This window comes from Podarcis raffonei, chromosome 16 (genome assembly GCF_027172205.1).
Source record: "Podarcis raffonei isolate rPodRaf1 chromosome 16, rPodRaf1.pri, whole genome shotgun sequence".
NCBI classification, from domain to species: domain Eukaryota; kingdom Metazoa; phylum Chordata; class Lepidosauria; order Squamata; family Lacertidae; genus Podarcis; species Podarcis raffonei.
The window spans coordinates 18,732,597-18,944,501 of NC_070617.1; the positions used below are offsets into that span (position 1 = coordinate 18,732,597).

Below are 211,905 nucleotides of genomic sequence, written 5' to 3' on the forward strand. Positions count from 1 at the left end.
AGGAGCAGGAGGAGGGCAGGTTGGCGAAAGAGCCAGGCAGCGGCGCCAGCAGTAGGACTTCTATAGAATCGTAGGATCCATGAACCCGTAGAATCGTGGAGTTGGAAGGGACTCCGAGAGTCATCTAGTCCAACCCCTTGCAGGAATATGCAAGTGGCCCGTATTGGGGATCGAACCCGCCACTGTGGCAGAAGTCCAGAGCCCTGTTCCACAGACTACGAGGAGGGTCCCCAGACGCAGCAGGGTGGGCTGACTTCATCTGGAAGTGAAGGCCGTCATCCGGCACCGTCTTTCATTTTATCCGTTTGTTTGAGAGTCGCTTTCCGCAGGTCGATTTTTCTCAAGCTGATTTGCAAACATATCATAAAAAGCAACTAAAATGTCGTAAAACAGTTAAGGCATTCTACCAGCGTGGTTTATTCTATTTTTTTTTATAATAATATTTTATTAAGTTTGACAATAAAGAAAATCCACAACAATCAGACACAGAAAAATACAAACACAGAGGAAATATAAAACACAACAATACAGAATTTCACAATACAAAAAATACAAACATTTAACCTAACCTAACAGGGGAAAAAGAAAAGGTCAATAAACACACAAAAAAGAAAAACACAAGTCCCTCTTTTCTAATTGCTCATCTTTGATTAACTTATTTTCCTGACTTCCTCACGCCTCCCTTTTTTGTATCCCTCTTTAAAAGTTGGTTCAGCAAATTCATCCAATTACTTTATCCTTAATTATTTTCCCTCCCAAATTTATAATTTCAAGTTTTTATCTATCTTGTTACTAGAACCCCTTCATTTCATTTCAATGTCATCAGCATTCATACATTTTACAGTGTTTCTGTAAATAAATTTTAAATTTCCTCCAATCTTCTTCCACAGACTCTTCTCCCTGCGTGGTTTAGTGGTGAGAGCAGCATTCTCCAACTTGGTGCCCTCTGGGTGTTTTGGACCACAGCTCCCATCAGCCCCAGCCAGCTGACTGAGTGACCTCAAGCCCGCCACCATCTCTCAGCCTGACCTACCTCACAGGGTTCCTGTGGGGGTTAAATGAGGGAGGGAGAGAACCATCTACACCACCTTGAGTTCCTTGGAGAAAAGGTGAAATGTAAATGAAAACAAACAAGCAAACAATGAATAAATAATATTTAAAACAATATTTTTAACTGCTATATGGAGGTCTAAAAACAAGAGAAAACGAACACCTAAGAATGAGACCTTATCTGCCTGGAAAAGTTTTCTGGAAACAAAAATGCCTTAAGTTGTTTCCAGAAAGTTTTGACAGCAGATGTTGTGGAAGAAGCTTCACAGAATGTCTTCTTCCTCAAGGCTCATTCAGTTTAGGAATGGTTTTTTTTGGGGGGGGTTAATTTAATTTTTCATGACTCTTGGATAGAATGAGTCTTTTCTCTCTCTTTTTTGTGTGTGAACAGGTGCCCTGGAAACAGCCAGCACATAGATGAAATACAGAACTTCCTGCCCCAAGAAGTTGTGATGGCCACCATCTTGGATGGCTTTTGAAGGGGATTGGACAAAATCATGAAAGAGAGAAGGTTACCAATGGGATCAGAAGCAACCTGCCTCTGAATACCATAGGCTAGGGAACATGAGAATACCATGACGCTCCCATGCTGCTTGTGGGCTTCTCACATTTGGTTAATCACTGGGAGAACATCATGTTGGCCTAGATAGGTCTATGGCCTGACTGAAGTCTTAGGCCCAGTCACAAAAGAGTGGTTGATAACTTGGGGAAAGCGACCATTGATGTTCCCTGCATGCCACCATTTTGGGCAGCATGGTTAGGGAACCACTCTTAAGTACAGTGGTACCTCGGGTTACATACGCTTCAGGTTACATACACTTCAGGTTACAGACTCTGCTAACCCATAAATAGTACCTCGGGTTAAGAGCTTTGCTTCAGGATGAGAACATAAATCGCTTGGCGGTGGCACGACAGCAGTGGGAGGCCCCATTAGCTAAAGTGGTGCTTCAGGTTAAGAACAGTTTCAGGTTAAGAATGGACCTCCGGAACGAATTAAGTACATAACCAGAGGTACCACTGTATATTAAAGTATGTGTGTAGGTGCCTTTCAATGTCCTCATTGTTCCAGTTTAAATAGGGTCAACCAAGGCTGGAGAGTCAAGTGGTGAAGATGACTCACAAGTAAGCGCATCGCTCAGCGCCTCCATGGGCATCTGTCTCCAATCTGATAGCCTAATGCATCTCTGACTGTGAATGCAATTTATTCAGCTCTACCACCTGCTACCCTCCAAAGGTCTCCTGCTTCTTCAAGAACAAACAAACAACAAAAATCTTCCTGCATCTTGAAAGACTAAGTCATTTAATTGTTAAGCATTTGTTGACCAACATCAGGTGCATGCCTCAAGACTCTTGGCTCTTTTGGGCTGCTTCTTAGTAACATGACCAAAGGCCCATCCAAACCTGCCCACAAAATCCACACTTTGCATAATCTCAGTTTGTCCACTGGCAGCCCATCCCTGAGCAGTTTATATTTGGATGAGATTTTAACCAAAGTTTCCATGTCCATTCTCCCTTTTCCACTGTTTGCTGTTTCAAGCAACTCTGCATAATCTGCACCACCTCAAAAACACCCACTTAAAAAAAGGGAGGGAACAAGGGCGCCCACAGAAAACTAGTAGGAGCACTTTTAAAGTGGAGCAGATTTCATTTTTGGATTTTCCAAGGATGGGGAAACTCCGGAATTAGCAGGAGAAAGTTGGAGACAGCAGCTGTCTCCAGTGCCAGTTATATGGACAATTGGGAATTTAAAAAGGATGGAGGGGGTCCACATTAAGCTGGGATGTGAATGGGCCCTGAGTTCCTCTGCAAAATGACTCAGAAATAGCTGGAATCTCCCCTAAGAGGCGAGAGATGTTTTGGGAAAGGAGCAAACTTTCCTCTCCAGACTGCAGCTTGAGTGAGACTACTACAGGCTAGACAGGGAGAGAGGTTGGAAGCTGTTTGAGCTCCATAAACTAAGTTACATCTTAATAGCTGGGGTGGGGGGCTAGTTTCCTCTCCCTAGAGCAGCCTCCCCCAACCTGGGAAGTCTACAACTCCCATCAACCCTAGCTGGTACTGTATAGAAAAAGGTCAAGGATCTTAGAAGCCATTGTGAGAAAGAGGTGTATGTTCAAAACATCTGGAGGGTACCAGGTTGGGGTCATCTGCCCTAGAGAGCAGGTGACTTTGTAACACCATGTACCTTAAGGTAAGCACAATATTTTCTGTATATTTGTAAATACACCCAAATATTACGAAACACCAATAAGCCCAGTGGTATCTGGTGCCCCCTTGAATCGGTAGGGCTTACTAAGAAGTCATGGTGGGGGTGGCCAAATCCTGGTTCTCTCTTTGTGAAGAAACAGTGGACACTTAAACACTGCAGTTTTATTCATTTATTTTAGAAAACCACAATCCATTAAAACAACAACAGATCGCTAAACAGTTTATAACAGCAGCAATCATTGCAGCTCAATTAATATTTAGCATCAAAGTGCCTTACTTTGTTTCAGAAGGGGGTTTCGGCTATCACAATTTCTAATGTGGGTTCATGCCAAAGAAGCTGTACATTATTCAGAAGTAAGCCCCACTGAACTCCATGGGGATTTATTCCCTGTTAAGTATGTACAGAATTGCAGTCTGACTTTCTTGAAAGGTGCCACACAGGACAGTTAACAGAGGACATAGCCAGGACCCTGATGAGTTGTGCCAAATACAAAAGTGTCCTGGCTTGATAATCTGAATTAAAGACTGCCCTGTTTAAATTTTCATCATATCTATCTCCAATTCCCTTGTCCTATGCAGCCCTAGGTGTGATGGGATTCCCCTTAAATAAGTATGCAGAGAGGTATGGTTTGTTTGTTTTTAAGTACTGTACAACAGAACAATAGACCTACTGTTCCAGAAAGCAAGTGAAAGCAATTACTTTCTGACATTAGTGTGCTACACACAGACACAGAGCAGAAGGCACTCTGTCCCCCCCCCAGCTTCTTATCCTCAAGCCACACAACCAGGAGAATAGTTTTCTTTAAAAATAATGATAATTATTATTATCCAATAAACTACTTCCGCTTCCAGTTGTTCAGAGACTACACAAAAGGGGAGGGGAAGGCATGTTCAAAAGCGGGGGAAATGAGGAGGCAAGAAGGAAGGAAGGAAGGAAGGAAGGAAGGAAGGCTGGCTGATGGGGTGGAAGAAAAGGGCACCTTAATGAGGCATGGGGAGGGGGCATAACCTGAGAGAGGGGCTGTGCTGCTCAACTGTACTGTATTGGGTATACCCCAATCAGAAAACTGAGGTTCAGTGTGAGAAGGAAACCTCAAAGGGCATTTTTTTTGCAGAGGGGCAAGTTGCGCACAGAAGCTGCCGCAACTTGACTCGCTGCCCTTTTAACTTTAGGCTTCCTATAAACCAGGCACGTCTCACACCTCACCCTTCTTTATCCACTCCAGCAGTGGCTTCCTTCCTTTTCCTCGCGGATCCGGACTCTAACGGGTTAACCGCAGACAGCTCCTCGGTGGTGGTGGTGCTGCGCTGGGGAGGGGGGGCCCATTGTCTGGCATCTGCAAGGGGGCCTTGCAGCTTTATGGAGATGGGGGTTAGGGAGGTCAAGGCAGGCGCGTGTCTGTGCTTTTCAGACACACTCACTTGTGTTCCTGGGGGGCGGGGGGAAGGGATGCTGCAAATCTCAATGTGCCAGGAGGCCTGGCCTGGCCTGCCCCCACCCCTAGGGAGCAGGGGGCAAGGTTGCAGAAAGGGGGGGGCGGACGGGTTGTCCCCGCAGTGTGTGCAAAGATCCAAGACCAACTGCGCTTCCTGCATACAATGAGCAAAGGCACAGCTGAAAAACTCGGAAGGACAATTGAAGCCTACCCCCCCTTCCCTACTCCACCCCATGGCTGCCTGCGTGTGTGTGTGTGTGTGTGTGTGTGTGTGTGTGTGCACGAGCGCATGGGCACATGTGTTTAGGTGGTGGTTTCTTTCCCCCCTTGCCCAATGAATACCTGGGGGTAGACAAGGGAAGCTTATTTTTAAAAGAAGTGTGCCAAAAAAACCCACCACAACTGCTTTGAAAATAATCTCGGAGACGTTTCATACAGAGAAACTGTGGAAGAGCACATTTGAAGCACATTTCCAACCCCAAACCGCCCCCCCCCCAAGAATCCCGGGAACTGCCAGGAATGGGAGGTCTGTGATGGGTGAGCAACAGTTACCAGGATTCTCGAGACGGTGGGTTTGCTTGGCTTGCTTTAAGTGTAGGTCGTGCACACAGTGTGCACCACACCGCTATTGTGACTGCATCTATCAAAAAGAAAATCAACAACAGCCTGGTATTACATTTGAGACCTCAAAGCACCACGGAATCTGTGTGCAAGGGGATAGCTTAAGCCCTCGGAGCATTTCAAATAAAGGGGTGTGTGTGCGCAAAGAGGGCTCCTCCGCACATGCAGGCAACACTACTTCGACAGTGCTGTGGCAGATGCCCAGTATTGGACTGGAAAGACTGCTGCTTATTCCAAACCAGAGGAGAGGGCAGGATTCTCGGACCGCCGTCGAATTCTGTGGGCCTCCTAGATTGAACCTCCTAGGCAGAGACATCTAGGAGGCACCTGAGCAGGCTGAGATATGGGGCTACCAAGAAATACTTTAGTTCTCTGTCTGAAGGGCTGGCACTGCCAGAAGATAGCTTCCAGATAAAATCCTGTCTGGTACAAACCTATATACATATACATATACAGTACATGTACATATACATGTACAAATACACGTGTGTGTGTGTGTGTGTGTGTGTGTGTGTGTGATATTTATACCCCACATTTTTTTCCTGACGGGGACTCCAAGTGGCTTACAGATAAAGATAAGAACCGCTTTTTAAATAAATCAAAGATAAAGAACCTTCAGAAGGGGAGCCAGGGGAGCCGGCAATGACTCTTAAGTTGCCCATCCTCAGTTAGCAACACTGGACAGCAGACGAGGCAGGCACCACACAGCTTACCTGGTCACAGTCTTCCCCACTATGACGAGATGCATTTCTGTTTAAATTACAGCAATTGTTTCTAAATCTGCATCGATGCATATAAATTAGCATTTGCAAAGGGGATGCAATCTGCATCCTCTTTTCTCCTTTCCCCCCCTGGTGATGCAGTGACTGGCTATCCTAATAGAGGCATCCCTTTAGTGTTCAGGAGGAACAGGGGCAACTTTACATCCTATAAATAACCCCCCTACCCAGAACCTGGGGCTAGATTTCCACTTCCCTTATCCACTGATTAATTTCTGCACTAAGACGGCAGGACTATCTTAGAAACCACCCCATTAACCTGGAATCCCCTTGCCCCATGTATATGTGGACACTCAGTGGTGAAGAAAAGACACTCTGCGCGTGTGTAGAAGCACTCTCACCACGATCATAACTTGCCAGAGTTGAGAGTGCACATGAAAGGACGAGTTCCAGCAAGGGCAAGGTACTTTTTCCCTTTTGTAAACGTTTTGGTACACTACCAATATGGTGTGAGGGATGGTCTAAAAATAATGAAAAGTAGTAGTCCTGGCTCAAAGCAGGTTGAGTTTAGAACAGGGATCAGTTGGGGTTTGCAATTCCTTCCTTATGTGGTTCAGAGCCGAACATAGGAAGCTGCCTTATACTGATTCGTACCACCGGCACACCTGAACAAATATTGCCTATACAAAAGGTAGCCACTATGGTGTCCTCAATATGTTGCTAGCCTACAAGTCCCATCAGGCCCAGCAAGCTTAGCCAGTGGCTAGGGGTGCTGGGACTTTGAGTCCAACGGCATCTAGAGCGGAGCTTTCCAAACTTTTAATGATGGTGACACACTCTTTGAACATGCATTATTTCGCGACACAGTAATTCACAGCCGTGGGACACAGCCCCGGGAGGAGTGTGGGGAGCATCTGCACAACACAGCTACACACTGCAGCCGACATACTAATGTATTACGACGCACAGTTTGGAAAACTGTGATCTAGAGGGCACCTTGTTGGCTTCTCCTATCCTGCTTCTCCATCCTGGTACCCTCCAGGTGGACTGGAACTCCCACGGGAAATTTGCAGATTGGGGAAGACCATCAAGTGCATAACCTATTTGGAGCCTCAGCTAGAGATGCGAAGGATTGAAGTGGGATCTTATGCATTCCGGGGCGGAGAGAGCGGGCCGCTCCCGGCTCCATCTTTTGGGGGGCAGCGCCAACCGCTGCCATCACGCCGCCAAAACCGCGAACGGCAAACCACCCCCCGGCGCATTTCCTCTCGGGAATCGGACCCGCCCGCTCTCCCTTAGCTTTCCTTGCTTTTCAAGCATTTAAGTCTCAAGCCTCTTATCTTAAACGCCTCGTTTTGACTGTGGCTCCTGCTACTTTTATTCTGCTAAATCCACGTATATTTCTGCGAGTGTAGCTACTGCTACTTTTAACTGGTTACGTTCCTGTGCGGTTCTTTCAGTGAGTCTACTGTTGCTACCATTGTTTTGTTACATTCGCGTGCCTTTCCTGGAGTCAGGCTACAGTTGCTATTGTTTTTGTTACTATCGTGTATGCTGTTGTCAGCCCGTTGTATTTTGTGAGTGGGTCTGTTAAGTTTTCTGGGCAGCCCCTTTGGGTTCTCTCCGTCCTGCGCCCACGCGCCCTTGGCCAGGCTCATTGCTTCGGAGTTATCTATTTGCCACTACCGCGCAAGCCCCTGACTGGGCAAGATCGCTCTGACTCCCCCCTCCCCCTCTAGTTTGCAATCTTTGTATAATTGGCAAGCAGTTTAGCTTTAAACTTTTGGGGGGGAGCTAGTTCAAAGTTAGGGGGAAAGAGTTTTAAGAGCTTATGCTCACAATATAAATAAACCAGAAAATAACACTTTTAACTGCAATAATCTTATTTTTCATTTTTTAAATAATTTCAGTGGGGGGGTGGCAAAAAAAATTTCGCACCCGGGTACCAATTTACCTTGCTATGCCTCTGTATGCATGCAGAGCTGGGCTGTACCACTGAGCTGGGCTCTACCACTGGAAAACTGCACTTTTTGCAGGGAGAAGACAGCCTCCAGCTCTACAGTGGTGCAAGTGTTCAGTGTCTCGGTTCTCCACCCCCATGGATTTTCAGGCTCAGCTACATACATGCAATGCTCAGAGGCTCCAGGTCAGTACCTCCCCCCCCCCGCCCCATGCTTACAGCCACCTTCATTTATTCAGCAGGCAGCGCATGCTAAATATTGAAATGAATCTACACAGAACATGCTGCCCCTCCTGCGGCCTCTAGAAGGCCAGACCTGGCCCCACCAACAGATGGCAGTGGCGGATGGTAGGCCGCCCTAGATGATGTATCTTGATCTGGGCAGGGGCGAGGGCAGGGGCAGGGGAGCTGGAGGGCTCTGAAAGGCTGGTAGGAGCACTTTGTGCTTCTTCCCTCTCAAGATGGCAAGAGAAGGGAACTGACAGAGGTGTCGTGCTCCTCCCAGGAGGACCACAAACAAACCTTCAGCGGCCACTTACAAGTTCCCTCCAGGAAGCGAGGTCACTCATTTACAGTCATAGACTGGTACCCAGCCGCCACTGCTACCCACAGACAAATATTGCTGCGTTTATTAATATCTCCTTGGGAGTTCAGTGGCAAAGCACCTGCTTTGCATTCAGGAGGTCCCAGGTTCAATCCCTTGATGGCGATGAGGGGGCGGGAATCCCTTTCCTTCTGGAGAGTTGCTGCTCTCTGTCAGAGCAGGTATGTATAAAGCAGCTTCCTATCTCCACCATGTTCCACTCCAAGCAGCTGAGTTTGGCCCAAGGACTTGCTTTCAGCGGCACATTTCAACCTGCAAAACATGTCCTGCAATAGAATATATTTATTAAAATGCTTTCGATTACATGCAGAGTGCCCTTTCCTCTGCTATGGAGAAAAGTAGCCTCTGTAAGCAATAAATGCTGGAGCAGAGTGTGCTTCTCACATTGGGGAAACTTTCAGTCATGCTAACTCATGTATTTTATGCATGTGTGTCTGACTGAATGTGCATATGTGTGATTATATATATATATATATATATGGAAGAGAGGTCTGGGGGCAGGGGTGCCGACTTGAATAAAATATTGGAGGGGGCAGGTAAGCCCCACCCCGCATAATTGATCACATGACACGGCACACACTTACGCACTATTTGAATGGCAATGCCCATCAACTTTGGGGGCAACCCCCTTAAATATTTTATTGGGGAAGCAAAGGGACCTCAGCCCCTAGGAGATGGCTCCTGTGTCTGGGGAGAGAATCATGTAGATAAAGATAAGGCATGAATGCAACAAGGGTCCCTTACCTTTGTCAGCAGTGAAGCTGAAATAGAAACTGGGGTTCTGACCCAAAGGTGGCATCGTTTTAAAGGCACTTTACCTACCTGCTCTGTCAAATCGCAATTGTAGGGTTGATGTGAACTTGCTCCAAGCCACCGAGGAGAGCTGGGCTCTCCAGCCAAATAAATTCATACACCCTTAACTAAGCCGATTCCTCTTCTCCGGCCGTTTCTTCCAGCAGTGGATGAAAAAACGGGCTTTGCAGGCTTAACTGGGATTTGCCCGCTGTCTCTTGTTCGTCTTTCTTGCCTTTCCCAAAAGTCCCAGCAAAGGGTTAACCTTCCCCCAGACCCCCGCCCGCCCGCCCTGCCTGGCCCGTTGATGCTGTCAGCCTCCCTGGGGGATCAGCCCGCAGCCCACCCCCCTTTTGTGGCGGCCCGGCGTGTGCCACCCCTTGCCCCCAATCTGCATAATGGCAGGGCCCACGCGCCAGGGCCAGTGCTCCCATCTGCCGCTCGCCCCCACGGGACCCGCAGCCACGCAACCAGCGCAGCGCCCATTGGCTGCCCCGCACCAGCCATCTGCAGCTTCCAGCCAGCACAATAGGCGTCCGGGCCTTTATAGAGCGGGGGAGCCGCCGTGCTTGCTCCCAGAGGCCAGCTGGCTCCGCGCTGAAGACACGACGGCGGGCACGGGCAAGAGACGCCGACGTCGCCACCACCACCAGCAGCAGCCCCGGCTAACAAAAGCCTGAACGGACGCGCCAAGCGGGAGAGCCCTTGCGCCAAGTTTGGAAGCCTCTCCTCTTGCAGGGCCCGCAAAGCAGCAACAGGTGCCAGCAGCCCCCTCGACGTGCCAGGCCCCTGGTGCCCAAGGGCTAAGAGCAAGTGCCCTTCTCCGCCCTCCTTCGAGCCGCCCAAGATGCCCCGGGGGTTCCTGGTGAAGAGGACGCGTCGAGAAGCGCCCATTTCCTACCGGATCCGGACCCCGCAGAAGGAGGTGGATGGCGGCGGGGTGCCGTCGGGCCTGCTGCTCCCCGGCGGGGTCTTGGCCTTGCCCTCCTCCGCCCCGAGGAAGCTGCCCCGGGCCGGGGGCCTGCCAGACTGCCCGGCCCCAGGGCCCGGCCCCCTGCGCCTGGCGGGAAGCGCCGCGCCGGCGGGCAGCTGTCTGGAGCGAGGGGGCCTCCATTCGGGGTCGCCGGCCCCGGGCGCGTCCGCCCCGACGTGCGCCTCGCAGGCTCTGGGCACCGGGTCGGCTTGCGCGCCGTCGGCTAAGCAGCCCAGCGCCCTGGCGCCCGCGAAGAGGGCCGTCGGGGGTGGCGGCGCAGCCCCTGCCCGAGGGGCGGTGGTGCTGCTGGGCGCCTTCGTGTGCCAGCTGTGCCAGGAGTCCTACCCGGGCCCGTTGGCGCTGGCGCAACACTGCTGCTCCCGCATCGCCCGCGTCGAGTACCGCTGCCACGAGTGCAGCAAGGCCTTCAGCTGCCCGGCCAACCTGGCTTCCCACCGGCGCTGGCACAAGCCCCGGGGCGGCGGCGGTCACGCGGGGGGCACCACCAAGGAGAACGAGAGCCCCGGCGCCGCCGAAGGGAGCTACTGCTGCTCGCATTGCCCCAAACGCTTCCGCCGCCGGGCCTACCTTGGCAAGCACTTGGCCCTGCACAGCGCCGGAGGGCAGGTGCTGTCCGAAAGCCAGTGCCTCCGCGGCAATCTCGCCCCTTGGCCCAATAAACCCTTTTAAGAAACCCCGCCAGGACCGGGATCGAGGACGCCCTCTCAGACAGTGCTGAGAAGGGGTGGGGGGCAGCATTGCCAAGGCCTGGCCCCACAGGCTCCTGCCCCAGCTGTCCGGATTGGGGAGCCAGGGCTAGCCAGGCACCCGTGTTGTGCCACCGGCCGTTCTCCATCACCCGCAGCCTGCAGGACAGAAAACGAACTCCTGTGTGATCCGAAGGCTGGCACCTTTTCTCGATGATTTTTTCAGTGTGACTCTGAAGCTGCTACGGCCTTTGCGGGGGACCTAAATGTATTGTTTTATTTGTTGGGAGCCAGAGTGCAGAACTTCTGTTGCACTTCACAACGGATTCTTGCATGGACCCTGAACTAAGATCTGTGGCGCCAGATTACAAAGACTATCTCGACTTTCTCAGTTCCCAGTTTCCAGCTGAAACTGTGCAGTAAGAATGGCGGTTCCCGGCATGTGCAGCCTCTCCAAGAAGAGACTGAAATGCAAGAGGCATCATCCAGTGAAGAACTGATCTTCCAGTGTGGTTTTCAGGGTGCAAGGGAATAGGAAGTGGGTATTAGTGAGAATGCCGGCAGCTGGAATTTGAGATTGTGATTGTGTGATAGTAAAAGAAGCGTTTTTTGGGGGGGGAGGCAAACCTGCCTTGTCTCTCCTTTCTGTGTAAGAGTTTTGCATTATTGGACACATGGTGTCTCATTGCCAGAGGTGGTAGACATGCATGTGAAACCACGTGGCTTTCTTCCAAATGTGTTTGGAATACATTCAGAAACAAATCTGCTGTTTTGATTTCAGATTCGTTAATCCATACACAATGTCACAGAATCAATGAACATGGGTAAAACTTCATACCTGATGCTTCGGCACATTTAATGAAAACAGATTGTACTCCTTAGGTTTGGTTGCAAATTGAGGAAAGTTTTTATTTATTTTTTTAAAATGCTTTTCTCCAAGTAATAAAAAAAGTCACTAGCGAGGAACATGCCTGCCTAAGCCTGTTGCTGATGCACTACTTTTCTGCTGACAGGGAGCCTTTTATTTGCATGGGAGATTGTTCAAAAACACAATCACTCCACATGCGTTATTCTTGGAAGCACTTAGAGCCTCAGGACTCTGCCACCTCGCATGTGTAAACTGGGCTTGAGTTAGGAGAAATATGCACTTATCCATAAACACCTAGTTCATTCTAAAGCACATTCTAGAGCAGCACTTTCACAAATCTGGGAAGCCCTTTCAAATTATTCTACCCCAGTAAGCACAGAGTCCGGTAAGGTTAATTAGAACACTGTTGACTTGCTCTGCAAAGGGTGATGCTCCCTTTAGCTCATCAGACTGGGTGCACAACAATGGTTTGAGAGTAATTACACCATGTTAAGCTGCCTCCTTGTGAAACACCCTCCCTGCTGCTGAACAATGGTGTGTGCACAAACCGGGGTGTGTGTGTTCTTCATGTTGTTTAATACACTGTCATTGGGTTGCATCTGTGTCCTCCTACACCTCCAGCCTCCTCCATAGCTCCACCCACAAGCTGGATAGTGTCCTAAAAAGGCGGGGGGGGGGGGAGAGTAGGTCCCTCCCTCCTTTGCCTTGTTTGAAAGACCTTTGCTCATTATGAGGGGGGAAGAGGTGTAAAGTCCCTCTCCATATGCTCAGAATTGGCCATGATTTCAGAGTTTAAAAAAATGGCCCCCTGAACTTTTCTAACAGCAAAGGATACTCTGAGCTTGTGAAAGGGAGGGCACAGCCTTTATTTTGGCTCTCGCCTTTCTTTTAATGTCAAATACTGTGTGTGTGTGTGTGTGTGTTTACTCAGCAGTATAGCATGCTGTCTGCACTTGCTCAGGGGCACCCTCGTTTATTATCACTTCGCTAAGCCCTGGCATTACAAAAAGGTTACCACTTGGATCAGGCTGATAGCTTGCTACGAATCCTCGACAGAATGTACTTTGTAAATGTACAGCTTGTCCCTTCAAGCTCAGGGCAAAGTCGTGAAAGGGGCATGAAGGTCTTCTCTCTCACACAGATACATACGCTCTCCGAAAGGGTGTTCCTTTTCCACAAGCATTCTTCACCAGTGACATATCATAGAAGAATGCCAACTGTGTCCCTTTATGATTATGGTGTGTGCCACAGAGAGAAGGGCAGCCCTCACACAGTCCAGGTGAGCCCATCCTCAGGAGTGGCCCTCTGTGGGCACAAGTGGAACTTCATCTAAGCAAACGCTGAGGTTCCGAGAAAGCTGACCACATCACACACTTGAATGGGCAAGGATCCTAAACCTCAGAAGCAGCTGCCTCTTCTTTGATCTGCTGAATTGGCCCCTTTCATTCACGCTACACTCTGAGGCGATGTGTGTTAAGCCGCATCTTTATAAGCCACTCCACTTTTTTCTTGGCGAAAGGACCTGCAAAGTCTTTGGCAGCTGCTGGACTCTTCCAACGAGCACAACAAAGAGATCTGTGCAGGCCGGAATCTTGCATACTTTTCCCGCTTACAAAACGTGGTCTTTGTCAAAGGCGCTACTGTGCATGAAAAGTAGCCTCGCCCCCATGCTTTAAAACAAAACAAAAGACGCAATGGCAACCCACAAAATAAAGCTGTGGGTTGCGCACAGACACACTGCTGTGTTGACATGAAACCTGCTCAGAGGGAGCTGCTGACAATAAAAGGTTGACACACACTGCAGCCACTGAGAGGAAAGACACATTTTGCATGAGGGCTGGGGGGTGGGAGCCCCATTCATAGGGCCTGAAGATAGGCAGAATGGACCTTGGCAAAGAGAAAATGGTGCTAGGGAGACAAGGTGACTGAGGACTAGCAGAAAGGAAGAGAACAAGCCGTAGGCTGAGAAGAGCAAATGGGTAGAGGGAGCAGAAGGGGAAACACTTAAGGGGTCAGAGAGCAGGGCGGGCGGGCGGGCGAAGGACTCACCCAGGCAGAGTCCATTATATTGATTATGAAATGTCCTCAGCCAAACCTAAGATTTAGCCCACTTAATTATATAGCCAGGAAGGAAGGAACAAAACCACTAACTGCAAGTCTCCTAAAAGGAGCGAGTCTGGACAAGCAAGGAAGTGGCTTCTGTTCTCCATCCGGAAGCAAACTACCCGGAATTATAGAGAGCATTAGCTCTGATATCAGCGGATATGGGTGGGTGGGGAGAACGCAGACACACAAAAGGAGAAAAGCGAGTTAAAACGGAGGGAGCAGCTCATCTAGATGGAATCACAGAAACCGTGCCCCCCCTTCCTCCCCTCGGCTTAACCAGCAGCGTACACACACACACACACACACACACACACACACACACACACACCACCCCTTGTTTTTCCAGGCCCCCCGTTTCCCCAAAAGTTGCCAGCAAAGACGACAAAGGAGCCCACGGCATGTGGCTGCAGACCAAAGACTTTATTGCACAAGGAGGGCCACGGCTAGTCTGTACATTCAGTTCAAATCCAGGCAGGAGGCTGGGGTGGGGTAGACAGACGGACAACAAGATTCCCCACCTCCCCTCGCCTCTCTTAACCTTGGTCCAAGGAGGAAGGAAGGAAAAATATGTACAGGACACACAGACACAAAACGGCACAGGGGGAGAAGGGTGCCCCACCTCCTCTTGCTTCTCAAGGTGGGGCGGGCCAAGATCAGGATAGCCAACAAGCTGCCCTCTGGATCTTGCTGGGGCTCTCAGCTCCAACCAGCCTGAGTCAGCATGGCCAATAGTCAGGGAAGGTGTGAGTCCGCCCCAACTAGAGGGCGTCACGTTGGCTACCCCTGGCAGAATTGGAAGAGGGGGGAGCAATGGGTAGCACCACTGGAGGCGGTGAGATAAAACAGCAAGCTGGATTGTCTTGCCCCCACCTAGGAAGAATCTGTGATGGGTTACAAGAAGAGGTGGAAATGAGGACCACACAGGGCAAGGAGGGAGCAGGGCTTGTGTCACAGCTTTCAAAAACTTCACAGTTAACGGGCATGCGGGCCAAGGCCTCCATCAGGCAGGAAGCCCCCTGTGCAGTCCCAAATCAGTGCTGGGATGGGTTGGGGGGGAGGAGGAGGGAGGGAGGGAATGGAGGCAGCGAGGGAAGGTTTGCTCAATCCTTCTCGCTCCAGCACCACCACTGTACACACCTCTGCCCAGGGCAAATTGTTAACCTGGGCATATCACACTCTCCCCTTCCTCAAAGGCGATCTGCAGTTATTGCCTGGTGAATTTATTTTATTTTATTTTGTCCAATGGAACCACAAGGGTGGCATTTCCATGGGGGCTGGTGGCAAGAAAAGTCCAGGGTCCAAAATCGTAATTCGGTTTAAAAATTTTTTTAAAAAGATGCTCAACAAGACAACCATTCCCACCCCTAACCCCACCCCGGAGAGGAGGCTTGTATGGCTCCAAACTAAGGTTACAGGCTGGTGCACAAATTAATTGGGGAAGGGGGTGGGGCAGTAGCCCCTGAAAGGAACTGGGTGGCAAGCCTTGGTCGATAGGTGCAACCTGTTCGCTAACAGGGGCCCAAAGAGTTCCACCTCACCCAAGGCGGCCAGTTGAGCCCTGTGTCCTTTGGGCCCCCAAACCTCAGCTTCCACCCAACCACCCCCCATTCTGGGAATATACAACACCCCCCGACCAGTGGTGAGAGCTGTAGCACTAGCCACATCAAAGGCTAGCGGAGGGAGGGCTTAAGTGGGGGGGGGGCACGGAGCACGTTGTAATGGAACAGCCTGTCAAAAGTCTCTGTTGTGCTCCAAGTAACAAGTGAGAGAGAGAGAGAGCACCAGCTACCCCCTCCTAGGCCCCCAAAGGTGTGAGTGAGGTCAGAGGGCCTCAAGGGCAGTGGGGAGGCGTTGGGGGGCCGCCTAGCATCTGTGTGACCTGGCTGAGCTGAGCTGCTGCCGTCTCTGATGCTTCCTTCAAGCGCTGGGTGTTCTCTTGAAGGGTCTGCACTTCCGCTTGCAACGCTGCCTTTTCAGCCTTCTCCTGGAGGACAAACAAGGAAGAAAGGAAACACAGAAACACATCAGGGGCTCCATCCCATTACGCTGGCTTGGTTCTAATCCATCTAGATGCTGAGGGGACAAGGCTGCTGTTGCTGCAACAATTAAAGCCTGCATCTGACCATATGAAGCTCGCCAAGGTCCTCAAGAGAGACCCTGTTGCATGCCTAGACAGCAGGTCCTGCTGCTGTTGGTGCTGCGTGTCTTCCGGATGATGCTGACTCACAGCAGGACCTTCTCGGTGGTGGTTCCCAATGTGTGGGATACCCTCCCCAGTGAGGTGCATCTTGTCTTCTGCATCAGTGTAACATTCCGGAGGAATTTTAAACCGTTCCTGCTCACCCAGGCTTTTGATGTCCAAAAGATACTGCTCCCAGCAACCTTGAAATTATTAGCTGATTTTTTTTTTAAAAAAAGATGCTCTTAAATGCTTTTTTAATTAATTAATTAATTTGTATTTAATTGTATTGCTTCACCATTCTGTTGTTTGCTGCCCAGGGCTCCTTTGGGTGAGGATTCAACAAATAAATAAATAGCACTTGAGGAGGTGAAAAAGACAGTGCCCTTCCCCGTTTGCTATGTCTTGTTGGAGGAACACTCGGCCCCCAGGAGCTCCATCAGGCCCCTTCTCCTTCAGCATTCTGTTCCAGGCTGGAAACATTCCCAGCCACCAGGACCCTTTCGAAAAGGGCTTTCAAACAGCCCCACACTAGGCTTTGAAGCGCAAACAATTGGGGCCTCAAAATGCAGCGTCACCTGATGTTACTATGGCATTAGGTGATTGACAACAAGGTGGCGCTACCACCTGTCAAATTAGGCCCACCAGAGTGGCGGGGGTGGGGGATAAGGATGGAACCTGTTGGCTAGAAAATGCTTCCTGAATGGCAACTGGACTGATCTGTTCCAGGCAAGACTGCTCAGGAGTTTCTTCAGCACCTCAGAGATTAATAAATGCATTGTGGCTGGAGGTTTTGTAGGCAATACCCCACAAACTGTTCTAGTGAGGCCTCATTAATTCAGACATTGCTGAGGAGAAAGTTCCACATGGCATGACTAAAAAATAAACAAGGAAACCCACATCTCTACGAAGGGAAGAAAACCAGACAGTCTGCAATGTCTGAGTTTGGGCAGCGAGTCCTGATAATGACACATACCAGGGGGTGAGGATGTTATAGGTGGATGCCAAGCTATTTTAAGAGGAAGCCTCCTCCTTTCAGAATGATTTTTAAAGGAAAATGGGAAGGGAAGAATTCATGATTCACATTCATGAACAAATCTGATGGCTTTCTGCAGGGCTTGAAGGGGGGGGGGATGAAGATTATGGGCAGTTCCCTCACTGCAAAGGTTTCATTCTATCTGCATTTATTTATACAAAGATAACCCAGGAGCTGAGCAGCCTTTGGGCTTGTGGGACCTACTTGCTTGTTCTACCAGAATCTTGAGGTCTGCCAACCAGAATCAGGTGCACAACTGCAGCTCAGGTGGATGGAAGGACACTAAGACTTCCAATTGTAGGCCAATTGGTGCCAAAGAAGGACAGAACTTTCTTTATGTATGCCACAACAGCAGCAAGAATACTCATTGCAAAGTATTGGAAGACACAAGATCTTCCCACTCTGGAAGAATGGCAGATGAAGGTGATGGACTATATGGAACTGGCAGAAATGACCGGCAGAATCCGAGACCAGGGAGAAGAGTCGGTGGAAGAAGATTGGAAGAAATTCAAAGACTATCTACAGAAATATTGTAAAATTAATGAATGATAGAATGATGTTGGATAGAAACTAAGTGGTTTCCAGCTGTAATGCTATAAGGGAATATGAAAAATGGATTATTAATAGGTAAAAATCTAACGTTACAATATTTTAAGATTAAAGACTAGGATAAACAAAGAGGGTAAGGATTTGCTGAACCAACAAACCGAACTGGAATACAAAAAAGGGAGGCGTGAGGAGGTCCGGGAAACAAGCTAATGAAAAATAAGTAATGGAAAGACTGAGTGGTTTTTAATCATTTTATTTTGTATTTCTTCTTCTTCTTTTTTTCATTTTTATTATGTAACATTTTGAAAATTTCAATAAATATCTTATATATAAAAAAGAGGACACTAAGACTTAAGGGGCAAGGTGCCTTTTGAGCACAAACGCAGGCCAGGAATTTGTACTCAGCATCAGCACAGATGCCAAGTCCACAAGCCCCTTTTCACAAAAACCCAGTCCTGCTTTCCCCTCCCAAGTTTTCTTTCTCAGCAACCTATTTTTATTTATTTATGGTGGTGGGGTAGTCGCTTTAGTTGTTGCTGTTTTTGGGAATGAAAAACGCTGGCTGATCCCCCATATATCCACCAATAGATCCTGAACTACCTTGTGCTCGCTTGCCCCTGAGATAACAGATATAGCTATGGCCAGGTGGACTTTTTCACAGAACAAGCTGCTGCGGCAGATGGACCCGTTCCTCAAGACTGCAGAAGCAGCCAGTGACATGTGCCTCAGGTACAATACCTTGTATGATTTAAAACTGGTTCAGGGGAGGAATAAGTCCCATGAGGAAATATTGAACGAACTGGGCATCTTTAGTTTGGAGAAGTAAAGACTGAGGAGAATTCTTCAAATACCCAAAGGGCTGTTGCCTACAGGAGGGCAAAGACTCTGGGTGCGTCCAGACTTGGAATTTTGTGGGAGCGATTCAAGTGCACACCAGAATTGAGATTTGCACAATTAAAGGGGATTAAAGTGCTCTGTTGCCCTAGCACAACAAATCGGCTTTAAAAAATAAATAAAATAAAATTTGCAGTTAGGAAAGTGATGGGGAAACGCACCCAAAAATGTGGGATGAACAAATGGTTAACAGTAGGGGTGGGGAACTTTCAGTCCGTATATCCACCCAGTTTGACCCACAAGTCCATTCTGGGCAAACTATGCCCACCTGCCCTACACCTGATGTCAAGTGTGGAGCAGGTAAAAGTGTGGCTTGTCTGAAAGGGATTTTCTTTGTGCAGTACCTCCAAAGGGCCAATAACCAGCTGAGATCCTGATAACTTGCATCCTCCCCTCCCTCTCAAAAGGGTGGCAGCTGCTCTTTTTTTAAGAGTGCAAAGGAAAATTTAATGTCATTTTTAGTTTGGCTCTAACTTTGGGAGAATGGGGAATACCTTTCAAAAGTAAATTTTGCAAAAACCTTGCTGGTCTGATCCTCTGTGCCTCTTACATTTCTGCTCACTACCTCACCTTCTGAAGATCTTCCTGCAGTTTCTTGAGTGTCGATTCCAAATGCAGGACCTTATCAGCAAGGCTGAGAGGAAACTGGGACCTGAAAGAGTTGGAAAAGAAGGGAGAACCAGGGTGGGGAGACACTGATGTTAACTATCCTGGCAAATGATTGTTCTCACATGTTTATGTAACTAGGAAGATGTATATATTTTTGCTACGCCTTGCAGAATGGAGAGAAGGAATTCAGGGAGCTGACATACGGATGAAATCTCTCCACCATATAGTTGAACCTCCCCAGCACGCTCAAATCTCTCTTCCCTGTCCCCTTGTACACACACAGAGAGAACTATTTCTTACTCCTCATTGGGTTGCTGCTGACTCGTGCCCCTCTGGACGGTGGTGCACAGGGATTCCCTGCTCTCCAGCACATGCTGCCCTATGGATGGAGAAAGAGGCACAGGTAAGAGATTCAGCCAGAGCAAGAAGAAAGCCCTAGATAGGGGAATGGCCCATAGCTCAGTGGCAGCACTCTGGCTTTGCACACAGAAGGTCCCAGGTTCAAGTCGGACCTGTTCTAAGGCACCTTCCTGTGTTCCTAGGATGCTACCCTACACTAAGTTCCAAGACTTTTGCCGCAGCTAGTGTCAGCCTGTTGGTTTGGTCCCCCACACTCACTCACCTTCCCTGGAAAGGGCCTCCAAGATGCTGTTGCAAGCAGAAGCCAAGTTGGCAATGGACTCCCACTCATCCTCCAGGGACTCTCCAGCTTCAGAGAGGACTGGGGGATAAAGGAGAGGGCAAGGCCTTCAGTCCTCAAGCAAACCCTTGGCCCGCCCAGGCATGGCCACATCAGTGCCTCTGCACTTGGGGAAATGGGGGCAGCGAAGGAACACAGGGCGGAGGAGGGGAGGATCTCTTACTTTTGGTGATGGAGTTCCGCAGGGAAAGTGTCCGCGGCAGGAACTTATCTGTTTCTCTGGATTCCAAGTGTGGAGAGGTCTTTTCCTCGGGAGGCAGAGATTCGGGGCCTTTGGCTACCTGGCCCACAATGGATTCTTTCTTGTTTACAATGGGATCTCCAGGATGGTCCTAGGAGAAGCAGAGCAGAAAAATCAGCCCTCTGTGCATTCTGCCATGTGGCACAAGCGACTAAATGCGGTACACAGTGCAAAATCCAGCTTCCTGAGAAAACTTTGGCTTTCTTTTTTCTTTAAGAAACTTTCCAGCCTTCTTAAGACAGCAGCAACAGGATATTCTTACCCTAATCCTCATAAACTAGCAAGAAGTCTACTGTTGCTACAAGGGGTAGGAGATGGAGAAGGGGACGTGTATGCTGCAAAGACCTAGACAAATGGGGTGTGATTCAGGGCCCATTTCAGTAGATGACCAAGGGATGGAGCAACACCCCTGTGATGTAAGATTGCAGGTGAGTGAGAAGCAACATGACAGAAGTTTATGAAAGTATGCATGAGAGCGAGAATGGACAGAGACATTCTTTTCTTCCTCTCTCAATACATGATGCTGAATGTTGGGGGATTTAGAGCAGATAAAATGAATGACTTCTTCATGCAGTGCATAGTTAAACCATGGAGCTCACTTCTGTAGGAGGCTGGGATGGCCACCATCCAACTTTAAAAAAGGATTGGGCAAATTCATAGCAGATAAAGCTACCAATGGCTACTAGTGTTGCCTCCACAGTCAAGGGCAGTAATGCTTCTGAATACCAGTTGCTGGAAGACATAGGAGGGGAGAGGGCTCTTGTGCTCAGATCCTGTTTGCAGGTTTCCTACAGGCATTTGGCTGGCCACTGTGATAACCGGATGCTGGACTAGATGGGCCATTGGGCTCATCCAGCAGTCTCTTCTTATGTTCTTATATTTGATGCCTCAGGCTATACAATGCTAGCAGGTTGCGTGTGTGTGCGCGCACACACACACACACTCACTCACTCACTCACTCAACTCCTTCCACTTTAAAGGGTTGCCTCAGGTGCTACTGTTGGAGAGGGAGCGCAGCTGTGCTGGGGAATTGGATCTGCACAGAGGATCATATCCAGAAATGGCCAACCCTTCACCAGGCAAGGGGCTGGTAGGTGTGGCTTTGCCAAAATGGCCTCATGAACCATGGGGAGGCCTCATTAGGCCCATGGGTTGGAGATTCCCTACCAATGAGCTCCAGTTTGATGCAGAATGTCCCATGCACAATCACAGCACCCCCAGTTAAAAGGATCAGGAAGGAGAAGAAGGGGAAGACCTTCCTCTGCCTGAGACACCTCCCTCCCATTCCTCTGTTGCCTCCCTTGTGCCTGTTTTGGGACAGTAAGCCCCTTGAGGCAGGAACTTGCCAAACGTGCTCCTTGTAAATCACCACGAACATAGATGCCACTATATTATTTAAAGTGGTTGTTGTGACTATTATTAATGTTAAAATCAAAAGGCACATAAACAGAGGTACAAAGAGAGAAGACAAACACTTACTGCGTCCTGCTCTGAAGAGGGCTTGGGTGTGGCAGCCAGGATGAGATCCGGAGGGGGATTTGGCAGGGCAGGGATGTCCTGAGGTGGCACCCTGCAGAGAATGAGACCCCAGACACTGAGACATGGAGGCAGGAATGGAGAGCGTATGCTAAAAGGATGATGTGTTGCTGATACCACATCTGAGGTCTCAGAACCAAGTCACAGCATTTCCTACAAACGTTTTCCAACACATAACAGTCTGATTTAGATCTAAACCCATCTTGTAAGAAACCCTGCCTTTTTTGCAGCCTTGGTTCCTGAATATCACACATTTTTTAAAAATGGCCAGAGGAAGGGAAACGGCTATTCTATTCTTTGATGGCTAACCTTCTCCCCCTCTTGCAGGAGCTGCAAAAGCTGATGAAAAGAAAGGAGTTGGCAGCTAGCAGACCCAGAGCGGAATCTGGTCCACTGACAAATGTTAGCAGCCCTCTTCGCCCCTCCAATTACCTGCAAACTTGTTATCATGGGCCTTGAGGAAAAGACATGTTTACAGGTGCACATGCACACACACCCCTCACACTCCCTTTATCCCATGCTTCTCTCTCTTCAGGTGCTTCTAGCAGCAGAAAAAAGAGGAAGCTTGGAGCAGCAATGAAAGGCGTTTTGCAGTCTCCTACATCCCTGCAAAAAACAGACAAGGGTTGCATATCTAACCCAAGATAAAACTGGTGGAAGGGCTGTAGCAGAGCAACTGTTTTGCAAGCAAAGATCCCAGGTTCAATCCCCTGCATCTCCAGTTATACAGATCAGGTGAAGCTCTGTAGGCCCAATCTCTTTTGCCATTTGAAGCACAGTGGATAATGCCAAGCTAGAAAAACAGATAGCCTGGACTGAATAAAGCAGTTTCTTGTGTTCCTAAGATCCATGGAATGAGGCAGAGGGAAATTGGCTGGATGTGACAGGGAAGGGGTGAGTGGGTATGAGCCACGAAAGAGGCTGGAGGTACTAGTGCTACTCACGGGTCTGGAGGCTTGGGCGTTCGGTCACTATGGCTCCGCAGAAACTCAGTCCTCTCCTCTGCCAGGCTGTGAGGGGGCCCCCCGTCTGGCAGGGACAGCGAGTGGAGCAGCTGGAGCGTGGCAGGTTTGAACCCTGCTTCACTCCCCGGCCTGGTCAACTCCACATCGCTGGCTGGTGGCTCACTCCTCCTCTTCTCTTGTAGAGACTTTAGGTACAGCTCTGAGAAACTTCTGCCAATGTGGAGGAAAAGGAAGAGGAGAAAGACATCAGAGCACCATCCTGTAGGTTGGGTGGAGGAATAATCTTAAGTGTCGTCCAGCAACAGCTATTCCATCAGGACTAGAGGGCTAGTTTGATATACCTAACGGCAGCCACTCCATCAGGCTGCAGAGCAGGAGCAAAGGGAAGCAAGGCTATAGGCTCTGCAGAGAGAGCAGCTGCCTTTGGCTCACCCACAACTGTCGTGCAGCAGCATCCATTTCATCACACTACTTTCCAATCAAGCTAGTCATTTTAAGAAGGATAAAAAGATAAAAAGACCTTATTTCTAGAGCAGGGAAGGGACAAAAGGGCACCTCTTTTGTACACAGAATAATTTTATGTATGCTTTCATTACAGAGACTTAAATCCTGCTCTTCAAAGTCCTGGGGCAGAATGTAAAATTGGACAACACAATGAAAACAAATTAAAAGCATATACAGTTACACCAAAAGCAGGGAAACCTAAAAGATCACACAGAGACACACACACACACAAATACACCAAAAGCTAAGGAAAGGAAGGGTAGGGGAACCTATTTCATATTAAATTAAAAGGCCGGGGGGTGGGGAATACAGGTCATTAAAATGACACATAAAAGCAGGAGTCAGGCAAGCATCCCTGGGGAGAGCATCTCAAAATCAAGCTGCCACCAATGAGAAAGTTTATTATGGCCAAGACAGCCAGGTCCCAGCGGACTGCTGCTATTATCTCCAGTTCAAGACCCCAGGCACCTTATACAAGGGGGTTTAATGTCAGGACTAGGCACTGGGCAAACCCAAAAGAAATCGGAACTAAAAGCAACACACCAAGGAGAGCAAATATGAGAAACCTGGCCTGGGAGTGTTCCTCTCTCCCATCCCCAAAGTGTACTCACCTCCGGGCCTTTCCATTCTCATCTGGGGGTACGACAGTAATGGTGACCTTCTTGGCAGTGCGCAGAAGCTCAGAGGTCTGGGCATGGCTGAGGCTGGGCAAGGGTCTCTCGCAGACACGGACCAGGCGGGCCCCAGGCTGGAGACCAGCCGTCTCAGCAAAGGTGAAGCGCTCCACCTCCGTCACGAAGCCCTCGGGGTCCATCTGGAAGCCCAGCTGGCCAACCCCGTTCCGCAAGAGGGTCAGCTCCCGTGTCTCGCAACCCCGAGTCACCAGCTGTGGGGAGGGGAGATAGTTCAGGTGGTGACTAGATTAAGCCAAAGAGCCTATTTTTATAGCCAGCGTATAGCCTTGGGACCCACAGAGTAATAATAAGCACAAGAACCCCTCTAAGCATATGGAGAGTGTATTCCCCCACAGCCAATTAACAGAAGTCACCCCCCACATCTGTAATTCAGGAAGTGGAGCACAAGGGACCCAAATTTAGCACCACAGGACTTTGAATCCAAATGATGCTATGCATCCCTTCCGCTCCCCACCACCCCTTAGCGGGTGAAAACAAATTATTACCTGCAGCCGGTGGACAATGTCACGGATATCGGAGGCCTGACCCTCATCCACACGCATGCAAATGTAATCCCCTGTCTCATAGTAGAGGTCCAAAGTGCAGCTTTCAGAGAAGGTCCAAGCCAGGATGTCCCGGCAGGAACAGTTAAAAACCACCCTCTTCTCACGGGCATCAATAAGGACTAGAAATTCAGCCGAGATGCCCAGCAGGCACCGCAGCTCAGGAGTCTTGCTCTCGGGTCCTCTACTGCCATCCCGTGCCCACACGCCCCACACCAAAGCCCCCGCACTGTGTGCCTCTGCCCCCTTTGGCGCCTTGGACTTCTCGCGCTTCTTTGCAGCCAAAGCGATGAGGGCCAAGCGCGACGAGGAGGCCTCCAATGTGCTGGTGGTGGCGTGGTTGAGGGCCAGATCTCGCAAGTACTCCTGGCGGGTGCGCGTTGCCATGGCGTGGAACTTCCCTGAGCGCTCGGCCGCATTTTCTGCATTGATCGCCTTGGCGAGCAGGAGGTCTCGGAAAGCTGGGCCCTTGGCAAAGGAGTTCTCAGCCGGGATGAAGGGACCAAAGCGTGGGATGTCCTTGGTGCAGCTGACAGCCACGCTGAATGGAGCAGCCATTCGCAGAGAGAGAGGAGAAGAAGGGACACAGGACACTTTTTAAATTAAAAAAATGCAATGGAATTGCTTATTTCTCTGCAATAATTTTGCATTGGTCCCAGGATTCAGCATCCTGGGCACCTGAATTTCCATTTGAAAATATATATTAAAAGCAGCTTTCTAGCTCTTATCTGCTTTTATCTGGCTAGAAATATCCTTGAACAGTGATAGTGGCCTCTTGCTTGTGAGGATGGAGAGAGGTGCTCCTCTGACTCTGGGGGTACTTGCCCTACCATATAAAGGTAATAGTCACATCAATTTCGCCGCCCATTTTCCGGCCCTGCCAAACACTGGTATGTGACCTCTGGGAGGTTGTTGGGGCATGATGGAAACAATTGTGGTAGGGTGGGGGGAGCAGTCTAAACTAAGAGAATGACCCTGTGAAATCCTAGTTTCCCAAACCTGCTACTTAAAAAACAGCATGCAACTATATTTGGGGGCAGGGATCTATGGGCCTTGCTGCAAGCCCACCAAACCAGAGGTACAATTAAGACAGTCAGCCTGCTAACAAACAAATTACTGGGCAATAACAGTAACTGAGTCCAAAAGCAGCTAGGCCTTCCATGCTGAACTGATCAAGGAACTAGGCCCAAAGCCTGAGGCTTTTGAACTTTGCGTTACCCTGTCAACCACTCAAGAACAGGCCTCGCAGCTCCCTCTGCTGGTGTGCTGTGACAGTGGAACAGAAAGAAAAGTTTGGGGTTTGAGCGCTTGAAAAAATGGGGATCCCGCACCTCCCAATCACCTGAGGGAAAAAACAGGATGGTCAAATCTCGGCAGCCATTTTTGGTGCCACAATCGCATGCGCTCTTGCCCAGAAAAAAAAGCAGTTTTGGGGCACCGCGCGAGAGCTTGCCACAGTATAAGGCAGTGGCAATATGCCTGTGAATAACAGTTTCTGAGAATCACAAGTGAGGAAAGTTGCTATTGTGTAGGGTTGCCATATTTCAAAAAAGTAAAATTCCTGACACCTGCAAAGTTGTTTTTAGGAAGACCCCCAAATTGTTGACATTTTAGGGAACAAACCCAAATTGTTGAGCTTTTGAAGGGAAACCTCCCCACCAAAAAATAGTGATTTTAAGCTTTTGGAGCTGTTTCCAATGCTTTTTCCATTGCATTGCCATACATCCGGGTTTTCCCTAACATTTTGCTGATTCTGCAAAATCCCCCCCGACACCATTTTTACACCCCAAAACCAGGACGTGTCAGGAATTTTCCTGAAATATGGCAAGTCTACTGTTGTGCACTGATCCTGCTTCTGGGCTTCCCACTGGGGCATTGGGTTGGCTTCTGTTTGTAAGTTATCTAGGAATTATTTTTGTATTGGGCAATTGATAAATCAAATAAATTAACAGTCAAATAAATATTAGCTTTCCACAGTTGCAGCACAGCACCTGATGAGGTAGGCTGTTGCCTCTAAAAGCTTATGCCAGTTTAGAATATTTTTTAACAGGTGGGGGGGAGGGTCTTGTTAGGGTCAAAAGCCAGTATAAAACGATTTAATAAATAAATAAAGTTAAACGCTACTGAAAAGTTAGTGTCATTTAACACATATCTTATTCTTTAACATGCTAGTCTTAGCATGCCTGGAGAGCTATGTCAACAAATGTGTGTACTATCTAGGGATAGCCACAAGAAATAAGTGACTATTACTGATTTTATTTTTGACTAATATTACATTTATTTCAGTTGCCAAATTTAGTCAAATTTGACTTGTACTGTAATGATTCATTATTTTACTCATTAATTTCATGAATCAACGCATTTCTAAAATGGGTATTTTTCCTTCTTGGAAAAAAAATTCCCCACATCACTTATGGAAAGCTGACATTGTGGCAATCAAAAAAAGGTATTCAGGAAACTGATAATTAAAGATACAGGAGCCTTTCCCAACATCTTACTGCTTTGCTCGTCTAACCTGGACATTCCGGTACTACAATTATACCCTTACTGTAAAAAGGGCAAAAATAGTGCAAATCAAATTTGAAAAAGAAGTTGTACTAGACTGCAATAGTTAGATGCTGCTGTCATCTGGTTTCTCTGGAGAAAGAAAAAATGCACCAAGAATGCAAATAAAAACAGAAGGGCTACTGTGAACTAACCTCAGCACCAAACTACATGTGACATTAATCTCATGGTTTTCCCTTGAGTGCAGAGGTTTCTCCCGACACAAAGAACCAGCCAGGGGCCCCATTCCAGATCTGGACAGCTGTGAGGAGGGATGGCAGGGGCAAAGCTACCTGTACCATACCATACACCATTTAGGGGATTTGTTTTTATAATAATGGAAACTAATGGGGGAACACCCTTGTAACTGTACTGTACTACTGTTTCAGAGGAAACTGAGGGTCAAATTACTGTACAAGGGTTCTTTAAAAAAAACAACCCTTAAAATGTGGCTGTACCTCTGTTTCACCACAAGGGGACATATTTCTAAGATAAAAGAGTACAGTACAGGAATTACAAGTCTCAGCCAGCTGAGTTTCCTGCAGAAAATAAAATAAAAATCTAATTTGTAAAAACCCGTATCGAAACCTGGTCCTGCATTCCATATGCTGTTGGATCTGTGAGGACCGTTAGCATATTCTGGCAGAAAATATTGCAAGAGATAAGTAACAAGTTATAAACACATCAATATTGTTTGCTTGTGCTAGTGAACATTTTTGCAGGCTATCTCTGCTGTGTTCAAGATGAGGTCCTGATTACTCCTCTGATCTTTGTGTCCTAAAACCTTAACCAGAACCTACTTTTTCAATCAGATAAGGAGACAGGAATAAAGGACTGAGAAGCAACCTCATATCTTGGGATTTAATCCAATGTTAGTCCTCCTCAGAGTAGACCCACTGAAATTTATAAATATCCATGTATTCTAATGAGTCTACTCTGGCTATAACACAGTTAGATACAACCTTTGCTAAAAATCTGGGACAAACGGAGAAATTGGTACATCAGATTGATCTTATTCAGAAGTCTAGTTAAACTTGATGCTTTCTTCCTTGAATGGGGCATGTTCATTGCCTATGTGGAAGTGTGGTTTGAGGCAGTGGCTACAGAGTTGGATTAGCACAGGCTTCCTCAACCTGCGGCCCTCCAGATGTTTTGGCCTACAACTCCCATGATCCCTAGCTAACAGGACCAATGGTCAGGGATGATGAGAATTGTAGTTCAAAACATCTGGAGGGCCGAAGGTTGGGGATGCCTGGATTAGCACCAGGCACACTCATTCATGAAGCTCAGTGGGTGACCTTGGGTCCAACACACTCTCTCCCCAATGAGCCTACCACAAAGCACTGCTATGAGTACCAGGGGCCACTTTGAGCAACTTGGATGGAGGGTTGGAATAAAATAAGGAAAGAACGGATTTAAAATTTAACAACGGACAATGATGGCTGCATTTGCACATCATGTTATGCCACAGATTGCTTTAACCATGGTTTGTTCAATGCGGCTGAGAACCTCATATGTCAAGGACAACCCTTCCCCACATGCACTCACCCTGGCCCTGTGATCAGAGGGTGGCAACACGAGAACAAGCCTTTCCTGTGGTTGTGGAAAGCTCTCCCCAGTGAGGCTTGCCTGGTACCATCTTTGTCTAGTCTTAGTTGTCAGGCAAACATGTGTGCTTTTTACCTGGACTTTTGGCCCTTAATTTGAAGGGTTTTAAGTATTTTTGGCCTCTATTAGTGGGGTAAAAATAATTTAATAATAATTTATTATTTCTACCCCACCCATCTGGCTGGGTTTCCCCAGCCCCAGGTAGGAAAAGACCTGCCTTGTATTTATATAGATATGTTTTTAAGGGTTTTTTATTGGTTCTGTGTACAGTAATTGGTCTTCGGGTTTGTATTGTGTTTATACCTCACTTTGGGTTATTTTTACAAGGTAAGCAACTTGTAAATGTAAATGTAAATAATAATATTGGCACAAGGACTAAAGCATTTGCAACCAAAAAATAAAAATTTTCTTCAAAATCTCTCGCTGTCAAGTCCATTGAGAGGAACAAGTCCAAAGGAGATGTTACAATTGGAAGGTCAGGGAGAGTTTTGCCAGGTTCCCCCGCACTCCCTCTCACCTGTAAGTAGTGTGCTCTGTGCAAGATTCATGTGCCCTCACCACAATGAACACATGCTGAAAGTGTGAGCGGAACACCTTTGGCGTGAAGGGGAGCGCTCCAGGCTCCTGGAAGACGATGGTCACAATGTCATTCCCAATGTGCCGCTTCCTCAGCAGCTGCAGAAGATTGGGGGTGGGGGAGGAAAGGAAGGTTACCAGAGAAATGGGGAGCTGGAGACTTGGGGCAGGCACTCTGTTCAGCCTCTGAATGGAGCGTTAAGAGGATGTGAATAAGTTCTGCTTGATTCTTCTCCAGCATGTGTGTGGTGGCTTCCCCCTCACTTACTTTTTATGGGGAATCTCTTGTTCCCCTGACCTAAGCAAAAATGCCCCCACATACCTGCTGGCGGTTGTTAGGGGTGTAGGGTAGCATGGTAGAGACATGGAACATGATCTCATAGTCCTGATACGTGGTATAGAGCGAGTGGGTCCCCGTGGAATCATCTGCAAAGAAGAGTGACAGACAGATTAGAAAAAACTTTCAGTGCAGCTGCTGCTAGCATCCACCCACCCAAAAGTTAGCTTTTTCAGAAAGGGTCTGTGTACGGCAGTCAGGTTCTGCATCCATAGCACTAACCAGAGGAGCAATGACTGCTGGGAGGAGCAGAAAGAGAAGAAACGCCATGGTGCATCTTCAGCAGCATAACCGGACGCCTTCACCTGCCCCAGCTGCAATAAAGCTTGTCTCTCCCAAAACTTGTCTCTCTACAGTCACAGCAGGCATGGCAACCTTCCAACTTCACGCCCCCCCCCAAAAGCCGTACTTCTCCATCGTCTTCCGAGACAGACAGATGCCAACCAACCAATTTTACTTAATAAATAAATGCATAGCTTTAACAGGAGAAGACAAAAAGAGCTAGGAACTTGACTACTAAGCCCTGCTCAGGCCTGGCATCAACATGCGACATACAACTACCAGACTTTTATAAGACATCTGAAGGCAGCCCTGTTTAGGGAAGCTTTTAATGTTTAATAGATTATTGTATTTTAATATTCTGTTGGAAGCCGCCCAGAGTGGCTGGGGAAACCCAGCCAGATGGGTGGGGTATAAATAAAAAATTATTATTATTATTATTATGCTGCGGCAAATGCTGTGGGAGAAACAAGGCCCTTTTGGGGGGTGGAGGTTGATGCTGTGAATCCCTCCATCGTAGGCTCAGGTTGTATATGTGTAAATAAACCATGTATCATAAAGACATCATGGTCTCTGCTGTGCCTCATTTCCAAAAGGAACCACAAACCCTGGGCAACTGCCTGAAATCTTTCACTGCTCAGAGACTGGGGTGGCATGCAACAGTATCAATGCTGCTGGGAAATTAAGGTGGTAGATGGGCACTGCATCCAGCTGCCCTCTAAGCAGTTTATATTTTATTACTGTTTACATTGCTTTTTTTAAGTTTTAAGAAGTGGGGAGAAGGACCAGGAGATCCAGGGTCTACTGCCGAAGACCCCATAGGCCACCCCCTAACCATGACCCTGTAAAACACACATACATTAATCACACTCCCGTTATACTTACTCTTGTTGTCTAGCTGGGCACGGTACTTGCCAAAGCCGAGCAGCCGGATGCGCTCACCCAAGAGGTCCAGGAATTCCTGGAAAGTTGGCCCTGCTTCCTCGTTGTTGTACATGTCTTCCTCGGAGCCCTGCCCTGCCCGGCAGTACAGCACCCCGACTTTCCGCTGGAAGCTGAGCTGCAGGGAGGGGGAAGTCCGGGATGGGTAGATTGAAGGGCAAGACCCAAACGAGAACCAATCAGAGGCTCTTTCAAAGCCTTCACTTTACTGGTCTAATCCAGCATCCTGTTGCACACAGAATGACCAATCAGATTCCTCTTGCGATGCCCACAAGCAGGCCACAAAAGTGCTAGCCCTCTCCTGCTGCTGTTGCCCAGAAACTAGTATTCAGAGTATCAAATGAGAGGCGCAACCACAACAAAAAGCCCATCATGTAGTTGTCCCTGCCTTACTTCCGGGTAGCTGGAGTAAAAGATCTTAACATATGTATCTTGGTAGAAAATCTTTAAAGCCTGCAGATTGATGTGGGACAAGGCACTCTTTAAAAGTACCTGAGGTCCCAAGCTGTGTTGGGCTTTAAAGCCAAAGTCAACACCTTGAATGGAAATGAACCCATAGCCCTGCTCATTTGAGACAGCAGAGGAAGATGGGCCTTCTAGATATTGTTGGACTACAACAACTCCCATAATTCTTGGCTGTTAGCTATGCTGGCTGGGGATCATGGGAGGTGAAGTCTAATAACATTGGGTGGGCTCACCCAATGTTCCCCAACCCTGCCTTACAGCTCTGCTGGATGTTCTTTGATGGTTGCCTTCTGATTTTTAATTATTTTTAAATACAAATGATACAAATCTAGCCGCTCAAGGAAGAAACTGATTGTCTAGATCCATTTCAATGGGGATTTAGGCTCAATTTTGGCCCAGAACCTGCCTTGGTTGCCCTGTATGATGACCTCAGTCGGGAGAGAAACATGGATCATGTGTCTCTGTTTATTCTCTTCAACCTCTCAGCGGCTTTCAATACCATCAACCATTGTTTCCTTGTGGAGTTAGGACCGTGTGGCACTGCTTTGAGGTAGTTCCAGTACTACTTGGATTGATGTTTCTAGTGAGCACACCTTCCCATTTTTTCTCGCAAGATCTTGGCAGCCATTTTGGGTGCTGCGACTTCACTCGCTCTCGCATTTTTGGGCACTACGCGAGATCTTGCCCCCCCAAAAAAACTGCTTTGGGGTGGCAAGAGCAAGAATCACATGACTTGCCCAGAAGCCATCCCAGAAGATGCATGTCCCAGTTTTGCATCAGAAAACGTTGGAAGGTCTGAGAGTGTTGCTTAGGGAGTGTTCTTCAGCCCATGGAGCCTTCAGTGTGAGGTTCCTCGGGATTCAATTTTATTCCTTGGTTGACATCTGATGCCCTTTTAAATGTGTTGTGGGATTATTGGTTTGTTTTTGTTCTTATTTTTACTGTGTATTTTGTGTTTTTTATACACTCGTACCTCGGCTCCCAAACACCTCAGAAGTTGAATGTTCCGGCTCCCGAACGATCAAAAACCAGAAGTGAGTGTTCCAGTTTTTGAACGTTCTTTTGGAAGACAAACGTCGGATGGGGCTTCCATGGCTTCCAGTTGGCTGTAGGAGCTTCCTGCAGTCAATCAGAAGCCGTTCTTTGGGAATCAAACGGACTTCTGGAACAGATTCTGTTTGACCTCCGAGGTACGACTGTATTGCAATTTTATGTTGTGAACCATTCTGAGATCTACGGATGAAGGGCAGTATAAAAACAAACAAACAATTTTTCAGGGCAGTAAACGGCCTTGAAGGTAGTTCTAAGACATAACAGGGTGGGGAATATGCGTTTTGAATGAAACAGCCTTACCCCTTGTTCATCCAACTTGAGCAAGGTCTCTGGGACCTTTGGGGAACTAGAGGCCAGGCGGAGACACTGCAGGTTGAGCTCTGGCATGACGTGTTCCAGCAACTTCTTGGGAGGGATGCCCCGTGGGGCAGTGTGGCGGGCCGAAAGGGGAAGAGCATCCTCCAGAATAGATCCCCGCAGAGTCCGGAGCTGGGAGGAAAACAACAGCTGTCAAGGGGACAGGAGGAGGATCACACCAGGGGGACTCCCCTCCACATAAGGCCATGACACCACTCAGTGTGGCCTAGTGGCTAGGATGTTGGGGTGGGACCTGAGAAAAGCTAGGGTTAAGTCCCACCTTTGCCACAGACTCTCGTTCAGGCCACATTTACACCATGAAGTGGTATAATGCCACTTCAAACAGTCATGGTTTCCACCAAAGAATTCTGGGAGCTGTAGTTAGTCAAGGGTGATGAGAGTTGTTAGGAGACTCCTTATTCCCCTCACAGCCCTACAGTTCCCAGAGTGCTTTAACAATTAACTCCTGTTCCCAGAGGATTCTGGGAATTGTAGGTTTGTGAGGAGAATAGGGGGTCTCCAAACAACTCTCAACACCCGTAACAAACTACAGTTCCCAGGATTCCCAGCCATGGCTGTTTAAAGTGGAATCCTAGTGCTTTAAACGTCTGGTGTGAATGTGGCAGCTGTCATCTGCTCTGGGCTGGTGTCAGTTCTCCTGGGGCGGTGTCTTTCTCCAAGAAAGAAGAATCTGCATAGACAGAACTACATTATACAAACCATAAATTTAAGAATGGGTGACTGGGCTTCCACTAAACCCTTCCTCCCTCCCCATCTTGTTTTCCTTGTGTGCTGTGTATTTTAGAGCATAAGCCTGAGAGCAGAGACAGTTGTCATGGCTGATTTTTGGTAAGCCAATTTAGCTGGCAGTTTGGGATAAAAAAACACATGAACAGCTATTGCGGCATGTCTTGAGAACCCACCTGACTTGTGCGGATTATAAGGCGGTAATTGTACTGGGGTCCAGCGCTGCCCTCTTTCTCCTCACGCCGTAGTGACACAGCCACAGAGCCCAGCTTATCATCCACCCCGAAGTAATTCTGGTGCTCTGTGTGGAGAGAAGCGAGGAACCTCCCTTGAGGACAGCTTGCAAACAAAGCCAACCAGAGACTCTGAAAACAAGGAACCTCGCAGCAAAGGCGGCCAGCAGGAGGCCTACACTTGCCCCACACCCAGCAGTCCATTTTTGCCTCAGCCACCCTGAACACCAAGGGTGAGCAGAAGGTCCATTGGGGTCTAGTGGAAGATCTCTGTATAATTCAGGAGATCAGCAAAGTTTTCCGACTCCCAATTATAACAGGGGAAACCATTTTCTCCATTTGAACAAGGCTGCTGGAATGAGGTACACTAGCCAGGAGTGGGTGATGGTGGGAAACAAGATTGAGCTCTGTTTTCAAGTATTGGACACAAAGTCCTTGGCTTGGAATGTGCTCAGAGGCACCCTCTTCTCAACTACATAATTCTAACTTTCTAATCTTTTGTTCCTGGGTCTGGGCTGGTAGATTGTGGGGTTGATCTGAGAAGGCTGAGGCCAGACCATCCTTCCTTGTACACCAGCCTTCACCAACCTAGGGAGGCCTCCAGATTTTTCAGATTAAAACTCCCATCAGCCCCACAGCAGCTAGTTGGTACAGGCTGCTGTGCACTAGGGAAGGACAAAAAGGTAGCCCATCATGCCCAAACTGGGATTTTGTCTTCTCCCAATCTCTAACTTGCGTCCAGTCACACCTCCTATTCAGGGCAGGTGTCACCACATTTTAGGAACATGCTTTTGAAGCAGCTCTGCCCTGCCCCTTGCAAGGCACACTAGCTTCCAAAAATTCCCTTTTTTCCAGATGCCTTCACCAGCACTGCAATCCTCTTAAGCTTCAGAGTGAAGACACCACTTGTTGTCCATTGTTTTGGTCTCCTTTTTAAGCCATATTTCAACACACCTAAGAGCCACTCAATTTAATGCGCAGGACTGTTGTTGGAATGGATCTAAAGGGGGTTGAATGTTTTCAATAAAGCTATCTCTGTTGGAAAAAGAACGAATGATCTATTGCTGTTTCAGAAACATTAACAAAGAGATTGCATGCATTGAATAATACAAATGCTGCAGACAATTTTGTTGAAATATGGCATCCTTTTATAAAATACTTTACTGATTACCCTGAAGAATGGCAAGTACCAAAATCAGAGATTGGACTTCGGCAAATTTTAACTAGATTGATCTCTCCTGAAGGGGGGAAGAGTTGGGGTTTTGTTTTTGTATTCCCCCCTTTTGTAATGGTTATATATTGGGAATTAATACAGCTAAAATAATAATAAAAAATAAAGGCAACTCCGACAAAGGACTGACAGTTGCATAAACTAATAGAATTTGCGGAATGAACAAGTTTTACGGCCAAAATAAGAAACTGGAATGAGGAAAAAGTAAGGAGCGGGATTGTTTTGGAGAATATTTAAAAAGAGATGGTATCATGGTTTAATATCCAGGTGGGATGAACTTAGGACCAGCAGTGGACAAGATAAATGAACAGAGAGGAAGAAAAAGGATGGAAGTCTACTGGGGATGCAGCCATCCAAAGAATATGAACTAGAATGTCAGTGAAGGAAAGATTGGGAAGCCAATACAGTGGTGCCCCGCAAGACGAATGCCTCGCAATATGGAAAACTCGCTAGACAAAAGGGTTTTCCGTTTTTTGAGCTGCTTCGCAAGACGAATTTCCCTATGGGCTTGCTTCGCAAGACGAAAACGTCTTGCAAGTTTGTTTCCTTTTTCTTAACACCGTTAATACAGTTGCGACTTGACTTCGAGGAGCAACTCATAGAACGCAGTGTACATAGTAGCCTTTTTTGAGGTTTTTAAAGACTTTGGTGATTTTTGAAGCTTTTCCAAAACTTCTTTTGCAGCCATTTGGTAAGTTAAGCTTTTAAAACTTTTTTTTGGGGGGGGTTGGATTTTGGGTTGGGGTGTTTGGAATTCAAGGACTTGGTGTTGGGGAGGGGTTTGCAAGAATCTGGAAGCTTGTTTTCCCCCCCTGCATTTTTATGATTTTCTGTGACCATTGGGCCACTCTGCTGTTTTTTTAAAAAAAATCTGGGTTTGAATTTTGAAATGCTCTTTACAGTATGTGTGACTTTAAAGAGCACTTAATAAACTCTTGTTGTACAAAATTTGGCTTTGTTTGGACTTTTTTTGACCATAGGAACGCATTAATTGATTTTCAATGCATTCCTATGGGATTTCGTGCTTCGCAAGACGAAAAATTCGCTAGACGAAAAAATTCACGGAACGAATTAATTTCGTCTTGTGAGGCACCACTGTACAGACTGGGAACGTAAATCCATGTATATAAATGAGTGCAACTTTAAATTTGAAAATGCATAAATAAAGTTATTTTTAAAAATTAAAATTAAAGCTATGCATCATGCAAAAAGGAAGCAAGAGGAGGCAAAATAATGGTCCAGGAATTGGAATTCTAGTTTTAAGAGAAAGAAAAATGTCTCCCTAGCCAGGTTTTCCATACTGCGCATTCTCCGTATACCCCTCTATTGTGTCCCACACAACCCCCCACTAGCCTTTTTGCTTTTTCCTCACTTCAACCCCTGCTCCATCTCACCCTGCCGGCAGCCGCTCACCCTTGCCGTAGAAATGCTTCCGATAATAGCAGGCTCCGAGGTCGGCGTACTCAATGGCATGGCTTGTCCGGCTGGTCCTCTGCCCGTAGCTCTCCCGGGGCTCCTCCAGCACAGAGACCGCCATGTTGGGGCAGTGAAACCCCGCAAGGGAGCCCCGATGCTGGCCGATCCCCCACTCGGCCTCGCCCCCAGCCTCCATGCGGAAGTTGGGGCAGCTGAGCACCAGGGGCCCGTCCTTGTCCTCGCTCCTCTCTCCCTCAAAGGGGGGCGCTGGGTTCACTTGGCAGCATTCCTGTTCTGATGCAGCCGATGCCCCGGTGGTGACATTGCCAGGCTTCTCCGCCTCTCGGGTGGCCTCGCCCGGCTCGAAGAGGATGCTCTGGACGTCGTAGTGGGCCAAGTGGCGACCCCACACTGGCACGGGTGCCTCAGAAGGCACAGGGTCCCCAGCCGGCGCACCGTCCACCTCGGTCTCCCACACTTCGTTGGCCGCCAGTCCCAGCAGAAGCAGGGGGTCACGGAAGCGCCGTGCTGTGGGGCTGCCGGCCCGTGGCTCTTCGTGGCTGTGTGCCCGGGCCCGAGGGGGTGCGGGGCACTTTGTGGATGTGTTGGGGCTGCTGCTGCTGATGCGGTGAAGGCCAACTCCAGCGGCAGGTGGCACAGCGGGCAAGGGAGAGCCGGGGGTGGCAGGGGCAGGGGCCAGCTCCCCTTCGCTGAGTGTCATGTCACTGTTGCTGCGATGCATGAGGTAGCTACGCCTCGGGGACCTCAATGGAGGGCCGCACTGCCCCGCAAGGGGGCCCTCAGCCGCCTGGGGCTTGGGGGCCCGGAAGGTGTCGAAAGAGAGGGACGTGAGAGGCGGTCGGTTCCAGTGGCTTCGGGTCTTGCGGATGAAGAGGTCGTCTGACTGCATTGCCTCCAGGCGCCCACAGACCTCTCCCCTCGCGCTGGCCCAGGCACCCAAAGGACCACGGGGGAATCTGGATCCTACCCAACTGGAAAAGACAAAGCAACACCAATCCTGCTTCCCCAGGTGCGTCAGCAAATCAGGTTGTCAGCATGTAACAGGCCGCATTCTCTTTGGCGGAAGAGGTCAATGCCCCGCCCATGGGGAGGGGCTTCCAAACACGCTTAAAAGGGATCTAGTCCTGCTGGGGAGATCCAAGTTGCTCCTCAGCAAACAGGCTCCATGCAGAGGCGAGGGTCAGCACACAGCAGCCAGGCGGGCAGGAGTGCCAGGAATCACCTAGCCACGGCAAAGCTGTCTAGCCATTTTGAGGGCAGTTTACTGCAATGGAAAAAAAGAGGCATGGGAGAGAGGGAAGAAGATAGTTGAAAAAGATCTGTTTTGAGCCAAACACACCGGGTTTATGGAGCTGGAATTCAAGCCTGCTGTGATATCCACATCTCTTGCTTTGGAGACCTTGCCAAACTTTCCCAGGTGGGGTACAAGCACTGGACCCAAGAGGCCTGAAAGATTGTACTTCCCTACACAAACCTACCTGGGTGTCAAGATCCTCAGGTGAGCACCTTCTCTCGTTCCTGTGAACCTCAGAGCCACGGTTGGTGGTGACACCAAAGGGAGAGTCTATTCTCTGGCTGCTCCCACATTGTGGGATTTCCTCCCAAAAGAGGCTAGACTGGCTCCCTCTTTGTTATCCTTCTGCGGGCAAGCCCAAACCTTCCTGTTCAGACAGGCCTTTGGAAATTAAGGTGCGGACGATGCTGACAGAATCATAGAAACGCAGAGTTGGAAGGGACCCTAAGGATCATCAAGTCCAACCCCCTGCAAAGCAGGAATCTCAGCTGAAGCATCCATGAAACATACCCATCCAGCCTTAAAAACCTCCACGGAAGGAGAGTCCACAACTTCCCGAGAGAGACTGTTATACAGCTCTTACTGTCAGAAAGTTTTTTCATATGTTTAGTTGGAATCTGCTTTCCTGCAATCTCCTTTCTGATCCCTGGGCTTTCAAGTACCTAGTAACACCTCTGAACCTGACTATAACCATGGCATCTGGGATACCTGGGAAGGAGGAGAAGCTCCCCGCTTCAAACTTTGCATAGCACCTGGAATAAAGTGGTTCCTCTACCCAAGAGTTCAGATTCCCAACCCAGCATCAAACGATGCTCTTCGCTCTGCACATACCCAGAAACACTCTCACCTGTGCTCCGGCCCTGCGCTTTTGTCAAGCCCCAGTATTAAAGCAAAAACAGGGCTCCATTTGCTCCCCACCCCATGTAGGATAAAATCCCTGCTGTCAAGAGCCGATTAGCCTAGTTGTTTGACAGAGCATCCTCCCCACCCCACCCGGAGGGCTGTCACTCCCAATCACCATCGAAGGAACTGGTGCCCAGCTGTCCCTTACCCTGTACAGATGGCGCAGCCAAACAAGCCCTGCACCCAGCCAGGGGCCTGTTTCTTGGAGGAACTGGCCAGCTTGGGGCAGGGATGGAAGATTTGGTGGGAGAAGCTGGAAGGCAGTGGCATCTGAACATGGGTGCAAAGCAGGTCTCCCTGCCCACTGCCTTGCGGCAGGCCCTGTCCCAGACTCCGAGGAAAGTAAAAATAACAGCATACCCGGCCTTGGTCTTGCATGCGCTTTGCACAATCACTAACCCCATTTAACTCACTTCCACCTTCGCCCCAAAATAAACTACACACTGATTGGAAGCCGGGCCGGGGAAGGCAACAACCTGCCTCCCCGGTGGGGAGGACTAAGTCACGCTGCGGTGACATGTAACGGCAACTCTTAACCAAGCAGCCCAGAGGCCAGAGGCACACGCTCCACTTCAGCACCACAAGCAGGAGGAAGTGGAAGAAGATGAAACTTCTGCAAACGATCAAAGCACAGGCATGGCTTCTTGTCATCAAGGCATGAGAAGAAAGATTAGGGGGAAGAGGATGAACTGTGTCTGGTGGACAGAGACAGAAGCAAGCAGAATTCGCCCAGGGAGGGAAATTTCACAGGCACTCGAATGGGGGGGTAGGAGCTTTTTCAAGCCACATCGACAACAGCTTGCAACCCACTTTTGCACTATGTGCTCCTGAGTAGGCCTGGGCTATATATCGCCCAGGATCGGTATGAGGAGCAGACTGCAATGTCGGTTTCCCTCAGTGGTATATCGCTGGTGAAACAGCAATTGCACTCTTCCATCATATGATGCAGAGGGAGAAACGAGCCACCCGGACCCGGGGTTGCAGTTTTGCGAAACAATTGGACTGTGACCTATTGCTTAGCAATAAACAGCAATTGACTCCTAACTCCTCTTGCCTTTGAGTTTTATTGGCGTAAACTCAGAAGAGTTTTAGCTCACAACAAAACTGCCATTGCACTCTTCCATCATACGATGCAGAGGGAGAAACAAGCTGTATCAGTGAGGCGCTGATACAGCTTGTCCCTCCCTCTGCATCTTTAAACTGCTCAACTGAGGCGTGTGCAGCTGCCCTTACCTCAGCCAAGCAGTTAAAGGAGCCCCCAGCCCAGCACTGGCCCCTGTGAACTGCTGGCAGGATGGGGGCTCTGTAAAACTGCTCAGCTGAGAGGAGCATGGTTGGCACTCCCCACAGCGAGCAGTTAAAGGAGCCCTGATGCTCTGCCCATTTGCCGGTGAGCGCTGGGGCTGTCTCAGCTGGGGAGGGGGAATCTTCTGGACCCCCAGCTTTGCTGCACAAACAAGCTGCGTTGCCTCAGCCCATGAGTGTCAGGGTGAAACCGCCTCAGTTCCTGAGGTGAGAGCTGGGGCAGTTTCACCAGGTGCCTCACAGAGGCCAATGCAGCTTGTTTTTTCAACATTGCGGTATATCGCCAAACCGCAATGTTTGGCTATCGATACACCGCAATGTTGAAAAACTGATATCGCCCAGCCCTACTCCTGAGTAGCTCCAAACTCCGCTCTGCTGTCCTTCTCTAGGCAGCAATATTTTACTGTACATGGTTTCTCTCCTTTATCACACACATACAGAGTTATAGGTACATTTGTTCATGCCACACCATGCCAAAGCGTCACTCACTGCGAAGTGTGATGTAGTGTTTAGAGAGTGCCAGACACGGGCCACGTTCACACCATAAACTTAAAGCACTATGATACCACTACTAAACAATCCATAGGAAACCTGGGATCTGTAGTTTTCTAAAGGGTGCTGAGAGTTGTTAGGAAAGGCCTGTTCCCCTCACAGAGCCACGATTGTCAAAAGCGGTTTAACAATTGATCCCTCGTCACAGGGAACTCTGTGGGAACTATGAAGGCAATAGGGGTCTCCTAGCAACTCTCAGCACCCTTAACAAACGACACCTCCCAGAATTCTTTTGGGGAAGCCATGACTTTTTAAAGTGGTACCACAGGGCTTTAAATGTATGGCAGGAATGTAGCCAAAGACTGGGCAGGCCCAGATTCAAATCCCTAATCGAGTGCAAGGGCTGTGGGGGGTGAGCTGGGACAGTCACTCCCAACCTAACCTACCTCACAGGGTTGTTGCAATGAGGAAGATGGGATTGGGACTGGTGGGTGGGGAAGACAACTGCCACCATGTACCATCCTGAGCTGCAAAGGCGGGAAAAGAAGATGTTTGGGGGGGGACGGGGACAAATTAATAAAATATTTTGAGAACAACACAGCATAACGGATGTGTCTAGGACTGAGGAGTCTCGGGTTCAAATCCTCCCTCAGCCATGACTCTCTCACTGGCCCAGCCTCTTGCTCTCAGACTAGCCTACTTCACAAGGTTGTTGTGAGGATTAAAACAAGAGAAGGGAGAACTAAGCTGTCTTGAACTCCTTATTTATAAACAAACAAATACATACATACATTTAAAAAGTGAGAGATATTTCTACTAAGGAGGATAAGCTGGGGGGCTGAAATGCTGGTCAGGACCCTGTTATTATTGTTGTTGTTGCTGCTGTTGTTGTTTCCCTAGTGGGCATTTTTAGAAAGCAAAAGAGTTTCTGATAAGATCCAGTCAAGATGAGAAATGTTCTAAAATGGAAATTCTTATGCATGGGGAAATTTCACAGCGGGCAGCGGGAGAATACATGCAAAGAGAAAGCGAGAAAACCTGTATCACACCTCAGTGTGGGTGCAAAGGAGAGAACTGATGAAGCGTCAGCAAGCGATTCTAACAAGTCATGCTGATTTTTGCATCCCCCACACCTGTAAACCAAATGAAAAAACTACTTTGGGCTCAAACACACATTGATTCCCCCCCCCCCCAAAATGTGCTCTTTTTATTCCACATAAACAGAATTCAGCACAGTCATGTCCACATCATACATTTAAATCACATTTATGGCACATCTAACAGTCATGTCTTCCCCAAAGAACCCTGGAAACTGTAGTGTCCCCCCCAAGCTACAATTCCCTGCACCCTTAGAAAACTGCAATTCCCAGGATTCAAAGGAACTCAAAAAATGGAGGACCTGTGAGTTTCCAGGATGTGTGGTGTCAGATGAGAAATTCAGCATGGAACTGAAGGATGTGTTTATGAAGAGGAAATTAGCCTTGCTCAAGCCCTGAAGAACTTGCAAATTATAGTCAGTATCCTGGAGGGGGAAGTAGGATGGGGGGAAATGAATGCCACAATCTTAAAAAATGAAAACACTCCCCTGTTAGTACTACACAGGGATACTTCCAGAGGAAAGGAAAGGAAAGGGGGAAAGATAAGCTTTTCCTTCCGCAGTCTCCAGAAACCTCTCCTCCTCCTCTAGGGCCACCTCTCCCCATATGAACCTACTTGGACCCTGAAATTACCTTCCAAGGCTCATCTTTGTGTGCCTTCTCCACAAGAGGTCCGGAGGGTGGCAACATGAGAATGGGCCTTTTCTACAGTAGCTCCCCATCTGTGGAACACTCTCCCCTGGCACCTTTATTATACATCTTTAGGTGTCAGGTGAAAACATTGTTCTTTAACCAGGCCTTTGGCTAACTGACAAATGATGCCATTTAAATACGTTGCGGAAGTGGGGATTACTGGGGATTTTTTTGTTCTTATTCTTATTATGTATTTTGTGTTTGTTATATTGGAATTTTACGTTGTGATCAGCCCGAGATCTATGAATATAGGACAGTATACAAATAAGGATAATAATAACCATCTATTAAATGTTCAGGTTCAGGACTTGGAACACAAAACCTGAGTCCTCTAGCACAATGTAGACATAGGAAGTTGTCTTAAGCCAGGTCAGACTATCTAGTCAAGTAATTAACTACTCTTGACTGGCAGCAGCTCTCTCAGGCAGGGACCAGGCCCAGACCGGGGGGGGGGGCCATATGGGCCATTTGGCCCGGGCCTCCGATTCCAAAGGGGGCCTCGGTCAGCATATTCACAATTGAAGGATACACTGGGGCAAACTTACTTATTTGTAAGACTTCAGTTATCCCCAGGGTAAAAAAAAGGGGGGGAGCACATTATCTACCTGGCCTGGGCCTCTGCCTGGCTCTGCAAGGCCCTGGCAGGGACCCTAATTTCATCAACTGCTGCCTGCTCTGTGGCCATCCAGATGATGCAGGATGACCATTCCCACCATCCCAAACCACCATCCCTACAGACTGCAGCTAGTGGGAGCTGGGAGTTCAACATCATCTGGAGGGCCGCAGTTTCCCCATTCCCACCTTAGCAGCTGGAGATGCATGGCAGCATTTTGTTATAGGTTCTGACTGCAAAACAAGGCCCATAAACTTGGAAGGCATGTCTAATACAGGTGCCTGCCCAAAGGCAGGACCCTCCACCCACCCGACATCCAGGTAATTAATTACTGTTTTCCTCTCCCCTTTAGCGCACTTTTCCTGCTTCTGTCTCATTTCCCAGACCTTGGAATCTCTGTAGTTTGTGTTCCCTTTTATCCTTGCAACCAGGATGCCTCTTTCCTGTGGTGGGCTTGTCAGAGATCAGGTACTCCCTAGAAGTTACTTTCTGAAAATACTACTAAGTGTGGGTGAATGTTAAACCCACCAACCCTCTCAGTGGTAAACACAAAATGTGAGAACTCTGTATTTCTCTTGCCGCACAGGAGCTAAAGACAAGGCACTCACTGGAGAGTTAACTTGCTGTACAATGGTATACATACCTACTCAGAACCGGTGTATGTCTCTTTCTTTTTAACACGGCTTTCTGCCAGATAAATGGCCAGAATTGCAGCCTAGGCTTTTATTTAGGGTTGGCACTGGGGGAAAGCAGGTTTCTTGTGCCTCTGTGTGCTGTATGGCAGTCAAAAATTAAGCAGGTTAAGCTTTTTCTACTATGGAAATACAATTATGGGGGAAGCTTTACCTGTCCACATTCTGTCTGTCAAGCATTTCATTAGTGTGTGGCCACTGGTTTATTTTTGGGCCCTCCGCCCCACCTGCAAAAGAGGGCATCCACTTGTGCATGACACAAAGAATGTACAAATTTTGTGCAAATCTACCCACTTTTGTGAGTGGGTCAGGGTGTGTGTGTGTGCAACCCACATAGAGTGTACTGGACCCATAAAATCCTGCTGGCCCCGCTGCTCACATCCCAAAGATCCCAAACAGAGCAATGCAAGAGACTTTGGAGAAAAGAATCTGACAAGCAAACTGCCCCGGACGCATTAAGCAAGCAAACCGCAAGACCCGTTGCCAATCAGGATCAGACCCAACCGCAGGAAATTATTCCAGGGCAAACTTAACTGGGTACAAATAAAAAGGTCCGTCCCCTCCCCTGCCGCAATGTTCCCAGCACATCTCAGGCTCCAGCCAGTTGCCCCACAAACAGAGGTGATGGGAGTTGCCATCTTAGGGTTGCCGAGAGAAGGAAAAGTTTGCTTTCCGAGGAAGGAAGCAGACATGAGGCAGAAGGCTAAAGTCATTCAGCGGCGGCTGACCCGATGGCAGGCATGGGGTGGGGGGAGAGGCAGGAAAAAGAAGGCTGGAGAGCCATGGAAGGAAAGAGGAAGATGTCGATGACAACAGGAAATAGAGACCCCCACCCCCACCAACATGCCAAGGGACACGATAAAGCATTTGGGAGGAAGGCAAAAGGAAGGGTCCTTGGGCAAGGAGCCCAGTCATTTCGGCGAGGCCTCGTCCATTTCAAATGCACGGAAGCGCCCCCTTTTTAACTCCCCGTTCCCCCCCCCCGCCATTGCAAAACAACCCTGTTGTTTGCCCTACCCCCTGATCCCTACCCGAATAATGGTCGCCCCTCACCCTGCCAGAGAACCTGTATCTTTTTTGGAGAGGGGGAGGTAGCGGTCCGCAGTGGCCTGACAGCGCTGGCGCGGTGACTCACTTCCTGTAGCGCAGGAAGTGTGGCGCAAGCAGGAGACCAGACTCTTCCCCCCAAACACACGGCAGCTCGGCTACAGCTGCTTTTGTGTTTCTTCCTCTTCTCTACCCCCCTCCGCCCCCAGTCCCTCAAACACACACAGCAACTCTCTCACGTAACTTCCTCAGGAAAGAGCTGGGCCTTAGCTGCAGATCTGTCCCCCCCCCCCATCACCAAACACACACAAAGCGGTGAGTGCGGGTTCCTCAGTAGAAAGATCCGCACTGGGCCTTAGCACACATCGCAGGCCTGAGTCCCAGTCCCCCAAATATAACAAGATTCTGGAGGGTTTCCCCATCCTACCTAAAAGGAAAAACTCGCTATCTTCCTTTCTTGCATTCCATAAAAATGGGATCCATTGTGGATGGGGGAGGGGAGGGGAAATTATGTCCTGGTCCCAACTGTGAGGTCTGGTTTTCTATCAGACCCACGTCCTGCAACCCAGCCTCCCACTCTCTCTCCTCTCTCTCTCTCTCTCTCTCTCTCTCTCTCTCTCTCTCTCTCTCTCTGGGTCTGCTCTGATAAGGCCAAAGCGTCCCTTTGCAGCTGGATTTCCAGGAGCAATGAATAGGGGGCTTTCTCCTTCTGCCAGGCTGGAGGTGGAGGGGGCAGGGAAAGGCCACAGAGTGCCATTTGGGCTGCGTCAGCCACCAGCCGGCCTGGCAATGCGGACAGGGAGGCATTGAGAAAGCGCTGGCAATGCAAGGGGAGTGGCCTGCCACTCAGGAGGCCCCCTTTTGCGGTGGGAGGGGAAGGCCTCAAGTCCCCACCCCTCTCTCCCCTTTGTCCATCTAGCACTGTTTGGAGGGGAACCTTTTCAGTTGTGCAGGCCAGATCCTTTCCGGATGTCCACCTACCAACTGCCTGGCGTCACTATCCCTTCAGGTGATTGGGTACTTTGAAGTCCCAAAGCTGGGACTTCAAAGCTTGATGCCAGGTTTGTGAGAAGCCCTACACAGTGCTTTAAAACAGCGAATGCTTCAGTTTTACTGCCCAACAGCTTTCTGCAAATGAACTTTGCACGGGGAGTTTGCTAGCAAAGCTCTTCCAGCACACTTTGGGTTTTCATTGCCAATACACAATGGGGAGGGCACCTTCCTGACCGTACTGGCAACCACGTTTCAAACAGCCCCACACCTGAAATTGCATATGATGCAGAGCAGGTGAGCATGGTTTGGGGAAAACAACCTTGCAGTCCAGCCTCAAATCCCTGACCAAGTCTGACTCATGGGCTGGTGCCTCCTCACCCCTGATTCCAGCCCAGCCCAGTGTCCTCTGGCAGGAAAGTTGGTCTTGGGCACAGAATTGTCTTCCCCATCATTTGCTACCACAACCTTTCATCAAGGGTTGGTATTAATCCAAGCTTGGAATGGAGATTGAGATTGAGGAATCGGGATGGTTAATTCAGAGGGAGACTCTTTCCGCTGGGCTGCCCATTCCCAAACAGATCAATGCTGCCTGCCTCCATCGCCAGCTGTGATCACCAGGGTTCAACCCACACAGGATGGCAACCCACCAGTCAACACCATAGTGAGGACACTCTCAGTCCCAGAGCCAGCCCTGGATCAGGTTATTGCAATCCGTCAGGGATGAGAGGCTGCATGCTGGAAAAGATCACTTGCTTATCTCCACAGGCCTCTGAGCGAGGCTGATCTCACGCTTGGTCTCCCAGCCCTCTCGTGCTTCTCTGTCTGCTGTGCCTTTGCAGAACCTCATTAATCTATACACGCCAGAGGCTGTACAGAGATTTAAAGCCAAAGAAAATAATATAGCCTTGTAGGGACGGGGAACTTGTGGCCCTCCAGATGTTGCTGAATTACAGCTCTCTTCGTTCCTGGCCATTGGCTGCAGACGTTTGGGGTTGATGCAAGGGAAGATGTTCAGCAATGTCTGGAAACCCTTGTATTAACAACAACAAAGAACAAGACCCCCCCCAGTTGTCCTGTGGAACTGAATGCCACAGGATGTCTGGGGTTTAGGACAAATAGGCAAAAGTGTTGGTTGTTAAAACAAGAGCCAGAGGCCTGTCATTAACCCCTAGCAGGTCAGGGGGGCACCGTAGCTCAGTGGCACAGTGCTTGCTTTACATATAGATGGTCCTAGATACAATCCCCACAATATCTGGATTTTTTACTTGCCTCCGTCTAAGATCCTGGAGAATGAATGACCAGTAAGAGCAAGCTAGAACTCCCCAATCCGGAGCCCTCCAGATCTTTTGGACCACAAGCCCCATAACCCCTGGCCACTGGCTATACTGCCCAGTGCTGAAGGGAGTTGTAGCCCAAACCATACGGAGGGCATCAGGTGAGGGAAGGCTGGCATAGACAGTAGTAGGGCAACGGGTTTGACCAGTTTCCCACGTACCTAACCCAGCTTGGAATGATCACTTGGAATGATGCAGCTTAAATCCCTAATTCAATTCATTAATTCACTTAAGCAATTTGCTCTGCCTGAGCCTTAGTCCCCATATTTGCAATATGGGAACAGCACCAACCTACCTTACAAAATAGCTGCAAAGTTACTGTAAGCGAAGCATTTGGATGCTAAATGCCATTGCAGAAGCTGCCACCATCCGGCCCCTCCTTCCCCAAAATGCAGCCAAGGGGGGAATCTGAAGAACCATTTGCCCTGAAGAGAGGGGAGAAGCAGAAACAGAACTTACAAAATGAGATTGTTCCCCCATCCAGCTTTTTTGGGGCGGCTGTTGTAAAATTGTGATTGATGCTTTAAAAAATAATCATCATTTCATGTACGGCGTCCCCTTGAAAAGTATACAAATCCTCTGAATAAATATTTCATCGCTGAGAATAACCAGCAGAAAAGTTAAGCTAAGCCCCCACCTCAAAACTTGTTTTGACCACCAGGAAGTCAGCCCTGAGATTGGTGGCCACTCAACAGCCAAGATGGGAGACTCTGACCTTTGACCCCCAGCAATCTGAGACGACAGGGCAGAGGCTTTGACCAGAAGAAAGTCTTGCACCTCAGCAGTGAGCAGATCCACTCCGTAAATTCTCAGTAGCTTCCTACATGTGGGGGGGGGGGGCGCGGATGAGGAACTAGTTAAAACCACATCCTCCTATGCTAGACTAATTAATTTAGAATTTAAAGCAGGCGCACAGATGCCGGGGCCAGCTGTTGAATTCAGTCATGTCTGCTCATTGCTTTCGAGGTGTCTCCTCCAAAGCCACGAAGGAACCTTTGCCCTCGCCAGCCTCTCTCAACTTTAAAGATGCTTTGATCGGGAGGGTGGCTCACATCTGCACTTGTCAGACCTCACCTGGGTCCAGTTTTGGGAGCTGCACTTTAGGAAGGACAGAGACAAACAGGAAAAGGGGACAGGGAGGACCAGTGGGGTGGAAAGCCAAAGTCCTAGGAGGGAACCGGCCTTGAAAGACCTACACTGGCTCCCAGTACGTTTCCAAGCACAATTCAAAGCGTTGGTGCTGACCTTTAAAGCCCTAAACGGCCTTGGTCCAGTATACCTGAAAGAGCGTCTCCACCCCCATTGTTCTGCCCGGACACTGAGGTCCAGTGCCAAGGGCCTTCTGGCGGTTCCCTCCCTGCGAAAAGCCAAGTTACAGGGAACCAGGCAGAGGGCCTTCTTGGTAGTGGCACCCGCCCTGTGCAACGCCCTCCCACTAGATGTCAAAGAGAAAAACAACTACCAGACTTTTTGGAGACATCTGAAGGCAGCCCTGTTTAGGGAAGCTTTTAATGTTTAATATATTATTGTATTTTAATATTCTGTTGGAAACCGCCAACAGATGGGCAGGTTATAAATAATAAATTATTATTATTACTATTATATAGCGCTAAAGTCTTATTTTTGAAATAATGGACTGAATGGTGATTGATTCTTAGTTAAACATCTGGCTAGTTCAGATGACCACCCTGAGCTAAGTTAAGAACTTCTGAGAACTGAAAGAAGAAAAGTCACTTGATCCAGGGACAGTCCACATATCTATTGGCCTACTCCGACCTCTTTTTCCTTAATGGTAACTGCTCCTGCTCAGGCTGCACAAAAAAAGCATTTTGGTCCCAGAGAGAGAATTCTACAGGATGGGGTATTTGTGTGTGAAAGCAGTCAAAATCCAATTATCCACAGGCATGCCCCTCCAGATGGTGGAGATGTCAGGAGCCATCATGGCTCTTAGGCATGTTCCTTGGCCACTTGCCAGTGGTGGGCAGGACCAGAAGCAAAAGTGAGAGGAGCCATGGATTTGACTCCCACATGCCTGTTTTGTTTCCCACTGAGAAGTGCAGAACCTTTTTCTGCCGAAGGGCTAAATCCCAGAGGCAAAAGTGGGTGGGGCCCTGGATGAGACTCTTACCTTTGTACAGGAGGCTGCATTCCAAAATTCATTCATATGGATGTCAGAGGTTTCTACACAGTCCTGCACACACCCCTCCATTGTGGCAAGCAAGAAGCATCACCACAACTGAAGGACACACTCCAGCTGGGCAATGGTACTCAAGGAGGGTGTGGCAATGTCGAGGGGGGGGATATTTGGCCCCCTGGCCTAAGTCTCCATGCCCCTGATCTAGCGATTCAAGCCTGATGAAGAGTTAATTCAAAACTTGCACACTATTTTGCAGTATTTCAGTTGGCCTAATCACTTTACGCTTTTCTTATGGGCTGACAAGACCACCTTTGCTTTTTGTACGACTTGGAAAACACCAAATTTAGCTGTTCTACAGAAGGATCCTAAACTGCATGAAGAGGTGCTCAGACCACCCTGAAGATGGGACTTCCTTCTCCAAGTGGCCATTCTCTGCAGCTACGAGAGAAAGCAAACCAGTCTGGTTTCTGCTTTCTTTTTTTAACCGAGACACGATCTAAAATTAATCTCCAAAAGGTCCCTAGTTTCCCCATTTCCCCCACTTGACAAGGAACGTGCCTGTGCTGTCGAAGGATGGAAATATATCTAGGTAACAACTGGAATTTATTTTAATTTTTTTAAAAAAGGGAGATCAACCTATTTTATGTGTCTGCTTCCCAGCTCACCTAGGTACAACATGAAACCTGCAAACCACCTGACAGCACTTGAACATCTCTTTCAGACTTCCAGGTTCCATTCTATGACTGTGATTCCATCCATGGTTCCAACATTAGCCAATGCCCTCCCCCCAACGGGTTTAATCACCTATTCCAGCCTTTACCAACCTGGTGCCCTCCAGATGTGTTTGACAACATCTCCCATTTGTCCTAGCCATGCTGTGCTGGCTGGGGCAGATGAGAACTGTAGGCCAAAAACAGACCGCTGGTGAACCTCCAAGGAAGCAAAGGATGCTTCAAAGAGAAGCCGCTACAGGTGTAAATGCATCTATAGCTCTGTTTGGGCAATTATTAGCTCCCGTGTCCATCTCTCCTCTGACATCTGCAAGCATCTGTAGGGTGGAGGCCTCTGCACACGTAGTCGTACATGTGCAAGTTCCCCTGAGATCTGAAATTCTGTTCCTGGGGAGACTTTGTGCATTCAACTATATGTGTGAAGGTGCAGAGAGACTTTCACACCTCAGAGGCATAAAACGGGCCCAATTCCTTTGTGCAGGATAACTGGCTAATTGTTAATTCAATGTTGGGTGTGTTTTATTGAAGTGAGAACCGAGTGCATGGAATAGTGTGGGCAAGGAGAGAACTAAGTGATTGTGGATTGTGTGTTTCAATTAGTTGTGTGAAGTGCGAATATGCAAGTGAATACGTCCGACAACTCTATTACGTTTTTTGGGCAATTATGACTTTTTATGCCATATTGCGATTGCGTTGCATTTTGACATATTTGGAGGTATTTAATTATGTTACTTGAAATGTGGAGTTCTTATTAGTAGCACTATCAGTCTTATTCAGTTTTGAATGTGGAATTTGTATTTCTCATGGAGATTTTTTCCTCTTGGGATTTGCAAAACCACTTAGCTGCCGAAATATGAAGCGGTATATCTATATCTATATATGGTCTCCTTGCCCCTGCACTGCTGAACTGTGCTGTGTGCTCTTGACACTTAAATTCCCAAGCTCACTTGACATAAGATGATGGCCAAGCGCAAGATCTCCAAGGAGATGTTCTCAGACAACTGCTAGTAAGGACCATTAATAACTGAAGGGTATCAGGAAGGGAGCAAACTCAGAGGCAAAACACCTGTCCGGCATGCAGACGGTCCAAGTTTTCATTCCCTGGTTTCTCTAAACAGGTGAACCTGCAGTGCTTGAGACCCTGGGCAGTCGCCATCTGTCAGGGCAGAGACAATGCTAGGTTCAATGGCCAAATGATCTGACCAGCAATAAGGCAGCTGCCTATATTCTTAGGCATTACCAAAGGCTGAAGGGTGTGAAGGAGTAGCTGATTTGTACTGGGGGGGCCCCCCTCCAAATCTAAACACAGCATCCAGCAGTGTCCTAGAGACGGCTACGGAGTTCAGGCCACTCGGTCTCCTTCCTAAACAACAGAGGCCTCTAGATATCAATGTCTTCGCAGTGTCCCTGCTGCAGTTCCCATCATTAAGTGGTGCTTCCTAGATTCACTTCCATGGGAACATTTCGGCCCCCAGTTTATATCCCCAGCATGGTGGACAGACTATGACTGCCTTGACTACAACTGGGGAAGATGCAGGTTCACAAAGCTCTCTGGGTGACCTTGGGCCCTTCACTTCCTTTTCAGATCTAACCGACCTCGCAAGGTTGTTGTAGGAATGAAAGGAGCGGGGAGCTCGTTGGGGGAATCAAACGCACAAAGGAAATCCTGCCCAACCATGGCCGCCAGCTGGAGCGAGAAGAGCACTCTGCACATGCTCTTGCACCCCTTGCCTCCTGTCTTGACGTACACCGGGAGGAAGCCCCCGCGCCCCGCCCGAAGCCGAGCTTAGGCACGGGAGAGTTGGGTCTTTTGTCACACAATAGCGGCGGCGGGGAGCCGGGAGCCTGTTCTGCGGGTGAGCGCCTGCGCTGCGCGTGTGCGCGCCCCGTCTGCCTTGCTCTATGTAGCAGCCCGGCTCCTGGCGCAGGTTGCGTCCGTGTGCGCGCGTGCCTCGCAAATGCCCTCTTCTCGGTGCTAGGATTTGAGGGCGCAACGAGGCGCAACGTGCACGGTATTGTGTGAAAACGCCCGCTGCTTGCTTTACGACCGGGGAGTTTGCCTCGATTGCGTTTCCCGGGGCGGGGAGAGAGAAGGATGTCCTTAAAACGCTTCAATGGAGGCGATCTCTTTCCCAGGCAGCCAATGCATTAAGACCAGCACCCATCCATCTTTCCTCCGCCCCGTTAGAATCGGCAAGCCCTGATTTGGAAAAGCGGCGGAGCCTGCCTCTCTCTGCCCCTTCCAACCCACCTCTACCCACCACGGCTTCTCCCCCCGGGCTCAGTCAGGGCGGAGGTGCCGCCAGCTTCGCTTGCCTCTCCTTCCCCGCCCGCCGCCGCCTGGAGCCCGATCCACGTGCCGGAGCGCATGACGCGCGGCCAGGGCGCACAGGACGGAACTGGCCCGGCCGCCGCCGCCTGCCTACCTCTCCACGCCTGTCCGCGGTCCAGCTCTGCAACCCAGCCGGACGCTGCTGCTGCCGCCGCCGCCGCTCGCCCCGCGTGTCCCCTCCCGGCCGGGCGCCCGCCCCCGCTCCGCTCCCTGCGGCCCTGGCACCGCCCTCTCCTCCTTCCTCCTCTCAATCGGGGGCGGAGAGACCCAGATTGGGGAGGAAGGAGGGGGCGCTTTGCGGCGTCACACAACGCCAGGGAGGACTCACAAAGCGCGCGGGTGGGGGGGGGAGAAGAGTGGCGGCTAGCAGGAAAGAACGGCTTCTTTCGTTTCCAGGACGAGAAGCGAGATTCTGAACATGTGCAGAGTTCTTTTGAGTACCGCTCCCTCCCTCGCGGAGACAACGCCAAGACTTGAGTTAGCGCCCTGATTTTGAGGGTGATAAAGATACAGAGCGCCCACCACGACGGGGAGGAGGGCAGCCCTCATTCTCCCCCCTCCCCCAAACAGTTTATAATTAACACCCCCTGTTTTATCCATCTGGAATGTTTTATGTGGCCAACACAGCTACGTTTCCAGGAGGCGAGGGCTTTGAAGTCACCCACCGTGAATACCCCACCCCCCTGAAAGGGAGCAAATCAGCACCATCATGACACACTAAGATGCTCAAGAGCAAGCGTAGGCAAACTAAGGCCCCGGGGCCAGATGCCGCCCAATCGCCTTCTCAATCCAGCCTGCGGATGGTCCAGGAATCAGTGTGTTTTTACATGAGTAGAATGTGTCCTTTTATTTAAAATGCATCTCTGGGTTATTTGTGGGGCATAGGAATTCGTTCATTATTTTTTTTCAAAATGTAGTCCAGACCCAAAAAGGTCTGAGGGACGGTGGACTGGCCCACGGCTGAAAAAGGTTGCTGACCCCTGCTCAAGAGTGAAGAACAAGTGTAAGGCAAGTTCCCAAAACATACACGAAACTGGGGGTTGGTAAGGACTTTAGCACAGAAAGCCACCTCCTCCTCTTCTTCACATTGCCAAGGCATAGAGGTAGGTTCAGGTGCAGTCCTTCTCCCCCCAGCAAGAAGACACTCTCTCCATCCATTCCTAGGCAAACAAGGCCCCCATCTTTGCAACTGGGATTAAATTTAGGGTGGTGTGTGTTGAATCAGTTCTCAAGTTTTCTCTTCCCCCCACTTCTGCCTTGCATTTTCCATTGTAAATGGCGGATTTCTAAAAAGGTCTCAAGTGTGAGCACCTATGATTTGCCTGTAAGAAGGGCCGACAAATACAGAACCAGTTTGAAAGAGCAGAATCCCACCCCAGAAGAGGAGGAAAGCAGCTGCTCTCTTACTCGAGGAGAGAGGGACCAGCGAAGGAGATGAAGAACCCACAACCCCTCTTCTCTCGCAAATATCTGGTTCCCCATCACCCACCGCAAGTTACAAAACATGATGCACAGGTGCATGGCTGTTGTCGGTTTTTTTCCTGCATTTTTAATTTTTATACCAACCAAAAAACCAGGATCCAGGGATTGGGGGGGCGGGGCGGTAAAGAGGAAAATAAAAACAAACAAACAAAAATATCCCCAAGGAACAACGGCAGAAAAGAAAAGAAAAATGTCCTTGAGTGTCACTAGTACAAAGTTAGTGTCCAAGGTGGGTCCCTGTGCAGCGGTTGTGGGAGAGAAAAAGGGGGCAGTGCATGGGGTCCTCCCCCCTCCTCTAACCTTTTGGGTAGACTGAGCCTGCCCCTGCAGGCAAGGAGGGAGGCGAGGCGAGAAATGGGGGCACAGAAGGCTGTAGCAGGGCATGAAAGGAGCAGCCCCCACTCCCCTTATTGCTGTCCATGGTCCTGAATGAGGGAAAGCGGAATCAGAGTGCATCCCCCCCCCAAAAAAGGGGGCGGCAGAGTAAGAGTCAAACGGGACCAGCCCGTAATTCTGTAGGAGATGAAACAGCCCCACCCCACCCCACTCAGTACTGGTGTTCTAGGAGGGGCTGCACGGCCGCTGGGCTCTCCTCTTCCTCTCGCTGCCTCTCCCACTCGGCCACAACTGGGGCAGGTTCTGGGGGGCTGCAGTTCCCTCCGGGTGTTGTTGATGGTTCCAGAGGCAAGGGGGGCGTGGAGTCGCTGGTGGCTTCAGGGACTGGTCCTGGGGTAGAGGGCTGAGAGAGAGAGAGAAGAAAGGCGTCCACATAAATATCAAATATTTAGAGAAACAGTACTCGATTCGTATTACAAGTCTGCCCAGGGCAGATTAAGCCCCTCTGAACTCAATGGGGACGACCTCTGAGTAGACCTGCATAGGACTTCACTTTTCATCTTAAACATCCTTTGGCATAAAAATTATCCAGTAGGAAAGGGGAACGACAGGCTTTGGTATTATTCCATTTTTTGGTTAAACTGGGGTGTGTGTTTTTTACCCTTTAATACCTTGCACCGTAAACCAGTACCAAAATTATTATACTTTCTGATTCTTTACGCTGCTGGGGGGATTTGAATGGAAAGAATACCAGAATTCCAACTGGCCTCAGAAAGGGGTCTGAGCTACAAAGAGTTGGGGAGGGGAGAGGCTGCGGCTGTGGTTGGAGCTGGGGGGAGGGAGACAAGGGTTAGGACCCAAGGGATTCATCCAGACACCACAATGCACACTGTCTGCAAATGGCTGGCAAATCCTCCTCCTGACCTTCAAAATGCACCCCCCTCCTTGTTGTTTATGGGGGAGGGGGAGTTGGCCTAATAGCTTTCCATTAGCACTAAGAGGATTGCAGAGCTAAGGGTGGCACCATGCTGAGCCCAGCCACCTGGCTGGGGTGGGGAAAGAAGAATATCATTATTTTCTCTCTCTCTCTCTCTCCTCTCATTAGCCATAACCATCATATCTGAGATTAGGTCCTCCTGAACATTCCCCTAAAGCACGAGTGGGGAACCTGCAAAGCCTTCCAAGGGTTATTTATTTGTCTTTATGTATGGGCAGCTTCCCAGAATAAATTCATCAACGCAGATGTAACTAAATAAAGCTCTAATCGTTTTAATGTTTTGTCACTTTTGTGTCCACAACCCTGAGCTCCTTTGGGAGGAAGGGTGGGATATCAATCAATTCGATAAACAATGAGCGCACAAAAGCATGAGCAATAAAATCGTTTTGACAAACTCTAAAGCCAATAAAGCCAGCTTCACAAGTTCTAAAGCAATGAAACAACTTCTGCAGGTATGCCCCTCGTATTGCACAAAGGATTGGACCACACAATAGGGAAAGTTTAAGACAACAATGTCTTCAGCTGGACATCCAAACCGTTGGATTCCAACTCCCATGAGTCAAGTGGTCAGCAAGTATGGGGCAGGGAGGGAGCTGATTCCCCACTCTTGAGCTGTAGGCCCCACCCACCAGTTAAGATTGGCACTGGCTGGCAGCTCAGAAGAGCACCTTTTCCTAGGCTGGCGATCCAACTTCAAAATGCTGAATTTGACATTTATTAATTGTACTATTTTATTATTATTTATTATTATATTTTTAAACCATCCTTACTCTGTTAGATATCAGAGCGGTCTAAAAGAAAAGGCCAGAAACTAAAATACTACAAAACTAAAATACTCTTCTTTGCAGAACATTCCACAGGACTAGGCCAATGAGAATAAAGGATTTCTTGCTGTTGTCAAATGAGCCTCACCAATTTGGGAAACAACCAATGATGCTCCTATAGATGATCTCAGTGATTGAGCTGGGATATCCCCGAATACCCTGGGCCTAAGCAGTGTTAGAAACACAGGTACATAAGCTAGGTGCCAAACAGCTTCTTAAACCAGGGTTACAATTGCCAAAACGGAATGTCTAGTTGCCATTTTGGGGCCAGGCAGCTCGAAAGTTGTTTTTTTAAGTACAACTCTTTGGTTCCTGAAATTCATTCAGGATAAAATATAAAAGGATAAAATTCGACAGGATGTGTTGCTAGTATGTGAAAATGGCCAAGACCCAAAGACCCCAGGCATGCACCTCCAGATGGTGGAGATGTCAGGCACCATCCTGGTGCCTGGGCATCTTCACTTGGTTGCAAGTGACTGATAGCCAGGTGCAAAATGCACCTGCCGAATTTTGAATGCTGAACCTAAGTGGTTGGGGGGCTTTGTAAATTAATATAAGGACCGTAAGCCTGGCTCAGCAGCAGATGGGCAGCCAGTGCAGATGTTTTAACAATGGTGTGACATGCTGTTGGCCAGGTGCCCCCATATCATAACCAAGCTTTTGCTTAATGGTTCCCAAAACCATCAAGCAGCAGGTTCTTATCCATGCTTGGATGAACTGGGTGCCATTTTGGATCAAGATGGCAGACTGGCCTTTCGAAATGGCACTGATCTTTCAGTTTCTTAGAATTCCCAAAGAACACTGGATATAAGGCTGCTGGGTAGATGTTTATAGAACAGGCAGAAGGGACAATGGCTGAAGACCAATTCCATGTTATTTCAGAAACTCAAAAGAACCGGCTGTCCTGTAGAGGGACCAGACTGGCTATTTCCCACCACTTTATCAATTCGTTTATTACTTAATTTTATATCCTGGCTTTCCGTGCAGCGGGATCCGGGATGGCTCATGACAATGAAAGAAAACACAAAGTGCCTTAGCAGAGATTCCTGCATTGCAGGGAGTTGGGACTAGATGACCCTTGGGTCCCTTCCAACGCCACGAATCCACAAGGCTATTAAAACATCTGCCCTCTTGTGATATGTCAGGGTACAAAGAGGAAGGGAAATACAGTGGTACCTTGGGTTACATACGCTTCAGGTTACAGACTCCACTAACCCAGAAATATTACCTCGGGTTAAGAACTTTGCTTCAGGATGAGAACAACGGCAGCAGGAAGCCCCATTAGCTAAAGTGGTGCTTCAGGTTAAGAACCGTTTCAGGTTAAGAACAGACCTCCAGAACGAATTAAGTACTTAAGCCGAGGTACCACTGTAATTGGGAGGGAGGGAGGCAGCCTGCTGAAATTCAGCTGAAGGGCAAAGCTTTCCTGCTGGCTCTCTGCAGGGCTGTAAAGGCAAGGCAAGTCTATTAAAAATGGATGGAGGCGAGCAGATACACACCTGAGGCTTAGGGCTCCCACCAACACCCGGAGTCCCCAGCGCAGCCACAGCGGGAGATGATAGAGCAGCGTTGTCCTTCGTGCGGGGCGAGGGTGTTCCGGGGGGGACGTCGCTCTCGCTCCCGCCCAGCCCGTTCAGTCCCTTGCGGCTGGGCAGGCTCCACTTGCCACAGAGCCCCTCGTAGGCAAAGGCGGAGTGGGCCCCGAGCCCCGGGCGGAGAGGCAGAGGGGCACGTCCCGGCCCCTCAGCCACAGAAGCCAAGGAGCTGGCGCAGGAAAGCTGGCTTCCCAAGAAGTGCGGACCAGGGGGCCACGATGCAGCCGGCGTAGGTGGGGGCCGTCCTTCGCCCTGGCTCAGCAAGGGGCCTGCCGGCTGGGGCTGGACCAGCCAGCTTTGGCTCGGAGGAAGAGGAAGGCCGGACTCTAGTTCTGCAGAGATAAGAACAGCAATGTGGCCACCACAGCAATGTGACAGGACAAGCCCCAAGGGACGAGCAGCCCTGCCATGCCTTTTTATTGAAAGGGCATGGGGCAAAATTCAGGGAGGATAAGGCTGTCAATAGCTATACGTTAAGAAATATGCCTGAACATTGAGCATGTAAGTTTAAGTCTGAAATCAATGGATAGAACAAACATCATTACATGTACTTATGGATAAGTGTTTAATGGTTATATGTTTAAAAACCAATAAAATTTTGCTTTTGTTTTAAAAGGCTGTCAGTGGCTTTTAGCCATGTTGGCTATATTCTTCTTCAATGGTCTAGTGTCTGAAGAGAGAACAAAGAGTGACCTCTCCAGAGTAACTCTGAGTCAACAGAAGCCGTGAGGCACAATGGAGATCAGGAATAACTAATATGGACATAATATTTGATAAAGAAATAAAGGAACAATTGATGGATTTTAAAACCTCACACAGGAAGAAGAAAGGAGAACTTCATTTGCGAATTTACAAATTACTATATGCGTTAATGTGAACTGAAGTTAATCATTGCAGCTGTGGTATAAGGGATTTTATCAAGAATGGATTGTATTTGGTTTGAGCAACAGTCTGGAGGCAGAATTAAAGGGAATCAGACCTTGAAGTACAGCACGTGGGAAGCTGCACAAAATTTATAATTGGCTATGTAATTGATTTGTATTTGAATTGGTATTGCTATTTCGTATTAATATAATATGGCATATGTTGGATTTTTGTAACTGAAAATTAATAAAAATTATTTAACAAAGAAGAAGAAGATGAAGAAGAAGACAGTGTCTGCAGGTGCGGGGTGTGTGAGTGCTGTTACAGGTTTTCCATCCAGCAGGCTCTTCTTCTGCTGGAATCCCAGCCCTCCTCCTGTTTCCAAAACCTTGTCCTCTCTGACTCCCACCCCCACCCGCTGTGTTCACCCCTATTATGCCCCATTCTTTCACCAAAAGCCGTGTCGCATTTGCAGGGTGGGAGTGGGGGGGAGAGTCCTCCTTACCTGCCTGAGGCTGGGCAGTGGTGATGACCGGTTCGGCGGGGTTTGCAGCCCCTGTGCCCACACTGTGAGCGGTGCTCCCAGGAGCCTGAGACCCGTGCACAGTGGGATTATTGCTGAGGGAGGAAGAGCCACCACCGCAGTCCGAATCCTCAATGTTCCCTCCGCTATTGCAACCAGCCCCACAGCCTTTCTGCAACCTGTGAAACAGAGGATGAAATTGGGGCAGGTGTTGAACAGGTGGGGTGCAAGCAAAGGGAATAGCCGTGCTGGTTACTGCCCACCCTGTCCTTCTAGTTGCCAAGACCCCCCCACCTTGAATTTTATTTATTGATTGCATTGCCCTGCTATCTTCAGAAACAGGCTCCACCCTGCACCACAGAGAACTAGTAGGCTTCTTCCTGAGTGCCACATGGTCAGCTCAACAATGGAAGAGCCAGATTGAAATACCCCTAAATATATGGAAAAATAATATGTGGGATACAGCGATGTTTGAGGGTCTTGCCAGACACAGGAGGGCAATTACAGTAAAGGCATAACAAAAAGAGGTACCTTCCAAGAAACGTGGACCCCTTTTTTAAACTATGTTAATGGCCAAAATCAAGACTTTGTTATACCAACTGCTCCATCTGCGCAGTGGAGAGGTTAAGTAAAGTAATATGTTTGAGCACTGAATGTATAAGCTTATGTCCAAAGTCAATGGATGGAAGAAACACCATCAGATGTACTGCTGAATGTTTGAAGGTTCTTGTATTTGCTTTAAAACCAGAAACAATTTTTTAAATTAAAAAAAAATTGCATTTATATTCCACCTTCTTCTCCAAGAAGCTCAAGGTGGCGAACAGGGTTCTCCCGCTCCTCACTTAACCCCAACAACAACCTTGTGAGGTAGGTTAGGCTGAAACACTGGCCCAAGGTCACCCCGTAAGCTTCATGATTGAGTGGAACCTGCAAACCCCCAGAAGTTGCTGACCTCCAACTCCCATCAGCCCTAGTCACTAGCCATGCTAGCTGGAGGCCCGCAGGATTTGGGAGGGGCACAGTATCCCCCATCCCAGCTGCAGGGAAACATGGAGCCTCCTGCAACACAAGGGAGAGCCTCACCTCTCCCAGCTTCGTATGAACCAAGTGGAGATATTGTGCAAGCTGATGGGGCCCCCCCACAGCGAGCGCAGCTGCGGGTGGCTGCCGGCGTACGAAGTGGTCAGGGGAGAGACGTAGATGGGGTATCCGATGGGCTGGTCGCAGGAGGAGTTGATCATGTTGCGCAGGGCCTGCTTGGCGTTCTGGATGCTGCCGCGCTCGGGGTTCCGGTTCCGGAGAAACACCAGCTCCTGCTGCTGCCCGGCCCATAGACCCCGCACACATTCCCGGTTCACCTGGAACAGAAGGAGGGAGGAAAGCATTGCTCCACAAGAAGCACACAGCACAAGTTTCCAGCTTTGGGAGCGGGAGCTGGGTGCAGGACGGAGTCGAAGGGGCATCCACCAAAAGCCCAAATTAGCTCCTCAACATTCTCTTCTTTGCACAGTTTCTCCTTCTGAACCCGGAATCTCTGCACAAGTCCCAGGAGAACCCATGTCAATAGTAGAAGTTCTGGCCACTGCCTGAGCAATGGATGTGGGTGCGCTGCAATTGCTTGGCCTTGCTGCCCCTGCTGGTTCAGGCAGTGACACACCCAGCCGCTCTTCTGGTCGGGATCCAGGCAGGTCTATCTCCCCAGAGATGTGTCTTCCTGCAAAAGGCACCTCTGGACATGCCAGGCATGCAAGCTCAGGCTGGCACACGTTTGCAGGTAATCCAGACAGAGGCTCAAAGACGAGTGGGGATGAGCAACACCAGCTCACTTCCAGGCTCTCTTGCTTGCAAGCCTCCTCCCACCGCCCAAAGCACTGTAGGAAAACCCTTTTGAGGTCATTTTAACAGCTATTCTAGGGTGGGTGCGTGGGTACACACACAAGGCTGCACCCCTGCTTGTTCTACTTGCCAACCCCACCCCTATATATCCCACGGTGTGAAGGTACTTTACTCAAACCTCTGCCATTGTTTAAAACCACAATTTTCTTCTCCCCAGCCCAGCTTTACTCTAACTTCTGCTGTTGTTTTTCCCATCAGTGTTCCTCCCTTTTCACTCCCATGCCATGCTCACTAGTGTTGTGCAACTGCCGGCCTTCTCTGTTGCTCCCCTACCAAACCCTGACTTCATGAAAATGCAGTATTGTGATGTGGCGAGGCGCTACAAATCCTCCAACGAGGACTGCATGATGACAACCTTATATTTTTATGTATACAGAAAGATATAGGCAGTTTTGGGTGCGATGTTAACCGAGGCTAGGATGTTCTTCTGTAAAAAGGTGCAAGGTGGACAGGACAACTATTGCCAGCCAAACTAAAATGCTGGAAGGGGACTCAACAGAAAGCTTCCACAAGTCAGCAAAACCCTGATGGTGAAAATGATGCAAACGACTTTCCCAGCCTGCTGCCCTTAAGATGTTTCGGACCACAACTCCCATCAGCCTCAGCCAGCATGGTCGGTGGTCAGGGAAGGTGGGAGCCGGAGTCCAACAACATTTGGAGGGCACCAAGTTGAGGAAGGCTGCTATGAAGTTTATTTTTAGGAGCTGGAGAAACTAGGTGAGTCCGCTGCATGAAGCCAAGCGCACTGGTCTGTCTTTGTTTCCCAGTGTGGATGCTTCAGGCTCTGCTTGCCCTGAACAATGCTGAGGTGGGCAATCTTTTCTCACTACCTGAGTCCTCAAACTTCCCTGCCCACAGAGCTCAGTTTCTCCCCCAATCCCATGAAAGCGGAAAATCCATCCATCTCCCACAATCTCAGCCTTTTGCCCACCTTGATGACCCGGAATCCGAGGTAGCGCTTGTTGAGCATGATAATCTTGTACTCGTCGCTGGCGTCATCCATCACGTGGCGCAGGGCCAGCAGGGCGGGTGTGTTGGTGAGGATGGCACTGCGCCAAGCGGGGTCGCCCTCGTGCGAGATCACCATCTTCTCCTCGTTCGACCGTATGGCGTCGTACAACACAGCTGGGTCGTCGTACTCGTCCGGGGAGGTGAAATGGTCCTTGAAGAGGAAGAGAGGCAATGCTGTATTGCAAGGGGCGAGACAGGGAAGGAGCACCCCTGGCTCTGAGCCTTCTTCCCCTGGGGGTTCCCCAGCTGGTTTCTCCCACCACTCCCCTGCCTCCAGCCAGTCCACGACACAACCTGGCTCTGTATGGCAGCTTCCAGTGCTCCTACTTAATGATGTGGGTGGGGCAAAGGCACACCTGGTGTAGCTTGAGTGACATGCGCACTCCGGGTGCCACCACGTGATGCAGCAGGTCCATGTCAGCAAAGACCCACTCATCGCGCGGTGATGTGATTCGGAAGTCCCCCTTGAACAGTGCATGCAGGCCGTACAGGAAGGGCTCCAGGCTGCAGAGAAAGAAGGAGGGAGGGAGGAAGGGAGGAATCATGGAATTGCACAGTTGGAAGGGACTGGGGAAACTCAGTCAGATGGGTGGGGTACAAATAATAAAAAATATTATTATCCAGTCCAACCCCCTGCAATGTAGGAATTGTTTTGCCCAATGTGGGGCTCGAACCTACGATCCTAAAATTAAGAGGCTCATGCCATGATTAAGATTAAAAGCCTTAGATTGGGCTATGTTGTTCAGGCAGGCCACACAAGCAGGAGTCTTTAGCAGTTGTTCCCTATACAGTTGCACCTTGGAAGTCGAACGGAATCCGTTCCAGAAGTCCGTTCGACTTCCAAAATGTTTGGAAACCAAAGCGTGGCTTCTGATTGGCTGCAGGAAGCTCCTGCAGCCAATTGGAAGCTGCGGAACCCCTGTTGGATGTTCGGGTTCCAAAGAACGTTCACAAACTGAAACAGTCACTTCCGGGTTTGTGGCGTTCGGGAGCCAAAACGTTCAAGTACCAAGGCGTTTGGGATCCGAGGTACAACTGTATCCTCATCATCAGCATCACCACCATCATCATTATACAAACTGATATGCTGCCTCGCTAGGCAAACAATAATATAAACCCGTGTGGCAAAGCATTCCAATCAAACCTACAGTGGGGTTCTTAACACAGAGGGTAGGGAGGAGGCATGTCTGGGGCTGGTCTCACCTGGCTGACATGCTGTGGGAGGCAGTGCCCAAGGCCCGGCGCCCCAGGATGCAGAGCCCAAAGCACAGGGTGACCAGAGGGGAGTTCCACTCACGGTCCACCGGCTGCAAAGAAAGAAAGAAAGAAAAGACACACAGTGGCATGGGAGGCAGGACGGGCCCCACACACAGAATCTGCATTTGTCAGGGCTGGAGTCAGATGCAGGTCAGCACGAAGAAGCAGAGCTGGGGTTGTCAGTGAAGGTAACTCTTTATTCAAGGAAACGGCATGCAGCTCAGTAACACTTCTTGCCCTTATAGAGCAGCTGCCAAGACTGAAGGTCCCAACCTTCCACCCCTTCGAAGGCTCCTCCTCTCCCAGATGTTTCCCAAGCACACATCTGGTCTCTGTTCTGACCTCCTCATTATGCTGCTCATTCTTGGAAACCAGGGTGGAGAACAGCTTGTTGCAGCAGGAGAGGGAGACTCAGATGGGCGGCATTTAATTCTTCCATCTCAGGAAGACTCTGAGCAGCCCACATACATTGGGGGTTTGGGAAGACTTCCAGGAGAACCAGGTGGAACCCCAGGCACCTCCTTTTTCCAGAGAGTGAGCAACCATTTCTCTCCTACAACAGCCCATGACTCACCTTCTCCCTGCGGCTAGCACAGTACTGGATCCAGTCGAGGTAGATGTTGCAGAAGGAAGCCAGGGTGATGCCTGCCATGCGGTGATCGTAATCCTCGTCTATGTTGAGGTTGAAGGTGGGGTCGCTGTCTGCGTAGTTCAGAGAGGTGCAGGGGCGGAGGGCCTCCTGGATCCCCTCGTTGCCCAGCCACTCCTCGAGCTTTGGAGAGCCAGTCACATAGTAGATGATGCTCTGCCAAAGGGAAGGTGGAGGTGATCACAAAGTATGGAAGGGGAGGGATGTCAACATGCCGCAAGACTTCCTGTGACTGTTTCTCTAAACCAGGGTTTCCCACACTTGGGTCTCTCTCCAGCTGTTTTGGGACTACAACTCCCACCATCAGTAGCTAGCAGGACCAGTGGTCAAGGATGATGAGAACTGTAGTCCCAAAACAGATGGAGACCCAAGTTTGGGAAACCCTGCTCCAAAATTCTGTTTTATTTATGAATCGATTCCAATGAAACATCCCAAAGCAGCCAACAATAAAAACATAAACAAAAAACAAGTCCAATATTAGACTGGGAGAAAAACCTCAATTTAAAAGGCTTGTTGGAAAAGGAAGGTCTTCAAGAGGCACCAAAAAGTTAACATAGGTGGCATCTGCCTGATACAGGGATGGGGGGAAAGTTCCACATTAAAGGCCCCATTCCTAAGACCAAAGTGACTGTATGAAGCTCATGCCTGTTTGCTTGTTAGGCAGAGATTTCACTGTTCAAATGCAACCGGAAAAGGGGACCCCAAAATACCAACCAATTCCTTTGGGAATTCTGTCTGGTAAATATTAGATAGGCATTGTTTCCAGGGCTCCCCCCCGGAACTCAGTTCCAGCACTTCTCAGGTGGGCGCCATTGCCATTCTAAAAGAATGAGGGAGATGTTCCTGGTGAGTTCTGGCACCTCTTTTTCTAGAAAAACAGCACCGACCAACTCTGTTGCTTTTCCGGTGCCTGCTGAAGGCACCAACCTCTTTCAACCTTTTCATTTTTAGAAAAATAAAACTATTGTGACGTAACAACCATTACAGTGGTACCTCGGGTTACAGACACTTCAGGTTACAGACTCCACTAACCCAGAAATAGTACCTCGGGTTAAGAACTTTGCTTCAGGATGAGAACAGAAATCGTGCTCCGGCGGCGCAGTGGCCCCATTAGCTGAAGTGGTACCTCAGGTTAAGAACAGTTTCAGGCTAAGAACGGACTTCCAGAATGAATTAAGTTCTTAACCTGAGGTACCACTGTACTAACAACCCAGAAGTGCAGTAATACAGATCTTCCCTCCCGGGCAACGAGGTTCACCTTGACGTAGTAAGTGATGAGGATCTTCCGAAGATCGAAGACCTGGAGCATGGAGGCGGCGTTGTTGTCGCTGATGCTGTAGCCCTCCAGGACGTACTTGGTGGCAGCCACCTCCCAGGCCAGCCAGCGCTGCCCAAAGGCCGCATTGAAGCTCAGCATGCGCGGCAGGTGGCCCGGCTCGCAGCAGCAGCAGCCCTCGTCCTCCTCCACCCCCTCCGTGATGGCTTCCACCTCTCGCTGCTGGCAGTAGGTACCTGGAAAAGAAAGGGCAGCCTGCACGTCAGTCTGTGGCAGCAGGCACTGACCTCTCTGTGGCCCATGGGCCATAGTCACCTTGACAGCAGGAGATCTGAGCCCACACTTAAACAAGAACACAGAGATCCTTGCAGATAAGTTGAGGAGAAGGGCTACCGCCCCCTCCTTGCTCATGAAATAGCCAATCTAATGACTATGGAGGGGGGGTCACTTGCAATTTGCATCACAGTACAAAGCATTCTAAACCTCTCAACAACAGTCTCTTAATTTTGTTTGCTTGCGCTGCTGCCATCAAAATTGATGGGGTTTTGTGCAGGGAGGACAGATTCTACCTCTGGGCTGACGTGTAACCTACCTCTAGCCTGCAGGCTAGATGCAGTGACGGAGCTCAGTGGCAATTTTGGTATCTCCACTTAAAAAAGAACCAGGAGGCAGGGGGTAAGAAAAAGCCCTTTCTCTGCTGCGGACCCGCTGCTAGTTAGTGACAGTATTTTCACTGTTCTAAATTCTGAATCTTAGGGTTGTTGTAACCCACCCTGGGACTTGCTGGCAGAAGGTGGGTAATAAATTTTAATAATAATAATAATAATAATAATAATAATAATAATAATAATAATAGAAACACAGAGTTGGAAGGGACACCAAGGGTGATCTAGTCCAACCCCCTGCAATGCAGGAATCTCAGCTAAAGCATCCATGGCAGATGGCCGTCCAACCTCTTCATAATAACCTCCAAGGAAGGAGAGTCCATAACCTCCTGAGAGTGACCATTCCACTGTCGAACAACCACCATAACAACAACAACAACGGCCAGCCTTCCACACCCTAGTTACATACAGGTGTTTTGGACCTCAACTCCCATTAACCTTGACCACTGGCGAAGCTGGCTGGGGCTGATGGGACTTGCAGTCCAAAATATCTGGATGGCACCAGGTTGCAGAAGGCTGCAGTAGGCAGTACTGGAAGGCTGAATGGGCAAGTCAAGTCTGACTTGATATAAAGAAGCTTCCTATGTCCAGATGTCAAAGGTCAAGGGCCAAAATGTCCCAGGTTCAGTCCCCAGCATCTCCTGGCAAGGCTGGGAAAGACCATTACTGAAACCTGGTGTGTGTGTGTGTGTGACAAAATGGACTAGGGACAGCCCACCCAGATGTTAGGCATCCATCTCCCATCAGCTCCAGCCAGTGTAGCCAACCGTCAGGGAAGGTGGAAGCTGTAATCCAGTCTTCTGGGGCCCTTCAAATGTTTTGGATTACATTTCCCATCGGCTCCCACAAACAGACCCAGGAGCAGTCTTCTGTCCCAGGAAGATTCAGCAGGAAGATCATGGGCTTCCCCATCGCTTTGGCCTCCCTGCCGACTTACCGCGGAACTCGAGACCCCGCAGCTGGAAGGTCACCAAGCCGTTGCCAATCTCAATGAGGTGCACAAGGGCGTTCAGGTAGTCCGAGGCCAGGATGAAACAGTCCCCTGTGGTGTAATTGCCCCAGCGCCCCAAGATCAGGTCCCCGCAGAGCGTGTGCTGCAAGGAGCGTGTCAGGTGCTCGTAGAAGATGGAGTTCAGGTTGTTGTCATCGGCGCCTGCGAATCGGGGCAAACCACATGAGCACAAATACGTAGTAAAAGCACAGGGGAGGCAGAGAGGAGCAGCCTTCCAGATAATGTTGGATTCCCAACTCTGCCCTCATCATTCGGGACCCAGAAGGGCTTCCCTCCACAACAGGCAGGCTAGTTGATTTGGGCAAAGGAGGGGAGGGGTTTTTCTTTGCCCGCGGTGCATGATTGATGCTCGCTTCCATGACAGCTGAAGTGTTGCAGCGCCTGCTCTGCACCCAAGAAACTCCCGGAAAACTTCTCCATTTAAATGAATCAGCCAATGAGAACTTATCTCTGCCCAAGACCACAAGGTGTCACTGCCAGCCAGTGTCACTGGGCTGACGGTCAAAAACCCTGACTCAGTGTAAGGCAGTCTCCTGCCTTCAGGGATAGGGACTGCAGCTCAGAGACAGAGCCCCTGCTTTGTGGGCAAAGGGCCGCAGGATCAGTCCCTGCCATCTGATGCAGCAGGACTAGGGATGGTTCCCTCTCACACCCTGGAGAGCTGCTGCCAGCCAGAATCAGCAATACTGGGCTAGGTATACAATTAGTCTGACAGGATGTAAGTCAGCTTTCTATGTGCCCTTGTGGCGTTCACACTCCAAGACCATTTAAGCAGCGCACCGGCTCCTTTATCAACCATACTGTGCTTTAGCCTGAGAAGTGCCTATGTTTATAAGCAGAGGCAGAGACACCAGGCATAGCGGATGGGTCCTGCTCTTGCAGCAAGGAACTGTAGCCAAGGGACAGGTGACTTGTGGAAAAAGCATTAATCACCTCCCATCATTGTGCCTATCAAATTCAAACTCCCTCTGTGGCTGCACTAAAGTTACATCTAATACTGTATGGCCTTTAGTCTTTCGAGCCCATAAAGTCTGGATATGAAACAGCACTTATTAGTCAGACCCACGGAAGGCTGTGGGATTTCCTTTACAGGAAAGCATGCTTAAGATTGCACAGCAAAATTATTTTAAATGTGCGGATTTATATAGAAAGGTGGACGGAGAGCTGGAAAACAGCCACAGAACTAAAGCACAATATTTACTCTTATGGTACAGTGGCTTTTTTCAGACCAGGTTGACATAAGAAATGGACTAGGAGCTGGAGAAAACAGTTCTGTGCCTCCCCCCGCCCTGCTGCCAGCCTCAAGCTCTCCAGTAGGGGGCCACCCGCGGAAACACACCTGGGTTGCGGTCAAGCTGCGTGGCCAGTCGGGTGTTGGAATGGTCAACTCTCTTGGTGCTGAGAAGGAAAGAGAGAGATTAGACAAGAGGGGGAGCAACCTGTGGTCCTCAGCCTGACTTAGAAATGTCTTTGCAAGTAATCAGTTTGGACCTTCTGAGTTTTCCCACAGCAGCCCCCGGGACAGGGAGGGAGACAAAAGGGGGATGTTCACCCACTTCTGGCTCTGGCCTGCCCACCCCTGGATTCAGTCCCACCCACAATCAGCAGGAATGTGGTCCTGGCCAAGAGCATGGACCCAGTGATCCAGTGAGGAAGGGCTGTAGCTCAGTGACAGAGGAGTCCCTTTGCAAGCAGGAGGTTCTGGGTTCCATCCCTGGCATCTCCAGGTAGGGCTGGCAATCGTCTCCCACTTGAAACTCTAAACAGACAGAGCCACTGCCAGTTTCCCAAACTTGGGTCTCCAGTGGTTGTTGGGACTACAACTCCCATCATCCCTAGCTAGCAGGACCAGTGGTCAGGGATGATGGGAATTGTAGTCCCCAAACAGCTGGAGACCCAAGTTTGGGAAACCCTGGTATAAAACAAGAGTGGGGAACCTGTGGCTTTCCAGACGTCACTCCCATGGGCCCCGGCCAGCATGCCCAATGATGAGGGATGTTGGGAATTCCCCACCCCTGGGGTAGACAATGCTGGGCTAGATGGACCAAAGACCTGTCTCCATACAAGGTCAGCCTCCATGGACAGCTGTGAGTCCAAAAAGACTCTGGAGTGAGCTTTCTACAATAGGGACGTAAATGTTGCCTTGTATGGAGGGCCTTCTCGGTAGTGGCGCCTGCCCTGTGGAACGCCCTTCCATCAGATGTCAAAGAAATAAACAACTATCTGACTTTTAGAAGACATCTGAAGGCAGCCCTGCTTAGAGAAGTTTCCAATATTTTATTAATTATTGTATTTTAATATTTTGCTGGAAGCTGCCCAGAGTGGCTGGGGAAACCCAGTCAGACGGGCGGGGTACAATTATTATTATTATTTTTAGTGGCTAAGTGGCAAGGGAGGTTGGCTCCAGGGTCTCCCTGCAACATGCTTGGCACTCACTTGTAGTCGCGCTCCCAAAACTTGACGGGGCGAGCGTAGGACATGATGAAGACGGCGCTGCCCAGCAGCGGGTTGAGAGGGGTGGAGAACAGAGCAGACAGGACAGCCTGGACAAACAGCATTGCAGAGTCTGGACAGGCAGGCAGCAGTCAAGGAAACGTCAGCGTCAAGTTCAAAAAGGACAAAGTCAAATACCCAGCTACTCTTGCTGCTGGTTCAATGTGCAATGTCAGCACACCCCAGGTGCTGAAAGTTACAACTAGCCACCTGCTCTCTGTCTCTTGCATTCACCAAAACAGGGTGCTGTAGGACTGAGAGTTATGCACTGGGATCTGGGAGACCAGGGTTCACACCCACACTCAGCCAGGAAGCTCACTGGGCCACCTTGGGCCAGTCACTGCCTCTCTCGGCCTAACCTACATCACAGAGCTGCTTTGGGGATCAAACAGAGAGGCGGAGAACCATGCTGAGCTCCTTGAAGGAAAGTTGGGGGTATAGATAACAGGAAACACGTAAAAATGTTGACCGTGGCTGCTCTAATTCAAGCTACTGAGTCACTGACGAATTGAATCTTCCTAGAAGCAGCTTATGCTGCCCACCAGAACATCATGTGGCAGTGAATCCCATTGGTTAAATGTGCAGTCCTGAGTCTGCTGCCACTCCTGTTGGATGACGGGGGTTGTGTTGAGAGCAGAGGACAGAAACGGAGTAGGGGGAATTATTTCCGTTTGCATCACTCATCATTTGTAAAACACTCGAGTGTTCCTCCGCCAAGTAAATTTTGTGAAATGAATTGAATATTACTGAGGAAAACTCTGAACGCGCTGCCTTCCACCTCCACCCCTTGGCTGCCGCAATAGGAAAAGGATACGGGGTACGGCGAACGGCTGAGCGAAGGCGTGGAAAGCAGAGCCCCACGTGATCTGCCAGGGGGCGATGTAGGTGAGCACAAACCGGAGCTTGTATAAGAGGTCCCACAGCTGGAGAGGGGATGGGGTGCGGGAAAAGAAGAACAGAGAAGTTTACCCACATGGAGCTCAGTCCAGCAGTAGAGACTAGTGGATCAGAGAGGAGAGGGAGCAGACTGGGGTGGCTAAAGGATAGGCCCCACCTGAATTTGATAAAGGAAAAATTGCCCATCAGAAGTCTTGGGTCACCTTCCCTATTCCCAATGGGTTGGTCCACAATCTGTGGAGTCCCTGCCTGTCCTCCTCCCCTGCCCCTCCTCTTTGACCTGCACCAGACACTCCTCGTTAAAGACTGCGCTGCATGCCACTTTCCAAACTCCTTCCTTCCTTTGTGATTTGCTATGCTGCCAGGGATTGGCTCTTTACTGGGTAAAGAAGATAAAAAGCCCTTCCAGGTAGCGGGTGACAATGATTATGCAGTCCTCTGGACAGGGTAACCCAAAACTTTTGGGTTCCCTCAATACACTGAAAAGGAATGAGAGGTACAAATGGTTAAAAACAGCAGCAGAAACCTTTGGTTTCCCTTTGTTTAAACTGTAAGGCAGCTAATGGGTTTACTGCTTTTTTTTATGTTGCAAACTGCCTTGGGCATGCCAGTTGAAAAGCAGGCCACAAATCTACTGAAAAATAAAAATAAAACCAACCAATCAGTAAACAAACAGAAGGCAATCTAAACTCAGGAGCGCAGGACGCAAATAAGGACTGTGGTGTTAAAACGAGCCAGTTCCTCAATTGCAAGAATGGAGCCAGCCGCTGGATACCAGTGATATCTGCAACAGAAGGTTGCAGTGCAAAGTGCTCCAATTCATGGCTCCAGCCAACCAGCTAGCCGTGCCACCTTGCAGGACACTCCATTCCATTCACCTTTCCCACACCATCCATTTCCCCTCCCCTAACAGTCAGCTAGCATTCCACTGAGCCACACTCAATTCTACTTTGGGCTGTTGGAGGGACCCCTCCTTCCATTTCTTATGCTTCTGCAAACTTTTGAGTTCTCCTGAGCCTGGTGATACTTCCTTGCTGTGAAAGGACAGTGGAATTTCTTTTGGCTATGTAAAAGCCAGTGTTGTGCAGTGGTTAGAGTGCTAGACTAGGGACTTGGGAGACCAGGGTTCAAATTTGCTCTTTTTGTAAGCGATGGAGCTTACTGGGTCATTACCTTGGGCTATTGGCTGTCTTAGCCTTGCCTACCTGACTGAGTTGTTGTGAGGATAAAATGGGGAGGAGGGGAAACCACATATGCCACCACCTTGAGCTCCAAGGAGAAACAGAAATCAAATAAATGAATGAATGAATGAATGAATAAAATAAAGAATTCACACTCAGAGAAGGAGTTTGACATTAGTTCATAGAAGATCTGCTATCTGCTATCACTTCCCAAATGAATGGCACTGCAATGCATTATCCTAGCCCCTTGGACCCCAAGCAAAGCTGCCTGTTCTGCCAGTCTAAGGACTAGTTAGAGCGCAGTGCTAATAATGCTTAGGTTGCAGGTTCGATCGCCGTATGGGAGAGCTACAGATTCCTGCATTGCAGGAATGATCCTCAGGGTTCCTTCCAACTCTATGATTCCAGGACTCTCCTCCTGACAGGAGAGGGGGGTTCAGGTCAGCACCTACCTTGCTAAAGAGGATGGACATGACAAAGTAGTCAGTGAGGAAGCCCTCAGAGTACTGCTTGTAGTCAAACTGGAAGAAGAGGACAGTGAAGCCCAGGGCGACGTACTGCTGAGGGGGGCAGCAGAAGGAGCAGCGCAGAAGTTTCATGCCTGCAATGGTGATGAGGAGGGCTCGGCAACTGGGATTAGAGGGGAGGCGGGGAGAGGGGAAAGAAGAGAGAATAAGTTACTTGTGCATCTGTCCTCTACCTCCAGCAAAAATAAAAACAAAAAGGGAAACCCAAGGTTCTTAAAAGTTTGTTGCACAAAGTTTATTGCTAGCCAAAGGCATTTGGAGGCCAGTGTTCATGATTTCTGATCACAAAAGGATCGTGCAATGCTTCTACAAAATGTTTTTCTGCAGTCTATACACACCGCTCCTGCTATTTATGGGGAGAACCAAAGAGCCAAATGCAGACACAAAAGTTCCCCTCAGTCCTCCACCCTCCCGGTACGCTCCAGCTTCTGAGATTCTGCCAGGCACAGCCCACTGACGTTCAAAGCACAGCTTCATAAATGCAACAGCTAGAAACTCACTTAAACACACACTTTCAGTTCAGCGCTAACTCCTCAGCCTGGGCAGTAACAGAAGTACACCCACAAAAATCCAGTCTTGGCACTCAATGGCCAATGCTATTAGATCATTCTGCGCAAATGGTGAGCAAGCACAGGATTTCATATTGCAAATTCAGTATGCTTAAGGATATTGGCTTATTAGGCTGATCATTTGCTACCCTTTGCTTGGAAGTTATATTGACATCTCAGAAGTCAAAAAATGGTTGGAAGAGGCACGATTGGAGTTTCTCAGTACTCATGGCCCAAGTACACACCCACACCCAATCCCTGTGATCAGCAAGCACACAACAAATTCTGAAAATGATGCAGTTACACAAGGGTTTTCTGACAGGCATAATTTAGAGCAGCTTTCCCCAACCTGGTGCCCCCCAGTTACGTTAGGCTACAGCTGCCATCAGCCCCAGCTAGCATGCTGATCGGAATTGTGGTTCAAAACCTCTGAAAGGCACCAGGTGGGAAAAGACCACATTCACAACATAATTTTAAACACTATACCACTTTAAGCAGTTGTGGTTCCCCCTCATCCAAAATCCCGGGAGCTGTGGCTTGTTAAGGGTGCCAAAGGTTGTTAAGAGACCACGATATTCCCCGCACAGAAAAATACAATTCTCAAGAGTGCTTAAACAATTTATCTCTCTTCACGGGGAAGTCTGGGAATTGCAGCTCCACAAGGAGAATAAGGAGTCTCCTAACAGCTCTCTGCACCTGTAACAAACTACAGCTTCCAGAATTCTTTGGGGAAAGCCATGACTGTTGAAGCTGGTATCATACAGTTTCAAATATATATGGTGCAAATGTAGTCTTAGGGAGTCATGTTTTCCTGGTGCAAACATTTTTGGCACTAGAGAACCCTTAAGACAGCTTTCTACCCAGAAGTGCAGAAGGTGACAGAGAGAAGGAGCGGAGGGAGGGAGGGAGGGAGAGAAAGTCCACCAGAGCAGCCTCTCCCATCCTACAGTGAAGTTGCAGCCCAGCGTGGGAGTGGGACTTACTAGATGCAGAACTTGTCCTGCCGTGGAGTGCTGACCAAGTGGGCATCGATGGTGAGAGCGTTGAGCACCACAGCTGGGTAGATGAAGTATTTCTCCACACACTGTAGCCAGGCGTAGAGCTTCTCAAACCACATCAGCTGGGCAGCACCTGGAAGACGTTGAGTGGAGGAAGGCACACAGGAACGTAAGATGATGCTCAATCACATGCTTGGCCCATCTAGCTGAGGACTGTCTTCACTGACCGGCAGCAACTCTCCAGGGTTAGAGGCAGAGGTGTCTCTCCCAGCCTTACCAAGAAATGGCAGGGGTTGAACCTGCTTCGCATGCAGCACCACTGAGCCACAGTGCTTCCCTTCCTTGCTGCACTGCGTCTCAAGCCTACCTAGAAGCTCAGCTTTGTGCCATAAGAAGTCCAGGTGCACAAAGGCACCATCCCATGTCTGTACCATCCCAGGCAGGGCTGAGCTGAGAGCAATGAACCCTCCAAAGGCAGCCTCTCCCTGCTCAAGAGCTCAGGGGAACATCATGTTTAAGGACGCTTGCCCGCGTACGTGTACCCAGGGTACTTACTGCGCACTTCGAACTGGCTGTACTCGCGTGGCTTCAGCACCGGCTGCGAGAGGCAGAACCACGGCAGTTGCTTCCGCAGCTGGGGCAGCAGGTAGTGAGTGACGAAGCCCACCAGGCCGGCCAAAGCGTAGAGCACGTAACCTAGAACAGACTGGGAAGGGCAGAACAAGAGGCGGGCAATGCAATAAAGTACACTGCAAGCACATAAAGGGTTGCTGTTAAACTTGTTAGCCCAGAGCACCAGCTCTCTCACTGTTTTTCTTCTATGTGCACAGGCTTACTAGACTAAGTAATGCCTACCTGCCAAGGGTTATCTAAGTGAGCGGCTCAAAGAACTGTTGGACTGCCAGGGGGGTGGGTGGCAGGGGGACACTGGTGCCACCAAGCTGGGCAGAAAATAGCTTAGTCAATATAGCATGAGACTCTTAAATCAAGATGACCCTGATGGTCCCTTCACACATGGTTCACAGGAGGTTTTCAATTTTCTCTTTAAAATTCTGTGGGGGGGCCGGGTTGTCACCCGATCCCCTAACCCAATTCTTTTTCTAGGCCTTTACAGCCACTCCCTGGATAGCTCAGTCGGTTAGAGTGCTGTGCTGATAACACCAAGGCTGCAGGTTCAATCCCTGTATGGGACAGCTGCATATTCCTGCATTGCAGGCGGTTGGGCTAGATTATTGCCAGGGTCCCTTCCACTTCTATGAATCTACGATTGCCTTCCTTCCTTCTACCTCTAGTAACACCCCCACCACCCCCATTACTGCCGCTGGGTCCAATCCACAGACATCGGCAAATCTGTGACATCACTGGATCCCACAGATCTCAAGTTTTTGGATCTGGAGCGCTGGGCACCTCCTTGGCAACCGCTGACACGCCCTGCGCAAAGCAGCACCCAAGCTCCTTTGGAGCCTCTGTCTCCCACACCCACCAACGCCACGCCTTTCTTCCCACGGGTACCTCAAGAGCGATGAAGACGGTGCTGGCGCTGATGGCAAATGTCAGGACAGCGATGACGAGGCACATGACCAGATCTGAGTGAAGGATCTCCCGCTGCGTTGGGGCGAGGAGAAAGAGGAAGTGAGAAGCTGGGAGTTTCTCTGTGCACATTGCCCTTTGCTTTAGAGGTGACCGGCTGGCTTGCATCTGAGCCCCAGACACCTGAGCCCCACACCCTCCAGGGAGCTCCCTTTTCTTCAAAAAGCCCATCACAGCTTTCTCTTATGGATGATCACTACTATGCCGATATTTTAAGCCAGGCATGTCCAACTTTCAAGAGACTGAGATCTACTCCCACTATAAAATAAATGGCAGTGATCTACCAAAATTGTTGAGCTTTTTTTGGGGGGGGGAGGATCCCGCGATCTACCACGGACACCAGTCTGGTCAATCTAACAGTAGATAGCAGTCAACCTGTTGGACAGCCCTGTTTTATGCTGATGGACCACTCTGGGACGGCCCGTTGCTAGGACACCATTTATCAGTGAAGACGTAAAACTGCATAGGGCAGACCCCCTTCTTTTTCCTTTTCCATGCTGCCCCACCCACCTCACCAGCAGGGATGGACAGAGCAGCCTGAACTCAAACCACTTCAATTTTGCACGTGACCAAGAGATAGCCCCTTTGCAAGCGCAGGTCTTTTTTATTTAAGCCACATGAAAGGCGGTTTACAGGCTGTATTTCAACTTCCCCACTCGCCCTACTTTTTAAATTTTACACAGCTCATAGCCAGTTGGAGAAGCGAAGAAGCACCGCCACTTTAAAATGTGGATGGAAATGCTCCTTGGGGTGATGGCGTGCTACCCTTCCCTGGGAAGTTGCACAGAAAATAAAAATTAAAAAGGCAGCTCTCCTCCCGCTGCCTGGCTCAGTGCAGACTATGCCCAATTTGCAAATGAATTTGGGGGCTGTGCCTCAGATGAGTGAGCTTTTCAACACCCACCCACAAATTCCTCAAGCCTTCTTACTCACCAGGGAGCTGCGTAGTTTCTCAGGCAGCGGATCCTTGATTCCAAGTGGGGGGCTCTCCACATTGCGGTTTTCAAATTCAGGGAAAAGCTTGCTTCGTATCAAAGACCTGTCCCGTCCGGGGGAGACAAACAGGGAAGAGAAGAACTAGGGTTAGGAAATCCCCAGCAGGCTCATGCCTCTCCCCACGTCAAGCTGGCTGGGGGAGTCATAAAATCACAGAACTGTAGAGTCGGAAGGGCACCCCGAGGGTCATCTAGTCCAACCCCCTGCAAACGCAGGAATCTCAACTAGATCGCACATAACAGACGGCCACCCAACCTCTGCTTCGAAACCTCCAAGAAAGGAGAGCCCACCATCTCCCATAGGAATCTGCTTCACTGTCTCCAGCAATCCTCCCCTTTCTCGTCCTTCCAGCTCCCAGCAGCTATTGATTGCAAACCCTGCTCTCCCCCCCCCCCAATTGTCTCCCTGCCACTCAGGAGTCCCAACTCCCTCCTCGCTCTCTGCTGCTGCAGGCTGCACTCCCCATCCATCCCGCATGGGATACAGACCAGAGCACAGTTGGGTCACTGCTCTGGCGGCTCAGGTGATACGAGAGTGCCATGAGGAGGCCACAGAAGACGGAGAAGAGGACGGGCACGTGCTGGTCACCCCACGGAGTCTGGGAAAGAGCAAAGAGGAGAGAAACTAAACCAATCAGGCTCAGAGAAACTGCAATACCCTCAAAGCCCCCGCCTGAAACCCAAAGCCCTAGCAGGCAGCCTAGCAATACACAGCCCTACCAGGCAGCCAAAAGCGGACCCCCCCCCCAACCTAGACCTGATCTGATGGCACTGTTGCTTCAGACCAAAAGGTTGCAGTGTGACCACAAAGCAAACCACCTGAACCTGCCCTGGAGCTCAATGCCAACAGCCAGCCCCGGCCCATTCCCCAAAGGCAAGTTTGGCCCGTTCGCTCCCCACAAAGGTCAGGTACCTTGATGGCCCCAAGGCAGAAACCGTACAGAAGGGCAGCCACGAGGAGGCTGCGCAGGAGAGCAACAAGGGCGGTGAGGGGACTGGTGGCAGCTGTGGGTGGGGAGAGAGAGAAAGAGAAGGCAGCACCATAAATTATCATTATTACAGTTGTAACTTGGATCCCGAACACCCTGGAACTCTGACATTTTGGCTCCCGAATGCCGCAGACCCGGAAGTGAGTGTTCCGGTTTGAGAACATTCTTTTGGAACCCAAAGGTTCGACGTGGCTTTCGCAGCTTCTGATTGGCTGCAGGAGCTTCCTGCAGCCAATCAGAAGCTGCAATTTGGTTTTTGAACGTTTTGGAAGTCGAACGGATTCCGTTTGACTTCCACGGCATGACTGCATTATTACAATTAATGTATCAATTGCCTTCTAAACCACTGTCTCAAAGCGATTTACACACAATAATTATAAACAGTTAAAAGCACAAAAGCAACAGGTAGGTTTAAAACAAGACTGAAACCCTTTTGCAGCCTGCACTATGGGGGTCCCACCTTGGACCCCCAGTCTGAAGTGCTGCAGTCCATACCCAGCTCCGCTACTGATGCTCAGCTCAGCAATGCATTGCCCTTTTTCACGCAAACCGGGGAGGACGAAGAGGAGTGTGCTTTGTACCTCCAGCAGAACCCCAAGACCCCCTCAGCCCCACCCACCCCAGCCTCTCCCCTTTCACCCTTCCCCTCTTCTCTCTGCACCTGTTCCGCCAAAGATGTTCATGTCCACTTGCTCCAGAAGGTACATGAAGCAAGTGTTGACTTGGGGGAGGAGTCCGAAGAGGAAGATGGCCGGGAAGCAGAGGGTGAAAACTGGGTGAGAAAAGAAAAAACGGAATCAAGCCACGGACATTCGAATGACCCCCATGAGCCGCCTGGGGATTCTCTCGCCAGCCACGGGCCACCCCGCCAGCCACTCACCGATCGCCACGTCTCGGGCGCAGTAGAAGAAGCCGGCAGAGAAGAGGGTGAGGTCATAGAAGGAGACGGGTGGGAGGGGCACGGCGTGGGCGCAGAGGTCCAGAAACCAAATCAAGAGGCACGCCACGCAGAAGTAAACGGGGCGGCTGTAGGCGATGATCCAGTTGTGCCCCTGCCGGAGGAAGGGAAAGCAGAAAAGTCCCCTTGAGAACAGAGGCCAGGGATGCTTCCTCTTAGGGACAGCAACTAGCACAAGGCTGCGAGGTCACTGGGCAGGGACTGGTTCATGTCTGCCTTCCAAGGCCATCTTTCATGTATGCAGCGGAAGGCAATGGAGAGCAGGGGGCTGGCTCCACAGGCCAGATCCTTATCAGGCCCCTCCCATTCTTCATTCGTATGCCGGATGATTGCGAGGTCATATGTCTCCATCGGTGGCACCGGGAGGGGGGTAAACTGGACTCCTCCACTCAGTAAACATGCTGTCAATTTTCTTTCAGAGATCTTACAACTCATCCACCTAGAAATATACTTTGCCTCTTCTGTGCTCCCCCTGTATTCCCCCCTGACCCAATGCCGCTACCTGGCTGTTAAAATCCATTGTGCAGTGGCTGGCATTGTGCCTGGAAATCACCTGGCTGTTGGGCACTTGGGAACCTCCTGCGCCCAAACAAGGTAGGACTGACCTTCCTGCAGGGTTTGATCATGTGAGAAATGGGGAGGTCTCTCATGCACCTGAGCCAGGTAGCACTGAACCCCTTTCCCCATCGCTGGGTGAGTCAATCCTCCTTTAATAATAATAATAATAATAATAATAATAATAATAATAATAATAATATATTTATATGCTGCCCATCTGACTGGATTGCCCCAATCACTCTGGGTGGCTTCCAACAAATTAGAAAACCACAATAAAACATCGAATACTTACATCTTCCCTATACAGGGCTGCCTTCAGATGTCTACTGAAAGTCATGTAATTGTTTCTCTCTTTGATATCTGACGGGAGGGCATTCCACAGGCCCTCTGCCTGGTTCCCTGCAACCTCACTTCCCGCAGTGAGGGAACTGCCAGAAGGCCCTTGGAGCTGGACCTCAGTGTCCAGACTGAATAACTGGGCTGGAGATGCTCCTTAGGGTATGCAGGGAAGAAGTCATTGAGGGCTTTAAAGGTCCATTCCATTGCCCAGCCTATCAGGTGGCATTAGCCACCCAATGAGATGGCGTCAGCTGATTGACCAGTGGGCATGGTTTCAGGGAGAAAACTACCTTGTGGCTCAATCTGGAAACCTCTGGCCTGAGGTTCCCACACCTGGCTGAGAGCAATTGCCCCATTGCCCACCCCCTGGCGGATGGTACTTCCTGCCCTGTCCTCCTGCTCCCAGCTCTCGGGTGCATGAGGCCCACTAATAAACTGATTCCACACAACATGCACGAAAGTGCATCCAAGGGAAGCATCCTTAACCAACCAAAGCCGTATCTGCTATCCTTGTGTGCGCGCACACTTACTCTTAAGCCTGCTCAAATTTCCAGCAGTTTGATACTCACATGCATCGGCGAAGCAGCATCAGGTTGGACACTCTGAAAAAAAAGATGGCAGGAAAGGGGGTGGGAGGTTAGATACATCAGGTCTCCTTGCAGAGAAAATGCGCCCTCAGGACAACCGGGGGGAGGAGGGGAGCAGTACTGAAAAGACACTCATTGAATGGAAAAGCTACATGCTCAGCCGCAGACAGGGCTCCACAGACTCACCTTCAGCAGAGAGTATTGGCAGCTGGCGATGACCACGCAGAACTGGAACACCCAAATGTCCCGGAAGAAGCCCTGGAGGAGGAGGAGGTATCCAAGGAAAGCTACCAGGCTCACCAGCACCACCACAAACACGTTCTCTGCCACTCGCCGGTTCCTGGAGGGGCAGAGGAAGAACGGAGCATCACTGACCATCCACTGCCACCTGGCAGCAATAGGCAGCAGAGGAGGGAAGAGAAGGAAGGCTGGGGCTGCTCCCATCATCCTGAGGGAGCAGGGACTTCTCCTTGAACTGTTCCATCCCAGCTGGTCATTAGAAAAATGCGTAACTAAGATCTGCTTCCTTATGTTGAATCGGAAAGCCCAATTTTCACCTTTCAGCACACTTAAGCGGCATTCCAGGGACAGGGCGGAGATCAGAAACAGGCAGGGGGGTTGTTTTCAGAAGGGTTCTGCTATTTTTCTCATAGGTGGTATTGTCCAAATCCACCCAAGGGCTCATGAGCAAATCTGTTAACTTGTGACTGCCTGGCAGATGCAACCATTTGGGCTACAGCTTTCCAAAGAGGCTTCAGAAACCCAAAGATCTGGACGGCCTGTAACCAAGGAGGTGCCAGTCGTCCATTCAGCAGTTACCTGAGAGACTTTGCCAGCCTCATCTTGCACCTTTATGGCTGGCATATGCCCAGAGGCACCTTTCGCAGGAAGAGGCATCACTGGGGAGACAGGACTGCCTGGATCCTGGCCAGACGAGCAGCTGGTTGTGTCACTCACCGGTCCAGCAGAGCCAGCAAGGCCAGGCGGTCATAGCGCACTCGCATCCAGCGTCCAGGCAGCACCCAGAACTTGTAGTATTGGCGTGGGTGGCATTTGTCCTCAATCATCAGCGTGTTCTCCTGGGATTCGTGCAGCGATTCCTGGTCCAGAAGGTCAAACTGCAGAAAACAGCCAATTAACTGGGTTGGTTCTGCTACTCCACTCAGGACCCATCCCATTACCCCCAAAACTGTTTAAAAGGAAAGAGACTTCGCCTCCTGGCCAGAAACTAAAAGCTGAACCCACAAATAATGCCCCCTTTCTCAATTCTCTCTTACTTTTCAATCTCTCTGCCCCTGCCTCCTTCAGTTTTTGTCCCCGAAAAATCGAATTCTGCTAAGCCCGTTTTTTACAATTGCAATAAACTGGGGGAGTATATTATTATTATTAATTTCAGTTCTATACCACTTTGTATTTTAAAGGAAGAAAAATCGGTTTACAACACATCAGAACATCAATCCAGAATTAAACAAACTTCAAATAAACTATTTCAGATCCTTCTCTAGGTGACATTTTGCTTTCCCCATATTTATTTACCTACTTAATTTATAGAGCTGCCCCATAACAGTAGTACTCTAGGAAGCCAGTGTGGTGCAGTGGTCAGAGTGTTGGACTAGGACTTGGGAGATCAAATAGAGTATGGCTGCATTTTACACACATGTAATTCACCCAATTCCAACCACATGTGGTTGAAGGTAGGTTGGTTGAAATTGCGCAGGTTACATCCAAGCAAGGCAGAGAGATGCAAAGCTCTTTTGTGTCCAAATCCCTGGGAGTTACCCAGCACAGAAAGAGCTTTTAAGCTCTCTGCCTTGCTTAGCGGGGAAGGCCTGCTGTGTGCAACAGCTCTCAGATGCTCTCATGAGATCTCGCAGGGCAATCTGAGTTTCTGCAAGATCTCAGGGAAGCACCCCTAGTCTTCCAGAGCTGGCATGTCAAGCAGGTCTTATCACTCAAACAAGGAGGAGAGCTTAAAAGTGCAAACAGACCCAGCTGATACCTCTTCTGTCTGTAATTTGAGGCGCCTTACAAAATTACAAAGCGATGCAAAGCAACCAGGGCTCTTTCCGAGGAAGCCCAATCGATCTCGGTGTTGCCACCTGGGTCCCAGGGCCTCACCTCAGGGATTTCCAGTGGCACCCGGCGCACTTGCATGCCCTGAAGAACCACGGGGCGTGGCTGCAGCAGCGTAAGGGCAGGCGTCCCTTCTGGCACCTCTGCAGAGTTGAAGCTGGAGGAATGCGAGTGCCTGTCCCTGCCAAAGCAAACAGAGAAGGAGTGTGATGCAGCAGCGATCACCTGAGAGAGGCTGGTGATGGGAGGCATGTATCCCAGGGCAACCCACAGGTCCTATAAGTGGGAGTTTGCTTACATCAGGAATAGGGAAGCTGCAGGCCTCCAGATGTTGCCGGACTACAACTCCCATCCACCCTGACCACCGGCCATGCTGGCTGGAGGCTGATGGGAGTTGGAGTCCGGCAACATCTGAAGGGTCACAGATTCCCCACACTTTCACCATCAGTTACTTTCGGATAACCAACGCATGATACCAATTCAAGCTATTTCTTTATTAAGTTTACAGTCCTGCTAGTAGCTCCCTGGTTCTTGCCATCACCTACTGTATCCTCACAACAACCCCATGAGTAGGTTAGGCTAAGATCTGGTGACTGGACTGAGATCACCCACTGGGTTTCATGGCTGAGCGGGGGATTCAAACCTGGGTCTCCCCAGTCACAATCTGACGCACTAACATAGGAAGAAGGCAGGAAGATGCCTGAAACTGAGCCAGGCCATTTGTGGTCTAGCTCAGTGCTGTCTTGCACTGACTGTCATCAGGGCTCCAGGGAGCTCTCCCAGTCCTAACTGGCCCCACCAGGAATTGGGGCTGGGGCCTTCTGCATGCACCTTCCACTGAGCTATGGCTCCTGCCTGGCCTAAAACCAATAGACAAGGAACACAGGAGGCAGCCTGATACAGAGTCCAGCCATTTATCTATGCAGCTCCATGTTTGGGAAACCCTGATCTAGATGATGATTGAGTGTCCCCTAATGTCTATTGATTTCAACAGGTTTACCCTGACGGTATGTCGAATGAGGGAAATATATGCTACTGAGCTATCACATCTTTAAAAGATTTACAAGTATTTCAACAAAAATCAAATGTTTCAGGAAAGCCTTGAATACAGCAATGTTCAAACCACCCAAAAGCGCAATCATAAACGGCTACTGAGATGTAAGCTTCATTGAGTTCAGTGGGACTTCCTTGCAGTTAAGTGGGTATAGGATTGCAGTGTATCTTTCTTTGAAGAAAAGATTTGTTTACTAATGATTATTACGAGAAGAAGAGATTTGTTTACTAATGTTTATTACAAGTGATTACTTCATTATAAATATGCTAACTTAGCCATGAATTTAGGGCCATGGGAAACTTTTCCAGAATCTCTCCGCCCCCCCCCCCGGCAACTTTCAAAGCTTTCCAGAAAGTCCACATCCGCATGCAACATCAGCTGCTCAAGTTTAGAACACAGGAAGCCTCACCAGCCACTGTTGGTTCCGTGCTCTGCACTGACTTGCTGTGCCACAGGATTCTCGTAGCCGCCCCCGGCTAGTCCGAAAGTGTATGAGCGCCGGACCCCTGGAGAGGAAGGGGGAAAGGATAGGAATACTGAAGCTGGGATCTTCTACATGCAAATACAGAGAGAAATGAGGGCGTCCACTTATTCAGGGAGTGGAGCCAAGGTACATTCTGGCATACACCACTTCTTTTATCATCCTGTCCTTATATTTAAGATCTACAGGGGAGGCCCTGCTTGTAATCCTATCACCCAGCAATGCGCATGAGCAGGGCCTTCTTGGTGGTGGCTCCGTATCTTCATAACAACTTCCCCTCTGAGGTGTGTCATGCATCAACCGTGTTGGCAGGTGAAGATGCACCTCTTTACCCGGTGAATGTGTTTTTATTTTGGTTCTCACTGCTGTGCAGTTGTTCTTACTGAGATTTTATGATGGCCTCTGTGTTTCGGTTTCAGCCGATACAGTATATTGTTTTCAATAAGATATGTGTAACCACAACCTGGGACCTTTGGACAACGGGTGAGTTGTACATACCACAAAGAAATAAATACATACAGTTGTACCTTGGAAGTCGAACGGAATCCATTCCGGAAGTCCATTCAACTTCCAAAACGTTTGAAAACCAAATCACAGCTTCTGATTGGCTGCAGGAAGGTCCTGTAGCCAATCAGAAGCCGCAGAAGCCCCGTCGGATGTTCAGGTTCCAAAAGAACATTCACAAACCGGGACACACTTCCGGATTTGCGGTGTTCAGGAGCCAAAACATCTGAGTTCCAGGGCATTCGGGATCCCAGGCATGATTGAATAAAATCCTCCTGAGGTGAAGGGAACCTAGTCCTGTCCACAAAACACTGGTGAACAACCTCGAAGCAAGACCTGCCCTCCTGAATTACTATTATTATTTAAATTTTATACTACTACTACTAATAATAATAATTATAGTAGTAGTAGTATTTCACCTTTCTTACTGCAGGGTAGCAAACATATCAATAACAAAAGATTTCTAAAAAACATTCTATAAACAGTTACCATTAATTTAAAATTTTCTTTAAAAATTACAGTAAAAACTGTCTGAAAACAGTGGTCTCGGTGTAAACAGGAACAATTTCAAATTCCTCCTGAAAGTCCCTGATGAGGAACGCAGGTGCACCTCTCCAAGGAGGGCATCTGTCAAGGCTCAGGGAATCCTATCCCTCCCCTGGTGGCAGCCAAAAATGTAGAAAACACGAAGAGGCCTTACCATGTAATTTATTCAGTATTCACAGAGAGAGTCAAAGGAATGTAGTATCTATGCCATGATGGCATTGCTCCAAGTACAGTCCCACCCCCCTACGCTGTACCTATTCTATGTCACCCCTGCGCCGGCTAATCTGAGATTTCTGTCTCTGAGCTCTCTGCTCTACTACCCGTAATGCACGCCTGGTTCTGGGAGTGGGGGGGTCAGCAATGCATCCAAGGACTGAGTCAGTCAGCTGTATCTCCCCTGGTGCTTGTTCTTCTTCCCGCTGTTCATCTTCCAATTATTTCCCAGCTTCTGCCCTCTGCAGCCTCTGAACTATGCCCCTCTGCAAACCACTGTTCTGAATCTATACTGTCCTCCAGTTCTCAGGAAGACTCAGGAGAAGGGGGGGGCGCCCCCACCATTCTTCTTCAGTCCAATCCCTGACAGCATCCCCCAAACAGGGAACTGCCACAAAAAAAGCCACAGCCGCTTCTAAGCAGTTTTCAAAGGCTGCTTCTGAGCGGCTTACAAAGTATGACAACACAAACCTTTGAACCCGAACACCAATAATTTAAAATGCAGAATAAAACAATGGAAGGCTCAGGAGAGGCCCCCTGCTCAAGCCCCTCCTGCGGCTCTGCCCCCCTTTTCCCATGCGGCGTTCCCCCCGCCCGCCCCTCGCTCACCGCTCTCGTCGTAGAAGTAGTGCACGGCACCTTCAGACGTGTCGTCGAAGTTGCAGGCTTCGTGGATGGCCCCTCGCGGCAGCAGGAGGGAGCTGGCGAACTGCAGGGCGGAGGGGAGGGTGAGCGCACGAGAGTGCGAAGAGGCCCGGCCTCGCTGCAGGTCCTGTAAACTGCGGGGAGAGGCAGGAGGGTGAGAAGAGGCAAGATAATATTAAAAAACCCCCACCAACTGAAAAAGGGGGAAGTGCATGCATGTGCCGCGGTGCTTACCTGGGCGGGGACCCCATCACTGAGGATGGGGGGGTGGGGTTGCTGCCTGCGTTATGCCGCCGCCTTATGGCCTGCATGCGCTTGATGCTGCTGGACCGGTCAGGCTTGGGCCCTTCCTCTCCAGTGGCAGCTGCAAAAGAAAAGCCCAGGCGATCCTTTGCTGTAGTTGTCCCCCACCCTCCCTCCGCTGCCTCCAGACTCTGGTGACAGGCGGCTCCCCACTAGGGCTGGGCAATATATCGGCAAATGATCTGAAACTGGTACGGTGCTCAGGTTGCGATAGTGGTTTCAGGCATTTTGAACTGGCGATAACATCGCGGTGGCCAGGGTCGCGATGTGTTCCCTGCCCAAGTTGCCTGTGAAGCTGGGCAAGTGGGTGCGATGTCGCAGGAAGTGTTTGGGGGCCTTTGGCATGAGCCTTGGAATAGCTGAAATAAAGGGCAGAAAGATCTTGGCTGAAGGCAGGCTGGGAGAGATGCTTTGAGGAACCAAGGGGGAGCAGCGCTGCACTGCTGTGGGGAACCAGCCCCTCTTGAGATGACCAGGCTGAAAGATCTGTACAGTGGTACCTCGGGTTAAGTACTTAATTCGTTCTGGAGGTCCATACTTAACCTGAAACTGTTCTTAACCTGAAGCACCACTTTAGCTAATGGGGCCTCCTGTTGCTGCCGTGCCCATGGAGCACAATTTCTGCTCTCATCCTGAAGCAAAGTTCTTAACCTGAAGCACTATTTCTGGGTTAGCGGAGTCTGTAACCTGAAGCGTATGTAACCTGAAGCATATGTAACGCGAGGTACCACTGTACTTCCTCTCCATGCAGACTAAAGGTAGATACAGTGTTACCTCACGTTACATACACTTCAGGTTACATACGCTTCAAGTTACATCCGCTAACCCAGAAATAGTACCTCGGGTTAAGAACTTTGCTTCAGGATGAGAACAGAAATCGCGCAGCAACGGCGCAGGAGCAATGGGAGGCCCCATTAGCTAAAGTGGTGCTTCAGGTTAAGAACAGTTTCAGGTTAAGAACGGACCTCTGGAACGAATTAAGTCTTAACCTGAGGTACCACTGTATATACAAATAAACCAAATATCTTAAAGCTACAACAGCCTCCACTGTGTCTTGCTTCTCTAAGGAACACAAACCCTGGGTTGAGTGCCGAGAACCCCCCCGGAATCTGGCCGTGGCTTGGCAGAGATTGGGAGTGGTGTCGAACTTTTCTAACAACATTGTGAGCTCTCCCCTTGGGCAGTCAAGCCGCACCTGGAATATCTCAGGGACTCACCTCCTCCGACGGCCCCTTCGGCCTGCAGCTCCCCCCTCCAGCCGGGCTGGTTGGCAGACTGGCTCCGCATGGCGCTGCCCAGTTCCTGCTCCGCTGTCAGCTTCCCTGCGTGGGACTCCAAATCCGACTTGGAGACCGTGAGGCAGCCCGCCGGCTTCACTTCCATGTGGCTCCCGTCCATGCTGAGGACACGGGCGTGGGTTTTGGCGCTGGCCGTGCTCCCAGAGCGCTGGGCGTAATGGGAATGTTGGGGAGGGAGGGTGGCGCCTTCGGGGGGCAGAAGGGGTGGGGGCTTGGCCTCGGCAGCAGGGAGGCACTGCTTGCCGTGCTGAGTGGGCGGGTGGCGCTCGGGAGAGTAGCAGGAAGTGCTGGAGGAGGTGTCAGTGCTGTAGTTGTGCTGGGAGTGCAAGCTGGAAGCCCGGCTCAGGTCGCTGCAGTCGCTCGAGTCCTCGTCGGCAAAAAAGCCCTCGGCGTAAGCCTTACTGTCCAGGAGGGTTCGCATGGGCAGGTACGAGCTGCCGTGCTTGCGGGAGAGGCGCCGGCGGCCCTTAAGGCCGAGCTCCTTCGGCCGGACCACCTGCTCCGGCTCGGGGCACCCCCACAGCTCGCCGTCGCCTTTGACCGTCTCCAGGGAGTTGAGGGTGTTCTGCGTGTCGAAGCTCAGCTCCCCAAGAAGGCTCAGCTCAGGGGAGCGCAGCAGCTCGCTGTCGGAGAGGGCGTCCGTGTCGCTGCCGCCGTCAGGGGGTGGGGATATGCCGGGCCCACCCTCGTCTCCCCGCGCCCCTTCTCCAGGGCCGGGGCCGAGCGAGGGGCTGTCCAAGTGGGTGGAATTGGTCTTCTCGCTGCGGTAGCTGCTCAGAGTGCTGGGGGTCTCTTTGTCGGTGCCGCTGAAGCAGCTGTCCGAAGAGCCGGCCTTGAGGGGCCGCTCCGGGCGGGGTTCCAAGGGCTGGTAGTCTGTTCCGGAGCAGCGCTTTTCGCGGCGGCCGTGACCCCCGGCCTCTGGCAACGCCAGGCTCAGGAAGCTCTGGCTGAGCTCCTCGCTCAAGCTGCTCTTGATTAGAGGGCTCAGCGGCGTGTCCCCCATACTCTCCGACTCGCTGGCGGTCCAGCGCGGAGGGGCCCGGGACCCTGCCCCAGCAGGGGGAGACTGCTCTGAGGAATCTGTGCTCTGTAGGGAAGTCTGCGCTGGGAGGGAGGGAGGCTGCTTCCTCCCAGCCGGAGGGGGCTCTGCCTTGGGAAGAGGCAGCAGGCTTCCGCTTGCACCTTCCACGTCAGCAGACGCCATCGTGACATCACTGGCTGTAGAGAGGGCGAGGCAGAGAGGAGGAGGGCATTACACACAAGTGCACATCTCAAGACAGGGACATTGATTAGCTGGCTGGGATCTTAACCACACCCAAGGATGTATGCATATAAAATGGGTCAGTGGCAGGCCTACATCTTCGGGGGCCCTTTGCAACCAACAGTGAAGTCTAGGTAACCGCTGTTATCTTCTTCAATGGGGTTGTTTACAACAATCTTTACAACATCTGTGCTACTGACTCTCAAACTCTGGGAATGAAAATTTAACCCTCCCCCTTTTTTAAGCAATGTGAACTATTCACTTCTGGGGTCCTCCGGGATTAGGGGCCTTGAAACTTAAGTTTCATTAGTTTCACAGCAGTTCCACTCCAGAAATGGGAGCATGACGGGTAGAGATATGAATCTGGAGCAATGATATCTGAGTCGCTATGGCCAAGCAGAGTCAAAAGATGGTATGTACACTGATGATAAGAGGAAGCAAAAATAAATAAGCACAACAATATAAATAAAAGTGGAACACAACTTTTCTGCCCAAAATCTCAGGCAAAAGAGTGAAATCACTCCAGAGTGTCACTTGGGTAACTGGGGGGCTTGAGATTTGACTCTCTGTTAACAAAACATGAGAACGGAAACAGCACTGATTCAAAATGGTACCGCTTCCAAGTGCCTTGGACCACTCTACCGTGGGAAGCAAGTCTTTTTGACACTGCTACAGGCCAGATCGCGTCAAGCTAGCTTTTCTGAGACAGTCTCGAATTGTTTCCTCATGAAGTGCTCTCAATGGAGTGCTATTTCCACTCACACAGCTGCCAACAGCAGGGCAACAAGTTCCTTGTACTGAACAAGAGATATCCAGCTCACTGTCTATTGACGGCAGCACTCAATAGGTCTACTCTTAGAAACAATCCTATGTGTCTGAAAAAGCCTGCAAGCCACACATTAATCTCCAAGCAGGAAGATTACAGACACTCCTCTTTTTGAGAAGCAGCAATAGGAATATAGGAAGTTGCCTAAGACTTCTACCAAGTGAGCTGCCAGAAGGAGGATGGATCACTCCAGCCCTCTTGTGCTGCTGCATTTCGATGCTGATCATGGAGGAAGAGACTCCATGATTAGCACGGAAGAGGAATGGAGTGAACTGTCTCTCCTCCGTCAGCCCACTCACTCGCCTGCATAGAATTTCTGGTCGCCTATGGCGAGTTGCTTCTCTTTTTGTATAACATTTGCCAGGGGTGGGGAGCTGTACATATTATATATGAAAAAAAGGCTCCCAAGTGACAGGGCAGGGAAAGATCTTGACAAACTGGAACACGCCAGAGGAAGGTAGCAAAAAAAAAGATGGTGATGGAGACCACGTCCCATGAGGAACAAATGGATGTGAATATGTAGGTGTGATTGAGAAGCGACATGCAAAACATCTCCAAATATTCAAAAGGACTGTCACACAGATGATGGTGCAAATGTTTTCTGTTGCTCCAGAGGGAAGGCCCCAAACCAAGTCACAGGAAAGGGGATTTTGACAAAACATTAGGAAGAATTTCTGGACAGTGCAAGCTATGCAACAGTGGAACAGTGCTATGCCTTAGAAGGTGGTGCATTAGAGGATTTTAAGCAAAGGCTGGGTGGCCACCTTGCAGGGGTGTGGTAATCCTAAGGGATTGGACAAGATGGCCGTTGAGAGCCTTTGAAACCCGCTGCCAGTCAGAGCAGAGACACTGGGATAGACAGACGAACAGCCCAGTTTGGAAGAAGGCAGCTTTGTAAGTCTATAAAACTGCTTCTTCCCGTCTTGTGCAGGGCCTCCCTCCTTCTTGCCCCACCAACCACAGCCAGGGACCTACCACGGTTCTCAGGGGAACAGTGCTGGAGCATGTCCCGGTCAGCTGCCGTGACAATGACGTTGTTGCTGCCCTGCTCACGGACAAGTTCTTTGATGTCTGTAGGATGAAGTGATAGGAGCTTGAGAGACTTTTCCCCACTGCAGACAACCCACCCTCTCACCACCTCTCACTCATGCCTCCAACCTCAGCTATAAAGCCAGGGCTCTTTGCTCTAAGGCAGATGAGGGCATCTCTTCTCTGAGGTCCACGTTCCCCTGGGTGTAATCTGCTGGGGGCTGCATACTGGTCACAGGCACTGCAGCCCCCTTCTTCCCCCCTTACATGAAATTAAGCCAAGGGCCAGATCTAGCCCATGGGCTGCAAATTTCCCCGCCCCTGCTTCAAGGCACATGGCTGGAGAAACCCACCATCTCCTGCCGAGCTCAGGAGGGTGAGATCATCAGGGCCACTTTCTGCCCCTATTCAGAAACTCATACATTGGAAAGCAACCAGAAAAGGGCAGAGTGCCCACATAATTGTAGTGCTGGGAGGATCAGGCGCAAGTCCATTTGCTGCAAAGGCGCCTTATGCAGAGTGGATTTCTCCCCCCCTGCCCCCGATTTATAACTGAAATGAAGCCATGGTGTTATGTTTTGGACAGAATCGACAGAGAGAATAGTCTCACCTCTTACAGGCCTCCCGTCCTCCAAGTGGGGCAGCAGGTCCTAAAAGGCAAAGAGAAAGATCAAACTGATATTTCACAGAAAGATTATTGAGGGATGGCAGGAATGAAGGCTGGACCTCCACGCCTTTCAGAGCAGCCAGAGCTCAGTATGAGTGTAGCACACACACAAAAATCCCAGGTTCAATCCCTGACATCTCCAGGCATGGCTGGAAGAGAATTCTGTCTGAAACCTTGGACAGCTGCTGCCAGTCAGTGTAGGCAATATTCTGACTCAGTATAAGGCAGTTTCCTATAACACTCTCTTGACGAAGTCTGAGGTCCAGGTGGAGGGAAGTGGGGGCACCCTTCATGCAAGGATCTCTTGATCCTGTGCTGAAGTGCAGCCCACCCCCTGGAGGGCCAAGCACCCGACCCCTTACCCCACTGCTCCCGTGCAGCACTTAATTTCAACCAGAGCATTCGATGGCTTATCTAGAGTGCCTCCCTGTTGAAGGGCAGGGCTCAGATGCTCTTATCATTGCTGCTGTTCTCGTTTTTATTTATTACACATATTCTGCTTTCACTTGAATGAGTAGCCCCTGGGAGTCCTGGGCTTCTGATCAGGTTTGCACCTTCCTTGTGGGATGGCAGCATCAGCAACTGCCAGGCCACCCACCTGAAAACTGGGATGTCCCTAAGTTTGCGCATGCTGAGTTAACCTTAGCTACGTCTTTTACGTACACAAGATAAAGGAAAGGCTACAACATTGGGGGCTTTGGGGGTGGGGTGGGGGGAAGGGAACCAACTATGGGATAACATGGTCAAGGTCATCCCCCCTCTCACAATGCTATAACCCAGGGTCACCCAAGGAAGCTGAGTGGTGGGCTATTCAGAGCAGACCAAAGGGAATACATCTTTACAAAGCACGTAAGCTAAATGATGTCATCCACTTCCCATAAGATGCAGTGACGACCACTAGTTTAGAGGCCTGCAAAAGGCAATTAGACAGACCGAGGACAAGGCTGTCCAGGGCTACTAGTCCCATTGGCTGTAATCTGCCTCCAGATTACAGGCAGCCTGACGCCGCTGAATGCTAGTCACAAGTGGGAGAGGGCTGGCCGCTGGGGGAAGCAGGATAGGCCACTGATCTGATCTAGCTCTTACAAGATTCTGCAATGCACAATCCAGGCAGGCGAGAGCCTGGCATCTGTCCTTCTGTGCTCTGCAAATAAATCCTAGAGTCGCAGAATGAGAAGACAGCAGACAGTGCAATTCCACAAAACACCTTCCCAGCAGCATCCTATGCCATCCTGCCCCCCAAGCTTCCAAGGAAGGTGGCATGTCTCAGCAGCTCATTATGCGGTGCCAGGTCCAGTGCTGTCCCCTTGATCCTTTCTCCCGCCAAAGGATGACTGTGGTCCCAATAACGCCACCAGTGCTCTCAGCCCCCATTTCCCAACCCTTAGAGAAGCTTCCTCGCTCTTACCATGACCTGGTTGAAGCCAAACACAGAATGTTGGGAACTGCATCTCACCGGAGGTGTGGAGCTGACCTTCCGAAACACTGTCATCTCCACCCCGCCAGGGTCTCTGCAAGGAGAGAGGAAGAGGAATGGAGCAGGGCCAAGATTAAAATTATAAACAATACTGATTGGTGAGGGGCTAAAGCTCAGCAGTACAGCATCTGCTTTGTATGCCGAAGGTCCCAGGTTCAATCCTCAATGACGTATCCAGGTATGTCCCCTGCCTGAAACCCTCAAGAGCCACTGCCAGACACTGTAGACAACGCTGACCTAGTTGAACCAACGGTCTGGCTTGGTATTGGGCAGTTTCTTAAGTTCCTATGCTGCTAAATGGGATTCGTTAGACCACAAAGCTAAATTCTGTCCCCAGCTGACGGAGGCAATGTGCTTCTAGATTCTCGCTGCTGGGAATCACAGGTGGGGAGAGTGATGCTACACTCGGATCCCGCTTTTGGGCTTCTTGTGGCATTTAGCTGTCTGCTTTGAAAACAAAATGCTGGACTAGATGGGCCTTTGGCCTAAACTAGCAGGGCTCACTTTATGTTTTGAAGCAACACTGTCACATCAAATAAGAATAAAAAAAATAATCTGGCCAGTAACCAAGTAGAGTATGAGGGGGACGAGAAGAGAGGCAGGGCAAAGGCAAGTCGCCCAACCTCAAGAAGTTGAGACGTACCCTCTCACACCCCTGCTCACCTGGTCAAGTTCCCCTCATCCGCTGCAGCGCCATCGTCAGCCTTGGCACCCTCCGCGAGTGCAGAGTTCTTCTCCACAATCTCACCCTGATCAAACATGGTGTGCAGGCGGTAGTTGATGGTCTTGACTGTGGTAAAGAAGGTGGCAACCACCGCGCAGTAGACACCTGCCACCACGATACTGGGAGGCATCACCTGCCAGGGAAAAAAATAGCTGTGCATAAAAAGGAGTAGATAAAGATACCGCAGGCATTAGCATCCATGTTAAAGAAATCAACAAACCACTTTGAGTGCGCTGTTCTGAAATGCGCAGCTTTTTAGTGCACGTATTAAAAGTAGCCGGAAGGAAAAAGGTCTACATTATTGTAACGAAAGGGAAAGGCATGATCCAACTGGAAGGGAATTCCAGAGTTTTGGGGCTACCTCTGAGAAGGTCCCATCTCCTGTGCACACCAGCTTAGTTGATCCGAAGAGCAGGCATTCAAAAAAGATCTTTGAATCAGATATTTAGTGCACAAACACAATAGTATCCAGTCCCAAGCCATTTAGGATCTGGAAGGTTAAGACAAGCACTTTGAATTGAGCCCAGAAACTTATTGGCAGCCAATGCAATTGGCACAAAAATCGGAGCTATGCATTCAGATTTTCTAGCCTGTCTTTTTCAGGCAGCAGCATTTTACACCAGCTGCAACTTCCAGTATATTTTCAAAGGCAGCCCCACAGGAAGTGCATTGCAGCAGCCCAATCTGGTGGCAGCCCAATGCCCAGCATAGGTTGCATAAAGCACACACACAAACACTAGGCACCTGTTCTTTGCACAACAGAAACCAATTCAGAAGCACACCTGAATATCCGTGCCTTTGTAACTTTCGAACAAACACAGTTCAAATGGCACAGTACTTCTTTGGAACCAATTCACGTTCAGAATGACAGAAGTGAGCTTCTGAGCAACACAGAACTCTTTTTCAGGTGCAGGCATTCGAAGCAAAACATTTTTTTAACTGTGAGAATGTAGAAGGCAGTGTTGTAACTTCAAGCTGGTGCAGACACCATGAGTGAATGTTTTAATGTTTACGTTCAACTCCCACGCCTGGTGAAAAGAGCTATGTTTAACTAAACAGCTCCACTGAGCCTGACTGAAGCTATCTGCACAAAGAAACTCATCTTTTTCAAAAGAATGCTGAGAACATCAGGATGCTCAATTCCCTCACCAGATGCGGAGAGAGAGCTCTAAGGTTAACGGTCCAGAAAGAGGTATCACAGTTCAGTGGAGGAGCATATACTTTATACCAAGAAGGCCTCATTTTCAATTTCCAGCATCTCCAGTTCAAAGTATACAGGAAGCACTCTTTTCTGCCTAAGAACGGGGCAGCCACTGCCAGTCAGAGTTGATGACAACAACACAGTAATAATAGTAATCATAGTAATAACAACTTTTTGCTTATACCCTGCCCATCAGACTGGGTTGCCAGATACCTAGATTCCCAGTTTAGTACAGAGAGTCTTCTGAGCATTATTCAGACTGAGGATTTTGCTTTGCAGACTTGCAGCGGCAAAATCCAAACAGGACACTGGTGAGCAATTTGCTTTCAGCGGTGATGCTTTGCTAACAAGCCTATTTTAGTCCCAAAGCTGGAAAGAATCTACTGGAATGCATCATCTGCGGCACTCTTGATTGGGCCAGTGAAATTCCCACACCTGAGCAACCCCATCATGTCTCACCCCAAAGACACTTTGCAGCGGTGACTCAGAGAAATCTGGCCATTATTAAGTGATGCTCTGACAGCCATATTCCAGAACCCCTGATTTCCCTCCATTCCCAACTGCACAGAATGGGCCTATACCCAACTGAGTCCTACTTCAAGGTGCTGGGAACTGAATCTGGGACCATCCTTCTGCATGCAAAGCAGATGTTCTACCACTCATTTACAGCCATTCCCCATAACTCTGTATAGGCACATAGAAAATTGCCTTATACCAAGTCAGACCACTGTCCAACTAGAACTATCTACACTGACTGGCAGCAGCTCTCCAGGGTTGTTACCTGAAAATTGACAAGAAATTAACACTGACGAAGCAGGTTCAGAAGTAGCATTGACTTTCCAGACCTGTAGTGAAAACATTGCTGGGAGAAGGCATTTCAAGCTTCCCCTAAGCAACACGAACCATCCTTCAGGATTCAGCCTTCTGCAGAGATTTGGGGCAGGGGAGTCAAAGTGGTCGGGCACCAGGCAGCACCAGCCATGTACAGATACCCATGCCACTAGGACCCGCTCCCCCCTCCTCCGCACCAGCCGTCCAGCTCCAGTTTCACACAGCATCTTCCCATTATGATTCACACATGCTTGGCAAGGAGCAACTGCAAGCAGCAAGGCGAGACTGTGCCTGACACAATAACTAAATTCCCAGGGCTTGGGGTTTCTTTATTATTTATTTATTTACTTACAGTGTGCTTATACCAGTGATCAAAATTTGCCAGGTGCGTTTTGCAGCTGGTGCGGGTCCAGCTACAATCATGTAGAGATCTCTGGATGCCAGGTTGGCAACTATCCTCTCCATCTGGCTGGCCCTGCCAGCTTTCTTAAGCAGGCAAGCAAAAGAGCTTATTCACTGCATTTAAGTCCCAACTTTTCCTCCAAAGAGTCCATGGTTCACCCCCCCCCACTCCTCAGTTAATCCCTACAACAACCCTGTGAGGTAGGTTAAGAGGCTGTGACTAGCCCAAGGTCGCCCAGTGAGCTTCATGACTAAGTGGGGATTTGAACCCTGATCTCCCAGGTCCTAGTCCAACACACTAACCACTTCACCACACTGGCTTCCTAGAGGTCTTCTGCTATGGGGCAGTGCGCGCGCGCGCTCTCTCTCTCTCTCTCTCTCTCTATATATATATATATGTTCTCTCTATATATACACGTTAAATTTTCAATTTTACAATTACATCATTTTCCATTTTTATACAATAGATCTTTTAGACTTCCCACCCAGCGTTCCATGGCAGTTCTTTATACATCTTGTGTAGCTGAGTATACATTAGTTCCTCGCCTTATTTTCTACATTCTCATAACCATTATACTGTATTGTCAACTGTTGGTCACAAGGTATCCCCTACCTGGAATTAAGTCAGTAAATAAATATGGGGAAAGCAAAATGCACTTAGAGAAGTACTGTATCTGAAATGTTTTCCTTGAAGCTTGAGGTTTTTTTAATTTGGATTGTTTTATTTAAGGTTTTAATGTGTTGTAAACTGCTTTGAGATTTTTTTCTTTAAAATATAAAAATGAGTTTAATAATAATAATAATAATAATAATAATAATAAATGTCACTGTAAAAAAAAAGGTGGCTAGGCATTCCATTGTGGCAACCGTAACCCAGGTTTAAGGTGCCATTTGGCAATTAGCTTATATACCTGAGTTTCTAACACTAGTTTACATCACTCATCAACAAAATCTTCCGGGTGTTTGCAAAATCGAGGAATCAGCAAAGCACAAACATAAAATCAACCCATGCCAAAACATATATTAAAAATAGTATCAAAGCAACCAGCATCAAACAGAACACAGCATAAAGTTGTGCTCTCTGGAGGAAAGGTGGGGTGCAAATGTAATGTAATAAATAAACAAATAATGACCGGCTAGAATGGAAGCAGTTCAGGAAGGGCTGGATTGGGCCCTAGTCCTGTTGCTCCCTCCAGTGTTTGAAACTCCCATTGTTCTAGGCGCATGTTGCAACTGGGAATTTCATTAGCGCGATCAGTTTCTGAGCTCTGGGTGCAGTACTGTGCCTACGATTTCAGATTAAAACTGCAGAGTGGAAGGAAAGAAGGACCTTTTTCTGCCTGCCCACTTCCAGCTACTATGAAGGCTGGAGAAGAGACCCTCTTAAGGATATTACGGGGGTGGGCAGGGGAAGGACTAGACCACCTGAAAAATAAACATAATATTTTAGCTGCAATTTATTCATTTTCAGCTTTGTATTCTGGTTATAAAAAAGTGCACCTAGACATTCTGTTGTTGCGCCCATAACCTAGGTTTAAGGTGCCATTTAGCTCCTAGCTTTCCTATCTCAGTTTCTAACACTGGCTCCCTCTGCTGGTTTCTGATGGAATGGTTGGGGGTCACCATGGTAAACAAGATGCAAGTCTGATCCAGCAGGGTTCTTCCTATGTGATAAGCTCCATTAACACACAAACACACACATTTGCTATTTTGCCAATGGCAACTCCCCTCCCAAAGTGCATATCGGTTGGAAGGATTTTTGCCAGAACCGGGAGTGTTCTGTAGTGCAAATAACCGCTACTACCCACCCCCCACCCCCACCCCCTAAACCTAGTTTTGGTCCTCAGAGTCTCTGCTCATTACACAGCAATATTAAAAGGTAAAGGGACCCCTGACCATTAGGTCCAGTCATGACAGACTCTGGGGTTGCGGCGCTCATCTCGCTTTATTGGCCGAGGGAGCTGGTGTACAGCTTCCGGATCATGTGGCCAGCATGACTAAGCCGCTTCTGGCGAACCAGAGCAGTGCATGGAAACACAGTTTACCTTCCCGCCGGAGTGGTACCTATTTATCTACTTGCACTTTGATGTGCTTTCAAACTGCTAGGTTGGCAGGAGCAGGGACCGAGCAACGGGAGCTCACCCCGTCGCGGGGATTCAAACCGCCGACCTTCTGATCGGCAAGTCCTAGGCTCTGTGGTTTAACCCACAGCGCCACAGCAATATTACTTATCTGCTAAAACTGCCAGGACTAGACTCTGGCTTTTGGTTTGTACGTTTGCAACTGGGTCGGCAAGGGATTTGTAAATGAAGTTCAATGCGGAACTATTGAGAAAACTGTATATGTTTGGCTTGCAGAAGAGAAAATTAATGGGGGGAGGCGGGGAGAGATGACAGCATTTTTCAAATATCTGAAGAGCTGTCATGCAGAAGAACATGGAGCAGGCTTGACCCCTGGTGCTCCAGTGGACAGGACTTAAACAAATGGGTAGTAACTGCAGGGAAGCAGATGGATAAACATTAGAAACAACTTCCTAACAGCAAGAGTGAAACTGACTACTTCAGGAGGCAGTGAGTTCTCCTTTGCTAGTGGTATTTAAGCAGAAGCTGGACAGCCATCCATCAATGTAGGCTGTAGTTGAATCCTGCAGCACAGAGCCTGCAGGAATAGATGACTTCTGTGAGAGCTAACAGCTCAATTTCTTCCCTGGATGATTCCTGAGAGACAAGTTCTCAGATTTCCTCAAACAAGCACCAGGATGGCATTGCTTAGAACCATGAGAGCTAGAAGCTGGTCTAAAAAGAGAAAAGGCTGGTGGGGGGTGGGAAGAGATATTCCACTCCATGTTTTTAGTTAAGTCACATTAGACAATCAGTCAGGCATTGGACTCTTCCATCTTGGACCTGAAATTCAAGGCATTCCAAGCCACTTGTCCATCCACCCATCTTGAAATTCAATCAGTAATTATTCCTTTCTCTGTTTAAGCTTCTCACTTCAAGCTTCTCACTTTGCAAAGACAACACTATCTTAACTGCAAGATTCAGGCTATGAGAGTAAACGGAGAGCCGCCACTGGGATTAATTGATGCAAGAAGCTGAAATTTCAAGAGCTTCTAACGTTCTTGTCTATACAGTACCTTTGTGCCTTGAAAGATAACAAAGAAATGTGTGAATAAATAAGGAGGGAAAGCTTCTCCAGGTATAAGCAGCAGCAAGGCGGAAGGCTCCTGCTGTACAGCCCTTTTTACCCTGAAAAGTGCTACAGACGTTAACACCAACATACCAACACTCTCCCCCCCCCCGCCCGCAGCCTACTGAGACCCAGACTCACCATGTACAGCAGGAAAGGGAAGATGAGCAAGAAGATCCAAGTATAGAGGTGGAAGCAGTTGGAGAAGGTGCTCTGGTGCGGGTCAAAGAACCAGCCACCGGTCAGCGAAGCCCAGACGCCCTGGCGTAGGATCTGCAGGACCTGCGACCCCATGTCCACGGTGGGGCCGCCTCTTCCTCCTCCTCTTCTTCCTCCTCCTCCTCAGGGAACACCACTGCCCAGCTGGCACTCACAGATTCCTTCATCAAGGCAGCTTGAGGCCCATGATCCACAAGGCCTGGGGAATCCAGAACCCTCTCCTCCCCACTTTTGGGTCTTACTTCAGCTCTCTCTACAAACCCTTTCCTATAGCAGCAGGGTGGGGAGAGGGGGGCAATTCACCAAAGGCCCATGCTCCCCATTCAGCAAGGCAGGTTCGCCACACCACTATCCCCCCCTCCCGCTCTGGGCAACCATCCCCCCCCTCCCCAGCCTCCACTGTGGAGAAGCTTCTTTCTCCACTATCTCCACTATGAAGGCTCACTATGAAGACTCATGCCATCTTGGCTTCAAAAGATGGGGCTCTTCCAGGGCACCTTGGTGGATCTTCCCAAGGGCTGCAGTGGGATTCCTGCGCCTCTGGAATGGGGGGAGGAGGGAGGACGACGGCAAAATGGGACCACGCTCGATATGGCACAAGCTGCTCCAAAACGCTAACTAGTGACGGAGGGAACCCCAAAACCAAGCCAGCCTGCACCGGAAATGGCCCCCGGGGGTGCTAACTGGGGGTGCTGGCCCAGGCGGGAAGAGACAGCCCCGAAATTGCTAGGGGGCCCCTTGGGTAAGTATAGAGCAAAATTAAGCCGGAGAACGGCCGCCCCCCCCTCCAAAAAATATAAAAGGGAGTCAAAGTCCAGTTCACTTCCGGGGTCAAAGGTCAGCCCTACTTGGCCTGAGCAGAGAGGGGCTCCCGGTGCCTCAACCTACTCAGGAGCTGGGGAGGCCGGAAGAGGAGCCCGAGAAGCAGCAGGAGCAGCAGCCACGGAACCGCGCATGCGCCATCCTCTTCTGTTTCCCCCTTGCAGGCAGGAAGTAAAAGGGAAGGGTCAAGAGGGAGAGCATGGATGGGGGTGTCGCTCTTGACGGGATCGCAGATATATGAAGTGTAGAGAGATATATTTCGGTTTCAGAACGGGAAGTCAGTGAGGTCTGTCTCCGCAATTTAAAAAAAGTCCCAATACTGTATTTTACTGAAAAGTCCTCTTCGACTATAAAAAAAAGGAAAACAGATACAAAGATAGGAGTGACTCGCTTTTTCTAGCTCGAGGCTTTCTGCGTGTAGGATTTTTGGTTGTGTGAGTTTTTCAATATCTGTAAATGCTGCGAGTGACGAGGGGGAATTCGCGCTGAATAAAACCCGAGTAAGAAAAAAGCAGATCGTGAAGCTGAGGCTCCAATACTTTGGCCACCTCGTGAGAAGAGAAGACTCCCTGGAAAAGACCCTGATGTTGGGAAAGATGGAGGGCACAAGGAGAAGGGGACGACAGAGGACAAGATGGTTGGACAGTGTTCTCGAAGCTACCAGTATGAGTCTGACCAAACTGCGGGAGGCAGTGGAAGACAGGAGTGCCTGGCGCGCTCTGGTCCATGGGGTCACGAAGAGTCGGACACGACTAAACGACTAAACAACAACAACAAAGAAAAAAGCACGAGCTCCATTTTGCTGCTGCCCTTCGCCCTGCTGCGGGAACTTTGTTCTCCAGTCACGGTCACAATCCTGTATTTCTCTAGCTCTAACTTCTGCGGCTGGAAGAGGACACTTGAAAAGCTTGTTCAATGGGAACCTGAAAGTGACTTATCCAGCGGCACTGATGGTCCTCTTTCATTTTAACCTCTATGAGACAAGGAGGCGCCTTACGCACACGTTGACCTTCCTGCGCATGCGTGCCAGTTCAAAGGAAGCAGGGTCCTGCGCACGCGCCTAAATCTTCAACGGCAGAGAGCGAAAGTGAAAAATACGCATGCGTGTCTGAAACCGGAGCTCGATGGGGGAAGAGGGCGGACATTGCCAGGTTCCTCTTTTTGTTGAGCGGGTTGAGAAGGCGGGATTTTAGGTGACGATCTTCTCTTCGATTGGCTCACTCAAAATGAGAAGCAGCCCTATCTCCCACTGAGAAACGAACCTCTATGCCTAGCCCAATCCCTCAAAGCGTAGCAGAGCAACTGATGGATGGGAATTGCACAAAGGTGCCAGAATCCCTACTCCTGCCATCGTCCTCTAATTTCAAGACGGGGTGAAGTGGGCGGGTCGGGCCCATTCAGTCCTGACTTCCTCGGCACAATAAAATATAGTAATTTGCAGCTTGCATATAGATTTTTTCGAAATGTTCTGCTTGCTAAATATATATAATCGAAGCCAACCTTGCAAAATTGTCCGTAATTCTCAGACTGCCCTCCTAAAGCACCACGGAGTAAGTCCCACCGAATACAGTGGGGCTTACTTTTGAGAAGACGTGCATAGAATTGCACTTTAGCATCCTTTTATCAACCCTGTAAAACTGACTGGTCTTCTTATCCTCATATTGCAGAAAGAAGAGGAGGGTTGCAGAGGCTGAGAGATTGGGGATTGATGTGCCAGATTTACGTATAAACAAACTATAGCTTAGGGCTCCACTCTCTTGGGGGGCCCCAAAAAAATTAAAGGAAAAAAAACCCTGCATGTACATTTCCAAAATATAAGATAATTTTTTTTAAAAAAAACCTACATACAGCAACAGTGTTTTGTGTTGTGTAGGCTCCTATGATGTACATATTTTGTTGTGTGCAAATGGCTTTAGATACCTATCAGGTCCATAAATTACCATATAGCATATATTCAACACAAAAAAACAGCAACAATTTGTTGTTGACAAAGGACAGCTGGACATATAAAGGGCCCCATTACTTTTAGTAGCTTAGGGCCTCATCAAACCAAAATCCGGCCCTGCCCCTATCATTTCTATAATCTATAATCACCCTAGAGGTGTTGGTGTGGAGGATAAGAAATAATTCAGACATAAAGAGGATATGGGTGGGCCAACGGAATTATAAATTAAAAGCCTTTGCAGGTGATGTGGTGTTTTCTGTAGAAGAACCATTGACAAGTGTACCTAAGTTATTGGAGGAAATATGAAGAAGTTGCAGGTCTTAAAACAAATAAAACTAAGGTTTTAGTGAAAAATATGGATGCACAGGCAAAAAAAGATTGGCAGATGGCCAGTGGGCTGACAACTGAGAAAAAGCTGAAGTATCTGGAAATATGGTTAACAGCGAAAAACTCCAATATATTTCGAGGTACTTATGTAAAGACATGGAAAGATATAAGAAAAAATATTGAGTTATGGGGAAGAATAAAAACTAATAATAATAATAATAATAATAATAATAATATATTATTTATACCCCGCCCATCTGGCTGGGCCTCCCCAGCCACTCTGGGCGGCTTCCATAAAAACCAAAAATACAGTAAAATATCACACGTTAAAAACTTCCCTGAACAGGGCTGCCTTAAGATGTCTTCTGAATGTCAGGTAGTTGTTTATCGCTTTGACATCTGCTGGAAGGGCGTTCCACAGGGCGGGCGCCACTACCGAGAAGGCCCTCTGCCTGGTTCCCTGCAGCTTTGCTTCTCGCAATGAGGGAACCGCCAGAAGGCCCTCGGCGCTGGACCTCAGCATCCGGGCAGAATGATGGGGGTGGAGACGCTCCTTCAGGTATACTGGACCGAGGCCGTTTAGGGCTTTAAAGGTCAGCACCAACACTTTGAATTGTGCTCGGAAACGTAATGGGAAGAATTTTGGTTATAGAAATGAATATTTTGCCTAAAATGCTATTTTTATTTCAAACCACTCGCAACAGAAGGCAGAACAAGATGCTTCAAAGAATGGCAAAAATATATTTCTAGGTTTCTCTGGCAAGGGAAGAAACCGATAATTAAATATTAAATTTTAATAGATACAAAGGGGGGATTTTCATTGCCTGACGTACAGTTGTATGATGAGGTGGCTTGTCTCCCCTTCTCCCCCAAACTGCGCTGCAGTGAATCAGGCCAGAGTCCAGCTTGCCACCCGGTTTCCGAGACACTGCTGCCCGCCTTTTGTCAAGGCAAGGAGAGACTGCTCAGGGAAGGCGTCTGGATTTGCCTTGTTTAGAGTGGGCAAAGTCCCAAAGTCTCTTTCTCAGAGGCCTGAGGCAAGGGGAGGGTGGGCGGAGCTGGGAAAAGAGGCAAGGAAAGGGACTGGCTTTGGGCTCAGAGCCTGACTGATGAGCTGGGGGACAGTGGCGTAGCAAGGTCAAGTGGTACCCGGTGCGGAAAATTTATTGTCACCCTCCCACACAATGAAATTATTAAAAGAAGGAAAAATAAGATACTTAACAGTTGCAAGTGTTATTTTCTGGTTTATTTACTTAACATTGTGAGCATAAGCACTTAAAACCCTTTTTCACAATGGAAATTTCTTAAGAATGAATTTTTTTACTTAATTTCACTATTCTGCAGCCTACTGTTGATGTGGACTGCAGGAAGCTGAGGTGCTGTGTGAGTACAACTGCAAAAAACAAGCACCAGTGTGGATATGCCCCCACTCTTAAAGAGCTTACCTAGAATACAAGATGAGCCAGTGGTGGAGGAAGGGGGTGCGGAGGGTGCAGACCGCCCTGAATGTCATCACTGAGGGGGGTAACAAAATGACAAAAATATGAGTTGTTGTTGTTTTTAAAGTGGGCTCACAAAACTTTTTAATTTAGTCAACAAACATAACGAACCGCGGCTGGCACTGGGCACTACACTGCCGGGGCTGGCCCTTACTCTGCCTATTTGGTAATCCAGTCTGGCCCCTTTGGCTGCAGGAGAGAAAAGAAACGGAAGTTGAGGGACGCCTCCTGATGCGCTGCATCTGTTCCCCACAATGAAATGGAAGGCTCGACATTTGTCAGGAACTTTTGGAAGCTCAGCAGCCCTGTGTGGTTACAACAACCCTGTAAAGTAGGCCAGTGCCATGCGCTCCCCAAATTGCAGCTGAATCCCTCGCAGATTGGCATCCAACCTCTGCTTCAAAGCCTCCAAGGAAAGAGAGTCCACCACCGCCCAGAGAGTCTTACCATCAGAAAGTTCTTCCTAATGTTTAGTCCGAATCTCCTCTCCTGCCCTCCTCTCTGGAGCAGCAGAAAGCAAACTTACAGCACTCAGATATTGGAAGATGGCTCTCTTCTCTCCTCTCAGTCTCCTCTTCTCCAGGCTAAACATACCCAGCTGCCTCAACTGTTCCTCATCAGGCTTGGTTTCCATTCCCTTCATCATCCTGGTCACCCTCCTCTGCTCACCTTCCAGCTGCTCAGCTTCCTTCTTCAACTAGCCTGTACTGACTGGCAGCAGCTCTCCAGGGTTTCAGATGAGGGGACATTCCCAGCCCCCCCCCCGTAGATGCCGCTCAGGACAGAAGACCTACATGCAAAGCAGATGGTCCAATCCTGCGCTATGGAGAACCCTTGAAGGATGTGGGGATGATCTCCCTTTGGAAATGGGGCTGCAGGAAGAAGGATGTGAAATGCCGGACATGAATCTGAGAGAAAATGCAGCCCAGCTGCAGGCAGAACAGCAGGTGCCTCCAAGTTCTGACAGTGGAGCATCACCTCTCAGGAGGGGCCAGGTCCAGGTGGGGGGGGGTTGCCACGGTGACAAGGACCTGCCCTCCTTTGTGCCATCTCTTGCTTCTCCCTTAAAAGCCACTGACTTGCAGGTGGCTATTGTGGGTTAGTAGTGAGGCGAGTTGAGTAGGAGAGAGAGAGAGAGAGAGAGAGAGAGAGAGAGAGAGAGAGAGAGGTGGTGGTGGTGGTGGTGGTGGTGGTGGTGGTGGTTGGAGACGATAAGGAGAGGTGTTCATTTGATTGTTTTTTTTATTTTATTTGATTTGTTCATTTTATTTTATTTACTTTATTTATTTTTATTTTACTTTTTATTTTAACACTTTTATATTATTTTTTGTTCTTTATTTTCATATTTTTTATTTTACATTTTTATTTTGTGTTCATTTGTGCACATTTTGTATATAGTTTGTATATATTTATTTTGTACATAGAGGAGTAGTTAGGGTGTAGGGTTAGGGCGGGTGTTAGGCTTAGGGTGGGGTTTGGGGTGGGGTCAGAGTTAGGTTTGGGTGGGCATTTTAGATAGCTAGTTTAGAGAGGAGGGTGGGAATTTTTCGTGAACAAAATGTGCAGACTGTAAGTAGCATTCCTTTGCTTTCTCTTGGTCTCCTGGGAGCGGGGTGTGAGTCCTGGGGTCCCCTGCACAGCCTTAGCTCTCTGGAAATCAACCCGGCCAGTCTTCTCCAGAGAGCTCAGCTCCTCCACACTCTTTCCCTCCCTTCCCTTTTCTCTCCCCTCTCATCATTTACATTTACTAGGACATTCCTGTTGTCTTTGTCCATGGAGTTTACTTGGCAGGGATACTGGAGTGGCTTGCCGGTTCCTGCTCCAGGTGGATCACGTTTGGTCAAAACTCTCCACTATGACCTGTCCATCTTGGGTGGCCCTGCGCGGCATAGCTCATAGCTTCTCTGAGTTATTCAAGCCCCTTCGCCACGGCAAGGCAGTGATCCATGAAGGGTTGCTGACCTTGAGCCAGACATCCTGGAGAGTGAAGTCAAATGGGCCTTAGAAAGCACTGCCAGAAAACACAAGGCCAGTGGAAGTGATGATATTCCAGCTGAACTATTTAAAATTTTAAAAGATGGTGCTGTCAAGGTGCTACACTCAATATGCCAGCAAATTTGGAAAACTCAGCAGTGGCCAGAGGATTGGAGATCAGTCTACATCCCAGTCCCAAAGAAGGGAAGTGCCAAAGAATGCTCCAACTACCACACAATTGCACTCATTTCACACGCTAGCAAGGTTATGCTTAAAATTCTACAAGGCAGGCTTAAGCAGTCTGTGGACCGAGAACTCCCAGAAGCGCAAGCTGGATTTCGAAGGGGCAGAGGAACCAGAGACCAAATTGCAAACATGCGCTGGATTATGGAGAAGGCTAGAGAGTTCCAGAAAGACATCTACTTCTGCTTCATTGACTATGCAAAAACCTTTGACTGTGTCGACCACAGCAAACTATGGCAAGTTCTTAAAGAAATGGGAGTGCCTGATCACCTCATCTGTCTCCTGAGAAATCTCTATGTGGGACAAGAAGCTACAGTTAGAACTGGATATGGAACAACTGATTGGTTCAAAATTGGGAAAGGAGTACGGCAAGGCTGTATATTGTCTCCCTGCTTATTTAACTTATATGCAGAATTCATCATGCGAAAGGCTGGGCTGGATGAATCCCAAGCCGGAATTAAGATCGCCAGAAGAAATATCAACAACCTCAGATATGCAGATGACAAAACCTTGATGGCAGAAAGTGAGGAGGAATTAAAGAACCTTTTAATGAGGGTGAAAGAGGAGAGCGCAAAATATGGTCTGAAGCTCAACATCAAAAAAACGAAGATCATGGCCACTGGGCCCATCACCTCCTGGCAAATAGAAGGGGAAGAAATGGAGGCAGTGAGCGATTTTACTTTCCTGGACTCCATGATCACTGCAGATGGTGACAGCAGTCACGAAATTAAAAAACGCCTGCTCCTTGGGAGAAAGGCGATGGCAAACCTAGACAGCATCTTAAAAAGCAGAGACATCACCTTACCAACAAAGGTCCGTATAGTTAAAGCCATGGTTTTCCCAGTAGTGATGTATGGAAGTGAGAGCTGGACCCTAAAGAAGGCTGATCGCCGAAGAATTGATGCTTTTGAATTATGGTGCTGGAGGAGACTCTTGAGAATCCCATGGACTGCAAGATCAAACCTCTCCATTCTGAAGGAAATCAGCCCTGAGTGCTCACTGGAAGGACAGATCCTGAAGCTGAGGCTCCAATACTTTGGCCACCTCATGAGAAGAGAAGACTCCCTGGAAAAGACCCTGATGTTGGGAAAGATGGAGGGCACAAGGAGAAGGGGACGACAGAGGACGAGATGGTTGGACAGTGTTCTCGAAACTATGAACATGAGTCTGACCAAACTGCGGGAGGCAGTGGAAGACAGGAGTGCCTGGCGTGCTCTGGTCCATGGGGTCACAAAGAGTTGGACACGACTAAACGACTAAACAACAACAAGGACATTCCTAGTCCACTTTCCTCCCAGGAGCTCAAGGTGGCCTTCATGGTTCTCCCTGCCACCAATTGTTATCTTCACAGCAGCCCTGCAAAGTAGGCTAGGCTGGCCTAAGGTCCACCAGGGAGCTTCATGGCTGAGTGGGGATTCGAACCCTGCTCTCCCAGGTCCTCCTAGTCCAGCCCTCCAACCGCTACACCTCTGTCTGGCTCCATTTTGCATCTCTCCAACTGCCTTACGACATCAGCCTTCTCCCCCTTCCTGGGGGTCTCTCTGGCTCCATGGAAGAAATCACCACCTTCCTCGTGTCCTGCTCCTCTTCTGGGATACCTTGATGCTTGGAGGACCCTCCTAGGGGTCTCCTCCCTCTCCAGGAAGGACAGGGCTGTCCTAAAACGAGGCAGAGCAGTTGGCAATGCTTCTCTTTCCTTTGGGTTGGAGCTCTTGAACCCATAGCACTTGGGGCCTCCTTTCTCTCTCTGCCAGCCCTTCATGCTCTGGGCTGCCTCTTTCCCGCTCTGGTGATGCCCTTTCAGGTCACTGAACTGCAGAGAGATGGACTGAATTGGGCCAGATGCCCCCTCCTCACACACAAACACCCCACAAGAATTGGGGCTGCCGGCTTCTGAGTCACTCTCTCTGCTCGTCTCTTCTAAGTTAAGGTGCTTAAGATGCCTGATCAGCATCAGCAACAGGGTGGGCCCCCCCGGGTGGGCCCCCCTGCAAGGCCCAGAACATCCCATGGCGTCAGGTGAGCAAGTGGCCCTCCTTTTTGGGACAGAGGAGGGCAGGAATGGGCTAGGGGGGCAGCTAGGCCAGCATCCGGAAACCCAATCCCTTCCCCCCCCCCCGTGACCACCCCATTTTGTGGGGTCAGATAGAGGAAGCAGGGGGCTGGGCTGTGGGGCAGGGTGGGGAGTTGTCAGTGAGAGGGGCACCTTCCCTGGGGAGCCATGTTCTGGGGGCAGGAGGCCAGGATTGGCCCCCAAGGCCTGGGGTGCCCCTCCCTTGTAGTAGGACTTGGAATCCAGGAGAAAACTCTTGGAATAGCCTTGCCAGGGGCTCAGGGACGAACTCACCTGTCCCCATGTCCTTCTCTTTGCAGATGTGCTAAGCCCTCTCCTTTCTCTCTCCACCTTCATGAGACCCCATTTCAGCTGCGATACGGTCAGTGCTATCCTGCATAGGACAGTGGAGGCTGTTCTTGGGGGCGCAGAAAAGGAGGAAGATAAAGAGGTATGTCCTCTGCTTTGACTTCCCATTGCACATCTCTGTCTTCTTCTCACACCCTTGCAAGATTTAACCCAGCACTCAACCTCTCTTCTCTCTTTTCCCACAGGAACTGAAGAGGCACTTCCTGAGCCTGCCTGGGGGGGTCTCCTTCTGGAGGCCCCCAATGCTGGCACCCTCCTCCAGCTGCTCACTGTAAGTGTCCTGATGGCATCAGGAGTGGGTTTAGGGTTGCCCCCCGTCCCTTACCCAACAGACTGTCCCATTTCTGGGGCACAGAGTCCCCTGTCTGTTTGGCCCCCAATTTGGCCCAAGGCCAAAAGTGGCAACCCTCATGGTTCGGGAGTGCCAGGGACTCTGTGATGGGGGCAGCGGAGGGCCGCTTTGGCCCAGACTGGCCCCTGACTCTGAGACACTCTTTCCTCCCGCAGGACCTCCGATTTTACACCCTTTGGGGAAGTGAGGCAGAAAGGAAACTAACAGCCAGTAGCATTTCTCTGCTGCTGGCCATTTCACGAAGATTCCCCCACCTCAGAGTAAGTATCTTGCCTTCCTGTATTCATTTCTTTGGTTGCTTCCATCCCCCCAAGAGCACATCTCCCAGCGACTTTTAATGCAGAAGATGTGGTGTGTGTCCCTGGGAGCCAGAATGAGGCCAGAGGGTATTTCTGCCCCCTTTCCTGGTGCTGCCCTTCCACCTCTGCCTAGGAGGCTATGGGGCCCAGGGAGGTCCTCTGGAGCCAGGGCCAGATTTATGTATAGGCTAAGTACGTCAAAGTGCAAGTAGATAAATAGGTACCACTCCGGCGGGAAGGTAAACGGCGTTTCCATGCGCTGCTTTGGTTCGCCAGAAGCGGCTTAGTTATGCTGGCCTGGAAGCTCTACACCGGCTCCCTTGGCCAGTAAAGTGAGATGAGCGCCGCAACCCCAGAGTCGTCTGCGACTGGACCTAACAGTCAGGGTTCCCTTTACCTTTAAATAAGCTGAAGCCTAGGACCTCTAAATCTAGGGGGCCTTGCTAGCCTGCATACTCCCCAGCACCACAGTCTCTCCTCTCCCAAAACTGCAAACCTAAGACTTCATGCGAGGGCAGCACAACTCAGGCCCAGCAACTATGAGACTCAGGGCTAGCCAGTGGGGCCCAATTTGAAGCTCTGGGGCCCAATTTGGAATTTTAGAGATATAAATAAAATCCATCTAGATTGCCCTGGTGCGGGGGCCTACTTAGGAGCGGCCCGCGGGGCCCAGTTTGGTCAAATTGCTCCAATTGCCTTAAGGCCAGCCCTGATAAGACTGTGCAGGGGTTGGCCTGACAAGCCCTGCCCCATCTAGGTCCCTGGTGTCACTATTCAGAATATAAAGGACTTGTTATGGAAATAAGGGGGGGCACTTATTGGATATTAGTTTTGTCACCTCTCAACACCTCTCTTCCCTCAAAACCCCAGGACGATGAGCCTTTGCACTGTTGACTGTCCAGAACTACCTGTAAAGGCCGGAGGCCAGAACATAGGTTGGTAACTGGACCTCATCCTGACTCTGATGTTAATGGGAAGGGGGAGACCAGGCTCCAAGCTAACAATCTTTTGCAGAAAATGGAAGAACTGGAATTTGTGTTTATGCTGTATTTTTGGACCTGGGTGCTAGGTCATTTTCACAAGGTCAGCAAAGCCCTTCAGAAATCAGACCTGTTATTGAGTTCTTGTACAAGTTTGTACAGTTCACTTCTGGATTTTTAAAGGAAAATTAGAGATGATTTTGAAGAGCTTGAGAAACAAGCAAAAGCCACTTTGCCAAATGTCAACTACAAAACAAGGAGACAAAGAGTGAGGGAAGGGCAAAGAAATGACAGAAGTGCACCTGGTGCCTTAGATGCGCTTTCTTCAAGAGATAGGTTTAGGATAAAATCTGTTGATGGAAACATAACCAGAAGATATTGTCCTGAAACTTACTGATAAACTTTTGCACTATCACCTGTATGTGAGACAAAGCCATAGGATTACAGCAGAGCACTCTCTGTCTCATACAGACCTTTATCAAATTATATACAAGGGGGGGAAATCAGATGGCCTTTCCTGATGTGGAAGTAATCTTGCAGCTATTTCTTAGTCACTAACTACTCAGGAGGGATGCGGGTGGCGCTGTGGGTAAAATCCTCAGCGCCTAGGGCTTGCCGATCGAAAGGTCGGCAGTTCGAATCCCCGCTGCGGGGTGCGCTCCCGCTGCTCGGTCCCAGCGCCTGCCAACCTAGCAGTTCGAAAGCACCCCCAGGTGCAAGTAGATAAATAGGGACCGCTTACTGGCGGGAAGGTAAACGCCGTTTCCGTGTGCTGCGCTGGCTCACCAGATGCAGCTGTGTCACGCTGGCCACGTGACCCAGAAGTGTCTCCGGACAGCGCTGGCCCCCGGCCTCTTGAGTGAGATGGGCGCACAACCCCAGAGTCTGTCAAGACTGGCCCGTACGGGCAGGGGTACCTTTACCTTTACCTTTAACTACTCAGGAGAGAGGAGTTTTTCAAGACTCAAAAGAATTAAAAATGAATTAAGGCCCATGAATTACGTAAATTATTAGGGGGGGGGAATGGAATTAGGAGTCACATTGATAAGAGGAATTAAGGCAATTTAAACTGATCAAACTGCAAACCTGATTGTAAATAATGCCATTACAGGAAAAATGTAAGATATAGAAGGGGACGAGGCAAGGATGCCCCCTATGTCATGGCTGAAGCTGCATTTGAAGGAGAAACTTCCTTACCGTTGTTATTTTAAATCACTTGGCTATACCAGATTGGAAAACAACAGATCTCTGAATGCAAGGTGCTTACTAAGTAAGTGTGACAAGATTAAGAGATGTGGGGGAGGAATTAGGAAAGCCGAGGTTCAAATCTCACTCTACCATGAACAGCCCAAGTTGCATGAAGCAAGGAGCTCAAGTTATGTATGTAGCTCTCCTCCTCCCCATTTTATCCTCACAACAACCCTGTGCGGTAGGTTATGTGTTCCTGTGCATGCTTGGATACGACATACTCATTTTATATTTTTTATTTATTGTTTGCATGGTATCTTTAGTGTGTATTTATTTCATATTCATATGTATTAATGTGGCTCACACTTTGGGGGGCTTTGGGTGGTGTATAAATAAAAAATCATACCATATCATGCCATGTATGTTGCTGTGTGCATAGGATATGTTGCTGCATGTTGCCGTGCATGTTAGCATGGGGTGCTGCTGTGAAGGCTTCGGCACACATTTGTGTTTGTGTGTGTCAGAGAGATGGAAAGGGAAGGAGGAGCTATCAAGACTTCAGCTGATCAGCTGTCTCTCTGGTTTGACTTACTCTGCTCCCTTGCCCTGCAAGGGAAGATGTTTAGGACCGAAGGACGAGAGGAAAGTGTGGATACATGGAGGCAGATCCACGCCATACACTTAAAACACATCCAAATCACATTTAAGGCACATGACACCCCTCCCCTCCCGAGTCCTAGGAATTGCAGTTTGTTAAGGATGCTTTTGAATTATGGTGCTGGAGGAGACTCTTGAGAGTCCCATGGACTGCAAGAAGATCAAACCTCTCCATTCTGAAGGAAATGAGCCCTGAGTGCTCACTGGAAGGACAGATCCTGAAGCTGAGGCTCCAATACTTTGGCCACTTCATGAGAAGAGAAGACTCCCTGGAAAAGACCCTGATGTTGGGAAAGATGGAGGGCACAAGGAGAAGGGGACGACAGAGGACGAGATGGTTGGACAATGTTCTCGAAGCTACAAACATGAGTTTGACCAAGCTGCAGGAGGCAGTAGAAGACAGGCGTGCCTGGCGTGCTCTGGTCCATGGGGTCATGAAGAGTCGGACACGACTAAATGACCAAACAACAAGGACGCTTGGAATTGTAGCTCTGTGAGGAGGAAACTTCAGTTCTTAGGATCCTTTGGGGGAAGTAATGTGCTTTAAATGCACTTTTTGTTTTAAATATATGGTGTGGATCTGACATAAAAGTTGTAAAGCAGCACAATATGAGACTGTAGAACATGTTTTCTGCTTACACAGTGTAAAATTTAAGCCAGGCCCCTGAACTTTTACAATTCCCATGCTTTTCGTTGTATGCATAAATATATGCCGTAACTCTTCACTTAAACATATGGTTTCAACGTTCCTAGAATAACTGATTCCTAATAGTGAATGCTATCTAAACTTCAGTCTTTTTTTATGTTTAATGATTTGTATTCTACTGTCAAGTCTGAGATGTGGAAATAAAGGATGAAAAGCCATGCCTGCCTGCCGATTCCAAATCAGACAGTAATAAATCACAGTAACATGTCAGAGGGGTTCTGTGACATTGAAAACATGGGTTGTGACACCATATTCGCTTGTCTGTGTGCCGTAAGTTATGAGATATGAGGTCAGAAAAGTGGCACTGTATTCGTAGTTCCAGTTTACTCTGCCAGAGATTATCCCTTCAACAGGGATTTTAACAGAAACCCAATGTACAACGTGTTTGCTGCAACTGGCTGTGTGACTACAAGCCTTACTGGTCTGAAAAGGATTCCACAACTGAAAGTGTACCTTCCCTTTTTGCTCTATGGAGATGCCTGCATATTAAGTGCCTTAGAATGCCATCATCTGTCCTCCCCAAGTCTCAGGCTGGTAGAAACCCCAAATTGTGCTGGGTTTTGTGATGTCCAGCCCCACTTGGATATATTGAGGATTGACCAGCACAACTGTAAATAAATAATAGAATCATAGAGTTGGAAGGGAGATTGAAGATCATCTAGTTCTAGTCCATAGGTAGGCAAACTAAGGCCCGGGGGCCAGATCTGGCCCAATCACCTTCTAAATCCGGCCCGCGGACGGTCGGGGAATCAGTGTGTTTTTACATGAGTAGAATGTGTCCTTTTATTTAAAATGCATCTCTGGGTTATTTGTGGGGCCTGCCTGGTGTTTTTACATGAGTAGAATGTGTGTTTTTATTTAAAATGTATCTCTGGGTTAATTGTGGGGCATAGGAATTCATTCTTTTTTTTCTTTTCTTTTCAAAATATAGTCTAGCCCCCCACAAGGTCTGAGGGACAGTGGACCTGCTGAAAAAGTGGACAGGGGCCCCTGCTGAAAAAGTTTGCTGACTCCTGACTAGTCCAACCCCCTGCAATGCAGGAATATACAGCTGTCCCATATAGGGATTGAGCCTGCAACTTTGGTGTAAACAGCACCATGCTCTAACCAACTGAAGTGAGTGCTAATAACTTCCCTTCTTTCTAGAAAGGAGAATTAGAGAGAGGTGATTCTCAAACAAAGAAGATGAGCTGAGGGAATGTCTCACACTGGAATAGGACTGACTCCACACAGTCTTGATTTGGCCTGAGGACTGGAGCAATAAAAGGAAAAGGACAAAGCTTAACCCTGAACTTGCTCAAACCAAAACAGCGCAGCCCAGCCCAGGCATTTGTATACAGGAAATCACTCACATGATCTGCTTCAGCCTTTCCTGTGTTTGAATGAAACCGGAAGAGCAGGGATAATAGCTCATTTTCCCACAATTCCCTCCTTGATGATTGCCCCATCAATGCCCCAAGGCCACAGGTTCAAGGTCTGCTGTGAGCTCTGTGCTATTTTCCAAAAAGCAATCAGAAAAGCTTGAGTCAATGAAGCACAATCCTGCTGGAAACATCTACCCAGAAATTCTGCCCCCAAATGCTTGGGAACCTGGCAAGCAGAGGAGGAGACAGGGAGTTACTGCTTGATCAGTTTCAGAGAATGAGAAATGTCAAATCCTAGATGTGTGATCTTTCTTGACACATCTTCACTATGCTCAGAAGCATTAGAGGTTCCCATAAATTATTTTCCCCACCCCTTGTAATCGTCAATTGTTATTTTTAAAATGTTCTAGGTCTGGGTTCATGCTCAAATTTTCCCTAGTCCTTTCAGTATTTGATTGTAAGCCTGCAGGCATCTTTAAAAAAGAAAAGAAAGAAATTCTGACAAAATCAGAACAATGCAGAACAGAACATAGGGTTGCCATATTTTAAAAAGTAAAATTCCTGACACCCACAAAGTTAAAATAGTGATTTTAAGTTTCTGCTGCTTTTTTGATCGCTTTGCCATACATCTGGGTTTTCCCTGACATTTTGCTGATTCAGCAAATCCCCCCATGCTATTTTTACACCCAAAAAACAGGACATGTCAGGAATTTACTTGACGTATGGCAAGCCTACCTAAATATAACATAAACATAAAAGTTACATATACCTACAACCATCTCTGTTCTTCTTATGACTGGAATCCTCTTTTGGGGGGGGGGTCTGTGGTATCACTTTATGTGATTCCACAGAAGGTCATGCATGGCTAGTGGTTGCCATTGATGTTCCTTTTGTGCTACGTTTTTAATAAAAGGATGCCATTTTGCTTGTAATTTTTCTTCTTTTTAAATTTGTTCGTTTTTCACCTTTTGTGTTATTTCCCCATCAATACAATTGCCCAAGTTTGCTGGAAGCATTCAAATAGCAAGTTGTTTCTCAAATCCAGGGGTCAGCAAACTTTTTCAGCAGCGGTCCAGTCCACTGTCACTCACACCTTGTGGGGGGCCGGACTATATTTTGAAAAAAAATAATGAACGAATTCCTATGCCCCACAAATAACCCAGAGATGCATTTTAAATAAAAGCATACATTCTACTCATGCATTTTAAATAAAAGCACACATTCTACACGCTGATTCCCGGACCGTCTGCAGGCCGGATTGAGAAGGCGATTGGGCCAGATCCAGCCCCCAGGGCTCAGTTTGCCCACCCATGCTCAAATCTTTCTACCTTCTAGCTATATCTTTTCAGCTTCAAGCTGAAATACTCCAGATAGTAAAAATTTAAATATTTATTTTTTAATCACCCCCCCCAACTTTTTATCAAATTTTTGTAACCTACAAAAATAGATAGGCACTGGGGAAAAAAGGCAAATAACAAAGGGGGCAGGGTGTGTAATATACTGTGTAACAGAATGAAATAACAACAGCAAACAATACCAATCATATATCAGATGGTATTGAAAGACCCCAACCATAATGTTTTACATTTTGACTTCCCTCATCAAAAATGGGTAGCAATGCTATCCTGGGATTTAGGTCTAGTTTCTGACCCATGGTTAAGTCCCATTTCATAAAATATATTTTTCTGTAATTTCTGTATCTTCTCACAGGACCACAACATATGGAAATTGGAAATTGACTCAGCAGCCTCTCCAGCATAGTAGGCTATTGGTACTTGATATTCTGCTAAGACTGTGTTGAGCCAGGTATCATCGATGAATTAATCTGGGTAAATTTTCTCTCATTTGGGATGAAACGGACTGGAATGGTATCGTGCTCCAGATTTAGTTTGGTTTATTCAATTTATTATATCTCTACGCTGCTTTCCATTCAAATGAATCCTAAAGCGGCGTACAAACAATAACAATAACATAACATGCAACTGAACATCACAAATACAACATAAATTGTATAAAATAATTAAGAAATCACCAGTGAAACAATACAATTTATAGTCAACTTTATAGTCAGTTTCAGGCTCTAAGACTTGTTCCCACAGTTCTCTTAGGCTTAGGGAGTCTAATAATGCTCGTGGTTTCTTGCCGTTTCTGATACAGTCCACTTATCAGCGAAGGATCCAATTATTTAGAAATAATGCATATTTATTAATTTCAAGGCTGTTGGGAACCAAACCAGGAGTAGTTAACCTGTGATCTCCAGATGCTGGAGGACTCAACTCCCATCAGCCCCAACTAGCCAGAGTTTTTAGGGGGCTAACCAGGTTGGGATAGCTGGCTTGTTAGTTTTTGAATGTCTTGTGTAGATTTTTCAATTTCCTTGTTCTGTATGGGACAATAACAATAAAGAGTATCATATCGTATCAATGATCACCAATGATTGGCGCTGCAGAGCAGTAACACCCAATAAGACCCCAAGGGGCACAGGTTGGCCATCCCTGCCCTAATCCATCCCACTGTAGTCAGTGTGCCCCATGCTCTCCCGATTTCCCTTCTTGTATATATTTTCTTCAGGAGTCAGTTATGGACCTGGTCTCTCAGAGGAGGTTCAGAGGCTTTAGAAGTCTTCCTTTGATTGTCGTGAGCTGCAGGAGAGCGCAGAGTTTCGATTTTCACAGAACGCTGCGCCGGGAGAGAGAAAAAGCCCAAGAGTGCTGTTGGACTCCAAAGCTTGCCTGCGCAAGCTTTACACCAAACGAAGCTACTCCCCTGGGAAGGGAGACAATGGTTTTATGTATCCCATCCCACGGATCTGGAAAGCAAGAGCCCCCGCGTTCTGGAGGCCGGAGCTGACCCTTCTCTGGAAAGCACCCTTGCCTTTTGTTCCACCCAGGAGAGAGAGAGAGAGACCCGCCTCCCCCGGGGCAGGCCGAGGAATTCAAACCCCTCCCCTGCCCTGCCTTCCCTGCCTCGCTCCGTCCGGCACTTCTGCCCAGGACCGAGCGAAGCGAAGGTACAAAGCCCAGGCAGGCGCGCCACCGGGGCTTCCTCCTCGACGGGACGGGTTCCTTGTGTGACGGGGGTCCTGCCTGCCCTCCGCCCGTCCCAGCGCCGGCTTCCAAACGGGGCTAGCGAGCGAGTCCTTTCCGCGGATCCGGGCGCCTCTTCGCCGGGAAGCTTCGAGGGGAGGGACCGGACGGGACTGGATAAGGAAGCTGATCGCGGCGCAGATCCGCTTGGAGAGCCTCGGACGGAGGGTGCCTTGGGAGAAGAGCAGGCAAGACGCCAGGGTGGGGACGACGCGGGGACGACCACCACTGCCTACATCGGATCGCGTTGGCGGGTTCGACGGGGGCCCCCCTAGCGAGTTCCCCGCCCGCTTGGGAGGAAACCGGCCTTAGGGAGCGGCCCCCTGTTCTCTGTGGGAGAGACTAGACGGGACGGTCTTCCTACAACTGGTGAGGGCGATGGAGAGCCTCTGACCCCGGATTCGTTGAGAGGAGTCTATAAACTCAAAGGGCTGGATCCTGCTTCCTTGAGGGGAGGGGGTTTTGGCAGGCAGGAGTTCCCTGCTGAACGCCCCTGTGGCCCCCTGGATGGTCTCGACCCTGTGGGAAGTGGCGAGGAAGGCAATGTTAGTGACCTAGATGTGGGGCGCCTTGGACCAATGAGGCCCAGAGGACCCCAAGGAGCCCCTGGGAAGCATGTTCCGGAAGGACCCACTAGTGGCCTGGGGGCCAGGTTCGCGGAGCGGGGGCACCACGGCCTACGCCAACCCCGTCTGGACGGCGTTATTTGACTACGAGGCCGCCAGCAGCGACGAGTTGACCCTGCGGAAAGGCGACTTGGTGGAGGTGCTTTCGTGGGATGCCGCCATCTCTGGGGACGAAGGCTGGTGGGCCGGCAAGGTGAACAACCAAGTGGGCATCTTCCCTTCCAATTACGTGTCCCCCAAGACGGGGGGCTACGCGGGCCCTGAGAGCCCCCCTGAGGCCGACTTCCGGGACCTGAGGCTGGAGGAAGTGATTGGGGTCGGTGGCTTTGGGAAGGTGTACCGCGGCAGCTGGAAGGGGGAGTTGGTGGCGGTGAAGGCCGCCCGCCAGGATCCGGACGAGGACATCAGCACCACGTCGGAGAGAGTGCGGCAAGAGGCCCGGCTCTTTGCCATGCTGCAGCACCCCAACATCATCGCCCTCAAAGCCGTTTGCCTCCGCGAGCCCAACTTGTGCCTGGTGATGGAATATGCGGCTGGGGGTCCCCTCAGCCGCATGCTTGCCGGCCGCAGGATCCCACCCCACATCCTCATCAACTGGGCCGTGCAAATCGCTCACGGGATGCAGTACCTGCACTGCGAAGCCATCGTGCCCGTCATTCATCGCGACCTGAAATCCAACAACAGTGAGTAGGAGGGTTGGGATTGGTGGTGAGGGAATTGCGCATATATTTGCATATATTTTGCCTGAACAAATCTAGCTTGTTGGTTAGTTCATGTCAAAAATGCACATCCCCTCCTTTCGGCTTGAAATTCCTCACGTAAAGATATCTTAAGATCGAACAGTGGAACGAAACGTGAGAAAATGTAACTGAGCTGTAAACTGACAATAATGAAAAGAAGAACAACCGAGAAGGGAAAATAAGAATGGAACATGGAAAATTAACTCAGAACATTCCTGTTGAAATAATCTCGTTTTTAAATGCCAGCTTAAAGATGAACAGGGAGGAGGCCAGGCAGACCTTTCTGGGAGAGAATGGCATCTTCTGGGTGCCACTTTGGAAAAGGCTCTGTCTCTCTCCCCTCTTAATCAAATGTTTGCTGTTGTGCAGAAACAAGGAAAGCCTCAGCAGCTCGACAGAGGTGATGGTCAGTTCCCAAGGCACCACCCTGCTTGCAGATTTGAGTGCAGTATTTAAGAAAATGAGGACACTGTAAGCCAGGAACAGGAAGCATCAGGCCTGGGGGCCAAATACGGCCCCCAGGACCTCTCTGTCTGGCCCTTGAACCTCACCCAAGGCCATAGCCCTCACCAGCCCTGCTCTGTGCCATAGCTGAGTCGTTTTGCCTGGTTTGCCTGTCTTTGGACTGTGCGAAGGTGTCTTGTTTGCCTGGGTACCGGATGGGAATATGTGGGGGAAGTGGGAGCCATGCAATTGCCTTTGGCTTTTATGTGCCCAGAATGCAACCTACTGCACAAAGCTGAGCGTCACATGCATTGCTCTGCCTACTTTCGCATCTGGCCCCTCCCACCCCTGGCACGCAGCACCTAGAGCATTGGCCACGAAGGAATGCGACCTTAATGCGGGGAAGAACTTCCCCATTCCTTCCTTAAGCCTTGATAATAAATGTCAAAACTGCAATTCCAAGTTGCATCAATTTTATGGCCTAAGCTATGTCCTTCCTTATTTATTTTAGCTTTGGGGTACACGATCTAGCAGGTGGTTTGTGCCATTGTGTAGAAATATAACTTCCCGCTAGGGATTGTGCATCACAGGGGGTGGGAACCACAGAAAGCCTTCCTTTCAGCAGTGGCGCTAAAATTTGAAATGTTGTTAGTGTTTCAAGTGTAAAATAAAAATGGGGGGGGGTGAATGAAGGCAAGAAAAGGTGACTTCTGGAACAGGTGTACTGGGAGCAAGCAGCACTCTCAAAAGAAGCCATTGATAAGGAATATGCACCGTAAATTTGAAGCACCTGTTCCCCCTAGAGAATCCTGGGTACTGTAATTTAAGGGTGCTGAGAATTGTTGCTCTTTGAGGGGTAAACTACAGTTCCCGGGATTTTATTTGCTTTTAAGTTATGGTGTATATGCAGCAATAGGAATGTAGGAAGCTGCTGTATAGCAAGTCAGACCATCGATCTATCTAGCTCAGTATAGTATAGAAACATAGAATTGTAGACTTGGAATGCAGCCCAGTGGTCATCTAGTCCATCCCTGTGAAGTGTAGGAATCTGCACTAGCTGGCAGCTGCTCTCCCAAGATTTCAGCCAGGGGACTCTCCCAGCCTAACAGGAGATATTGAGGGTTTAAACTTGGGACCATCTGTGTGTAAAGCAGGCACTTGACCACAGAGCCACATCCCTCCCTGAAGGGGCAAGCTGCTCAGTGGTCAGGAAGGTTTTGGAAGGCACAGGAAAGGAGCCTTCCTTTAAGCCAGAATCTGGCCTGGAACCATCCTTCAGTTCTGGGACATGAGAAGCAAGGGTGCCTCTGAGCACATCCAGAGTACTGTCCCTCCCTCCCCGCCAAGTAAACACATTTTTACCCCTCCCACCTGCCTTAGTTCAAGAGGTGAACTTAAGGTGGAGGCAGGCATGAGAACTAGCAAGTCCAGTTTGGGAAATGAAGTTCTATTTGCCACCCTCTCACTGTTCTCCTCCCGGAGTTTTGCCACCAGACAGCAAACGAGTGTGACCTCAATGACCCAAAGCTAGAAGGAAGTGACAGCAACACTCTCTCTCTCTCTCTCCCTCTCCCAGAAACTAACTCTACACTGTCGTTTCCTCTTGTGAGGGCGAGATAAATGTTTTTCTTTCCATGCAAACAAGAGCCTGATGATTTGAAGCCTTTTCCTCTCTCTCTCCAGGCCCTCGGCTTCCTCCAGCTGTAGATTTGGGGAGGGGAAACCAGGGACAAGGAGGGGGAACTTTTAGATAGATAAATAAACTTTATTTGCATTAGCCAACAGGTCGTAGCAACATAAAACAAGCAATATATACAATTAAAAAACAGCAACAATGGATAAAAAGGACCACCAAATGACTAAGAGGGGGAACTTTGTACCATACCATTGCAGCCCTCGCCCTAAGCAACTCTCGCTTTGATCTGTTTGAAAGCAAATCTTCCTGCAGCAGAAGCCCGCACCTCTCCATCGCAGATAGGCAGATGGCCAGAGTCGTCTCCCTTGTGCCGGTTGCAACTGATGGAAGGGTTCCTGTTTCAAAGCTGATCGGATGATGGCTGTTTTCTTAGTCCCATCCCAACTGCCCGCCTCCGTCGGTCATATGAGAATCACGCCTTGCAGGGTTGTTTTAATTCTGGATTAATGAATTTAACTCTGGGTTAATGAATTTAATTCTGTATTAAAGAATTTAATTCTGGGTTAAATGGGGAGCATCTGTTTGGCTACCATGGGGAACGAGACGCTGGAAGAGGTGAGCCTTTGCTCTTAATCCGGCAGCTCTGCTTCTTACGCTGTGGGAACAGTACCTAGCAATTTGTTCCCTAAATTGTAGTTATTACTGTTTGCAAAATGCCCACCATTATGTCAGGCTCGGTGTGAGAGGAGGACAAGCCCGTATATGGCAGGGAATGTTCACTGCAACAGGATTCCTCCAAATATAGGACTAAATGGGAGCTGCCTTTGAATGCAAAGTTGGGAAGGGAGTAGATGATAAGCATCCATCCTGCACCTGTGTGCAAAGCACTGTCCTCCTCATTTCTTGGTCACCCCTGAGTGTGACAGAATGCTGCAAACTGGCATATATGCATATATTTTAGGCCCGCAGATCTTCCTGGCTCAGTGGCCTCACCTATCCTAAGAATGATTACTTCCCTGAAAGCAAGGACAAATGCTGCTGTCATCAAATTGTAGTGTCGGAAGGGACCCTGCGGATCGTCTAGTCCAGGGGTGGCCAACTCCCAAGAGACTGCGATCTACTCACAGAGTTAAAAACTGGCAGTGATCTACCACATTTTGGGGGGTTCAGGTCAAAGTTGTTGAGTTTCTTTGGGAGGAGCCACTGATCTACCAGTGATCTACCACAGAACGTCCACTTATCTACTGGTAGATCACAATCTACCTGTTGGACGTCCCTGGTCTAGTCCATGGGTAGGCAAACTAAGGCCCGGAGGCCGAATCCGGCCCAATCGCCTTCTAAATCCGGCCCGTGGACAGTCCAGGAATCAGCGTGTTTTTATATGAGTAGAATGTGTGCTTTTATTTAAAATGCATCTCTGGGCTATTTGTGGGGCATAGGAATTTGTTCATTTGTTTTTTTCAAAATATATTCCAGCCCCCCGCAAGGTCTGAGGGACAGTGGACCGCCCCCGTGCTGAAAAAGTTTGCTGTCCCCTGGTCTAGTCCAACCCTAGGAACATGCAGTTGTCACATATGGGGATCAAACCTGCAACCTTGGCGTTATCTGCACCATGTTCTAACCAACTGAACTATCCCACTAGGGCACAAGATAGGGAATCTTTTCAGCCTATGAGCCATGTTCCCTTCTGGGGTCACATGCCCCTTGTAGGCAGGACTAGCAGCAAAAGTGGGCGGAGCAAAAATAATGTTAATTTTACCATTGTATAATCAGCCACCGTATTTTTCGCTCTATAAGACGCACCAGACTACAAGACGCACCTAGTTTTTGGAGGAGGAAAACAAGAAAAAAAATATTCTGAATCTCAGAAGCCAGAACAACAAGAGGGATTGCTGTGCAGTGAAAGCAGCAATCCCTCTTGCTGTTCTGGGTTCTGGGATAGCTGCGCAGCCTGCCTTCGCCCCATAAGACGCACACACATTTCCCCTTACTTTTTAGGAGGGAAAAAGTGAGTCTTACAGAGCAAAAAATACGGTATTTTCTACACACACTCAACACACTGCACTGTATCCTTCATCAAGAAGCATGTTCAGAGTTGAATGACACATTCCAGCCTGGCAAAAACACACAAAGGAGGATGTGGAGCATCTGGAATTTGATAGAAGGGCATCCTGTTCAAATCCTTTCAGATTTGAAAATAAGCAGCCTCAAAATAAGCAGCCTCAAAAATAAGGGATCAGCAGCCTTCCCCTGTTCCGGGGATAGTCTACGGGATATCTAACAATCCGAGATAGCAGTGGGAAGCAGTGGAAAACGGCGCTGGAATAAGGGAATTTCCCACAAAAAAAGGGAAGGTTGACAGCTATGGTATAGCCTCTCCTAACAGGCTCAAAAAACCTTGCCATCCGCCTCTCTATAGAAATATAAGCTACCGTAACAGAACGTAGACCAGAGCTTTCCAAACTTGTCATGGTGGTGACGCACTTTTTAGACACGCATCATTTCATGACACAGTAATTCAGTTCTACTAGCAAACCAGTAATTCAGCTTTACCAGCAAGCTCTCATTCTAGCCCACACTGCAGCCGGCACGATAATGTGTCGTGACACAGTATTTGGAAAGCTCTGACGTAGACAGTCATTTTTAAGTCAGTTGGAGGTGGCTTGGGAGAGAGATTTCGCTTCCTGTGATGTACACACACATGCAAACTTCTTTCTTCCTACTGTCACTTCTGATCAAACAAGTTTTGCGGGGGTGGGCGGGGGGGGGAATACGAAAAACTTGCCAAACCTGTTTAACACAGGTGAACATGGAAGGAGTAGGTACACCCCCCAACCCGTGATCCCGCTTTCAAATTCCTTTCGACTCCTCTCAAAGGACAACAATTGCTTGTCTATAGGGTCTCCCTTCTTTATTCCAGGTCTTATGCGTATGTGTGTGTGTGTGTAAATTTGTCATTCATATTCAATCATCTGGCAATAGCTGAAAGCAGCATGAAAGTCGTCTTCAAATATCTGAAAGGCTGTCCGTCATGCAGAAGACAGAGCAGACTCAGGCCACCTTCACACCATGCTGTGATACTACTTTATAGTCGTGATTTCTGTGCCAAAAAGTCCTGGAAGTCGTGTTTGTTAAGGGTGCTGAGAGCTTTTATTCCTCTATTTCCCTCCCAGGGCCACAGTTTTCCAAGTGGTTTAACAGTCAATCTCTTTTCCCAGGTAGCACTAGAAATGGTGGCCTTGGGAAGGAGAGAGGGGTTTCCTAACAACTCTCAGCACCCTTAACAAGCCTCAGCTCCCAGAATTCTTTGTGAGAAGCCATGACTGTTTAAAGCAGAGGTCAGCAAACTTTTTCAGCAGGGGGCCAATCCACTGCCCCTCAGACCTTGGGGGGGGCAGACTATATTTGGGGGCGATGAATGAATTCCCATGCCCCACAAATAACCCAGAGATGCATTCCCCCCCCCCCGAGATGCATTTTAAATAAAAGGACACATTCTACTCATGTAAAAACATGCTGATTCCTGGACCGTCCACAAGCCGGATTGAGAAGGCGATTGGGACGGATCTGTCCCCCGGCCCTTAGTTTGCCTACCCATGGTTTAAAGTGGTATCATAGTGCTTTAAATGTATGAATGTGGCCTTGCTAACTGTTGTTCTGGAAGTCTAGGTGTAGAGCCCTGGGTCTGGGAACAGCAGGGAAGAAGGTTTTGGCTAAAGATTAAGAGAAAGGTCCTAGTGGCATAAGCTGTCTGACAGAGAACCAGGCTGCCTTGAGAGTCGCAGGTGGGCTCTCCTTTGCAGGGGCTGTTAAATCCCAGAAGCTGAGTGGCTGTCAGTCAGGGTTGTGTCACTGTAACATGCTGCACGGAAGATCCTTCGTGGAGGTCATCTCGTGCAACCCCTTGCTCCACGAAGGATCTTCAGTAGATCTCAGGGCTTGCCATTAAGCCAATCCAACACAGAGTTTTCATGTATTGATGACTTCATCAATACATGAAAACTATGTGTTGGTTTGGCTTAATGGCAAGCCCTGAGGAGCTGACTGGGGAAAGGGCAGTTGCTACGGTATGTTGTGAACTGCCCTGTGATCTATGGGTGTGGGGCAGTGTACAAATTTAAATAATAATAATAATAATAATAATAATAATAAACACAGTTTGAGCCAAGGCTTGGCCCTCACCCCTGTTTTCAGTGCTCCAGTTTGCTAACAGAGAGGAGAGTTTCTTTATACCCAGGCAAAGTGGCACTTTCAGCTTTACACCACAATATTATAGGGGCTGGATGGCAATGCTTCAAACACCGTTCTTTATTTTCGTAACATGAATTCCAGCCCCCTTCAGTGAATTCCCAGGGTGTCTTACCGTAAATGCAATTGAAAGAGTTAGAGAAGCACCACCATTTAACGCAGCAGCTGAAAAGCAAGGCCAAGAGATAAAATTATTCTTAAAAGCTGTTGCTGTAGTTTTTAAAAGCACATCTTCGCCCCATGCAGAAGCCAAATCAGAGTAGGCCTCACCCACACCTCCTTAAGGAGGGTATTTCACAACCAGGCTGCCACCACAGAGAAGGCCCTTTCCCCGATCACCACCCACTGCGCTTGTGATGGCAGAGGACAGCCGCCAACGAGACCTAAAAGTAGGGATGCGGAGCTTGTGGCCCTCGGACTGGCTTCATGTGGCCCTCAGTCTATTGTCATGTGGGTGACAGTAGCCTGGGAGGGGGAGAGGAGGAGAAAAAGTGGGGAGTGGAAGGCAGGAACAGCTGAAGCAGATGCAATGATGGAAGGGGAGAAGGAAAGCCCTATGCAAGAAAGCAGTCCAGACCTCTGGCAAGAGAAATCTGCCTATTCCCTGGCAACCTGCCAGGCAAAGAAAGGTGGAGGTTGTAGAAAGAGATAGACAGATAGAGAGAGCTGGCAGTGGGAAGGTGGAAAGGGGAGCTTACCCTTCTAATCCTGAGTGTTACCACTTCCCATTAAGGTAGGGAGTAGTTGCTGACAGTGTTCGAAATTAGCCAGGGGCCAGGCGCATTTTGCACCTGGGTTTTGACCACTTGCAACCAAGTGAAGGTGCCTGGGCACCAGGATGGCGCCTGACATCTCTACCATCTGGGGATCATTGGATCTGGACTGTTTTCACACACTAATACCCCACCCTGTAGAATTCTTATCAGTTACATTTTATCTTCACAATTGGAATGAATTTCAGGAACCAAATTGCTTTATCTGTGCAGCCTGAGCAGGAGCAGTCAGCGTTAAGAAAAAGAGGTCGGAATAGGCCGATAGATATGCGGACTGTCCCTGGATCAAGTGACTTTTCTTCTTTAAGTTCTCAAAAGTTCTTAAGCTAGCTCAAGGTTGTCAGCTGAAGCAGCCGGATGTTTAACTGAGAATCAGTCACAGTGAGTCCATGAAAAAGAAGACTTTAGAGCCGTCTTGCCCTAAAATGGCAACTAGACATTCTCTTTTGGCGACTGCAACCTTGGTTTAAGGAGTCATTTGGCTTATATACTTGAGTTTTTAACACAGCAAGTCTTGGCAGGGCAGCAGAATCAGGGGACGAGGAAAGCGCTCATCATTTCAACCACACACGTAGGCGCACTGTGTTTTCATCTTCAAACCATAGCTAAGTTTAGCCATTGTTGAAAGCGACATGTGGACCAATCCACTGCCAGGGCCCTTTGCAGAAAAAGTGGGATGCAAATATTCCAAATGAAAAATGAAAATATGTGCTGATAGCAGCCTGACACAGCCTGTGAGAGGTGGACCCCACCATCTCCACCATGGCTGTGTGAGACCTGAGATCCGACATTTTTTAATTTTATTGCATTGCATTTCCATCCCACCTTTCTCTCTCAGGAGCTCAAGGTAACCATAACAACCCTATGAGGTAGGTCCAGTGTCACCCAATGTCACCCAGGGATCTCCGTGGCCAAGTGGGGATTTGAACCCTGGTCTCCCAGTTCCTAGTCTGACACACTAACCACAACACTGTACTTGCCTGCGCACTCCAGTGAGGCGTCTGTGTGGGGATTCTCGACTTAGGTGTCAACTTTTGAATTGGTGGCGGCAGCTGCTGTCGCTGGTGTGCCTTTAAACATCTTACCACTCCTCTTGTGGTGCTGGCACAGTCGTTCTGCACTCCCACTCATCCCACCCCTGCACCAAGGTGAGGATCTCAGTTCTGCCTGTTCTCTCTCCTGTCCTGGAATTGTGAGCCAGAACTCCCAGACAGTTGCGGAGGCCAGGGAGTTGTGAAATCACAAGCAGAAAACCCCCGCGCGCCAATTGTGCAATAATCACCATGGGAACTCTCTCGTATGTAAAGCAGCAATCCTTGGCAGTAGAATCACAAGTAGGGACCCTGAGGTTGTTTATGTGCATGTGATTGAACGTCCATGTGAGAGGCAAGATGATTTCTGTGTAACATATATATCCTCCTTATGTTCCAAGGCTTTGCTCTGCTGTTGCAGACCATCCAGCTAAGGCATAAGTGTTTCTCTGTGTGTTTACTAGTTGAGGAGGGAAGGGCAAGTCACTCTGTAGCTGCCTCAATAACTCCCCCTGTATTATACTTACAAATAATATTACTTACTAATAATACTACTAATAATATTGTTCAAGGTTGTTTTCCATCTGAGTCTTATTCTGAGTAGACCTATCTGGAGGTTGTGGACTCTGCTTCCTTGGAGGTTTTTAAACAGAGGTTGGATGGCCATCTCTCATGGATGTTATAGCTGAGATTCCTGCATTGCAGGGGGTTGGACTAGATGACCCTTGGGATTCCTTCCACACTGCAATTCTATGATTCTATGATCCAATGAAATCCATAGCCATAACTAGCTTAGGACCATTTATTCCCATGAGTCTATCCTGAGGAAAACATAGTTGTTGACGACAACCCTAGATATATTTATTACCTGCCCTTCACCATGATGTTCCAGAGTATTAAAATCAATTAAAACTGATACTGCAGTTCCTTGAGAAATCTGCCTTTTTGAGGGGAGAAGAGACAAATTTCTAGTCCTTTATGCTGCCAAGTAAAAACTCAGTGGGCCGCCCATGAACACAAAGTAGTGTGCTGGTTAATTCATAGGTAGAATTAACCTAGTGGTCTCCCGAACAATATTCACACAATACATTTAAAGCACTAGAGTACACTCCAGGCAGCTTCCAACTTATATAAAAGCATAATAAAATATTTAAAAACTTCCCTACACAGGGCTCCCTTCAGAAGTCTTCGAAAGGTTGTATAGTTACTTATCTCCTTGGCTTGGTTTTTTTCTTTCTTTTCATAACTCCATACCCTCCAACGTTTCTCTTTTCCTAAGGAAAAGCGGGACATCCCAGGGTCAAATCAGAAACTGGGGCAGCTTCTGTAAATCCAGGACTGTCCCTGGAAAACAGGGGCACTTGGAAGGTCTGAAGTGTGGGTGCTGCCACGCTAAAAGATGGATTGCTTACAAATGTGGAATAAGTGTTACGTGGCACCTGAATCGGTGCCAGTTCCACAGACCAAAGCGATTTGGGTGGGTATGTAGGGAGAAGACTTAATAAGTTGTGTGTGTTTGTGTGACGGTGCTGGTAAGCAGACCTCACTCCGGGATCTCTAGGAAGGCTGTGGATGTCGGTGGAGGGTGTGGTGTTGTTTTAAAGAGGGCTTTCCTTGCGCAGGGTGTTCTTTCAAGGCAGAGGAGGGAGGGAGAGAGAGAGAGAGAGAGAGTTGTTCGCCAGCCTCTCTTAAACAATGGCCCAGTGGTTGTAGCAGAGATCTGGTCCCTTCACTTCCTCCCCAGTGGCTTCCTGCTCGCTCTCGCTCAGGCTTCCTCTCTGTCCCGGCTGACTGGGGAAGGGAAAAACGTCTAGGCCTCAGAGCAGCAGCAGCAGCTGTTGGGGGCGGGGAGGGTGCCTTCTTGGGGTACTTCTGTCAGGGGAGCCCCTTCCCTACAGCCCAACGGAACAATGGACCGATTCTCCTGCCAGCGCCACACACAATGGGGCGCTCAGTGACGCAGCGTCCCAGGGAAATGCTTGAGTCGCCTACGGGTCATGGGGCCAAAGCCCAGCCAGAACGGCGGGGCTGGGATTGCCTCGCAGCCAGGGCTGCGGAAAGGGCTTGTGGGCTGTAGCTGAGGGCCAGGGCTGAGAGGGATCGGTGCTCCCAACTGGTACTAAAGGAACGTGGGGGGCAGGGAGTCCTTTTGGGTGTCTCAGAGGGAGACACCCATAACCATTTCCCAGGATCTGGGAGGTACAAAACGGCAACAGCAGTGCCTCTGATGACGTGCAGAGTGCAGTCTTGGGTCACCGTATCCTGTGCTCGTACAGCTGGATTAAGGAGACAGGCTTGCTTTCTTCTGTTTATTGGGTGGTGGTGTTTGTATTTATAATGCTCTGCAGCATCTGTCAGACATGAGACACTAAGCCGCTTACGCGTTAGGTAAGGCAGATAGATTGCAATTCCAAATATGTCAGATCAGAAAGGTATGGCAAGGCAGCTCTGTTTCAAGTAGCATTAGGGATTATTTGGTTTATTCATAACCAAAATACAGTCGTACCTCGGAAGTCGAACGCCTTGCAAGGCAAACGTTTTGGATCCCAAACTCCGCAAACCCGGAAGTGATTGTTCCGGTTTGTGAACGTTCTTTGGAAGCCGAACGTCCGTTGCAGCTTCCGGTTGGCTGCAGGAGCTTCCTGCGGCCAATCGGAAGCCGCACCTTGGTTCCCCAATGTTTTGGAAGTCAAATGGACTTCCGGAACGGATTCCATTCGACTTCCAAGGTATGACTGTACTGAAATGGACTTAAGTCTAGGTGGATGTGTACAAAGGGCTTTTGCCTGTATGTATCTGCAAGGAGGAGGGAAGGAAGAGTGTGACAGCTCCTAGGGGCCAAAGTCCCTTCGCCCTCCCCCAATAAAGTTTTTGAGGGGGCCAAGCCCCCCAAGGTTGATGGGCATTGCCATTCAAATGGTGTGGGTGAGCCCCAATATGTGATTGATTATGGGGGGGCTGGGCTTACCTGCCCTCCCCCAAATATTTTACTCAAGTTGGCACCCCTGGCTCAGTGGGAAGACATCTATTTGGCATACAGAAAGTTGCCATTTCAATCCCTGGCATCTCCAGTTAGGGTTTTTGAGAGCATCCTTTTTGAGAGCTGGACATTTTCTTTATTTCTATCTGGCAGCCATTCAGAACAGGCAACAGCTTTCTAACAGGCAAGCTGCACATTGTTAAATGCACGATCATGTTTAATGTACCTGCTTTAAAAAGGTGAGAGTAAGGAAGCCGAATCGGGACCACATCACAAAGGGAACGGCGTTAACCCTCCTCTCTTGCCATGGTGAACACATACACATGGAAGTTGCTGTAGTTGTTTCCCTCCTGGGCAAAGAGCAGCGTTCAGTGCGGTGATATTTATCAGAGTCCAGGCACAGAAGAAGGAAAAGGTTCAACAACCCTCTCCCTACCACATGCCACTGTCTAGATCCCTGACCAACATAGGCCTGCTCCCCCTCCCTCGTCGTCCCCCAAAATGCCTGCTCTTAATAAAATGAAACAAACCTGTGCACACTCAATGTGATTATTGGTTCCTAAGATTTGTCGTCTCCAGTTCTGTGTGTGCCCCATTATATATTTAACACTGCCCCCAAACTGTTCTGGGGAAACATCCTGATAAGCAAGAGCTGTCTGGAGGCAGAACAGGCAGCCTTGGGAAGTGGTGGGTTCTCCTTCACTGAAGGTGCTTAACTAGAGACTGTCAGGGATGCTATCACTGGAAGATGCTTGCCCTGGGCAAGGGGTTGGGCTAGATGACCGCTAGGATCCCTTCCAGCTCTAGGATTCTGCTGCCCCTCATATGTTGGGGGAACTTAGATTGATGACCACAAACATCTAGATGCTCCTTCTGGCTCCTGGATCTCAAGTTGTATAGGTCTTTAGGGGAAATCACTACCATCTCAAATAGAGGTTAAAAAAAACGGACCAGGAATTACATGTGCTTTTTCCAGCTCTGGCATGTTGCATTCCTGGCAGTCAGGCATTCGTTTCTGATGACTGGTACCAGGGCTCTAGCGTTGATCTTGGAGCATCAAACAGGAGGGATAGAGAGCCTTAAATATGAGGACTAGCAACTTGAAAATAAGACCCAAAGCCATTGAAATCCAGTGGGAAATTGAAAACACACTTGCAGCAGCAGGAGAGAAGTATGAGTTCAATCTGGAAAATTCACCACTGTGCTGAGCAAAATTCTTTCATCTCCCCACTTTGAAGAGTAGTGATTGGGGGTGGGTTTCAGCTTTTTGGACCATCAGAGCGTGGAGCCAGGACTCCTGGGTTCTTTTGCCGGTGAAGTTCTGAGTTGGGTTTAGTAGGTTAGAGCAGAGGAGCGTGACTGCTTCTGCCTCGCCCTGGCGCAGTTTCCATGCTGTGTGTGTGCCAAGTGCACGGAGGAAGCTTGGCAGCGTGGGCAAAAGCTGCCAGCACAGGAAGCTCCTTTTGTGCCAGGGAGGTGCTGACGAGGGTGCCTTCCCAGGGACCGATTGCCACATAGTGCAGCAATAAGAATGTCAGGAGAGCTCTGCTGGATCAGGCCCATCTAGCCCTGTTCTTACTGCTGCCAACCAGATGTATGTGGGAAGTTCACAAGCAGGACCTGAGTGCAGCAGCCGTGATCCCCAGCAACCAGTGTTTGGAGGCATAGTGCCCCCAATAGCATATGTAAAATATTGCCATTGTAGCTAGTAGCCAAATCATAACCCCTTAGCCACCCAAAAGGCAGTACTCTAGAATGACAACTTAAGCTGACAGAATATGTGCAGCTTTGCAGACTTAACATATAGAACAAGAGAACGTTTAAAGAAGATTGGAAAACATTTATTGAATATATGGGGGGAAACTGTGTACAGCTGAAAGCACTGGAAGCATTAAGATAAATTCAACAGTGTAAATAAGTTTTGATGGATGCAATAATGTAATACTGAATGGTTTAGTTTTTGTAAAATATGCAGGGATTTATGATGTGCAAAATGAACCATGGAAAGAGAAGAATGGAAGTCATTAATATTTTACGGATGTTTAAATGAGTATTTAAAATTGTAAAACAGAAAATTTAATAAAAATTACACACACACACACACACACACACACACACACACACAAATCAATAAAACAAAGTGGCAGTACTCCAGAGGGCTGTCACAAAAGGCTGTCAGCTTTTGTAATTTAAGCTCCCTTTAAGCCGTTGCTATTATTATATTTGGGACACGGGTGGCGCTGTGGGTTAAACCACAGAGCCTAGGGCTTGCCGATCAGAAGGTTGGTGTGTTCGAATCCCCACAACGGGGTAAGCTCCTGTTGCTTAGCCCCTGCTCTTGCCAACCTAGCAGTTTGAAAGTATGTCACGTCAAGTGCAAGTAGATAAATAGGTACCGCTCCGGTGGGAAGGTAAACGGCATTTCGATGTGCTGCTCTTGTTCGCCAGAAGCAGCTTAGTCATGCTAGCTACATGACCCAGAAGCTGTCTGCGGACAAACGCCGGCTCCCTCGGCCAGTAAAGTGAGATGAGCGCCGCAACTCCAGAATCCCTTTACCTATTTGTTTGTTTGTTTGTACCCCACCCATCTGACTGGGTTGTCCCAGCCACTCTGGGCTGCTTCCAGCATATACAAAAACACAATAAAACATTGAACATTAAAAACCTTCCTATAAAGGTTGCATGATCCACTACGCTGAAGTCCATTAACCACCTTTAACATGCTATTTCCCCCTCTCCCAATATTTATTAAGATAATGTGCTAAAACCCAAAAAGCCTTGAAAAATAAAAGTGTACCCTTAACTTTCCATCCCACCAATGTTGGGTCCATGTCATAACTTGGCATTAGGACAACTTCCTATGGACTAGGGCATGGGAGACCAGGGTCAACACAGCCATGAAGCTCAGCGGGTGACTTTGGGCCAGTTGCTATCGCTTGTCCTGACCCACCTCACAGGGTTGTTGTGAGAGTATAAGATTGAGAGGGGAAGAAATCTGTATGCCACCTTGAGCTCTCTGGAGAAAAAAAGGTGGCGCCATACAAAATTATCATCAGGATTGGGCAATGGTAGATGTCTGTGTTAACGGGAGAAAAAGTATTTTGTTAATATTTGTAACAAAAGGACTCTGAGCATATGAAGGCTGTCTTATACGCACTCCTGATTAGCCCCTCAGATGTACATGGGGAATTTTAAGGAAAGGCTTCCAGGTTATGAGCAATGAGGGCCAGGGAAGCTTTGGCCCGGTAAGGCCTCTCTGATGTGTTTTCCTGGCTGGAGGCCTCCAAGCCTCCTTCACTGGCTTCCCTCAGAATCCCATGTCTGCTTCTTCTCTCCCCTCAGTCCTGCTAGCGGAATACGTGGACGATGGAGATGTGAGTGGGAAGACGCTGAAGATCACCGATTTTGGGCTGGCCCGCGAGTGGCACAAGACGACCAAAATGAGCGCGGCGGGCACCTACGCCTGGATGGCACCGGAGGTCATCAAAAGCTCCACCTTCTCCCGGGGCAGCGATGTCTGGAGGTGAGAGGGTGGGGTGGGCCCCGTCTAAGGTTGGGTTTTGGCCTTGGAGCCCAGATGTGCAGGAAAAAGCAAGGACCCTCTTGCCCTGGGACACCTCCCTTGCCAAAGCAGAACACCCTGTTTTGAAAACCGTGTCAGAGTCCCAGTTAACTAACACATTCTTGCTCCAAGGATCTGTGGAAGTCCACAGCAGGTAAAGGAAGCCAAATTCTGTATGTGTGTAGGAAAAGAGCCTCCCCTTTTGCACACACACCTTTCAGGCTGGGTTTGGAGCTTTGACAGGGAAGCAGCTCAGACTGAGGGTTTTTCTGGGAGCTGGAAGTTCCAGCCCTTTCTGGCTCCCGGCCGGGCCCTGATCCAGGCAGGTGCTGACATGCACATCCCCCTCCTCACATGCAGCTAGCCAGGCACTTTGACAGCAACTCTGAAGCTCCTGACTGCCTTGCCATCTCCTGTGGCCCTAGGAAGACTGGAGGGTCTGAGAGCCAGCCAGTTGGTGCGGGGATCCCTAACAGGTCCTCACAATCATTGGTAGTGTGGATATCTGCTATGGGGACGGATCTGCTCCCCTTGTTCTTCCGCCAAGGACACTCCAGGTCCAGGCCTAGGCAACGCTGAACCCAAGCAGTGTATGTGTGTGCAAGAAAGAGGCAGACAGAAACAGGCCTCATTCACACCGTACATTTAAAGCGCTCTGATGCCACTTTTTAATTGTTTTGTTTTCCCCCAAAGAATCCTGGGAAAGTGAGAAGGGTGACGAGCGTTTTTAGGAGACCTCTGCTCCAGAGCTACACTTCTCATAGCGGTTTTCCAATCAATTCCTCTTTGTGGGGAACTCTGGGAAACTGTAGCTCAAGGAAGGGAATAGGGGCCTCCTAACAACTCTCAAGGGGACGCGGTTATATCAAGTTATATCAAGTACAATATATGAAAATGATAAATCAGGACATAGAATGGAAGATCAAACAGATGAGACAAAAAACTTTCGAATCAGCTAATAAATGTGGAAAGCTGCTAGCATGGCAGTTGAAGAAGAGACAAAAACTAAATACTGTTACAAACCTTGAAGTGGATGGCAAGAATATACAGAATCCACAGGAAATCAAAAGCTGCTTCCAGAGATATTTTAAACAATTGTATGCACAAGGGCCACAGAATGAGACCAAGATTGACCAATTTTTGGAAATCAATGGATTACAAAAAATTTCACAAGAAAATAAACTATTATTGAATTACAAAATATCTGAACAAGAGATGGAAGGTGCCATTCAGAATATGCAATTGGGCAAGTCTCCAGGGCCGGATGGGTTAACCTCCAAATATTAAAGAACTATGAAAGACTATTTAATTCAACCGTTAAAGGAGGTTTGTAATGAAATTTTGGAGGGGGGAAAAGTGCCAGAGTCGTGGAAAGAAGCCTTCATCACACTTATACCGAAAAATGAGTCTGAAAAGACACAACTTAAAAACTACCGCCCCATATCCCTGCTTAATGTGGATTACAAAATTTTTGCTGATATTTTAGTGAAGAGATTGAAAAAAGTACTAGCAGAGATGATACACAAAGACCAAGCTGGCTTTCTCCCCGGTAGACATCTATCAGACAATATGAGGAATATAATTAATATCTTGGAAAAGCTACAAGTGAATATTAATTCAAAAGCAGTTTTGATATTTATAGATGCAGAGAAAGCTTTTGACAACATTTCTTGGAGTTTTATGAAGAAGAATCTTCAGGGGATGGGAGTGGGGGGAAAATTTGAAAACGGTATAGGTGCGATTTATTCAGAACAAAAGGCTAAATTAATAGTTAATAATGTGGTGACAGAAGAGGTTAAAATTGAGAAAGGGACACAACAAGGCTGCCCAAACAAAAGGAAAATAGATTGGGAAGAAGGAGGAAAAAGACATTCGGCACTAGTTCTTGGAGTTCTAGTAAGGACCAGCTGGAATAGGAGATCAACTGGAAGGGGACAGAATGGAACCCTCTATGGATGCAGTTTCAAAATGTCTGGATAAGATTCATGAGGAGGGACTTTATAATTCCCACCCCTGCAAAGATCAGGAGAGGAGGGAAGCCCAGGGCTCCACCGTTTAGCCTGTTTTGAGAGGGCAGCAGAATATCACCCTGCAAGCGGGGATCCTGGGTGGCTCAGCAGCACCCTAGAATTTAGCCCTATCTTCCTTGTCCTTTTCCCTCCAGCTATGGGGTACTCCTTTGGGAGCTTCTCACTGGCGAAGTTCCGTACCGGGGCATTGATGGCCTGGCCGTGGCCTATGGAGTCGCTGTGAACAAGCTGACACTTCCTATCCCGTCCACTTGCCCGGAACCCTTTGCACGTCTCATGGCAGGTAAGCAGGAAGCAGTAAAGGAGGCGGGACTTAGGGACTCCATCACGAGATGGTGGGAAAGGGTTGAACCCATTTCTGGCACTGGTTTGAGCTCTGTGTGCATTCTGTCTGTCTCCCTCCCACTTCCCTGGTGGTCCCGCCAGAGTGCTGGGAGCAGGACCCCCACCGGCGCCCCACTTTTGCATCCATCCTGTCCCAACTGACGGTGCTGGAGACCCAAGTCCTCCATGATATGCCCCAGGAGTCCTTCCACTCCATGCAAGATGATTGGAAAGTCGAGATCCAGGACATGTTTGATGAGCTGCGTGCCAAGGAAAAGGTAAGGGAGAGACGAGAGGAGCTGGAACGTTCATTCAGGGGCAGGGCTCAGGCATAGAATCTCGCTGTTGTACCAGAGCACAACACTTTTGAAAGCAGTCTTTGTCAACCTGGCGCCCTTCAGATGTTTGGGACTACAATTCCCATCAGCCCAATGGGAGCTGTAGTCCAAAACATCCAGAGGGCACCAGGTTGGCAAAGACTGCCTGGAGGTATCAGTCAATCCATCACTTATTTTATGATACGGTCACAGGCCTGCTAAAATAGAACAAACAGAGAATAAAAACATGATAATTAAAACATTTATTTATTTAAAACGCAACATGATACAAAGGGTAAAGCATACATATTTAAAATACCAATATGATAAAAGGATAATCCATCTACTCCCAGAATGAAGGCACAGGATACCACCCTGAAACTGGGACCTTGTACACGTCCCCGTATTACTGACAGATAGTGCTTCTGAAACAAACATAAAGTGTAATTAATGAGTATGAATGGGCTTTGTTCTGTTCTTTCTTTTTAGCTGGGAGGAAGGGTCAATGGCTGCCATTTTATTTCCCAGGAAGCCACAGTACGCGCCACAGCTGGGGCATTCTGGGACAATAAAATGTTGATGTCCAGGAGGAGGCAACAGTAGACGAAAGAAGGGTGAGGGTGGAGACAAAAACAAATGTGGGTAATTAAATCAGGGGTGGGGAACTTTGGCCCTTCAGATATTACTTTACTGTAACTCCCATCATCACTGGCCATTGGCCATGGTTGCTGGTGTGATTCAGCAGCGTCCAGAGGGCGAAAGGCTCTATGTCCCTGAATTAAAGGAAGGCGAATTTACTCTCTGAATTGCAAGTCAAGTGAGGGGTTTACTAATGAAAATGGGTAGGAAAGCAAGTTCTGTTCACCCCTTCGCCCAAGTCAGTGGAAGGGCCCATATCCTGGCTGGGACTGATGGGAGTTAGAGTCCTGGACGGGCCCTGGGAAGGGCCATACCTCAGCGGCTGAGCACCTGCTTTTGCACGCAAAAGGTCCCATTGGCCATGCTTGTCGGGGCTGCTGGGAGTTGTAGTTCAGCAACATCTGGAGGGCCAAAAATTCCCCATACCTGATCTACATGAACCAATGTTCTGACTCAGTATAAGGCCATGTTCACACCATACATTCAATGCACTATGGCACTACTTTAGACAGTCCTGGCTTCCCCCAAAGAGTCCTGGGAGCTGTAGTCTGTAAAGGGTGCTGAGAGTTACCTGTGGAAAGGGATGGATTGTTAAACCACTCTGGAAATTACAGCTCTGTGAAGGGAATAGGGGGCCTCCTGATAACTCTCAGCACACTTTACTACACTTCCCAGAATTCTCTGGGGGAAGCCATGATTGCTTAAAGTGTTTTTAAAGGTATGGTGTGAATGTGGTCTAGGTCAGGTTCTGGCCCCGATACTTCTCATTGTAGAAAGAAGCTCCGTCGCACGCAGGTTTCCAAAAGCCAAACACTCGCTCTCTCGCTCTGCCCAGACCCACACGCGTACCTTTTCCCCCTTTCTTCGCAGGAACTGCTGAGCCGCGAGGAGGAGCTGAAGCAGGCAGCCCTGAAGCAGAAGTCCCAGGAGGAGTTCCTGCGTCAGCGGGAGCACGAGCTGGCGCAGTGGGAGCTGGAAGTCTTTGAGCGGGAGCTGAGCCTCCTCATTCAGCAGATGAACCGGGAGCGTCCCTACGTCAAGAAGCGGAAGGGGACCTTCAAGAGGAACAAGCTGAAAGGGAGGGACAGCGAGCACATCAGCATGCCACTTGGTAGGGCCCATAGGGGGTGGGTCCGGGGAGGGGAATCTGGCAGAAGGCAAGGATTCCTGTCAGGGATGGCTTCTGGCTAGAAGGGGTGCCTTGACAACAGGCCTTCTAGGAACATAGAGTTGTTGTTGTTGTTTGTTTATACCCTTCCTTTTCCCCTGACGGGACTCAAGGCAATTTTATCCATTCCTACTTAGAGTAGACCCACTGAAGTTAACAGACACGTCTAACGTATTAATTTCAACCAGGGTGGATTTGATTTAAATCAAATCAGTTTAAATCACTAGTCAGTAAGACTTGGTTTAAATCACGATTTAAATCATTAGTCAGTAAGACTTGATTTAAACCATTATTTTTTTATTTACAGAAAGACTCATTCTTGTTGGTATCATCTTAATATTTACAACCAGATGAAGGTTTCATTTTTGGTATAATAATAATTTTCAGAGCGGTTTTTACAGTTGTATCAAAAATTACTGATTTGGTTATACATAGACAGATAATTATGAAATTATCATGAGGTTTAATAAGTTAACTGCTTATATTTGGACAACTTTTCTGCTGTACTTGGAAGGAGAAAAACAGTCATTTCCTTAATAACAATTTAAACCATTTATTTAACTAAAACAATAACATTATAGCATATGTATCCATGTTTGTTAACTGATGTGGTTAAACAATTAAAAAACACACCTGTTGCCAGTCCTAAGTTCAGTGATGGGGACTAAGAACTATGAGCCAAAACTTTGGAACATTGACAGAGCCTCAAATTCTGAACTGGCCTTTTCTAAATTAAACTCATTATATATATATATATATATTAAAGAATATTTATTAAAGTTTTCAATAATAATACAATAAAAATCCAAAAGAAAAAAAAGAAAAAATAACAAAAATACAAAAATAAAAATAATTAAAAACACATAAAGTTTCCGTTACTTATTTTTCATTAACTTATTTCCCAGACCTCCTCATACCTCCCTTTTTTGTATTCCAATTCAAATTGTTAGTTCAGCAAATCCTTATCAATAAATTTTAACCTATTTCTAAACCTTTTTTTCCATATTTCTCTTAAAGCATTACAGCAGGAAACCACTTAATTTCTATCCGACATCATTCTAACATTCATTAATTTTACAATATTTCTGTAAATAGTCTTTAAATTTCTTCCAATCTTCTTCCGCTGACTCTTCTCCCTGGTCTCGGATTCTGCCAGTCATTTCTGCCAATCCCATATAGTCCATCACTTTCATCTGCCATTCTTCCAGAGTGGGTAAATCTTGTGTCTTCCAATACTTTGCAATAAGTATTCTTGCTGCTGTTGTGGCATACATGAAGAAAGTTCTATCCTTCTTTGGCACCAATTGGCCGACCATGCCCAGGAGAAAGGCCTCTGGTTTCTTCAGGAAGGTATATTTAAATACCTTTTTCATTTCATTATAAATCATTTCCCAGAAAGCCTTAATCCTAGGGCACGTCCACCAAAGGTGAAAGAATGTACCTTCATTTTCCTCACATTTCCAACATTTATTATCGGGCAAGTGATAGATTTTTGCAAGCTTGACTGGGGTCATGTACCACCTGTAAATCATTTTCATAATATTCTCTCTTAAGGCATTACATGCCGTAAACTTCATACCTGTGGTCCATAACTGTTCCCAGTCAGCAAACATAATGTTATGTCCAACATCTTGTGCCCATTTAATCATAGCAGATTTCACCGTTTCATCCTGAGTATTCCATTTCAACAGCAAGTTATACATCTTTGACAAAATCTTAGTCTTAGGTTCTAACAGCTCTGTTTCTAATTTTGATTTTTCCACCTTGAAGCCAATTTTTTTGTCCAAATTATATGCCTCCATTATCTGATAATAATGAAGCCAATCTCGCACTTTGTTTTTTAGTTTCTCAAAACTCTGCAGTTTCAATCTATCTCCTTCTTGTTCCAAAATTTCCCAATATTTCGGCCATTTGGCCTCCATATTGAGCTTTTTCTGAGCTTTTGCTTCCATTGGTGACAACCACCTTGGGGTTTTATTTTCCAATAAGTCCTTGTATCTTATCCAAACATTAAACAATGCTTTCCTGACAATATGGTTTTTAAATGCTTTATGTGCTTTAACCTTGTCGTACCACAAATATGCATGCCATCCAAAAACATTGTTAAAACCTTCTAAATCCAATATGTCTGTATTCTCAGCAGCCAATCTTTCAACCAGCAGAATGCTGCTGATTCATAGTAAAGTTTAAAGTCTGGCAGGGCAAATCCACCCCTTTCCTTTACATCAGTTAGTATTTTAAATTTTATTCTGGGCTTCTTGCCCTGCCAGACAAATCTAGAAATATCTTTCTGCCACTTCTTGAAACAATCCATCTTGTCCACAATTTGTAACATTTGAAACAAAAACAACATTCTAGGCAATACATTCATTTTTATAGCTGCAATTCGACCCAACAAGGAAAGCTTTAAATTTGACCAGATTTCTAAATCTTTTTTCACTTCCATCCAACATTTTTCATAGTTATCTTTAAATAAGTTCCCATTTTTAGCTGTCATGTTTATCCCCAGGTATTTCACTTTCTTAACTACGTTCAATCCCGTCTCATTCTGAAACCTCTCTTTTTCAATTGATGTTAGATTTTTCTCTAAGACCTTAGTTTTAAACTTGTTCAATTTAAATCCTGCCACTTGACCAAATTCATGAATTAGTTCTAAAACCCTTTTAGTACTAGATTCTGGCTCCTGTAACGTCAGTACTAAGTCATCTGCAAATGCTCTTAATTTGTATTGTTTGGCTCTGACCTGTATACCTTTAACCAGCCGGTCCCTTCTAATCATGTTCAGCAGGACCTCCAGGACCGAAATAAAAAGCAATGGGGAGATTGGGCACCCCTGTCGTGTCCCTTTTTCTATCTTAAATTCTTCTGTTACCACATTATTTACAATTAATTTTGCCTTTTGTTCAGAGTATATTGCACCTATACCATTTTCAAAACCTTGGCCTACCCCCATCCCTTGTAGGTTCTTTTTCATAAAACTCCAAGAGATGTTGTCAAAGGCTTTCTCCGCATCCACAAATATCAGAACTAAACTCATTTTAAACTATGCATTGTTACAGATGGTGCTACTGGGTAATTCATGCTCCCCCCCCCCCTTATTTCAGATTTTAAGCATCGCATCACAGTAATGGCTTCTCCTGGATTGGACAAAAGGAAGGACTGCCTGGAGATGGGGGCAGGCGGCTCCCCTCCCTTCCAACGATTCCGAGCTATCAGATGTAAGTAACATTTATTGGGGGGGGGGAGGTGTAGAAGTGGAGCAAGTGGAATCTGGAGTGTTCAACATTTACACCCCGGCCAGAGCCGGGCTCAGGGCAGCTAGCACCAGTAAAATTACAATAAAAACATAATAGAAAAAACACACAATTTAAAATACAGGTAAAAATGCAATTTAAAATGCAGCCTCATATTAAAAGTAGCCCATAGATCAAAGCCGTAAGGGGAGGGAAACAGAAGGGTCAGACTGAGTCCAAACCAAAGGCCAGGTGGAACAGCTCTGTCTTGCAGGCCCTGCGGAAAGATATCAAGTCCTGCAGGGCCCTAGTCTCTTGTGACAGAGCGTTCCACCAGGTCGGGGCCAGTGAGGCCATCAGTGGCTGCTCGGAACAAGGGCTATGTGCTACTTCCAGGATAATCAGTCCTCTGAACACCAGCAGCTGGTAATTGCAAGTGGGGAAGTGCGCTGTGGCTCTTTGGTCCTCCTTGTGGGTTTCCCAAGGGCATCAGTTTGATCACCGAGCAAGCAGAATGCTAAATAGGCCTTTGGTCTGATCCAGCAAGGCTCTCATGATATTCAGGTACAGCTGAGCCTAGTACCTGGATTTTGTGCTAACCAATAAACTGAATCTTAGCCATGACACAACAGTTCTGTTTCAGAGAGGTGGTATATGACCAGTTCTGGATGGAGCTGCAATCCCTTGAGGGAGTGGCTTTCCCCCAAGGAACTCTGGGAGTTGTAGTTCTTTAGTTTTGCAGGGAGGACTCCAAATTCTAACTGTACCTAAGAGGAGGAAGCAATTATGGTTTAAACCAGTTATGGTTTGTATGCAAAAGTGCCATTTAATACATGTACCCCTTCCTTTTTTATTTTATATTCTTTATTGAAAAATAAATAATAAGACACACAAAAAAAGAAACAAGAAATAGTACCAATGTAGAAAACAGAACAAAAAAAGGATAAAGTGGGAAAAGTTGTTTCTCTTTGCCTTCCCACCCCACCCTTTGCAGTGGAGCCAAGTGAAAACGATCAAAATTGGGGTTGCCAGTCGCCGCGTCGAGGGGACGAGATTTGCAACGGCCGTACAAAGAGCTCCAGTTCCCCCAAACCATGTGAGAGCAGTACGCAGAATGGCAGGTAGGGGGCAGCCTTTCCCTCCTCCCCCATTCCCTTGCTTGCTTTTAGAGAAGGGGGTGCCTGGGTTAAAAGAAAGGACTGCAGCTCAGTGGCAGAGCACCTGCTTGGCATGCAGAAGGCCCTGGGTTCAATCCCCCAGCCTCTCCAGTTAGAAGGATTTAGTTGCAGGTGATGGTAAAGACCCTTCTCTGCCAAGACCTTGGAGAGCGGCTGCCAGTCAAAGCAGACAATGCTGGCCTAGATGGACAAACAGGCTGACACAGCATAAGGCAGCATCGTAGGTCTTAATGACTGGAGCAGGCTGTACTGTCACAGACTGGCTGGGTGCAGAGGAGCAGTGAGAGACACCAACTGGGGAACCCCCAAAAAAGAAGGCTCACATCCAGGGGGTTGGTGATAGGAGGATGATGAGTGGTCAGAGGAAGAAGAGGGAGCAGATGGGAGGAGGAGGAGGTGTCGGAAGCGGAAGAGGCAACAGGGTTTAGTGAGCAGGAATAGGCTGTGGCAGAGAGCAGCTCAGAATTGGAGGCAGAAGCAGAGTGGGGTCAAGAGGCAGCAATGAGGCCGGCTGCTGAAGAATCCAGGGAGTCCCCCCCTCCTGCTGTGACCTCCCCCCTGGTCTCCCCAAACACAGAGAGGAATAAAGAGGGCGCAGCAAAGACAGACAAGGCAAAGGAGCCTCAAGTTGCTTGCGGGGGGCGGGGAGTCTTTGAGAGAGGTAGGAAGGCGGGGACCTTCATTCCTTGCCTCATAGAAGCAAGATGTATTGGGAAGGGTTACTGTGATCACTAGGCCTGGGCTGTTTTGATTTCTTTGACTACAGAGTAAATTTCACTGACGCTGGTCTTTTATATTGCTGACTTACTCCTGACTCCAGCTCCTGACATGTACACATCCCCTTAGCAGGTTGCAAACCCTTTCTTGTCCCCCTCGCAGGAGAAGGTCACGGCTAGAAGAAACGACGTGGTACATGGAGCCAGAGGTGCTGCCCGTTCCTGAACAGACCCAGCCCAGCCCAAACGGTGAGCGCTTTTCAGGGTTTTTTTGCAGTGTTCTGTCTCCTGAATTGTTTCCCCTGAGGAACAGTTAGCCAAGCATTGCCCAACTGCTCTACACCTCAGCATCATGTCTATAGTGTAAGGCAGGAAAAGATGCGTCTGGGCCAAAGGGGAATTGCGGGTGCCGTCCATCAGCTGGTCTACCGTTCGGGGGGGAAACGGGTTGGCTGGTGTCACTGTGGTACCAGCTGATTATGAGGTGGGCAGCCCCACCTACCTGTCAAACGTGGTCTGCATATATGGGTGAGAGAAATTCCCCATCCCTGCTCTACATGCATTTCCCGTTACCTGTTATGTCACTGGCATGTTTATAGTGCTCCTGGAATAAAATGAACACCTGGCACCTGGAGTTTCCTCCTTTTATTTGCTGAGCTGAATCTGACACATAGGAGCTGCCCTGGATATAGTTTTCCCACAGCTGTTGCATGAGGGCTAAACTGCAGCTCCCAGGTTTCTTGGAGCTATGTGCTTTAAACATAGAATGTGGAGATGACTTCAACAGTTCGCATTCTGTGGTATTTTGGGTTCCCCTTACAAATTTTCTAAAGTTTTTTTTTTTTATGGAGTACTTCCGCAAGTCCTGAGGTGTGCCCAAACCTGCCGACACTTCCCTCTTCTATGTCAGGAGGTGTCAGTTTGACTACATAAGCCATGAGTAGGCAAACTAAGGCCTGGGGGCTGGATCCGGCCCAATCGCCTTCTCAATCCAGCCTGCGGACAATCTGGGAATCAGCGTTTTTTTACATGAGTAGAATGTGTGCTTTTATTTAAAATGCATCTCTGGGTTATTTGTGGGGCATAGGAATTCGTTCATTCCCCCCCAAAAAAATATATAGTCCAGCCCCCCACAAGGTCTGAGGCACAGTGGACCGGCCCCCTGCTGAAAAAGTTTGCTGACCCCTGACATAAGCAATAGCACTCACAAGCTTAACAATAGATAGAGTGGGAGTGGTGTCAGCATATGCCTGTGAGAAGGGCTGTAGCTCAGTGGTGGCACTACTGCTTTGCATGCAGAAGGCAACAGGCTCTATCCCAGGCATTTCCAGGTCAGGTTGGACTGTATGGACTGGCTGGAGGCAGAGGAGTGGTGGGAGGCATCAGCTGGGGAACTCCCAAGGGAAGAAGGCTCAAGGCCAGGGAATTGTGGTGGCATGATGATGAATGGCAAGAGGGAGAAGACGGGGGGGGGAGTGGAGGTATCAGAAGCTGAAGAGGCAACAGGGAACTTCATTAACGTGTGACCCCAAAATTCCGGATTCCGCCCCCCCCCAAAAAAACTGATGCCAAAGTTTAGTGCTATTTTTAGTTCTGTTTTGTGCCGCAAACCCTGTGTTCCATGCCACCCCCCCAAAAAAAATAGTCATTGACAAATCGGGGTCACAAGTTAATGGCAACAAATCAAACTTTGTCCAGTTGACTTCAAGCAGGTGCCAAGGTTTAGCGTCGGTTTTGTGCCGCAAACCCCACATTTTGTGCCAGCCTACAAACTGAGCAATTGACACTCAAACCGGGGTCACTGTTAAATGACCCCAAACCCAACCTTGTCTGATTGACTTCAATCCAGTGCCAAAGCAGTCTGCTGGTTTGTTGCCGCAAACCCCACATTTTGTGCTGCCCCCCGCAAAACTGAGTGGGCTTCAGTGGGCTAAGTGGGGACTTAAGTTAGCTAAGTGGGGACTTAAGTGGGGACTTAAGTTTGTAACACTATGTCAGGTTGTGGTTTGACTTTCCAACTTTCTTACCCTAACAGGCAGTGTCCCAGTCGACTCCCCGGAAACCGAGGACCCAGTCCCAGAACGTCCCAGTGCCCCCCGGCTCATCCAGCGGGCCCTGCTTCGGGGAACAGCCTTGCTTGCTTCTCTCGGGTTGGGCCGAGAGCTTCCGTCCGCCCTGCAGGAGCCCCCGCCGCCCTCCCCTCCGCAAGACTCCACCCCCACCGTCCATGTGGAGCTGTGCAAGGAGGAACCTCCTACGGATCTCCTCGTCGATGTGGCCTCTGGGGGCAACAGGGGGGCCTTGCCTCCTCTCTGGACCCAGATGTCACCCAAGATCCCGAGACTTGTGGAAGGCCGCGGCAACAAAACCCAGAAATGGGGTAAGTCCTGGCAGGAGAATTTAGGAGGCTGCAGAGGGGCGGGGTTGATCTGGTGCAGATGAGGGCTGCAGCTCAGAGGCTGAGCAGACGCTCTTCAGGCAAGCAGCCCCTGGGTCAGCCCCACTGTCATCTCCAGCTAGGGCTTGGAATTGTCCCCCTGCCTGCGCCCCAGAGAGCTGATACCTGTCCTTGTCGGCAATGCTAGATGGGTCAGTGGACTTGGGCCACATTGGCGCAGTTAAAGTGCTTATTATACCACTTTTAACCGTTCCGGCTTCCCCCAGGGAATTATGGGAGCTGAGTATTGTTAGAGGACCCCCTTATTCCCCTCACAGAGCTACCATTCCCAGAGTTCCCTGTGATTCTGTGAGGGGAAATAAGGGTCTACTAACAGCTCTGAGCATCCTTAGCAGACTACAGCTCCCAGGATTCTTTGGGGGGGGTTTAAAGTGGTATCGTAGCTTCCTGTCTTCGTAGGACGGAGGCCTTAGCCGAATATCTGGGTGTTAAACCAGCGTAAAAGGCAGTGGCATGGCTGAACATAGTTTTTTGAACTTTCACAACCAGATTCCAGTTCCCCCCAGGGTTTCTTTCCGCTTGAGTTAGGGACATCATGGCTAACATGTGCTTATCCAGCTAATCCAGAAAGTGGCAGCTAGACTGGTGACTGGGAGCGGCCGCCGAGACCATATAACACCGGTCTTGAAAGACCTACACTGGCTCCCAGTAGGTTTCCGAGCACAATTCAAAGTGTTGGTGCTGACCTTTAAAGCCCTAAACAGCCTCGGTCCAGTATACCTGAAGGAGCGTCTCCACCTCCATCGTTCTGCCTGGACACTGAGGTCCAGTTCCGACGGCCTTCTGGCGGTTCCCTCACTGCAAGAAGCCAAGTTACAGGGAACCAGGCAGAGGGCCTTCTCGGTAGTGGCGCCCTCCCTGTGGAACGCCCTCCCATCAGATGTCAAAGAGAAAAATAACTACCAAACTTTTAGAAGACATCTGAAGGCAGCCCTGTTTAGGGAAGCTTTTAATGTTTAATAGGTTATTATATTTTAGTGTTTTGTTGGACGCTGCCCAGAGTGGCTGGGGAAACCCAGCCAGATGGGCAGGGTATAAATAATAATTATATTATTATTATGCTCTCTGTTCCTTACAGATGGTGCTCTCCCTTCTCCTTCCTCCCCCCGCAGCCCCCGCTCACCCCGCCCCTCCCCACACGCCAGCCTCATCTCCAGGCCCCGCCCTTCTCCCGTCCGCAGCCGCATCGACCCCTGGAGCTTTGTGTCTTCTGGGGCCCGCTCCTCCCCAGTCCAGTCCCCTCGCCTGGGGCCACGCCAGTTCAAGCCACTGGGTCCTGAAAGGACCAACCCTTTTGCGGCTCCCGATCCCTTTGCCTGTGGGGACTTCTCAGCCCTGAGGGAGCCAACAGTGCCAGCCACCCCCGACCCCTTCCTCGTCGCGTCCAGATTGGGTCCACCCGGGCGGCTCAGCCCTTCTCTGTTGCCACGCCAGACCTCCCGGCCGCTTCCGCCCGAAGAGGATCTGCCGTGGTGGACAGCAGCTGCATCCGCTCAAGGACGGACGGCCCCAAAGTGAAGGGAAAAGCAAAAGAAGGAGGTCCCGCCTTCCCGAAGCACCTTTTCGTTCAGGAAGTTGGCGCCTTGAACTTTGAACCCCACGCTCAACTGTGATTGGACATGAGGCTGCAAATGTAGTCGAAGGCTGGGAGCATGGGCTCGCTGTCGAAAGGGGAGACGGGAATCGCTGTCAAAGGGGGAGAGGGGGGTTTTCCCATGCCGTAGGGGGGAGGTGGGCACACACCCCACACCCAAGTACCTTCTTCCCTTCCTCCCCACTTTCCATTCACTGATTGCCTTAACCTCAACAGTGTTGGGAAGACCTTGCTTCTTTCTCAGCCAATTCCTTCAGGGATGTCAAACCACGGGATAGTATTGAGGGCCCCACGGAAGTGATGAGGGGTTGTGTATATTGGGCAGGGGGTGGGGGTGGAGGTGAGGGAGAGCAGAGAGCCCTTTCTCACGCCCCTCCATGAAATGAACACTAACCGGTCAGACCCACGCTGGCAAGTCACTCTCCTCTCCTCCACCTTTGCTGGAATGGCTTGTGGGGCTTCCCCCGCGTTGGCCAGGCTCGCTCGCTGGCAGCTATTGTCTTCATTGCGTACTGATTCTCCATTCACCATGAGGGGCACAGCTCCCCCCTTCCATGACTAGGCCTTAGTGGCTCTCTCTCCACTGAATGCAGGGGCAGGAGGTGGAGCAGCTTTGTCCAACCTGGAGCCCTCCAGATGTTTTGGGCAACAACTCCCATCATCCCATAGCCAGCAAGTGCTGATGGGAGTTGTAGTCCAAAACGTCTGGCAGACTCCTAAGTTGGCCAAGGTTGGCATGGAGAGCCTGTGAAGCAAGCAAGACTCCACTCTCCTTTCTCTGTATCCTTTGTCCCCAAAATGGGTATCGCTCCTCCCAATTTATGCAAGGAGGGGAGCCTGCCATGGCTATCTTGACCCAAGCAGGTCTGAGGATGCTCTGCAGCATTCAAGAGCAAGCCACATTGCACAAACATGAGAGGAGATAGCCCAGAGTGGGGGTACACACTGGAGCCAGATTGCCCCACCTGCTGGTGCCCGTCTTTTGACGTGGACGTGTAAGAGGAAAGCAAAGAATGTCTTGCAACGGGCTGCACTTGCAACGAAAAAAAGCAGTGCTTTTTCCTGGTTGGAGTCTGACAGCCACTAGCACTTTGAATGTGCAATTCTACTGTGTCCGCCTCTCCCCTCTCCCCACCCTACTTGAAATTCCCATGTGAGTGCCAGGCTCCCTCGTGCACCTCCCACTCCACGAGGGAGCCACCTGTGTCAGGCCCAATCTCAACTTGCGACGGGCCAAGCCTGTGAAATGAGACCAAATAAACCTCTGATTGCTGCCTCCATCCCATGTGTCTCCAATGGTCCATAAAGGGGGTCTGCAACACCTCCCTAACAGTGGGTGTGGGTCAGGGTGAGAGAGAGAAAGAGAGTGCAAACTCCTTCTGTGTTTAATCTGGTGACTGGCATCTGCAAGAATCAAAACATCAGCCTTGTCTTATTCCATACCTGCATTTGTGATAACTTGGAACTTCGGCCGCATTCCCGTTCAAAGCACTACGACACAACTTTAAACAAAATAATAATAAGAAGAAGAAGAAGAAGAAGAAGAAGAAGAAGAAGAAGAAGAAGAAGGGGGTCTCTAAGGTGTTACTGGAAAGATTATTATTATTTTTCCCCCCAACTATGGCAGACCAACATGGCTACCTACCTGTAACTAGAACCACTTTAAACAGTCACGCCTTCCTCCCACAAATAATCCTAGGAAGGGTAGTTTGTTTAGGGTGCTGAGAGTTGTTAGGAGACCCCTATTCCCCTTGTGGAATAACAACCAATCCCTCTTCACAGGGCACTGAGTATTGTAACAGAGAATTGGGAGGGGAATAGGGGAGTTCTTTAAAAGCAGAATGTTAGAAACTCGGCTGGAGTGTATGCCACAGGTCAAGAAAGGTTCCAATAGGGCTGTGTGGTTAAATATTTTGTCGGAGGAGGGGGCGAAGGGACCTCAGCCCCTAGGAGTTGGCTCCTATACCCTAAATGACAGCTGGTGTACTGACCCTGGATTTTATCCTGAGTGATGCCCAGGACCGGACACAATATGTATTGTCAAGCCAATTGGGAGCAGTGACAATAATACCATTGGCATCCATCTGTCTCGAGAAACAATGGAGTGTGCTTTTGGGGGTGAAGTCAAACTGCTGCTTTTAGCAGCCTTGAAGTGACGACAAGATCCCCACTCCCGGCCTCATGATGTGGTACAAAGGAAATCAGAGCACTACGTTCGGCACCAGCTTGCCAGAAGGGGGCGTACAAGGAGCCATCTGACCGTATTGGAGAATCTGAATTTGTGTAAGGTTTACTCCTTAGCCTTTTCTTCTCCTGAAGGTATTCCATAAGGCAGCAGAGGTTTAAGAGCAGAGTTTTCCTTCGCCTAGGTGGGCTACCTCCCCAGGTTGACAAGCCCCACCTGTCCCTCTTAACACTATTAAATATCCATGTAACTGTCCAGTTGCCAAGAAAATACAACACAGCCATGTTTGATTTCAAAAGAGGAAAGTTCCTCAAAATGAGGAAATTGGTTAAAAAAGGAAGTTGAAGGGCAGAGCCAAGAGGGTAAAATCACTATTAAATGCTTGAAAGTTGTTAAAAACGGAGGGGGTGAGTGTGCTAGCTACCCTACCCAAAAAAAAAATCACTGCCAAAGGCAAGTTAGAGAGTGACAATGTGGCCTTGTAGACTCCAATACACAAGGAGGCATGTTTTATAATCATGATTTTCAAGGGTTCTGAAATACACAGACACCCCACCTTGACTACAGGACCCCCACTCTTCAGAAGATCACCCTTCTACTTGTGGAGGTAGGTCAGAATGGGGGAGGTAGCACACTTGCCCCTTCCATGGCATGTTCTATATAGTAAAGGTAAAGGGACCCCTGACCATTAGGTCCAGTCGTGGCTGACTGGGGTTGTGGCGCTCATCTCGCTTTATTGGCCGAGGGAGCCGGCGTACAGCTTCCGGGTCGTGTGGCCAGCATGACTAAGCCGCTTCTGGCGAACCAGAGCAGCTTACGGAAACGCCGTTTACCTTCCCGCCGGAGCGGTACCTATTTATCTACTTGCACTTTGCCGTGCTTTTGAACTGCTAGGTTGGCAGGAGCAGGGACCAAGCAATGGGAGCTCACCCCATTGCGGGGATTCGAACCACCGACCTTCTGATCGGCAAGTCCTAGGCTCTGTGGTTTAACCCACAGCGCCACCTGCGCCCCTATGTTCTATATACTAATGCAAAATGCATGAAAAGTACTAATCTGTGAAGCAGCAGCAAAAATGGCCAGTGTGGTTTTGGACTGCATTAATAGAGCACCTCTTTTGTGTGTAGACTCTCCCAGGTTCAATCCCAGGCATCTCACAGGTAGGTCTGAAACTGTCAGCCGGCCAGTGTAGACAACAGAGAGAGATGGACCGTGGATCTTGACTCCTGCTTCCGATGTTCTTTAAGTGACAGGAAGCAAGAGTTCTGCTAGTCAGACCTCATCTAGAATACCGTGTCCAGTTTAAGACACCTGGGGATGCGAGGAAATTGATCCTGAGACTTCCCATATGCAAAGCTCTTTGACTATAGTGGGGAAAACTCTAGCTGGCAGCAGCTCTCGTGGTTTGTTTGTTTGTTTGTTTGTCTAGCGCTACCCGCAGAAGCCTGGGATTGAGCCGGAGACCTCCCTTCCCCCCGGCCCAAAAGGGTCCTTTTTGCTCTTCTTGCGTTCCTCTCTGGGCATAGAAGCGCACTCTCGCTGAGGATGGATGCCATGAGTTGTGCAAAGTTAGACGGCGCGCCCGGGAAGCCGAGCTGCGAGGGTTAAAGCAGCTGTGCGTCACGGGGAAAAGGAACCGGTTGCCGCGCCCTGGGCTGAGGCCAGCTCACCTGGGACAGGTGAGAAGAGGCTGCTGGCTCGCTTGCTGGGAGAGGGAAGGGCCGGGCCGTCGAGGATGGCGCTGTGTCCGGCCGTGCCGCCGTCGTGGCGCTACGGGTTGCTGCTGGGCGCCTACGGGCTCTTCCTGCTGGTGGGCGCCGCCGTCTTCGCGGGCCTGGAGGGGCCTCCCGAGCGAGCCCTCCTGGCCGCCCTGCACGACGCCCGCGCCCGCCTGCTGGCCGAGCACCGCGCGTGCCTGTCGGAGGAGAGGCTGGCCGGCCTCCTGGAGCGCCTCATCGACGCCGGCAACTACGGCGTCTCCGGCCTGGGCAACGTCTCCGGAGACGAGAACTGGGAGTTCACCTCGGCGCTCTTCTTCACCGCCAGCGTCCTCACCACCACAGGTAGGTCGTCGAGCTCAGCCCGGGGGGCATCCCTTTCCTTTTGGAGCGGCGCAGGCAGAAAACCAACCGGGAGAGACTCCAGCTGCCCTAGGCTGCCCAAGCACACAGCTCCCTGATCCAGCCTCAGGCTGTGAGCAGCAAGGATGGAGGAACCGTCCTGACCGCCCAGCTGTTGGGAGGGGAGCCACTGTGGTGCAGCTGTTACAGGGTCGGACTAGGACCTGAGAGACAAGGGTTCAAATCCCCACTTGGCCATGGAGCTCGCTGGGTGACCGTGGGCCAGTCACTGCCTCTCGGTCTGGTTGTTGTGGGCATTAAATGGAAAGGAGGAGAACCATGTACACCCCTTTGAGCTCCTTGGAGGAAAAGAAGGGACAAAAAGGCAAAATCATTGATGATGATGCTACAGGAGAGCCACCTGCCCCATGTCTGGCAGTGGCTGGCTAAAGTCCCCTGCAAACAAAAGACTTTTGCTCTCACCTGCTCCCTGATCCTTTGAGCTGGTGATGTTGGGGATTGAACCTGCAGCTTTCTGTATGCTATGCCAGGCACTCTGCTCATTGAGCTTCCTTCTGCATGGCAAGCTTTGCACAGAGAAACATCCCTTTCATTTATTTACCTAATGGTAATTTAAAGGCATGTTGGCCATTTATGAGGTATGTTGTTATAGTCTTGCAACACCTTACAATGTCATAGAAGCAAGCAAAAAAATTTTAAAAAAATAAAACACCCCAATCTAAACCAGAAGATGAAGTTAAGGTAATGCATCAGAAATCCCTGATAAACATTCGTGTAGAGGGGAATATATAGTTTATGCTAACCAAAAAGCCTGGCCACTAATAAAATATAACTTATTAAGGGATTAAGTTGTTGGTTAGGGTTAAATAGATTGAGCAATGCCAGCACTGGGCATTTACAGGTATTTTGCATAGTAATTGCTTTTATTTCAACAAATACTTCCTCCCAGAACTGAGCCACATGTGCATGTCCACCACATACATTGACTCAAGCCTTTATAAACAAAACAAAAGTATTATCAGTCATTTATATCTTGCCAGGACTTTGCAATCAGTGTAAACATAACGTGGGTATAAAAGGTGCCAGCATTAAAACTGAAGAGCAAATACAAATGCCAGTAAAAACCAAGACCATAAATAAAAACAGCTGCGTGGAGAAGGGTTTCCTCCACTGGATAGCTCAGCTGGCTAGAGCATAGTGTTGATAATGCCACAGTTGTGGGTTCGATTCCTGTATGGGACAGCAGCACGTTTCTGCATTGCAGGTGGTTGGACTAGATGATCCTCAGGGTCTCTTCCAACTCTACAATTCCAGACCCTCCAAGTGTCCCTATTTTCCAGGGACGTCCCTGATTTAGAGAAGCCATCCCGGTTTGATTTGATCCTGGAATGTCCCACTTGGAATGTTTAAAGTAAAGGTACCCCTGCCCGTACAGGCCAGTCTTGACAGACTCTAGGGTTGTGCGCTCATCTCACTCTATAGGCTGGGAGCCAGCGCTGTCCGCAGACACTTCCGGGTCACTTCCGGGCGAGCCAGCGCAGCACACGGAACGCCGTTTACCTTCCTGCTGGTAAGCGGTCCCTATTTATCTACTTGCACCCGGGGGTGCTTTCGAACTGCTAGGTTGGCAGGCGCTGGGACCAAACGATGGGAGCGCACCCCACCGCGGGGATTCGAACCGCCGACCATGCAATCGGCAAGTCCTAGGCGCTGAGGTTTTACCCACAGCGCCACCCGCGTCCCCTTGGAATGTCTACCGCAGACTAAACATAATGTCTTCCGCAGACTAAACATAACCAGCTCTATTCCACACAATAATTTGTTTCCGGATCCCCTCACTTGCCTGGCTGCCCTCCTCTGGACGTGCTCCAGTTTGTCAAGACCCTTCACAAAATGTGGTGCCCAGAACAGCACTCGCGATGCAGCCTGACCCAGCACAGAATAGGGTGCCACACTTATTTCTTGTGATCCTGCCTAACCATGTGTATCTAGGAACATGGCCTGATTCCAACTCTTAAAGGCAGTGCGCCATCAGGTCGCCATGGGCTAATAGTCATGAAAAGCCTTTATTATCCTAGAGGGCACATTAGATTCTCAGTGTCAGGATAACGCAGAACAATAGCACACTGCATTACTGTTCCACAAAACAAATTAGAATGGAGGTTGCTCTTTCCTGGCTAACACACACCCATTTCGTGTGTTTTTTTCAAACTGGGTACATCCATGGATGAGCTTTGTTCAGACATGTTATTCCGCCTTTCCAGAAAACATGAGCAAATACGTTCTTTGCAAATTATGAGCAGAGTTCCCAAAATGTTAACAGTCCATAGAAACGGTGGCCTGGGGTGGCACCTTAACCACGTGCAGAGGTCAGGGAAAAGCATTTTTCCTGTGCCATAATGCAAATTCTTCTGCAAGTGCTGATCCTTAGATAGCCAAAAACTGTATCACACTCCTACAGAAGGATGGCAATTGTGGTGCAAAGCAGCTGCAATGTCCCTGGTTGGGGAAGGCAACTTTATTCAAAAGAAAGAACTGGGTGCAGGAGATGATTGTCTTCAGAAAGTACGGCTGGCCATTGGTGCCTGCAATCTCCTGTGCTTTGGGCAGCACAGTTTGGTTTCATGGTGGCATCAGATGATTGACAGGTGGGCAGTCCCACCTCCCCTGCGAAAATGGTCCAAGAGGCTTGGAGGAAGTCAGGATCCAGCCCACCAACCAGCTCCAGCTCCCCATCCACAAAGTACAAAGAGGAAATGAGCTTTTGTATGGCAGTAGAGGCATTAAGATGTAAAGGATCAAATGCCTTATACCAGAGTTATTTATTTAGTTTGTCAAAAGTACTCACTGCAATCAGCTGAATGCAACCAGCCATGCTCTGGGCTCCCCAATCTCTCTCCCCTCCAACGAAAACTAATAAATGAATAGATGAAGAACCTATCCACGTGACACTGATGCAAAACCCCTGCAAGGATACTATGCAAAAGAAGGAAAAATCATTACCCCCCCTTCTTTCTCCCACCTCGCTCTCTCTCCACATGTTTTCTCTTCACAATGCCTATGACAGCAGTATCTTACACTAAACGTAACTGACCTGTAGATAGGATTCTATGAACTTAAAACAGAGACAATATATGTACCTTTGTTATCCATGAAAATATTTAAATAAAAATATTTTTAACAACAATATTATAGCTGATAAGTGAGCAAAATCCCTGAGCAGAAGCAGGGTAGCAGGGGGTTGCCAATTGCCCAAAGCCATTGCAAATGCAGAGAGGGGAGAAAGGGCAACATGCCCATTTGACCCAGTGTTGCCTACTCTGACTGGCAGCAGCTGTCCTGGCTGTCAGGTCCCAAGAAAGGCCTTTCCCCATCGCTGCCTCCCTGCTCCTTTGAACAAAGTCAAAACTCCTGCTTGCAAAATGGGACCGCTGTCACTTAAGTTATTGCCCTCCCGAATGACGCTAAACATCAGAAGAAGGTGGTGGTGTTTTGGGGTGACAAATGAATGGTGCTTGTTCCTGCGTATTTTATACCTGCAGCTGAGGATCAGCTGGGCAAAACCAAAAGCAGAAAAAGCCCTACCCTCGTATGACTACAGACGCAAAGATAATACAACCTGGATCAGTTGCCCTTTAACATACTTCAAAATAGTTCTGCACACACAATCAGAATGATTAATGTCTGAGAGGCGGCCTGCCCTGGATGGAATTGCTTTCTCCAGGAAGGAGTAAATCTGCAGTTTGGCGTCCTCCTGCACTGTCAATGGAGCCTCAACTGGACTTGGTGGCTAGAGTGCCTGTTTTCAGCTCTGGCCGCTTCACCAGAGGGACAGTCCCAGATTTACAGAAACCATCCTGGTTTTCTGATTTGATCCCGGAATGCCCCCCTTTTCCTTAGGACATCCCTATTTTCATTGGAGAAATGTCGGAGGGTTATGCGACTCCCGAGCCAAGGAAATAAGAATCTCTACAACCTTAAGAAGACATCTGAAGGCAGCCCTATATAGGGAAGTTTTTTAATGTTTAATTGTGTTTTTTATATATGTTGGAAACAGCCCAGAGTAGATGGGGCAACTCAGTCAGATGGCCGGGGTATAAACAATCAAATTATGATGATGATGATGGAATAGGACGTCCCTATTTTCATTGGAAAAATGTTGGAGGGTATGAAAGACAACTCGGAAACGTTAATTGGTCCAAAATACAGTGGCCAGATTACTGGCTGGTGTCCTCTTCAGATCTCAGATAGACCCTGATTCAAAACAGCTGCATTGGTTTCCAGGCCTCTTTCAAGGTGCTCACATCAGTGTTTTAACGCCCTAAACTCCTCAGCTCCCAAGTGATCCGCCTCCTTCCCTACAGATCCCTTTTGATTGATCTACTGCCCTCAGAAACTTGGTGGGGTGGCAGCCTGCCTTCTCTGGGGCAGCCCCTAAGTTGTGGAACTCTCTCGCCACAGAGATGCATCTGGTGACTTTGTTATCCAGCTTTCATTGAACACTGAAGAAGCACCTCTTCATCCTGACCTCTGGCCTCTTGACACTGTATATTTTAGGAGCCACCTTATTTTTTAATTTTTGTTTTTTTAACTGTTTTTAATATTGTTATAGGGTTGCTATATGTCTGGAATTTCCCGGACGTAGCCAGGATTTGGCTGTCGGAAACAGTGTCCAGGCGGAAATTGCATAACTGTCCGGGACTTCCCATGTCGGAAGTGTAGATTTTGTCTAATTTACTTAAAATAGCTTCATTTGTTGTTGTTGAGATTTTTCAAAAAAAATAAAAAAAGCTCAACAGTTTTGTGACTGTTTGAAATGCGGCAACCCTAATTGTGCATTATTGTGTTTTAATATTAATGTTGTTTTTTAATTGTTGTAACCTGCCCTGGGGCTCTAGAGTGACGGGCAGGTTATAAATTATTGTAAATAATAATAATAATAATTAATAATAATATTTTTTTAATGGCAGGAGATGCAAAATTGTCTCTAGCCTGTCAGCAAATTGCATAGAGAGACTGTTATTATGCCAGTTCATTCTTCCACAATAAAAAAGCTCAAAACACTGACATCCTGGAGTTAATCCAGATCACCCTATCTGGAAAATTCACCATACCGACACGCCTAGACTAGTGCTCAAATTACAGAGGAGGCTAGAGCGGCCCATCCCATTTTGCAGAAGACTTTTAGAAAGCTACAGGGAGGCAATGATTTTATTATAACCAGAAGAAGCACTTGGTGTGATGGTCTCTGGCATACCATGCATTTAAAACATCCTTATCCCCAGAGATGCAGTGGCCGGGGGGGGGGAGTCAGTGGTTGGGGAGGGTCAAAGGCACATTACTATTTCTGCAGCAGGGACCCTGCCATCACCCTAGAGCCACCAAAACAGTGCGAAAGGGGAGCCCTTTAGCCACTAAGAAGATGCACTCCCATTCATTGTGCTGACCTGGAGCCAATCAAAGTGAAAGGCGGAGAATCAGCCAGTGAGGATTGGCTCTTGGGTCACTCTGGAGAAGGCGCATAGGAAGAACATTGAGGTTGCCTTGTTCTGTGTGCTCCCAAGCTAAGCATTTAGGAATACTGAAAATGCAAGGGGCTTCTGTTTCAAGAGACTGGCGTGCAAATTCTGTTACGTACAACGAGGAAAACACAACGCGAGTCAGTCTGACATGGGCAGCTGCCCCCGCCCCCCAAAATCAATCAAATAAATGAAAGCACTTAAGTAAAAGTAGAAACTATAGAAAGATTTTGACACATTTTTCTGAGCACTTGGGTTCAGAAGAAACAACTTGTTGAGGCATTTCCTTCCAAATCTGCTAGGCAGAGGATGGTCACAGGTGTCCTGCCCGCCACCCAGAATCAATCCTGGCTGCACCCATGCACTTCGAAAGCAGATATTGGTGTGCTCCAAATCATTTCCACCAAACATAGCAGATCTAGCTGAAAGGCAACACCTGGAGCTCTATCCTCATTCTGTGAGACGTCGTCAGAATTCAAAGACACATTCCTACCAGGAAAAAAGCACCCAATGGAAGGTGCAAAGAAGTAGGCTATAGCCTAGCAGGTGGGTCTGGCCTGTGGGAAGGCAGGCCACATAGCGGAGACTCATGCAGCGGCGCCTGTTCCTCTCGCCCACAGGTTATGGACACACGGTTCCTCTCTCGGCTTTGGGCAAAATATTCTGCATCCTGTACTCGCTGCTGGGCATCCCCATGACCCTGTTATTCCTGGCCTGCCTGCTCCAGCACCTTCTGCCCCTCCTCAGCCACCGTCCCGTCCAGTACATCCAGACACGCTGGGGTTTCCCGCTGGCCCGCGTGGCCCTTGTCCACGCCATGGGGCTGGGGCTGGCCACCCTGGGGCTCTTCATCCTCATCCCTGCCATCTGCTTCTGGGCCCTGGAGGGCAGCTGGAACTTCCTGGAGTCGGTGTATTTCTGCTTCATCTCCCTCAGCACCATCGGCCTGGGCGACTACGTGCCGCGAGGGAGCTCACAGCCGCCTCTGCACGAGCTCTACGAGCTTAGCATCACTTGTAAGTCACTAGGCGGCGCTGCTGCACACTTATTAATTATTATTAATGCATAATTATAAGATCACTGTTATCTTCTTAGTTATGGAATCTTAGAAGGGGACATGGCTGTTCCACCATGAAGGGACCCTGCATTTCTGAATTTGCCATTGCACTACTGGTTGGGAATAAAGTGTTAAGGTTGAAGGTTTAGGCTTCAAGGAAAACTTCCTTCTAAGTCAGTCTCTCTCTCTCTCTCTGTCTCTCTCTCGTCAGGCATTTAAACTAGCCAGAAGCTGTTCAAATTCCCACTTAGCTAATGGGCTCGACCAAGCAGATGGGCTCAGATTTCCGCTTAGTCTGTAAAATGGGGACTATTGACCTTCTGCAGCGTTTGAAACAGAAGTGGAAACAACTTTCACAATGCACTTTTTGCAGTGGATGCGAGCTAGAACATTGTTGTTGTTGTTGTTGCTCCGCCCTTCATTCGTAAGAGTTCAATACTGTTCACTGAATCAAATGCAGGATAAAAATAAGTAAATAAGTAAAACAAAATAGCAAAACAATAACCTCCCCCTTCCCACAGACACATTTAAAAGGGTATAAAATATTAATCAGCCCAAGGCCTGGTTGAAGAGGAACGTTTTCGCCCGGTGCCTAAAATATATATAACGAAGGCGGCAGGTGAACCTAGATGCAATGTTGTCTCTGCCCCAAATGGCTTACAATCTGGATCAAGACCTCCATAGCAAACGTGGGGTTTGAGGTAGGGGAGACATGGGGAGGCTGGCCATGAGAGAAGCAGTCAAGAGGGTGGGTAGGTAGATGAGGCATGGGTGGGAAGTCAAAGGGAGAAATGAAAGGGGAGGCAAGGTACAAAATATTGTCAAATGGGGGAACTGAAACAATGAGGACTAGTAGCTTGTTTTCCGGTGGAAAGGGCCTATAAAGGGGGCATCATGATTAGGAAATGCTACGACCATGCCCAAGATCAGGTGGGGAGATTTTTTAAAAAATAATGCTGCCCCTCCCTCACTGACCTTTATTTTCACACACACACCAGGCTATCTACTTGTTGGATTATTGGCCATGCTTGTGACTCTTGAGACGGCCTATCAGCTACAGGAAGTCCGGGCTTTTGTGCGTTTCTTCGCTCCTGCCAGTGACCCACCCCAGGAGGACGACGACCGTCTGGAGATCTTGGCCAGAGACCAGCTTGCCTTGGCCACAGTGTCTGGTTCCACTTCCCAAGATGTGCCTATGGAAAGAGGTGCCACTTGACATCTCCTGGGGGGAGCCAACCCTCCCCCAGTCACCGGATGCTTTACTTTTCTTTATTTGCGTTCTTGCTATTTTATTGTATTTTATTATATTTGTATTATTGTTGTTGTTGCTAACTGCCCTGAGTGCCATTTGGCGGAAAGGCAGGGTGCAAATTTAACTGATGTAAAAATAAGAAACTGCACCCTTAGCTCCCCCTGCCCATGTCCAGCCTTCAGTTTGCACCCTAGAGAGGAAGATTACATGTGATAGAGAAGCATGCAGAGAGGAAGCAAAGGCTTTGCAGGGCATGGAGAAGCCATAAGTAGAAAGCCCATATTTTCTGTAGGGGAGAAAGGGAAAACAAAACAGCAAGAACTGAACCCTCTCCTCAAATGCAGCACTTTGTGATTCTGTGGGATGACTCCATTCAAGCATGGTTGAGCTATGTCCGATCGCTCTTCCAAAAAAGGTGAATCCAGGAAGCAGTGCAAATTTGACACCACCTCCTAGATTCACATAGAACTCTCCTTCCTTCTTTCTTGGTCCACATTCACAACGTAAGTAAAAAGCACCAACCACAATGCCACTTGGCTTCCACCAGAGAATTCTGGGAGCTGTAGTTTGTTAAGGGTGAAAAGCGGAGACCCCCATTCCCCTCACAGAGCTGCAATTCCCAGAGTGATTTATCAATCGACCCCTCTTCCCAGGAATGATAAGAATTGTAGTTCTGGGAGGGGAATACAGGCCTCCTAAACTCTCAGCATCTTTAACAAACTACAGCTCCCATGATTCTTTGGGGGAAGTCACAGCTTTTAAAGTGGTATCTTAGTGCTTGAAGTACTGCATTATATGGTATGAATGTGCCCCCCCCCCTCTCAGCACATTAGAACCTAAGAGATGCAGTAGCCATGAAAATCCCTCAACATGCATAGCTATTAGGCTGCACCACACATAGTAATTTTTAAAAGCTTCCATACATACAAGGAAGGAAAGCTGTGGTTTGGATGGGGAGGCCTTGTATGCTCCTCCCAGTCAATTTCGAGATGTTTCTCACTCTGGGTATGTTTAGCCTGGAAAAGAGGAGTCTGAGAGGAGATATGAGAGCCATCTTCAAATATCTCAAAGGCTGCCGCATGCAAGAGGGAACAAGCGTGTTTTCTCCTGCTCTGGAGGGTAGGACCCGATCCAATGGCTTCCAAGTTGCAAGAAAGGAGATTCTGACTAAACATCAGGAAGAACTTTCTGACAGTAGGAGCTGTTCTGACAGTGGAACGGTCTCCCGCGGGAGATAGTCGACTCTTCTTCCCTGGAGGTTTTTAAGCAGAGATTGGATGACCATCCGCCTGGGATGCTTTAGCTGAGATTCCTGCATTGCAGGGGGTTGGACTAGAGGACGCTGCCAACAATTCTGTGATGATGCTGTCCTTCCACTGTCAGAGGAAGGTGTGGTGTGGAGACTGCTGTTGTGCTCAGGCCCTGCTTGTGGGCTTCTCAGAGACAGAAGGCTGGCCAGTGGAAGAATAGAGTGCTAGGCTGGATGGGCCTTTAGTGTGATATTTTATGTCCACTACTTTCTGGAGGCCTGCATCACAGACAAGAATTTTCAAGGACCACACTCCCTTTGTGGCAGCGTTCCGGGGGCCACATGCCAGAGGTGGCGCAGGACCAGAAGCAAAAGCAAGCCAAGCAACAAATGCAAATTTTACCTTTGTACGTCAGGTGAGTTTCTACATTCACTCCTGTATCCACCAACCAGGAAAGCACAAGGTGTTAGCAGAGTTTGAGAGCATTTTCCTGTCTAGCAAAACACTAGGGTGAAAGCCACAGTTGAGAAGAGGATTTGTAGCCTGGGCAGATTCCAAAGGACCAAATGCAGAGGCCTCGAGGGCTGCATTTGGTTCCTCGGCTTCAGGTACCTGAACAAAACCGGTGCAGTTATGTTTATCTGGCTGTCAAAAGGGTAATTATTCTGGCTGCATGAGTAAGTCAAGGCACTTTATGTATCGTTGTCAGCAACACTGGTACTTAAAATATAAGAATATATTTTTCCTATTCTTTTTTTAAAAAAATATTTTTACCTCACCCTGAGGTCCTTTGGGAGGAAGGGTGGAAGAACTAAATAAATGAGTGGTGATTTTGGAAACCACCCAGAGAATGTTGGGTTTGGGGGCAGCACAGAAAGGCAGTGTGTGTGACTCTTTCAGAGGAGGGCAGTTCCCTTGCAGTAATCGGTGAGGGTCGCAATCCATTGGCAGAGGAGAAAGAGGGTTAGAGTAATGAGTTCTCACTTATTTATACAGCTTACACAGTCAATTAGAACAAAGATGAGATTAGACGAGTGGAAAAAAGCTGACTGATTGTAACAAGCCAGGAGCGAAAACTGGAGGTGGTACAGCCCACTTCCTAGAAGTCTTTGCTCCTGCCTAGTCAAGGGACAAGGGCTGTTTCCCAACCCAGTGCCTGCATGATGCCAGTAATAAACGCCCCCTGCCATCTCTATTGCCCCTTGTCCTCTTTTCCATATTCTCTACCCCATTTTCTCTGATTCCTGCTTATTTATGTACCTAGTAAAGGTAAAGGGAGCCCTGACCATTAGGTCCAGTCGTGGGTGACTCTGGGGTTGCGGCGCTCATCTCGCTTTATTGGCTGAGGGAGCCGGCATTTGTCCACAGACAGCTTCCGGGTCATGTGGCCAGCATGACTAAGCCGCTTCTGGCAAACCAGTGTAGTGCACGGAAACGCCGTTTACCTTCCCGGTGGAGCGGTATCTATTTATTTACTTGTACTTTGACGTGCTTTCGAACTGCTAGGTTGGCAGGAGCAGGGACTGAGCAACAGGAGCTCCAACTGTTGCGGGGATTCAAACCGCCAACCTTCTGATCAGCAAGTCCTAGTCTCTGTGGTTTAACCCACAGTGCCACCCGCGTCCCCATTTATGTACCTAATTCCCTTTATATCCAGTCTTTCCTCCAAGGAGCTCAAGGTTGTGCACATGGTTCCTATCTCCCTGCCCACCAAACATTTTTCTTCATCCTTTTGACAACTCTGTGAGGTAGATCACACTAACAGGGAATGCCAACCTTTTTAGTCCAGTGGGCACATTTGGAGTAAGTTAAGGGCCCCCTCTGTTTGCTTCTCCTCCCCCTCCCCCTACAGAGTAGGTGCATATAAACAAACTTAACTTTCCCCAAAGGATCTGTGTTAAAGGTGTATCCAGTAATCTGAGCCCTGAAAAACATGCCAAAGTTCAGAAGGAAGTGGGAAGGAAGTGGGCCAAAGTTCAGAAGGAAATGGGAAAGAGCCCCACTTCCTCCTTCAGCAATAGGTACTTTTTGAGGGAGAACAAGGTAACCAGCCTCACGACCTCATGTCCAAGGGGGCACTAAGTAGCAGGTGGCATGCTCAGAGGCTTTGTGAGCACCACAGGAGGACCTCAAAAGTGTCGCATATTTTGGTGACCCCCTGGGCTAAAAGGTGCTGAATGGCTCAGGGTTACAGAGTAAGCTCCACAACCGACTAGGGATTTGAATCATAGTTCCTCAGACCTTTGTGCAACACCGCCATACCTTTAGGCCTTTGTTCTGATAAGCCCTAGGCCTTCCTGCTTACTTTGTTCTAACAGCATACAGCATTTCCTGTTCTTTTGATACCCCTGCCAAGCTCTCAGTTGCCACACGGAAGGGGACTGTTCACCAACGTTCTATAGCTATACCTCACAGCAAGTGTTCAAAGACTTTCTGTGACAGGAGGACAACTCAGCCAATGGCCACAAAGCAGCAGGCGATTTCCAGTTATGTATCGCGAACACACCACAAACTACCTTCCTCACGCACCTTGTGTCTTTTGATGTATTTATTTCAAACTCTGGTACAAATTTAGTGCAAATAACCAGGGAGGGACTGGGCTGAGGGGGAGGTGCAAAACTGGGGGGGGGGCAGAGGGAAGTTGGCCACCGTCACATCTGGCTTTAGGAATATTCAAGGCACTTTGTGGCTTTTGTACCATCGACCAACAACAAACATTGATCATTAAAAAATAATAATAATAGAGCCAAATAAACTTCGTAAAAACGGCAGAGGTGGGGAGGAGGCACCCGTTTTCAAACCCAAAAGAGCAGCTCACATGCATGTGCACGCACACAAAAATCACACACACACACACAAAAATAAATATCGTTCCTAAAATTTGGAGAGTATGAATTTGAAAAGCTGATTTCGTCCCTCTCCAGGTAAACCAGGGTACATGGGCACTGCCCTTTAAAAGTGGCATCTTCTCTGGGGAGGGCATGGACATAGGGTAAGAGAAAGAAAGAAGAGTTTGGACGATCTCCCTTGCCCCAGTAGGGGAAAACAAACACACACACACACACACACACACACAACCCTCTTTGGCATGAGCAGTCAAGCAGCTGCGGCCCCCCCCCAGAGGACTGTGGGCAATGACGTGCTCCAGCAAGGCTGTGGCATGGCAGGCGAGGCCCTCCCAATGGCTAGTGGGGGCTTAGGGCTGGGGTTGCCTTTGGAGTGGCAGAAGTGCTCTCGTGTGCTGTGCCTCCTGCCATCCCATGTATGGGGGAGTGCGGGGAGAAGAGGCAAGTTGCACCAGCCCATCTCAGCTGACACGGCACTTCTCCTTGCGGCTGAGCTTGTGGCGTCTCTGCTGTAGTCCCCGTTCCAACCGGGCATCCTCTTCCAGAGCTCTAAAGTGGTGTTGGAGGGGGGCAGGCGGAAATGGGGAAGAACAACAACAGAAAAGCAGCATTAGTGGGTAGAAAGTAGAGCCACGTCACCGACAACAACTGGTTGAGTCCCCCCACGCTCCATAACTACCTATTAAGAGCCCTGCTGGCCAATGGCCCATGTAGTCTAGCATCCTGTTCTCACAGTGGCCAATCAGATGCCCCAAATGGGAAACCGACAGGCAGGACCTCAGTGCAACAGCGACTCTCCCCACCTGTAGTTTCCAGCATTCACTGAACACAGTGAACGCTCATTTCTGAGCAAATGCGATGCAGAGAGGATCACACTTTTTAATAGTTGCGCCACGTCCATTTAGCAGCAAACTGCCATCCTTCTGAACATTAGCCTTCCTCAACTGCCAACCATCACCTTAAAATACATGTTTCCCTAGGGAGGCAAGTGTTTTGTTTTGTTTTGTTTTGTTTTGTTTTTAGAAAGGGAGCAAGAACTTGAAGTTTCAAGAGGGGTGGAATTACGTTTGTCCTTCACTCACTAACAACATTTATCCCCTCCAACCTGCTTCGAAGAAAACCAAAACCAAAAAGAGAATTGGTTCCATGAAATCCATGGAAAAATCAAGGTTCCAGTCCTTACTAGTTTGTAAAACCCTCTCATCCGCCACCCTGATTTTTTAAAACAAATTATTTTAGATGTTCCATTCAGAAACAAACTCTGGTCTCCAATGTTTACATTTGATGGGAACATCAGTGTTTACTGGTGGGGCGGGGCAGGGTAGGGCACAGGCTGATACAATAGCCAACCTACTTCAATGAAACGCGTCTCTCTAAAAGCTGGCATGATATCCAGGTACCTCATCACCCCTATTATCTTACTATTCTCATTTCTATACTTTAAAATATGCTCAGTATTTTAAGAATACTGTATATTAACTCTTCTTGTCAATACAAGTTTCTCTCTGCAGCTACATGGCAAGGACAATAGAGAAAATTTAGTGTTACATATTGAGCCTCAAGGACAAGGAGCCAAATGAAATGGGATTTGTGTGTGTGTGTGTGTGTGTGTGTGTGTGTGTGTGTCTGCATGTGTTTGCACAGTATTCCCATTTATAAAGATCTCCTCCCCATGTGTCAACACTGTCACCCCCCCCCACAACCCTTTCCCCAAATCCTGACCAAAGGGTTAATATCTAAAAAGGAAAAATTCCAACGCTCATGCATTCCTGGATCAGGAAATGTGGTTACAAAGGGGAAAGGTACTCTGCACATGTGCAGAGGCACTGGTGCTTTTGCTGTTGCTTGAGTGCTCAGAAAGACCTGGTCCTTGCATCAGGAGCCCAGAGTCTAGGAAAGCTTGGGAAATGAGGCTTTTTGGCTGCAAACAGGAGGATTAACAGGCACCAGTGAAGTCCTTATACCAGAGGATCCCCAACTTCCATTCTCACACATCTGTAGTCCCTGGTGGGAAGGAAGGTAGCTTCCCCCTTGTGCTTTAACTGCCAGCATCCCTCTTCCCTCACACTCCAAAGAAGAGATGAGCCACTCACATCCTCTCTTTGATGTCCAGGTCTCTCACCAGCTCGTCCCTCTGGTTCACCAGCGACACCAGCTCTTCCAGAAGGAGCTGCTCCCGCTGCTGTTGAGCTTCTGTTTTGAGCCAGTCTGGAGTGGGGAGAGGCATAGCAAGAAAGGTTGATCCACCTTCCAAACCACAGATATACAAAGCCATGTACAGATGTACATGTGTATATTAAAAACCGCAAATAAACCTGGGCGTGCAACACACACACTGTAGGACGGTTAAAACATCTGAAGACTGAAGAGAACAATTTTGAAAACAGCAGTAGAGAAAACCAAGACATTGGAATAAAAACCAAGTACAGAATAAATGGCAGAATAAACTTTTTTTTAAAAGAAAGAAAAAAGGAACACTGAAACAGAACTTTCATTTTGCCACCCTGCCCTGCCACCAAACTTCCTAGATCTCTCCATACATACTTCATCAACATCCCCAATCAGGAAATGCTCCAGGGGGCACAACAGCCCAGCAAACTGGGCCTGCTAGAGAAGCACTGACACAGCCTCCCAGACCCCCTTTCCCTCCAGGTCCCCTTTCCCAATCCTCCACCCTGGTTTTCAAGTCTTCACCTTCAATAGCCATCATGGCTCTCAGCTCACGGCTCAGGAGTTCAAATCGCCGCTCCAAGTCTTGCTCTTCCATCCTGGAGAAGAAAGGAAGAGGCTGCGTTCAGACACCCAAAAAGTACCAGTAACTCCTCTTAGCAGCAGCTGCTAAGAATTACAATTCCCAGAGTTCCTGGGAAAGAGACACTGGCTGTAAAACCAATATGGTAGCTCTGTGAGGGGAACAGAGGTGCACCAAAGACACCTGGCACCCGTAATAAACTATAATTCCCAAGATTCTTTGGGGGAAGCCATGGCTATTTAAAGTGCTTTAAACATATGGTGTGGATGTGGCCTTGGATCACATGAGCGAGCCATCATGCTCCATCAAGCAGTGAGTAAGGAAGTCCCGCCCCCTTCAGTGCTGCCATTTTCTCCTCCCACCGCTCCCGCACTCACAGCAATTGCAGCTGGTCTTGCCGTCGGATGAGGGCATTCTTTTTATTCACCAGTGTGAACCATTCCTGGATCAGCTCCTCCTCCCTCAGTTTGTCAGCACCTGAAGTAGATCAGGGGAAGAGAGGTAGGGTGAGGATCTCTGATGATCTGTCTTCCCCAACATCTGGAACATTTGGACATTTGTCACTCCCGAGAATTTTACAATTGTGAGCAACTTGCCCCACCCTTAAAGCCATATGTGACATCAGATGTGTAGGGGGTAAAAAGACAGGGCTGCAAAGGGAAAACCAGCGTGCTGCCAACTGTTCAATGCTAAGCGGGACTTGCAAGTGTTTCACTTTCAAAGGGCTTCATTTTCAGTACCCATCAGCGCTGATAGCAAGCCCACTTTCGTGGCTGTGCTAGACAGCACCGATCAATGCTGAAAATGAGTCCCTGCCCAAGGGCCACATGCAGGGCTGGATTTAGGTTTGATGAGGCCCTAAGCTAAGGTAATGGGGCCCTTTATATGTCCAGCTGTTTGTCAACAACAAATTGTTGCTGTTTTTTGTGTTGAATATATGCTACTATATGGTAATTTATGGACCTAAAGCCATTTTCCACTGTTCCTGTATGTAGGTTTTTGTTTTTTTAATTATCTTATATTTTGGAAATGTACATCCAGCTTTCCCCCCTTTAATTTTATTTTGGGGCCCCCAAGAGGGTGGGGCCCTAAGCTATAGCTTGTTTAGCTTATATGTAAATCCAGCACTGGCACATGTGAGGTTGGATGGGTGCTTGACGGGCTTGTAGGGGTGTTGCATGTCACTGGACATCTGTGGGTGGGGCCTGGGGTGAGCAGGGACATTTAGAAACACAGGAAGGGTGCGCCCAGGAAGGGGAGGCTTTACCCTCCCCCTCCCACCTTCCTCCCCATCACAGGAATGTACTTTGCACGGGCAGGAATTGTACATTCAGCACAGAGGCAGCAAAATGTGGGGAAGGTCTCTGCAGGTTTGCCCACTCTCGTTCAGAGTTTCAAGCAGGGGTCTTTCCCAGCCCTACCTGGCAATGCCAAGAACAGAACCTGTGAACTTCTGCATGCAAGGCAGATGCTCTACCCACTGAGCTGTGGCTCCCGTCCCCAGTTTTCCTACCTGATTCCATAAGGCCCCGCAGGTCCTTCTCCACCACAGCTGCTCGCCCATCGATTTGCCGCTGTTCATTCTCCAAAGCCCGGAGTTCAGCAACCACGTACTGGCTGGTGTCTTGGAATCTCTAGGGTGAAACCACAGCAGTCATTAGAGGTGGTGTCTGTCCTGGGATGGGGTGTGTGAATGCCACCCTGGGGCATGGAATGGGGCAGGGAAGAGCTAGACTGTTGCTTACAGAAATGATATCTCAGAAAGCAAAAACGCCTTGCTAGAGACGAAAACAGGACCCAATGTACAAGAGGACATTCAAACCCGCTTTTTTACCTGCAGATTATCCCAATCTGCTTCCTAGTGGTGAGAGTATGACTTTCAGATCTGGGAGACAGATTTAATCCTGGTTGTTAAAAGTCCCACCTCTGCCACTGGGCGGCTTTGGGCTTCTTTGCATTCCGATTCAGCCTCAGGTGCCCAATCTAAAATTGGAACAACAGTGGCCAGCCTCACAGGGTGGTTGTGTGCTGAAAAAAACCCCTACACAAAGGCTGTTCAGTGCTTTGCCAATTTAAAGGTGCTGTAGAAAAATGAAGAAGGTGCAACTTATTCTCATTGAAAAATCTCCTTTTTTTGTCGGTGCAGAACTATTTAGGCAGTGATGGCCACCAATTCAGATGGTGTTAAGACTCTATGAATCGAAAAAGAAGATGCTATATGTACTTTTCCTTGTTTGTTTTGTAACACAAGAATTTTTTAAATAAAAACTAATTAAAAAACAAGAGAGGATTGGACAAATTCATGGTGGAGAAGGCTATCAATGGCTATTATAGCCAAGGTGGCTGTTCTCGGTCTCCACTGTTAAAGGCAGCTATGCCAGTTGCTGGAAACCACAGCAGGGGAGAGGGCTCTCATGCTCGGGTCCTGCAACTGGCTGGCCACTGTGAGAACAGGATGCTGGACTAGTTGGAGCACTGGCCTGGTCCAGCAGACTCTTCCTATGTTCTTTGAGGAGAGGCTTTGCAGGCTTTGGACGTTTTCATAAGAAGGAACAGTAAAGCACATTATGAACAGGCCCAGACAGAGGGGGCGCCATATGGGCCACTTGGCCCGGGCCTCCGATTCCAAAGGGGGCCTTGGTCAGCATATTCACAATCGCAGGGGATGCACTGGGGCGAACGCGGAGGGTTCAAGATTTGAAATAAAATTATTTGGCAGCATAACTTTTGTGAAAATTATTTATATACTTACTTATTTATAAGACTTCAGTTATACCCAGAGTAAAAAAAAAAGGGAGGGGTTAACATTATCTACCTGGCCTGGGCCTCTGCCTGGCTCTGCAAGGTCCTGATTATGAGCAACAGATGAAGCAGCCTTGTAGGAAAGCAAGCCATTGATCAATCAAGCCCAGTATTAGTTACTTTTGACTGGTAGCATCTCTCACAGCTCTGCAACCTGAGATCCTTCAAATGTCAAGGATTAAATCTGTGACCTTCTGCATGCAAAGCATGAGATTTGCTTCTAGGTTACGAGGCTCTTCTCTTGTAACACGCAGAAAGAGAGGAGAGACCACGAACTGCCTAGAAAACAAGCCCCATCCCACGGTTAGTAGAATTAGTTACCCAAATCTCTCCTGGGTTACTCATATGCTTTCTAGAACAGCTATGAGTGGCAGGTAATGAACAACCAACCAACAACAATTGCTATCTTAAAACTAAAGGGCCGTTTCACACAAGCCCGGCTCCTGAAATTAGCAATTGATTTTCCCCCGCACCAGAGGCAACCAGAAGAATGCAAGAGCAAGTTTGCAAGATTAAGCAACAGGCTCATCTAGAACACATGTATACCCTACATTTAAAGCCCTATGATTCCACTTTAAAACAGTCATACCTTCCCCCTAAAAATTATGGTAACTGTAGTTTGTTCAGTGGCCTGAGAGTTGTTAGGAGAACCCTCACAGAGCAAATGTAATTTTTGTATCACACCCATGTGATTTGGTTGCCCCAGCCACTCTGGGGCAGCTTCTAACAGGGTATACAAAAACACAGCAGCAGCAGCAGCAACAACTACAATCACAGAACAGAACATCTCACGTTAAAAGTGTCTCGATACAGAGCTGCCTTCAGGTGTCAAAGGAAAGTCGCATAGCTATTTATCTCTTTGACATCGGGTGGGAGGCCCCATAAAGAGACATTGAGTGTTAAAGCATTCTGGCAACTGTAGCTCTGGGAGAGGAATAGGGGTCTCCCGACATCTCTCAGCACCCTTAACAAACTACAGCTCCCAGGATTCTCTAGGGGAAGCCATTCCTGTTTAACGTGGTATCATAGCACTTTAAGTATCTGGTGAGAATGTGGCCCTAGTCCAGCAACTTGATCTCAAAGCGTTCTCCAGATGCTTATGGGAAGTCTGCAAGCAGGACGTGAGTGCAAAAGCGCTCTCATCTCCACTTGAGACTCCCAGCAACTGCCTCCGACAGTGGAGGGAGAATGCAACCATTGTAGCCAATAGCCACCCATAACTGGTGAGAGTTGAGGAAGGCAGGCAATTGGTCCAGTTCCAGCACTAATTAGCAGGGAAGAGGCCCCTAGGAGGCATGGAAGTTGGCTAAGAGCCATATGCCACCTGGGGCTGCCTGTATGTGCCACGATGCCAAACTCTGCTGCCACCCACCCACACAGAAAGGTCTCCACTCCCCCGGGAAAAAACCCTCCTCATAAGATGGTGGCAACGTCCCCAACACATCAGCATCTTTGGGCAAATATGAGGTTTTTTGAGGTTTCTGTTTCCAATAAAGGAACTTGGATGACTCACTCGCTACGAACATGGCTGGTTTGGGTAGGAACTGAAACAGCTTCCTATGCAGCGCAGCAGTCATGTGGTTCCCCTAAGGGCCTAAGGCCATGCAATTTCCTGCGGGGACTTGTGCTCTTGGACACCTTCCTTAAGAGCTAGAAACTTGTCAAGTGTTAAAGCCAAGTTTCTTAGGATTCTGAATGAGCTGCCCAACACAACTGCGGCTAAGAAGAACCTAGTCTAATATATGTTGCTCATCTCCTATTACTGGAGGACCGCTCTGGTGAGTTAAACCAAAGTTTTATCTAGATCAGGACACTTATATTAGCAGTAGTCAGCCCAATGTTTCTGTGAAGCTCATGGACACAAGGAGCTGAATTTTGACTACGGTTTGTCCCCATAATCTGGGAAATCAGAGGTAGATTGCCTTAGGACATGGAGGCTCCATTTAGTTATGTTTAACTAAATGGTTAATAATAGCTGCAAATAGTCTCCAGTTATTCATGCTTTTCATGCCGTTGTTAAAGAACCCCCAGCCAGGCAAAAAGGGACACCTATGAGGGCAGAAATGGATCAGATTTTAGGATTTAAAGTCTCCTCTTTTTTGGAGGGGGGAATGTGTATTTTATAAAAGCTGTGGTGTTAGGGGGACTAGCTTCCTTTTTCTGGTGTGCCTTTTTTACCAGCTGAAACAGCTGCTAATCAGAGAAAGGCTGCTTTCAAATGAGGCGGTTTCGTTTTAAATCAGATCTTGCTCCAAAAGCGATTCTAACCTCACGAGGCCCAATTATTCCCATATCTTACCAGAATCTCTTCTTCATTGGTGCTGATCTTCAGGCTGGTGTCCTGGGGCAGTTCCTGGGAGGTAGCAGTTGGAGGGGCTGTGAAGAAGAGAACCAGAGATAACCAGTCTGAGCTAATTACAAGTTTTTTTGTACCCACCTCTTTAGTTCCAGCCTACCAACTCTGCAAGGATCTCCAAACTCACCTGGGTGCCGCTGAACTTTTGGTCGGGGTCTTGAGCCCCCATCGCTAACATCCTCCTGGGAGAGGAAGAGAGAGGAGAGAGAGAGAGGGAGAGAGAGAGAGAGAGAGAGGAAATTGGGTCTCAGCAAAGCAAACAGAGTCATGTAACTTTCATCTTTGAAAAATATTGAACAGAGTCAGGAGACAGAAGTGAAGAGGCTGCATTCTCCCCCCCCCCCCAATGTTGTGGGAGCCTAGCTCCCATCACCTGCGGCCATGTGCCAAGTTGGCTAGGCTGATGAGACCTGGAGTCTCAACTAGAAGGCACCATGAGTTGGCACCCCAACCTCCCAAACCTGATGTGCACCAGAAGATTTGGACTACAACGCCCATCTGCCCCAGCCCTCCTTGCAGGTGTTGAGTCCAAGATATCTGGAGGCTCCCAAGCTGCTACAGAGCACCAGAGCAAGTGTTTAATTTATACATTTAAACCAGGCATGGGCAAACTCGGCCCTCCAGATGTTTTGTGACTACAACTGCCATGATCCCTAGCTAGCAGGATCAGTGGTCAGGGATGATGGGAATTGTAGTCCCTAAACATCTGGAGGGCTGAGTTTGCCAATGCCTGATTTAAACAAACAACCGATTAGTATTGCCTTAAGAGGGTGGGGAACCTTTGGCCCTCCAGACATTGCTGAACTGCAATTTCCATAAGCCTTGGCCATCAGCCATGGGACTGACAGGAGTTGTTTTAATGCAATGTCTGGAGGTGAGAAATTGAAAGTTTTCAGTCAGAATTTTCGCCTAGACAGGTCTATGGTCTTTATGCTTTCACCATGCGATGGCACATTCATAAAAGAACATGGAAACATGGAGATGGCTGGCAAGCGAGCAAGCCTTGAGCAGAAACCAGCCAGTAAGGGGTGTTGCCAGCTGCCCTGATCAGCTGCAAATGCAGAGAGGTGACGAAGGCATTAAAGGAGAGAGGTCAGACTTTATCCGTCTGGCCTGATACTGTCTGCTCTGACGGGAAGCTGCTCTCCTGGGTGTCTGCCAGAGGTGAGTATATTTCCCATTACCTCCTTCCTGATCTTTTGAACTGGAAATGAAAACATGACCTACAGCCCATTACTAGCAGACTATTCTACAGCAGGTGCATCCAGCCTAGCTGCCTGCACTAAAATTAGCAAACCAAGCATAGAAGCAGTGCACATAAAAGGCACGTACTTGGGAAGCAGAAGATCAGTGCTGGCTCCAGGTTTCCATCAAGATGGCCTCTGTATGGCTCCCCCCACCCCACTTCCTTTTGGGCCAAAAGGCTCTGAGAATCGACAGTCTTCCCTCTACAGGGGTGTAGGCCTTGGCAGCTGCATCATGAACCAATCCCAGTCCCAGCCCTGCACAAGACATACCTAAAACAGATTCTGGCCACATTCGCACCATAAATTTAAAGTAATGCACTGCCACTTTAAACAGACATGGCTTCCACACAAAGAATTCTGGGAGCTGTAGTTTGTTAAGGGTGCTGAGAGTCATTAGGAAAACTCCAATTCCCCTCACACAGCTACAGTTCCCTGAGTTCCCTGTGAAGAGCAATTGTTTGTGAAACTATTCTAGGAACTGTAGCTCTGGGAGCGGAATGTGTATGTGTGTGTGTGTGTGTGTGTGTGTGTGTGTGTGTCTGTGTCTGTCTGTCTGTCTGTCTGTCTGTCTTATCAACTCTCATTACCCTTAACAAACTACAGCTCCCAGAATTCTTTGTGGGGAAGCCATAACTGCTTAAAGCAGATGTACTCTCTGTTGCGGTAAGAACAAAGGAGAGTCTCATGGCACTTGAAAGCCTAGCAGATTGATAGTTGTGGGACCAGAATTCACTTTGCCATCTAAAATGGCTGGATATCGTGCACAAACACACATATCCCAAGTACGGAGAAAGAAGTTTTTATTTTATTAATTAATAAAATGATTAGTAGTTCACCAGGACAACTCAAAACTGAGAGACACACAAAATTTTAAGCTTTCAATGCAAACACTGTTATTGGATCATCTGTGTACAGAGCAAAAACCACACGGAACAACCCGTTCGCCAATGAGAAACAGAACAGAAAATCAGGTTAGGGCAGAGACAGGGAGGCCTGCAGCTCTTCCAGATGTTGCCTAACTGCAACTCCCATCAGCCCCAGTCAGCACAGCCAATGGCCAATGATGACACAAGTTGCTGTCTAAGAACATTTGGAGGGCCACAAGGTCCCTAATACCAGGGTTAGAAGGAATCAAAGGCTGTGCAGCTAAACTTCCAAGACACGGGACAGCACCACACCAACAATGCACCCAGTTTGATTCACGAAATCCAAGCAGTGTTCCAAGAGGGTGGCAGCTGTTAGAAAAGGCAGCCGAAAAGGCCCAGTTCTCGAAACCTGTCCATCAAACCCAACCACCAAATTTCAAAAGCAGGAGACCAGTGCCAGAGCTCAATGGTACCTGGAAGCCAAATGGGCAGCTTTGGCTGTGCTGATGGAAATGAAACTCTGCATGTGCCCAGCAGCACTCTCTCCACAGCAGCATGTTTTTCAAAGCCAAAAGCTTGGATCTGAAGCAGTTGCAGGGCCAAAGCTAGGCCTAGGTTAGAACCTCCTAGATCAAGCATCCCATGCTATAAAAGCTCTTAGTTCAGCAGGGCAAGGGGTTAGCAAAACCAGAAGCACAACGATAAAAAAGCGGCCATGCAACATTAACCCGGCAACACGCCCAAGCAAGCTTGTCCAGTGTCTCCTTGGGAGCTCCACTCACCATGGCCAGCTGCCTGGCAGGGTCCTCAACCGGGCTCCCCGGCTCCCCTTCGTCCATCGACAGGGACTCGCTTTTGAGCCGTGAGCGCCGCTTCTTCACCAGGTCTGCATCCCGCACATGGGCGAAGGTGGACTTGGCAGCGTGGGAGCGTGGGGGGGCTACCGGGCCTTGGCTCCCTGTGGACAGTGCACGCTGCAAGGGGCGTTCGATGCTGCCCCGCGACGCAATCCGCTTCAGCCGCGGAGGGGGAACCAGCTTCTCCCCGTTGCTGGTGGGCGGCTTCCCCTCAGGCCTTGCAGCTTCTGTCCCAGAAGCCTCTGCTTCCGCACCCTGAGCGAGAGTAGCCCCATTGGCCAGCAGCTTCCCATCGGGCTTTGAGGCAGCAGTCTCAGCGTCGCTCAGGGCAGAGACCTCTTCCTGCTGCCGTTCAGGGTTTTGACTGGCCTCAGTGCCATTAGCCACAGTTTGTGCACCAGGCTTCGGGGCTTCAGTCCTAGAATCCACTTGGGCCTGAAAACTGGCCCCACGTTCCGTGGCTGAATCAGCTGCAGTGCCATTAACAAGTGTGTTCCCATCAGATTGGGAGGCCTCCGCCTTAGTGGGAAGAGACTGTGTGTCTGCGGTACTCTCAGCCACAGCCTTCTCATCAGAATTCGCACCCTCAGCTTTACAGTCCACAGTTCTGAGGGGCTCCGGTGTGGCTTCATCGGCTGGCTTGACAGCTGCACCATTGACAATTCCCTTCTTGTTAGCTTCCGCCATGTTCACTGCCTCATGGGCCCGATCTAGTTCCACAGGCTGTAGTGGCTCAGCACTGTTGGCTTCTGCCACCTTGTCCTCTGTCACAGCTGCCTTCCCAGAATCCTTTGCAGCATCTGCCTTCTCCTCGCTCTGAGAATGCTCAGGGGCAGCATCCTCCAACTTTGGCTTCTGGCCTTCATCTGGCATGGTGCTAGATGCCTTTGCCACCCCAGAGTCCTCTGGGCCCGACCTGGGCTCTGTCTGGGAGGCGACAACGTGGAGGTGCTGGGAGTAGAAGTCGGCAGGATCAATGGAGCCAGACGAGTCTGTGTCGAATTTGCCCACCTTGTAGGTGGTCTGGTTGCTGTTGGCGGCAAACTGCACCACGTTCAGCTCTTGCCCGGTGAAAAAAGCCCGGATTTGGCAAAGGTATGTCATGACGATTAGCCGGTCGGGCACAGCCAGGAAAACCATGTCGGCAGGGTCCATCACCCGGGAGATGCCCAGTGAGGCAAAGCCATCAAAGGCCTGATTACGGAAGGAGAGAAAGAGAGAGGAACTCAAAGAGCCTGTTAAAGCCTTTTCCCAACCAAAGGGCTTTTTCCACAGCAGGGTTTTATTTATTAACATCATGCTCTCCTCCCCCTCCCCCCCTACTGCATTTTTCAAGGGCTAAAAAAACCTTTCTGCGCATATATATCCCATCTTTCTTCCAAGGAGCTCAAGGTGGCATATATAGTTCTCCCCATTTCATCCAATTCTGTGAGGTAGGTTGAGAGTAAATGACTGGCCCAAGGTCACTAGTGAGCTTCAGGGCTGAGTGGGGATTTTAACCCAACCTGCCAATACTCTAACCACTACACCAACTTGACACTATTACTCGTTTTACATGTGGGAGGGCTGACAGAAACAGAGGCCTCCTGCACCTGTTTTGTCCACTCTGGGCCACCCCAGAGTTTTCTGAATTATTTATCCCCAGAACAACCCTGTGAGGTCGTCTAGGCTGAGTAACTTTGACTTAAGGCCACCCAGAAACTCAATAGCTCAGCTAAGGATGCAAACCTCTCCCCGACAAAGCCTTGGGACCTCCCTATATTAAAGGTGTCCCTCTTAAGCATGTCCACGCAACAGCCCAATTTCTTCTGGCTCAAGGAAAGCTGGAGCTACAGACTCACCAGTTTATTGTTCTCTTTGATATCAAGCGGGTCCAAGGCTTCGTAATTGCTGAATGTGGGAAAGGGGGAGAAGCATAAAGTCTGTGAGCAGGCTTTGACCTGGATCACCTGGGACCCCAAAACTTTCTATCACCACCACCACCACTGTCCGTACTTGGCCCTACTGCCACAATGACCCCCAACCTTTTCTCGTTACCTCTGCTTAAAACAGTCTATCCCCGGGTGCCTTGATCTCTTGTCTATCCCTATGCTTCTGGATGTTTCATTGCTCAGGCCAGTAGACACCCGCCTCCCCACCCCATTCACAGGGGGCTCTTCTCCCTCCAACAAAGCCTTTTGCACCACTGGAGCAACCCCTATCCATTGGCTGGCTGGCTTTGAGGGGTGCATTCATGGTGCCCTGCAAGCCTAGCTTTGCAAGACTAGACGACCCTTCTATAGTTCTATGATTCTAAGGCAGATTCTCAAGTTCTTCACATTTCCTGCAGTATCTCCTCAAAGGCAGATTTGTTGAGGTTTCTGGAACATGCAAATGCACATAAATTCAATGGGAAAGGCCCATAGTTCAGGGACTTTCAATGGAGGAGGTCCCAGGTTCCATCCCTGGCGTCTCCAAGTAGGGTTGGGAGATTTTCCTGCTACAGGAAGTCTACGCATTACAGAACTAGCTGGACCAATGGTGTGACTTGACAGAAGGCAGGCCGCTTCTACTACACTGATTTTCTAGAAGAGATAATGAATACAGACAACATTCTTTAACTAGGTTAACTGTAAGAGCCACAGGCAGGACACTAGACCTTTGGGTCTGCCATCAGGACAGCTCCCGTACGTGTCAGTTCTCTGCCACAGTGAAACAGCCATGCAACTGCCACCACGGGCTCCCATCAGAACAGCAGCTCTGAACGCAAGACAACTCACATCTTCTCTGGGTGGAAGTGATGGAGGATGGCACAGAATGCCAGCCCATTGCGCCAAGACGTGGTGAAGTTGGTGATGCGGACGCCCCGGGAGCCTGCCGTCACTTCCTGACACCACTCCAGCAAGGACTGGCTGGAACTCACAAGCGATGGGCTGGTGGGGGAGTCAACCTAAAAAGGGTGGGGGAGGGGAGGGGAGAAGCTGGTCATGGGTCTGGGTGAAGGGACACTGATAGCTCCCTCCCTGCACCCACAATTGTGGCAAAACTTTCTAGGTCACGGGTGGGGTGTTGCTGGGCCACAACTCCCATCGTTCTTGGCTGTCAGCCACATTGGCCGAGGCTGGTGGGAGCGACAATGCCTGGGGAAAGTAGCAGTGAAGATCGCGCTTGCATGCCATCCAGCCACTGCTAATTGGGTCTATCAGCATTTCAGTATGCTTGTTCACGCACAAGGGTTAAGATGGATATACAACTATTAAGGTCTGCTCAAGATGCTCAGCTCATTGTCCCAGCGTTAGCTTCTGCTGGGTGGACAGCAACACAGCCATTCAGCCATTCATTCATTCATTCTCTCTCTCTCTCTCTCTCTCTCTCTCTCTCTCTCTCTCTCACACACACACACACACACACACACACACACACGTCATGGAACTCCCTAACTCCCTTTCAAATAACACTCAGATGCTCCCCACATTGAAGCACCAGGTAAAGGACCTTTCCATTTGCCTTTGGGATGCATCAAGCATTTAAAAAAATGAATTCTATTGTTTTTCTGCCTACTATTGTTACTCTTTCCTGCACACTATTGTGTACTGCCATGCGTGGGATATGGTACTGTTAGCCAATCTGCTCTACTGAGCTTGTTGGAACCAACACAGAGACACAAAGACAGAAGCACACACACACACGTATATACATGCAGGACGGCTGTAGCTTTCTGCTTTGCATGCAGAAAGTCCCTGTTTCAATCCCCGGCATATCTAGATAGGGCTGGGAGAAATTCCTGCCTGCCTGAAATCTTGGGAGAGCTGCTGCCAGTCATTGCAGAGACAACACTGAGCTTGATGGGCCAAGGGTCTGACTTGGTATAAGGCAGCTTTCTATATAGGCCGGGATGCAAGCAACAAACCAGCAAATATCCCTGAAGCTGCCCATGGGCAGTGGCCATGGGGCACGCTGCTTCACCTGTCCCTCTGCAGCATGCTATGATCGCTGGGAGCCCCAGCTGGGTCTCTGTAGGTCTTCTGCTCTACACTGTATTCCTGCCACCCCTCCCCACTGGAGGAAATTAGGAGCCATCATGAGCTCTGCCTCTTCTGTCTCAGCAGCACCCTTCCTGCTCCAAATCCTGCACCCAGTTTAACTGGTAAGGTTCAACACTCACTGCTCCAGAATCGAACACATTTAAAAGGAATGAGGTTCTGGGATCCCATAGTTTCAAGTTATCTTACAACAAGGCTCCAACCACCATGCTCTGACCTCGGCCCTCCTATCACCACTTCCTTATATACAAAGCAGGGAGTGTCCCACAACAAAACCAGAGTTAGCTGCACATTGAGAAAGCAGGGGAGAGAATTGGCCATGGGTTGTCGACAGTAAGGAGGATGGCATGGCGCGGCCTTCTGTACCTGGGATTCGCCTTGAGCTCCAAGGTCTGTTGCTGTGCCACGGGGTGGGGGGACTGGTGCCAGAGTTTCCTGGCTGGACCGGGCACTCCTCTCCTTGAGGGAGCGGGGAGCTGGGAGAGGTAAGGCAGGGCCCTGAGGTGATGGAGGACTTGGGGGGTGAGGAGCTTCAGTTGAGACTACCGCTTGCTCTTTGTTCCCCAGTGGCAAATTATCTGCCTCTGTGCTGGATGCTTTTTCTGCCTTGACCTCTCCGCTGTCTGACGGACTGCAGCTCTTCAGCCATTCTTGGCCCATCCCTGCCCCATTTAAGCTGGGGGCACTGCTCTCTGGAAATTCCAGGCCCGACGCCTCACTCCTACTGTCCCCATCTGGCTTGTGCGACTCCGCTGCTGCTGCTGTCTCCAGAACACCTTCTGGCCCTTCCTCTCTGCCATGTTCTTCTTTGCACTGCTCTTCTCCATCCTCAGAAGCCATACCTTCCACTTGAGCAGCTTCCTCTTCTGCCGCCTCCTCCTGAGAGGTCCCTCCAGAAGCTCTTCTCCCCTCAGCATTCCTCCCATCACCTGCCTCTCCTTCCTCCGGTCCTGAAAACACAGAGCCTTCCGGCAGGCTTTGGAGACTGCTCTCAGCAGCTGCCGTTTTGTCACCCACATCCCTACTCCTCTCAGGACTGGGTGGGGAAGTGAGGACCGGGATGGGCATCTCTGCCATGCTCACCTCTTCCACCTCTTCCCTGCCCTCCCTTGCAGGAGACAGTGGCGAGTCTGGCAAGGTTTGAAGGCCGCTGCCACCCACCCCAGCCAAATCTTCCGCTGGCACAAATTCCACCTGCTGCAGAGACGCTTCTGGGGAAAGGCTTATTGGTGGGCTGGGGCCTTCAAGCCCCTCAGACACTTGGCAACAGCCCATCTCTGTTTTGTCCCCTATCCAACTTTCCTCCTGTTTAGGAGCCTCCTTGACAGAAACAGCTTCACATGCCTCCTGGCCGGTTTCAGCCTCAATCTGCTCCCTCTCCAGTTCCAAAGGGGGCATCTTTTCCACTGCACAGCCCAGCTTGCCATCAGAAAGCTCTCCTTTGAAAGCAACCCCCTCCTCCTCCACCACCCCACTCCTTGCTGGGCCAAACGGGGGTGCCTCAGACAGGCTGCCATCTCCAGGAGTCCATGTCCCCCCTCCCCATCGCTCCATCTTCACCACAGCGCTACCCCCACCAGGCGAGACAGGAGCAACTGCTAACAGGGATGGCTCTCCTGCTGTGCTAGTCGCTGCTTCTTCAAAAAAAGCAGCCATGGGCGAAGGCCCCATGAGGGGAGACAAGGCCATGAAGGCCGCATCCGAAGACGACCCCATGGACTCTGCGTCATCGGTGACTAGGAGGGGCCTGTGTTCAGCGAGGCCTGAGTCTTCTGCAAAATACATCACCACAGAACCATGGGTGGGAGAGGAGGGTCTTTCTGTCAGGCTCCTGAGGCCTAGTCTTTCCCTAGGCGGGCTATCTGGGGCACAGGGCACGCTGAGGGGGTTGAAGCTGTCCTCCACCAAAGATGTGGCCACCTCTGCCGAGGGGCTTGGAGACTCTGGGGACAGCGGCATCTTCTCCAGCCTGCGTTTCCGCACAGGGGGGGCCTCAGGTGCCAACGGAGGCGAGAGAGGGGAATCTGTGGGGCCTGGAGGTCCCCTGAGGGGGCTCTTCTTCCTCCTCTGTGGCACAGGAAGAGGGTTCTGCTCTCTGGGTTTCCAGATATCGCCAGGCCTGGAAGCAAGCAAGAAAGGCAAGTCCTGAGAAATTGGCCCCAAAAGGACAACACATCTTACTTCAGCCAATGAAAAGTTCAAATCCCTTCCTGGGTGAGAGTTGGGATGGAGCCACCACTGTCTCCCAGCCTCAACCTTTTCTGTTTTCCTACCAGCATTCTCCCTTGGGATCCAAACTCTCCATCTCTGCTCTGAGACCCACTTCACTGCCTGCATGTATATGCAGGCAAAAAACAACAACCATCACTTCCCCAACACTGCTGCCTTCTAGACTGACCCTGGGCAACAGCAGCCCTGTTTGTTTTTTGCAGGTTAGCAGAAGCAAGCATTGGGAAATGGTACAGGACAGTGCAAAAGTCCAGAGAGAAATGGAAAAGACAGGCATGGTGGGGAAACAGGAGAGACAAGGGCAGAGAATGCAAGTCAGAAAAAGGACCTCAACGACATGGATAGGGAACCTGCAGTCCTCCTGTTTTTGCACTACAGCTCCCATCAGCCCCTGACCATTGGCTACCCCTGTTCTTTGTGGATTATTCACCCCAAGGACCCTCCAGATGTTGCTGGACTCCAGCTCCCATCAGCCCCAGACCACACAGTCAAAGGTAAGGAAAGTTGGGAGTTGGGAGACTCACAATGTCTGGAGGACCAAAAATTCCCCATTCTTAATTCAGAGCATTCCTATGGTGTAGAACAGACCCATCTAAGCTCTGGAAGCCACACTCAAACGACTACATCTGATGCCCTTTAAAATGTGTTGTGGGAGTTTTTGTTCGTATTTTTAATATGTGTTTTGTGTTTTGTTTATATTGCAAGTTTATGTTGTGAACCGCCCTGAGATCTACGGATGAAGGGTGGTACACACATTTTAATAAGAATAAGAGTAAGAATAAGAATAAGAAGAACTTCAGGTTCTTTTACAAATGACCCCTGCCCAAAGCTAGCTCTAGATCACCCCTGCCAGTTTTTGAAATATGGAGGGAGATAAAAGGAACTTGCTCCCCACCTCCTAGATTAGTGACTGTTCTTAAAAACTAAGAAGGGAGGGGTACGATGTGACTGAGTTGGGACTTGTGGGTGTCATTATGGGACCCTATAGCTCCTCCTCCAACCATAATTTGAGCACTGATCCATGCAAGGGATTATGCTGCCCATCCATTTAGGTTATTAAATACTTTCTACATATTTATTTCAAAGCGCCCAGAGGATGTTACGTTACGAAGCAGCAAAAAAATGCTACAATTAAAATAGCTAACGTATGGAATAGTTTAAACTTATGGAACTCACTGCAACAAGATGCAGTGACGGTCACCCATACAGGCATATTTAAAGTGGGATTAGACAAGTTTGAGGAGGGTAAAGCTATCGATGGCTACTAGCCACGGTGACGACATATGCCCTCCAGCATCAGAAGTGGCATTCCTCTTTAAGGAGCAGCATTGGAGAGGGGTCCCTGCACTTACAACCTTCTCCCACTGGACTTCCCACTGGGACATCCGACCAGATGCTGGACACTAGGTAATAATAATATAGGTAGCCCTTTCGTCTGACCAAGTAGCCAGGCTCTTCTTACGAGAAGAAAAGGAGAAACTCGTGCAAAATCTGCTACCACAAAGTGAATCAGAGCAACTGACTGCCCTCTTGCACAACAACCCAGAACCCTTCGCAACAAAAGGGGTTTTGTTTTGTTGCTGTTGTTTTAAAGTTCCCTACAGAGGCAAAGCAGGAGACCAGTGGAAACCAGCAAGCTGGACCAGAGCACAACACCAACTTTCCCTGCTTGTGATTCCCAGCAAGTGGCGTGTTAGAGGCATTCTGCCTCTGATCCTGGAGGCCACAGACAGCCTCACTCTCCATAAATTTGTCTAATCCAGGATTTCCCAAACTTGGGTCTCCAGCTGGTTTTGGAATACAACTCCCATCATCCCCAGCTAGCAGGACCAGTGGTCAGGGATGATGGGAATTGTAGTCCAACCCCCCCCCCCCAAAACACTACTGTTGGAAATCCTTTGGGAAACCTTGATCTAATCTAACCAGATCACCACTATGGGAAGCCTGAAAGCAGGACCTGAGCTTGAAATTCTCAACAACTGGTATATGGATGCTTTGAAATTGCCCCCTCCCACACACACCTAAGCAAAGCCATGTAGTCGAGACTCATTTTAAAGAACAGTGCTGGGGAGGAGGGAATATGTTTTTTGCAGTGGGGCAGTGCAGTGTCCTGCTTCCTTCCCAGCCCCACCCTCGTCCTTCTAAGCAGCCCAATTCCCCTCTCCCCAACCCCTCCCTGCCCTGAGAGGCCTCTCACTTCTCTTTTCTTCCTGCGAGTGGAACAGTCTTACTTCTTCCTAGCCTTGGGGGTGGGGTAGCAGGGACAAACAGCTATATCTGGCAAGCACCTTCACACCCAAAGAAAGGAGAAGCAAAACTCGCAGCTGTCCGTCTCACTTTGCTACCACATGCATTTCAGGCCCGCCCAAAATAAATAGAGGCGCCTTCCTCAGCGGATCAGGCAGACAACAAAGCACGAGGGATTCTGCACTTCCTGTGTCCAACGAGAGCGTGAAAGAAAGAAAGGAAGGAAGGAAGCAATGAAGGGGGGCCCATCTGCATGATTCATTTTAAATGCTATGATAATGCTTTAAGTAACTATGGCTTCCCCCCAAAATAATAATAATCCAGGGAACTATAGTTTGTTTGAGGTGTTGAGAGTTGTCAGGGGGCCCCTCACAGGGCTAGAAACCTCAGAGAAGAGCAATTCTGAAAACTCTAGCTCTGTGAGGGGGGAGGAGGGCTCCTAATAGCTCTCAGGAGCACCCTTAACAAACTACACTTCCCAGGATCCTTTGGGGGAAGGCATGACGGGTAAAGTGATATAAGAATACAGTGGTACCTCAGGTTACATACGCTTTAGGTTACATACGCTTCAGGTTACAGACTCCGCTAACCCAGAAATAGTACCTCAGGTTAAGAACTTTGCTTCAGGATGAGAACAGAAATTGTGCTCTGGCAGCGCGGCGGCGGCAGGAGACCCCATAGGCTAAAGTGGTGCTTCAGGTTAAGAACAGTTTCAGGTTAAGAACGGACCTCCGGAACGAATTAAGTACTTAACCCGAGGTACCACTGTACTTTGAATGTTATGGTGTGGATGTGGAGGGAGAGACAGCATGAAAGCAAGAGCATAGAACAGAGCCCAGGGCCAAAACAGATGTGGATCTCAAATGAAATGCACGCCCCCCTTTTAACAATAGAAGTTGTAGCAGAAAGGAGAGGATTGGGACCGTTTTGAACACACGGAAGGGGGATTTAAGCCCATCCTCTGTTCCACAGTCCCATTTTTCTTTTTTCAAAAAACCCCAACCCCACCAAACTTGCACCCAAAAGGAAGCTTCTATCAGTGACGATTATTAAGACAGAGAGAAAAACAAGCAGCCACGAGAAATGCACGCAATGTCGCATCTTGTCCCTTTGCTCAGACCCAAACAGATGCTCCTTCTTTCAAATTCTGCGACAGGACCCAGATGTCCAACTTCCCCCGTCTCCCGATAAAGCAGCACTCACCTAACTTCCGTGCCGTTCAATGGCGCCAGCTGTCCCCGGAGCAGTTCGGGTCCTTTCTCTTCCTTCTCTTCTTCAGCCCCTGCCTGTGCCAACTCTGAGAAAGTCCCCGCAGCTTGGTTCCGGGTGTCCGGGCCTCCTGAGGGGCCAGTCGCTCCTCCTGGCAACACACCACTTGCCCCTCCGTGCCCCACACTCCCAGCACACTCTGCACCACTTACTGCAAAGGGTGCCACCCCAGAGATGGTAGGGGCTGGCTCTGCCGCAGGTGGAAGGCTGTCCAAGGGGGCAATGGTGCCACTGGGAACAGCACCAAATGGGCTCTTGGGAACCTCAGCAACAGCTATGGGGCAAGAGAGAAGAGCTCAGGTCTTGGGAGGGATGGGCAAATCAGTCAAAATCCATTTCTTGAAAAAGTACATATAAATAACACAAATACACACAACAACAAATAACACAAATATACATATTATACATATAGTCCCTACAAACTCAAAAAAGGCACCCTACCCACCTCCCTCCACCACAGCTTGACTTCCTTAAATTTTTATTTGATTATTTCACTGCATTTCTAAGAATCTTCCATCTCTTACAACCATTCCTGATTTCATTTTCATCTTTGCTTTACCTACTTATTCATATTCTCACATCTACTTTACATATTTAATCTATGCATATTAACATATTCTTTTTAGAACAGTACTTTTCCATGTATTCTTCAAAGCAATTCCATTCTAATTTTAAATTTTGATTTGTTTGGGATCTTACGGCTGCTGTTAGTTTGCTAACTCTATATATTCACTTAGCTTATAAATCCATTTCTTTCAGTTTCTCATTTACCCCATCTGAAGTTCTGTTTCCACATCAGTTTGCATTAAAAAAACAAAAAAACAATGAAAACTCATTGGCATTTTGTGCAAAATTTCTCCTAATAGACACAGTCTCGTGTGCAGTTTTGCCTAACACGTTGCACATTTTTCGCAAAGCAGCCTTCCCTGATATAATGCTTTCTTCTGTGTTACTTTTGCCTGAAAAAATGTTATTAAGTTGGAGTTCTTGTTTTTCTTGGTATATTTTTGCCTGAAAGCCTGGAGAGCTGCTGCCTGCCAGTGTGGACAACACAGCACTAGATGGACAAATGGTCTGATTCCATATAAGGTAGCTTGCTACGTTCTTACATTCTTTTTTAATTGGAGATGCTGGGAATTCAAACTGGTACCTTCTGCATCCCATTGGGGCTTCCTCCCTAGATCCTTAAGAGAGCCACACCGTGAGACAATGTAAAGCTAGATGGTCTAAACTAGGAGTGCTTTTTCCCAGCTGGATCCTGGCTTCCCTAACGGTCCACTTCGCCAATCACTCGATACCACCTACAACATCAGGTAGCCCGTTTTTCCTCCGCAGTCCAGCTTAAGTTCAAAGGAAGATCCTAGCAGGGCTTGCAGTCACAGCTGATCAGTGCTGACTGATTGACTGTGCTACAGAGTGCCCAGGAGGTCACTCTACAATGCAGCCGACCTCAGCAAGCTTGAAGTTCATGCCTATCATCTGACTGGTAGTGACAGCAAGCCTCCCTTGCTAAAAAACAACTGGGAGCACGCTTTCAGGATGCCAATTGCTTTTTGGCAACTGCAACCCATGTGACAACTTCTCAGGTGTGGTAGAAGCAGGCGTAGTTTTTGCAAGGTAACACTGCAAGCTAAATGGGGACCTGTGCTGGACCTAGTAAGGCCTGCAAGCAGGAGGTGCTCAATCACGGGTCTAGACCTGGCCAAAAACCGCTTCAAATATTTATCCTTTTTAATCCTCTCTACCACAAATGAAACCCCCTTCTTCCCTTACATCTGCTTCTCACCCATGCCAGTAACGCACCCCTTCAGACATCAGTCAAAGCATCACATCAACACTCCTATCAATTTAACAGTCATGGCTTCCCCTGCAAAGAATTCTGGGAGTTGCAATCCGTCAAGGGTGCCTGAACATGTGGCTCTATGGGGAATCCCGTAACAATACTCGGCAAACTACTGTTTCCAGGATTCATTGGAGGAAGCCTTGGCTGCTGGCTGCTAAAAGTGGTGCAGCAGCACTTTCAACGTGTGATGTGGATGTGGCCGACTTCTCCCCTCTGCCCAGCCCACACCCCTGCGGAACAAGGGATGCAGCAACCTTTGGTAGGCAGACTCCTTCCTCCCGCTTACCTTCCTTCCTGGAAGGGGCAGCTGTTGCCAATGTGCTCTGAGCAGACGGGTCCTCCTCTTCCTCAGCCAGAGTGTTCAGATCCCGTGAAGTGTCTGCATTAGGAGGAGGAGGAGGAAAGATAAAGGGGATTAGATACAATTCATGGAGGTGAAGGCTATCCATGGCTACTAGCCACAATGGCAGTTTTCTACCTCTGAATGCCAGTCACTGGGGGTCACAAGCTGCTGTTGTGCTCAGCTCCTGCTTTTGGGCTTCCCTTTGAGGCATCTGGTTGGCCACTGGGAGAACAGAGGGCTGGACCAGATGCAACCCCCCCCCCCCAGCCTTTGGCCTAATCCAGCTTTAGAGCTCTTCACATGTTCTAATCTTAATCTACTGCCTGTTCCGAATGCCAAACACTCCCAGAGCAGCCCCCCAACTACCTGGGTCCCTTTGCAGTCATTTTAGTTCCCCTGCTAGATGCAGGAAATGCGGAGCTAAGGAATCCCTCTGGAAACAACGACAACAACAATAACACCAGAACACACTGCTATTCGTGCCTGGAGCTCCCTCGCAGAAGGCTGCCCGCTCTCTCTTTCTCCCTCTTGCCTTGTGAAGCCTCAATCCTTTAGAGCCCCTTCCCAACTGAACCCACTGAAACTGAACCCACTTCCCAACTGAAACCACAACACAGGCTTGCAAATGACTGGCCCTTGCAATCCAGCCCCCCTCTTCATTTTGTCCCCTTCCTCTCCTACTACTGCCATCATTTGGATGAGGGATCACCAACTATGATCACATTTGGCCTTTGGAGCGACTGCTGTGGTCACCTCCATTCGCTTCTCTCCCCCTTCCCCAGATCAGTCCCCACCCCACCCCCCTCTTTGGCAGAGCGGCAGAGAGAGCACATGCTCACATTTTGCTTTTTCAAGAGATCTGGGTAAAAGCCGGATTCTGTGGAGTTAAGCTGAGCCTTGAAGAGCCCATAGAGCTGAAAGAGAAAGTGGGAAAGAGTGCCAATCTTCCAACTTCCTCCTTTAGCTGTATGTACTTTTCCAAAGGCCTTGCTAATTGGCTCAAGAGACTTTGTGGGCAGCAGGTATGACCTCAAGGGCGCCACTGCACCCACAGGAACCATGTGGGCAACCCCTGATTTAGATTGCAATCTCTCTCTCTCATGCACACAAAATAGAACACCACCTCTTATGCTAAAATACATCCGCTGGCCTTGCTCTAAAAGGGCACCAGGTTGGGGAAGCCTGCATTACACAATCACAATCATTCTCTGCTACATGCTAATCAACCCGCAACAGGCAACACCCTCCGAATAAGCAGCCACAATTGTGAGTATGAGTCACAAGTTCCCCAGTATGCGTTGGGAGAAAGTCACAGAGGTTGAGTTCCAGCCAGATTATGAAAACGATGGTTCAATGGTGCTAAGCAAACCTTGGGCGTCTGCCTACGCCTACCTGCAAAATAGTCCGTCAACACGTTTTGGAGAAATCCTGAATGGGTGAAACAGACAGACAGACAGACAGACAGAGAATAAAGAGAGAGAGAGTGACTTAAAGGCAGAAGCAAATGTGAAATCACTGGTGGAGAAGCACTGTGGGGGAAGGTGAGGAATGATACAGCAGATTCTAGGAAGAGGGCAGGGCATGCATGAGTAATTAAATTTGGAAAAGGGACATTTGAAAAGCACAACGATGCTCCCAGCCAGGCAAGAAAGACACGGTATCTCTTGAGAAGGAAAAGCAAAAAGAGTCCAGAAAGCCAATGGATGTTTGATGAGGTGGGAAATTCTGTGATTGTGCTGTCCAATAGGAAGAAGTGGGGACAGAACCTGCATTATACCCAGTGAGATTTTTTTCCTCCATCTAGCCCAGTATGACCTGCTCTGACTGGCAGCGGTTCTTGGGGTCTCAGCAGAGAAGCATCTTTCTCATCATCCTCTGGATCCTGACCTTATGAGGGAAGAGGAAGTACAGAGTATACCCAGCACAACCAGCATGGAAACGCAGTGGGATAAGAGAAGATGGATAGTTCACTCCATCCCTCCTCTGCTAGTCAGCCTGGTTTTCACTGTATTTACATGTTTCTCCTCCTCCAGAGAGAGCATGGAAATGCAAGCTTCTTAGCAGGCTAGTAAAAAATGGCAGCCTTGTAACTTTTATGAGCTTTTTTTACAAGGCTGCACTGAACAACGGTTGCAACCTTCCCTCTCTCCTCCTCTGGCATGGCCACAAGGGACGAATCGGAACTAAGCAACGTTCCCTGTTACATAGGTATGAAGTCAGGGAAACACTGGTTAGTTTAAACTATAGATAATGAAGAAGCCAGAATCATAAACCACAGTTTGATCCTGATGTTTGAACTAGCCATAGACTAACCAGAGTTCCCCCAAGTGCAGATGTAAAGAGGCTTGGATGAGTTTGAAGGAGAAGGAAAATATTCCAGTCTCCCGAAGGGGAAGTACATAAGCCCAAGGCTCATAGATGTAACCCTAAACCAGCCATGGGAAACTTGCTGTCCTCCAGAAGTTGTTTGTGACTTCAGTTCCCACCAGGCCCAGCCAACAGGAACAATGGTCAGGGCCATCGGCAATAAGCTACTGTTTTAGTACTAGTCTCCCACATTTATTTGTTTATATGATGCCTTTCTACCTGACATCAGGTCTCCAAGGCAGCTGACAGTAAGTAAGCAAGATTAAGACATAGAAAAATATAATGAAAACAATAAAACCTAAACCAGAGAGTGGGAACCAGCAGCCCCCCACCTCAAGGTTGCTGGATGACAACTCTTTATCATCCCCAACCACCAATCATGCTGGCTGGGGCTGATACGAGCTGGTGTCCAGCAACATCTGGCCACAGGTTCCCCACCCTTGGGTTTAGAGTTTGGCCACCCTTTTGCTTAGGTTTGTTTTCATTAATTTCTCTTAAGCAACAGCACTGGCAATTCAAACTACGCTTGATAAGAGCCAAGTAAAAACACATGGCAAAACCTCAATGGTTCAGCAAGTTAATTATTTACAAAGAGTCTTGGAAAACCAAGAGCTGATGGGCCAGGCCAAAGCTCCACAAAAGACCTCAGCTCACCTGCAAGTTAACTAAAGTGAACTTTGACAGAACCCAAGCAACTCGCTTGCTCCAATTCAAGCTCTAGCAAGGAACAATTAGCTCTGGTTCCAGGAACCAGGAGTGGAGACGGAGGGGGTGACTTCGAAGACTGGAGGGAAAATGCTGGCATCCCTCTTTCATTGATGAAAGAGGTCTGCAGGGCTGGGCCCAAGAAATGTGAGGTTTCTGGAACAGAAGGGTCCCCCCACCTTTAGACGATGCCCCCTGGCTTGCAGTATCCTCTTGACGGCTCTTCTTCAGGGCTTCCTCTGACTCCTCTTCGCTGTCAGCGAAGTCCTCCAGGTTGGCAATATCGGAGGGTTTGACACTCATCAGGCTTGCCAGACTTTGCATGTCCTCATCCCTGCAAAGATGAAAGAGTTAAAGGAATGTCACAAGAAGGCAGCTGCTTTTCCGTCATCCACCCTCGCCAGGACATTTTTGGCCAGAAGTGACTCCCCTGCTCCCTGAACAATGGATGCCAATCCAGTTATTGTAGATCTTACTATAGGAAGATAGGAAGCTGTTTATTCATCTAGCCAAGTAATTTCTTCAACCAATTCCAAGTGCTGGTTTTGACCTATAAAGCCTTCAACGGCTCAGGACCGCAATACCTCAAGGATCGCCTCTCCCCATATAAATCGAACCTGGACTCTGCGTTCATCATCTGAGACCCTTCTTCATGTGAGGCTCAGAGGGTGGCAACACAAGAACTGGCCTTTTCTGCATTTATGGAATGCCCTTCCCAGGGAGGTTCACCTGGCGTCTCATTATATGTATTTTAGGTGCCGGGCGAAAATGCTCCTCTTCAAACAGGCCCTTGGCTGAATAATATTCTACAACCTTTTAAATGTGTTTGTGGGAAGGGGGAGGTGTTGTTTAGTTGGTTTTGTTTTAACTATTTACTTGTGTTTTTTACCTTGCATTTTATTCTGTGGACCACCCTGAGATCTTGTGATGAGGGACAGTATATAAATCTAATACTGTACATAATAATTTATTTTGTGTTTTTATATCGTGGTTTTATGTTGTGAACCGCCCAAATGCAAAATAAGTATGCAAAATAAGTAAATAAATCAATTTTGTTCTGTCTAGTGGTGACTCTCGAAAGTTCCTGTCTTGCTAAGTGCTTTCCTTTTCCATCCCCTACAACCCAAAGATTGTTATCAACATTCAGAGGAGGTGTTCCATCTCCTGAGTTAATGGGCCCCGATGAGAAGCTACCTTTGGCCAAGACAATCTAGCCCAATATTGCCTGCTCTGACTAGCAGCCATTCTCCAGGGTCTGTAGTAGGCAAGAGTCTTTTCCCATCTTCTTCCACCTGATCCTTCCAACTGGAGACAGCAAGCATTGAACTGAGGTCCTTCTGGAGGCCAAGAAGGTGCTATGGTGCTTTCCCCAAAGAGAGGGCAACAAAGGATTCCAGGATGACCCTCTCCCCGAAAGGCAGCACTCACGTGGCTTTCCCCTCCCGGAGGAAGACACAAGAGAGGGTGAGCTGCAGTGTGGCGGCCACCACCTTCACCGACCGCGGCTTCAGATTCAGCTTCAGGTCCACTTGGGTGGGCGTGGTGCTGGCAAAGCGCTTGAGGTTCACATCCACAGAAGCCAGGACCTTCCGGTGCCCCTTTGATTCCTGGCGTGGGGGCGTTAACAGTCATGATTTCCACTTAGGACAACTGACACCCTCTCCACGCATATTCACAAACTCACCTTTCCCGCTTGTCCCTTATTCCTCCCACAATGCATGACTTTCAAACCCCTTATCCCTGCATGCGTCCTCCCCATCATTAGGAACTCATACTCAGCCACAATCTCATGTCTCTAGCTATCAGAAAATTGCCCTTGCTGCCATCATCTGCCTGGGATCAAGTCAAAATACTGTACTTCCTTTCCACCTTTAACACTGGGGAATGTTTTCCAGACTGAGGTCTGCTTTCCCTTTTGGGAAACCTCCCGGAGGGAACATCTCAGTGAAAGTGGGAGGAGCCTTGAATGTAAATATTATCTTTGTGCAGTAGTCTAGTTTCTACACGTCCCTACCCATCTCTCTACCCTCCATCCAGGCAGGAATCTTGCAACTATGACATCTCTCTGCCTAAAAACCTCCAGAAAAAAAAGCCCGGAGCCATCTGAGGCAGCCTGCTTTGCTGTCCAACAGCCTGGCATAGGAAGCCGTTTCTCTGCAAATTCCACCCATTTAGTTCTAGTCTCTTTGGAGCAGCAGGATGCAAGTCAGCTGCACTTCAGACATGGCAGCCCGCTGGATAGTTTAAAATGGCTACAGGATCACAGAGCTGGGAGGGAGAGAGGGAGCACACACATCCTTGATGGACTTGCAAGCTGCTGGAGGGGCTAAGACTGGCACAGCATCACAGCCACAACCCCAGAGTGAAAAATCAGTGACACTGACAAGGCCTGTCATTGCTGACTGAAGTGAGGGCATCCTTGTTTTGCTTTTTTAGAACTCAATCAATACAGGTTTGTATTGCTGGGCAAGGGACACTCTTGGCAAGAAAAGATGCCCACAGCTTTAGACAAAAGGCCCGCCTCCTCCCAGTTCCTATTCCTAGGCCCACCAAGGCCCACATTTGAGACTCCCAGAAACAGGTTCACTTCCACATACGTTTTCAATCACGAAGGTCCAGTCTTTGTCTTCATATTCCTCTACATGGGGATCCTGGAAAAGCAATGAGAAGAAGGTCACCTGGTGTTGGGGTCTGAACATACAATGCCTAGGGCTGCAATCTGATCACAAGCACCCTCCATCTAGGATAATCAAACCTCTTTCTAGGCGATCATACTGTTTATCCATCTAGCACAATATTGCCTGCTCTGACTGGCAGTGGCTTTCCAAGGTGGGGAACCGAGGGCCACATTCTTGTCTAGGCAAAATTCTGTGAGGTGGGGAGTGGGGACGTGCCAGTAGTGGGCAGGGCCAGTGGGAAAATAGGCGGAAAAATAAACGTAAATATTAACTTGGTACAGTAGGCTACAGTCTATGTACACTCGCACGACCCTCTTTCTTTTGAAAAATGCATTATCAAAGGCCACACTGACGCCAAAAAAAGCACTATGACACCAGTTTAAACAGTAAATGGTTTCCCCCAGAGAATTTTGGTAGCTTGTTAAGCGATTTGGGAGTTGTTAGACGACCCCTACCCTCTTCCCAGAGTTACAATACCCAGAGTTCCCTATAAAGAAGGATTGATAATTATAGCTTTGTGAGGGGAATAACGGGTCCTCTAACAATAATCAGCACCCTTAACACACTAAAGCTTCCATAATTTCTTTGGGGGAAGCCATGACTGTTTAAAATGGTATCATAGCACTTTAAATGTGCGGTGTGGATGCGGCAGAAATCCTCCTCCTCTTAAGGCCTTCCTTGTGTCAGTCATAGAGCCCACAACAGACTCCCAGCACTGTGGCTGCCATACCCGATAGAGCGTCACCATGATGTCCACATTTTCAGGTACCATCCACACCACGGTACCCCTATAGGGGTTCTTGATCCCTGGCTGCCAGCCATGAGCCTGCAGGTGGAAAAGCAGATAAGAACAAGCTAAAACATCAACCGGTGCCTCCAGAGGTGCAGCTTCTGCTGGGATTTGGACCCTGCACCTTAAGGCAGCCTTCCCCAACCTTGGGCTTGCCAGATGTTTTGATCTATACAGCTTCCATCCACCCCGGTCAGCTGCAGGAGGGCCCCAGGTTGGGGAAGGCTGAGGCGAAACCCCGCCGTAGTTGAGAAAGTCAACACACCTTGGAGCAGATCCTCCGGTTCCTTCGGGTCCAGACCACAACCAGCTTGTCGGGCTGCCTGGCATTGGGAGAGAAGACAATTCAGAAACAAGAACAAAGAGGCAAATGTACTAGAACCCATAGAGATGTACTGTATAGGTCACGTACCTCTACCTGTTCTTAGGCCTAAGGCAGAGATGGGGAACCTCTGGCTCTACAGATGCTCCTTGATTACTTTTATATATCCCTGTCTGGCTGGGGCACGAATAAAACAACAACAACAACATACGGTATTTAAAATATCTAAAAACTGCTAAACACATCTAAACAGTGCTTTTTTCGGGGGGCGCAGGGATACGTATACCTCTAAACAGTTTGTGAATCTAAGTTTGGCCTCACTGAAGGGCAGTATTTCAATATGGGTAGGAAAATGAAAGTACCCCTAAACATTTTTTGAGGGGGAAAAGCACTGCATCTAAAACAAACTGAATTACGGTAAGTTTGTTCTGGGTATAAGCTTCTGTGTGCATGCACCCTTCTTCAGATACGTGTGCATGCACATGAAAGCTTATACCCAGAACAAACTTAGTTGGTCTCTAAGGTGCTCCTGGACAGTTTTTTAAAACATTTTTTGGATGCTACTACTCTTGGACTCTGTTTCAGTGGTGGCAATTGCCCCCCACACCCCATTCCAGTTCAAATTTGACTTCTGGGAAGTTGCTCTTGCATGCCATTCTGAAGAAGAAACTCTTTGGCTGGTCTCTTCCCCAATTTAGTTTCAGGAGAAAAGGGAAGCTATGATCCGCCCCCCAGGCCAACCAGGCATGTACTGGTGGTATTAGGGGATGACTTGGTACATTGTCATCTCTTCTGCTTAATAACCCACCACTGCTGCTATTGCATTCCCAGTATGGGGTGTTGGGCAGTGGTGTTACTCCTCAGTTCCATTACAAGCAATGCCCAGCTTCTGATTTTGCCACTATGCTATTTCCCTCCTAATAATAATAAACGAAAAACAGATTAAGACTTGCATAAACTTTCTAAATATCCAGGTAGGCTTGTCTGAACAAAAATGTTTTCAGCAGGTGCTGAAAAGAGTACAGTGAGGGCGCTTGCCTAATACCAACAGGCAGGGAGTTCCCAAGTTAGGTGCTGCCACACTAAAAGATTGAGTACTTACAAATGGACAAGGGGTACTATGTGGCATCTGTAGCCATGCCAGGTCCGCTGACTGAAGTGGTCAAGTGTGTGTTAGTACTTTTTAATGGGTGCCTTGGCAGAAAGGCAGCATATAAATGCAATAAGTAAATAAAAAAAACCTGTTACCGTAGTTGATCTCTAAGGTGCTACTGGACAATTTTTTATTTATTTCGACTGCGTCAGACCAACACGGCTACCTACCTGAATCTAAAATACTTTTTGTTAGCATTCAAAGTACAAAGTCCTGTGCAAATTCCTCCGAGTTCATTGGGACTTCATACTCTCCAACATTTATCTGATAAAAATAGGGAAATCCTATTTAACAACAACAACAACTTGTTGTGGTGGTTGTTTTATTATTTATACTCTGCCCATTTGACTGTGTTGCCCCAGCCACTCAGGGTGGCTTCCAATATACAGTGGTACCTCGGTTCTCGAGTGTCTCAGAGCCTTTCAGTTTTTGAATGCCGAAAACCCGGAAGTAAATGCTTCCGTTTTCGAATGCACCTTGGAAGTTGAACGGCTTTCGCTGTGTGTTTTTCTATTTTCTCCATTGAAATTCTCCCCTTGCGCCTTGGTTTTCAAACGTTTCAGAAGCTGAACGGTCTTCTGGAACGGATTACGTTTGAAAACCGAGGTACCACTATATATCAAAATCTAATAAAACTTTAAACATTTAAAACAGTTCTCTATACAAGGCTGCCTCCGGATGTCTCCTAAAGCGTGTATCTCCTTGGCTTGGGGGTCGCATACCCGCCAACATTTCTCTAATGAAAATAGGGACATCCTAAGGAAAGGTGGGACATTCCAGGACCAAATCAGAAACCAGGATGGTTTCTATAAATCCGGAAATGTCCCTGGAAAATAGGGACACTTGGGAGGGTCTGGGACTTGTTCCAATGTAAGGCCGCATCCACACCTTACATTTAAAGCAATATGATACCACTTTAAACAGTTGTAGCTCCCCCCAAACAATCATTCTTCACAGGGAACTACAAATTATAATCCTGTGAGGGGAAATAGGGGTCTCCTGACAATTCCCAGCACCGTAACAAACCACAACTCCAATAATAATTTGGGAGAAGCCATGACAGTTTAAAGTGGCTCCACACCACTTTAAACGTATGGTTTGATTGCGGCCTACGTCTCCATACGGACTGAGGCCTTAACTGCCACTTTATATCCCACCATTTATTTATTTTAAATATTTCAATGTTGCCTCCCCACTTCCAAGTCTCGAGGCAGCCTACTAAAAGGCATATTGAAACATGAAAATATACAGGGGAAAAACACAATCGAAAAACCAGGAGAGAGTTTAAGGTTATAATGCCCTGAGCCGGGAGCACCAGTGAAGTCTTAGGAGGGCTGTTCTAGCCATCCTCAGGCCTTCAAATTCAACAGAGGGTTAGTCTCTTCCAGCAAAAACAGCATCTTATAAAAGCTAACAAAGCCTTCAGTTGGGCATATGCCAGCCATTGCCAACCTGGGATGGAGCTGACCAAAGTTGGCATAAGCTTTTGTGGGCTGAAGCCCACTTTGTCAGGTGCACAAGCTTCAAGGACCGCACCAGCTTCTTGAGCTGATCCTCGGCAGAAAATGACTTCTCTGCTGGCATGTGGAAGGGAACCTGGGGCTTCTGTGGGGCAGCGGAAAGGAAGACTTCCTCATTTTCCTTTCCGGAGTGGGCTTTTGAAACCGAGAAAGCTCTGGGGCCAGGCAGTAACTTGAACTCTGGCTCAGCAGCACAGAGGTTATTTCGGTGGGAAGTTTTATCTTCCCCTTCCCAGACTTCACCGGGCGCGGCTCTGATCCTTCTCGGAGCTGGGCCAGGTCGCACCCAGCCAACACGGGTGTCAAAAGAGACCAGCCCCACTGCTGCCCTTCATTCCTGATCACACTTTCCTTCATTTCTCAAATCGAATCAGCAGTCTTTGCTCTTTAGCACACACACCCTCAGATAAAGCTCCTCTCCCCGCCTGAAGTTTAGGATCAAACCGGATGAAGAAGAAGAAGAAGAAGAAGAAGAAGAAGAAGAAGAAGAGTTTGGATTTGATATCCCGCCTTTCACTCCCTTTAAGGAGTCTCAAAGCGGCTAACATTCTCCTTTCCCTTCCTCCCCCACAACAAACACTCTGTGAGGTGAGTGGGGCTGAGAGACTTCAAAGAAGTGTGACTGGCCCAAGGTCACCCAGCAGCTGCATGTGGAGGAGCGGAGACGCGAACCCGGTTCCCCAGATTACGAGACTACCGCTCTTAACCACTACACCACACTGGCTCTCACTGGGATGTAACCCAACAGCCTTCCCTGGTTCCCTGGTTCTGAAAAGGACCCAGGGGTCCTGGCTTCCTCTTTGCCAGGAAGAACATGTGAAGATCCTGAGCATAGCTGTCAACTTTCCCTTTTTTGCGGGAAATTCCCTTATTCCAGCGCCGTTTCCCGCTGCTATCCCGGATTGTTAGATATCCTGTAGACTATCCCTGGAACAGGTGAGGCTGCTGATCCCTTATTTTCGAGGCCGCTGATCCCTTATTTTCAAATCTGAAAGTTGACAGCTATGATCCTGAGGCATGTTCTGAGCAGTGGTATGCAGTTATTGGACTAAGGCGACTAGGCTAGTCCCCTAAATGTTCCCCGGATGCCTCCTTCCGTTATTTTTCATTGCATTTCTGTAACACTTTATATTTTAAAGAACACATCTCAAGACAGTTTACAACATGCTGAAACAGGAAAATATTTCAGATCCTCTTAGTTACCGTACATTTTGCTTCCCCCAGTCACCAACATGGCATCCACAGATTTCCACATGGTCGCAGCTGGACCCGCGCCAGTCAAAAACGTGCATAGCACATGGCTAATTTCTAATACTGCCTACTATAGCAGGGGGTGGGGGACTTGTGGCCTTCCAGATGTTTCGGGAGCCCAGCTCCTATGACCCCCTGACCATGGGCCATGCAGGCTGGGGGGCTGATGACAGCTGAAGTTCAGCAACATCTGGAGGACCGCAGATCCCCCAGCCCTTGTATTAGAGCAGACTCATGTGCTCCCCAATCACAACATACAGTGAACCACACACACACACACATATCTGTTGATGAAAGTGATGCCCAGCTTCATCTTAATAGCCTCTATAATTCTTCTGGGCTAGTGTCCAAAGGCTAATTTTAGCCCCTGGGGGCTAGCAGTCATAAATCCGCTGCAGGTGCTGGGTTAAATCTGGGCGCAGTGAGGAAACCCAATACACCCACCAAGCGCCCTTCTCTTCATCACAGAACAGCCTTGCAGGACTCTCCACTTTCACCCAGAATGGAGAGCCAGAGGGGCAAAGATCCCCATGAGAGGAGGCCTCAAGGCAAAGGTTAATCTCGGAACGAGGGGCCGGAGGTCAAGTTGACCCCCAAGCTCCAGTGTGTAAGGACCCAACTAAGGCTACACTGTGTAGGTAAGGTAAAGGTCAAGGACCCCGGACAGTCAAAGGTGACTATGGGGTTACAGTGCTCATCTCGCTGCCTTCAGGCCGAGGGGGCCGGTGTTTGTCCACAGACAGCTTTCCGGGTCATGTGGCCAGCATGACTAAACCACTTCTGGCGCAACAAAACACCTTGATGGAAGCCAGAGTGCAAGGAAACACAGTTTACCTTCCTGCCACAGTGGTACCTATTTATCTACTTGCACTGGCGTGCTTTCGAACTGCAAGGTTGACAGGAGCTGGGACAGAGCTACTGGAGCTCACCACGTTGCAGGGGTTCGAACTGCCAACTTTCCAATCGGCAAGCCCAAGAAGCTCAGTGGTTTAGACTACAGCACCACCTGCATCCTACACCATGTAGGAGGAAGCAACAGAACAAACACACACTCTTGGCCTGCCCATATGTACCCTTGTTCTTCAAGATTTTTTTCCATTTTGCAGCTGTGTTTGGCTCTGGTGCTGGAAAACAGGGTCTTGAGCAGACTATTCCCCTACTGGGTGCTGCTTCAGGCTACAATTCCCATTGACCTCAGCCTGCACTGCTGCTTTGGCTGGGGTGTAAATCTGTATCCTTTTGTAATGCCAACATCAGATAATTACAATTATATTTAAATCATTTCTGTAATGTTTCAGGGTGGCAGGTGGATGCTTTGCCTCGTTTCCTCACCCCAAGTCTGCTAATAAACTCTTCTTGACCTTCCATATCCTAGTGTTTTTGACCTTCCATATCCTAGTGTTCTGGACTACAACTCCCATCATCCCTGATTTGGCCAAGGCAACTGCAGAAGCGGGGAGCTGGGAATCCAACATCTGAAGGGATGCAGGTTTCCTGCCCCTGTTCTAGGAGCTTGGTCCTGTGAGCTCTGGAGATAGCTAGAGCATGAGACTCTCAATCTCAGGGTCATGGGTTTGAGCCCCATGTTGGGTAAAGCATCCCTGCATTGCAGGGGGTTAGACTAGATGACCGTGGTCCTCTCTTCCAACTAAACAAATTCTATGATTCAGAGCCAAGGGTGGCCCCTCAAAATCAACACAGCATCTCAGGCCGGTAGCAAAAAAATGTGTTCCTGCACATGTGCTGAGTGCCTAGTTCAGCACCATTAGTGAAATTGAAGGTAAACACTCTTAAGTCAAGGCTTTAAAAAGAGAAAGAGAAAGAAAAGTACTGGGTTTGAGCCAAGTTCTGTGTGGCTGAATGGTTCCCTCCCCCCCCCAAAAAAATCTAGCCAAGTCATGGGAATGAGGGTGTGGCTGAGGACCAGCAAAAGTACTGGAAATAACTTGAGGAATCCAAGAGCTCTGAAGTCAGATTACCCCCAAGGGGAGGACAGACTCCACACTCCTACTTGGCCAGGTCCCTGCTCTTCCCATCTGAGACAACCCACATCCCCTCCCTCCTGTTTCCATTTTTTGCAGCATTCCTGTTATCCTAACACACACACACACACACACACACACACACACACACACACACACACTGAAATTTCAGCCCTCCCTTTTCCATTTTTAGCTCTGCAATGAGTAAATATTTATCATTTCCCGAGTCCCTTATAAGGCCTTTGCCATGTCAGAATGAGGGGAGGGGTGTGTGTCCTTATTCGCCTGCTCCTCCACCATATCAGTCTGTCTGCAACTCCCAGTCCGGCAACCGGCTCATCTCCCAGTGGAGTTTGTTGCGGGGGGGGGGGGCTAGACATGAGGAGTAGGCCTGACCTCCAGCATCTCACCTGCCCACCACTTTAAAAAAGAAAAGTAACTATATAAAGTCAGCCTTCTCCCACCTGGTACCATCCAGATGTTTAGGACTACAACTCCCATCAGCCCCTGCCAGCACAAACTAGTGTATTTCAGCACAGAACGCCAGATCTTGCCCCTTCTGCCCTAATCTTCTTCCTCTTTCTTCCACTATTCTGAATGCAAACCTCCAGCACATCATATATGTCAGGACTCAAACCAGGAACATGCAAAGCAAAAGAGAAGGAAGAAGTGACTCAGAGCATGGGCAGAGTACATCCTCATCTAAGATCAGCATCCTAGGTAGGTTTGAGAGGCCTGTCCTGTTTCCTTCAAGTCCCTGAAGCTTGAACAGATATCACCAGCAGATGGCTTTTCTTGGGGAGATGCTAAGGAGCCAGAAAGTCCACAGCTCAGCAAGTAAGAAACATCATCTTCCCTGAGTGTTCATGCTGCTCCGCTGACTGTGCTCATTGAGCGCTTAGGAAGTTATCTTCTACAAAGTCCATCTACTGGTCCATCCTTCTGTGACTGGTGACAGCTGTCCAGAGACAGGGAAGTTTTCCCCACTACTTACTACCTGATCTGCTAGAATCATAGAATTGTAGAGTTGGAGGGAACCACAAGGATCATCTAATCCAACCCCCTCCAATGCAGAAATCTTTTGCCCAATGTTCTAACCCCAAATCCTGAGATTAACAGTCTCATGCTCCACCAACTGAACTGGGCCCTTTTTGCAAGCATAGGCAGATGCTGTGCTGCTGGCTTTTGCTTATCACCCTGAACCTAAAGCAAGATTCCAGCTCTCTAGTCCTGAACAAAGCACTGATTTAAAATAATAACCGTTTCTTCATTCTTTAAAGCATTTTTACCCTGCTCTTCAGTTTAAGAAGGCTTCCAGAGAAGTTTACAAAGACCAGTAGTAATAAGATACAGTGGTACCTCTGGTTACAAACTTAATTCGTCCCAGAGGTCCATTCTTAACCTGAAACAGTTCTTAACCTAGGGACCACTTTAGCTAATGGGGCCTCCTGCTGCCAGCACACAAATTCTGTTCTCATCCTGAGATAAAGTTCTTAACCCAAGGTACTACTTCCGGGTTAGCGGAGTCTGTAACCCATAGTGTTTGTAACCCGAGGTGTTTGTAACCCGAGGTACCACTGTATGCTCTTTCCTGAAGCTTATAATCTAAAAGACACAACACAAAAGGAAAAAGGGACTGGGAGGGAGGAGGGGGAAATGCAAACTCAGCTGCTAGTTCCTCATAGCTCAGCACAGAGGAAGCTGCCTTATTCCAAGTCAGGCCCGGGATTTGTCTAACCCAGAAATGTCAGCAATGACAGGCACGAGTCTCAAAACAGGAATTTTGCAAGTGACATCAGTTAACCTGGAAGACAGACGGCCCCAGCCAGTCGGGTGGCACAGACAGCACCTTGTGGAGTGGAGAGAAAGAATCAGCCTCAGGCAAGGAGGTCAGGCTCAGTTCTGCTTTCCCTTCCTGACCACTGCAAAGAAACTTTCAGGCTAGCAATGTTAGTGTCTCATGTCTATGGCTGTCCCTGGTGTCCTTGGCATGGCACAGTAACCTGCTGCCCAAGAGAAGAGGCTGCTTTCCTACTGCAGCAATGACCCATCCATTCAGGCTCACACCTTTACTAGACTGGCAAAGCAGGAACCCAAATGAGATGACCGACCTCCTAGAAAGACCACCAGATGTCAGGGACTGACTGGACAAGGAACAGTGGAGAACCCCCTAGGGAAGCCTCAGAGCCAGGGGAGTGGTGGTGGGATACGGAAGACAGGTCAGCGGACGGAGGGGAGGCAGAATGGTTGGATGCTGAACAAGCAGCAGGCTTGAGGGAGAGAGGGGAAGAAGAGCCAGAAAGTGCTGCAGACACAGGATAGGCAGCTGAGGAGGAGGTAGGGGCTGAGGCTGCAACAGATTTACAGGAGCCTGTATTCAGCTCCGCTCCTCCTTTGTCTTCACGGCCATAGAAGTCTTCATGGGCTTTGCATGTAGCAGAGCAGAGAGCTCAGAGAGCACCGGGGGGGGGGGGGACCCTCCCCGACAGAGTGAATCAACTTTACTGCTCGTCTCTGAGTCTGATCTGCAGCTGAACCAGCCCTGACACCAGATTTTCCTAGAATGCAAGGGAGTTGCGCTTCCACCCTCCCCAACTTGGGAGTTTGTAGGACAGGGGAAGGAACTCCTCCAGTGACACCATCTCTAACCTGTCCCCTTGCATTTGGACCAAGCCCCCACTCCCCATAACCCTTTACATAGCCCCTTGTACAGTTTACAACAGGGGTAGAGGTCCTTTTTCCCTTCTGGGCACCTTCCTGGGGGCTGCATGCAATTGCTTGGCGGAACTGGAAACAAAAGTGGTCAGAGTAATGAATGTTAATGTTTTTGTGCAACAAGGCTGGTTTCCACACATACACCTATTCTGGCAATAATAATAATAATAATAATAATAATAATATTTTTATTATTTATACCCCGCCCATCTGACTGGGTTGCCCCAGGGACTCTGTGCGGCTAGCAGCATATATAAAAACATGATAAAACATTCAACCTTAAAAAGCTTCCCTATACAGAGTTGCCTTCAGATGTTCCCTAAATGTTATATACAGTGGTACCTTGGTTCTCAAACTTAATCTGTTCTGGAAGTCTGTTCCAAAATCAAAGCGTTCCAAAACCAAGACGCGCTTTCCCATAGTAAGTAATGCAAAACAGATTAATCCGTTTCAGACTTTTAAAAACAACCCCTAAAATTCAACATGAATTTTACTATCTAACAAGACCATTGGTCCATAAAATGAAAGCAATAAACAATGTACTGCAGTCACACAATCAATCAATCAATCAATCAATCAGTAGTTGAACTGGGTTCCACACAGTCACAAAAACAAAACAAAAAGAGCTGCAAAAACGCAAAAATAAATAGCAAAAACAGACAGACCTCAGCGTAACACTCAAAACAGAAGTGTGACACTCAAAACGGAAGCGTGGCACTCAAAATGGAGCACGTTCAGCTTCCGAAAAACGTTCACAAACCGGAACACTTACTTCCGGGTTTGCAGTGTTTGGGTTCCAAGTTGTTGGAGTACCAAGGCATTTGAGAACCAAGGTACCACTGTAATTACTCATGCCAGTCAAAAGCACTCAGGTGATTGGCCAGAGAGGAGGGGTGGGTGGCCAGAGAGGAGGGGCTGGGCCTGGAGCCTGAGGCCCCTTGCAATTCCCTCTTTTCCCGTTTTTCCAATTCACCATTACTCCTAGCATCGTGGGCACCCAAGCGTCCTCATTCCACCCCCCAACATTCCAAGATACCATGGTCGCTGCAATTTCTAAGCTGGATTGCCTCAGCAAATGCTCTGCGTGGGTCTGCCCTTGAAGACAGCGCAGAAGCATCAACGGGCGCAGAGCGCAGCCCCCTGTCTTCCTGTTACAGCTACTGTGTGACAAAAAACAGATTTCGGTCTGCTCTGCACAGCACCAGTTGCACTGTTTACCCATTTGCTTCCGAATTTGATTCCAAATGCCAGAGCTGAAAGTTTTGCAAAGCCCACCCATCAACAGAGGCCTAAACGTCATGCATGTTATTATTTATTTGCTTCCTTTGTTAAATTCACATCTCAATGTTCCACTAAACGGTGCTTAATCAATGCAGCAAACGGAGTAAAAATTGAAACATAGAAAACCTAATTGTGACATGGGGGGGTGAGGATATTCTCCCTGCCCCCCGCATGGGCCACCTGTGTCCTGCAGGTTTTCCACCTTTGATTGCTCTGTAATTGTGGCAGAATTCGCTAGACCTTTTCCAGCTGGGTTTCAACATAGAAACATCTTTCACTTCTTTTTTTATTATTATCATCTTTCACTTCTAACAGGCATTTGTCCAATCTGGATCATTTTCTGGGCTTATTCAGTGCGTAGATTACTTTTAAATGCCATTTTTAAAAAAATTGCCTCTCCTGTTGTTTTCACGATTGCATGGAGTTGTTGTTTTTTATGTCACAAACCACTCTGAACTACTTGGAAACTAGCAACATCGTAAATGGGTTAAATCAATAAAAACATTATTCCCTTTCACCTCCATTTACCACTTCCTGGTGCACAAGCTTCTACCCGTAACCTAGAACACAGCTTGTGAAATGCAAACTGGTTAAAAAGGCCTGCACAGGAACCGGCAGCCCCTGGTGCAAATCTCATGAAAAGCCTAGGTAGCCTTAGGCACGCAAAAGCGACACAGGAAACTGCCTTAATGCAGAGTCAGGCCTGCACTGGAGATGGGGAACTTTGCCCCCCACCCCGCCATGTTATTGGACTACAACTTTCATTATCCCAGTGCAGAGTTAGATGAGTCTAATGATACCATTAAGGCCCTTGGCTCTCCTGGTCTGAAGACATTTCCCAGCCCAGGAAATGATTGCAGTCAGTCCACCGATCTTATTTATTTTAATTTTTTCTAAACCAGAAGAGTGTACAACTGTAAAAATACAGTGCTATCAAGCAATGATATAAACAATATGAATTAAGAAGCAATGAACTACAAGGTTACTAAGCAAGACAAAGACCACAAGCATTGCCCTACCACTGAGCTATGGTCTTCCCATAAAAGTAAGCTTCTAGTCCTCATGGTTGTGAAGAAAAAGCAGATTTAAGCAGGGACCTGGGAAAAAGCCTTACAGTACCAAGACAGGCTATTGGTCCATTTGGCTCAGTATTGTCCACACTGACTGGCAGCAGCTCTCCAGGGTGTTGGACTCTTTTGCAGCCCTGCCTAGCAATGTCCAGGTTTCAACCTGGGACATTTTAAAACACAAAGCATGCCACTGCCCTTCACCTGGAGGAGCCCTTCCCCCAAACTGCCCCTCCCCTCGCAACCTTTTGCACCTACAATACAGGTTTATGAACACAGGGCCGCTGTAAAAAATTATACCAAGATATAATTAGAAGGCTTTAGCGTATTCTTGTGCATACAAAGTATGAAATAGAACAGAACGTAGTTGGTAGATCATGAGACTCAATCTCAGGGTTGTGGGTTCGAGCCCCACGATGGTCAAAAGATTCCTGCATTGCAGGGGGTTGGACTAGATGACCCTTGTGGTTCCTAACAACTCTATATTCTGGATGATAATATATTATATCCCTTGGGTTTATTAGCAACACCGGCCTACCTTAAAAGGCAGTTGTGAAACCCTACCCCGCCCCTTCACCATTGCTCGTGCATTCCCCGCCCCTTTCTCCACTTCCTGGGTCCAGACCCCCCCGCCCCCAAAAAAACCCTCCTCGTGTACTCACAAGACCCTGAGTCACCGTCTCTCCCTCTCCCCCACCCCACGGCCCCGCTGCCCCACCCAGCCTCACCATTTCTTGGTGCACTCCACCACCAGCTCCTGGTAACAGGCCACGAAGTGGAATTTGGCCGCCCGCTTGCCGACGCGCTGGAGCCTCTTCCACACCGAACTCATGGCCGCCCCGTCGGTGTCCGCGGCTGTCGCCTCGCTGCTGCGGCCCAGGAGGAGAGCTGTGGGTCGCCGCCGCCGCCTTCTTCACACCCCACCGGCGCCCCTCCGCTCGGCCCCCATCACCCGCTGCTGCTGCTGCTGCGTCTCCTCCTGACCCCGAGCCCCGACGGGGCGAGCAGAGCAGTCTGCAGAGATCTTGCCTCCTTCTCCTGCTGCTGCTGCTGCTGCTGTCGTCTGAACGCCTGGCTCGCAGCCCGCGGAAACCTGGCCGGGAGGAAGTTGGTGCAGAGCGAGAAAGTTACAGACATCGAAGCGGGGAGAGGAAGAGAGAGCGGGGCGGGGGGAGCCCGGTCTCCGTCCGCCGCTGGCAAACGGGCTGTGGGTGTGATCTTCAGACGGAGAGGGCGGAGCGCGGGAGGGAGAAGCAGCAGCAGAAGGCGGCAGCGAGGCAGAGAAGGGAGCGAGCGACAGCTGACGGCAGCTACAGCACCCACACCCACCCCGGGACATCGAGGGTGCGTGTCTGCAAAGAGACCCTCAGAAGGGCTCCCTCTGGGCCTCGGGCTTGCGCTCCATCGTTTTGGCCATATAAAAAGTTCCAACCTCCGCTGAGCTGTTTCTGCCCATGAACAGACGGCCTCCTCCTCCCTTCCCCAACCCCGACCAAAGTTCGTAAATGGCTTCAAGACGCCTGCCTGCTGGGCCGAGCAGCAGCGTAAGGAAGAAAGCCTGTCTTAGGAAATAGTGCCTCTGGGCACATGCAGAGTGTTTGCCCGCCCCGCGCGCGGCTGCTCAGATGGGTACCATGTTTTTTCCCCCCAAGCCACTCCCGTATATTAAAAAGGGAAATAAATAAAAGACGCCACAGTGAGCAATTCCTTTCCCTCTCCTCCTGGCCCTACATTCTCCTGCGTTGGCCATTAACCAGGAGGAGAAGGAGGAGGAAATTCTGGCCAGCTGGCAACCCCGCTTTGTCAACAGCAAAACCGGCAATGCTGCTTGGCAAAGACAGAAAGACAGTCCAGGGCCATGTGACTAAGTAAATACGTAGTGGAGAGAAGGGTGCCTTCTGAACATGGGCAGAGTGCATTTCGCTTGCCATGAAATAATCCCTCCCATCGAGGGTTAGAAGGCTGCATGCTGAAAGGGTTGATCTCCAGGCCGCTTTTGAACCTTTTTACATTTACGTCCAACTTTTCTTTCAAGCAACTTGGAGGGACCTACCCGGTTCTCCCTGAGTATGGTCCCAAAACCCCTGTAAGGTAGATTAGGCTGAGAGATAGGCTGCCATGGAGCTTCATGGTTGAGGGGGGGGGTTTGAACCCTGGTCACCCAGGTCCTAGTAGTCTGACACCCTAACCACTGCACCACACTGCCACATCCATTCCATTTCTCCTCACCACTGGGGCTGCTCTTCCACAGCAGATGATAGACAGATGACCTTGGGTCGTGCTAGTCACTTTCACACCCCCCCACCAAATCTAACCTACCTCACAGGGTTGCTGTGTGGATAAAATGAGAGGGGGCTGTGTGCGCCCCCTTGAGCTATTTGGAGGAAAAACAGGCTATCAATGGCATTAATTAACAAGCAGTAACATTCTCACTGCCATCCACAGGTGTTCCTTCGAGGGTTCGGAGAGGGAATGGAAATAATAATACCCACCCCTTCCTCACCATTGGGACACGGGTGGCGCTGTGGGTAAAAGCCTCAGTGCCTAGGGCTTGCCGATCAAAAGGCGATCGAAAGGTCGGCGGTTCGAATCCCCGCGGCGGGGTGCGCTCCCGTTGCTCGGTCCCAGCGCCTGCCAACCTAGCCGTTCGAAAGCACCCCCGGGTGCAAGTAGATAAATAGGGACCGCTTAATAGCGGGAAGGTAAACGGCGTTCCGTGTGCTGCGCTGGCTCGCCAGATGCAGCTTGTCACGCTGGCCACGTGACCTGGAAGTGTCTGCGGACAGCGCTGGCTCCCGGCCTATAGAGTGAGATGAGCGCACAACCCTAGAGTCTGGCAAGACTGGCCCGTACGGGCAGGGGTACCTTTACCTTTACCTTACCTTCCTCACCATATTGCAGGCCAGAATGTATGACAGGTTGGTTTTTTAAATAACAAAAACAAAGTAAGGATCCTCCCAAGCAGACATGCTCTGAAGTTTTGTTGCCAGCTTCAGGCCCCAAATTCCAGGTCTCTGAATCTTTCACCTCAAATTCTGAGCTTTCATCACACTCCTCAGCCCTCCCTCCCTCCTTCCCTTCCTCGCCTGCCATCTCTGCCTCTATCCCTTCCTTCTTTCCTTCCCTCTCTCCCTCTGCCTCTTTGGCTTCTTACATATTTGCCTTCTAGCTCAGAGGGTATAAATAAGCACCCCGTAAACTGATCCCAAACTGATCCTGGCATCATCCTGGGTGGGACGGGTTCGTCATGGAAATTCACCAACCCCAAATTTAGCAACCGAGGGACAGAATCTGTCCCAGAGGCTCCGGAAGGGCAAGTGGGAGGGACGAGGCTCGTGTAATCGCCTAAATAATGCGACACCCTTCAAAAGAATGGGTGGCTTAAAACCGGGTGCTCACCTATCCCCACGCAATCACAGCTCTACCACTGTAAGCAACACAGAACTGCAAGTGACTTTTCACATTGGGATGTGTGTGTGTGTTTGTGCATATCCTGTTATGGTTCCACCCACACTAGTGATTTGCCATAATAATAATGGAGGGGGAGTAGCAATGCACCTGAGCAGGCTCTTTTAAAATCGCCCCTGTTTTTAAATTTGCATGTGGGTGGCGCCGTGGGTTAAACCACAGAGCCTAGGACTTTCTTATCAGAAGATCGGTGGTTCGAATCCCCGTGACGGGGTGAGCTCCCATTGCTCGGTCCCTGCTCCTGCCAACCTAGCAGTTCGAAAGCATGTCAAAGTGCAAGTAGATAAATAGGTACCGCTCCGGTGGGAAGGTAAAGGGCGTTTCTGTGCGCTGCTCTGGTTCGCCAGAAGCGGCTTAGTCATGCTGGCCACATGACCCGGAAGCTGTACGCTGGCTCCCTCGGCCAGTAAAGTGAGATGAGCGCTGCAACCCCAGAGTCGGTCATGAGTGGACCTAATGGTCAGGGGTCCCTTTACCTTTACCTTTACTATTGCACAATTGAAAACTTTTATAAGATGGGGTGTGTGAGTTAAAATCTGCAATTCAGTGGTGGGGAACCTCAAGCCCAAATGTGGTCCTCCACGCCTTTCCATGTGGCCTTCTGACTCTTCCAAGTCCCCAGACTTCCCTGGCTTTGTACCTTGAGAGTTTTTGCCTGTCTTACATGTCCCTGAACTCCAATCATGCCTCTTGCTTGCCTAGATGGAGGGCAGAGAAGGTCGTGTGATTGTGTGTGGGATACTAGCCTACTGTACAAAGGTAACATTTGCATTGATGTTCTGCTCACTTTTGCCTCCGGTCCCATAGAGCGTAAGGTCATAAGGTAAAGGTAGAATCATAGAATCATAGAATCATAGAGTTGGAAGAGACCACAAGGGCCATCGAGTCCAACCCCCTGCCAAGCAGGAAACACCATCAGAGCACTCCTGACATATGGTTGTCAAGCCTCTGCTTAAAGACCTCCAAAGAAGGAGACTCCACCACACTCCTTGGCAGCAAATTCCACTGTCAAACAGCTCTTACTGTCAGGAAGTTCTTCCTAATGTTTAGGTGGAATCTTCTTTCTTGTAGTTTGGATCCATTGCTCCGTGTCCGCTTCTCTGGAGCAGCAGAAAACAACCTTTCTCCCTCCTCTATGTGACATCCTTTTATATATTTGAACATGGCTATCATATCACCCCTTAACCTCCTCTTCTCCAGGCTAAACATGCCCAGCTCCCTTAGCCGTTCCTCATAAGGCATCGTTTCCAGGCCTTTGACCATTTTGGTTGCCCTCCTCTGGACACATTCCAGTTTGTCAATGTTTGTCAAGGTAAAGGTACCCCTGCCCGTACGGGCCAGTCTTGCCAGACTCTAGGGCTGTGCGCTCATCTCACTCTATAGGCCGGGAGCCAGCGCTGTCCGCAGACACTTCCGGGTCACGTGGCCAGTGTGACAAAGCTGCATCTGGCAAGCCAGCGCAGCACACGGAACGCCGTTTACCTTCCCGCTGGTAAGCGGTCCCTATTTATCTACTTGCACCCGGAGGTGCTTTCGAACTGCTAGGTTGGCAGGCGCTGGGAACGACTGGAGTGCACCCCGCCGCAGGGATTCGAACCGCCGACCATGCGATCGGCAAGTCCTAGGCGCTGAGGTTTTACCCACAGCGCCACCTGCGTCCCTACTTAAGGTCATACCCTCCAACATTTCTCCAATGATAATAGGGACGTTCTATTCCACAGTAATAATAATTTTATTATTTGTACCCTGCCCATCTTACTGAGTTGCCCCAGTCACTCTGGGCAGCTTCCAACATATATAAAAGCATAACGAAACATTAAAAATCTTCCCTAGACATGGCTGCCTTCAGATTTCTTCTAAAGGTTGTATTGTTACTTATCTCATTGGCTTGGGGGGGTCGCATAACTCCATACCCTCCAACATTTCTACAATGAAAATAGGGACGTCCTAAGGAAAAGCAGGACATTCCAGGATCAAATCAGAAACTGGGATGGCTTCTGTAAAACCGGGACTGTCCCTGGAAAATAGGGGCACTTGGAAGGTCTCTAAGGTTATCAAATCTGCTATTCATTATGGCTTTGTCCTACCTCCACTGATGGAGGCAGCATGCCTCTGAAGGTAAAAGGTGAAGGTAAATGACCCCTGGATGGTTAAGCCCAGCTGAATTCAACTATGGGGTGCGGCGCTCATCTCCGCTTTCAGGACGAGGGAGCCGGCATTTGTCCACGGACAGCTTTCCGGGTCATGTGGCCAGCATGACTAAACCGCTTCTGGCGCAACGGGACACCATGATGAGTGCCAGAGCTCAAGGAAACATTATTTACCTTCCCGCCACAGCGGTACCTATTTATCTACTTGCGCTGGTATGCTTTCGAACTGCTAGGTTGGCAGGAGCTGGGACAGAGCAACGGGAGCTCACTCTGTCATGCGGCTTCCCACAGGCGTCTGGCTGGCCCTTTGCAAACAGGATGCCAGACCAAATGAGCCACTGGCACTTATGGGGTAGCTGTGAACAGGAAGGCAATTACTATTTATCATATTTGCACCACACCTTTCCTCTAACAAATTCAGAGGGCCAGTATGGATTGTCTCATTGTTTACTTCACAACAACTCTGCAAGGTAGGCTATGCTGAGAAACAGTGGCTTGTCCAAGCCCACACAAGCAAACTTCATGACTCGGGAGGAATTTGTGTGAATCCACCCAGGTCCTTTGTCCATGACATCACACCGAAATAACAATGTGCTGTCAGAGCGTGTTTTCCGGTTTTTAAGCGCGGTTACCCACGGTTGAGCCCTTGGGAGGGTGGTGGCAGTCAGCAGCTGGAATTAATAAAGAATCCTTAAGGCTCATTTGGAATCTGTTGCTACCTGTTCCAAGGCAAGCATTTAATTAAGCACTCGGAGCTTCGCTCTGTGGTGCAGGACGCGAGCTTCCAGTTAAGAATGCTGTGTAAGCCAAAAGCTTTCATCATCCTTCATGCCAACAGAAGCTGATCCAGCCCAAGGAGTTATCTGACCCATTTGGCATCTCTCGCTCCAAAGCCTAGTCAGGAAAGTGCAAGCATGCTTTAAAAGCCTGGTGCGGAAAAGTGGTTCTCATGGCGGCAAGCCTGAGCACAGCTACAGGTTCCTGGAGCTGGGAAAGTGCATTTCTTGCTTTTCTCAGTGCTCACAAGAGCTCTAGAGATGGGGAGGAGTACTTGGGGGGGAGACAGCCCCACCCAGGACAAACAGAGCCTTCCTGTGACTCAGCCTGGCAAGAGCCGGCTGCTCACCCTGACACAGCAGGTGAGTGCAGCTGCCCCTGGGGCAAGACTTACAGGTGACTTTGGCCCAGGGCCTGAACAGCAAAGAGGGATCTGGAGACGCCTCGTTTTCTGCTGAAGTTTCTGAGAAAGTTGCCCAGACAGAGCAGGCCAATTCGGGCGAAGAAGGAGGCGGCGGCGTTGGATTGACAAGAGAGGCTGGCTGGGAAGGCCTGAAGTCCTGCTTGAAATGAACAGAGGAATATGCCCTCTTCGGAGTCAGTTCCCTGTGTCATTTCCAGCCCGGTATTGCCCACAGCGGCTGGAAGGAACTCTCCAAGGTCCAGGCAGGGTCTGATCTGGACATGCTGAGGACTGAACCTGAGACCTAACTGCAAGGCACATGCTCTACCATGGAGCCCCAGACCTTCCCCAAAGCTGCACAGGGTGGCCCTGTGACTGGGTTCTGGGACCTTGGTTACATGGCTTTGGGGCTTTGGGCAAGTCACTCCCCCCCAGTCTCAGGTGCCTTTTACAGGAACAGCAGAACAGCAATTTGCAATTTTACAAGGTGCATTTAGCAATCAGGGAGGGACCACCGTGCAGGAGCAGAGAATATGTTCTGCGTGCAAAAGGTCCCATTTTCAATCATTTCCAGGTAGGATCTGTGAACGACCCCAGTCCAAAATTCTGGAGTGCCACTGCTGGTCAATGTGGACCAAGGCTGGCTAACTTGTGGGTCTCCAAATATTGTTTGACCACAACTTCCATAATCCCTTGGCCATTGGCCACGTTGGCTGGTGGGAGCTGTAGTCCAATAACATTGGGAGGACCAAGATTAGCCATTCCTGGTGTCAACAATATTGAGTTCTATGGACCAACAGTCTGACTCCATGGGCGCCAGCTTCGTATGTTCCTTCTGCTGATAATGTGTGTGGATGCTCAGTTTCCTTTAACTGCATGCAAAGTATTACGATTGAGGTTTTACTGAGGGCAGGATTAGATAGCAGATTCCTCCCAGCTTTTCAGGGTTGATCATTTTGTACTTGATGATAGTCCTAGCACAAAAGCCACACATGCTCTTGAATTGCTCAGAATTACCTTTTGCCCGCTTCAAATACGTCCTTTTCACTATTTTTATGTAAAGTGGTGAATGTTAACACCCAACAGTGTTTTGTGCAATGGTATTTTGTTAACTCCATGAAAAATATGTGTGTGTGTGTGTGTGTGTGTGTGTGTGTGTGTGTGTGTGTATGCACACAAAACCATCCCACAATTCTCTAAACAGCCTTGCTCTTAGAATCTCCTCTTTGCACCATTTTGGATGGTTTCTATTCAGTATGCTAACTCCCAGAAAGCGCTGAATTTGGGCTGGAGCTTTACTGCTGAATTTCTTTCCAGTTCCAGCAACGAGCATGTGCAAAATGTCCTCCTCTTCTCTTCTCTAACCCCCCTCTGCAGCTTCTGCCATGCTGCCTGGGGCTGTTGAGAATTGCAGTCTGGAGGGCACCAGGTTGGCAAAGTCTGGCTCTACACAAAGGCAGGGTTGGAGCTCACCAACTTTTCTCAGGCAGTAGGGGAAGGGGAAAAGTCCTCCAACATAGGACATTGTTACCCAATACAGATTAAGTCATGGGTCATAAGGCTGGGCAGAAAACACTCATTCATTCCAGAGGCTGGCCTGTGTTCTTGTTTCTGATCCTTAGTTCTCGTTTCTGATCCTTTGCTTGCCACATTTTGTGCATTTCCCGAGTGCATCTAATGACTATCCAGCTGCTATCCATGTTCGAAAGCCAGAGAGCTTGCAGGCTTTTATCACGGAAGATAGTATTGTAGCCTAAACACCAGATCAAGTGAGATAACTGAAATCTAGGCAGCTCCTCAAAACTTTCCTCCTTCACCTTTGAAGTGAGTCTTTCTTCTTTTTCTTCTGCACTGCAAAATGCCTGGAACAACTGATCATCCTGATACACAAAGTCAGAGAGGCCCACAAGTCTAGCCACTTCTGAGATCCCTCTCAGTTGTGGCACCAGCAGCTGTTTCACAACTCAGCCCAAAGGAATATTCCAAACCCCTGATTTAAGGAAGTGCATCAGTCCCTGGAAGAGTGAGGCAGATGTAAATAGGAAACTCAGAAGCTGTGTGCGTGTGTTGGAAAAATATTTCAGACTTCTGGGAGCCAGCATCTAAATGTTTAGACATCTGTCACCCATGCTCAAAAGCCTGGGCGCATGCAGGGTTTTGAGGCAACACAGAACACTGTGTTCATTTGTTCCAGCAAAGCGAAGAGTTCTTTGTAACTCCAAGAGACGGGGCAGATTCACACCGCACTCTTAAAAGCACAACCAACTCACATTTAAAGCACATGACTTTCCCCAAATAATTATGGGAACTGTTTGTGCAGCTAGAGTTCTTAGCAACCTTAACAAACTACAGTTCCCAGGATTCTTGGGGGACAGATGGACCATGTGTTTTAAAGGCACGGTTTGGATCTGCCCCCTCTCCCAATCTTGCTTTCCTTTTCTGCCACCCTCGTGGTACGAGGAAACAAAAGCAGCTCAACTTTGCCGAGGAGTTGTGTATAGACTTGGTAGACATTCCCTGGCACGATGCCAGAGCCAAGAATGGGCGGAAACAAGGAGCTGGGGAAGCCCAATTATTGAGAGACCATCTGAAAACCAGACAGATTCCAGCAGCCTCACAAACAGGAAGAAGGGAACAATGGTTGCCTCAGCGTGAAAGGGATACATACGCCGGGGTGTGTGAGAGAGCAAATACTGAGCAACAGATCTGTAAGACTTCACCCAGAGCCTGTTTCGG

General features: G+C 48.8%; 6 protein-coding genes across 13 annotated transcripts; 3 read left to right on the forward strand and 3 right to left on the reverse strand.

The window, feature by feature from the left end:
- The first annotated feature begins 9,808 nt into the window (after positions 1-9,808).
- On the forward strand, positions 9,809-11,679 carry LOC128403499 (insulinoma-associated protein 1b-like). Its single transcript, XM_053368302.1, has one exon. The coding sequence runs from the start codon at positions 10,238-10,240 to the stop codon at positions 11,051-11,053; it is 816 nt and encodes a 271-aa protein (XP_053224277.1). The 5' UTR covers positions 9,809-10,237; the 3' UTR covers positions 11,054-11,679.
- A 2,764-nt stretch (positions 11,680-14,443) lies between these two features.
- On the reverse strand, positions 14,444-40,511 carry SIPA1 (signal-induced proliferation-associated 1). 2 transcript variants are annotated; one of them, XM_053368493.1, is made up of 16 exons: positions 40,397-40,509; positions 36,280-37,567; positions 33,579-33,703; positions 32,599-32,787; positions 30,724-30,898; positions 29,545-29,648; positions 29,164-29,321; positions 24,438-25,035; positions 23,869-24,143; positions 22,733-22,963; positions 21,732-21,822; positions 20,175-20,343; positions 19,934-20,032; positions 19,612-19,690; positions 19,273-19,354; positions 14,444-16,028 (listed from the first exon to the last, which is right to left on the reverse strand). In XM_053368493.1, the coding sequence occupies exons 2-16, from the start codon at positions 37,190-37,192 to the stop codon at positions 15,876-15,878; spliced, it is 3,441 nt and encodes a 1,146-aa protein (XP_053224468.1). In that variant the 5' UTR covers positions 37,193-37,567; positions 40,397-40,509; the 3' UTR covers positions 14,444-15,875. The 2 variants fall into 2 exon arrangements, with proteins under 2 accessions (XP_053224468.1, XP_053224469.1); XM_053368494.1 differs by lacking the exon at positions 19,934-20,032 and having other exon boundaries at positions 40,397-40,511.
- Positions 40,512-53,490: 12,979 nt separating this feature from the next.
- On the reverse strand, positions 53,491-192,955 carry PCNX3 (pecanex 3). Of its 3 annotated transcripts, none has more exons than XM_053369637.1 (35): positions 97,879-99,382; positions 92,054-92,247; positions 91,322-91,424; positions 89,857-89,896; positions 89,193-89,288; positions 86,050-87,348; positions 84,764-84,893; positions 84,494-84,663; positions 82,550-82,646; positions 81,132-81,267; positions 79,971-80,131; positions 79,200-79,353; positions 78,996-79,028; positions 77,452-77,623; positions 77,233-77,343; positions 76,496-76,587; positions 76,072-76,181; positions 75,521-75,626; positions 74,510-74,602; positions 73,553-73,703; positions 72,983-73,130; positions 71,377-71,554; positions 69,661-69,769; positions 68,790-68,919; positions 67,693-67,751; positions 66,279-66,494; positions 64,659-64,912; positions 63,326-63,556; positions 62,698-62,801; positions 61,851-61,998; positions 61,415-61,645; positions 59,671-59,945; positions 58,570-58,766; positions 57,105-57,532; positions 53,491-54,187 (listed from the first exon to the last, which is right to left on the reverse strand). In XM_053369637.1, the coding sequence occupies exons 1-35, from the start codon at positions 98,029-98,031 to the stop codon at positions 53,996-53,998; spliced, it is 6,501 nt and encodes a 2,166-aa protein (XP_053225612.1). In that variant the 5' UTR covers positions 98,032-99,382; the 3' UTR covers positions 53,491-53,995. The 3 variants fall into 3 exon arrangements, with proteins under 3 accessions (XP_053225612.1, XP_053225613.1, XP_053225614.1); XM_053369638.1 differs by having other exon boundaries at positions 92,054-92,266; positions 97,879-97,959; XM_053369639.1 differs by lacking the exons at positions 89,193-89,288; positions 89,857-89,896; positions 91,322-91,424; positions 92,054-92,247; positions 97,879-99,382 and adding an exon at positions 192,951-192,955.
- MAP3K11 (mitogen-activated protein kinase kinase kinase 11) lies at positions 116,303-146,797 on the forward strand. The gene is made up of 10 exons (XM_053369646.1): positions 116,303-117,129; positions 131,641-131,821; positions 134,025-134,173; positions 134,317-134,492; positions 136,041-136,281; positions 139,443-139,556; positions 140,566-140,692; positions 141,629-141,714; positions 143,501-143,845; positions 145,002-146,797. Exons 1-10 carry the CDS (start codon positions 116,436-116,438, stop codon positions 145,439-145,441), a joined length of 2,553 nt encoding a protein of 850 aa, XP_053225621.1. The 5' UTR covers positions 116,303-116,435; the 3' UTR covers positions 145,442-146,797.
- KCNK7 (potassium two pore domain channel subfamily K member 7) lies at positions 148,847-159,736 on the forward strand. The gene is made up of 3 exons (XM_053369647.1): positions 148,847-149,765; positions 155,923-156,318; positions 157,358-159,736. Exons 1-3 carry the CDS (start codon positions 149,438-149,440, stop codon positions 157,573-157,575), a joined length of 942 nt encoding a protein of 313 aa, XP_053225622.1. The 5' UTR covers positions 148,847-149,437; the 3' UTR covers positions 157,576-159,736.
- Positions 161,392-203,208, reverse strand: EHBP1L1 (EH domain binding protein 1 like 1). Of its 5 annotated transcripts, none has more exons than XM_053369640.1 (20): positions 203,100-203,208; positions 191,346-191,403; positions 191,021-191,116; positions 190,210-190,263; positions 189,041-189,219; positions 187,792-187,946; positions 185,933-185,968; positions 184,484-184,576; positions 182,289-182,628; positions 176,976-178,728; positions 175,347-175,516; positions 174,429-174,477; positions 172,513-173,781; positions 169,745-169,799; positions 169,561-169,637; positions 165,973-166,093; positions 164,837-164,936; positions 164,402-164,475; positions 163,801-163,915; positions 161,392-162,256 (listed from the first exon to the last, which is right to left on the reverse strand). In XM_053369640.1, the coding sequence occupies exons 1-20, from the start codon at positions 203,201-203,203 to the stop codon at positions 162,169-162,171; spliced, it is 4,986 nt and encodes a 1,661-aa protein (XP_053225615.1). In that variant the 5' UTR covers positions 203,204-203,208; the 3' UTR covers positions 161,392-162,168. The 5 variants fall into 5 exon arrangements, with proteins under 5 accessions (XP_053225615.1, XP_053225619.1, XP_053225617.1 ...); XM_053369644.1 differs by lacking the exon at positions 203,100-203,208 and adding an exon at positions 194,476-195,015; XM_053369642.1 differs by lacking the exon at positions 203,100-203,208 and adding an exon at positions 194,008-194,413.
- Positions 203,209-211,905: the final 8,697 nt, after the last annotated feature.

Excerpts from the sequence above, each read along its gene's own strand:
- LOC128403499 (XM_053368302.1), top strand. The coding sequence starts at position 10,238 with ATGCCCCGGGGGTTCCTGGTGAAGAGGACGCGTCGAGAAGCGCCCATT.
- SIPA1 (XM_053368493.1), bottom strand. The coding sequence starts at position 37,192 with ATGCAGTCAGACGACCTCTTCATCCGCAAGACCCGAAGCCACTGGAAC. Across the intron at positions 29,322-29,544 it reads CCCCTAACAACCGCCAGCAG|CTGCTGAGGAAGCGGCACAT; the intron begins GTATGTGGGGGC and ends AATCTTCTGCAG. Across the intron at positions 24,144-24,437 it reads ACATTGTCCACCGGCTGCAG|CTGGTGACTCGGGGTTGCGA; the intron begins GTAATAATTTGT and ends CCCTCCCCACAG.
- PCNX3 (XM_053369637.1), bottom strand. The coding sequence starts at position 98,031 with ATGGGGTCGCAGGTCCTGCAGATCCTACGCCAGGGCGTCTGGGCTTCG. Across the intron at positions 87,349-89,192 it reads CTGTTCCCCTGAGAACCGTG|CCAGTGATGTCACGATGGCG; the intron begins GTAGGTCCCTGG and ends CCCTCTCTACAG. Across the intron at positions 61,646-61,850 it reads TGTCACTCAAGCTACACCAG|GACCATTTCACCTCCCCGGA; the intron begins GTGTGCCTTTGC and ends TTCCTCTTCAAG.
- MAP3K11 (XM_053369646.1), top strand. The coding sequence starts at position 116,436 with ATGTTCCGGAAGGACCCACTAGTGGCCTGGGGGCCAGGTTCGCGGAGC. Across the intron at positions 117,130-131,640 it reads CGACCTGAAATCCAACAACA|TCCTGCTAGCGGAATACGTG; the intron begins GTGAGTAGGAGG and ends CTCTCCCCTCAG. Across the intron at positions 140,693-141,628 it reads AGCAGTACGCAGAATGGCAG|GAGAAGGTCACGGCTAGAAG; the intron begins GTAGGGGGCAGC and ends TCCCCCTCGCAG.
- KCNK7 (XM_053369647.1), top strand. The coding sequence starts at position 149,438 with ATGGCGCTGTGTCCGGCCGTGCCGCCGTCGTGGCGCTACGGGTTGCTG. Across the intron at positions 149,766-155,922 it reads CAGCGTCCTCACCACCACAG|GTTATGGACACACGGTTCCT; the intron begins GTAGGTCGTCGA and ends TCTCGCCCACAG. Across the intron at positions 156,319-157,357 it reads CTACGAGCTTAGCATCACTT|GCTATCTACTTGTTGGATTA; the intron begins GTAAGTCACTAG and ends CACACACACCAG.
- EHBP1L1 (XM_053369640.1), bottom strand. The coding sequence starts at position 203,203 with ATGAGTTCGGTGTGGAAGAGGCTCCAGCGCGTCGGCAAGCGGGCGGCC. Across the intron at positions 173,782-174,428 it reads TCAAAGAGAACAATAAACTG|GCCTTTGATGGCTTTGCCTC; the intron begins GTGAGTCTGTAG and ends TTCCGTAATCAG. Across the intron at positions 169,638-169,744 it reads AAAAGTTCAGCGGCACCCAG|CCCCTCCAACTGCTACCTCC; the intron begins GTGAGTTTGGAG and ends TCTTCTTCACAG.